The sequence below is a fragment of the Paroedura picta genome, chromosome 5 (assembly GCF_049243985.1).
Source record: "Paroedura picta isolate Pp20150507F chromosome 5, Ppicta_v3.0, whole genome shotgun sequence".
Taxonomy (NCBI): domain Eukaryota; kingdom Metazoa; phylum Chordata; class Lepidosauria; order Squamata; family Gekkonidae; genus Paroedura; species Paroedura picta.
The window spans coordinates 32,053,901-32,342,258 of record NC_135373.1 but is presented as its reverse complement, the minus strand read 5'-3'; the positions used below and the strand labels follow the sequence as shown (position 1 = coordinate 32,342,258).

Genomic DNA, 288,358 nt, shown 5'->3' with positions numbered 1-288,358 from the left:
TTCTTATATGCTGCTTTTCTCTACCCAAAGGATTCTCAAAGTGGCTTCCATTCGCCTTCCCTTTCCTCTCCCCCCCAACAGACACCCTGTGAGGTAGGTGGGTCTGAGAGAGCCCTGATATTACTCCTGGGTCAGAACAGCTTTATCAGTTCTGTGACTTGCTCAAGGTCACCCAGCTGGCTGCATGGGGGGGAGTAGGGAATCAAACCCAGCACATCTGATTAGAAGTCCACACTCCTAATCACTACACCCAGCTGGCTCTCTTAGGGGCTCTGTTTTGCCCTCTCTCCATGGCCAGTGCTGGCCATGTCAACTGCACATTTGCCACATTCACATTTGCTGGGAAATTCCTGGAGGTCTGGAAGTGAAGCCTGGGGGAAAGCAGAATTTGGAGAGGGGAGTGGACTGAGTAGGTATAATGTTGCGTACTATCCTCCAAGTCAGCCATTTTCTCCAGGAGAACTATTCTCTGTCACCTGGAGACCAGTTGTGATTCTGGAAGATCTCCAGACCCACCTGGAAAACTGTGTCTACAGCCCTGGGTTGGGGGATGGATCCTGGGGGGACAGGGTGTAGGGAGGGGAAGAACTTCAATGGGGTTCAATGCCATAGGTACAGATTATCTTCCAAAGCAGCCATTTCCTTCAGGGGTCCCAGTCTCTGCTGCCTGTTGATCCATTGTCCTTCTGAGAAATCTCCAGGCTCCACCTGGAAGTTGCAGGTGAGACTCTGTGATAGGCATGTCCCAGATCTGCCAGGGCTGGCTTCTGCCAGGCCTTGGGAGAGGAAGGTGTTCTTTGGAGAAAAGAGCCAACCCCTCCCCAAAGTAAAGGGTGATTTGAGAAGGCCGACGGCTGATTGGCAGAGCGGTGGGGATTAAAGCATCGCCCAGATCTATTGGCAAGGCCAGCAGGTGTTGCATTAGGTTAAGTATTAACAGATCTCCAGAGCCTCATTATCTGTCCCCTTCCTGCTCTCCAACCCAAGACTTACGGCTCCGAAAATCTATAGACTTGGCAGCCATTTGGCCGACTCCCAGGCTCTCCTCATGCCGCCTTGAAGGTTAGCCCCCTGCAGATTTCGACTCTCTACCCACATGCAGCTCAGGTTGTTCTTGGCCTATCAGAATACTGAATGTGTTGTGTTTACAGATGAGAACGAACTGATGTATTTATGCTATTGATGCTCACAAGCTACAGAGGAGGAGAGGGCGGGGGTGAGTCAAAGAGCAAAAGCGGATGCTCTCTCTGGAAGGACTGGGAGAAGGGGGGGTTTCTCTTTATTTCACAAGGATCGGAGAGGATGAGCGTGTAAATGCATTGCAGGAAGAAACAGCTGGTCCTGAAGAGGGTCGGTCTGTAGCTCAGCACTCGCTTGGCATGCAGAAGGCCCATGATTCAGTCCCAGGAAAGGATCTCAGATAATAGATGTTGGTGAACAGGGAAGAAAACTGGGGATATCTGAACGGGCTAGAAAAGAGCTGAGCAGAGCATCTGCCTTTCCCTTCTGGCTAGGAAGTTAATATCTGGGCTTGGTTACAGGTAAGTGCAAAGGAAGGAAACCGGGGAAACGAATGAGCTACGTAAGAATCCAGCCTAGCGTTTGCTCTTGCAATAGTGCAGAGAGCCTAGGCTTGGCCATAGGCAAGAAGAAGGAAGCATAACTGAGCTGAGCACCTGCCCTGCTGTTTTTTGCAAGAGACCTAACACCCTGTGGAGTTCTCCGGAATCATCTGGAGTTGTCCGGACACTTACAAACATGTAAAGCGAATGACGTTTCATTCATGGTGCGGAACTCCTTGTGACGGTGGATCCAAGCAGGTTATGTGGATTGCAGAACAGCGAGCGTTGCATTTTGAAGCAGACAATCCTGGGTGCATTTTATGTCGGTTTTTTTCTCGCTCAGTGCAGAATACCTCCTGGACTCAGTCCACTGAGCAGGAAACATCTGAGGAAGCTGAATAGGAGCTGAGCTCCTCCTGTATTGCAGGCAATTTAAAACCCGGGCTTGGTCCTCAGCCAGAGAAGGGACAGGAGCTGCAAAGACAAGGATGAACTACTTAAGAGACGGGCTGAGCCTCAACCCCTCCCTTCTTGCAACCCTGGGCTTAGCTGGAGGCACCAGTAGGGAAGGAAATGCAGGTGACCTAATGAAGCGTTGAGATGAGCACCTGCCCCTCTGGTTTCACAGGTTGCTTGGCCAGAGGCAGGAGCTCCTGGCCTTTTGCCTGTGGCCCTGTGTGAGCAATTCCAGCAGCTCCAGGGCCAATATGAGCCACGCTTGTGGCTCATCACCCCCTGGGAAAAATTGGGGCAGGGATGGATGTTCATGAGTTAATGAGAATGGCTGATAAACCCCTTCGAGCCCCCTTTGAGTGTGGGAGACAGAAAATGAAAAGAAAACCATCAAAAAGGTATCGGAAACAAATAACTGAAGGCTTAGGGTTGCCAGCTTCCAAGAGGTGGCTGGGGATCTCCTGTTATTGCAATGGATCTCCAGGGGACAGGGATCAGTTCATCCGGAGAAAATGGCCACTTAGGAAGGTGAGCTCTATGGCAGTCTACCTGGTTGGAGGACCTGGCCCCAACCACACCCTCCTCGTATGCCACCCCCAAATCTCCAGGAATTTCCCAACTTGGAGTTGGCAACCCGGCTAAGGCTGCAGACAGAGAAAACCACTTTCTTTGGAAGCTGGAAGCAAACAGCTCTTCTTCCCCGTAGCAAATACTAGACCCTCCGCCTCCCTGGTGCAGAGAGAGACCAGGTAGCATTTTCTCTGTGGTCAGCACCTCCACTGTGCATAAGGCTCCCCTAGTAGACATCTTCTGCCTCTCCACCTGGGCCCCTGCCAGGATGGGGCGAGGAAGTGGCATGGCAAGACACCATTTCCTGTTCAGTGTCTGGAAGTGCCTTCATCATATCATCCTACACTCTAGGGCTGAATCTGCACTTACTTTGTTTTTTCTGTTGTTGATCCTGCTGAATTCAGATCGATTTGAACTCGGGTCTTCCTCCCCCCGCCCCCCTGAATTGAAACAGAAAGTGTTCTGCACTTGATTGTGAAAGCTCAGAGCAGGGAGGGGAGCCAAGCACAGCAGAAGTCTTTTTCTTTCTTTTGTTGAATGGGGGGAGAGGGAGAGGATTGGAGTCAGCAGAGGAGGGAAAATAATTCCAATTGGCAAATGTCTGCTGAGAGACGTTAAGGCTTCTGGAGCACAGTCACTTTAAGGGATGCCTTGCAACTGGGAACCAGAAAGTTTTTGAACTGATGCCCTGGCCAATCAGGGAAGACTGCTTTGCTACATCAGCGTTGGAGGCACGCAGCAGGAAGTTAATTTAGCAGAGATCTACACTTATACTGGTGGTGGTTTTTCAAATATTGCGGCTTATATCCACTCCTGGATTTCGCGGGGAAAAGGCAGGGTCACCGTGGATCAATCATGCATGTTGCAGAGGGAAAATTTAAAGCACCCTAAATCAAAATGGAAATCAAATTCAGTGGAGAGGGGAGGGATTTATTCAGGTTGGGAGAGGATAAAAAGCTCCATGCATACTCAACCCAGGAGTGACCCCAATCTCCGTAGTCAAACAACCAGAGAGAGATGGTAAGTTCCTAGAACAATATACAATGTGATGCCATCACTTCTGTGCACTCAACTAGAAGTGATGTCATGGCATTTTGTGATGCTGTTTCCTCCCATCTCTCCCCCCAACCCCCCAATTCTTCCAGGAGTTGCCAATGGAGGTCGGGCATCCCTAATTGTACAAGAACCGCTCAATATGTTACAAATGTTTCCATCTGATAGAGCTCCAAGATAGGATATTTCTGCAGATTTGGCTGTGGAGCCTTGAGAGGGCAGGTTTTGGAGAGTGAAGGGGGCTTAGTAGGATGTAATTTCCTTCTTTGTCCAAATGACGGGCTTATTAGATTGTGGAAACTCAGTGGTTGTTGCTTACCTGGATTTCAATAAGGCTTTTGACAAGGTTCCCCATAATGTTCTGATGGGTAAATTGGAGGACTGCAGATTAGATTTTAGGAAAGGGTGGTTAGGTGGATAGGGAACTAGCTAGAAAACCACACCCAAAGAGTGGTTGTCCATGGTATTTTATCAGAGTGGAGGGAGGTGAGCATTGAGGTACCATGGGGCTCGGTACTAGGTCTGGTTCTTTTCCACATTTTTATCAGTGATCTGGCCGAGGGGGTGGAGGAACTACTCATTACATTTGCAGATGACATCAAATTGGGAGGAGCAGCAAACACCCCCGGAAGATAGAGATAGAATCCAACGAGATCTGAACACTCTGGAGAAGTGGGCAAATGAGAACAAGATCTGATTCAAGAAGGAGAAGAGCAGAGTTCTGCATCTGGGTCACACAAATGAGAAGCAGGCATACTGGATGGGAGATACCCTTTTGGGTAGGAGTGTGTGTGAACATGATCTTGGGGTACTTGGGGACTGTAAGCTAAATATGAACAGTGTGATGGGAAGATGAATGCAGTCTTGGGCTGTATCCACAGAGGCAACACATCAAAATCACAAGGTGTCATAATCCTGCTGTATAATCCATTGGTCAGACCCCACCTGGATGCTTTTTAGCCTGACCCTGCATTGAGCAGAGGGTTGGACTAGACGACCTGGATGGCCTCTTCCAACTCTATGGTTTTATGACTCTATGATTCTATAATGCCATTTTCTGCAAGGGAAACTGATCTCTGTAGTCTGGAGAACCGTTGATATTCTGGGTGATATCCAGGCCCCACCTGGAGGCTGGCAACCATATGACCCAGCAGCCATTTTGTGCTGGTGGTGTTCTGCTATATTTCTATGTGCCTGCAGGTTCACCACATTCTGTAGACCTCTGCTTTATAACAGAGGGGGAAAGTCACATGTCCAAAGTGACATGGCTACCACATCCCATCTGAGGATACCTTTCAAATGCATCCTTGGCTTCAGGGACTCACATAAGCACAGGAAGCTGCCTTATACTGACTCACACCATCGGTTATCAAGGCCAGTGTTGTCTACTCTGACTAGCAGCAGCTCTCCAGGGTCTCAGGCAGTGATTTCTCACCTCTCCTACTGTCAGGCCAGCTTGGTGTCGTAGTTAAGAACGGTGGCCTCCCGTCTGGCGATCTAGGTTTGATTCCCTACTCTTCCTCCACATTCAGCCAGCTGGGTGATATTGGGCTAGTCACAGTCCTGTTAGAGCTGTTCTCACAGAGCAGTTCTCTCTGAGCTCTCTCAGCCCCACCTACCTCACAGGGTGGTCTGTTGCAGGGAGAGGAAGGGAAGGAAATGGTAAGCCGCTTGGAGACTCCTTTGGGTAGAGAAAGAGAAGTATAAAAGCCAACTCTCCTCCTTAACTGGAGACGCCAGGGATTGAACTTGGAACCTTCTGCATGCCAAGCAGAGACTCTGCCATTTGCACCTGCAAGGGCTTTGGAACCAGCAGCAGAAGCAGAACTGCCACCAAGCCAATCATTATCCACCACTGATTGCGCTGTAGTCAGACAAGCCCGTTGGGCAGCCAGAGGGTGTGGCAGGGGATGTGAAAGGTTAGCGTGTTCAGCATAGTGGTTAGCCGCACTGGTTCGTCCTGTTAACCAGCATTCGCCCTCATGCCGTACAGTCCCTGGACTCCCACCCTGGGACTTGAGGCACGGGGATCAAAATGGCTGCTGGCCATAGGATTGCCACTAGGTTTGGCTTGCCAACAACGGACACCTTCTGATTTGTCTCTCCCCTCTCCTCCCTCTAGTAGATGAATGGGGGGGGGGGGTTTGAGGGATCCGCCATCTTTACTTGCTGTTGATTGTTGCTGTTGTAGTCCTTTTAATGGGGTTTTAATGGGGTTTTTAGTGGGGCATATGTAAACCACCATGAGCCTTTGGGAGTGGCGGTCAATAAATTGAATAAACAAACAAACAAACAAACAAATAAATAAATTGGCCAAATGCAAAAAGATTTGAAAGTCATACCTAAGGAGTGCAGAATTTGTGGAGGAGAAGGAGCTCAGCAGGCATGTGATCCCATCGAATCCACCCTCCAAAGCTGCCCTTCACTCCAAGAGATCTCATCCTACAGATGACCCCTTTCTTTCCTACCTGCAACTCTGGCCAAGGTGCCCCAAAGGCGCCTCCTTTCCATTTGGTTCAATGGCAGCTCCCTGAGATCTCTCAAAAGCCTCTTCCACGTGACCTCTATTCTGTTCCAAAGAGACCTTGTGCCCTGTTTGAATTTCTTGGTTGGATGCAATTATTATTTCAAAGCTGAAGAAGTCTCACAATGAAACTAGACATTACTTAGGACTCTAGTCTTGATTTGATGCTTATTAAAGACTCTGAGAACAAGAGCTTCCTTTCACATTTAACATTAATATCTATTAGGAACACTGGAATTCTTCTGTGAACTGCAAGATTTATTGAGCCATCAGGGCTGAATCTGCACTGGACTTTTTTATCCCTGGTGACCCCAAATTTTTAAAAGTCATCTACACGTTATTCAATTTCTATTCTGATATTTAGTGCTTTAAATGTTCCCTCTACAATGTCTATGATTGATCTGCGGTGACTCTACCTTCCCACCGTGATATCCAGGAGTGGATACAACTCTCTACATTTGAGAAAACTGCTCTGAAAGCCCCGGTATTAAGTGTAGGTGTTCTGCGTTTTGCCAGATTAACTCCCTTCCCCCCACACATGCCTCCAATGCTGGCATAGTGAAGCAGTCTGTCACTGATTGGTCAGGGCATCAGTTCAAAGACTGCCTGGTTCCCATTTGCCACTGCAAGACTTATTTTTGCCCTAATTTCTAAAGTAACTGTGCTCCAAGCCCACACTTCTATGCCAAGATTTGCCTTTTGGATTGACTTTCCCCTCCTCATTCTCCCCCCCTACTCGCTCAGGAAAATTAAAATAAACTATCAGCCTCATGCTCCATTCCCCCGCCCCCCTTTCTTAGGCTGTAGAGGAGATTGCACGAAATAAGCCCCTCTCCAGCCTTCTTCAGCCTCTCTAGTTCCTTCAATGCCAGCTGGAGCTTCGTGACCATTGCTCCCCTCCCCCATCTGAGCTTCCACAATCAAGTGGGAAGGAGAGAGCAGCCACACAATTAAGTATAGAATACAGTCTCAATTTGAATTAAAAGGAAGGAAGAAGACCCAGGTTCAAATTGATCTGAATTCAGCAGGATCAACAATTGGGGGAGAGGGGAGTAAGTGCAGAACCGGCCCTGGTTACTCCCTCCCCCTCTCTATATCTTCCAGGTGAAAACCTCACCTGGTGTTTCATCTATATAAGCAGTTATCTGTCTGTCAGGAGTGGTGTGGGGATTCTCTTTCTATAGGAAGATTCAGGATCCTTTTTATAAAATGGGGGGGGGGGTTAATGTGGTCTCCATTAGAGATGAAGAATATTTTCAGAAGTCATGTTTTAGAAGAAACTAGAACTCAGGACATTGCTAAATAGCCTATTTTTTTCTTTTGAAGACTATATATTGAAATCTCTTAATTTTAAAAATAATTGCAGGAATTTGGGGCATTCTAAGTTCAGGTTTAATTTAAGACAAACTTTTAGCTATGCACTAACAGTTTCCAAAGTCTAGTTTGGCCCCGGAATGCATCACAGAGGACTTCTGAGCATGTCCAAAGTCCCTTCTTCTCCCACCAGACAGAGCTAGCAGAACAAAGAAAGAGATTTGGTTGAGAGAACATGGCTTGGATCTCCTCTTTTTTTTGGAGGAGAAGGTGGGGTTTGAACTCCAGTTTTCAAGCTCTCCGGGAATAGCCATCCGAGTCCTGGCATTTGATGGGTGTGGATGGAAATAAGTTTGTTGGAGGTCACCATCCGCTTATGCTGGCCTGACTTCATAAATGTTCAGCACATTACATCCTTGTGGGAGATGGAGTCATAAGCACATGAAAGGAACATACTCCATCCCCAGGGATACGAAGGGTGGATCTGAAAATGCTGCCAACTCAGTCAGGTCTCTGTTTATTGGGGTTTTCTTCCACCCTCGCTTTTTTTCCATCCTCGCTTTTCCTTTAGTTTTCTGCTTTGTCATGCTCCCTTTATCCCAAAGTCCTGAGATCATTTTATCCACACAACAATCCTGTGAGGTAGGCTGGGCTGAGATCAAGCAACTTGTAAAGAGTCATCCAGAGATCTTTGTGGCTGACCAGGGACTCCCAGCGAGTCTCTCCTGATGCTCCAACCACTAGAACAGGGATGGTCAAAATGTGGCTCTCCAAATATTCATGGACTACAATTACCATGAGCCCCTGACTTGGATATCTGGAGACCCACAGTTTGGCCACTCCTGCACTAGACCACACTGGCTTTTCGGCACAGTAAGGTCATCAGCACCCAGGTGGGAAATGCCTGGAGATTTGGGGGGGTGGAGCCTGAGTAGGGCGTGCTTTAGGGAGGGGAGGTACTTCCATGAGGTGTAATACCATCAAGTCTACCTTTTCTCCAGGTGAGCTGATCTCTGTCACCTGGATATTAGTTGTATCCCAGGAGAACTCCAGTCACCTCCTGGAGGTTCAAGAACTAAAGCTGCTCAATCAGAGAAGCAAAGACCAAAGAATGATCAACTCAGTGGTGTAACAATAAAGTTTTTTTTAATGAATAACATGTTGCTTCTCAAATTCATTCATGGGTCAAGCCAAAATGGGATACTGAAATTTATTTCACACTTTCAATACCAGCGCCTTTCCTCAGTGGCTTGTCTTTTTCTATATAAACAAGTAATACATATATCAAACATTCAATATTGCTTAACAAAGTCTCACATTCTTCTTTATTTCTTTATTACGTTTATATACCGCCCTCCCCTAAGGCTCGGGGCAGTTTATATGAAACATAGGAACAGGAACAATAACAATTAACAAGAAGTGTTACTTAAGCAAAAGGACTTGCACCTCTATGTCTTTTCCAGATCAAATAAACAATTTTCTTTCCACAATATTCCCCGAATTCTATGAAATGAAAAGCAGCATTCAATCACAATGATATTACAGACTTCATCAGATTAATATACATATTACATGAAATTAAACTCAAAATTTGTACATACCAGAATCACCTTATAGTATAAAATGGCCAACGGCTCAACTCCTATTTGGAGGATCCCTTATGTAGTATTAAGAGCCTTTTGTGGCGCAGGGTGGTAAGGCAGCAGTCTGAAAGCTTTGCCCATGAGGCTGGGAGTTCAATCCCAGCAGCCGGCTCAAGGTTGACTCAGCCTTCCATCCTTCCGAGGTCGGTAAAATGAGTACCCAGCTTGCTGGGGGGTAAACGGTAATGACTGGGGAAGGCACTGGCAAACCACCCTGTATTGAGTCTGCCATGAAAATGCTAGAGGGCGTCACCCCAAGGGTCAGACATGACCCGGTGCTTGCACCGGGGATACCTTTATCTTTACCTTTTATGTAGTATTAGAGGGGTCTCCCATGGATAATCTTCTTAGTCGTCATAAAATGCTGTTTAGCATTAAACGCCAGGTACAGTATATGGCCCCCTTCAAGGATCGCTGCCTTGTTGTGGCAAGGGGGCTTGCGTAGTTCAGTGAAGCTATGAGCTATACCGTGCAGGGTCACCCAAGACGGACAGGTCATAGCTGAGAGCTCTGACAAAAGGTGATCCACTGGAGAAGGAAATGGCAAACCACTCCAGTATCTTTGCCATGAAAACTCTATGGACAGTTCCAATAGGCATAACGATATGACGCCGGAAGATGAGCCCCTCAGGTCGGAAGGTGTCCAATATGCTACTGGGGATGAGCAGACAGCTAGTACGAGTAGCGCCAGAATGAATGAAGCGACTGGACCAAAGCCGAAAGGACGCTCAGTTGTGGAAGTAACTGGTGGCGAAAAGACAGTCCGATGCTGTAAAGATTTTTATTCCATAGGAACCTGGAACGTCAGATCCATGAATCAAGGTAAGCTGGACGTGGTCAAACAAGAAATGACAAGACTGAACATCGACATTTTAGGAATCAGTGAACTAAAATGGACAGGAATGGGTGAATTTAATTCAGATGACCATCAGGTATACTACTGTGGACAAGAATCTCGCAGAAGAAATGGAGTAGCCTTCATAATCAATAAGAGAGTAGGAAAAGCAGTCTTGGGATACAATCCCCAAAATGACAGAATGATCTCAGTTCGAATCCAAGGCAAACCATTCAACATCACAGTGATCCAGGTCTATGCCCCAACCACTGCTGCTGAAGAGGATGAAGTTGATCAGTTCTATGAAGCCCTACAACACCTTCTAGAAGCAACGCCAAAAAATGATGTGCTTATCATCATGGGGGATTGGAATGCTAAAGTAGGAAGCCAAAAGATAACCGGGATAACAGGCAAGTTTGGCCTTGGAGTACAAAATGAAGCAGGGCACAGGCTGGTAGAATTTTGTCAAGAGAATACAATAGTCATAGCAAACACTCTTTTCCAACAACCCAAGAGATGACTCTACACATGGACATCACCAGACGGTCAACACAGAAATCAGATTGACTATGTGCTCTGCAGCCAAAGATGGAAAAGTTCTATCCAGTCAATAAAAACAAGACCAGGAGCTGATTGTGGTTCAGATCATGAGCTTCTTGTTGCAAAATTTAGGCTTAAATTGAAGAAAGTAGGGAAAAGCACTAGGCCACTCAGGTATGAACTAAATCATATCCCCGACGAATACACAGTAGAGGTGACAAATAGATTTAAGGAATTAGATCTGATAGACAGAGTGCCTGAAGAACTATGGACTGAGGTTCGCAACATTGTACAAGAGGTAGCAACTAAAACCATCCCAAAGAAAAAGAAATGCAAGAAATCAAAATGGCTGTCTGAGGAAGCTTTACAAATAGCTAAAGAGAGAAGGGAAGTGAAAGGCAAGGGAGAAAGAGAAAGATACACCCAATTGAATGCAGAATTCCAGAGAAAAGCTAGAAGAGATAAGAATGCCTTCTTAAATGAACAGTGCAAACAAATAGAAGAAAACAATAGAATGGGGAGGACCAGAGATCTTTTCAAGAAAATTGGAGATATGAAGAGAACGTTTCATGCAAAGATGGGTATGATAAGGGACCAAAATGGTAGGGACCTCACAGAAGCAGAAGAGATTAAACAAAGGTGGCAAAATTATACAGAACAACTATACAAGAGCGAGCTTAACATCCCTGATGACCACAATGGGGTAGTTACTGACCTGGAGCCAGACATCCTGGAATGTGAAGTCAAATGGGCCTTAGGAAGTCTGAGCAACAATAAAGCTAGTGGTGGTGACAGCATTCCAGTTGAACTATTCAAAATCTTAAAGGACGATGCAGTAAAAGTGCTACACTCAATATGCCAGCAAATTTGGAAAACTCAACAATGGCCACAGGATTGGAAAAGGTCAGTTTACATTCCAATCCCAAAGAAGGGCAATGCCAAAGAATGTTCAAACTACCGCACCATTGCACTAATTTCTCATGCTAGCAAAGTTATGCTCAAAATCCTACAAGCTAGGCTCCAGCAATATGTGGACCGAGAACTTCCAGAAGTACAGGCAGGATTTCGAAGAGGCAGAGGAACTAGAGATCAAATTGCCAACATACGCTGGATCATGGAGAAAGCTAGGGAGTACCAGAAGAACGTCTACTTCTGCTTCATTGACTATGCTAAAGCCTTTGATTGTGTGGAGCACAACAAATTGTGGCAAGTTCTTAAAGAGATGGGAATACCAGAGCATCTTATTTGTCTCTTGAGAAATTTATATGCAGGTCAAGAAGCAACAGTGAGAACTGAACATGGAATCACTGACTGGTTCAAAATTGAGAAAGGAGTTCGGCAAGGCTGTATACTGTCGCCTTGCCTATTTAACTTGTATGCAGAGCACATCATGAGAAATGCAGGATTAGAGGAGTCACAAATTGGGATCAAGATTGCAGGGAGAAATATCAACAACCTCAGATATGCAGATGATACCACTCTAATGGCAGAAAGTGAAGAGGAACTAAAGAGCCTGTTGATGCGGGTGAAGGAGGAGAGTGCCAAAGTTGGCTTGAAACTCAACATCAAGAAAACAAAGATCATGGCATCCGGCCCTCTCAATTCCTGGCAAATAGATGGGGAAGAAATGGAGATAGTGACAGATTTTATTTTCCTGGGCTCCAAGATCACTGCAGATGGGGACTGCAGCAAAGAAATTAAAAGACGCTTGCTCCTGGGGAGGAAAGCTATGGCAAATCTAGACAGCATCCTAAAAAGCAGAGACATCACCCTGCCAACAAAAGTGCGTTTAGTCAAGGCTATGGTATTCCCAGTTGCAATGTATGGCTGCGAAAGTTGGACCATAAGGAAGGCCGAGCGTCAAAGAATTGAGGCTTTTGAACTCTGGTGCTGGAGAAGACTCTTGCGAGTCCCTTGGACTGCAAGGCGAACAAACTGGTCAGTCCTAGAGGAGATCAACCCTGACTGCTCTTTAGAAGGCCAGATCCTGAAGATGAAACTCAAATACTTTGGCCACCTCATGAGAAGGAAGGACTCCCTGGAGAAGAGCCTAATGCTGGGAGCGATCGAGGGCAAAAGAAGAAGGGGAAGACAGAGAATGAGGTGGCTGGATGAAGTCACTGAAGCAGTAGGTGCAAACTTAAATGGACTCCGGGGAATGGTAGAGGACAGGAAGGCCTGGAGGATCATTGTCCATGGGGTTGCGATGGGTCGGACACGACTTCGCACATAACAACAACAACAACAGTATATGGGGACTGAGTGTTTCGAAAGAATGGATATAAAAACAGAAGTAGACATGATAACATTTATGTATTGATGGGCAGGCTTTGTGATTTGTTTGATGCCAAAAAACGCAGGTCCTCTGGGAATGAGATCCCGGAAGAGCTAAGGGGCCTTGGTGGAATGAGCTCCCGGAAGAGCTTAGGGGCCCTGGTGGAATGAGCTCCCGGAAGAGCTTAGGGCCCCTGGTGGAATGAACTTCCACCAGAGTTCATTCCTGCACAGATGCAAAGCCAGGAAAAAGAAACAGTAGCCCTGCTCTGCTGCCTGACCCGGATAGCCCAGGCTGGCCGATCTCCTCCGATCCCAGAATGTAAGCAGGGCCATTGCCTGTCTGGCATTTGGATGGGAGAGCACCAAGGAATACCAGGGCACCACACAGAGGCAGCGACCTCTGAACATCTTGTGCCTCGAAAACCAAATGGGGTCATCATAATGCCGTCAGCTTGACGGCTTTTCCCGCAGCTCCTCTTTGCTAGCACAGACAAAGGGAAGGAAGGACTGTAAACGGCAACCAACTTCCTGTATATTAAGGCTTAACAGCTTGATTGGCTTGGCTGCCTGTCAAGGCAAGAAGCCATTAAGAGCTGCCTTACAAGGCATCATGTGCCGGAACGAACAACAGTTATGCAACACCTGTAGTATCGCCGGAGTTATAAACCCTTGTCAGAAATTAGCCCGGTGATACCATCTCGATCAAATAATCCTACCAACTTTGCATTATAAGGCGGCGGCGGAGGGAGGGGGGAGGGGGTTGCATTGGAAGATGCTCATGCGCCACCAGTAGGAAGGGATTAGGCCTGCAGATATGCAACTGGTTACGCAACCAGCGGATCACTCCCTGGAACAGTGGGTGGCCAGGCTGAGCCCCACCACTGCTTCAAAGGAGGCCACCTACAAACAAGAGGAAGGTTTCTGCATAACCAGGGGAGCCAGCAGGTTTTAGGGGAGATGTGTTTTGAGGGCTGCCAGGTATTAGGGGCAACCCGCCCCTAACAAAAATCTTAAAAGATTGGCTACAAAACCCAAGAATGCTTTTCCTGGGACTCAGCTCCACTGAATAAAACAGGACTTGCAAATAGACCAGCGTAGAATTGCTCCCACTGTGTGTGTGCATGACAGCACTCAAGTTGCTGCAAACTGGGATGCCAACACACCTGGAGAAAAGCTACCTGTCCCTTGAACAGTGGCTTAATATGTGAAGCCGGGCATTGAAGCTTTCCATGGCTTGGAAATAAATCACATTATCCAATAAATACCCTCCCAATAAGTTTTTACTAAAGGGGACAGATGCTGTTCTCCAGGCCTGCTGGCAACTCTGCATTATCACTCCAGGTGGCGCTTCAAGTGAAATTACCACCATAGGGTTGCCAAACTCCAGGCGGCGGCTGGAGATCTCTCATTATTCCAAGTTATCTCCAGGCAACAGAGATCTGTTCCCTTGGAGAAACGGCTGCCTAGGGAGGTGGCTTCAACGGCAGTATACCCCATTGAAATCCTTCCCCTCCCCAAGCCCTGCCGTTCTCAGGCTCCACCCCCAAAATCTCCAGGCAAATCCCGGCCCGGATATGGCAACCCTACTGTGCCACAGCAGTGAGGTCATGTCCCAGAGTCAAAGTGGATATGTCAAAAGGGCCAGGGGTGTTTCCAGAGGGCAGGTCTCTAGCCAGGAAGGGCTGAGCTTTCCAGCGGTCTTAATTTCCAGCTGCCGGTAATCACAGCTTCCAGGCAAAGAGTAGACTCAGACGGCAGCGTTGCTATGCTGCAGCGTTGCGGGTATTGGGTAACATTGCAAGAAGAGTACAGTTTTGAGTGCCAGAAACAGATCCGTTCAGGATCCTGCTGAATTCAGATCGATTTGAACGTGCATCTTCCTCTATTCCCTTCCCCACCCGAAACAGAGAAGACATTCTCAGTTGCAGCCCTGCAGGAGCTTTCCTGCCCCACAGACTTGTACACAGGAACAGGTGAAACATCCTTATGCTGAATCAGACCCCCATCAGAGTAAATACTGTCAACTAAGGCTCTCTGGGGTCTCAGATGGAGAGCTTTCCCATCATCTACTGCCTTGTCCTTTCATCTGGAGATGCTGGGGATTGAACGTGGGACCTTCTGCAGGCAAAGCACAGGTTCTACCTCCAAGCCACGTTCCCTCCCTCCACAAGTACATTCATGCTATGTGTGTTTGGCTACGTGAGCAACTGTAACAAAGAGCAGTATCTTGATTATGCTAGAGAATCCCCAGGCATACCTAAGAGACTGCCTCTCCAAATATGTCCTCAAAAGAGCCTTACACTTGGCCAACACAAACAGGCTAGTGGTCTTCATCCCCAAAGAAATCCAGGTGTCCTCAACCAGAGCTGGCTCCTGCCTGGTGGAATGACTTCCAGCCAGCTTGGTGTAGTGGTTAGGAGTGTGGACTTCTAATCTGGTGTGCCAGGCTTGATTCTCTGTTCCTCCCCCACATGCAAGCAGCTGGGTGACCTTGGGCTCCCCACAGCACTGATAAAGCTGTTCTGACCAAGCAGTAATATAAGGGCTCTCTCCCTCACAGGGTATCTGTAGTGGGGAGAGGAAAGGGAAGGCGACTGGAAGCCGCTTTGAGACTCCTTTGGGTAGAGAAAAGTGGCATAGAAGAACCAACTTCTTCTTCTTCTCCCTCTCCTCCTCCTCCCAGAAAACATCAGGGGCCTGAGTTCACAGAGGTCCACACAGCCTGCAAAACATAGCTCTTCTGCCAGATCTACAGTAAAATAGCTAACATCTAATTTGGCCTCCCTGCCACCTCACACCCTACCCGGGACCCTAGGATTCTGGCTTTAGATTTTTTTTTTTTAGAAACTTTATTGTGGCTTTAATACAATTAACTGTACCACAATATACACGTTGCTTGCCACCCTAAGTTCTCCTTTGGCGGAGAGGCCAATTCAAATAATTTTTCTAAATTCCCCTTCTCAAACCATGGGAGCGAAGGAGGAATATATATAATCTGACCCTGGAGTTCCTCAGAAGCTACCCTGCCGCGCACATTAAAGCTCGATAGCATCAGCTTTCGATCCCGAAGTGTATAGGTGACTTCATTGGCCAATGAGCCAGTAAATGGTGCAGGGAGGTACCCGCGATTCAAAGACGTCCACGGCAACAGGCTCCGACGTGTGCGGAAATCGGCTCGTTGCACTCGGCGTTTTGCTCCGGGCCGGCCCTCGCCGTGCAATTCCAATCCTGCTCTGCTCTTCATTAGCCCCGAGTAATTCATTAGACAGCCTTCCGAACATTCAAATCAGAACGAAGAATATTTTTAAAAAGCAATTAGACTTGGCCAAAGTTGGGCCCTGTGCAAACCCTGTATGCAAATCGCTGTCTAAATCAGAGCGGCATCTTTTCAGGCAGATTGAGGAGTTGCAAAGCCGTCCCCAGCATCATTGATATGTAATCAACCTAGATGTATCATTCTGCGCCTTGCTTAGGCAAATTTTAATGGCAATATTCAAGTAGGTAATTGGTATTTATCACAATGGCTGATGTGAAGAAGCTATAATCTTGTTACGAGTGGAACTGGACGGTCATAAATCAAGTGGCTACAAGATTACTGCCAGACATCCGTATGTTTCGGCTTCCCAGATGCTTTTAATCACCTTTTTCAACCTTCACTTTTTTGTTCTTTTTTTTTTTAATGCAGGCAAGCAACCTTCTGTTTTTTGCTGTGTTTCTCCCCTTCTTCCCCGGGGGGCCTTTAGGAAGCTTTGGGGCTACCTTCCTCCTGAAAGAAGATCAGATTCCCCCCTCCCTTAATCAGTTTACCTGAGTTGAAGAAACACATCACATAGACCGTTTACGCACTGGAGGTTCCATGCCATGCTGCAGGATGGAGTTTTAGTAATTGCAGGTTGCCCCACCTCTTCCTGCACCCACACTGGGGAGCATTTGGACTGGTGCACCTACTCGTCCCTCGATTTGTGCGCCTGCACGGGAGCTGGGGCAGTGAAGTTCCTAGTGCGTAAACCAGGGGTAGTCAAACTGCGGCCGTCCAGATGTCCATGGACTACAATTCCCAGGAGGCCCCTGCCAGCGAACGCTGGCAGGGGGCTCCTTGTAACTGTAGTCCATGGACATCTGGAGGGCCGCAGTTTGACTACCCCTGGAGTAAACGGTCATACGCAAACCTAAACTGCACCTAAAAATTGAACTTGGGTTGGGTCTCATGGATCTGGTCCACAAATGGAAGCCCTTCCCCCCCTTCCAGTGCAAGGGAGGAGCCTTTCGCCAGCAGAAGGGCGGTGGTTCAGTGTGAGACATTTGCTTTGCATACAAAAGGTCTCTAGTTAGAACCGTAGCACTTTCGGTGCCAAGGATCAGGTAGGAGGTGCTGGGAGAGACGCCTGCCCAAGATCCTGGAGACCTGCTGCCAGTTGGAATAGACAATACAGAACTCGGCAGACCGAGTGTAAAGCTGCTCTTTTTGTATTCAGGAGGAAACGTCAACATTTGCAGGCTGCACACGCTTGATAATGCACTTTAGAAGTCGATTTTCCGGATCCACACAGGAAAATCCAGCTGCAAAAGCACTTTGGAAGTACATTATCCAGTGTGTGCAGAATAGGCCCGAGAAGGCCTCATAAAATATTATTTCCATCAGCTCCAGGGTCTTTGGGGAGATAGAAGCAAGGAGGAGGAGGAGGAGGAGGAGGAGGAAGAGGAATAGGATTTGGTTCTTATATGCCGCTTTTCTCTACCCAAAGGAGGCTCAAAGTGGCTTACAGTCGCCTTCCCTTTCCTCTCCCCACAACAGACACCCTATGAGGGAGGTGAGACTGAGAGAGCCCCGTTATTACAGAAGAAGAGTTGGTTCTTATATGCCGCTTTACCAGGAGTCTCAAAGCGGCTTACAATTGCCTTCCCTTTCCTCTCCCCACAACAGACACCCTGTGAGGGAGGTGAGGCTGAGAGAGCCTTGATATTACTAAAGAAGAGTTGGTTCTTATATGCCGCTTTACCAGGCGTATCAAAGCAGTTTACAATCCCCTTCCCTTTCCTCTCCCTACAACAGACACCCTGTGAGGGAGGTGAGGCTGAGAGAGCCCTGATATTACTGAAGAAGAAGAAGAACTGGTTCTTATATGCCACTTTTCTCTACCCCAAAGGAGTCTCGAAGTGGCTTACCCTTTCCTCTCCCCACGACAGACACCCTGTGAGGGAGGTGAGGCTGAGAGAGCCCTGATATTACAGCTGGAACAGCTTTATCAGTATTGTGGCGAGCCCCAGCTGGCTGCATGTGGGGGAGTGTGGACTCCAACCCAGCTCACCAGATTAGAAGTCCGCACTCCCAACCACTACACCAAGCTGGATCTCTAGTATTACTGCAGGAAACTTGCAGATACGCAGGAGGACTGTTTCTCCCAGTGTTAGATCTGGCACGCAATCAGGGAAATGAATCTTTGTTCATCAAACCAGGATCAACTATATTCAGACATACAATCCAGAATGCAGTTTAGTTTGTCGCTGGGCTAATGCAGTCCTTCCAGTTTCCCCTTCCTTGTGAAGATAGTAAGGTATAGAGTATATTGTGCTGAACTAGAACATGCAAAGACCCACGGCTCAATGGCCATTCTGCCTGGCAGCTTACTGGAATCTCTCCTGCCCAATCACCCAGGCATTGTGCTGTGCTGCCCCCTGTTTTTGGCCACTGGCTGTCTCTCCCAAACTTTTCTGACAACTGCACAGGGAGCCCTTGCCCCGCTCTCCCCCGTTTGCCCCCAGGATTTGCCTCCTGATTAAAATTCATCTTCAAACCACAGAGATCTGATCTATCATGAGTATTCAAGTTTTTATTTAAAAATAGATTTCTCTTCTACTTTCGCTTTGTCTTTGACTAATAAGAGAGGCTCAAAGGTGTTTTAAAGTGGGAAGGCGACCCCCTGGGTCACCTTTGTGTGTTCTACAATAATAATGCTAGCCCATTGAATGGACAGTTTCATTTGCTTTCTAAGCTGGGTGACTTCTAGGGCATCTTTAATTTATTTTAAGATTTAATTCCTCCTCCTCCTCCTCCCCATGATCCAATTCATTTAAAAAACACTGGGCAACTGACAAGGACTGTTTCTGCATTGGGATTAATACATTCTTTTAGCCTCGCTTTGGATTTCCTTTGGATGCTGAGAGTTGACTACCATTTTCGCACTTGGGCTTTCCTCCCCTTTTTCCCAGGCTGAGATTCGTGACATGCTTTCAGCACTGAGTTTGGTGGAGGCAGCCTCCCGTCATGCTTTGCCCCCTCCCCCTTCTCAAAAACTGTGGGTTATTTGCAAAGTGGTACCTGCTTGCACCTCTGTTTTCGTTGCACCCCCTAATCCCACCATTCTGCACCCTTGATTGCCTCCCCACTTTCCTTCCACAGTGTCCTGAATGTAATTCTTTTTTTAAAGAGACCCTGAGTTATAACATTATAATATCACTAGCAAGAAAGCCCATTGCAACCAGGAATGCAATGGGCGCTAGGACCCAGGGGACACCAGGAGGTGCTTTTTTTTCCTGCTGCGTGGAGCTGTGAAAGGCTCCTACAGGGTTTTTTTTTTCTGCTGCTTGGAGCTGGGAAAGGCTCCTACAGGGTTTTTCTTTTCTGCTAGCTCTCGTGGGCGTGCCGGCTTGGAGCTCCTACAGGGGTTTTTTTTCCTGCTGCTTGGAGCTGGGAAAGGCTCCTTCAGGGTTTTGTTTTCTGCTGCTTGGATCTGCGAAAGGCTCCTACAGGGTTTTTTTTTTTCTGCTGCCTCTCGTGGGCGCGGCGGCTTGGAGCTCCTACAGGGGTTTTTTTTTTCTGCTGCTTGGATCTGCGAAAGGCTCCTACAGGGTTTTTTTTTTCTGCTGCTTGGAGCTGGGAAAGGCTCCTACAGGGTTTTTTTTTTTCTGCTGCGTGGAGCTGTGAAAGGCTCCTACAGGGTTTTTTTTTTCTGCTGCTTGGAGCTGGGAAAGGCTCCTACAGGGTTTTTCTTTTCTGCTAGCTCTCGTGGGCGTGCCGGCTTGGAGCTCCTACAGGGGTTTTTTTTCCTGCTGCTTGGAGCTGGGAAAGGCTCCTTCAGGGTTTTGTTTTCTGCTGCTTGGATCTGCGAAAGGCTCCTACAGGGTTTTTTTTTTTCTGCTGCCTCTCGTGGGCGCGGCGGCTTGGAGCTCCTACAGGGGTTTTTTTTTTCTGCTGCTTGGATCTGCGAAAGGCTCCTACAGGGTTAATTTTTTTCTGCTGCCTCTCGTGGGCGCGGCGGCTTGGAGCTCCTACAGGGTTTTTTTTTTCTGCTGCCTCTCGTCGCGCTAGCGGCGAAAGGCTCCTCCGGGGGTGTTTCTTTTTTTTCTGCAGCTTCTCGGCGGCTGGAGTCTTGTGTTGTGTTTGCGGCGGGGGCTTCCTTGGGGCCGGCCTGACGCGGTGAGAGACGCTTCGCGCCTCTCACCACGTCAGGCCGGGAGCAACTGCGAGCCGCGCTGAGCGCGGCTCGCAGTTGCTGGGGCTGGGAATCGGAGGGACCAATCGGCAGGCGCTTTGCGCCTGCCGTTTGGTCCCTCCGGTTGTCTGTCATGAGGAAGGGTCCAATCCGGACCCTTCCTCATCCCGGACACATCCCGCCCCAGAACCCCTTACTGTTTTATTTAGTCCGTGGCGCCCGCGGCGCCACGGGCGGTGTACAGATAACACTGCTGTGCTAGATTACAAGGCTGAATTTAAAAAAAGAAAAAGAAATACTGTTGCAACACGCTAAAAAGGCAGGTTTTTCAAAATGGGGAGGGAGGATGACAATGAGGAATGGGGCATACCTAAATGACCCAAAATGGTGGACACAGGGGAAAAACCCGATTGCATGCATTTCTTGAAGTAGACCCTGCTAGACCCCATTTGAAAAGGTGAAAACCAGTTTTCGGAGGATTCCTTTGCTGTGGGGCAAGTGAGGTGGCAATTCAGAACTGCACCTGAAGAAGCCAATTTGAGTGAAGAAACGGAAAAAAAGTCAACACTTTACCAATCCAAATTGAAATGATATTGCTAGTGTAGAAACCATCAAGGAACGATTATGCATGGGCAGGGAAGGGCGGGCCAGTGCCTGCATGACAGCAGGGCTAATCCCTCCTTATGCATGATGCTGACACCGTCTTGGCCCCCTCCCAGCCCTGGCCCGCTTTAGGCAAGGGAATGCTGATTTTTCCGTGTTCCCTTTCTTGCTACAGCAGCCATCAGAGGCCCAGCCGGGCCGGGCCTGTGCATAAGGTAAGAACCAGGCCTTCAAGACCTGGCCCCTCCCCCCCCACTATGGTGTCCCTGTAGGGACACAATACACCCCATTCGGCTTCACAGTGCTGCAGAGCCAAACAGGGCATTTCTACAACCACCATGATGGTGGGATAGCAACACGCCACCATCACACCATCCTTTGGTGGGAACCCAAGTGCCCCTCGCCCCGCTGATGCTACCACTGCAAGGCACAGCAGAACCTTCCAGCCCCGGAGTTGTGCATGTGCACGCACAACTCCAGGGCAGGCAGTGTGCACCAGGGGATTTCATCCCCCGTGCGTACACGGGTAGCGGTGGTGCATGCTGCCCTGCCACGAGAAACCGACAGTAGCCCAGTGTGGCCACTGCTGCGCATAATCAGAGCATAGCAAACTTTTCAAGTTTTTCTTTGGAACCAATTGAAAACATAGTTCCACCTATAACGCAACAATACTCATACCCTCCCATATTGCATGACAGAAAATATGTATACGCTGCCTTTCTCCCCAAATAGAAACCCAAAATGGCTTACATCATTTCCTTCCCCTCCGTTTTATGCGGTAGACGAAAATTCGAGGCCAGAACATTCGAGTCCAGCATCACCTTTAAGAGCAAGGATGTTTCATTCAAGGTCTAAGATGTCCTGTGAAAGCACACTTCATCAGATGCACTGAAATGGAAGTTAATATATGACATAATTAAGATGTTTAACATATGAAAAGGCCAAACTGGATTAACAAGCTTTGTTTATATGGCCAGCATTTGTTTGGGTTTAATTCCAAGGGAAAACATAGTGAAGTAAATCTGAACACCGCCCGCGGCACCAGCCCCCTTACCGGGGAGAGGGGCCAGCCCCCTTACTGTGGCCAGGGCCCGCGCCGGGAAGAGCGAGAGCAAGCGGCATTGGCCGCCCGGACAGCAAGGTCAACGGCGCGCCCGGGTCGGATATGAAGATGGCCACACAGGTACGCCGCCCATTACGAGCCGCACTGCGCACGGCTCGCCGTCGCTCCCGGCCCCCCCGGCCTGCCTGCTCGGGGGCCGGGCCCTGGCCCGCTAGCGCCCGCTGTATTGCAGCTACAGCGGGCTTGATTACTAGTAATTATATAAAACTGGAGACTGATGTGTAGATGTTCCCTTCTTAATTGTGGAATGAGAATCACGTGAGGTAGAGTAGGCTGAAAGGACGTGACTGGCCTAAAGTCACCCAAGAGGCTTCCATGGCAGAGTGGGGATTCGAATCTAGGTTTTTCCAGATCCTAGCATCCAGCTGCTACACCACTCTTCTGTTGTCGGGAGTATTCTTGATCTCAGTCCATTGCTTCAGGAGGAGAGGGGAGGCAATACCAGCCTGGCTAGGACCACCCTTTCGTAACCCCAATGAGAGCAGCTCTTCCACCTGCAAATTATGCAAGTCGTCTCCCAACCAGCCTGACTTTGCTTGTTTGCTTTTCTTCAACCCTCGCTGTATCATGCTAAAAGAAGTTCTTTTTAACTGTAAACTGCGTTGAACACCCCCCCCACCCCAAAATGCATGTCTGTTGATTTCAGTGGGCTTCTGCACATGGCCCCTGTTGAACTCCACTGCAGTCCCTAAGCTGCTGGTCTCCTTGTCTGTGTGTCACCTTCCTTGGTAGTAGTAGTTTATTAATAGTCAATTACCAGCAAGAATATATATATATACACACACACACACAATTGATCACCAAATACAAAACAAACGGTGATGATATAAATTAGTACAACATGCTATTAAAACTATCAAATTTGATGAGCAAAAACTTTCCTTTTCCTAGAGATCAAAAAGCAATATTCTGCTACATCGCTTGAAATGGACTTACCCTATATGCTCGCGTTTAAGCCTCGTTTTCCAGCACCTTTTTCACACTGAAAAAGCCCTCCTCGGCTTATACACGGGTATATACGGTAATTGAAATAAAAGCCTGCTCCAGCCAGCCACTCGTTGCATTGCCTTTTGCGAATGGGTACTGCAAGCTGAGCTTGTCTGGCAGCTTGTAGGACATCAAAGGTTTGACTGAGGGACTCTGATCTTTTTTTCCTTTTGCCTTCAGTGGCAAAAGGAATGGCAGTGCTGGATGGGAGAGCCTGTGATGATGGAGCATTTCCCACCCTCGGCTTATATGCGAGTCAATAAGTTTGCCCCGATTCTGTGGTACAATTAGGTGCCTTGGCTTATATGCAGGTCAGCTTATATGTGAGTATATACAGTCATTCTGTCTCCCAATAAAAATGTTACAAGATGCCCCTCTGCATGGTCCAGATAACTTTGCAAGGGCTTAAACTGAGACACAACGTGGATGTCACCTTCCTTAAAGATCACCTGTCCCTTGGAGTTCAGCTCCTCCACACAAACCGAGGTCTCCCTGATGCTGCCAGGGGGTCTCCATTGCAACTGAGAAATGATATTCCCCTTTCTTTTGCAATTCCCCTCAGGAATATGCTTTTCCCCCTCTAACGGGTGCCTGATGCAAACGGCTCGCATTGCTTAATCAGATCAGCCTCCCTAATTTTATTCTATCAGCCATCTTGCTGCTACACACCAGATGCCAGCCTCGAATGAATAGTGCTGGAATGTTCACACTGCAAGTTAAGGGAATATTACCAAGCATTCCCGACAGCGCAAACTCTCTAAAATCTGGTGTTCAGCTGCCTTCGAACAGGAAGGGGTGGTGATGGTGGTGGTGGGAGACTGAGAAGCTCTCAGGAAGGAGGAAAAAGAGGGTGGAGGGAGAGAAGGATCTCTTTCTCCAATAGCTTAGCATCTTGTGAGGTAGAAGAAGAAGAAGAAGAAGAAGAAGAAGAGTTGGTTCTTATATGCCCCTTTTCTCTACCCGAAGAAGTCTCAAAGTGGCTTACATTCGCCTTCCCTTTCCTCTCCTGACAACAGACACCCTGTGAGGTGGATGAGGCTGAGAGAGCCCTGATATTCCTGCTCGGTCAGAACAGCTTTCTCAGTGTTGTGGAGAGCCCAAGGTCACCCAGCTGGCTGCATGTGGAGGAGGAGACAGGAATCAAACCCAGCTTGCCAGATTAGAAGTCCACACTCCAAACCAGTACACCAAGCTGGCTCTCTGTGGAGAAACCTGTCCAGGTCTGTATCTATCTATCGGATGCTGCCTATGCTTCTAATGGGATTATGTCTTAATGCCACAAGGAGAATCTGGGGTGGGGAGGGCAGGAAATGCTTTCCCCCCAGAAATATTTCCAGCTGTGCAGAAAGTGCACGAAACCCCTTCTGAGGCCCGCCAACTGGATCAGTCATCTCTGAACCGGTGGCATCAGTCTGTCTCATTTGTCAAGGAGACAGAATGTTTTAATGATGTTGTGACACGACCTGACATGCGGTGTCACCCGAAGAATCCTTTTTACCTTGTTTTTGTAATGTCAAGTCAATGATGCCCTTCCCAAACAAGCCTGGGGGGGGGGATTTTGCAGGCTCTCCCCATCCTCAGTGTCTTCTAGCCCTTGTGACCTTCTTGCCTTCCACCTGGAGAGAAGACACTTGTTCCACTCCAAAGAAGTGTGCATAGAGCGCACAACAAGTAGGTTGTGGGTCAGCAAGAATAGGAGGACTGATCTAATGGGGACAGAGTTTCCAAGCTTGGCTTGAAAGACTATTTTCATTCTGTCCTCAGTTTGTAGAGCAGGGGTAGTCAAACTGCGGCCCTCCAGATGTCCATGGACTACAATTCCCATGAGCCCCTGCCAGCGACCACTGGCAGGGGTTCATGGGAATTGTAGTTCATGGACTTCTGGAGGGCCGCAGTTTGACTACTCCTGCTGTAGAGGATGGAGCAGAGTTGTTTTCTGTTGCCCCGAAGGGTCAGGCTAGAACCAACGATATGCAGAGGTTGACTGCCTCTGACATGCAGGTAGTGGCCAAGGATAGATTTCTCCTCCATGAATGTCTCTAATCCTCTTTTAAAGCTGTCTATCAATGATTTCATCTTTCTTGGCTCTATAATCACTCAAAGTGGTGGATGCTGCCGTGAAATCAGACGGCGAATAACGCTGGGCCGGAACGCAATCTTAGGCATGAACCGAATATGGAAGAGTGGGGATATCAGCCTTAATACAAAGTGCCGGCTAGTCAACGCTGTTGTCTTCCCCATAACAACCTATGGGTGTGAAACCTGGACCCTGAAGATGGAAGACAGGAAGAGAATAGATGCTGTCGAATTATGGTGTTGGAGAAAAATGCTGCAGAAACCACGGACAGTCAAAGTTACCAACAAGAGAGTTTTAGAGAGGAGCAAACCTATGTCATTAGAAGGGAAGATATTACGGCTAAAGCTCACTTACTTTGGACACATCATGCAATCAGACTTGCTAGAAAAATCATTAATGCTCGGCATGGTCAGCAGCAAAAGGAAACGTGGTCGCCAAAGGATCCGCTGGCTCGACACGATCAAAGCCGATAGAGGGATGACCATGAACCAACTAAAAGAAGCAGCTTTGCGAAGACTTTCCTATAGAATCGCCGAGGGTCGGACATGGCTGAACAGATAACATCATTATCATCATCATTCCTGAGGCCATCACCACATCCTCTGGCAGTGAATCCGACAGCTTTATCATTTGTTGTGTAGAGAAGGTTTCTCCATTTGGTCTATCCTGAAACATGATGGCATTTTCTCCCAGATAGGTTAGATATATTTAGATTTCAGCAGGCCTGATTGTGAATCCTCCGTACAAATCAAACTAGCATTTCGGTTTCTTTGCCTCACATTTCCCCCTGAAGAATGCATGCAGTTTTCTATTAGTATTTGTGCATCAATAAACCAACTTGATTTATACAAATGTCACTGAATAGGCTTTTCAAAATTCTTTTAGCTATATCTTCCAGTATCACTTAGCCTGTAGGGTCAACTGTTTTGAGAAGAGCGGGGGAAATCTGTGGTCAAATCAGTCCTGGCTAAGTGATACTGGAAAGTATAGCTAAAAGCATACTCAGTGACATATGTCTTGGAAATCAAAACGTATGAAGAAAGGTTGAGGGAGCTTGGTCTGTTTAGTCTGGAGAGGAGATGACTGAGAGGGGATCTGATAACCATCTTCAAGTATTTAAAAGGGTGCCAAATAGAGGATGGAGCAGAGTTGGAGGGACGGACGAGAACCAATGGGATGAAATTAATTCAAAAGAAATTCCATCTAAACGTCTGGAAGAAGTTCCCAACAGATAGAGCGGTTTCTCAGTGGAACAGGCTTCCTCAGGAGGTGGTGGGTTCTCCATCTTTGAAAATTTTTAAACAGAGGCTGGAGAGCCATCTGAGAGAGAGGCTGATTCTGTGAAGGCTTAAGGGGGTGGCAGGTTATAGTGGATAAGTGATAGGGTTGTGAGTGTCCTGCATAGTTGGACTAGATGACCCATGAGATCCCTTCCAACTCTATTATTCTATGACATACAAATAAGCCACTGAGGAAGTATACAAATCTCCAAAAACTAGATAACCACTGGGAATCGTTCTGGCTTTTAAAATAATCATATGAATAAATGCTTTTAAACCACAAAGCTTGTTTCTTCTTCTCTACGGATTCACCCAGGAGTCTGGCAGCCGTACACAGAATCCGCCCCTAAAGCAGCTTATTCCCTCCAAGGGAAGAGACGTCTATTGCCTGGACAAATGTTGTCAAAGCAGGGGATCTCCTGGCTCCACTTGAAGGTTGGCAACCCTTCATTTTCTCCCAGAGAACTGATCCCTGTAGTGTGAAGATGAGCTGTAATTCCAGGAGATCCCCAGGCCTCACCTGGAGACTGGCATCCCTATCCGTCCACAGCATGCCTCTTCTTCACATCTGACCAGTCTGATTTGATCCATAGAGGAAAAACTGCGGGCATTTCCGTACCTCTTAAATGTAGTGAAATGCTTACCTTACATAGTCGTTATATTCTGGCCTCTCCATTTGATGTTGCCAACATCCAGCGTCTGGGCAGTAACTGGCTGGCTACATCCTTCATTTTAAAGTGCTAGTTGGGGAATAACATAAAGGGGATTCACCAACCTATTTAGCGGTAGCTAAGGGAGAGTGACCAGCATGTAACCAGCAGAGGGAAGGTATGAAGGCTCAAATGCGCTAAAAGCATCTGCCTCGTCCTGCCCTCACACCTGCCTCCCTCTCCCTTGTTCCCGGAGGTGAGAATGTCTTGTTAAAAATGGCTAACATCCTAGAGCAGGGGTAGTCAAACTGCGGCCCTCCAGATGTCCGTGGACTACAATTCCCAGGAGCCCCCTGCCAGCGTTCGCTGGCAGGGGGCTCCTGGGAATTGTAGTCCATGGACATCTGGAGGGCCGCAGTTTGACTACCCCTGTCCTAGAGCAATGAATAGGCGGACAAACATGCAGGAGATACCAGAAATAATTTTTCACAAAAAAGTTGTAACAAAAGCATGCCTCTCTAAAGTTCCCCCCCCCAAAAAAAATCAGGAACAAGATTATTTTTTTAAATTATCAAAAGACTCATGATTCCATAAGGGGTGGTGTTCAAAAAGTACTATGCATCTATGATTAGATGCACAGGTGTTTAAACAGAGAAGTATGAATTTTAAAAAAAATTAGCGGGTATCACGGGACATTTAAAGCATGGAGAAAGGGGATTGGTTGCCTGGATTGATTGACAGGTGGAAGAGAGTCACATGTAAAGCACATTGCTCTCTTCCACCATTTCCAGCAGCACTTGTGGAGGGTGAGAAGTGTGGAAAGGCGGCAGACTGGAGTAAGATGGCAAAAAGGTGAGGAGTGGCTAGGAGGCGCAATAATATTTAGTACTACTCCATTCAGCTGGCGTAACACTATTTTTACCGATGTGCGGAAATACCCTATAAGTTACAAACTGTCTAAAAAAACAAACCTTCCTAAAAGCCAAACCTGGCTTCTTTGAGATGTTGGCATCAGCGATGGGGAACGAATGTTCGTATTTCTCCCATCAACGATCCAGCAACAAAAAGAGAACATATACCCTCCCTCCTAGCCTCACCTTGCCTGATCCTTCACCCGGCAAAAATCTTTCTACACCGAATGGAGCTGATTGTGTTCCATTTCCATGAATGAGGTGAAATCATTTACTGTTTCATCTTAACTCCGGCCTGGATAGAAGCCGCAGGTTATCTATTTACTTATCTGCATTTTGTGTATGATTCCCCCCCCACACACACACACACACACCTCCACAGTAAATTACGTCTGCAAGGCCGTAAAGTGTTATGTATTCACAAGCCCCATAATCTTTAAAAGCACAGTGATGCATGCTCCAGATGAGAAAAGAGCTTCCATCCACTATGTTAATAGACAGCATTAGAGCAATAATGAAAAGCACTTGAGACAAGTAAGACCCTATCAAACGCTGAGTAATAGGGTTGCAGAGAATGAATCATAATGCACCTCCTCTGCACGAGGATATTAAGACGTCTGCGCTCAGGGTCTATTCACTCCAGCAGCTGCCTCCTTCCCCTAATTGAAACGGGAGCAGGGAAGCGAGGTGCGTCAAGGTCCCCTTTCCTCTTCACCCTGCGTGCGGCTCTGTCTTCCACGTTTGCCAAGCACAATAGGGCTGAAAAGGACAGCTCGATATGCTTCAGTGGCTGCAGGGCAAGCAGCCAGCACAGGGTGTTCCAGGCGTGATTTCTGGGGCCCCTCAGCCTCCCCTGCCGCTCTCTGTGGGCCCCCAGAAGACCGCTCCTGGTGGGACCCCTCCGTTGTACTGCGACGGTCTTGTGGAGGACGGGAGCTGGATGGTGGACTTCGAGCTCAAAAGAAACCTCTTTTCATCAAGGTGGGGGGAAGTTGTTTGTGTGAAGGGACAGGCTGGCATTGACTCTGTGAGCTTCGTTCTATCCTACTCACTACTGGGGGTTGCCAGCTCCTGGAGGGATCTTGTCTCGTTCTCTCCTCTGCTACCACTGGCCAGTCTACGTGACTTCCAGCTAAGAGGGCACCTCTGTGCCTCAGGTAAACATACCCTAAAGGTAAAGGTAAAGGTATCCCCTGTGCAAGCAACGGGCCACGTCTGACCCTTGGGGTGACGCCCTCTAGCGTTTTCATGGCAGACTCAATACGGGGTGGTTTGCCAGTGCCTTCCCCAGTCATTACCGTTTACCCCCCAGCAAGCAAGCTGGGTACTCATTTTACCGACCTCGGAAGGATGGAAGGCTGAGTCAACCTTGAGCCGGCTGCCGGGATTGAACTCCCAGCCTCATGGGCAAAGCTTACAGACAGCTGCCTTACCACTCTGCGCCACAAGAGGCTCTTATAATTATTTATTATAGTGCACAGTTAAAAACAGAATAAAAACATCTTAAAAACTATACCGAACTAACAACACATAGGACCAAACGCGTTTCGACCCTCCTGGGTCTTCCTCAGTGGTCAAAATTATAATAATGCACTATATAGCACTCTCTATAATGTGTAGCTGAATGGTTGAGTGGGGACTGTAACTTATGGCTCCAACCAATATGTATAAATTATATCCTTTTTGGAGACCAATTCCTCTGTTATGTCCCTAAAGTCACCACTCTTTGCTATCATTAAGTTCTGTACTCAGAGTGTATTCTCATGTGCATCAGAAAAAGCTATACCCACTCAACCATTCAGCTACACATTATAGAGAGTGCTATATAGTGTATTATTATAATTTTGACCACTGAGGAAGCCCCGGAAGGGTCGAAATGCGTTTGGTCCTATGTGTTGTTAGTTCGGTATAGTTTTTAAGATGTTTTCAGATCAGGCTTCACCATCCACGCATCCTACTGCGAAAGATTTTATCGTGGATAGATTTTAATGGGGACAGATTTTCACTTGTTTTATGTTTTTAAGTATTATTTGTTGTATCTTCGTGGGTTTTTCATAAAACATACCCTACTAGACCCTACTAGATGCTAAAATGTAAGGCAGGCTCCTAAGTCAAGAGATTACAAAATTATGTCACATATCTATTACCTCCATGGCTGGGTAAGTCTCACAGCCAGCTGTAGGGTCCAAGATGGCTGCCAACCCCCAGAGCCCAGGTAGCAGGGCAGGGTAATTCCTACGAAAGAGATCACATGAAAGAGAGCCAGCTTGGTGTCGTGGTTAAGAGAGGCAGCTTCTCATCTGGCAAGCCAGGTTTGATTTCCTGCTCCTCCACATGCAGCCAGCTGGGTGACCCTGGGCTAGTCACAGTCTTGACAGAGCTATTCTCACAGAGTTCTCCTGTCAGAGCTCTCTCAGCCCCACCTACCGCACAGGGTGTCTGTTGTGGGGAGAGGAAGGAACGGCAATTGTAAGCTGCTTTGAGACTCTTTGGGGTAGTAAAAATGGTGTCTAAAACCAAGTCCTCTTCTTAGTTAGTAAACATCACAGAGACTAGGAGGAATTTCCTAGATTGATCCCATTTCTCCCCTTATATTTTTCTTGTGTTTTTTTCCCCTTAATGCTGTTAGGCAAATGTCAGACCATGGCATGAAGGACAAGGCCTTCCTCCTGATGCTACTAGTCAGAGGTTGACTGTCTCTGCATGGGGAGGTTCCCTTTAGCTACAATCCATTAAATAAGTGTTAAATCAATAAATGCACAAACGGAGGTAATTTACCCTTGGGCTTTCTGGGGGAAATCAAAATTGCCTGCGATACAAATAAAGTGAAATGGCTTCACGGGAAACTGAAATGCCAGCCGTTTGTAAGACTGAATGCACCAAGCATCCTTTTCATCCAGCATTGGCAAGAGCTGAATGTTGATAGCGTCGCAGTAAACGCTTCCCTTTCGAGCGGAACTTTTTAATTCTCCTAAAGCTCTGCGAGAACCTAGCAAGGGCTCTCCGGTCCGACCACAGCTCTGGCCCCGGCAGCCGGGTTCCTCGGAACAGCCTGAGAATTCAGCGAAAGTCATCTGCGTGGTGTCGAACACGAGCTGCCAAACTTACCACCGCAGCTGAATGGTGCAAGCCCAGCGGAACAACCCAACAGATGGGAGAGCTCGAATACAGGAGGGCCTTGTAATGGGAAAAGATGAATAATTCCAGGAGGTATTCTTATGCCAGCTCTCTCTGAACACTTGGCTCGCTGTGAGAATGGAGAACCTGGAGTACTGCCTGACACAGGATAGAATCTTAATCAGCAACGCCCTCCCACGCAGTGAATGCAGGGGGACAGAGAGAGGAGGGATGGAGGTAGAAAGAGCCATTTTTAGAGAGGACTCTGGCCTGGGAGAAAAAACAGCATTCCATGGATGGGCTATGCCTTGAGTTGGCACAGACCAACAGGGCACGGGGGCTTCCAGTTGTCTCCTCCCTGACATTTTGACATTTCCGAACGTGTGCGGATTTTCTACCCTTTCGAATTTTCTATTCCAGTTTTGTGGGTGCAAAAGGAATCCCTGCTTGGTTTTTTTGTTGTTTGTTTTTTTACATGGCATCGACTAGTTCCTCACATTGCATCCTTCCTGCAAAGAAAAATAAATGTCCTCATTGCTCAATGCATCCATAAATCATCATGGTAGGTCTATATTTATACAGATAAAGAAGGGGGCAATGGATGAACAGTTGCATTTAAAAGGATATGCCGTGCGTCCGCAAGGAGAAACAGATCTGCAAAAACAACAGCAAAGATACAAGGGGTTGACAAAAATGTGCAGGGATGTAGAAGAGTTAGATTCAAGTCGAGGAGCACTTTGAAGCCAATGAGATTTGCCAGGGGTAAGCTTTTGAGTGGCAAAGCTCCCTTCATCAGAATGAAGAAGAAGAAGAAGAAGAAGAAGAAGTTGGCTTTTATACCCCACTTTTTACTACCCAATGGAGTCTCAAAGCAGCTTACAATTGCCTTCCCTTTCTCTCCCCTCAACAGACACCCTGTGTGGTAGGTGGGGCTGAGAGAGCTCTAAGAGAAACTGCTCTGTGAGAATTGCTCTCGCAGCACTGTGACTAGCCCAAGGTCACCCAGCCGGCTGCATGTGGAGGAATGGGGAATCCAATCTGGCTCTCCAGATTAGAAGTTGACATTTTTAACCACTACACCAAGAAAGAAATCAAATATAGTTCAGTTTGCTTCTACCGTTAATCATCCCTGTGAGAAGTCATGAAGATAGCAAAATGATCTGTCCCCTCAAATCATGCCAGCTGTGATTCTTCTTCATTATCATTGTCATCATCATAGTGTATAAATAATTAAAACTAGAAACATTCTATAACGGTCAAGTTTAAAGTACACACCCGGCCCTGCAATTTCACACTCTGAAAATGAGGCTTTTAACCTTTAAAGCAGGGGTAGTCAAACTGCGGCCCTCCAGATGTCCATGGACTACAATTCCCAGGAGCCCCTTGCCAGCAAATGCTGGCAGGGGGCTCCTGGGAATTGTAGTCCATGGACATCTGGAGGGCCGCAGTTTGACTACCCCTGCTTTAAAGTATGTCCACACTTCACATTCTCAAGGAGACCCAATGTGATGTAATTTCTAATTAGGATCCAGGTTCAAATCCCACACTCTGACATGGAAGCTTGCTGGGTGATGTTTGTCCAGTCATATTCTCTCCCCACCTGAGCTATCACATTGGGTTGTGTTTGTGTGTTTGTGTTTGTGAGAATAAAATGGATGTGGAGAGAACAAAGTTTCAAGCCACTTTGGTTCTCCTTGGGGAGACAAGTGGAGTGCTAAAGAAATAAATAACATTGAATGATCCCTGCCACAAGTTTTAAAATAGAACATCAAAACATGACATATTCTGCATAATCTGCATTCAGGAATACAACAGGTGCTAGATTGGGGGGGGAGGGGTGGAAGAACTCTGCACATGCCCCCCCTTTCCCCAGGACCTGGAAAGGCTGCAGGCAGCTGTTCTGGAACTCACCTGCAGGGGCAGCTCTCACACAACAGAGATCTGCAGCCTCCAAGCCTCAGAGGGAAGTGGAAGGAGGAGGGGTGCCCAGCAGTGGGTGACAGAAGACGATTGGCTGGCTGCTGGACAGACAGACAAGCTGGTTGGAGAAGGAGACACTCAGGGGCGGGACAGCCACCCTGAATGGGTATAAAACTCTGAGTGGCACTTAAGCCATGAGATCAGCTCCTCCTCCAATCCCTTACCTGAAATATATAGTGGTACAGATAAACATATGCAATGGACAGATCTGGAATACAGTAACTAGAATTTGGGAGACCTGTGTCCAAATCCCTACACTCTGCCACAGAAGCTAGTTGGGTGACTTTAGGCTAGTCACTAACTCTTAGCCTAATCTACCTCACAGGGTGGCTGTGAGGATAAAGTAGAGGAGAAAGGTGAGGTGTTTAAGTGATGTAAATAAATAATAGAACTGAGGCACACATTCAGGGAGACTGTTATACCAGAAAAACATAAACCAACCCTTAAAGTTAGGATGTCCTATTTACTGTGTGTCACTTTTTTAAAGGGCTTGGGTGTCATGTCCCTAGTGAACTCTCTAAAAGCAAACTCGCTAGCTGAAAGAAATCTCTTTATTGAAAGAAGCATCCAACAGAGAGCAAGAAGTTTTCTTGCTAGAACTGAAAAGCAAAACTAGCACTGACAGTTTGATCCCATGCAAAAGCACATGCAGTCGCTCAGATGCTACGAAGGCATTCCCCAAAAGATACATCAGCCTAGCAAGGTCAAAGCAATGAAACACTCCCAGGAAATATATGAAAGAGGTCTGGGGCTTCCAGATCAAGGGCACATTCCATGGCAAGAACAGGAGGACACGTGAAGGGGTAACCAGTGAACATGTGAACAGGGTCTTGACATTGGGTGGAGAACATGGAAGTCTGGGATTTCATCCTTTATAAACAAGTCCTCTGAGCCAGTAATCAGAAGCCATTAGGACTGGGCAGATGAGAGTGCTGCAAACCCTAATACACTGCACCCTTAAGATGTGCAGTTCCAGAGCATAATATTATTGCTTAGCAGTTTTGATTTTAAATTGTATTTCCGGACTCTCAGAGGGGTGTTTCTCTGGATTTTGTTCCTTTGGTTAAGAAGGGTGGGAGCATTTCCTTTTCAATGAACAGTGTGACACAAAAACCAACGCAATTCCCACAGAATCACAGATCAGAAGAGATCCTACTAGCAATCCTTTGCCCCAAGATGCCTCTTCGGGATTACTTTGAGAATATTGCCCTGAATCATGCCGCCCTCCCATGCACAGTGGCTCTCGCAAAGCTTGCTGTGGGATGGGAACTGACAGCATCGTGGGCAAAGAAGATGCTTGTTGCTAAGAAGAACCTATTACCTTGATTCCCATCTACCAATTAGGTCGATAGAGTTGCCCTCCCCAGCTTTGGAAATTCCTGGGCATTTGTGGGTGGTGACTATTAGGTCTGCGGGTTCAGTGATCACAGACTCCAAGTCTTCAGAACAGCTCTTTTTATTTAGCAACTTCAGCAACAGACTATAACTACTGAACAGAGAAAAACAGGCAAACTCATGCACTTTTATACCTTTCAGGCAGCCAGCTTCTGCCTCTGATTGGCTCTAAGCAGAACAATCCGATTGGCCCTAAGCAGAGCAATCGGATTGGCTCTAAGCAGAGCAATCAGGTTCCTTTGATTGGTTAGTTCCTTGGCTGGCAGAAGCCCTCATTCCTTGGCTGGCAGAAGCCCCACAGACATTATTATTATTATTATTATTATTATTATTATTATTATTATTATTATTATTATTATTATTATTATATTTCAATTTATTTCCCGCCTCTTCCAGAAGACTCGAGGCAGGTGACAATGATCTTAACCCCATTAAAACCAATTAAAACCCCCATTAAAATATTACTACCAACATGGAGGCAAAGAGAAAATACCCCATCCCTCCCCATACTAATATCAGAGATAATGGAAGAGTGCAATGTACATAACAGTGACCAAAGAGAGTAAAATCCAGGGACAAATGGGAGCTCTGGGAGTATGTCATGCCACAAGCTCCACCCTCTGAAGTGGCTATTTTATCCAGGGGAACTGTTCATGCAGTCTGGAGGTCAGAATTCCCATCTCTACCTGGGCCTAGTCTGCACACACAGGAAAATGCACTTTTAATGTGCTTTGGCAGCTGGATTTTCCTGTGCGAAACAGGAAAATCTACTTCTAAAGTGCACTGAAAGTGCATTATCTATTGTGTACAGACTAGGTCCTGAAAACTGGAAATCTTACAGGAGGACGAGACCATTTTATCTAGTTGGAGGGCTCTAAAGGAGGTATGGGATGGGATCTGCTGATACTCCTTTACAACCCAAAAGAAAGAAAAACCTATCCCAAGGCTACTAGCAATGTTTGCAAACTTTATACAGAATAAAGAAAATAAAAGGTCTCTTCTTTCTGTGTGGCTTTATTGCAGGATCCAACCAAAGCGGATTTCTAGATATCTCCCATTTTCAAGGTAAATTTTCCATAGTGGTTGTTCCTGTCACTTGTAAATGAATTGATACTTCAATACCTCTATGAAATGAAATTGTTTAAAGTATATCCCGGCCTTTGTAGGGATGCTAGTAATGCAACTGCTCCTTTACAGCCATGAAAATCTAGGCCGGATGCAGGCAATTTTACTTACCTAACAAGATAACTAGACTTTCCCCCAAGAAGAGGATCATTTTATGTTTCCTTGCAAGTTGCAACTATGTACAGGGAAGGTCCTCAAACCTTTTGGGGGGTTTTGACAGTGTGGTGGATGCAGCTGCAAATGATTGCCACAAAATGGCGGTTGCTTTAGGCAGAGCCAGTCATGGAATGGCTGCTGCCGTTTTCCTTCTGCCCCGCAGTGGAGATCCTTGAGCTGTGGCCACAGCAGCTCCCAAAGCAACATTTCTAAAAATCTGCCCAGGCAAATCAAGGCCCCCTCAGAAGCCTTGCTAAGCAGAAGCCCCTCCCCTTGGCCTCCACACCCTTTCAAGAACCATGTGATGGGCACCAGGAAAGGTGGTGGTGGAGTACCGCGGGGCTCACAGGATGCTGCATTGCGGGGTTCTGGGGTGTGTTTGTGAGGTGTCGTCAAACCGTAGCTGATATGGGACGCAAGAGAGTTTTCCAGGCAAGAGAAATTCAGAGGTGATTGGCCATTGTCTTCCTTCTATATAGCAACTCTGGACTTCCTTGGTAGTCTCACAACCATATACTAACTAGGGCCATCCCATACAGGCAGCTGAGTGTCGTGGTTAAGAACGGTGGCTTCCAATCTGATGAGCTGGGTTTGATTCCCCACTCCTCCTCTACATGCAGCCAGCTGGGTGACCTTGGGCTAATCACAGTTATCTCAGGGCTCTCTCAGCCCCACCTACCTCACAGGGCCTGATTCTGCACTTTCTTTGTTTTTTCCGATGTGGATCCTGCTGAATTCATATCGATTTGAACTCGGGTCTTCCTCTATCTCTCTCCCCCCGCAATTTAAACAGAAAGTGTTCTGCACTTGACTGGGGAAGTTCAGAGTAGGGAGGGGAGCCAAACGCAGCAGAAATCTCTATCTTTTCTTGAACAGGGTGGGGAGAGGATTGGAGACAGAAGAGGAGGGGGGAATAAATCCAAGAGGCAAATCTCTGCTGAGCGAAGTTGGGTCTTCTGGAGCGCAGTCACTTTAAGACAAGCCTTGCAACTGAGAACCAGGAAGTCATTGAACTGACACTCTGGCCAATCAGGGAAGACTGCTTTGCTACAAGGCACGGGGAAGGGAGTTAATTTGAAAAAAGCAAAAATCTTCACACTTACTGATGTCGGTTTTTCAAATATTGAGGGTTATACCCACTTCTGGATATCGCGGGGGGAAGGTAGGGTCACTCTGAATCAATCATGCACGTTGCAGAAGAAAAAGTGCCCAAAATCAAAATGGAAATCGAATTCAGCGTAAACGGGTTGGATTCATCGAACTGGGACTGGGTTTAAAGCCCCATGCAGAATACACCAGGTTGTCTGTTGTAGGGACGGGGAGGGTAGGCAATGGTAAGCCACTTTGAGACTCCTTCATGTAGAAAAAAAGCAGGGTATGGGGGGGGGGAAGCTTTTCTCCTACTGCTTAACTTCTGAGCCTGGACCAAACCAGGCCAGCCTGGGCCTTCCAGGTAACGCCTCTGATGTAAAAACATAAATCTTCTTTTGGGGTCAATACAATAATTTGGCAGGTGGACTGAGAGGCACCAGACTAGCCTCCGATTGTTTTCGGACAACTACGACCTGCTTGAGTCTGCTCTCCTGTGATACCCAGTCAACCTGTGTCTCTTTTTAAGAGAGTTTCGTTTAATTTGATAAAGAAGGGAAAGGGAGGGGGAACTTCGACAAAACCTGATGCCGTTCTGGAACCGCTCCACTGTTTTTTTGGACTCCAAATGCGGGTCCAGATTTTCCAACCGTACTCGATGCCCAGCTTTGCACCCACGCTGCTAAGCTTTCTCATAAACCTGGCTCGCGATGTCTCTGCCGCCATACAAATTGGAACAGGAGGCCAGAACCCCTGCTGGTAGCAGCTGATGTCATCCCATTGAGAACAGAGCACTTCGCAGCTCCCTACCGACTGGGGGTGGGGGTGGGGTGGGGGTGAAATCTGGCAGCACGTTTGGAAGCTCGATCGGGGACAACCTCGCTGTCATCGGGTTTCCTGAAATGCCTGGCTCCTGCATGCAAACAATGTGGTGTTGGCAGACAGGTTCTACAATGGCAGAGGGCGAAGGCAAACTCCCCTACCGCCCCTTTCTCCCTCTTCGGCGCCATTGACATACGGTGGGCTCCCCCTGTGGGTCTCGCTTGACTGAAAGGTTCCAGGGGGAGTGGAGAACTTGCCAAGAGAGTGGTGGTCACAGACCCTGGCGCTCCAGAATGCTGGATTTCACTCAGTTGCCATGGGATGGCAGACCCACTGCATATCTAGGACAACCGTGTGAGAGCTGGCCTCTGTAGACTGTTTCCGCATGGGAACTTTGCTGCCTTGGCTCCTGTGCGGGAGCACAAATCCAGAGCGGATGTGGTGCACCAGGCCAAATGCTTCCCCATGCGGGAGCAGGAAGAGGCAGGGCAACCTGCCCCAACTCAAATTCCAGCCTGTAGCTCAGCGCAAAGAACCCATTGTGGTGATTCCACATTCAGAGGCAGTAAATCTCTGTGCCAGGAGGCAATATCAGGGGAAGGCCTTAGCCTCTAGGCCCTCTTGTTGCACCTCCTGAGGAACTGGCTGGCCACTGTGTGAGACAGGATGCTGGATTAGATAGACCACTTGGACAGATCCAGCAGGGCTCTTCTGATGTTTGGATGTTCACACCGCATCTGAGCCATTGAGGTCACCTGTCACGGAAGGGTGTGACTCTGTTTGGGATCGCGCTGCCCAGCAATTGCATTGGCCGGCTTTGCAACATTGTTCTCGCCTGTGCACAACTAAGCAGGTCACAAGTTTGGAGAGGATCACATTCACAATTGTCTCCCACCCAAGGAGCCATATTCATTTCCCTGGCTGGCATGAGGTCTAAGGGAGGGTCACGGCACGCCCAGCTGAGGTGGGAACCAGCCACCAGCCAGGGGCCCCACCATGCATTGCCCATCCTCCTGAACATAGAACATGGGTGGAACACAGTTCTGATTCCAGGAAATCTCCAGCTACCAACTAAAATCAGGCGACCCTAGACAGGTGACCCACTGAGTGACATCACAGAACCAAGAGGCATTTTTGTCCTGTCCTCCTTGCCTTGTGCTTACAGGTGGGGCTGCTACTAGCAGACATTTACCATCCCTTTGCATGGATCTGAACGGTTTCTTTCTGTGGTGATAGCCTCAACTATAACTTTTGGTGTTGTGATCCAGGTGGGTAGCCGGGTTGCTCTGTTTCTGCAGCAGCAGAAAAGAGCAAGAGTCCAGGAGCACGTTAAAAGAATAACAATTTGTTTTGTTGCAAGATACGAGTTTTCATGAGCCACGGCTGCCGACTCATGAAAGCCACAAATTGTGTTAGTCTTTAGGGTGCTACTGGACGCTGGCTCTTTTTTATGTGCTGTTACGTGACACCTGATTCCTGTTCAGTCTTATCATGCAGTCTAGCGCCTTATAGATTGCTTGCTTGGCCAGGCTGGTAGCGGCCTCGGAAGCCGCAGCTTAGACTTTGTGTCCATTTATTAAATAGAACACATATGGATTGCCGAAATACTGCATTTTGTTTTTCCAGGTGGCTGTCAAGAAAAAGGTCATCCTGCATTTGCATACAAGTTACAAGTGTGTGTAGTCATTTCAAAAAGCATTTGGCGCATGGATTTTGGTGCGGTCGTCTTCTATGCAGGGCCATCGTTCTTTTGTGAAAATATGTAGCAAGGACTATTAATATTGTATTTATTATTATTTAGAAGAAAAGTAGGGTTTTGTACCCTACTTTTCACTGCCCAAAGGAGTCTCAAAGCAGTCTTCCCTTCCTCTTCCCACAACAGACACCCTGGGAGGTAAGTGGGGCTGAGAGAGCTCTGACAGGACTGCTCTGAGCACAGCTCTAACGGGACTGTGACTGGCCCAAGGTCACCCAGTAACCCAGCACACCAGATGAGAAGTCACCACTCTTAACCACTACACCAAGCTGGAGAATCCCTTTTTCATTTTTTGTTTGTTTGTTTGTTTTGCTTTCAAGTCTCAGCCAACTTATGACTCACCCACTTGGATTTCGAAGCAAAAGATCTGCAGAGATGGTTGGTCACTGCCTGGCTCTGTACAGCAGCCCTGGAGCTCTATGAGGATGTCCCATCCAAGAAATAAGCAACAGTGACCTTCTTAACTTCTGAAATCTATTGAGATCAGGTTAACCTGGGCCAACCAGGTTATGGCAGAGAATCCCGTATGTTTTAGAAAATGTTGAGCTATAGCAAATCTTTCCAAAGTTCTCTTTCTGGGTAGATAGAACAAACTATCTCATTTGAAGCATTAGCAAAATGGAGGTCTTGAGCCAATAAATTATTTTTGTATATGCGTCTGTTTATCCCGTTTTCATCCTTTCCTTCCTACGAGGAGCCCAGGATGACATAACCACCCTCTTTCTCTCCCCCTGCCAACTTCGGTTCCAGCTTGCCTCCCTCTCCCCCCCCCCCTCCTTCTGCTCACCATTGGCTGTGTTTGTGTGCCATTTTGGGTTGCTATGGCAACCCCAAAGGCTGCCTGAATTCCAGTGGGGCGGTGGTGATGGTGACATCTGTGCATGCGCTTTGTTACTAACTTGGGGGGGAGGGTTACCACAACATTAGTAGAAGGGCTGTCAGACTTCCCTCACCCCCACCCCGGCAAACCTGAGGATTCCTCCAAGTTCATGAAATGAACCTGTAACTTTCGTTGGCCCTGTTACAATGATTTATTGATCCTCACAATGGCCAGACCATACTGAGTCGCCTTTACCAAGTCAGACGATTGGCCCATTCAACTCGGTATTGTCTGTTTCGCAAAAGATCCTTTAACTAGAGAGACCAGGGTAGAATCTGCACTGGGCTTTTTATCCCCAGTGATCTCAAATTAAAGAAAGTCATCTACACGTTATTCTATTTCCATTTTGATATTTAGTGCTTAAAATTTTCCCTCTGCAACGTCTAAGATTGATCCGCGGTGACCCTACCACCTTTTCCGCATGCAGGGCCAAATCATGTGATGCCTCCCCATCTAGCCTTTTCCCCATCTTGCCTTTCCCCCTCCTCACTAGCTTCTCAGTCCTTCCCTTCCCAACCCTATTCACCTCTGCGCCACCCAAACTACATTTCAATGGGTCTGCGAAAGGAAGTGAGCTGGAGAGACTTTGGATCCTGGTGGCACTCCCCCCTCCCAAAAATTGTTAAAGTTTTCTGGCCCTAGGATGTTGGCTGGGGCCGGGCTCCGATGCTGGGATGCAGGCTCAGGAGGGAAAGGAGGCCAGTCCTGGCTGGGGGGTAGGGGGGGCATCGTGGAAAGAGCCCTGCCAAGGAGCCAGCCTGCCTTCAGCTGCCCACCGCCTCTGCTCAGGAGAGGGAAAGCTCACCAGGAGGAGTGTCTGGCGCTCAGCCCCTTCCATTCAGTGAGCCAGAGCTGCACTGCCCAAGCTGTGCCACCCAACCTGCTGCCACCATGCCACCCGAGCAGCTCAAGCCGCGCTGCCTTGGCAGCCAGGAGAGGTGATCAAGCAACAAGGGTGGGGCAACGCTCAAGAGACTCTTGAACGTTTGCCCCTCCATATGGTTTTATCCGTGGCTGCTCGCTGCTTGTTCACCTCTTGGATGCATGATAGAGAGTGGTAAATTCACTTTCCTGGATTTACCACATGGCACTTAAAAAATGGGCACATCACAAAACAGCCTTGGGAGGTTGGCAACGTCATTTGGAGGGACCCCAATAAGCCACCAAAATTCGGAGGCCGTGTCGCCAAATATTACTTGTGCGAAAGTTGTGTATCTTTCCCCCACGATATCCCGGAGTGGATATAGCTCACTATATTTCAGGAATATGCTCCAAGAGCCCCTGTATTAAGTGCAGATCTCTGTGTTTGCCGGATTAACTTCCTGCCATGTGCTTCCAATGCTGACATAGCGAAGCAGTCTGTCAGTAATTGGTCAGGGCATCAGTTCAAAGATTGCCTGGTTCCCAGTTGCCATTTCCTCACAAGACTTATTTTTGCCCTCATTTTGGGATCTTTTAAAAAGTGACTGCACTCCAGAAGCCCACACTTCTCTCAGCAGAGATTTGCCTCTTGGATTTACTTTCCCCTCCTTGTTCTCTGTGGAGCTGCTGCCTCCCCTCCCCTCTCTCCCACCATCCCATTCCTGCAGGAAAAGAAAGATAAACAAGCAGCCTCATGCTCCACTTGCTCCTTCCCCGGCTTGCACCCACTGCAGGAAATAAAGCACTCTCCAGCCTTGTTCTCCTTCAATGCCGACTGGACCTTCATCCAACCCCAACCCCCAGTCAAGTGGGAAGGAGACCCCACTGGGACAATGCAAATGCAGAAAGGCGATGTGTTTAAAATCGGGCAAAATATATGGGTTCAAATCGACCAGAATTCAGCAAGATTTACAGTAGGGGGGGGGGAGTAAGCGCAGAACCAGCCCAGGATCCAAAACACCTCTTTATTTATTACAGAGTACACAAGTTGGGCCTGAGTTTCTACCTTGTGTCAGAAGTAACGCAACCACATGAGAACTGTGGGTTCTTCTCACTTCCTGTGTGTATGGTACTGATCGGGATCAGAGCCACTGTGTACATGGGGAAGGAACTTCAGCTTTCCCTACAACAGCATCTTCCCAACCTGAAACAGGCCTGGGGAGTATAGTTCAGGGGGAACCCACATAGGATTGCCAGCTCTAGGTTGGGAAAGACCTGGAAATTTGGGGGTGGAGCCAGGGAAAGGCAGGGTTTGGAAAGGAGAGGGGAGGGGAGTCCACCTGCCAAAGCAGCCAATTACTCCAGATGATCATGGTGATCGGGAAATCAAATATAACATTGGGAGATCTCCAGGTGTGAACTGGAGGCTGGTGACTCTAACGCATCATGTTTCCGTGGTTACGCATGGCTCTCCTCAACAGGCCCCATACCACCCCTCTGGGACTGTACTACCCGAGTGGAGCCTGAGCGGAAGGTCAAAGCTCTTTCTCCATGTGCACCAGTTCCTAATCTTTATAGAGCACTGCAAACAAGGAAGATTAGAAGAATTTTGACTGTGTTACACGGTACGCAAAGTGCGGATCCCAGGGCCAACTTTAATGTTTGAGCCAGTGTGTTTGTTTGGCCATTACTGTCTGTTCAGCCTTCATCTTGAGCAAAGAAAGATCTTTTCTCAAGCAGCTTGTAATGGTTCAACATGAGGGGCCAGAGACTGGACCGAGGGATTGGGTCTTTTGATAATTTTGCCTCTCCAGTTCCATGGTACAACCCCCTCCCTGCACCATGTTTCAGAATCACACGTGAACCTGCCGTATACTGAATCAAACCATGAGTCTGCGTATTCAGGCTAGCAGCAGCTCTCAGGCATAGGTCGTTCATCCCACCTAGAAGAAGAAGAAGAAGAAGAAGAAGAAGAAGAAGAAGAAGAAGAAGAAGAAGAAGAAGAAGAAGAAGAAGAAGAGTTGGTTCTTATATGCCACTTTTCCCTACCCGAAGGAGGCTCAAAGCGGCTTACAGTCGCCTTCCCATTCCTCTCCCCACAACAGACACCCTGTGAGGTGGGTGAGGCTGAGAGAGCCCTGATATCACTGCCCGGTCAGAGGAGTTTTATCAGTGCCGTGACGAGCCAGCTGGTCACCCAGCTGGTTGCATGTGGGGGAGCGCAGAATCGAACCTGGCATGCCAGATTAGAAGTCTGCACTCCTAACCATTACACCAAACTGGTTCTCAAGGGACCTAGTGCCTGGTCCTTTTAATTGAAGGTGCCAAGGACTGAACCTGGGACCTTCTGCATGCAAAGCAGAGGCTCTGCCACTGTGCCGTGGACCCTGAGCCATGAGGACACAAAGTTTTTGTGTTTAAGAAGTGAGATCAGCTTTCCTTGCAATTTGGGAAGATGCTGCAGTGTTCATAAGACCAGAACAGCCAATCCATGTTTATGCACTTTGAATACATTCAGGCTGAAATGATTTAAAAACCCTCCGATCACCTTAATGAATGCATCTTAAGAAAGAAAACAATGAGAACTGACTGTTTATCCTGTTCGCAAGAATGACAAGAAAATTGGACCAAAATGAATGTTTTCGTGAAGATTTTTGTCACTTTGGTATTTAAAAACTTGTAAAAGCCTGTTAAAAAGATATTGACCCCCCTCCCCCTTCATAATACCAATGGGGCCCTAGTGGGACTATGATTGACTAAATAATGATGGGCATTTTGATTATAATCAAGACTGAATATGTCTTAAACTAAAATATTTACAATTTGGTCCTGATATAGACAGACTGGTAAGAATCAGGCGGTAGACTTTGAAGGTGTTGGGAAGGACTGTACCACTTCAGAGTACTGCTGGGAACTGTTGCTTTTAAACAGTGGTCAGGACAATAACTTCCTATCAGTTAAGCAAAGTCTCAAATATTTACAATTTGGCCCTGATATAGACAGACTGGTAAGAATAAGGCAGTAGATTTCGAAGGTGTTGGGAAGGACTGTACCATTTCAGAGTACTGCTGGGAACTGTTGTTTTTTAAACAGTGGTTAGGACAATAACTTCCTATCAGTTAAGCAAAGTCTAGCACAAGGGGAAGGAGGCTGTTGTCCAGTGGCTGATCTCTCAGAATTATGCTTAATCGGCAGCCTACAGAGATCAGGGTCGAGTCTGCACTTTACTTTTGATCCTCTCTCAGCCAAATAAATCCCTCCCCTCTGCACTGTATTTGATTTCCATTTTGATTTTGGCCACTTTAAATTTTCCCTCTGCAACATGCGTGATTGATCCGCAATAACCCTACCTTTTCCCCGCAATATCCAGGAGTGGATATAATCTGGTATATCTGAAAAACCGCCTTTGAAAGTCCCCAGTATAGTGTAGATCTTCTGTGTTTTGCTGGATTAACTTCCTGCAATGCTGACGTAGAGAAGCCGGCTGTCCCTGATTGATCGGGCATCAGTTCAAAGACTTCCTGGTTCCCGGTTGCAAGCCTCCCCTCCCAAGACTTATTTTTGCCCTATTTTAAAGTGACTGCGCTCCAGAAGCCCACACATCTCTCAGCAGAGATTTGCCTCTTTCTCTGAGAGGCTGCTGCTGGCTCCCACCCCCTCTCCCCCTCTTCAGGAAAAGAAAGAAGCACTTGGCTCCTCCCCTGGCTTACTCTGGCTAATAAAGCACTTTTCTTTAATGCTGGCTGGACCACCCACCCCCATTCAAGAAAAGAAAAATAAACAAGTCGTTTTGTGATCACCACTCCACTCCCCACTCTGAGCTTCCCCAATCAAGTACAGAATACTCTCTGTTTCAATTTGGGAGGAGGGGAGAGAAGGTTCAAATTGATCTGAATTCAGCAGGATCTACAACGGAAAAAACAAAGTGCAGAACCAGCTGAGGTCTCCTGGAGAAAACAGCAGCTTCCAAGGGTGGTCTCTAAGGCATTACACCCTTCTGAGGTCATTCCTCTTCCAAATCCCCACCCTCCCTAGGTTCCAAAACCTCCCCCACTCCCAGATCTGCAGGAATTTCCCAACCCAAAGCTGGTAAATCTAAACCCAATCTCTGCTGTGCTAGGTTTCCATTTGTGATAAACTTTAAAAATTACCCAGTTTAAAAATTACCCAGATAGCTGTCCTAATAAGGACTGTGTGCTCTCAGGTTGCAACCAACTCACAGTAACCCCGGAAGCAAGTAAGTGATATCAGCCTGTTTCTTTCCTCTGCCCTTGTAGACTAACATCTGCTTCCAAAACAACCCAATTCCATGCCAACAAAGTCATAATGCCAAAAATGTATTTGGTATTTTGTGCGGACTTCTAATCTGGTGAACTGGGTTCGATTCTTCACTCCCCCACATGCAGCCAGCTGGGTGACCTTGGGCTTGCCACAGCACTGATAAAGCTGTTCCGACCAAGCAGTGATATCAGGGCCCTCTCAGCCTCACCTTCCTCACAGGGTGTCTGTTGTGGGGAGAGGAAAGAGAAGGCGACTGTAAGCTGCTTTGCGCTTCCTTCAGGTAGAGAAAAGTGGCATATAAGAACCAACTCTCCTTCTCCTTCTCCTTCTCCTTCTCCTTCTCCTTCTCCTTCTCCTTCTCCTTCTCCTTCTCCTTCTCCTTCTCCTTCTCCTTCCCAAACCCCACCTCAGCCAGGCTCCGCACCCAAATCTGAAGGAATTTTCAAACCCTAAGCTGGCCACCCTGTCCCAAGGTCAAGGAAGGTCAATTGGAGGAGCAACAATAGAAGGAGTTTTTCACCTCAGTCCCCACAGCTCCACTGCTGGCCAGACTCAATAATACAGAGGTAGATGGGCCAGGGTTCCGAGAGGATACAAAGCAGCTTCATCTGTATGTTCTTCTTCCATTTGGATGGAAAATCCCGCTCAGCTTCTTATCCCACTCCCATCTGTTTCCTGGGATTTCGTCAGCCAGTGCACAGCCAAATTTTTGTGAGTTTTGATCTTCGTGTCAAAACTTGCGCATTTTATGGGGGAGCCCTTTTTTAAACGAAAAAAAATATCCTTTGGGGGCTTTTACACAGCTTTTTGGAGTGATGACGAGCATCCCAAACGACACAGATGGGCACCGTTTCAAGGTGGTGCTTGCAAGTTCACTGAAAAACAAAGGAGCTTTTATCATCCTTTTTCTCGACGTTTCTATCTCACTTGTATCTCAAACTGTCATGCATCAATCATAAAATAACATTTAAAAAAAAACCAGATTTATAACTATCCAACAGTTAAATTGAAGCAGGACGACAGAGACCAAAACCGTTTCTGCACTGGGAACTTCACTGCCTTGGCTCCTGTGTGGGAGCACAAATCCAGGACAGACAAGGTATACCAGGACAAATGCTCCCTGTGCAGGAGCAGGAAGAGGTAGAGCAACCTGCCCTGACTCAAAATCCAGCCTGCAGCCTCCAGTGCAGCCTCCAGTGAAGCCTCCAGTGCAGAAATAGTCCAAGACAACACAGCTGATAAGGTGAGGAAGGAAGGAAGGAAGGAAGGAAGGAAGGAAGGAAGGAAGGAAGGAAGGAAGGAAGGAAGGAAGGAAGGAAGGAAGGAAGGAAGGAAGGAAGGAAGGAAGGAAGGAAGGCCAGTATGGTGTACTGGTTAGAGTGTTGGACTAGGATCTGGGAAAGGTTCAACTCCCTTGTCTGCCATGGAAGGTCACTGGGTAACATTGTTTCAGTGTAAGGCTAGGATCTGACTGAGGGTCAAATCTCCACTCTGCAATGGAAGCTCACTAGTTGATTTTCTGACACCCAACTCTTGGCCTGGCCTACCTCACTGGGTTGTTGTGAGGATAAAATGAAGGAAGGGAGAATCATGTCAGCTACTTTGGGTCCCTGTTGGGGGATAGATAGATAGATAGATAGATAGATAGATAGATAGATAGATAGATAGATAGATAGATAGATAGATAGATAGATAGATAGATAGATAGATAGATAGATAGATAGATAGACAGACAGACAGACAGACAGACAGACAGACAGACAGGCAGGCAGGCAGGCAGGCAGGCAGGCAGGCAGGCAGGCAGGCAGGCAGGCAGACAGGCAGGCAGGCAGGCAGGCAGGCAGGCAGGCAGGCAGGCAGGCAGGCAGGCAGGCAGGCAGGGGACTACCAAGTGGAAGAGCCCTGTGTTCAAATCTCCACTCCACCATGGAATGTTGTTGGTCTCCCTTGTGATAGTTGTTTTCTCTCAGCTACTTCATAGCCTCTAAGGCATTTCCCCACCTTCCTTATTAAACATTTAGCCTGAGCAGTAGTTCTGGAGAACTCACTGCTTTGTGTCATTTTATTGATCCTAATAAAAGGCAGAGAGATAATGGAGGTGAACCACTGGCTGCATTGGTGGTGCTGGAAGGCAGGATTTGGACTCTGGGACCATGGGGTGACTAAGTTTTTTAGAAGAAGGCCTACTAGCATAGGACGGGCTTCACTTATCCAAGTTGGGGAAGAAAGTGTTTGGCAGCAACCTGAGGAGATTCATCAGGAGGGTTTTAAACTGAAGTCACAGGGGGAAGGAGATGTCCAACACAGGGATTCTAATGTAGGAGAGCAAATACCGATGACCCACTTGGGTATGACTGATCAAATAGAACCAAGGGTAAGAGGCTTCAGGTACCTATATACCAATGCCCAAAGCATGGGCTCTTCTGCATGAACTTGAGCGTCTCATGCAGAAAGAGAGATAAGATTTAGTAGGAATTACAGAGACTTGGTAGAATGATTCTCATGACTGGAATGGAGTAGTGGATGGATACGAGTTGTTCAAAAGGGACAGAAAAGGTAAAAAAGGAGATGGAGTAGTGCTGTACGTGAGGAGAGGGCTTGCCTGTCAGGAGATACTAGAGGACGTAAGTGACACTGTGTTGGAAAATATCTGGGTGAAGATAAGGGGGGAGAAACAAAGACTATAATGGTTGGTGTCTGCTACAGACTACCTAACCAGGGTAAAGATATGGACGCTGCCCTCCTTAAACAGCTTGATAGAATATCCGGGGAACAGGACCTTGTAATTATGGGTGACTTCAAGGAAGTTTGTAGTCAGACGTGTCTGTTAGACTTTTGTAGGGCAGACTTTAATAAACTCAGAGACATGATGAGAGTCATCCCATGGACCAGAATGCTGGAAGAGAAAAGAGCAAGTGATGGGTGGGCTCTCTTTAAACAAAAGCTATTGCAGGCTAAAGCCATGACTATTCCAGCAATATGGAAACATTATTAGAGATCTAAGAAGCCTATTTCTACGAACAGAGAACTCCATTAAAAGCTAAGGAAGAAAAATGTCCAAGAAACGGAGGAAAGGACAGACTTCTAAAGAAGACTATCTGCAGGTTACTAAGTACTGTAGGTCAGCCATCAAAGAGGCCAAAGCTGGGAGTGAGCTGAGACTGGCCAGGGAAGCCGACTGTAACAAGAAAAGCCTTTTCACGTATGTGAGGAGCAAACGTAAAATAAACAAGGCAGTAGGTCCACAGTTGGGTGAAGATGGAAAGACTATGACAGAGGACAGAGAGAAAGCAGAAGAGTTCAGTATCTATTTTAACTCTGTGTTTTCCCAGAAGAATATGGACACATCTAGGGATGGTAGCAGGCAAGGTATAGTGTCTGGGTGGCAGGTTGACATGGACAGAAGGGTTGTTAAGAGACACCTGACTGCACAGGATGAGTTCAAATCCCCTGGGCTGGGTGGCGTGCACCCGAGAGTGCTCAAAGAAATTTCTGGAGAGTTTGTAGAACCCTTGTCCATCATCTTTAGGACTCCTTGGGGGAATGGAGAGGTGCCAGAAGACTGGAAGAGTGAGAATGTTATCCCATTCTTCAAAAAAGGGAGGGGAGATGACCTGGGAAACTACAGGCCAGTGAGTCTGACCAACTGCAGGAGAGATAATGGAGCAGATTTTAAAGGGGGCAATCTGCAGTCATCTGAAGGAGAATTTGTTGATCCGGGGAAGTCAATACATATTTGTCTCCAACCATTTCCACCAGATCAAAATGGTTTCCTTCTTTGACCGAGTGACGGGCATTATTAGAACATGGAAACTCAGTGGATGTTGTTTATCTAGATTTCAGTAAGGCTTTTGACAAGGTTCCCCATGATGTTCTGATGGGTAGACTGGAGGACTGTAGACTGGATGTTCAGATGGTTAGGTGGATAGGGAACTGGCTAGAAAACTACACCCAAAAAGTCGTTGTCAGTGGTATTTCATGAGAGTGGAGGGAGGTGAGCAGCAGAGTGCCACAGGGCTCAGTCCTGGGTCCGGTTCTTTTCAACATTTTTATCAGTGATCTGGACAAGGGGGTGGGGGGACTCCTCATTAAATTTGCAGTTGGCACCAAATTGGGAAGAGTAGCAAACACCTGAGAAGACAGAGATAAGAGTTCAACGAGATCTGAACATTCTGGAAAAGAGGAGCTAATGAGAACAAGATGCAGTTCAATAAGGAGAAGTGTAGAATCCTACATCTGGGTCACAAAAAATGAGAAGTAGGCATACTAGATGGGAGATATGCTGTAAGCTAAATATGAGCAGATAGTTGATGTGGTGGTAAAGAAGGCAAATGCAGTCTTGGGCTGTATCAGAAGATCAGTGCAAGATGTCATAGTCTCCCTGTATACCGCATTGGTCAGATCCCAACTGGAATACTGTGTGCAGTTCTGGAGGCCTCCCTTCGAAAATTACTTGGGCAAAATTGGGTTCAGAGGAGAGTGACGAGAATTATCCGGAGCCTGGGGACCAAGCCCTGTGAAGAAAGGCTGAAGGACTTGGGAATGTTCAGCCTGGAGAAGAGGAGGTTGAGAGGGGACATGATTGCTGTCTTTAAGGATTTGAAAGGTTGTCACTTAGAGGAGAGTGGAGAGTGGTTCCTGTTGGAAACACAGTATCAGACCTGCAGTAATGAGTTTCTTAAAAAGTTATTGGGTGATATGACCATATAGGGTTCTATTGACCTGGGTGGGCATCTATACAGCTATGCTTCCCAATCATATTCTGCACCATCCTGCCACTCATGGGGTTTCACAAAACCTGAAGAATGTTTCAGTGGGTTCTTGACGGTAAACTGTCTGAAAAAGCCATTCCCTCCAGGGAAACTGATCTCTGTAGTTTGGGGATTCTCTGAAATTCCAGGAAGACTCCACCTTGAGGCTATGAAGGGGTCAGAGTGGAAGTGGGAGACCCAGATTCAAATCCCCTCTCTGCGGGGCAACCTTTGGTCAGTCTTACAGGGTTGTTGTGGAGCCACATATGCTACAATGAGTTTGCAGGAGGGAGTGTAGGGTACAGATGCATTTCTTTGACGACCAATATTCTCTTTCTGAAAGAACAAGAAAGAAGAAAAGTTGGTTCATATAGGCCACTTTTCTCTACCCAAAGGAGTCTCAAAGCAGCTTACGTTCGCCTTCCCTTTCCTCTCCCCACAACAGACACCCTGTGGGGTAGCTGAGGCTGAATGCTTGGTCAGAGCAGCTTGATCAGTGCTGTGGCAAGCCCAAGGTCATGCAGCTGGCTGTATGTGGAGGACGAGCAAGGAATCAAACCCAGCTCACCAGATTAGAAGTCCACACTCCTAACCATTAAACCAAGAAGAAGAAGAAGAGTTGGTTCTTCTGTGCAGCTTTTTTTCTACCCGAAGGAGTCTCAAAGCAGCTTACATTCACCTTCCCTTTCCTCTCCCTACAACAGACACCCTGTGAGGGAGGTGAGGCTGAGAGAGCTCTGATATTACTGCTCGGTCAGAACAGCTTTATCAGTGTCGTGGGTAGCCCAAGGTCACCCAGCTGGCTGCTTGTGGAGGAGCGTGGAAGCAAACCCGGCTCCCCAGATTAGAAGTCCACACTCCTAACCACTACACCAAGCTGGCTATGACAGGAATTGTGGAACCTCTCCTGAATCCGGGGAAGACAAAAGACATTTTCCTCATCTCCACATAACTTGCCCAACTGGTCTTGAACTTTGCAGAATTCTTGGAATGCTCACACTCCTTCAGGGGCAACCAACCTGTGCTCAGCTTTAGGGTAGATCTTTCTGGCCGGTGAGACAACGTTGACAAGCCACATCCCTGTTTTCATGTTGGTGCTCATGAGAGAGGCAGGAGGCAACCAATCAGGGAAGGCGCTTAAAGACATTGCCGTCTACACCCTGTCCGTGGAAAACCGTAGGCTGGATGCCCTTCAAAGGCCTCAGGTGATTGTGCAATCAGTGCAGGTCTTGGCTCTGCATCCCTTTGCAATAAGATCTCAGCAGCAGAAGTGGCCACAAAGCCACATCACCGTCCTCTTTTGGCATAACGTCCATGGCGCTTGTGGCTGAATCTATCACCTCATCTGTTAGGCGCACTGAGCTTTGAACAGCGGACAAGCCCTAGGGCCACTTCATGTGTGGCATGTTGGAAGGGGTTGATCCCTGAAATAGCTTACGGGCTCTGACTTGCCTTCTTCTTTTTTTGGTCAAGTCGCAGCTGCTTTACGGTGACCCTGTAGGGCAGCCTTTTCCTACCTTTTGACCATGGAGGATCCCCTGAAATTATTTTTCAGACTTCAAGGCATCCCAGAATTGATGTCAGCTGGCCACACCCCTCTGCCACGCACTCCCTCCTGAAAGAGACATGTCACTAGAAGAGACGTCACCTGGGTTAATGGGCAGGCTTGAGGAGGACTGGGGAGGAGAGAGACAGGAGGTGGTTTAAGCCGGGAGTAGGCGTGCAGCCTCCACTCCTCTCCCAGGTGCAGAAACCACACAAGACTCACGCTTGGGGAAGCAGCGGAAGCAGCCAATTCCCTAGCTTGTGGCTCAGTCCATTAAGCCAGGAGGAGAAGGGCTACCAACCCCTAGGGGTCCACGGACCCCTGGGTGGGAATCCCTGCCGTAAGGTTTTCAAGGCAAGAGATGAACCTAGTTGGTCCACCCTTGCCGGCCTCTGGGTAGCAACTCTTGACTTCCAGGGTGGTCTCCCACCCAAATCATAGCCGAGGCCAGCTCAGCTTCACTTCCAAGATCTGATGGGAGCGGGCTAGCCTGGGCTATCCAGTTCAGGGCTTGATTTGTCATGCCGGTGATTAAAGGCATGTGTCAGACAGGAATATGCCTGACACCTGAGGGCCTAACTATACAATACGGAATACCTGTGTGCTCCCCCCATCCCGGTCTCGTTGGATTTAATTCCCAGGAATGCACAGCCCCAATCTCGGTGGTGACTCCAGAGAGCAGGGAGAGGAGGCTTAATTATGTGGGGTTGCCCAGTTGGGGTGGGGAGTCCCCTGCCCTAAGACCCCATTGCCCATGGCATAAGGGGAAAACAATTAAAACTCACCAGGGTCACAGTCATTATGTCACAGGCATTTCCAGAGGAAACACGGAACCTCTAGGACTCAATGGAAGTACTATGGTTTTGCCATAGAGTCTCCAGCCATTCCTAGAGCCCCCAGGAGGCCCGCTTGCCCCCCCCCACCTTGCCACATTTGGCAGGCAAGTGGGACTTCCAGTGTATGGTTGCCAACCTCCAGATGATGACTGGAGATCTCCTGCTATTACAACCGATCTCTAGATAACAAAGATCAGTTCACCAGGAGAAAATAGACGTGTTGGAAGGCAGGCCCTTCGGCAGTGGTTCTCAACCTAGGGGCTGGGACCCCTTTGGGGGTCGAACAACCCTTTCACAGGGGCAAGCAGCTTGGCCGGGGGGGGGGGGCGCCATCCACACAACAGCCTTATTTATTTATTTTTTATTTTATTTATTTCATTTCTATACCACCCTTCCATATGGCTCAGGGCGGTTTACATTCAACATGGGGGGATACATGGAATAAATTAATATATGACATAAACAATACAACAACAACAATAATCTAAATAATACAATTTCAGTGATCTTAAACAATATAACAGGAACGGAACTTAGCTAAGGCCCTTAGAGAGGACAGACTGGTTCAGGCCATGGAGAGGATATCTGAGGGGGGACCTAGAATCATAGAATTATAGAGTTGGAAGGGACCTCATGGGTCATCTAGTCCAACCCCCTGCACCATGCAGGACACTCACATCCCTATCGGTCATATACTGTAACCTGCCATGCCCTTAGCCTTCACCTGTTGTCGGTCTCAGGCAAATGCCTGGTGGAGGAGCTCCCTTTTGCAGGGCCTGCAGAATTTTGGGAGTTCGGACAGAGCCCTGATCTCTCCCACAGGTGGGGGCCAGGACAGAAAAAGCTCTGGCCCTCGTTGAGGACCGACGTGCTTCTTTGGGGCCAGGGATCAGTAGCCAGTTGGAGGTGGCAGAGCACAGACAGAGCGTTCATCTGTCTGGAGCTGCAGAAAAGAGCGAGATCGGCATGGTGGGACAATAGGCAGAACTGAACTGAGAAATCCCGGGTGGGGAAACAATTAATATACAATCATGAACAATGGATCTTCACCCATTGGTCAGTTTTGGTTTGATTTCTGTGAAAGAACACTGGCATAATTTTATAGCTGGGGGTCACCACAACATGAGGAACTATAATAAAGGGTTGCGGCATTCGGAAGGTTAAGAACCACTGCCCTATGGCTTTGTGCCCCACTGAAGTCTCTCCCCTCCCCAAACGGTGCCCTCCTCAGATGCCACCCCCAAATCTCCAGGTATTTCTCAACCCTGAGCTAGCAATTTTGCCCCAGAGCCCCTCCAATCTACAGGAGCATGGAAGGCACATGGGTGACATGTAGCATGTTTTCGGCCCTTAGGGTATGGCAGGTTGACACAGGGGACTATTCTGCACACATTGGATAATGCACTTTCAAAGTGCTTTTGCAGCTGGATTTCCCTGTGCAGAACAGGATATTCTGCTTCTAAAGTGCATTGAAAGTGCATTATCCAATGTGTGCAGAATCAGCCAGGGTGGCTATGGTTGCTATGGTAATTCCCAAAGCTCGCATCATCTCTTCTAGGTGATGTCATCACAATGCCCGGGGGCTTATTAAATTGCCTCCTGCCACCACTGGAGTGGTGTCAAGAACTCAGTGCCGGGTATCCCCCATCTCAGTTTGGGGTTTGAAGATCAGGGGGTTTACACTCCACTTTATACTCCCCAAATGAGTCTCAAAGCAGCTAATACTCACCTATCATTCCCGTCCCCGCTGCAGACACCCTGTGAGGTAGGTAGGGCTGGGAGAGCTCTGAGAGAACTGTGACTACCCCAAGGCCACCCAGCCGGCTGCCTGTGGGGGATCAAAGCCATTTCTCCAGATTGGAGGCTGTCACTCTAAACCACTGATCAACACCGGCTCTCACTTAACCAGTGCACCAAGTTTGGCAGTGCTGGGCTTACAAAAGAATGACAGATCTTTGGTTGAGGCCAGGGCGGGTAAGATCTGGGCCCCTCCCTGTGCTAGCCGGGTCCTCAGTCCACCCGGGCTGTGCTCCCCCTGAGGCAAGTGAAGTCTGTGAGTGGGGAAAGGGGAGGGATTGTCGCCGTCTGGGGTGGGTCTTGACGGGGGTCTTACAATTGTTTCCGGGGTTGCTGGGGGAGATTCGTTGTTGCTCACTGTGAGCCAGTATGTAAGAGGGGCGGGTCATACATTAAAATATAAATACACTAGATTAACGGCACTACTAAAGGAGAAATATTATGAACAGTGGACACTTTTCTGGAACGACATGAAGAAAATCTTTCCGGACCCTGCAAAATTCTACAAAACATAAAGAAAGTGAAGCAGCAGATCACTCTAATTAATTTTTCTTCACACAGGAGAAGGGTTTATTTGTCCAGGAAGGTAAGCTGGGTGGCAAGTCACATTTTAGGTTGTGATTGGGATGTTTGTATTATTTTTGTATGTGTTTTATGTTGGGTTTTTTTGTTTGGCAGTGATGTTGTTACTTGCAGATGTTCAAGTAGCAAGGGAGATCCACCCCCCCACACACAAATGTGGCGGTTGCGTGTGCCATGAGCCCCCCCCCCTTTTTTTTCTTCCTTTTAGTGGGGTTATGGAAATTGGGTTAGTTGTATGAACCTGGCTGCCATTCTTGTCTTGCCTTGTTGTGATTAATGTACTATGTTTTATTGTTCTTATTACTGTTTTTAGGGGATTGATTTTATGTGACCTGCCTCGAGCCTCCGGGGGGAGGTGGGATATAAATTAAGGGATAATAATAATAATAATTTAAAAAATAATAATAAGCATAAGGTAAAGGTAAAAGTATCCCCTGTGCAAGCACCAAGTCATGTCTGACCCTTGAGGTGACGCCCTCTAGCGTTTTCATGGCAGACTCAATACGGGGTGGTTTGCCAGTGCCTTCCCCAGTCATTACCGTTTACCCCCCAGCAAGCTGGGTACTCATTTTACCGACCTCGGAAGGATGGAAGACTGAGTCAACCTTGAGCCGGCTGCTGGGATTGAACTCCCAGCCTCATGGGCAAGAGCTTACAGACCGCATGTCTGCTGCCTTACCACTCTGCGCCACCAGAGGCATATAACAAATACTAAGCATAATAAAATGTAAAAAAAGAGAAAGAAATATGAATACAAATAAATGATAAATAACAAAAAAAAAAAAGAACTGTCCTTCACCGGCCTGATTTGTCACCCGCCTGAAACCGTTGTTCCAAGCAACACCAACAACGGTCGTTCCTCTACCTGCGGTCCCCCTCCTCCCCCGTCTACTCCTTTCAATCGGTGTCACTGGCATGGCCAACCGAGAGAAACAGTGCCTGGGCATGACTGGCGTGTTTCGCCATGCTGCTCTCGGTGGCAGCTGACATTCCCAAAGGGAAGCTTTCAACAGCCCTCTAATGACACCCCACACGGAGCTGGCAGCTCAGCCCGTCTTGCAAAATCCCCGCTTCTGCAGGCGAGTGTGAGCAACCGCCCTGGTTTTCGAGCACAAGAGCTGGGCCCTAAGTAGGGAACTGGAGCAGACAGAGGTGGCATCTCATTAGAGCCCCAGTTCTGTTCTGCAGGGCAGCTCTGCAGCAGGGCGCCTTATCACGGCTCGTCGCCCGTTTTGAGTCGAGCACGAGGCCGCGAGTTTGATTCTTCCCTGTTGCACCAGGAAGTGTTTGGGGTTGCCAGCTGGGAACCAGCCTGCCCACCGCCTTCCTTGATTGACTTCCGGCTTTCGTTCTTTATTGATTTTCGGCCTTAGTTTATTCACTGGCATCCTTTTCAATCGTGCAGCTAGAGCTGTTGCTGCTTTCCCTCGGTTCAGAATACAAACTCAGAGGGCTGGTGGAGCTGATGTCCAGGTTAGAGTGTCTTCCCCGGGTTCAGATTATAACCCAAGCGGATGGAGGGGGAGATTCCTTGCTGTCTCTCCCTTGTGCCTCTGCAGCAGCTTCTACGGTTGCAGCAGAGGTGGCAGCAATGGCATAAATCCTGGGGAACATAATCATGATGCCTTCAGAGCTACATTTCACAGGGCTTCGGAGGAATGATAAACCCACAGAGTCACGGTAAGCCTAAAGCAGGGGTGGACCAACTGCGCATCTCCAGATGTTCAGCGACTGCCAGTGCATGGTAATTGTAGTCCATGGACATTTGGACATTTTGGGCCACCCCTGGCCTAAAGCAATGCCATCGTACAGACACCAACAAAGGCATAATCCACAGAAGGGCAGAATACAGTGGGACAATGGCAGCTCTACAGAATCAATTTTTATATCACCTGTTTTTTTCACCTCTCTTCATCCTGGAGTGGCTGTGGCTGAGTAGAAGGGCATCTCCTTGGCCTGCAGAAGGTCCCAGGTTCAATCCCCGATATCTCCAGTTTAAAGATCTGGCAGTAAGGGATGCAAAAGACTCCCACTCTTCACACACTGAAAAGCTGCTGCCAGTCTGAATGGACAATTCTGGCTTGGAGGGACCAAGAGGCCAGTTCAGTAGAAGGCAGCTGATGTATTCATTCATGGTAGCCAAGGGGGCTCACATCTGATTCCCAAGCAGTCTCCCATTTGAGACGGAGTAGATCCAGATAGGCCCTGCAGAAAGAGGACTGGGCCTTTTCCTGGGATGGCACTTTTATAGGGTGGCTGAGGGAGTTGGGGCTATGTAGCCTGGAGAAGAGGAGGGCAAGGGGGTGACATGGAAGCTGTGTTTAATTACACTGCAAGTAGACATGTTGAAGAAGGAAGCAACTTGTTTATTGCAGCTTTAGAGACAAGAACTAGAAGTAATGTGTACCAATTAAGGGAAAGGAGGCTCCACTTAAATATAAGAAGGCGTTTTCTGACGGTGAAGCCTGTTCGTAGATGGAATATGCTGCCTCGGAGGGAGGCGGAGTCCCCTTTCTTGGAAGTTTTTAGGACAGTGATTCTCAAGCTTTCTAATGCCCGACCCTTTAATACAGTTCCTCATGGGGTGACCCCCAACCATAAAATTATGCAAGGGTTCTTTCACAGAAATTAAACCAAAACTGACCAATGGCGTGAATTTCCATTGTTCATGATTGTATAGAAATTGGTTTTTTCCAGGGTTTCTCAGTTCAGTTGTGCCTCTTGTCCCGCCATGCCGATCTTGCTCTTTTCCGCTGCTCCAGACAGACGAACGCTCTATCTCAATCGACCCCGCAAGGCTGTTGTGTGGATGAAATGGAAGAGGAGCGATGTCGGCCACTTTGGGTCACCCTCGGAGAGAAGGGCGAGGTATGAACTGAGTAATGAAAATCAATGATTTGGAAGAACAAAACAAAACTGAGAACCCCCAGGTTGAGAACTGTTTTAGGAGGAGATTGGAGGAGCACCCGTCAGGAGAGTGTGTGAGGGGGCTGGACTGGATGGCCCCCTGGTGTCTCTTCCAGCTCTGTGCAAGTCTGATTCTGAAAGACTTTTGCTTCTGATTTTCTTCTCCAGCAATGCATCTCTTCCCCACAGCAAAGAGTTGGCATTCATCCACCTCCCTGAAACCGAAAGTGCTGCAAAAGATCTCAGAGTTATCTCCTTTGCAGGGAAACTTTGCAGCTGCTTCTGTTGTAGGGGTGGGCAGCTTGAGACTTCTTGACGTTTTAGCATTGCCTTCCCCCTTGACTGCCATTTTGTGGTCGTTCCGCTTTGCTTTCTCAAAATCCAAAGGGTGCTCCACAGTTCAACAAGACCCCTGCTTTAAATAAACGATGGTTGAGTGGAAGATTCCTTGAGAAATGCTCCCCACTAGAAGAACAAGATCACAGTCTCATTTGCTAGTGCTCGGTCTGGGTAATTAGAATTGGCAAGATAGTGGGGCTGTCTTGGGCAATCACTTGCATACCTTGGGTGTGTTTCGAGGCGGGAAAGCGAAATCTTTCATCTGACCTAGATGTGTGGCATGTTACTCCATCGCCAGAGCGCTGGGTGGTGTCTGCATGGAGGACAAGATAGGAAGTTGTGAAATCGGTTCCAGAAGCTTGGGAGAAAAAGGCTGCTCCCAGGGGCTGGTGGTATCCATCAAAGGTCAAGGGTCAGGCTAGCTAGGGGGGTCTGTCTGCGTGACCACTGAACATGTAGCTGGCCCCCACCCATTTGGTCAGGAATGATATCTGCTGGCAGCAAAGATGGCATTTGCAGCAAAGCATTAAAAGTTTGGGATAGATGATGATGAAGAGTTGGTTCTTATATGCCGCTTTTCTCTACCTGAAGGAGGCTCAAAGTGGCTTTCATTCACCTCCCCTTTCCTCTCCCCGCAACAGACACCCTGTGAGGTGGATGAGGCTGAGAGAGCCCTGATATTCCTGCTCGGTCAGAACAGCTTTCTCAGTGTTGTGGAGAGCCCAAGGTCACCCAGCTGGCTGCATGTGGAGGAGGAGACAGGAATCAAACCCAGCTTGCCAGATTAGAAGTCCACACTCCAAACCAGTACACCAAGCTGGCTCTCTGTGTAGAAACCTGTCCAGGTCTGTATCTATCTATCGGATGCTGGCTATGCTTCTAATGGGATTACGGCTTAATGCCACAAGGAGAATCTGGGGTGGGGAGGGCAGGAAATGCTTTCCCCCCAGAAATATTTCCAGCTGTGCAGAACAGCTTTATCAGTGCTGTGGTGAGCCCTAGGTCACCCAGCTGGCTGCATTTGGGGGAGCGGGAAATCAAACCCGGCTCACCAGATTAGAAGACCATATTCCTAACCACTACACCATGCTGGCTGGTCAGCGACCTTAAGAGTCAGTGTGATGTAGTGATTACGAAACACTAACCTGGATAACTTGGTTTGTTTCACCACCCCTCCTCCACATGCAGCTAAGGGTGACCTTGGCTCATACACAGTTATCTCAGAGCTCCCTCAACCCCATCTACCTCACAGGGTATCTGTTGTGGGGAGAAGAAAGGAAGGCGATTGCAAGCCACTTTGAAATTCCTTCAAGGGCGTAAAAACCAACTCTTATTTTATAATTAAAGAGACAAACCATATCAACATTCAGAGCAAGAGATCAACAAGGAACTGATATAAGCACACTTGTTTGCTTCACTGAAACTATACAACTATGCAACAACAGTTGTATACAACTATACAACAACAGTACTGATAGCTGCCATGTACTTTTATCTGTCATCTACAGATGGCTTTAAAAGGGGGTTAAGACCAGGCATCCCTGGCCTTTTTCAGCCTGTGGGCACCTTTGGAATTCTGACTCAGTATGGTGGGCACAACCACAAAATGGCTGCTACGGGAAGTGGAGCAAACCACAAAATGGTGACCGTAGGAGGTGGAGTCAATCAGACACATACAGGAAGCCCAAGTGCAGGGAAGAAGATGGGCAATCTTTAAAAAATGCTGCGAAAGAGTTGAGCTGGTTGGCCATTTCATGCAGCAGGATGCTGGAACACATGGGCCACTTCCGCACAAGGAATATTCCTGAACAGCTTTTGCATGTTGACAGCATACAGAGCCCCCTCCACATGACGTTGCCGAGGCTGTCCAGTAGCCGGGACACAATTTGGCTATTTTTAACTCTTGATTTTGGGAATCCAGAAATCTGGATTTACCAGTCTAAATCGAACGAACCTCTGGTGAGCAACCAGTGAGCAACCAGGCACAAGACCATACCAAGGTGGGGGGGAGGGAACACACAGTAATCTCAGCAGCTTTGTCTTGCCCTCGCACCTACCTTCCCTTCTCCATTTCCTGCTCCCAGTAATTTTTTTTACTGGTGTGCTCCATGTTGCAGTGCGACTGCAAACCTACATTTTCAAAAGTGAAATAAAATCTTTTCTAATGTGTCCACGTTCTTTTGGGGATCAGGCAAGCAAAACACAGCCCCGTTTTGCATTTTATGGAGGTGGGAAAGGAGCTGGGAAAGAGAGGGGCGGGCGATCTGGCTGCCTTCTCCCGATCATACAGGGGTCTGAGCACCTTGTTTTAAAGCCAACCATTAGCACAAAATGTCTTTTTGGGCTCCAGTTATCATGTTCAGCGTCTCAGAAATCCACCCAGACAGAAATAAAAGGAAAAAGAACATGAATTCCAAAAGGGGGGGGGGGAATGCTGTATCATTCTGGTATTTCTCCATAGCAACGGGCCAGTGTTGATTTCTATTAAAAATACATCTGTGTTGTAGCATTACCGCATAACAACACGGAAGTGCCTTTTTAAAATGGGGGGGGGTTGGGGGGGGAGTTTCAGTCCATGAAAGAACTGCTGTGTTGTGACTGGTGACTTGCTGTGACAAGCCAAGGAGAGGAAGGAGAAGTTCGTGTTGCTTTCCCTTGCAGCCTCGTCAGGGCCTAGTCTGCACACAAAGGATAATGCACTTTCAATGCGCTTTGGCAGCTGGATTTTCCAGTGCAGAACAGGAAAATCTACTTCTAAAGTGCATTGAAAGTGCATTATCTATTGTGTGCAGAATAGGCCCAGGACAGAGGGAAACACAAGAGGGGTCTCCCCCCCCCCCAGTAAGGAGGGCTGCAAATGTGAGATTTACCATCCCACATGTGTAAGCAGGAAGCCACTCACGTTTTACCCTTCCAGGTGGAAATGGCCATGACCTACTAGTTGGATCCAGCAGAGCTCTTCTTCCAGGGATGTTCTTTCTACCCATCGCTGTATCCCTACCACCGCCACATCTCACTGTGGATGAAACATGCGCTAGCAAAGGCTGGGAAGCAAAAAAAAAAGGCCAACTGTCCAGCACATTCAGTGCTACCCCCTTAATAGCTCTTTGATCACCAGCAATTAGCAGGTGATGAATACCATTTAGCTGCCTGACATGACAAGGCTTCACCTGCGGATTTGTGCAGAACAAATTTATTTTAAAGGCACGAGAGCCAGCCAAGCTGTTCTCCCTCTGCCTCGGTCGACTGGCAACCCAGTTGAAGGAATGTCTTTCTTTGGCAGAAGCATTCCGCTGCCAACATATTCAACGGCTCCCTTTCAACAGGGCTCTGAGAAATAGGTTCCATGGCTGATCGCCGTCCCACCCGAAGCCTGGCTACTGAAGCAAAGTGGCTGTGAAAGGGGCTGCTGAAGCATGAGCCGTACATGTAAGGCAAGGCTGGTAATGATCTGCTCCCTGCCCACACTTATGGCCGTGCCACATGTTCAGCTGATAGAGTTGGCGGGCTCAGATCACTGGGAGAGGAGAGCCAGGATGCGAGGGGTTCTGAGAAGCAGGCTATAAAAGGGAACACATGTTCTCTTTCAGAGGGTGCGGAGGGAGCACGCCAGGGGAAGCTGGCGCATGTGGAGCATTCAGTGGACTCTGGCAATGGCCAGCATTACAACATGCTCCAGCCAATAATCGGTCATACGAAAAGCAATCATTATTTGAAAATAGACAAGTTCTTGTTATAAATTCTCTTGCAAAGGAAATTGCTGGCCTATGCCAATGGTATCCCACTAAAACATGCACACAGTTAGCAATGAGAAGCCATCTCCTGACGCGTGGTCATCTTATGGGGGATAAGCAAATGTTCCTGTTTTGTTTCTGTTAATCTCTATATTTACTGGCTTTGGGCTGCTGGTTTTGTATTGTGTGCACATCTTATGGTTTTCATATGTGATTTTGGTGGCATGTATTCGGCAGTATACATATCAAGTTGATTTATGGATGAATGCACACAAAAATGCACCATTTTCCAGGAAGAATTTGATGCAAGGATATAAAGCAGGTGTACCCAGCATGGTGCTAGTGGGTACCAGGGCTCATTCTCTGGCACACGCTCTGTGTCTTTAAGAAGTGGGTGGGGCCAGGTAGGGCTTTTACCCAATGAGCCTTCTGATTGACTAGGGGAGATCTGATTGGCTGTTAAGGGTTCGTTTGTTTCTTATGCTGCTTTGGCTGCAGTTGCTGCCACAGCACCGGGATCCACACTTGTATTATTGAAGCTGAGCTGTGGGAATCACGCTGTGGCTGGCTCCGCCTCCTAAGACAGCCATCTTGTTGCTGCTGCCCACCATGTCCTGCCAGAATACCAAATGTGCCTGCAGGCTCAGAAAAGTTGGGGACCCCCTGATGTGAGGAACGGGGCTCGGTTTGCACAAAGGAGAAATCGGAAAAAGGGAAGCAAAATTCAGAATTGTCTCCGACCCTTGCTTTACCAATGTTCTTGAGGGAAAGGAGGAGGGGAGATCCGTGTTCCTAAGTGTCTGCCCACCAGCTACCTTTGGCCTTACTCAGCACCTGTTCGCTCTCAAAGAGATCCTCTGCCGATTGCCAAGCCTCCGCCAAGCACCTCCTCTCATCGGACAGTGTCCTCACTCACTTCAAGGATTCCCAGCATGGCATCATCCCCGTGCTCAAGCACCAAATTCCCGATGGCCGCTAAGCTCCATTGGCCTTCCATTCCTGGACCTCAGCAGCAGCACAGCACAATTACAGGCAAATAGACAAGGAGGAACTTGTCATAGGTACCGGAGTTTTAAAATTCCGTGGTTATGTCTATGGCCGGCCCTTCACCATTGTCACCAACTGCGAGCCACTTGTGGCCTCTTTACCACCGATCGACAAATACCACAGATCCTCTCACCCTGGATGCTGTACTGTTCAGTTTTTCTGCACGAATACAACTTCCATCTTGTCCACTACCCTGGCTCGTTCATTGGACATGATAATGCCCACAGCCTAATGCTGCTGCCCAAAGTCAACTCAATCCAGACTTCATTGCCAGTGATTTCCTCATGGACACCTTGCCCAGCCACTGCTGCATGGCGTGGACATCACCGCATAACTCTCCAGGGACCAACTCCTCTCTTGCATCCTCAGTTGGGTGTGGAGGGGCTGGCCCAGTGGTAAACTGGATTCTGACTTTGCTTCTTTTGCTGCCAGGCAGACCAAGCTGTTGGTGCATAAGGGCTGCCTGTTGGGGGCCCCCCAATTTTCCTGCAATGTTTGAACTGATGCCCTGATCAATCAGCAACAGACTGCTTTGCTATGTCAGCATTGGGGGCACCAGGGAGGAAGTTAATCCAGCAAAATGCAAATATCTATATTTAATACTGGGGCTCTCAAAGCGGTTCCCTCAAATGTAGCAAGTTATATCCACTCCTGGGTACCTCAGGGGAAAGGTAGTGTCACCGCGGATCAATCATAGATGTTGCAGAGGGGATATTTAAAGAGCTAAATATCAAAACAGAAATCAAATGATGTGTAGATGACTTTTTAAAATTTGGGGTCACCAGGAACAAAAAGCCCAGTGCAGATTCAGCCCTGGTTATCTTGGCCTCTTTAACCAATGGCTGGAGGTGATTCCAGTCTTGACCATGACCTCAACTGTGGTCATCCATGCCCTGAAATGGCTGCTTGCAACCCATGAGTTGCTGGACCTTATTGTTTTTTTACAACGGGGCACAGTTCACCTTATCAGAATTCAAGGACTTCTTGGCAACCTGCCATATTCACCATGGCTCCCTTCCATCCATCTACAAATAGCCAAGCCAAGCAGATGATGCAAACCACCAAGGACATACTCTCTTGAATGTCACAAGGAGATTGGCACCAGCAGCTTGTGAAATTCCTCGCCCACCAGCACATCACTCCAATGTCCACCACTGGGATGAGCCCAGCAGAGCTGTTCATGAACTGGTGGCTGACAACCCTCCTAGACAGGCTACACCCAGGTCATGATGCTTCCAGGGTGCTGAATATGACAGACATGACTCCCCCCCTCGTTCCTTTGCACGATGACATGGTCTACATCCAGAAGTATAGGGCAAGCCCCACCTGTATCCTGGCAACGGTCACCCAGGCTACAGGATCCATCTCCTACCAGGTCCAGTTACTGGATGGCTGCATGTGTCACTGCCACATAAACCAAGTACAGCAGCATGACCCTGGACCTACCTGCCTCCAAGGAACCAGCCACCTTGGCTCTACCAGCAATGGCCACTACTGAGGACCTGCCTTTCCAGTTCCAGCACTTCAAGAGCAACTGGCTGCTGAGCAAGCTCCAAGCATCTCAGCAGTGCAACCCATGTCCCAGGACACCGCTGGGCCTATCCCAGTTCCAGAGCTGCAAAGGCCAACACAGAATCGTACCACACCCCGGTACCTCCAGGACTTTGTGAATCAGTTATTAAGTGATTATCTAAGGGAGGAGCGGTGTTGTGACTGCAGTCCTGCCGAGCTTGAGGCCTGAGGCAGGATCCTATTTCAGTGAGTGTGACTGGCCAGCGCGTGGCCAGATCCCGTGTGCCAGATCCAGTCGATTCAAAGCGAAACTGATCAATAGTGCGTGCTGGCAGGAAAATCTTGCCTTTTGTACCATCATGTTGTGGTCACAATAAAAAGCTGAAATGAGCTCCCAGCGTCCTGGCCTCTGAACCCACAGATCTAGCACCAAACATTCAGTTAATGATACATTTGCATGCATCACGTTCGTGGCTGTGTTTTGTCCATGCCTGTCTCCGGATTAACTCAAAGCTGTCGTGCCAGAGAAAAATCTTCCTTTACAAGCATCTCGTGCAAACTGCCAAACTGTTATAATACAGAGTGCTTGGTGAAGGCAACCTTTTACATAATTCAAAATACACCAGAAATACAAGGCAATATGCAATCTGTCCCGTAATTAAGGGATATCTAGAGCGTTTTCCTCTCCCCAGTTCCCAGCTGCTGCCTGTAGGACTGGAAGCAGAGGGGAAATAAGTGGTCCCTTCTACCTGTTCCATCTCCTTCGAGAACCTTTGAGAACCCTGGTTGGGAATCCCTGGTTTAGGCACTCAAAAAGTTGCAGGGAGAGGGACAAAAATCACCTGTTTCTATGGTGTTGTGGACCCATCAAGCTCATTTTTGAATGGCCAGGTTCTTCTTTGAAATGGTGTTGGTGGCCTTGGTTCACACCTGTATCTGCTGTTGTGTGTAGCTTGGCCCTGACACAGGTTGTCCCTTAGTTGTGAATACATGAAGCTTCCTTAGATGGGATCAGACCCTTGGATGATCAAAAATTATTATTGTCTACTCAACCTGGCAGCAGCTCTCCAGGTTCCCAGGCAGAGAGGTCTTTCACCTCACCTACTGCCTGGTCCTTTTGTTAATGGGAAATGCCGGGGATTGAACCGGGGACCTTCTGCATGCGTAGCAGATGCTCTGCCCCTGAGCCACAGCCCATCCCTCCTACCATTCTGATCTAGCAGGGCTCTTCTCATGCTCTTAATTTGCTCACTGCCTCAGAGACCTTGTTGTGATGAAATAAAGGAGGGGGGGTGGAGTAAAAAGTGGATGGGAAGCAGCCCGAAACTTTTCTGAGAAAGTTTTCTGGTTGCAGGAGAAGCTGGAGGGGAGGGGAGAATTTGCACCACAGAAACCACTCGGCCCAGAATTCCTCTGGCCTTTTGCACAGGATTGGCCTGGTTTGAGCCCACATGCCCAGTCAGCAGATCCAGAATGTACACCGACACAGTGCGAGAGAGAAAGGGCTGATGCAATGCACAGGTGCGTGTGTCCACCTACACACCTACACAAACACAAATCCACAAATGGAAAAAAGTTGAGCAAGGAGATTGAGAGCTCATGACTGGCGGGGCACTCAAAATGGGTGGAAATGGGTGGGCTTCGGTGACACAGATTCCTGGGGCCAGGCAGCCCTGCCTTTTATACTGTATCTGCAGATGACACACCTGGGTCCCAGCACGGTGACATCAGAGAGTTCAAAAGGCATCACATATATTATGACTATATTTAGGAAGAGGCATATCCCACCTTTCAGCCCAATTAGGGCAACCAGCAGCTAAAAACAGTCATATAAAGCTATTTTAAAAAATTGAAAGTCAGAACTGAAATAAGTATAGGTAAGGACAGAGAGAGGTCAGTTTAAAAACATAGGGCAAAGAGGAGGGAACAGCAGACAAAGCAAGAAAAGAAGTCGGTAATAGAAGGGGATAGATACATTCCACAATTTTGTCTCCATGACCATAGAATCATAGCATCGTATTGGAAAGGGCCATATAGGCTATCTAGTCCAACCCTCTGTTGCAAGATTAGCTGAAAGCAAGGGTGCCCAAACTGTGGCTCTCCAGTTGTCCAAGGACTATAATTACCATGTGCCCCTGCTAGCATGGACATCTGGAGAGCCACAGTTTGGCCACCCCTCGCCTAAAGCATCCATGACCAAACAAGGGTTCCTCTTGGACTTGGTGGTGGTGGAAAGTGCCATCAAGTTCCAGCTGACTCCTGGGTGTAAACTGCACCGAGCTTTTATTCCAATCCCAGGTTGATTCAGTCCCTGCTATCTACACAGAATGCGATTTCTGTTTTGATTCTGGGCAATTTAAATTTTCCTTCTGCCGCAAGAAGGATTGATCTGGAGTGACCCTACTTTTATTGTGCAATATCTTAGAGTGCTTTTAATGCTCAATATTTATAAAATCCGGATTGATAAAGCAGGCTGTTTTGAATCTTGGCTTTGCTGTGTGGTAGAGGACCCCTGATTGGCCAAAGCTGGTCATGTGACAAGCTTGCCTTAAAGGAGAAGCCCCTAATTTCTCTCAATTTCTTTCGGTCTTGTGTTTTTTCCCCCTCCTCTGCCTTCTTCAATCCTCTCCCCCCCTTCAAGAAAAGAAAGAGGCTTGGCTCCCCCCCCTTCTGAACTACTCTAAGAGGAAGGGGAAGAGGAAGACCCAAGTTCAAATAAATCTGAATTCAACAGGATTGACAATGGAATAAACAAAGTAAGTGCAGCCCTGGTGACCCTGAAGGGTTTTCAAGAGAAGAGACAAGCAGAGGTGGGTTGCCATTGCCTGCCTCTTCACAGCTAACCCAGATTCAGTGGCAGTTTCCCATCCAAATACTTACCAGGGCTGACCCTGCTTAGCTTCCAAGATCTGATGAGATTGGGCTGGCCTAGTCCATTCAGATCCGGGCTCTAAGCTACCAGTCACTTAATTCTAGGGGCAGAGTTAAAGGGTTTTCCCACACACAGGATCCTTACTGAGGCTATAAATCAACCTAGTTGCACTCTGCCAATGAGGGCCAATCAGTTCAAACTGCACTCTGCCAATGAGGGCCAATCAGGTCAAATTGGGTGCAGACAGCCAGAAAAAGCCTCTGTTCTGGGAATGTTTAGTTAAGAGTCAGGGCCAATCAGTCCAAATTGCACTCTGCCAATGAGGGCCAATCAGTCCAAATAACACTCTGCCAATGGGGGCCAATCAGGTCAAATTGTGTGCAGACAGCCAAGAAAAGCTTCTAACCTTGAAATGTTTACTTATGTTTACTTAAGTCATTGGCCTCAACAAGGAAAATCTAATAAAGGATCAGCCCTCCACCTCAAACTTCCTGCTAGGGTCTGCTGGGTAGAAAAGGACCAGATCTGCAGCCAGTAAGTTGCCCTGGCCTCATGGTCTCTTTCAACTTGGAGGACATGTGAGGGGAGTGAGATACCTCCTGATACAGCCTCTGTGCACCATCTGGAGGGGGGCCTGTAGGAGCCCAGAAATGCCTCCCTGCCAGCCCTCTGGGACCCAGGACAGCCACGTAAAGCCTCTGCGATGGGAATTTTTACTAATGAGTAAGGCATATGAGGTTTGCAATTTGCAATCTGAGAGGAATGCTTTGGGGGTAGCCATCACAAGCAATTGCAGCAGGGAAATCATGCTGATGTGGGTCGGACTGGCAAGATATAGACTTTTCCTTTCCATATGGTCACCATCTTGGTGTTGCTGCAGTCTTTTCAAGACCATCACAACAAAGCAAATTTGAGAGCAATTGCATAGAAGTTGAATAAACTGTAGACAGAAGCACCATGAGGCCATGGGGACATGTGTAGGGGGAAAATACTGTATCCTAGTAGCCAATGTTTGATTATAACATACAACTGTTGGATTGTAATATACAAGTGTTTTTTTTAATTTATTCTGATATTGAACAGAACTGAAGAATGAACTGACTGAAAGGTCAGTTTTGCCATCAATTTAATATTCTTATTAAAGCAAGAAACCATGACAAGTTCATGAATTATTTGATGTTTATTGTTATTAGCAATTACTGCCACCCAGCATTTCTCTTTGTTTCCCACCTGGAGCCTGGCATCCTTGCACCTCCGGGGGGGGGGAGGGACGGACTGATCTCTGTTGCCTGGAAATGACCAGCAATTCCAGCAGATCCCCAGGTCCCAAACTCTCCCATACTGCAACCCCTCTGCCACAGAGTTCACCCCTCCCAAGCAAGCCCTTTCATCTCCAGGAGCCTGAAGAAGAGCTGTCATTGTCTCCCCTCCAAAACAGCTATTTTTCCCTGGGAAGCTGATCTCTATAGTCCGGTCCCAGGAGATTTCCAGGCTGCAGCTGCAAGTTGGTGACCCCTGGGTCAGGAAAGTTCCATGAGGCAGGAGCTTTTGCCATGTAGCCAGCCCCCAGGAAATCCACAGTGCAGGTGTGCATCCTAGCGCCCTTTGTATTCCTGGGTACAACAGGCTTTGCCTCTAGTTTATTATTAGCCACTCCCGGAACCGGCTCGTGGCAGGGTACAGTTTATATCAAAACCCCATTAAAACCTTGTTAAAACATTACATGAACATAAAAGGTTATACAGCAGACACCAGGACATAGTGGTGTAATTCAGCCTCCTATCCCCTTAATAAAACATCCAAGAGGGGATGTGGTAAGAGGTGACCATAGATGACACCTGGCCTTTTTAAAAGGTTTTTTTTTTCCTGCCAGTGCTTTGAGTTCTGTGGTTTTTAGAATTTGGTGATCCTTTATTGTTGTTGTTATTGCTAAATAAAAATATATATATTTATTTATTTTTCTTAGATTTTTATACCACCTTCCCATACGGCTCAGGGTGGTTTACAGGGGAACATTGTGGAATACATAGAACGTCATACATCAATAAATGGGATTCATAAACTGCCTCTCCCTGCAAAGTGCACAACATGTTAAAATTTGCATAAAACAGACTCAATAAAATCAGATACAATAAACACATTTAAGACCATCATTCTAGTGCTCTACTGTTCTCCCCATTAACCTTTTCCCCACCCTATTGGCCAATTAAGCTGGTGTATTCTGGGGGGGGGGGAGAGAGACCCATTGATTGTATTGCTTGTTCTAACCTCAGCTGTACCCCTGACAGAATAGTGCTGTTTTTCAGGCCCTGTAGAACTTCAATAGTTCCGTCAGGATCTCTGCTGGCTGCATACTCCACCAGGGCCAGTCTGACTTCACTGATTCCGATTTCACTGTTGTCACTCCTCTGCAGCCCCACTTGGCTGGTAGAAACGAGGGCTTTATCCACAGAGATGACAGGAAGACATGTTATACATCCTCTGCCTTACCCATGACTTTTGGTGCCTTGGAATACCACTTGAGAGAGATTCTCCCCACCCACCCACCCCCGGAGTCTCAGGTTTAGCAGAATGCAAATGTTGCCAAAGCTTGAAATGTAAGTGATTAACTAGTGTCAGGCCCATAAAATCAATTTGGCAGGTGTTCAATGGCTAAAATTAGTTTGAACTGAAAGCTGGAGGCATCCCTGTGTGAAGCGTCGCGCTTTGTTTTGGGAGCACAGCATGCGTCGAATATATAACCCTGGCGGTGGGGATGGCTCGGCGTTCCCTGATTTCTGGCCATCCTGATATCTCTGTTTACGCCGGCCACAGACTCCAAAGCCACAGGGCTGCTTCGTTCAGCACGAGAACCTTTGAAGAAAGGAAACTCCCCACAAAGGCACAACTGCAGCTTTGAGTTTAATAGCCTCTCTTTAAAATGAGATATTTCCACAACCTTAGCGGCTGACCAAAAAGTTTGGCCAAATTCCGGTATATTTCATTCATCCTGACTTAGGATACAAGAGGAAAATATAGATTCTGAAACCGAACAGCCCTCACCCCTCTATTTAGTCAACAAATAGGTAGCACTTAGAAGGAAAAAATATTCCTCTTGCTAAAACAGATGCTGAAGTTGAGGAACAGAAGAAGAGTGTGTGTGTGTATGGGGAGGGGTGTACCCAGCTTTTTACCACCTGAAGGAATCAGTAGCTTACAATTGTGTTCCCTTTTCTCTTCCCACAACAGGCACCCTGTGAGGGAGGTGGGGCTGAGAGAGCCCTGATATCACTGCTCTGCCAAAATAGAAGAAGAAGAGTTGGATCTTATATGCCGCTTTTCTCTACCAAAACGAGTCTCAAAGCGGCTTACAATTGCGTTCCCTTTCCTCTCTCCACAACAGACACCCTGTGGGGTGGGTGAGGCTGAGAGAGCCCTGATATCACTGCTCGGTCAGAACAGCTTTGTCAGTGGTGTGGTGAGCCCAAGGTCACCCAGCTGGCTGCATGTGGAGGAGGAGCGAGGAATCAAACACAGCTTGCCAGATTAGAAATCCCCACTCCTAACCACTACACCAAGCTCACTCTTCAATAGGAGGTTTCTCCCACTCCTCCTAACTTGCTAACTGCTAGGCCTCAGTGACTTCCATTTTACATTTTGACAGTTATACTCACAGACTAGTGACACCCTCACACATCATGGATTTTGAGAGGATCGTGGTATGCAAGGTACTCTTGGAACAAGGTTATGAAAAACGTAATGACTGTTAAGGGCCATGAGGTTTCTTGACCAAGTAGATCTGGCTACACCCTCTTAACCCCCCGTGGTGTTTTTACATTCTTTAAATTATCTCTGAGTGGGGTTGGGTTTTTAGTCTGCTGCCAATCTTTCTGGTTTTATTTTTACTAACTGTTGGACTTTTGTTCTTTTACGGGGATTTTACTGTGGGGAAATATCTACTGTTAACTGCCACAAACCAGTTTGGGAGTGATGGGGTATGAATGAATGAATGAATGAATGAATGAATGAATGAATGAATGAATGAATGAATGAATGAATGAATGAATGATAAAAATCCATGTTGCCAAAAAAGCTCTGTTCATTTTATAGACCAGTGGTCTTCAACCCTTCCAGATTTATCTTTGACCCTCCCAGTTATAAGCACAGGATATACAACGGTTTGCTAGATACTAGTTAGGGTTGGAACATCCCCCACACTCCAGCTAGCAGTAGAAGAAAGTGGAAGAAAAAGATAAAAATTTTAAAATAGCATAGTGCCATTTCTGGAGGAAACCTGAAAGTCATGTCAGTCCTCTCTAGGAATTGCCCAAAACTCTATGGTTTTACCATAGGTTTTAATCATGGAATGGGGGGGCAATTCCTAGAAAGACAAGAAATCACTTCTGGGTTTTCCTCTCACACCATTGGCTGCCCATGATCACCAGGTCCTCTCCTGCTTGCTTATTGCCAAACTGGACCTGGCAGCCCTGTCATATGAAGCACAAGCATGGGACATCAGGGACACAATCCGGAAGGGAAGTTAGAATTAAGACTTCATCAAATTCAAGGCCAGGAGGACTAAAAGAGTTGGGATAGGAAACACAATGTACCATACTGAGGGAAAAGCCAAGGAAGAAAGTCTGCAGTGCCGCCAACCTTCAGGTCTCCCAGGATTATAACTGATCTCCACCCCACTGAGATCAACTCCTCTTGAGAAAATGGCTGCTTTGGAGGGTAGACTCCAGCTTGTTTCCGTAACTCCACCCTCCACAGGCTCCACCTCCAAATCTCTATGAAATACCCCCACATGGAGCTGGCAATTCTATGTGGTGATTGACCAGGGCTGAATCTGCACTTACTTTGTTTATTCCATTGTGGATCCTGCTGAATCCAGATCAATTTGAACTCTGGTCTTCCTCTCACCCCCCCCCCCCAATTGAAACAGAAAAGTGTTCTGCACATGGTTAGGGAAGGTCAGAAGGGGAGGGGGAGCCAAGCGCAGCAGGAGCTTCTTTCTTTTCTTGAGTGAGGGTGGGGGGGAGGATTGGAGACATCAGAGGAGAGAGAAAAAACAAAGAGGCAAATCTCTACTGAGAGAAGTTTAGGCTTCTGCAGCTTCTGCTGAGAAAAGTTACGGCTTCCCCTTTAAGGCAAGTTAGGGCTTCCCCTTTAAGCCTGGAAACCAGGAACTGACACCCTGGCCAATCAGGCCTTCTCTACCACGGAGTTCAGGAACAAATTCGAAACACGCAGGGCTCCACATGCTTTCTCATGCTTTATCAATCCAATTCAAATATTGAGGGTTATATCCACTCTAGGATATTGCAGGATAAAGGTAGGATCACTCCGGATCAATCATGCTTGTTGCAGAGGGAAAATTTAAATTGGACAAAATCAAAATGGAAATCACATTCAATGGAGATGGCAGGGACTGAATCGACCTGGGATTGGAATAAAAGCTCTGTGCAGTTTACACCCAGGCCTCCCTATCCTGCTGCTCCACTCAGCCCCTGTGCAATGAAAAGCAGTATTTGACCCTTGTTCTCTGGACATGTACAGTAGGTCCTTCTGCAGAATGGCAGCCTGAAGGCCACTGCTCTAGACCCATTTAGCTTCTGCCCACAAGTATCCAGAATGTGATGGGAACACGATCATTCGGGCATAATTGTCACTATTGAAAGGCTTGGCTCCCTAGCAGATCCCTTCTCTAGACTTCCATTAAAGCTTTAAAATCAAACATTTATCTCTTTTCCTTGTGGAGATATAAAGGGCTGGATCCAGTCAGCTTTTTAACTCCTCTTCTCCTTTGCCCCTACGCAAAATAACTTTTATACATTCGGGTCCTATGGTGGGTCCCTTTTTTCACCAGGAGTAAAACAACCCAAAATGTACAAACAGGCAGTACTCTACCCAGCAGCTCACTCAGAGTTCTGCTCCTACTTTCCAGCATTTTGGCCAACAAAATAAGGGCCAAGCACCTAGGCCAACTAAGCTTCATTTCATTGATATTCAAAGCCATTGCCTTCTTGTAAACACAGCAGACCGCCTGGTTTCTCGCATCCGTTTTTCCGAACACCGCAACACACACACACACAGAGACACACTGTCAGACTTGGAAGGCCCTGTCATCACAAAATGTTCAGCCACAGGCCTGTAGCGAGCGAGACCACCTCTTTCCTAGAAAGCGTTTACTCTCCGCTGCTGGGCAACAGCTAGTCGTGTTAGGTTAAATAATTTACTCCTCATAAATCTTTTTCAAGAAACCATTTTCCCTTCCCAGGGAGACGCATTACTGGCTCACATGCCCACAGACCTGACCAGGAATTATAAGTGCCTGTTTGGTGAGGCAGCTTCAGCAGGGCCGGCTGAGGCAGGGGAAGGATAAAATATAGATTCTTGAACTCAGACCTGGGGAGGCTGCGGGCATCAATCTTGTTAAAAGAACTAGGGTGGACTTCAGCAGCTGGCCCACTTCATTCTGACTCCTGACAGGCTTCTGTGATTTGTGCCTGCTCAGCAGATGAGAAGGCCCATAACTCAGAGCGCAAATGGGACTCAGCAGCCCACAACGTAGGAAGTACAGAATGACTCCAGCCCCGTCTGGAAGGCCCCGCTCTGCTCCCCACAGCCTCGACAGGGGTCGCATTCGTTCTCAATTGCGAAGGTTGGTCCTCTTAGGGCCAATTCATGACTATTTCATACATGCATCTCCCTTCTGCAAGGCCCTCTGCGCACTGAATGTATGCGTGAGGAAACGCAAAGGCGGTACAATGGGCTAAAAGCGGGGATGCCGGTTAGGAATACTCTGCTAGGTAAACAAAACAGGCCCTTTCAAGCAGAAGACGGGCAGAGCAGGAGGAACACTTGGAAGCCAGGTCTTTAACTGCAATGTCGTTTTCTACTGACGTTGAAGCAGTGCTGCCGTCTGCGTTGGCGTTTCCCAACCTGTGTGTCGGGACCTCAAAGTGGGTCGTGGGGCCTTGGAAAATGGGTCACGGGCCAGCCGTCCCCAGTGGCTGTCTGTGTTCCATAGTTCTCCAAATTGGGGCAGCTAACAGCATACGAAATCCCGGCCACTATGCTGAACTTGTTGACATGGAAACAAGCCTGGCCGAACTCACTTCCCAATGAACGTATATAGGATTGCAGCCACGTCCCCCTTTACATCCTGCATAGTGCAGGGGGGTTGGACTAGATGACCGAGGAGGTCCTTTCCAACTCTATTATTCTATGATTATACAACAAATAATATTTTAAAATATAAAACAGGTAAAAAAAATCTGTCCCCATTAAAATTTATCCACGATAAAATCTTTCGCAGTAGGATGCGTGGATGGTGAAGCCTGATCTGAAGCATGCCAGCCGTCTGGGGGATCACGATCACCCAAAGTCCACCTGCAAAACAGCAGCCTTGAATGCCCTGTGCAACCTAGAGTGTCCCTCAGAGCACGCATCACTGTGTTCCACAGGATGGGGGCCACTGCTGAGAAGGCCCTTGCCCTTCTTGACGTTCTATGTAAACGTTCTAAAATGTTTGATGTAAACCGCCCAGAGCCGTAGGGAAGGGCGCTATAAAAATCTAAATAAATAAAGCACATAGTTATGGGGCCAGGGACCTTCCATAAATGCCGAGGTGAATATCGGAGAAGACAGGGAGCATAATGCCAGGAGAGGGGGTCCTGAAGGTATGAGAGTCCCAAACCATCTGGGGCTTTAAAAGTCAGTACCTACAGCAGTGGAAACTAATTTGGGAGCTACTGCAGCTGCCACGTTTGTATTTTGGAAACCCAGATCTAACCCTGGAAACAATATCTTCCATGTCATACATTAGTTGGCATTTTGTCCTCTACATGTTGGTCAAGTAAAAGGTGTCCTAATGGTTACTAAAGAGCCTCTTGTGGTGCAGAGTGGTAAGGCAGCAGTCATGCAGTCTGAAAGCTCCGCCCATGAGGCTGGGAGTTCGATCCCTGCAGCCGGCTCAAGGTTGACTCAGCCTTCCATCCTTCCAAGGTTGGTAAAATGAGGACCCAGCTTGCTGGGGGGTAAACGGTCATGACTGGGGAAGGCACTGGCAAACCACCCCGTATTGAGTCTGCCATGAAAACGCTGAAGGGCGTCACCCCAAGGGTCAGACATGACTCGGTGCTTGCACAGGAGATACCCTTACCTTTACCTTTAATGGTTACTAGAGTGAGTTTCTCAGAATCTTAGTGGGGATTATTTACTTATTTTATTTATTTAGATTTGGATTTTTAGCCCACCACTCCCAGCCAAAGCTGACTCATGGCGGGATACAATCAAGTCGTATAGAGCCTCTTGTGGCGCAGAATGGTAAAGCAGCAGACATGCTGTTTGAAGCTCTGCCCATGAGGCTGGGAGTTAGATCCCAGCAGCTGGCTCAAGGTTGACTCAGCTTTCCATCCTTCCAAGGTTGGTAAAAAGAGTACCCAGCTTGCTGGGGGTTAAAATGGTAATGACTGGGGAAGGGAATGGCAAACCACCCTGTATTGAGTCTGCCAAGAGAACGCTAGAGATCATCACCCCAAGGGTCAGACATGACTCGGTGCTTGCACAAGGGGATACCTTTACCTTTTATACATATTATAATTAAAAGACTATAAAAAACCCCAAAATTACACAATGCCCAAAAAGATTGCAGTGGAGAAAAAACACATTTTCCGTCTAACTGCACTTCAGTAGGAGGATGAGGATGTAAAGTGTCTGGATATTCCAACAAAGAAGAGAGAAGGAGGGGAGAGAAAACCCAGGATCTTCCAGCCCTAGCTTGACGAAACGCCTGGTGGAAGAGCTCCGTCTTGCTGGCCCTGTGGAACTGTGATTGCTACGACAGAGCCCTCAGCTGTTATGGGAGCTCATTCCACCACACAGGGGCCAGGACTGAGAAGGCTCGGACCCTGGTCGAGGTCAGGCACACCTCATGTGAGTTGGGGATCACCAGTTGATTAATACCTACAGAGACAAGGGCCCTATGAAGGGCATAGGGAGGTAAGCAGTCCCCCAGGTATGTTGAGCCCTGACTGTGGAAGTCAAAACCAAGTCCTTGAATTTGAACTGTAATACCACCAGTACGCCTCTTGTGGCACAGAGTGGTAAGGCAGCCGTCTGAAAGCTTTCCCCATGAGACTGGGAGTTCAATCCCAGCAGCCGGCTCAAAGTTGACTCAGCCTTCCATCCTTCCAAGGTCAGTAAAATGAGTACCCAGCTTGCTGGGGGTTAAACGGCAATGACTGGGGAAGGCACTGGCAAACCACCCCGTATTGAGTCTGCCATGAAAACGCTAGAGGGTGTCACCCCAAGGGTCAGACATGACTCAGTGCTTGCACAGGGGGTACCTTTGCCTTTACCACCAGTACGCAATGCAGCTGCTTCAACCCTGGATGAATATTAGCCTCCCAAGATGTCCCAATGAGGACCCTAACAGCCGCATTCTACATCAGTTGCAACTTCTGGGTCAAGGTCAAGAGTAGGCCTGTGTACAGCAAATTACAGAAATTTAGCCTGGAGGTGACCATTGCATGGAGCACTATGGCCAGGTGTTCTGGAGCCAGAGAGGGCACTGGTAGCCTTGCTTGGCATAGTTGGAAAAATGCCAGTTGGGCTACTCTGATGACCTGCACCTCCCCTGATAAGGAGGTGTCAAAGATCACTGTCAAATTCCTGGTCAAGGGTGAGATCTCCAATCGCACCCCATCCAGCTCAGCTACAGGACCTCCATCTTGGAAGAGTTGAGTTTCAGGTGACTGCTTGAGCCAAACTATCACTGCTTCCAAACATCCAGCAAATATTGGGAAGTGTCACAACCCACAGAATGCAGTCCAGAAGCTCACCCTCAGGACCAAGAGACCAAAGTCCCAGGCAGGAGGGACATCACTAAAGTTAGTCTTTATTGAAGGCATGTTACAAGCATTGAAAGTAGGCACTCACAGAACCAGGGGCTGTCAAAGACCGGGTACAAATAGGGATTGGGACTTTTATAGACTTGGGCTCCCGACCTCCAGTACTGAGAAGGAAAACCTGTTCCCAGGACCAAACTGAACCATTTGATCAACAAATGTGCGAAAATGGGAAACAAGCAGCCTGACTATCTAGGCCAGATAGCTGCAGCTGCCTCTAGCAGCTAGCCCAGATGTTTACACCTCAAAGCAAGGACAGAGAGATAACGATTTGCATTTCACAGAACGTGCTGGGAAAGCGCCTGGGCAAAAGTACAAAGGAAACAGGAGGGAAGGGGTGAATTGGAGGAACTCACCTCCAGCCCGGGAGAGAACGGAAAAGACTGGCGGGGCACATGACAAGAAATCAGGCCAGCCAGCCATCAGGAGGTAGAGCTGGGTGTCATCAGCATACTGGTGACAACTCAGCTCGTAGCTTCATATCAGCTGGATCAGAAGGTGCATACAGATGTTAAACAACATGGGGGAGAGGATTGCGCTCTGTGATATCCCGCAAGAGAGTGGTAGGAGCGCAACAAATTCTCCTCCACCGCCACCCTCTGTGTCCGGTTCTGGAGAAAGGAGACCAGCCATTTGAGGGCTGCCCCCGTATCCCAGTTCCAGCAAGGCAGTGGGCTAACAGCTTGTGGTGGACCACGTCAAATGCAGCCAACAGATCTAACAACACAAGCAGTGCCGACCTGCCTTTATCCAGGTGATGCCAGAGATCACCCAGCAGGACGACCAGCTGGGATGGAAGCCAGACTGGAACAGGTCAAGTGATGAAGTTTCTTTCAATAATGTCAGGAGCTGATCCGCAGCAGCCCTGTCAGTCACCTTGCCTGGAAACACAAGATGTGAGACGGGGCAGTAATTGGTTGGATCCACCTCTTTCAGCCACCAAGGGAATTCCCCAGATGTCAGGGAGAAGTTTACAATATCCCTAAGGGGGGGGGGGCTCTTATTGGGTGGTCACCTGACTTAAGCAGCCACAACAAACAGGGATCCAAGGGGCAAGTGGTCGCTCTCAATGAGCCTAGCAACTCGTCTACTTGGAGAAGAAGGAGAAGGAGGTCAAAGGCTAGAAAGGTGGAATACCCTGCCAAATGAGATCAGGGCTCTGCAGGACCGTAAAGAGTTCTTCAAGGCCTACAAGAGAGAGTGGTTCCATCAGGTCTATGGTTGAGACCTAGAATTATAAAACCATAGAGTTGGAAGGGGCTATACAGGCCACCTAGTCCAGCCTCCTTCTCAATACAGAATCAGCCTAAAGCACCCAGGATAAGGATCTGTCCAGCCACTGCTTAAAGACCACCAGTGAGAGGGAGCTCACCACCTCCTTAGGCAGCTGATTCCACTGCTGAACTACTTTGACTGGGAAAAACTTTTTCTTAATACCTAGTTAGTACCATTCTACACATCGTTCGAAACCATTCATGCGTGTCCTACCTTCTGCTGCCAACAGGACTCACTCCCCACTCCTTTAAAATACTTTAAGAGAGCATTCATGTCCCCTCTCAAACTTCTCCAGGCTGAACATTCCCAAGTCCCGCAGCCTTTCCTCGTAGAGCTTGGTCCCCAGACCCCAGATCATCCTTATCGCTCTTCTCTGCACCCTCTCAATTATGTCCACATCCTTTTTGAAGTGAGACCTCCAGAACTGCACACAGGACTCCAGGTGGGGTCTGACCAATGTGGTATACGGGGGACTATGACATCTTGTGATTTTGATGTGATGCCTCTGTTGATAGAGCCCCAAGACTGCATTTGCCTTCTTTTGCTACCACATCACACTGTCCGTTCATATTTAGCTTATGGTCCACAAGTACTTCAAGATCATGTTCACCCACACTGCTCTCCAGAAGTGTATCTCCCATCCAGTATGCGTGCTTCTCATTTATGTGACCCAGATGTAGAATTCTGCACTCCTCCTTATAGAATTGCATCTTGTTCTCATTTGCCCACTTTTACAGCATATTCAGATCTTGTCAAACTCTATCTTTATCTTCTGGGGTGTTCGCTACTCCTCCCAGTTTGACGTCATCTGCAAATTTAATGAGTCCCTCCACTCCCTCGTCCAGATAATTGATAAAAATGTTGAAAAGTACCAGGCCCAGCACAGAGCCCTGTGCTCACCTCCCTCCAATCTGAGGAAATACCATTGCCAACCACTCTTTGGGTGCGGTTTTCTAGCCAGTTCCCTTTCCAACTACCCATCCGAAAATCAAATCTGCAATCCTCCACCATGGGGAACCTTGTCGAAAGCCTTACTGAATTGCAGGCCAACACCATCCACTGAGTTTCCACGATCCAATAAGCCTGTCACTCGATCAAAGAAGGAAACCAGGTTGGTCTGGCAGGACCTGTTGGAGACAAATCCATGCTGACTTCCCTGGATTAACAAATTGTCCTTCAGAGAATTGCTTTAAAATCTTCTCTATTATCTTCCCTGCAATTGAGGTCAGACTCACTGCCCTGTAGTTTCATGGGTCATCTCTCCTCCCTTTTTTGAGGATTGAGATAACATTTGCTCTTCTCCAGTCTTTTGGCACCTCCCCAAGTCCTCCAAGAAGTCCTAAAGATGGTGGACACAAAGAAGGCTGCAGTTCTAAAAAGGCTTTTCCAGGAAATAAACCCTGTCAAATAATCTTACTTTTAAATAGGCTCGGTTTCTTAAATAGTGCAAATAATGCAGTCGGGATCCTGGCTGGGAACCTCTGCAAATTGCTTTCCATGTGTTGTCAGGATCTAAAAAGAATGGAGAAGAAAGACCAAGAGAGTGATTAATTATGTAGCCCGGGGTCTGGGGTTTTTTTTTGGTGTTGTTTTTGTTCAGCCTCTCTTAAAAAGCAGCCATGGGTTGTCGGCCAGCCTCAGAAAAGCAAGGACAGCCTCAGAGATGCCACCGTGGCCCCTTTAGCCGTGGCTGGAAGATCACCTCGACAGGGGAGATGCCTCTGGCCCCTCTATTGCTCAGGAAGGAAGGAAGGAAGGAAGGAAGGAAGGAAGGAAGGAAGGAAGGAAGGAAGGAAGGAAGGAAGGAAGGAAGGAAGGAAGGAAGGAAGGAAGGAAACTTTCTCCACTGTCTAGTTTTCAGACGCATATATTGTAATGGAAAATATAGTAAAAAAGGTAAAGGTATCCCCTGTGCAAGCACCGGGTCGTGTCTGACCCTTGGGGTGATGCTCTCTAGCGTTTTCATGGCAGACTCAATACGGGGTGGTTTGCAGTAGTATGAGTTATAATACATAGCTGGCACTACCAAAAACGAAGGAAGGAAGGAAGGAAGGAAGGAAGGAAGGAAGGAAGGAAGGAAGGAAGGAAGGAAGGAAGGAAGGAAGGAAGGAAGGAAGGAAGGAAGGACCTGCTCTCATCTCATATCTTGAAAGCTAAACATGATTAGCCCTGGTTAATATTTGGATATAGGAGACCATCGAGGATTTCCCAGCTCACTACAAGAAGGGAGGAAATGTCAAAACACCTTTGTTGGTCTCTTTCCCTGAAAATCCTACAGGGTATAAGAAAGAAAGAAAGAAAGAAAGAAAGAAAGAAAGAAAGAAAGAAAGAAAGAAAGAAAGAAAGAAAGAAAGAAAGAAAGAAGGAAGGAAGGAAGGAAGGAAGGAAGGAAGAAAGAAAGAAAGAAAGAAAGAAAGAAAGAAAGAAAGAAAGAAAGAAAGAAAGAAAGAAAGAAAGAAAGAAAGAAAGAAAGAAAGAAAGAAAGAAAGAAAGAAAGAAAGAAAGAAAAGCTGATCCGATCTTTTGCAATCCCCACCACCCTCCTCGGTCTGAACTTTGTCCAAGCCCCTCTGCTCTTTTGCAAAATTGCAATGGGCAGGCGGCGACAGGGGGGACCTGGTCACGCCGGCTGTAGGTGGGAGGGGGAGGAGGAGAGGGGAGATATTAGGAAGGGGGGCGGGCGGCGGCGGCGGCGAGGGAAGGCCTGGCAAGCTTCCCCTTGAATATTAATGAAGCATCAAAGCTTTTAGCCGCACGGCAGTGTCTGCGCGAGACGGCTCTCTAGGGCTCTGCTCGGCTTGGCACAATAAAAGCCGCGGTAATTATTTCCAATAACTAATTTAGATTATCATTAGCCCCCACATTGGAGGCGCGCAGAAACGCTGCCCTTTTCAAAACACTTGAACCGCGGCCCCCAAAGAACCAAAAAGGAAAAGAAAAAAAGAAAGAAAAAACACCCACCAAAAAAAAAAAACCTCGCGCTTGGCAAGGAAATCGGTTCTGCTTTTTTAGATGCCTTTCTCTCTCTTTTTGGCCAACAGTCCTCGCCATCAAAAGAGGGGACGTTTGTCGCGCATTGGCGCTGAGAACGCGTGACACGGAAGGGGGGAAGAGAGAGAGAGAGGCGATCCTTTCTCCCCCCCCCCCTTCCATCGTGTCCCCTTCGCAGATTTGGGCAGCGACACACCTCCCGCCACCCTGCCCAAAGGCCCACCCGCAAGTCGCAGCCCTTTCGGGGAGAGGGGCGCCCAGTTCATTTCCTGATTCCCCGGGAAACCTGCCAAGGACGATTCATTCCGTTGGAACAACTGGTTGGCGTTTCTCTTGAGAAAAGTGGGAGGCTTGCAGGTAGAGGGGAAACCTCAAAGGTCTCCGGATGGTTCGTTCCCTCCCCGTCTTGTGGTCTTCACCACCTCACCCCACCCTGATGGATCGGGTTGCCAACTCTGGGTTGGGAAATACCTGGAGGTTTTCGGTGTGGCGCCTGAGGAGGGAGGGGTGGAACCCCAATGGGGGGTATCATAATGCCACACAGTTCACCCTTCTAAGCAGCTGTTTTCTCCCAACTTCTGTCACCTGGAGATCTGTTCCAGTTCCAGGAGATCTCCAGGCCCTGACTGGAGGCTGGCAACATTAATGTCGTAGAAGATAGCTCAGCAGTTTACCTCCTCCATGGGCAATCTCTCTGCCTTCCCATTGGACTTCCAACTCAAGGCAGCCTGTTTTCATCCTATAAAGCAGGGGTAGTCAACCTGTGGTCCTCCAGATGTCCATGGACTACAATTCCCATGAGCCCCTGCCAGCGTTTGCCCCAGCTTTGGACCTCTCTGGCTAGGGAGACATGCTACCCTTTAGTCACCAGGCCAAGTTTACAGGTGAATGATTTGCTTTCCCATTTTGTGGCTGCGTTTTATTACTTTTGCAAGGAGAGGGGTTTGCTTGTTTGCTTTTAAATGTTTCCAGTTTCAGCAGTTTTATTGTACGGTTATCTCCTGCTGGGGGATTGTGCATATAGCTGCTACAGGACATCGGCAGACCTTTCTGGAATTCATTCTTTCTTTTTTTTTAAATACAGGGATTTAAAAATATGCATACACCGTGTTGCGGTGGAGAGGTGGCACTGAGGACTTTTCAAAAATGGAAAGGCGGTGGGTTCCACAGTTTGTAAAGAGCGGAAATGTATTTCAGTGACAGCCCTAGCTGAGGGCATGCAGGGCGGTCAGCACTGCCCCCAGCCTAGGCGCATAGAAGATTGACATGCAGAGAGAGCCTGTGCACATATGCCAGGTACACAACAAGGCTCTTGTGCAGAAGGCCCAGTTGTTGCTGTGTGCTCGTGTGCCGGTTGGGTGCCAACGTACTCCGCTTCTTTCCATCTGGTCACGTCCCCCGGATTTCTGAGATAGGGAGCTTTGACTCTTGAAAGGTTATCCCAATATTACCCAACTAGGGTCATGCATAACCACAGGGTTATGCCTGTGCCCCAGAAGGGTTATGGTGCTTGGAGGGGGGTCTGGAGCATCTGAGTGATGTCCCTTCCTGGGGCATGGGAGGGAGGCATGGCAAGCTGACATCACTTCAGGGTTACCTTGAAGCCTGCAACATTTTTAAGGGGTTACTCCATGGTCAAAAGGTTGAAAAAGGCTGACCTGGAATTCTCATTTGCCTTTAAAGGTGCCCCTGGACTCAAATCTTGCACTTCATGTTATGTGCATAGGGTTGGCATGGCTGGGGAGTGCCACATGATAGGAAGAGAACTGCCCGGGAATTCCTGCCCTGGAGGAATAGATCTTCCTCACGATGTGGTACGTTTGAACCCTGCAGAGTGTATTAGTTGGCAATGTGTCATTCCAATCTAAGGAAAGGAGGCTGAGCTTTGGGGATGACGTGCGTCTTGAAGAAAAGGGTATTGGAGACAGGATACTAGGCATTTCCGCACATCAGTAAAAATAGCGTTATGCCAGCTGAATGGCATAGCGCTAAATATTATCACACCTCCCAGCCACTCCTCACCTTTTTGCTGTCTTGCTGCAGTCTGCCACCTTTTCACACTTCTCCCCCTCCACAAGTGCTGCTGGAAATGGCAGAAGAGAGCAACGTGCTTTATATGCGAGTCTCTTCTGCCTGTCAATCAATCCGGGCAACCAGTCCCCTTTCTCCATGTTTTAAAGGTCCCGCAATGCCCACTAATTTTTTTTAATTCATAATTCTCCATTTAAACGCCTTCATTGTACTTATTTTTTTATGACTGCATATTCGATGTAAACCTCCCTGAGCCTCAAGGGGAGGGTGGTATATAAATATAATGAATAAATAAAATAAGTCTGGAGTCGCTTTTAAAATACTTCAAGACGAGAAGGAGAGAGGAGGACAAGGTGTTCCTAATTTAAAATTATACAAACATGGGCAGCACTCACATATATAGTGGACTGGATATGGGAACTGCAATTAAGATTTGAAAGAAAAACCGTAGGTAACAGCTTCCATGAAAGACTGTGGCCAGCAGGAAAACAAAAACAAGAGGCAATATCAAATACTCGGATCAGGGGACTTTTGAATGTATGGTCAAGGTCTAACAAAAGACTATCTCCAGCACCATCAATATTGAAATCACCAATTGAAGCATACTTTGGCAAAGCTCAACACTGACCTGTCTTCAGTACAAAGACTTATTATCAAAAACCTGCAAGTTTAAGGATATGCAAATGATAAAGAAAGAAGGAGTAGAAATTCAATGATTAGAGTACAACCAATTACTATCTAGATTCAAAGCAGAGTTTCAGCAACCATTAAATCCATTGGCTTCAATACCAGAATTTGAAAATTTGGTAATTCAAGATAAGCCTCACTTGCAGGGACAAATATATAAATTGTTATTGAGGGATGAGACGGAAATGGAACAGGGTAAGCCATGTATGATTAAATGGATGCAAAATATCGAGACAAATGTGACAATAGAACAATGGTCTAGAATCCCTAAGTATACTAACAGTCAAATACTTAAAGAAAACTGGTATAAAATGTTTTACAGGTGGTATGTGACACCAAAAGTGATTGCTAAAATTGCTAAAAACGGTGATAACAAATGTTGGAAATGTGGTGACAAAGTAGGTTCTTTTTTCATATGTGGTGGAAAATGTGAAAAAGTTTATAAGTTTTGGGCAACAGTTCACACCATTGTGCAGAAAATGTGGGGTCTCAGATTTCCTATGAAAGCTGAATCTATGTTATTAAGTATATCTCCACAGTGCCTCCCAGCCCAAACTCAAAGTTTATTCTTCTATGTGACAACAGCAGCAAGACTAGTTTTGGACAAGAAATGAAAAATTCGGTAATTCACAGGGACCCCATAATGGTAATTCTGGGACCTCAACCTGGCCTCAACCATATGCCTGGCAGAAGAGCTCCGTCTTTACAGGCGTGACTGTTAACAGCCTCATTGCTCTTCCCCCTCCATATCCATCCCCCATTTCCAGGCTGTGGGGAATCCCTACATACAACGGCCATTTAAAAAAAATCAAAAAGCCTTTACAAAATAAATGGCTACAAACTTTTGTTTGGCGCCTTGCAGAGGCCTGTGCTTTGGGACAGAGAAATAGCAGGCAGAAAAGGGATTAGGCACCCCCCCCCCCACCCCGCATGTAAACACACCCACCCCTTCACTCTGAATCTCTCCCCCAGCCCCAGCTACTTTGTTTTTGAAAAACACCACCAGGGTGCCTTTTATGGGGGGCACAAGAAATGTGCAGGTTAATCCCTTGAATGGCTTTGCAAACCAGTTAAGCCAGAAACATTTGTGTTTAAATCGCCTTAAATCCCATACGACTGAATGGGTTTCAACAAGAGCATTTTCACAGGCCCGGCAAGGTTAAAAAGGCAGCGTGCTTGTAAGAGGGTGGTGCATTCCTCCTTTCTCTCTCCCAAGGGGACTGAAAGTGGGCTTGCAACATCATTTCCCCCCCCCCATCTCTCTCCTTTATCCTTCCAACAACAACCCTGTGAGGTAGGTTAGGGTGAGAGTGAGCACATGAGTGTGTGAGTGAGTACATGAGTGAGTGGCTCAAGCTCCCCTGTGGAAGGGAGCCACAGTTAAAATCACACAAGCTCCACACCACTTTAATGAATATACGCAGAGGGAACTGGTGCCAGACACCCCCTTAGCGAAATCTGATACGGTTGCTGTGCGGATAAAAACAGGGAAGGGAGCACTGTGTTTCACTGCCCTGAACTCCTGGCAAGAAGTGGGTGTGTTAATTGCCACTGAGTCGCTGCCAACATATGGTGACCCTATGAAGTAATAATCTCAAAAATGACCTGTCATTGAAAGCCTTGCTCAGGTCTTGCAAACTGAGGTCCGTGGCTTCTTTTATTGAGCCAGTCCATGCCATGTGGGGGTGGTTGTATGCAATGTCACTTGACTCAGCCAGCAGCAGAAAGATTCCGTACCATAGAGTCAGTGAGATAGATAGGCACACTGACCACTCGCCTTTCCGATCTCTCTGATGCTGTCCCTTCAAGGCTAAATGGAGCCCTTTAGGGACGACTTCCTGTTTCTGGCTTTTTCTTCAGACAACATCCCCCCACCCCCATCTCCATCTTACTCTCTTGCAGCCTGGTGCGCATTAAGCAGTACAGATATTACATAAATAGGATCCTACTTCTATTAACATAATTACAGCAATATAGTCCCACAGTCCTCCATCATTTACCCAAACAAGTTTATGAAACCATTTTGTGTGGTGCAAACATATTAGCGTCTCAAAAAAGGCCTCCTGAATAGTTTGGTTTTGCCTAGCTTGAGTGTTGGTCCCATAAACTTTCCTAGCTCTTTCATGGGTTGCAGGAAGGGCAAGGTTATTTATTTACTTATTTGTTTGTATATTGATTTATCGTATTTATATAACACCGCTCCCAGCAAGCTGGCTCGCGGCGACTCACATCAGATAAAAGCATCCCAAAAAAGTGTGCAAATATTCCAACATTCCTAACATACAATAAAATCTCCATAAAATCATACCCTTACAAAACTCCCTATAACAGTTAAAATAACAGTGCAGTTAGCATATAACAATGACAGTAAAAGGTAAAGGTAAAGGTATCCCTAGTGCAAGCACCGGGTCATGTCTGACCCTTGGGGTGACGCCCTCTAGCGTTTTCATGGCAGACTCAATACGGGGTGGTTTGCCAGTGCCTTCCCCAGTCATTACCGTTTACCCCCCAGCAGCAAGCTGAGTATTCATTTTACCGACCTCGGAAGGATGAAAGGCTGAGTCAACCTTGAGCCGGCTGCTGGGATTGAACTCCCAGCCTCATGGGCAGAGCTTTCAGACTGCATGTCTGCTGCCTTACCACTCTGGGCCACAAGAGGCTTTTAACAATGGCAGTAGTAACACCCAATTCTCCCTAGGCTTCAGTAGGGTCGTAGTGGCACAGATGGAAAGAGGATGGGGGATAGATGTCCTTCATCCAGGCCTGGTCTAATACCAGGCCCAGGTCCAAGGGGAGGGAGGTGACCCGGTCATGAATGTACTACTAGACCTATAAATAATCTAGCTATGAAGATGAACTATGGCGGTGACAGAGAACCAGAATCTGTCCTGACTAATGAATGCCTTTTTCCGCCTGGCACCCCCATCAGCTCCATGCCTGCCTGCCTGGTGCAATAGTTAAAAGTGATGGTGGCCTCTCATCTGAAGAGCTAGATTTGATTTCCTCTTCCACATGCAGCCACCTGGGGGATCTTGGACCAGTCATGCTTCTCTCAGAGCTCTCTTAGCCCCATCTACCTCACGAGCCACTGCCGTGCATAATTGGCCAAGGTATCTGTTGTGGGGAGAGGAGGGGAAGGCAATTGTAAGCCTCTTTGAGACTCCTTCTGGTAGTGAAAAGTGGGGTTAAAAAACCAACTCTTCATCTTCTGCCTTTCTTGTGAGAGGCTTTGAAGAATCTCCAAGAAGAGGGACAGATATATTTTCAATAAGGAAATGCAGTAACTGCAAAGGTTCTGGCAGGTCACCCGAAACACAACTGGAGTGGAAACATCCCAGAAGGCCTCCGCTTTTTCTGTAGCATTTCTCCTTGACTAAGTCCACTGGGGGACCCTTAATGGCAGTCCATGACTGAGTCAGCAAGGGAGGGATCGGGATTTACTCTGCCACTCAGGCCCTCGGGGGAATCCAGCCTGACTCAGTTAAAGCTTTTCCTGGCTCACTTTCATTGTAATGAAGCCCTGTGTCCATCCAGAGGATTTGTGATCATGAGTGACGGATATCAGATTCCCCCAATGAAAGCACATGGCATCAGGCCAAGGGTAAATTGCAGATTGCAGACCTGCCCAGAAGTTTGCAAAGGAGGGGTGGAGGGTGTTATTTTGTCATGTTGCCTGTTCTTGTTTTGTACATTTTTGTGTCCATTTTAATGGCGGTTTTAATGGGATTTTTTACTGGATGTTTGTAACCAGCCACGAGCCAGCTTCGGGAGTGGCAGTGAATAATAATAATAGTAATAATAACAACAATAATAATAATAAACCATATAGCCCAGTGGTTGGGGGTCGAACAACCCTTTCACAAGGGTCACAGCAGGGCAAGCAGCTTGGTCGGGAGGGGGGGCGCCATCCACCCAACAGCCTTGCAGGGTAGATCGAGATAGAGTGTTTGTCTGTCTGGAGCAGCGGAAATGAGCAAGATCCGGCATGGTGGGACAAGAGGCAGAACTGAGCTGAGATACCCCAGAAAAAAATCCAATTTATATGCAGTCATGAACAATGGATCTTCAGGCTATTGGTCAGTTTTGGTTTAATTTCTGTTTGATTTCTGTGAAAGAACCCTTGCCTAATTTTATGGTTGGGGGGTCACCACAACACGAGGAACTGTATTAAAGGGTCGCAGCGTTAGGAAGGTTGAGAACCACTGATATAGACTGAGGTGCTAGGCAGGCTCTGAGTAAATATGATGGGGTGACCTCGGGGCAGTTGCTGTGTCTCTGCCTAACCTACCTTACAGGGTTGTTATGAGATTTAAAAAATAGCAGCAAAGGAGACACCCTGAGGAAAGGCAGGGTACGTCAATAAATGCCAATAAACCCGGGGGGGGGATGACATCCTACTGGGTGTTGACCTGTCTGTCGAGCTTTAATCCCACTCTTCCTTCAAAGGGCTCGGGTCTCGCTTCTTCCATTTTATTTTCACAACTGCCAGCTTGGAAATTTCTTTCTGTTTATTCATCTTCGGCTGACAGGTCGTGTCTGCCTGTGAGTTATGGCAGGCTATATGAAGTAGCTAGCTAGCTAATATCCATAGAGATAGAAAAAGACTACAGTGACACAATATAGCCTTTATAGACACTTCTGGCCTATGAGCAAAGTGGGTTTTGTATGTTTGACATCCCAATGCAAAAGTTCAGAGTTTTATAGCCGTAGAGATTCCAGGTTCTAGAGTGGCACCATTGTGTGCCCCAGGAGAACAGAGAGTGATATTCATCCAGCAGTGATATTCAGCTTTTATTAAAGGTCCAGGCTATAATTCTAACCTTTCTTCTGTCTATGGCTTTTTAGCCCCTCTGATTCTTTGCCATTATTATGTGCTGCTGAATCTCAATCAATTTATGGCAACCCCAGAAAGGGGCTTCCAAGGCAAATGAAAAGCAGAGGCAAATTTTTGCCTTTGCATTATTCTGCAGGACCTTCCCTGGGGATGCCCCCTGCTTAGTTTATGAGAGCTAATGAGATCGGGCTATATCATGTCCCCTTCTCTCCTTTTGCCATTAACATTCCTGCCTTTTTTGTTTTACTATTCTTTGAAGCACTCTGAGTGGATATATGTGGTCCTCCTGCCACAACAACCCTGTTAGGTAGGGCAGGCTGAGAAATTCTGCGAGCATTGTGGCTGAATGGAAATTTGAACCTGGCACTTCCCGGAATGCTAACCACTGTGGCACATTGCCTCTCCCAATACATGTTTCCCATCCTACAACATACAGTTCTTTGTCGATGGGGACCAAACTTTGCTAAAGAAGTGCTTTTACTAGAAGGCACATCTTATAAGGAACTAGCAGTAAAGCCCGTTGCGTGCTGTAATGCAACAGGTGCTAGCTCATGATTTGGTAGGGGGTTAGTGCCTCACCTGGAAGCTGGCAATGCTAAGAGGAGGTCTCTCTGTGCACAGCAGTCCTGGCCCAACTCAGGTTCATGCACACCTAGGAAATGTGGAATTTCAGAACATGGCAACTTTACCTCCTCTTCAATCTTTTCTTGACCTGAAAAAGGGCAGGGGGTGCTATGTGGCTGGTTGGGTGACTGCAGAAGCATTATATTTGTATACTGCCCTCCCCTAAGGCTTAGGGCGGTTTGCATGGTACATAAACATAAACAGTACATGGAACTTTGTTTCTTCACAACATATAAGTGAACTGCAACAATAACAATAACAACCATAACTGGAGGCAACAGTCTAATCCATAACAGCAACCTTTTTGAAGCCCCACTTCCAAACCTCAAGGACTATTTCCATACCAGAAATAGCCAACCTCCACGTAGGGCCTGGAGAGCTCCTGGAATTACTGGTCATCTCTAGACTATAAAGATCAGCTCTGCAGACAAAAAATGGCTGCTTTAGAGGGTGGAGTCTGAGGCATTGTCCTGTTTTAAAGCCCCACCTCCAAACCTCGAGGAATATTTCCAACCCAGGGGTCGCCAACCTCCAGGTGGGGCCTGGAGACCTCCCGAGATCTCCAGATTACCAAGATCAGTTCCCTAGACGAAAAGGGCTGCCTTGGAGAGTGGACTCTGAGGCATTGTACCATTTTGAAGCACCCCCTCCAAACACCCTCAAGCGTGCCCCCTCAAAAGGAATGCCCACACATGCCCAGAGTTCTCTGTGTTGCTCTCAGAAACGCCACCTCAGGCTCCCTTCACAGCAGTCCTGAAGGGAAGGGTGTGTGTGTGTGTGTGTGTGTGTGTGGAATCCTGAGCAAGAGTGGAAATTGGCCCTGAGGGGAGGAAATTCCACCAATAGGAGGTTTTGGAACCTTCAGCATTTTGTCAGAAGTACACAATGAAGAAGAAGAATTGGTTCTTACATGCCGCTTTTCTCTACCCGAAGGAGGCTCAAAGCGGCTTACAGTCGCCTTCCCTTTCCTCTCCCCACAACAGACACCCTGTGAGGTGGGTGAGGCTGAGAGGGCCCTGATATCACTGCTCGGTCAGAACAGCCTTATCAGTGCGTGGCAAGCCCAAGGTCACCCAGCTGGTTGCATGTGGGGGACCACAGAATCAAACCCGGCTCGCCAGATTAAAAGTCTGCACTCCTAACCACTACATCAAACTGGCTCTCATAATGCATTTGATGATATTAGATAACTGGCTTGTTAATGTTTCATCTCTTCACTGATGTCAATCTCTCTTCCCCCCCCCCCCCACTTCTTTTTTTTTTAAGTAAGAAATCTTTCTCATTTGGAAGGTTTGGGGTTGGCGACGTTGACAAAACAGCTGTGTTCTTGTCCAGTTTCTAGGTTTTCCCAAAGGGCATTGCTTTGATATTCATGTTTCCTACTGTTCATTTGAGACGCTCAGGAGGAAGGTGGACATATAAATATTTCAAACAAATACTTAGAAAAATGACTGGTGCAATGGCAAGTCAACCTTTGGAACATTTTCATAAGTCAATGACCTCAGTCGATTTGGGAAATATTGTTTTCTCTCCCCCCCCCCCCCCACACACACACCCAGACATCAAGATTGGATCAGGGAGTAGGGGTGTCATATCTAGGTTGGGAAACTCTTGGAGGTTTGAGAATGGAACCTAAGGACCGCAGTGGGGTTCCAAAGCCTCTGTGTTATCCAGGGCAACTGATCTCTATACCAGGGGTAGTCAACCTGTGGTTCTCCAGATGTTCATGGACTACACTTCCCATGAGCCCCTGCCAGCATTTGCTGGCAGGTGCTCATGGGAATTGTAGTCCATGAACATCTGGAGAACCACAGGTTGACTACCCCTGCTCTATATTACAGAGATCAGCTGTAATTCTGGGAGATCCCCAGAGCCCACCTGGATGGCTGGCATCCCTGTCACCTAGAGCAATGCACAGCATGATTGCCCCCTCCTTCCTTTTATCCTCACAACAACAACCCTGTGAGGTCAACTAGGCTGAAGCAATGATTGGTGCAAGATCATTCATCCCACCCAGAAGGGGATTCGAACCAGGGTCTGAAGGCCCCAACTCCAACAATCCTAATCATTGTACTATATTGATACACCCAAATGTATTATTCAATTGGAGATAACTGTTCTGGGAAGATCCTGTGCTTATGGAGATTTTTTTTGATTTGAGGGCTGGGTACTCTTTCTCAGCCTAGCCCCCCTCACAAAGTTGTTGTTGCTGCTGAAACAGAAGAAGTTGCAAACTGTTTTGGGTTTCCATTGGGAAGAACAGTGGGATATAAATCTCTAAATAAATGCAGAACCCTTAAGTGGCCCTCTTTTATGCTAGCCCACCTCTCAGCATTGTTCTCGGGGTGAAATGAAGGCAGAACCATGCATCTCTCCCAAATCCCTTGGAGGAAAAGTCAAACAACAAAAAAGAAAAGTCTGGTTTGCAGGTACGGGCCCTGCCAGGAGCGATTTAATCCTCCCTTCTGGAGGGGGAAAAAAAAAAGCCCTTCTTTTTCCTGCCACGCAAATGAAACACTCTGGACGTCCTTCACGGGGAACAACAGCACCACCCAGTGCTAAATGCAAGCCAGCATGGCTGCCTTCCCGCTGGGCAACCGCCTTGACATGCCTCCGGTTCTCAACGGCGGGAGCCAAGGGCAAGCGGAAAGCCATAGTCCCCATTTGGCATGTCACCCGCATCCACCACCTGAAGAAATTAAGTGGGTAGAAAATCAGAGCCGGGCTGCCTTTCCTGACAGCTCTGAATTAAGAGATTCCAGCTTCTGCAGCGGCGGCTTCGTTTCCTCCTCCTCCCCCCCCTCCCTTAAGCAGACCCCGCTTCCAATTCCCTGAAAGTTAAAGAGCGTGAACGTAATTGGTATGCAGGATGTATCCGCGCTCAAAGGTACCAGAACTAATGCTGTCCTGTTAATGAACTGAGTGAGTAATAGCCATGGGTATAGAAAGCTTATGTCTGAAACTAATCCTAGTTAATGAATCTATTGTTACAGGTATTAAATGGTGACAAGGGGTTTCATCCATCAAGCCACCATTAATCACAGCATCCCCGCCTTGGCTTATTATTGAGGCGCCAGAAAAAGGGTTCTTAATGATATTAGGAATAGACCGGTCGTGGTACGTGACCTGGGACAAGCGGAGGATTTGAGGTGGCGAGCATCGGATCAGGGGAGCGCTGGAGAGGGGGATTCGAGCGGCTCTCCATTTCCCCCGGAGTGTGATCTTGTCTCTGCGAGCGGAGCTCATCGGGAGGGGATGGCGCACAACGGGCTCCCTGGACAGGCTCGGCGCTGCCATAATCGCTGCTTTCCACAGCTGGCCTTCGGTTCTGTTTAGACGCCCTCGGAAACCGAGGGGCAAGCACCGAATCAGCGGCTCCTGGGAATAGGGAAAAACCTGCTCAAGGGACCCTGGATCTCTGCTTCTGCCCCTAAATAAGATCCTCCACTTTCATTCCGGGCATCCTCCACCCATTCACATTTCCGCAGGGCATTTCTGGGCTCCTGGGTTGTGTGGGCGTAGACCCACGCAATTGGGGAGACTAGAAATGCCCTGCAAGATGTGTGTGTGTGTAAAGGATAACTGGGGTCATCTTTTGTGGAATCTTTATTTTGTAGTGCTGTTGTGTGTAAAGTGCTGACTTATGAATACCCTGTAGGATTTTCAGGGAAAGAGACCAAGAGAGGTGTTTTGACATTTCCTTCCTTTTCATAGTGAGCTGGGAAATCCTCAATGGTCTCCTATATCCAAATATTAACCAGGGCCAATCATGTTTAGCTTCCAAGACCTGAGATGAGAGGAGGCCAGCCTTGGCCATCCAGGTTAGGACCTTCCTTCCTTCCTTCCTTCCTTCCTTCCTTCCTTCCTTCCTTCCTTCCTTCCTTCCTTCCTTCCTTCCTTCCTTCCTTCCTTCCTTCCTTCCTTCCTTCCTTCCTTCCTTTTTGGTAGTGCCAGCTATCTATTATAACATACTACCATATTTCCTATTACAATATATGCGTCAGAAAACTAGACAGTGGAGAAAGTTACTTAGGAATTATAATTTTGGGGGTAGCATTGTACTCCTCTGGTTGTAGGTTAGTAACACCTCCAACTGTATATAAGTAACATGGCCGTTCCACCGGGCCTGGAAGGGTGTAACTCGGCTGAAGATGGTGCTATAGAATCTGTAATAAGTGGTCACGTGTGTTATGTGCTATGCAGTTTCTTCCAACGTACCGAAAGTTGACAGGGAAAAAGCTGGTGTGTTTCAACTGTGGTGCTAAGGGAGAGTTTGATGGGTACCATTGGTTGCTGAAAAGACAAGCAAGTGGGTTCTAGAGTCAATCAAGCCTGAATTCGCCTTAGAAATGAATGTGACCGAATTGAGACTATCATATTTTGGTGACATCCTGAGGGGAAAAAAAAACACTGGAAAAGACAATCATGTTAGGAAGAGCTGAAGGCAGCAGGAAAAGAGGAAGGCCCGATGTGAGATGGATAGACTCACTTAGGGAAGCAAAGGCCTTCACTTTGCAGGACCCGAGCCATGTATAGACAGAAGTGTTGCCAACCTACCCACAGAGGTTCCTCAGGGCCTGCAAGGCGGAGCTCTTCCACCAGGCATATGGTTGAGACTAGAGCGGTACCCAGCGTTGTCAGCTGAGGATCTCTAGCTGAAGCCAACTAGGTTCCTCACTCCCAGACAGAGCGTGGCAGACCCATGCTGAACGGGGAGGGGAGTGGGTATGTATTTTACTGTCCGCCATCTTGATATTATGTCATTGTTCTAAATATGTTTTAATGGGTGATTTTAGGAGGTTTTATTGTATCTCATTGATTTTGTAAACCACTGTGAGACATTTGAGAGCGGTGGTATATAAAGATGATGGATGGATGGATGGATGGATGGATGGATGGATGGATGGATGGATGGATGGATGGATGGATGGATGGATGGATGGATGGATGGATGCTAGGTTACGTGTGGTACAATTCTACCCCCCGCCAAAAAAATTATAATTCCCAAGTATCCTTGTACCAGACTCTTGCGAGTCCCTTGGACTGCAAGGCAAACAAACTGGTCAGTCCTAGAGGAGATCAGCCCTGCCTGCTCCTTAGAAGGCCAGATCATGAAGATGAAACTCAATTATTGTGGCCACCTCATGAGAAGGAACGACTCCCTGGAGTCCTTCCTGCTGGGAGTGATTGAGGGCAAAAGAAGAAGGGGACGACAGAGAATGAGGTGGCTGGATGGAGTCACTGAAGCAGTCGGTGTGAGCTTAAATGGACTCCGGGAAATGGTAGAGGACAGGAAGGCCTGGAGGATCATTGTCCATGGGGTCGCGATGGGTCGGACACGACTTCGCAACTAACAACAACAACAAACCTTGACTTGGTACAGACCACTGGTCTTTCAGCTTTGTCTTAGCATGGCTCTCAGGGATCTCTTTCCCAACACTGGCTAACTGAGCTCCTTGATCTGGAGATGGCAGGGATTGAAACTGGGGCCTTCTGCACACGAAACAGGCCCTCTGCCACCGAGCCATAGCCCCTATCAAGACTATTCCCAGGAAGCAGCTTTATGCCAACCATCGGTTCATCTGGCTTCCTGTGGTGCGCTGTGGTCAGAGGAAGCAAGAGGTCTCGAGCAACTGATGCTCAGCCCTGTGTTCTCACAGGGGGGCCGATGGAAGCAAAGGTGGCCAGACGTGGCGATGGAATGCGGGCTGACGAAAGCCCCTGTGATCCTCAGCCACAGCAGCAAAATGGGTCAGAAATAGATCAGAACACGCTCGAGTCTGCATTTGCATTTGCTTTGAATCCATTTCATTCAAACACTCTCTGTCCTTTGATCACACGCCGTCTGCATTTTTGATTGTGTGTTGGGCTGCATGCTGCGGCGCAGTCATTTTGCTTGCGCGCCTTATAAAAGCAACAGTATTCCTTCCATGTTTCCAGTAGGCCTGAAGATTGAAAAAAGGAATGGAGCTGGCAAGGGACTCCTTGCTTGCCTTTCAGAGAACAGGATTCCTAGAGCCGATGAGTAATTTGGTACCAAGCGAGAGGTTAATTGAGAGGCATTTTTCTTTTCTATGCATATGCTCACATGCCATTTATTTCTTCTTTTTTTTTAATTGAGGAAAATGTTTATTATCGGCGTTAATGGGACTGAAGTGGCTTACGTCGGAGTTCTCTGGCTTGTGGCGTCTGGATCAACCTGTCTGGGCAAAGCTTTGTGAAAACTAGAGGCATCTGGGAGTCTTGCTCACTGGGCTAGAAGCACAATTGCGGCTTCCTAGTGGTGACTGACAGGCACAGGTGCACAGGTGCAGCTGAATTCTTCAGACAAATGGGGTTGCGTGATAAGGGGGCAGGGGAGACTTTATTCTGTTGGATTAGGCAATGTCTGGTGTACAAAGAAAGAAGGAGAGAAGAAGACATTAAAAGTGCATTCCATGTGCAGAATGGGCCCATCTCTCCAGTTTGATGTAGTGGTTGGGAGTGCGGACTTCTTATCTGGCATGCCGGGTGCGATTCTACGCTCCTCCACATGCAGCCAGCTGGGTGACCTTGGGGTCACCATGGCGCTGATAAAACTCTTCTGATTGAGCAGTGATATCAGGGCTCTCTCAGCCTCACCCACCCCACAGGGTGTCTGTTGTGGGGAGAGGAATGGGAAGGTGACTGTAAGCCGCTTTGAGCCTCCTTTGGGTAGGGAAAAGCGGCATATAAGAACCAACTCTTCTTCTTCTTCTTCTTCTTCTTCTTCTTCTTCTTCTTCTAAAAAAGTGGCATATAAGAACCAACTTCTTCTTCTTCTTCTTCTTCTTCTTCATTCAGCTGGAGATACAGCTTGGAACCTATCACTGTTTCCTCTCTGCACTATCTAGAGCGTTCATTCCTGAATAAACATGTACCTATTCTTTAATCAGGTTGTGCACCTCCCTGTGTTATTTACTCTGCCAACACTGAGGCCTGGACATTTCAGTCTTCATTTGATATTCAATTGGATGAGCTCCTGTTATAATGCCCTACTTCAGGGAACCCCAGTCTTTTTGAGGCTGTGGGCAACTTTGGGATCGTGGTACCATAAAATGGCTGCTCCAGAAGGTAGAGCCAGCAACCAAATGATGCTGCAGCAACTTACCTTTGAACACAGTGTGAAGATGCTTGTGCTATGGTGGCAGCTGCTGTCAAAGCAATTTTTAAAAAATGGGCACAGCCAATCAAATTTCTATTGGCTGGCCAGAAGCCTGGCCCGCCTCCTCCCCACCTGGCCCCACCTCCTTTCTAAAAAAATTTGGCAGGCACCACAAAAGGTGTATGACCACGTACCAAACCAGGAACTCATGTCCTAGTTATACATTTCAACGGGAATCCACCAATGGGGTAGATGAAATCTTCTCAGTTCTCCTTATTCTTAGATAGGCCACTGGGTCTTCCTTGCACAGCATTTCTCAAACTGGACTTTGCAGAACCCATTGGGGGGGGGGGGGTTGGGGGTCCCACAACAGGAATTCAAAGAGTTCTGCAGTTGATTAGGGCCAGGCTGAACTGCCCTTTCCTTCCCCTTCTGCAGATCCTGCACAGGAGCCCTGCAGAAAACAAGCAAGAAGATTTCGGTCACCTTAAATATGCAGAACATATAAGGAAAAATTGAGAGGGGAAATTGGTGAACATTGACCATTTGAGATGTGCAGATGACACCACAACCCTGGCAGGAAATAATGGAGCGATGATTGGTCAAGGTTAAAGCAGGAAGTGCCCAAGCTGAACGTCAAGAAGACAAAAGTAATGACTGCTGGGGAACGACACAGCTTTAAGGTTGGCAATGAAGAAAATGAAATTGTTCAAGATTTTTTTTATTTCTCAGATCATCATCCACCACAAGGGAGACAGCAATCAAGGAATCCTCTAGAGACCGAGCCTGGGAAGGGCATCCATGAAAGGATTAGAAGAGACTCCTAAGTTTAAGGACATGTCACTGATGACCAAGATCAAGTTAATTCATGCCACTGTGTTCCCCATTACTACGTATGGGTGCAAAAACTGAGAGGAACAAAACTGATCCGTTTGAAATGCGGTGGAGGAGAGTGGGTTCTAGATCCAATCAAGCCCAAACTCACCATGGAAGCTATCACACTTTGGTCACATTATGAGAAGACAAGAGAGCAATGTAGGGACAAGAGGAATACTCAACAAGAGGTGAGTTTGCTCAGTAAAGGAAGCTTTGGCCTTTCAGTTTAGAAGAAGAAGAAGAAGAAGAAGAAGAAGAAGAAGAAGAAGAAGAAGAAGAAGAAGAAGAAGAAGAAGAAGAAGAAGAAGAAGAAGAAGAGTTGGTTCTTATATGCCGCTTTTCCCTACCCAAAGGAGGCTCAAAGCAGCTTACAGTCGCCTTCCCTTTCCTCTCCGCACAAAAGACACCCTGTGAGGTGGGTGAGCCTGAGAGAGCCCTGACATTACTGCTCGGTCAGAACAGCTTTATCAGTGCCGTGGCGAGCCCAAGGTCACCCAGCTGGCTGCATGTGAGGGAGCGGAGAATCGAACCCAGCATGCCAGATTAGAAGTCCACACTCCTAACCACTACACCAAACTGGCTCTCTTATTAAGAAGACCTGGATAAGGCTGTAAATGAGAGGAAATTCTGGAGAGCACTAATGTTCCAGCCTATTCGCACATTTTAAAAAATAAATTAATTTCACATCCCAGAAAATAAAATCTTGAAAGGAGATGGGTGGACCACATACAACAAAACCCTGGCCAAGTAGCTGAGCATCAGAAAAGGCCCCTACGCTGTGAGTAGCAAAAAAAAGAGTGCGAGATCCAGAATCAAGAAAGATGGCACTAAAACCGTAATGTTTGTGAAACATCAGACAAAAACCACTTTGTCTCCTCTCCCAAGATGTAAACTCCCGCAGCATTTATCCCAGACAGCAGACCAAACCTCACAGTTCTCCGGCCATCTGCAGGGTGATCAGGTTTTATCAGCACATGGCAGGTAACGAGACCTGTGAAATTCCCCCAGACAACTCCCTTCAAGTCATTTTGTGACTCGGTTTTATTTTTAGCGCGATGGCAGATGTGTAAGAAAGAAGTGCGCTCCCCTTCCTGGTGATTCAAAGTCAATCGTCTCCCCCTTGCCAAAGCTGAAAACAAGCTGAAATGGAACAGGAAACAATACGCTCAGACCTCATGCCAATGGTGTGCATCTCGCACATGCTCGCCCCGTTTGGTTCTTCTCTATTGCTAATTAGCATCGCAACAAACCCAGGCCTAGCCAGAACTTCCCAGATGTCCTCCTCCGTTTTCTCGTGGGTTGGCACTCAGATTGCTGCTGAAGCACCAGGAGCGGAACAAATACCCTGCTGTCCCTGTGGCCCTGGCCCTGCCACTCCGTTTTGGGCTCCATCGCCAAGCGGAGGGTTACAGGCAGTTCATCCAACTGGATCTTGAAAACAACTTGCAAATATGCCTTAGACGGAATCAGAACGTTGGTCCTTCAGAGTCAATATTTTCTCCTCAGACTGGCAGCGATTCCCCAGGGTCTCCCAGCAGGGGTCTTTCACATCACATCCTGCCTGGTCCTTTTAACTGGAGATGCCAGAGATTGAATCGGGGGCCTTCTCCCTGCTAAGCAGATGTTCTACCACTGAGCCACAGCCCCTTCCTGGGTGAAAGAACGTAAAAAGAGCCCTGCCAGAGCAGAACCAGCGCTCTCTCTAGTCCAGTATCCTATTTCACATGGTGACCACTAGTTGTCCTGGGCCTATTCCTCACACATGGGATAATGCACTTTCAAAGTGCTTGGGCAGCTGGATTTTCCTGTGCGGAACAGGAAAATCTAATTCTAAAGTGCATTAAAAGTGCATTATCTATTGTGTGCAGAATAGGCCCTGGAGAGCCAGACAGCTTATCAGGCAAATAAACACACTAGCACAACAGGCTAGGTTGCTAGCTGTGGGTGGGGAAATAACTGGAGCTTTTTTTTGGGGGGGGGAGTGAAACCTAGGAAAGGCTGTGAGTAGCAAAACAAGTCTGTTATCAATAAGGTAAAGTTATATATGTTCAGCCACACAAATAGGCTTTCTTATACCGGCTGCATGTTGCGTTCATGCTGAATTTTGACGTAGTTTGGCTCTAGTTTGCCAACTATATAAATCGGGTGTTTGCTAACTATACAAATCGAGTGGCAGAGAGATGACATAGATAAGATGCATTAATTCAGCACACGCTTATTAGAAAAGTTAGCTTGCTAGGGGGTAAACGGTAATGACTGGGGAAGGCACTGGCAAACCACCCCGTATTGAGTCTGCCAAGAAAACGCTGGAGGGCGTCACCCCAAGGGTCAGATATGACCCGGTGCTTGCACAGGGGATACCTTTACCTTTATAAAATAACAGAAGAAATAGTCCGGCCTGTCCTGACTTAGATTAGCATACGTTTCTTCTTGCTAGTTTATGATCTGATTATTTTTACATTCTTTTTTTATTATTTTTACATTTTAAAATTACAAGTGCTTTCCTTCCAAACTCATTGACTTTGATGGACTTGAAAGGGTGTGACTCTGCTTAGCATTGTGTTGCCGTATAAGTGTTTCAGGCCTCAGGAGAAAGGTGCTGAGACCTTCTGCAAGAGAGATCTCTCCAATTGCTTCATGGAGATCTCTCCAATTATTCCTGCCTGAGTCGTTCTCGTTCTTTCCAGCAGAGGATCTTGGGATGATAGTAAAAGGTTCCCTCCAACTCCTATTTGCATCCTGTCCTTTTTTCATGGTTTCCCAGATTTCCTCTGGGCTTCAGAGACTCTTCCTGCAATTGGGTTGGGCATTGGGTCCCTCCAGAGGCCAAGTTGTGCCACTACGCCGGGTTGACATGAAGCAACCAAAACTATGTCCTGTAGAAACTCATGTGGCATCCAAGGGGTGACTCGACAAGGAGGTGCCACTGGAGGACACCATCCCCGCCCCATACCCCCTGCTTCTTCCCACACTGTTCCCCAGGCATTCTGAAAAAGAATTCGGTACGCTGCACATGCCCAATAAGCCTCCCAAGGTCTCCGCTCCAGGAAGCCCTACTGGACATGCGTGGCTTGGGCTTGGGGGATGTTTTCCCATTTAGTCTTACGTTTAATTGCTGACTCTTCAGGCACCCAGGCCTCATGCTGGTGTGGTACATAGCTCTGTCTCTGTCTGTCTCTTTGTCTCTGTGTGTGTGTCTCTCTGTTTCTCTCTCTGTCTCTCTGCCTCTGTCTCTCTGTCTCTCTCTGTCTCTGTGTGTGTGTCTCTGTCTGTCTGTGTGTGTGTCTCTCTCTCTGTCTCTCTCTGCCTCTATCTATGTCTCACTGTCTACGTTTCTCTCTGTCTCTGTCTTTCTCTCTCTGACCTACATTCCCAAATGGAGGCCCAGGAAGAAAAGCGAAATGGGCTCTGCCCACCTTTGCCCCCCGGGGCAAGTCCTAAGTATGGAGCCCACTTCCTTCCAATCTCTTTCCCGTGCTTTATATTCCCTCTTTCCCCACAAACAAAGCACATCGGTTAGAACGGCAACCTTGTGAGTGGTCAAGCACTGCAGATACCTTACCTGCACAATGTTGAAATGCACCAAGAGAACTTCCTCCAGTGTGTCCAGGATCATTTGAGGAGAAGCTGGGGTGAAGGAACACTACTTTGGCCATATTGCCGTTGCATCTGCTGAAATCGCAAAATATCCCCCGGAGAAGTGAAACCACTGTTCATATTTAACGCTCCTAAGTATATAAACGGAGGGATTGTCTGAGCGATGTTTACAGCCACCGTGATGTGCGCTTGGCTGTGAGCAAAGGATCGCTTCAACGACGAGGTGCGATGTTCACAATCTGTGCAGCATTAAAGTAATCAAGAGGAAATCCATGTTCCTAGGGAAGTAACTGTGCCACTGTGACAGGTTCTCCGGGGCTTTTGCATGAGTGCGGTGCCAAACGATGCCTCTGTGGAGGACGCATTTTTCACACCAAACCGTTGCAAATGTGTCAATGGACCTTCTCATCCCCACAGTTCCATCCCCAGGATGTCAAACGGAGTATCGTGTCCAGATCACGGGAGGTGATGGTACCACTTTGCTCTGCTCTGGTTCAGCCTCACTTGGAGTCCTGTGTTCCGTTTTGGGCACCCCAGTTGAAGAGGGATGTAGACAAACTGGAGCGTGTCCAGAGGAGGGCAACAAAGATGATGAGGGGTTCGGAGACCAAGATGTATGAGGAAAGGTTGGGGGAGCTTGGTCTGTTTAGCCTGCTGGGAGGAGACGACTGAGAGGGGATCTGATAACCATCTTCAAGTATTTAAAAGAGTGCCATAGAGAGGATGGAGCAGACTTGTTCTCTCTTGCCCCAGAGGAACGAACCAGAATGAATGGGATGAAATTAATTCAAAAGAAATTCCGTCTCAACATCCGGAAGAAGTTCCTGGCAGATATAGTGCTTTCTGAATGGAACAGGCTTCCTTGGGAGGTGGTGGGTTCTCCCTCCTTGGAAATTTTTAAACAGAGGCTGGAGAGCCATCTGATGGAGAGGCTGATTTTGTGAAGGTTCAAGGGGGTGGCAGGTTACAGGGGATGAGCAATAGGGTTGTGAGTGTCCTGCATAGTGTGGGGAGTTGGACTAGATCAGTGGTCCCCAACCTTTCTGAGGTTGGGGACCGGCAGGGCATTGGGGCGCGGCCCGTGGCCCGCGCGGGCCACGCCCACGCATTGCCCGCACCCGCGGGCCGCGCCCCCGCATCGGGCCGCGCCCGCGGGCCGCGCCCCCACATCAGGCCATGCCCACGAGCCGCGCCCGCACAACCGGCCGCGCCCCGCGAGCCGCGCCCGCACATCGGGCCGCGCCTCGAGCTGCGCCCGCGGGCCGCACCCCTGCGGGCGCGGCTCAACCCCGATTCCCTCTCCCCGCCCTCCCGCAGTAAGAAACTTCCCGGGCCGCAAGCTTGCGGCCTGGGAAGTTTTTTACTGCGGGGGGGAGGGGCGGGGAGAGGGAGCCGCGGCCCGGCGCCATGGCCTTCGCGGCCCGGCACCGGGCCGCGGCCAGCAGGTTGGGGACCACTGGACTAGATGACCCAGGAGGTCCCTACCAACTCTATGATTCTATGATTCTATGTCCTAGTGAGGGGCAGTATGTAAGCTGAATGAATAAATAAATAAATGATTGCTTCAGGATGGACCCTAATGGGTTTCCACAAGGGAGACAAGAGCGACCAGTAAGCATGTCCAGGAGTTTGACTCTCTGGAATTAAGGAAGGGAGGTGGCTGACGTAGCAATGAATTAATCCTGGAAAAGAATGACCACAGGCATGAGGAAAGTGCTTCAGGCTATCCAAAGAAAGAACAAACTCCCAGGTGCCATAATCCAATCAATAAGCCTTATTAACATAGGGTGACGGAGAGGCCTCTTGGGGGAAGCAATAATGTTGCCCTGTGGTCCTCCAGATGTCCATGGACTACAATTCCCATGAGCCCCTGCCAGCATCTGCCACATCCCTTCAGGAGAACTCTAGAGCGTCTGCTGGCAGGGGCTCATGGGAATTGTAGTCCATGGACATCTGGAGGACCACAGGTTGACTACCCCTGCTCTAGAGTTCTCCTGAAGGGATGTGGCTTCCAGATACAGAATGTCCATTTATCTCTATACTCCTTGCGAAGACCTTCTTCTAGTCCCTTGCGAAGACCTTCTTCTCCCTTTATTGCATTCTGAGCAATTTGTAAAAGGGAAAAGTACATTTCTATATTCATTAAGTGACTATTCACCTGAAATGACATCCATGGTTGCAAAATGTTTAGTGGAAGTTTTAAAAGTAAGAACTAAGCTCTTCCAGCGTATCTTATTGCAATTGTTCTGCTGTTGGCTATGAACCTCTCTAGCTGTTTGACTTTTTCTCACTTATACCTTCTAATGTTATAGAAAGCCAGTAAAGGCAATGAATGAAAATTTCTCACCTGTGTCTATTTTTAAATATATCCCTCTTGTTTTTATGTTCAACAATGCACCTGCTTGTTGAGTGGCATAAGGAAAAGAAATGCATATAAGGAAGTATAATTTTATACTAGCATGAGGCCTCCATCCATGGTGGGAAAAATTGATGCTAGCAAATTAATGATCCATAACAGTTATTTGCACCAGAAAAGAACCCATAAAAAAGTAACATTATCAGCATCCTAAGAAGAGTTGTACTCTTTCTAAATCCTTTCTAAATCCTTTCTAAATCAGGGCCCTAATGGGTTTCTCACAATTTCGCAGGGCCTGCAAAAGGGAGCTCCTCCGCCAGGCATTTGCTCGAGGCTGACCAACCCAAAAACATCCACTGGTCCCCCCTCAGACACCCCCTTCCATGACCGAACAATCCAACCTACCCAAGGTCTTGTCAATGTTACTCTTCCTATTAAAACATTGTTCTGGTTTACATGTTACGTCACGATTGTTATATTTGTTACAGTGTCCCATGGAATTACCCTGTGACGTTCTATGTAAACAGCCCAGAGCCATATGGAAGGGTGGTATAAAAATTGAAAAATAAATTAATTAATTAAACTCTGCAAGATTAGAACAGTATAACTCTGTTTAGAATGGCACACCAATGCTCATATATAGTCCCCATTATTACATCACATGAGTTTTGCTAAATATTAGACCACTGAAGGAGACCCCAAGAGGGGCTGAAATGGGGTTGGTTTTCTGGGGGTTTTTTTTTGTCATTTATCCATGTGTCACAATGCTTGGGATCTGTGCAATACTGCGTGACGTTTTAAAATTTTATATGTGCAAATGAATTGAAATAGATATCTGCATTTTAATCTTTAATATATTCTGCGGCTGCTCGACCTTTGAGGTTCCTCTCCCGTTTTCTTCACAATGACGGGGGATCCTTTCCCCAGCTGCGAGCGGAGGGAGGGCAGACTCAGTCATCAGGCAAGCCCCCAGCACCCTCTGCTGGAGAAAACCCGGCTCGCCCAATCACTACTATCACCCATTAGATTCTGTTGCCAAGGCAACGATGCGTTCTGCTCTTTATCGTATTAGGAACACTCACTTTGGCGGCGTTGCTCTTCGGCGTCTCGGACTTGGGGGCAGGCTGAAGGATGTAAGAATCATTTGCAGAACTGAGCTCTGAACAGGCTTAGGAAAAGCCACTCACGGCCGCTCCAATTCTAACGGGATTCCCTTCTTGGGTTTTTTTTGTGAGGGAGGGGGCTATAGCAGAAATTCCCACGTATAAGACCCATGTGGATTGTATTATTATTATTATTATTATTATTATTATTATTATTATTATTATTATTATTATTATTATTATCATCATCATCATCATCATCATCATCATCATCATCACCACCACCACTACCAGCACCACCACCACCACCAATAATAATAATAATAATAATAATAATAATAATAATGATGATGATGATGATGATGATGATGATGATCCTGCGTTGAGCAGGTGGTTGGACTAGATGGCCTGTATGGCCCCTTCCAACTCTATGATTCTATGATTCTATGATTCTAATAATAATAATAATAATTTCCTGCCATTCTCAGCGAAGCCAGCTCGTGACGGGTTACAAGATACAAATAAAAATACAAATTCCCCTAAAATTCCCGCTAAAAACACAGCAATTAACAAAAATACAGAAACCAACAACAAACCCGGCGGCAAACCAACCCCCCCACCTACCTCCGCTGGGGACTAGAGGAGAACTGCTGGCCACCACTGCTAAAGTGGTGTATAAAATACCTTCCTTTGGGGGGCCCACAGATCTTCTCTTTGTGCTGGCCTCAACCATAGACCTGGTGGAAGAGCTCCATCTCACAGGCCCTGCAAAAGTATCCGCTTGTGAGTCGGTTCACACGTTCCCCTCAGTCTTTTAGAATCTGAACCAGAAACATATGTGCATTTCCCAATGGATAGAAGAGGGTTGCGTTTTGTACTCCCTGCTCTAGAGCAGGCGTAGTCAACCTGTGGTCCTCCAGATGTGATGGACTACAATTCCCATGAGCCCCTGCCAGCAAACGCCAGAGCAGAAAATGGTAAGGTGACCAGATCTCAACATTGGTAAAGCGGGACACCATAGACCGGGGAGGGGGTGTTCTTGATTAAAAATTTGGTCTATATGGAGCAACAAAAAGTTTTATAGAATGCAACGAAAGCAAAAATAGTATTGTAATATATATTTATTTTTTTAATTTCAACATAAGTACAAATTTGCCAATTTGTCCCCCTTCCAAAAGGGGGGCAATCTGGTCACCTTAGAAAAAGGCCAACAGGAACATCCGAAAAAGAAACCCAAACTAAAAACAAGCAGGAATCCTCCAAACAGAACAACACAAAAGTGTGTGTGAGCTTTAGAGTTCACTACAAAAAGCAGAGAAATCTTAAACAAGAGCCACCAAAAATTTTCTAACATGTCATGTAGTCATAAAAATACCAGGATATATTAATAATACAATTTAAATTAGAAACATCCAATGGTTTTATGCATAGCTACGGATAAAACCAAATCCTATATTCATCGTGATGTCTCAGTGCCACTGACCAAATGAGTTTTGGTGTTGCTGCCTTTATCAACAGGCTGGCATACACGTAAGTACGGCATATAAAAAATGCACAATGAATTTGATAATATATTAGCTCCTTTATGTAGGCAAAACCTTAATAATTGACAATGGACACTGTGTGTTGGCTGCTAAATTCTCAAGCCATGCCTTAAATATTACCTGGTCTGTGGAAAGTATGCTGAGGGTGAAGATATTTCAGGCCTTGATCTTTTTGTCTTTGTGGTCGATTCCGCGCAGGTGGAAAAGACGAGGCCCACGCCCATGTGGCTGCAGGGATAATCCCCGCAGCCACACAATGTTGCCTTGTTTCCGGCCCTGTCCCAGGCATGGTACAGATCAGGCCCTCTGTTGCGCTGCAGGAAGGGAATGTGGAAATATCCATGTTCCCTTTTCACTACAGGGGCCAATGGGGCCTGACCAGGCCAGGTTCCTCCTCCTCCTCCTATGGAAACCTGGAGGGGACAGAAGATGCCCCACAGAAGACGCACCATGGGGCAACCCCCACCCCAATCCCCCATGCAGCAGAACCTTTTCTCCCCGGCTGCGTCCATCAGGATGCAGAAATCCGGGCCAGACCAGGTCACACTAAATGGTCCCCCATGGGGACACAGAAAGTGTTAGAGCATGCAGCTGCTCTATGATGGTGGCCTAGAGTGACGCCGCTGGTGCAGAATCAGACTGTGAAACACAGTGGTTGTCCTTTGTATGAAACAGGATGCTGGACTAGGATGGGCTACTGGTCTGCCTCAGCATATCCTGGGTGGTAAATGCAGCGTCAAAATACCTCATTCGGAGAAGCACAACCAGCGCCTATTGTATTCGGGTATGTCTCATGATGTAGCCGCATGTGGGGTGTGAACTTATGAATGTGTGCTGTATACTGCCCTAAGCCACAAGGGAGGGAAGTATACAAACTAAATGAATTAATGAATGAATGAATTAACAAATGAATGAACAAACCGATGGATGGATGGATGGATGGATGGATGGATGGATGGATGGATGGATGGATGGATGGATGGATGGATGGATGGGGATGGCACAGGAGCTAGGGCCCCTGAACTTGAGTATAATAACATCCCCAGTACAGCCTCGAATCCATCCCCCAATGAGGTAGGCAATCCTTCAAACACATCTACCAGCGAAGATTATCAGCTCCATGGGGAGCAATTCCATCTAATGGCATGAATGTCTACCTCTGATGCCTACCCAAACAGTAAGATCCTCAAGCTGGCTTTATTCTGAGACTCCAACGCTCTCTTGACAACCTCACAGTTCCCATATGGAGCTGACTTGCATCTGTTCAGGCAACCTCTAAGAAACTAGAAAGCCTCTACAGGGTCCAGCAGGATACCAATGTGTACCTTCTCTCACACACACACACATATGCTCATGTACAGACTCCTTCCCCCCACTTCCTCCTCCCCTCTCCCTCCTTCCCTCTTCCTCCCGTGACCTGATCCCTGGTCCCTCCCCCCCTCTCTCTCACACACACAAACAAAGATGCAAACAAAGATTCCCCCCCCTCCCTCTTTATCTCTTACGGCTTCCTCCAGTCTTGCAGGTAACACCTCAGCCTGTGCTGGCATTACAGCCAGTGCCCTGGCCCCTACAGGCCTTGTAGGCAGTGCCTCGGCCTGTGCTAGCGTCATGGCCAGCTCCCAGGCCTCTACCTCAGCCTCAGCCTCCTCCTACACCAGCCGCTTCCCTGTCTCTTCTGGTGCACTCCCTGGGGCAGGACTACAGACGTCATGGCCATACCCATTTCTGTACCAGGGGGCACACCAGAAGATGTGTTCCACATCAAAAACTGAACTCTAGAAAAAAAGATTCTGCTGTCCCAAAAAAGGCTACTTTCTGGAACTTCCATAATGAAACTGAGTTCCCATTAGCATAGGCTGACAGGTAGGCGTCTTCCATTTTGATTCAGGGCCCACCTTTGAGATTCAGCCATCCTCCTGCCCCAAGACAGGAAAAGAACCTCCCAGAATGTTTTTCCCATCCTTGATGAATGTTGTAGGGTAGGATGGTACTGAGTCATAGGGACATCTTGCAATGTTGCAGGGAACCCAGGAACATATTTTCCACCTGTATGCATTTTAAGGTTAGGAAATTCCAGGATATTTGGGTGTGGAACCTAGGGAGGGCAAAGTTTGGGGAGGGGAGGGACATCAGCATAGATGTAACCCTCCGTCATTCGTTCCAGGGGAACAGATGTCTATAATCTGGAGATCAGTTGGAATTCCAGGAGATCGCCAGATTGGCAGCCTCCGGTGGGGTTGCCGCGAACCAAAAGAAGAAGCCACATTTTCATGTTGTGCATTAGACAACCTTTGGCTTGTTCTGCTCCCCCAAGCGGAGGTGTAGCTTGGCAGTACAGACCCTGGAATCTCCCCCTCATTGCCTTGGAGAGACACCTCTCAGCCGTGCCGTGGCCTAAGCCAGTTTTAACAATTCTCTCTGCCTAGCCAGGCCTCCCTTTTAGTAGAAAAATGAAAGACAGCTAATTGGTTGCAGCTGGGCTGGGCACATGGTGTGCGATTCACAAGTCAGCTCCCTTTTCATTATGGAGAGGATGGGTTTGTCTGAGTGGAGCGGTCCAACCACAGCTCTGAATGCGCTCTTTCATGTAGGAAGTGCCTCGGTGTTGCATGGACTTCCTTTTATTGCTGGGGAGGCAAAAGAGAGAGAGAGAGAGAGAGAGAGATGACTAAGGCAGGAAATGCATACGTCCAAATAGGCAGCGAAATGCTGGCTCAGTCCTTGTGCACGGCGTGAATTCATTTAGCCAGCTGTCACGCTGACCTTCAGTACTGCAGAAGGGCTCCCGGGTTTCGGCCACGGAATAGCATCAAATTAAACATCCAATTGAAATTCGGCAGCGTCCGCAAACTAACAAGGAGCGATGGCACAAAGTCCAAACGGAGGAGGGAGAGTTGAATCCTTCGTCTGTCTGCATCCCCTGCCCTGCAAGGCAATAACGTTTTATTTCATCTTTTCTCCAAAGAGTTCAGAAAGAGTTGCCAGTTCTGTGTTGGGAAATTCTCGAGATTTGGGGACGCAGTCTGGGGAAGGTGAGGTTTGGAGTAGGAAGGGACTTCAGTGGGCTATAATGCCATAGAATTCATGTTGCAAACAGAGGACACTGGGAGCACCTTGAAAACCAATAGGACTTCCAGAATATAAGCTTTTGAGAGTCAAAGCTGTCTTCTTTATCTGATGAAGGGAGTTTTGACTCTCATCAGATTGTACCCTGGAAATGTTACGGGTCTTTAAGATGCTCTTGGCTCTTAAATATTTGCTCTTAAATGAAGATATGTTTGACAGCCGTGGATTTACCAAAGCACTTTTATATGCGCTCTCTTTCTCCCGGAAATGAACATCTCTCTCCAGAGACTATTACCCACAATGTGTATGTGGTTTCAGCCTCTCCGTGCTGCCCTGTGCCCTCAGATCATACCCACATCTGCTCACTTATTTGGGAATGCTCTGTACTTTTAAAAATCATCTTCTTCAGGCCTCCCTGGTTCCTTTGAAACAAACATAAAAGACAGCCGGCTAGCAAGCAGCCAGCTTTGCTTGAGGAGACAAAAACCCTCAAACAAACATACATGCAACACACACAAACAGCCCTCCCTGCGATGCATGTGAATCTTCAGCTAACTACACAGTAAGATAATTTGAAGTTTTATTTTTAGGATTTGTCTTCATTGCATTATAACCTAATGACCATACTGTTTTGGTCTCTTATGACTTTTTTTTATACCTTCTGAACAACTGTAATAATAAACTTTGGCTTTGACCTACAAATAGGATTTTGGAAGATTCGGGGCTCTTGCTCAAGGAAAGTATAAAGCAGCCAGTAAAATCACAGGTAGACGCCATCCAGGGTTTTATGTGAGCATTAGTGGTTCAAGAGGAATTTCCAAAGATGGAGAACCTACCACCTCCCAAGGAACAGGCTTCCTTGGGAGGTGGTAGGTTCTCCGTCTTTGGAAATTTTTAAACAGAGGCTGGATAGCCATCTGACAAAGAGGCTGATTCTGTGAAGGTTCAAGGGGGTGTGATAGGGTTGTGAGTGATAGGGTTGTGAGTGTCCTGCATAGTGCAGGGGGTTGGACTAGATGACCCAGGTGGTCCCTTCCAACTCTATGATTCTATGATTCTATACTTCTATGAAGAGGAATTCTCATGACATTTCCAACACTGCCTAAAATATACTGGAAGATTCTCCTGGAGCTCCCTGGTATACCATGGAGCCTGTTTGAGGCGGGGATGGAGAGGCCGTCTAGGGGCGATCTCATCTATGGCTACCAACAGGTGGGACTGCCCGTCCTTCACCAGCACCTTTACGCATATTCTACCTTTCCCCCCAAAGTGGTTTATGCCATTCTTCTCTCCTCCATTTTAATAACAAAGCACCCTCATGGGGTAGGTTGAGAGGATGTGACTGGCTCAGGGTCATCCAGTGAGTTTCTATGATAGAGCGAGGATTTGAACCTAAATCTCCTAGGTCCTAGTTTGAGACTCTGACCACAGCACCACACTGGGCTGTAGAGGCAATTCATCACCCACATGATAGTTCACCCTGCATTTTCCTTGCTTCAACCTCTTTCCACCACAGGCACAGACATTATACCATTGGAAGGATTTTCTAGGCTCTGGGTGTATTTTAAAAAATTGGCAGTCACTGAGTTGCTAGAAAGCACTAATTTTATAATAATCTATTGCCATAGTCCAGTCACTTTTTAAAATTCCCAGTTTTTATTTAAAAAAAAAAAGACTCGCCATTTTCATTGCAAAGATATAAGGGGAAGACATGTAGGTTCTTTGATGGCAATGTTTCCAAAACAATCTTGAATCTTGAGTGCTGTTCAGCTTTGCCTTCCTGAAATCCCTCTTTGGTCTGCATCTGATGAAGCTTTTCATTCCAGCATCTTGCAGTTTGCTCCAGCCCATATATGCTCTTTTGTAATTTACATAGTAGGTGTTTATTTTTTGACGGCTCAAATCCTGGTGGTTGTTCCATATAGATATCCTCTTCTCCATGCTGGAAAGTGATCTTCAGATTTTTTACATCCATTTTTCTTGCTGCTGCTATAATTAGGAGCATGCACATGGAGGAAAGGGAAGATGAATGTAAGCCGCTTTGAGACTCCTTTGGGTAGAGAAAAGCAGCATATAAGAACCAATTCTTCTTCTTCAGTAATATCAGGGCCCTCTCAGCCTCACCCACCTCACAGGGCGTCTGTTGTGGGGAGAGGAAAGTGAAGGCAATTGTAAGCCGCCTTGAGACTTCTTCGGGTAGAGAAAAGCGGCATATTAGAACCAACTCTTCTTCTTCAGTAATATCAGGGCTCTTCAGCCTCTCCTCCCTCACAGGGTGTCTGTTGTGGAGAGAGGAAAGGGAAGGCGATTGTAAGCAGCTCTGAGACTCCTTCGGGTAGAGAAAAGTGGCATATAAGAACCAATTCTTCTTCTTCTACAGGTGCAAAGGCCCCATCACCATCTCCATATTTTTGCATATGCCCTCTTGCAACTAGTCTGGCTTTAAACCTCTGTACTTCTCCTTCCATTCATATTTGGTTTTCAAAACTCAGAACACCTGCTGGTCCCCCCAGATGCCCGCCCGCCCATGACTCTCCCAATGTTACTGTTAATTGTTATTTAAATTATAAATGTGGTTTTGTAATCTTTTGAGACTTTATTGAAAGTTGTTTTGATGTCATAGTCTGTATAATGTTCCATGTAAGTTATATAATGTTCACTGTTAACCACCCAGAGCTGCAAAGAAATGGGTGGTATAGAAATCTAAATAGATAGATAGATAGATAGATAGATAGATAGATAGATAGATAGATAGATAGATAGATAGATAGATAGATAGATAGATAGATAGATAGATAGATAGATAGATAGATAGATAGATAGATAGATAGATAGATTTGCATTCTACTGTCCTTTTGCCTAGTGGCAGGTACTGATCAGACACACATAAGTTTCCCCACCAGAGCAGAAAACCTGGGACCATTCCAGGGCCCATTCTGCACACATAGGATAATGCTCTTTCAATGTGCTTTGGCAGCTGGATTTACCTGTGCAGAACAGGAAAATCCACTTCTAAAGTGCATTGAGAGTGCATTATCTATTATTTCAGGAAAACATGGGATGGAAGATTTTTCTCCAAGCACCATAGCCCATCCCCAACACACACACGCGATAATCTAAGTTTCAGCGAGGAATGCCCAGGAGGCTTGCCAGCATCCAGGTGGATCCTGGAGGTCTCCTGGAACTGGTCTCCAGGCAACAGAGTTCAGTTCCCCTGGAGAAAACAGTTGCACATGGACTCTATGGCATTACACTACAGGATGGATTAATACTCTGCAGGAGGAAGGTCCCAAATTCAGTCTTTGGCATCTCCAGCAGGTTTAGAGATGACCCCTGCCTGAGACTGTATGTGTGAAGCAGGTATGTGTGAATGACCCAGCAGGGTTTTCAAGACAAGAGATATTGAGATATTTTTTGCCACTGCCTGCCTCTGTGTTGTGGCCCTGGACTTCCTTAGTGGTCTCTCACTCAACCAGGGCCAATCATGCTTAGCTTCCCAGCTCTTATGAGATAAGGCTAATCTTGGCTCTCTGAGATCTTAGAATCATAGAGTTGGAAGGGGCCTCCTGGGTCATCTAGTCGAACCCCCTGCACTATGCAGGACGCTTACAACTCGATCGCTCATCCACTGTAACCTGCCACCTCCTTGAACTTTCACAGAATCAGCTTCTCTGTCAGATGGCTATCCAGCCTCTGTTTAACAATGTCCAAAGATGGAGAACCTGCCACTTCCCAAGGAAGCCTGTTCCACTGAGAAACCGCTCTAACTGTCAGGAACTTCTTCCGGATGTTTAGACGGAGTTTCTTTTGCATTAATTTCATCCCATAGGTTCCGGTCTGCCCCTGCAGGGCAAGAGTAAGGTGACCAGATTTTCCCACTTTTGGAGGGACATCTATGGACACCTGGCAAATTGTACTTATGTTGAAATGTAAATATATATATTACAATACTATTTTTGCATTCCATGCATTCTATGAAAACTTTTGTTGCTCCATATAGACCAAATTTTAAATCAAGAACCCCCCCCCCCCCGGTCAATGGTGTCCCGCTTTACCAGTGTTAAAATCTGGTCACCTTAGGCAAGAGAAAACAACTCTGCTCCATCCTCTACATCAGTGGTCCCCAACCTTTTTGAGGCTGGGGACCGGCGGCAGCAGGGAGGGCGATTGTCCGACCGCACATGCCGCGCATGCACGGCCGCGCAAGCGCATTGCGCATGCGCAATGTGCGTGCGCAGCCCTGCTTCCCTCTCCCCCCCCACAGTAAGAAGCTTCCTGGGCCGCTAGCTTGCGGTCTGGAAAGTTTTTTACTGCGGGGGGGTCGGGGAGAGGGAGCCGCGGCCCGGTTGTTGGGAACCACTACTCTACATGGCATCCTTTTAAATACTTGAAGATGGCTATCAGATCCCTTCTTAGTCGTCTCCTCTCCACACTAAGCAGACCAAGCTTGGGTCTGTATATATTTTAAAAATTCAATATAGGTGTGGTTTCTTTTCGTTCCAAAGGAAAATGTTGAAGGTAGTGAAGCACTTTAAAAAGAAAGAGAGATCAGCTCTAAGGAAAGCTAATTAGAACAGAAGAATTATTAGTAGGCATGCCTCACAGTGGAAATGATCCTTGAGATTTGGGCAGGCTTATTCCAGAGTTATTTCTTGCATTTTGATGATAGGAGCTCTGCTCCAGCGACTCTATAACTTATCCCAGAATTCATTCCGTGCGAAAAGGAGGCCTTTGATCGAAAAAACCGAACTGTATTTCTCAAAACAAGAATCTCTGCAGAGAGCCATTAACCATATAAAAGCAAATGTACACAATTTTCAGGGGGACCGAAATTAGAGCCCAATGCTCAAGTCTCTGAGGAGATCAGAGCTACTCTAATTAACAACAAAGAATCAAAGCAGAAGGACCACATCAAAATATGACTTGAAGAAGATAGAACATCTCCCTTTATCTGCTGTTCCTGAATGCCGATAGCGTGAGCTGGAGCACAGACAGACAGGTCAAAAATGACAGAACAAAGCCCCTCTGTCCTGAACTCCATTTCTGACACATGACATGGGAAACCTAGCCTCAGATTTCCCCCCATTTGTGGTTTTACTTAAAAGCAGCTGGGTAGGAGGGGGACTCTTATTTTGATCCTCTCCCCCAGAAAATGCTTTTGCTGCCAATGGGGCCTTGAAATTGGGAGCAAAACAACTTTGAAAAAGTGAGTTGCTGAGGCCAAACGGATGGCGATGGGAACGTGTCTGCTTTCCCTGCTCCCTGCTTTGCACAACCGGACTGAGCCAGTCTCCTGTCTGAACTGGCTTGAAAGGGGAACTTTCCGGTTTCATTGGACACACTCGTTCTGAAGGATTTGGGGCGGGTTGCTCTTCTCATTAGTAAAGCTGGTTTGTGTCAGCTGTGTTAGCAGAAAAAATAAGGCCACTCACAGACAAGGTGAGGGCTTTTATGTAGTTGAGGAACTTCCCTCATATGCTGTAAAGTAGTGGTTCTCAAGCTGGGGGTCCGGGACCCTTTGGGGGTCGAACGAACCTTTCACAAGCAGCTTGGAGGGGGGGGTTTGCCATCCACACAAGCGTTTGTCTGTCTGGAGCAGCAGAAAAGAGCGAGATCGGCATGGTGGGACAAGAGACAGAACTGAACTGAGAAACCCCAGGGGGAAAAAAACAATTTATATACAATTATGAACAATGGATCTTCACGCCATTGGGTCAGTTTCGGTTTAATTTCTGTGAAAGAACACGTGCATCATTTTATGGTTGGGGGGTCACCACAACATGAGGAACGGTATTAAAGGGCCGCGGCATTAGGAAGGTTGAGAACCACTGTTGTAAAGTGTCAATTAACCAAGAGGGGGGGGGGGAAAGGAAAAGAACAGGACCCAGCCTAATGTGGACTGAGCATGCTCCAGGAGTCACAGAACATTGAAACCTGTTGGGGGGGGGGGTCACCGAGTTGGCGAAGGGGGGCAGTGCAGAGAAGGCCCAAAGGCATCCTACCACCTTGCTGTCCCTTATTCCATCCCAGTTCAACAGAGAGAAAACTCAGAAGTCTAGAAGGAGCATTTTACTTATTGGGCATTAAAAAGAAACACAGCAAAAAAACCAAAAATAGATAAGCTAGTTCAAAGCCTCCCTGTTTCATCCAGGCTGCCGTGTGTGCCTGTAAAGTGCCATCGAGCTGCAGCTCGTACAGCTCTTGTTTTCAGCACAAAACAGATGTGCTTTGCCATTGCCTTCTTGTGATTCTGGACTGCTTTCGTGGTCTCCCACCCAAGCACTAACCAGGGCCTACCCCGTTTTTGCTTCTGGGTTCTGATGAGATGGACCAGGGGTAGTCAAACTGCGGCCCTCCAGATGTCCATGGACTACAATTCCCAGGAGCCTCCTGCCAGCGAATGCTGGCAGGGGGCTCCTGGGAATTGTAGTCCATGGACATCTGGAGGGCCGCAGTTTGACTACCCCTGAGATGGACAATCCAAATCAGGGCTCACAACAGCTATTGGAAGACCAGGCGTGGATATTCCAGAAGCCAGTTAACAGCAAGCTCCCCTTCAAGCCACTTAAGGAGGCCTCTCTTGCCCTTTTGACACCCTGCAAATCGAGTGTCCTAACTGCATAGTGCAGGGGGTTGGACTAGATGACCCATGAGGTCCCTTCCAACTCTATTATTCTATGGTTCTATGAAGGCCCGGGTTGGCTTAGTGGTCAGGCTGCCCTGAAAGCACAGTTACCAGAACTGGCCTGCTCAGACCCCCTGAAATTTATAACATCCTGTAGGGAAGATAAGAGGAAGCTTCCAAACTATTTATTCCTATCACTACCGCCACAGTTCCTTGCAGCCCTCAAGCTTAGGTTTGCTAACACAAGGTTGGGAAATTCCTGGATGTTTTGGGGCGGAGTTGGGCTAGGGCAGGGTTTGAGGAAGAGAGTCCTCAGTGGAATATTTTGACATCGAGTCCATGCTCCAAAGCAGCCATTTTCTCCCAGATAACTGATCTCTATGCTCTGGAGATCATTTAGGGTTGCCAGTCTCCTGGTGGTGGCTGGAGATCTCCCACTAGCATGACTGGCCTGAGGTTACAGAGATCACTTCCCCTGGCGAATATGGCTGCTTTGGAAGGTCAGCTCTTTGGCATCATATCCTGCTGAGTCCCTCTCCTTTCCAAACTCTACGCTCCACAGGCTGCGCCCAAAATCTCCAGCCGTTTCCCAATGCAGCACTGGTAATCTTAACAATGACTGGGAAAGTCAGAAAGCCACCGGGAGAACAGGGTCTAGGGCAGGGGTGACCAAGCTTTGGGTCCCTAGATATCCATGGAGTACAGTTCCCATGTGCCCTGCCAACACTTGCAGCCAGGGGCTCATGGGAATTGTAGTCCATGGACATGTGGAAAGCCACATTTCGTCCACCCCTGGTCCAGGGGAATCCACACTGAAGTTGGAGAAAGACAGTAGAGGATCATTGCACCAGGAGAATGTGTCTTCAAATATTTGCCTGTACACAACCTTTCCTGGGAATCTTTCCCTGTGGAACACAGAGAGACTTGATTTGGGAATGGATGTATATAGGATCGGGCCAGTGTGGTGTAGTAAAGAGTGTCAGACCCTGGTTCTACTCCCCACTCACGTCATGGAAACTCACTGGGTGACCTTGGGCCCATTACACAGTCGAACCCACCTCACAGGGTTGTTGTGAAGATAAATTGGAGGATGTCGTAACTTGCTTTGGGTCCCCATTAGGGGAGAAAGGCAAGGTGTGAGTGAAATAAATAAATATAATAAGCAATCCCCAATCCATCTTGCTTTCAGAACCGGGGAGGGGGGGGGAGTGTGTGTGACTCCATATGTTTCTTTCTGCGTTTTCACAACACAGGGACAAATGTAGAAAATTAACACTTGTCTGGAAAGTGAGAGAAAAGAGCTGTATGAGGGACATCTGTGGCTTGTCATTTTAAAGGGTTTTCTCTCTTTCTCTGCTGCAGACTTGCTTGTTCCCAGGAGGGCAGGAAAGCAATTTTTCTCCATAGGGAATAGTAGCAGGGAAGTGTGAATTCCTTTTGAAAGGAAGAAATAGGGCAACTGGAAGAGATGGAACAAATTTATCATTTCCTCTTGCCCACCAAGTCTCTTAATTTTGCCTCCCCCTCTCCCCAGAGACACACACACCACCCCTCCATCCTCTCTTGCAGGATGAGAAACCATATTTGGGATGAGAAACTTTAAGATGAGAAACCATATTTAAATATTTGCATAGTAATATTTCTGATCGCAAATCCCTTGGGATAGGCAAGCTGCAGACTGCAATAGCCAAAGACTCTCCTGTGCTTCGCAGACATATAAACAAAATAATTTGTTCCCTGATGCCAGGAAGAGCTTGGAGACCCCTTGAAAAAAATGTAAACGCCATGTACACCTTTCTGCGAATTATGAACAATTAACACCAAAGTCAGTCCCAAAAGCACAGAGACATGCACCAAGAGAGCACCAGCACGAGACAGACACACCTGAGCCCCCACAGTTAACTAAGTGGTGTGCAGAAGAAGAAGAGTTGGTTCTTATATGCTGCTTTTCTCTACCAGAAGTAGTCTCAAAGTGTCTTACAATCGCCTTCCCTTTCCTCTCCCCACAAGAGACACCCTGTGAGCGAGGTGGGGCTGAGAGAGCCCTGATATTACTGAAGAAAAAGAGTTGGTTCTTATATGCCGCTTTTCTCTACCCGAAGGAGTCTCAAAGCATCTTACATTTGCCTTCCCTTTCCTCGCCCCACAACAGACACCCTGTGAGGTGGGTAAAGCTTAGAGAGCCCTGATATCACTGCTCAATCAGCACAGCTTCATCACTGTGGTGGCGAGCCCAAGGTCACCCAGCTGGTTGTGTGTGGGGGAGCACAGGATCAAACCCGGCTCACCAGATTAGAAGTCTGCACTCCTACTATACCATGCTGGCCTAACCACTATACCACACACGTGACTCAGTTTGAAAAACATGTGGCTGGTGAGGCCACAGTGATCTAGTAATTACATCAAAGTTCCCCTGTGTGATACTTGTGGGCATGAGCATCACTTGGATACCAAGAAATGGTCACTCCTTTTTTCTTTTCATTAGCCTAGGCTTTGAAAACTTGCCCAATTTTCTTGGTATCCACTCTAACCCGAATGTTACAGCAGATCTTCTAGTGTAAGATTCACAAGCATGCTTCATCTTTTTAAAGCTAATTTTACCTACAGGGGAAAATGTGGCATTGGTCAATATACATGCGCCCAACCCCAGAAAAGATTCCTTTTTCATCGCAATGCAAATCTAGTGGAGAATGAGGAAATAATGATAGGAGATTTCAATGCCATCCCAGATCCACAAATAGAGAAATCAGATAATATAAGAGGTGCCAAAATGCCAAGGAAGGCCCTGCAAATCATGAAAGATCATGAAATGGTGGACCTTTGGAGGGAAAGAAATCCTACTTTTTTCTCTGAATGGCATAAGGCATATTCCAAAATAGATCAGCGCTGGGTCTCTAAGAGCTTGTTACCAGGTATGATGAACGCTGAGATATTACTATTCATATGTGCTGACCATGCACCTCTGCTAGAAGAAATAAGATATGAGAGGAAAGGAATAAGAAGATGGTGAATGAATGTATTCCTATTGGATAATAGTTCAACAATAGAAAAATATGAAGCGGACTAAAATAATTTTTTCAAATTAACAACACAACTGATATGAAACCTGCAATAATATGGGAAGCAACCTAAGCCTTCATAAGAGGCATGCTAGTTAGCTATAACTCGTATCTGAAAAAGAAAAAGACAGAAGAATTGCAGAATATCTTGAATCAGCTTCGGACCCTAAAAGCCAGTTATCAGAATAACCCATTCAAAGCCTTACTGAGATCAATTACAGAATTAAGAATGAAAAGAGACATCTTGGGGACAGAGGAAATGAGGAAAAAGCTCCAAGTCCTATGCCAACAAAAATTCAAGCGGGCAGAGAAACCAGGGAAGTGGTTAGCATCAAGACTAAGGGAAGAATTCAGGAAGGAAACTATTCCCTTAATAAGAGTTGAGGACAAAGAATATTATAGTGAAGAAAAAATACAATATTTTGTAAACTTTTAAAAGCTTTATGAGTCACCAGACCCCAAAGCGGTGAACCCAGACAGATTTCTTCAAAATCTACCCCTGGAAAAGTTCACAGCCAATCACTAAAAATATTGAACCAGAGGATTACCACTCAAGAAATCTCAGAGGCGATATCATCCTTAAAAATGGGGAATGAGCCAGGCCCAGATGATCTCTCAGCAGTCTACTATTTAAAAAATGATGCATGTTGTAACACCATCACTACAAAGAATAATGAATGAAATAGATCCTTCCCCAGTACTGGGGAACAATCCTATATCACCCTGCTTCTAAAAGAAGGGCTGGATATGCTGAACCCATAGTCATAGACTGATTTCACTGCTAAATGTTGATTATAAGACTTAGGATGTGATCCAGGAGGACCAAACGTGTTTCATGCCACAAAGATACATGAAAGACAACATCTGCTTTGTGCTAAATGCTATTAATTTAATAAAAGCTAAAAAATAAAGAAGCAGCTCTAATTTTCCTGGATGGAGAAAAAGCTTTTGACAATGTCAGGTGGGATTTCATATATCACATTCTTCAATGGATGTACTGCGGCAACAACTTCACAAAATGGATACAGCTGATATACTCCAAGCAAGAAGCTAAAATTCTAGTCAATGGGATGGCAATGAAAGAATCAATTCAAATAAATAAAGGATCAAGACAAGGATTTCCATTGTCCCTGCTTCTATATAACAACGCTTGAAGTGCTGGCAAATAAAATAAGAGCTGAGTGAAAAATTGCAGACTTAAAACTAGAGAATCAATTATATAAAATAAGGAGCTATGCAGATGATGTTGTTCTGACCGTCAAAAAACTGGAAATGTCAATTCCCAAACTTATGGATAGCATTGCAGACTTTGGAAAGGTCTCGGATATAAAATCAACAAAATCAAAACCAAGATTTGTCTTTATTCAAATGATGATATGAAGGCAAAAGAATTAAAATCCTCAACAGGCTGTGTAGTCAACCCTGACAAAATCAAATACCAGGGCCAGGGCCTTTTCAGTTCTGGCCCCTACCTGGTGGAATGAGCTCCCGGAAGAGCTACGGGCCCTGTGGCAGCTTTCGGCGTTCCGCAGGGCCTGCAAGATGGAGCTCTTCCTCCAGGTCCATGGTTGAGGCCGGCGTGCTAAGGAAGATCTGACCCCCCTTCTGGGCCATCTTGCTGGAGGCTTAAGATATTTCCCTATGTCTACCCCCGGAGGTGATAGTAGGGGGTGCTTTTAGTCGGCTTTCTTCGTCGTGGTATATCTTGGACTTTTGTTGATTATGTGATACTTTTTATAATTTTTAGGGGTAATTTTATTGGGGATTTTATGTATCTATATTTTGTAATATAGATATTTTATGTATCTATATTTTGCCTTTTGGGAGTGGCGGTCTAGAAATCTAAACAATGACAATGACAATGACAATGACAATGACAATGACAATGACAATGACAATTTACCTGGATAAAAACCTAGACAGGCTAATGCAAAATAACTACAGTAAGATATGGTCTTAGATAAAACTCGTTCTTGAAATGTGGACTAAACAACAATGTTTATGGTCAGCCAGGATGGCAATAATAAATATGATGGTTCTCCCTAAAATGAACTTTCTTTTTCAGATTCTCCCTTTAGATATCAAAGAGCAAATACTACAGAAGTAGCAAAGAGAAATTAACAGATTTACATTGAATTATAAAAGACCTAGAATTGTGTTTAAGATTGCAAGACAAGAAAACAAGAGGGGTACTGGGAGTTCCTAATTTGAAATGGTATTATTATGCAGCAGTACTCACCTTGGTGGCAGACTGAATTAGCAATCCATCGAAGAGATATTTGGAGTTTGAAAGAGGCTTTCACAACTTGCTCTGGCCTCAAGGTAGGGGAAGAGCTCCAAAGGACACACATCTTGTAAGGAACCCACTAGTTAAAACCTAGAGAAGATACCAAGAAAGAATCAGCCTGGGAACATCCCCACTTAAATCACCTATAGAGGCATTTATGGATCAGGCACAAACACGCAGAATTGACATGTTGAGATATCAAGATCTGGTAACTCCAGAAGGGGATCTTAAAGACTATGCCCAATTAGCCAAAGAAAATAGAAATATAGATTGGCTAATGCACAGGCAGTTAGTCTCAAGACAAAAGGAAGAAATAGCACAACAAGGCAAAAAACTACAATCCCCCACAGAATACAAAAATCAAATTAAAATCAAAAAGCCACACCTCCTAACCCGAATATACAAATGGCTATTAAAGATGGACACAGAAGAAGAGCAAGTGAAAAAATGCATGATTAAGTGGATTCAAAATTTCGGACATGCAATCCAATATGAAGAATAGGAACAAATGTGGTCTAAAACTCTAAATTAACAAAATCCCAACAACTAAGAGAAGGCTGGTATAAAATGTTTTACAGGTGGTACATCACTCCAAAAAACATAAGGAAAATTTCTCAAAAACAGATGGTAAATGTTGGAGATACCAAAAATCCTTTTACCACATGTGGTGGAACTGTGGAGTCATACAAAAATTCTGGATTAAAGTTCGCTCTGAGATGCAGAGCATAATGGAATGCAAGTTTCCATTACATGCCAAATTTATGTTATTGAGCTTCGTGCCTGCAAGCTTGCCAAAACAACTAAGAGAACTCTTTTTCTATGCAACAACAGCAGCACGGCTAGTAGTAGCATGAAGATGGAAACAAGCGTTGATGCGTGAAACAGAAGTTTGGATGAGCAAACTAGAAGATCTTGTTTCAACAGCCAAATTAACAAGCTTACTCCACAGGGAATCCCCGGAAGGTTTTTGGCAATGATGGGAGCGTCTACTGGACAGTAAGGGAAAATAATCAAATTTATGACAGGCAGTAGAACAAGCAACAAACGGTAAAAAAGAGGCATCAAGGTTAAAATGAGACTGCTCAGTAATAATACTTATTTTCCTTCTCCTTTTGTCTTCGTAAATCTTTATTCTTAAATCTTTACTCAGGAACATCTCCTTTGTTATGTGGATATTACAATTCATTTATTAAACCCGTTTTTTTTTTCTCCTTTTCATTTACAGAAGCAGCACTGCAGAAGCATAAGTCAACATGACTTCACGAACAAATCAAATCTGGCTTGTTGTCTCTCTTTTCCTTTCTCTTCTAAATCAATGGGGTCCAGTACTGGTGCCAAATATAGAATAGAAAAGCTGCCAGAAACAGCAAGGATGACAATAACCTTAGGACCACAAGCGTCGAACAAGAAATTCCTGAAAATCGTTCTCAAAGAAGGAAAGATATAAAAATGAAAAGGAGTTTGAAGGATATTTACAGACACATAACAAAAAAAAAAAGAAAGAAACATTAGGCCCTGACATGAACTCAGTTGGTTAAAATTATTAAATGGTGGGGATATATGATCTGAAATTAATTGGATCGAGGACTATAAGAGATGTATTTTACTTAAATGTATCTCAAGTATTTCTAATTTGTATAATCATTAAGACAATAAAAACAATATTTTAAAAAAGGATGGGGGTGGTGTATGTCAGGGAGAGGGAGTTTGGACAGCTTGTTACAAGACATCTTTTCTAATATAGTATAGTATAGTATTCAATCTGGCTTGAATTCTTCTTTTCTTCCTTTTATTCTTAGCTGGGATAGATCAGCACTATTCAAGATCTGTAGGTCAAAAGCTGGGAGTACAGAAGGTGGGATTTATGCAGAGGACCTCAACTGATGAGAAACAGCACAGGTTCAATGCCTGGTCTTAATATTAAACTCACGTGACACAAGCAGTCCAGAGGTCTCCCCATGAGCAATCATCTTCCATTGGGTGATGCTGTCTCGTCTTGCTTCCCACAGTGCTCTGCTCTCTATTCCAGCAGTAAGTAATGGCTACATTGCATCTACGGCTGAACAAAAGCAGCATGCTCAAGTGTTGGGGGTTAAGGAGTAGGACAAATGCTCCCCACAAGGCATTTGTTTAGAGCAGAGGTAATCATGGGAATCATGGGAATTGTAGTCCCTGGACATTTGGAGGACCGCAGTTTGACTACCCCTGGTTTAGAGGATCACTGCTTGCATTGAAGGATTTCATTAAAGGGTTTCCTGCTGAATCAGCAAAAGAATGGAAGGGTTTAGCTTCATTCAAAAGTACCTCTCTTGCGCTGAAAACAGCTTGGGTTATTTGGCTTTGAGAGAAATGCTCTTTGACGGCACATTTCAAAGCGAATCATTATTTTATCTGTATCTGATGATGAAGTGTGCATGCACATGAAAGCTTCTACCTTGAATAAAATTTTGTTGGTCTTAAAGTTTCTTTGACCTAGCTTGTTCTGCCATATGGCTCTGTGTTGAAGGATGCAAGGTGATTCTAAGCATGTTTGCCTGTACGTTCAGTGGTGCCTACAGCCAAATTGGCCTGGGTAGGGTCTTGAAGACATAAGTGGATTGACCTTACAAAAACGTAAATAAATGACTGCAGACAGAGCTGGATGGAAGGCCCTTGTTCATAAAACATGGTGATGAGTCAGAAATGACTTGATGGGACCTAACAGAGCCTCTTGTGGCGCAGAGTGGTAAGGCAGCAGACATGCAGTCTGAAAGCTCTGCCCATGAGGCTGGGAGTTCGATCCCAGCAGCCGGCTCAAGGTTGACTCAGCCTTCCATCCTTCCGAGGTCAGTAAAATGAGTACCCAGCTTGCTGGGGGGTAAACAGTATTGATTGGGGAAGGCACTGGCAAACCACCCCGTATTGAGTCTGCCATGAAAACACTAGAGGGCGTCACCCCAAGGGTCAGACATGACTCGGTGCTTGCACAGGGGATACCTTTACCTTTACCTTTTTCACAGCAACAACTAACAAGGCCCCTGCTTTGGCCCTGGTGCCACAGGCCCCCAAATCCTTAAACCGGGCCTGAAAACAGCACCAGAATTTAGGAACAGGGAAAACAAAAGTCTTTTACCAATTGGTGCCACAATGTGCCAAATGTGTAGCTTGAACGCTCAGGGGCAGTCTTAGAGATGCTTCCTTCACAGTGGTTGGATAATGCAGTTCTAATGCACTTTCAGTACAATTAGAAAATGTTCACAGATGGATTTTCCTGGCTGAAATAAGCAACACCTCCATAATCAAAACGTTGACAAAAGCTGCTATGGAAACTTGCAAGACGAGTCCCACAATCCTGCTGCATACAAGCTCATGAATTAGGAAAGAAATTGTTGTATTTATTTTAATGGATCTTGTCATGCCAAAGGGCTTGCAGCAACCCTGGCAAAGTACGTCTATCCGCCTGCCATGCTTAGGTGCTGATAGGAGATGGGCCGGCCAGAGAAAGTTTAGTCTATATTGCAACAGTCTTCAACTTTTTCACTGTCATTATCCATGCTAAATACAAACTGTAGCACGGGACTCATTTCAATTTTTGGGCCACGTGTCATTTCCCCCCCCCCCCTCTTTGTATACATCACGTGTGCAGGATTAATATCGTCCTAGTTTTGTGGTGCTAAATTTAACATTGGGCAGCCCGGGGGAGAGAACCTCCATTTGGATTCAGAACTAGACACTGAAAAGTTCTTACTGAAACGTTCAAATTCAGTAATTTCATGCTGGAGCTACAAACCTCCAGGTTGGGCTTGGAGTTCTCCCCAAATTGCAGCTGATCTCCAGACTGCTGAGATCACTTCCTCTGGGGCAAATGGCAGCTTGGGAGGGCACCATGCCCCTCCTCAGCACCCTCCTTTTGAAGTTCCCATGATGCCTTTGGGGAGATTATCTTTTGTGGTTTATCTGATTTTCATATAGCCAATTTGGCGTAGTGGTTAGGAGTGCAGACTTCTAATCTGGCATGCCAGGTTCGATTCTGCGCTCCCCCACATGCAGCCAGCTGGGTGACCTTGGGCTCACCACAGCACTGATAAAGCTGTTCTGACCAAGCAGTGATATCAGGGCTCTCTCAGCCTCACCCACCACACAGGGTGTCTGTTGTGGGGAGAGGAAAAGAAGGCGACTATAAGCCGCTTTGAGACTCCTTTGGGTAGAGAAAAGTGGCATATAAGAACCAACTCTTCTTCTTCTTCTTCTTCTTCTTCTTCTTCTTCTTCTTCTTCTTCTTCTTCTTCTTAACACCTTCATATTCTTGCCCCTTGTTTACACTATTTTTCCTATGTACCTGAGTTTGTATGCATGTGTATGGATGCATATGTATATTCCGGTGCAACCCTATGCTCCTGTCTAGGCTGGAGATATTGTGGCTCAGTGGGAGACCATCTGTTTAGCATGCAGAAGGTTCCAGGTGAAAGGTAATGCGAAAGACCTCTGCCAGAGCCCCTGCACATCTCCAAGTGAATACTAACCTTGACAGGCCCGGAGTCCGACTCCATGGGAGGCGGCTGCATGCTTTCAATGGACAGACTTCAATGCACAGTTTGAATCTATGAAAAAGCTTACTGAAATATTGATCCAAGGAGAAGAAGAATACCGGAGTCCTGTGGCATCTTAAAGACGTCACTTTTATTCCAGCAAATGCTGTCATGAGTCAGAGCTCAACTTCGTTAGGTGCATAACAATTAGTTGTGTATCAGATGAAGGGAGTGCCGACTCTCCAAAGGTTATCCTGAAGTGCATTCTGTCACAATGCCACCTTGAACAGTTACATTCACTACACATCCGCTGGATTTAGAAGAGTGTTAACTCAGACTGATACTGATTCTACAGAGGACCCAGATTGAGGTCCAAGGTAGGATCAGAGCGGGCAATGCAATTGATCCAACATGCTGCTAGATTTCCATCTCGGGATCCAGTCAGTTTAAATCTAAACTGACAAATAGCGGGAAGAACCACTGTTTGTGTGTGTTGTTGGGCCTCTTGAGGGGTTTCTTGGTTAAGAGCTGACTGAACCCCCAATTCTTTTAAACCCATGGATTTAACAATGCTGTTGAGTCTTCAAGATACCACAGGACTTGTGTTTTATTATCTGAACCAGAATCTTACTCTTTTGAGCCCACAGACTTCTTTTAAGAGTATGCAACCATATTTCGGATGGCACTGTTTGGTGCCACTTCTAAAAGGATGTGGACAGAATTGAGAGGGTGCTAAGGTTGACCTGGGAACTGAGCCCTATAAGGAAAGGAACTTGGGCATTTTCAGCCTGGAGGAGGTGGAGAGGGGACGATTGCTTTCTTGAAGGGTTTGAACGGTTGTCACTTGGAGAAGGGCATGGAACAGTTCTTGTTGGCAGCAGAAGACAGGACCCACAGTAATGTAGAACAGTACTGGCTAGATATGAGAGGGGGAAATGTTGCAGTCAGAAAAGTTCAGCAGGGGAATCTGCTGCCTAAGGAGGTGGTGAGCTCCCCCTCACTGACAGTCTTCAAGCAGTTACTTATTGGATGCTTTAGGCTGATCCTGCATTGAGCAATTGGACTAGATATCCCGTATGACCTCTTTTTTTCTCAATGATGATTCTATTATTCTTTTTTTTAATTCTGTTGCTACAGGCTTAACACGGCTACTCATCTAAAGAAACCCACGGATTGTTAATTTTGTTTTGTTCCAGCAGAGTTGTCTGTTTTGTAAGTTGAGGGCGACACTAAGCAGTTCTACTCAGAATTCAATTCAGGTCTATTCTCCTAGAAAAGTGCTTGTAGGCAGAGTATTTATTTATTTATTACATTTGTATACCACCCTTCCCTAAGGCTCAGGGCGGTTCACATTGACCATACACAGAATATATCAAACTCATTGATAATGAATGAAAGTTCCATTAAATGTTACAGTAACAATAACAATAGAGAGGAAATAACATTCTAACATAGTAAACAATCTAACAGACCCATGATTGGTCAGATCCGTCTCATGGGTTCAAGGGAGGGAGGTTCGGGGGCCCAGTAGGTGTTGTTTAATTTTGGTCGACCTCAACCAATTGCCTGGTGGAGGAGCTCCCTATTGCAGGTCCTGCAGAACTGTTTTAGTTCCATTAGGGCCCTGATCTCCTCTGGGAGCTCATTCCACCATGTGGGGGCCAGAACAGAGAAGGCTTTGGCCCTGGTTGAGGTCAAGTGAACTTCCTTGGGACCAGGGATCACTAGCTAGTTGGAGGTTGCAGAGCAGAGCTCTTTGAGGAGTGTAGGCAGGGAGGCAGTCCTTCAGGTACACTGGGCGCAGACCACATATGGCCTTGAAGGTAATTCCCAAAACCTTAAGCCTGATCCGGAATTCAACTGGTAGCCAGTGCAGTTGTTGGAGGACAGGCCGGATGTGGGACCTCCATGGTGTTGCTGTGAGGACCCTGGCTCCCACATTCTGAACGAGTTGCAGTTTCTGGATCAAAGTTAAGGGTAGAGCAAATTGGAGAAGTATAGCCTAGAGGTGACCGTTGCATGGATCACTGTGGTTAGGTGTTCCTGGGCAAAGTAGGGTGCTAGGAGTTTGGCTTGGTGAAGTTGGTAGGCCAGCTGTGTTACTCTTGTGACCTGGGCCTCCATTGAGAGGTAAGCCTTCAGAATCATACCCAAATTCCTCGCGGAGTGAGCCATCGATAGCTGCACACTGACCAGGTTGGGCAAACTTCCTCACTTGGACCCTTCCGGCCCAGCCACAGGACCTCCATCTTTGATGGACTGAGCTTCAGTATAACTGAAGTAAATAAATACATAACAAATAAGAAAGATTTATTCTTGAATCAAATGACAGGAGCTTTCATTTACAAAAGTTTATGCTGGAATACATCTGTCAGTTCTAAAATTCCTCTAGACTCTTGTGTTCTTATTTATGGCAGATAACGGATACCCGTCTGGGATTATGATCATGGCATGTGTAAAATCTGATGGGGTTTACTCTAGGAAAAGTGTTTTTAGGATGGCATTGATTTTTTTTCTCCTCCTTAGCTGGTGGGCTTGAGAAAGATCTCAAATCGCAGGACTCAATCCACACAGGAACCTACTAAGTGCCAGGGAAATAGCATAGAACAAAGGTTGAGCCCAGTGACACCTTTAAGACCGACCAAGTTCAATTCTGGGTACCGCTTCAGACCAACGTGGCTACCCACAGGAACCCACACAAATAGCGTGCAAGCTTTCCGTGCTCCAAGAACTCTTCTTCAGGCTGGAGGCTACCAAGACAAAAATGTTAAAATAACACTAGGAGATGCCGCAAAATCCTATCACCGTCTCCTTCTGCTCAGAGGCAAGGCCGCTGCTGGCCTCCCAGCTGCTTTTGTTTTATTCCGCTTTTCCAGTTGACCAAAAAGGTCACCAACCCCATTACACTCCACGGGACAGGACAGGGGGTTACAAATGCCACCGTTCCTGACACCGCTTGGCCAAAGGCGAATTCTAACGAATCTTTCCCTTCCTCAGCCGTCCTTGGGGGACAATGCTCAGCCGCGCCACGAGGAAGAGAAAACGCAGGCGGAGAAGGCGCTCTTCGGGGGCGAGGCGGCGGGCTGTTCCCCGCCGGGCTGGGAGGAGGGAGCCTTGGCGGCGGCGGCGGCGGCGCTCTCGCCCCGCCAGCGCCTGGGCCCTTTCTCTTCCCGCTCTTGCTGACAGGCCGGGCTCCCCGGCGCGTCCTCAAGCGGCAGGGGGCGGCGCTGGGCCGGCCCAGGCGAGGCGAGAGGCGAGGCGAGGCTGGGCCAAGCAGGCGAGCAGGCGGGCTCCTTGTCTCTCTCTCTCTCGCTCTCCGTTCCTCCTCACTGCGCTTCGGAACATGGCGGCGGCAATAACGGAGTGAGCGGGGGCGCCTCGGCGGCCGCAGGTGAGCCGGGAAGAGGCAGGCAGGCAGGCGGGCGGGCGCGGGAAGCGGCGGCGGCGGCTCCCTCGCGGGCCCCAAGCCGGGTAGGCCAACGCCGGCAGGAGGGGCGAGAGAGCCGGCCGCCGGCCTGGGTCCGTCCCGCCTTTGGGGAGCCGCCGTGGCGGAGTGACAGAGACCCGGCCCGCGCCGCCTTCGCCTTCTCCTTCTCCTCCTGCTGCTGCTGGTGCTGCGGGCCCGGCGCGTGGGGCCTGCGCGTGTCATTGTGGCAGCGGGCGCCCCTTGGCCTTGCCCACCTTCCTCTGCCGACGGCGCTGTTGTTGTTGTTGTTGTTGTTGTTGTTGTTACGGATGCGCCTCCCGTTGGCCTCTGCTCTTCGCCTCCTTCGTTCCCCCCCACTTTCCCCCTCCTTGCCCTCAGGCCCGTAGGGTCGGCGGGGCCCGTAGCACCCGAGCCAGGTTAAGGATTTGCAGGACCCAGGACAGGACAGTTTGGGTGCAAGCAGCCAGACTAGGGGCAGAGGGGTCCCCCACGGTGGACAGGGGTGCTACTCTGAGTGTCCTTAAAGAGGGGAAGGGGAGGGGGAAGAGAGGCTATGGCCCTGACTTATGGGGGGGGGGAGGCGTTGTGCAGGGCCCCTGGAAGTGCGGGGCCCACAGCACGTGCTACATGGGTCAACCGGCCCTGCCTCTGGAGCATCTTCTTGCAGGATCCTATAGTGCCGTGCAGTCCTGTGCAGGGTGGATCCAAGCTTACTAAGCAGGAGGGTAGAAACCGAAGCCCACAGGCGACTTCAAGCCCAGGGAGATTTATTGCCCTGTGAGCCTTTGCCAGTCGGGGCTCAGTTTCATCTTGACTCCTGGGCTTGGGGTATGTTTTGTTTTATTTTGCTGCTGGACGGGAGCACGTGTTACATAACGCGCTTCAGAGTGCTTTGAAGAAGTAGAGTTTCCTGTTCCCCACAGGAAAATCCAGCTGCAAAAAGCACTTTGAACTCCAGGAGAGTGGCCTTGTGAGTTTAAGGCAAAATTAAAAGTCTATGGGCAGGGGCTACCTTACTAGACAGTGTGATGTCGTGGTTAGTGTTTGGTGTAGCATCTGGGAGGCCCAGGGTCAAATCCCCCCCTTCTCCATGGATGTCTGCTGGTACACTTTGGGTCAGTCCCATTTTCTCAGCCTTGCCTTCCTCACAGGGTTATTGTAAGGATGACATGGAGGAGCAGTGAATAATGTAAGCCACTTTGGGTCCCTATTGGGAAGAAAGCTGGGGTAGAAATGAAGTAAATAAGTTGGTCACGTTTATTCTTACACTTCAAGCTCTGATATTCAAAGTTTATGCAGGAATAATTTCTTCTAGTCTTTAAGATGACACCAGAGTCATGTTTTAATTCTGATTGACATGGATGCCCACATCTGGAATTTTCATGGTGTGTGTAGGATTGTACTACGAATCCAGCATCCTGTTTCGAATGTGGATGCCTCCTGGAATCTACCAGCAGGGCAGACATAAAAAGGTAAAGGTATCCCCTGTGCAAGCACCGGGTCATGTCTGACCCTTGGGGTGACGCCCTCTACATTTCTCTCTGCTGTTACTCCCCAGTCGCCAACAGTAGGATGTAAAGACTTCCAGTGACTCCCCTGCTGTTTGCCTTCAGTAGCTAATGTTCAGATGTATGCTGCCTTTGAGCATGGATGTTCTGTTCTGGCTCCTAGCTACAAATATATAAAATATTTTTAAATACTAAACAGGATGAATACATTATGCACTTGTTCAGTATTAGGGAGGAGGGAAGTTGTATGAAGTCATTTTGGAAATAGTTCCTGTACAAATACAGGGGTATTAAAAGTGGTCTTATTTCAGAAAGGTTTGGGGACCTTTCGGGTCTAACCAAATCCACCGTGTGGTGGCCATGAGTTCTGTCAGTTAGTGCATTTCTTTGATATTTTTATTATGTTTGAGTCCAGTGGCACGTTTAAGTTTTATTCAAGGTATAAGCTTTCATGTGCAGACACACAAAAGCTCAGATTTTAAATAAAACTTGGCTGATCTCAAAGGTGCCACTGGACTCAGACTTTGTTCGGCTGCTTCAGACCAACACGGCTACCAGCTTGAATCTATATTAATTATGTGTTATGTTTATATCCCAGCTATCACTCACCATGGAGCTCCAGTCAGCGTACACAGAAAAACAATCCCACGTACATAGCTTTTTAGATTCAGCCGATTTGCTGAATCTGTTGCCTGTCAGTTTCATTCGGCGACCCTGAACTCTAGCGTAATAAGAAAACAGAAGAAAAATAGCTTCTGCCCTCTTTCTTCATATCCTGCATAATTTTGTAAACTTCTGCTCTGTGTCTCTCCCCATTTTTTCCATTGTTCCCCTCCCCCCAAAACTGCAAAGCTTTAGGCTTTCCTTCTGTACATCTCCTTCCCTCAAACACTGAGTGCTGGGGGGAAAGGCCTTCTTCCTAAGAAGTCTGATTTTACAAAATAGTAAGACAAACAACTGCCAAAGATGTACATTTCAGGCTAGTTTCCTCCCCTCATCCCATTTTACAGTTCATAGTGTTTTATGTTATGATTAATCTTTCTTATTTATTATGTTGCATTATCATCTGTCCGGTTGGCTTACATTTTTGAAATGACAGACTGGACAGTGGCAGGTGGATGTAAGTTGGCTTGCATATTTTTTTTCCCTTTCCAAAAGTGGCGTCTTTATTATTGGTTAAAAAAAAGTGCAAACTGCCGGGTTTGTTTCTTGACTGCAGTTCTGGTGACACCACCAGTTGCTCCTCAGCGTCTGGTACCCCTTGATCACAAACCTGCTGCACAGATGCATGCTTCCCCTGAACTTAAGAGGCTTAATCCTAGGATCAGTTTGCAGGATTTTAGAAAACAGCATACCTTTTATTGTATCCAGTTCATACTGAATATTAAAGTTACAAGGAATCATGCCAGAGGAGAGGGGGACAATTTGGGAAATATCCCCTTGCAAGATTTTCTTAGCTCTCCATGTTTTCTGCAGGGTAACTTCTTCCCGCATCCTTATTTTCAACATTCTGTCCCTTCTGGAGCATCGGGCTTAGATTCCTTTCCTTGTCAGTAGGTGGCCTCCCTGTGCTGCTTTTGTCATCCACATTGGAGCCAGTCAGTTTACTAATAGATGCTAGACTGCTGCCTGGTCTCTTGCGTTTGCATATACAATATAGTGTTGGCTTTCAGTTTGTGTATACCTGTTTTCTCATGGTTTTGAAAACCTAATGGGCAAGCATTAGGGCCAACAAGAGCTGGAGTATGTTCAGTTAAATTTTAAGAGGTTGATTTCTTGGACCAGTACTTCATAAATTCAGGTGGGGAATCATGTTGGTAGCCATGTTGGTCTGAAGCAATACAACAAAGGTTGTGAGCGCAGTGGCACCTTTAAGACCAACACACTTTAATTCCAAGTCTGGAGCATGTCCAGAGGAGGGCAACAAAGATGGTGAGGGATTTGGAGACCAAGACGTATGAAGAAAGGTTGGGGGAGCTTGGTCTGTTTAGCCTGGAGAGGAGACGACTGAGAGGGGATCTGATAACCATCTTTGAGTATTTAAAAGGGTGCCATATAGAGTATGGAGCAGAGTTGTTCTCTCTTGCCCCAGAAGGACGGACCAGAACCAATGGGATGAAATTAATTCAAAAGACATTCCGTCTCAACATCCGGAAGAAGTTCCTGACAGTTAGAGCGGTTTCTCAGTGGAACAGGCTTCCTCGGGAGGTGGTGGGTTCTCCATCTTCGGATATTTTTAAACAGAGGCTGGATAGCCATCTGACTGATTCTGTGAAGGTTCAAGGGGGTAGCAGGTTACAGTCTATGAGCAATAGGGTTGTGAGTGTCCTGCATAGTGCAGGGGGTTGGACTAGATGACCCAGGAGACCCCTTCCAACTCTATTATTCTATGATTCTTTGATTCTATATTGTGTGCATGCACACAGAAGTTTATACTCAGAGTTAAACTGTGTTGGTCTTAAAGGTGCTGCTGCACTCAAAGCTTGGTTCTAGTACTTAATAAGTTTAATTTTATTTATTTAACTTGTTTCCCCAAAAGGAAACCATGCATTTTATTCACACAATTCTCTCACAGATTTTCTTTTAAGGGGGTTCATTCTTTTTAACTTTAAGAACACTCCCCTGCTGTCCCCTTTCTCAGAGTTCTGTGTCAATCCTGTGGATAAAATGCACTGCTTCCTTTTGGGAAAACAAGTCGAAGTTTCGTTTCTAAATCAGGTTGAAGCAAGCAGGGTATGCTTTCCGAATGTAAGGGTTTAGGGCAAATTGAACAATGTTAAACCCAGCCAGCAAGAAGGTTGATAACTGGAATTCACACTGTGGAAGTTAGTTTAAACCATTGCTTTTGTACTTGATGTATATTGTGGATTTTAACACCTCTTTGGTGCTTCTTGATTATTTATTAAGCAATAAACTCCCGTATCTTGTCTTGATTGTCAGGTGTTAACAACAGTGACCTCTCCACAGACAGATTTTGACTTCAGGTGTTCGTTGGGGGAGTTTGGAAAGGACCAGCCATCTGAATGAAGCAGGTGGATACTGCTGGCTTTCATTTGCTAGCATGATTCTAGTCAGTGTTGGAGCAGCAACTGTGAGCTTGGAGCTTTGCACAAGACGAGACGATAAGTCCCTGCCCCGAGTAGATTACAATCTAAAACTTGATATCGGACAGAAGGCGTAACAAAAAGAAACGGAAGTGGGCATAAATAGCAAGAATATGTTAAAAAGTAATTTCAGCCGGGACTACGGGTGCCAGTCCAGTTGGAGTTTATTACGGTCGTCGACTAAATTAAAAAAACAAAAACGCATTACTTAAAGCTCAATCATAGAATAAAATCTGGGTTGCAACATTAAGAAAAATATTAGTAACTAGTAAAAAAGCCCATCGTATCAAGAAGACAATGGGCGCTAGCAGGCGGGGACCAGAGCGAGGGGCAGGCGAGGGACAGAGCAAGGGACAGGCTACCTGAAAGAGGAGGCGGGTGGCGGCTCCTCGGCGTCTCGTGGTTTTTGGCGGGGAGTCCCAGGCGTGGTGCGCTGGGCTGCGGCGGCTCCTCTGCGCTTTTTTGATCTTCTGCGGCTGGGGTGGGTGGGTTCTTTCTGCTGCTTCTCGGAGGCGCGCCGGCTGGAAGCGCACTGGGTTTTTTTTTCTTTCTGCAGGTTCTGGGGCAGTGGTCCCCAACCTTTATTAGGCTGGGGACCGGCAGGGCATCAGGCCGCGCCCGCCACGCCCACGCTTCGGGCCGCGCCCGTGGGCCGCACCCACGGATCGGGCTGCGCAGGCACGGCCTGGCCCTGATTCCCTCTCGGCGGCTGGAGTCTTGCTGGAGTCTCGGTGGCTGGAGTCTTGCCTCGGCTGGAGTCTTGCTGGAGTCTCGGCGGCTGGAGGTTCTCGGCGGCTGGAGTCTTGCCGGGGGCTCCCTCAGGGGCCGGCCTGACGTGGCGAGAGGCGCTTCACGCCTCTCACCGCGTCAGGCCGGGAGCAACTGCGAGCCGTGTTGCGCGCGGCTCGCAGTTACTGGGGCTGGGAATCAGAGGGACCAATCGGCAGGCGTTTCGCGCCTGCCAATTGATCCCTCTGATTGTCTGTCATGAGGAAGGGTCCAATCCGGACCCTTCCTCATCCCGGACACATCCCGCCCCAGAACCCCTTACTGTTTTATTTAGTCCGTGGCGCCCGCGGCGCCACGGGCGGTGTACAGATTTGATAAATTTACATAAAATATATCGCCAAATGTTTAAGATTAATTTGTCGCAATCCTGTTTTCCCTGAGCTCTTTTCTGATTCGATAGGCTAGCCATCCAAATTTGACAAGCTTTCATGTCAGCTGTTGATTTTTATCAGCTAACACCGTGGTCCTCAACCTTCCTAATGCCGCGACCCTTTAATAGACTCCGCATGTTGTGGTGACCCCCAACCATAAAGTTATGCAAGGGTTCTTTCACAGAAATTAAACCTAAACTGACCAATGGCGTGAAGATCCATTGTTCATGATTGTATATCAATTGGTTTTTTCCCCCAGGGTTTCTCAGTTCAGTTCTGCCTCTTGTCCCACTATGCCAATCTCGCACTTTTCCACTGCTCCAGACAGATGAATGCTCTATCTCGATCTACCTTGCAAGGCTGTTGTGTGGATGGCGCTCTCCCAGCCAAGCTGCTTGCCCTGCTGCAACCCCTGTGAAAGGGTCTACCACCCCCAGGTTGAGAACCACTGAGTCAGACATGACCCGGTGCTTGCGCAGGGGATACCTTTACCTTTTACCGTTACCTTATAGACAATGCAGCGTTGGTTTCGGTACACCACAGATGCATCACATAGCCAGAAAGAGAGAAAGTAGCCATCAACCTATGTAAATAAGATTGGGTCATATGTTTCCCGGGAGATAGGGAAGAAATGTTGTCTATCTTAAAAAGTTTAGGAGCAAACTACACATAACTGTGGCTTGGTTGCAGGCATTTGTTTGTGTTTTACATTATGCGCAGTTTTGGGCAGCTATGTTTTTGGAGGAAGGAAGAAGCACACAAGACAGGGTATTGAAATCCTTCCCCTCCCCCCCAAACTCATTTCTCTTCCACACCCCACTGCTAACCAGTCCTTCCAGATGTATATTTAGGAGCATAAATACCTACAGTGGAACCTCTTTGAGGAGGAACAATGGGGGGCTTTACGCACCGGGATCTTTGTTGCAAATTGGTCACTGAATGAAAAATCGCCATTTAAAATAGTGGAATTCGTCGTTATGCATACCTGCCTTTGTAGTGGAATCCAGTTGCGTTTTGTAGCGTTTCCCACAGCTTCCGGTCTCGGCAGAAAAGGAAGCGCTATTGCCAAGCTCGTCCCGCCCCTGGCCGTCAAGCAGCCAATGGGCAGCCGTTAGCATGCTCCCAAACAGCCCCTTTCCCTTTAAGAAAGGTTTTTAAAAAAAAAAACACAGACCCATAGCAACGAATCTGGGTAGATTCGTTGCAACGGAGAGACCCATCCAGCTGCCTAATGTGAGCTGTCGTTTGATCGTATGATCGTTGCCACGCTGCCTCGAGTGATAAAAAAAAATCCCCCCCCCTCACGGGCCCGATTTTCGGCTGAATTAATGTGTAAAAAATAAAGGGACTTTATTTCAGCAAGCGGGCTTTTATGTGGTTTGTGCTTAGTGACTAAAGGTGAAGGACTGAAGCCAGGGAAGCCTCTAAACAGAAAGAGGCTCGCTGGTGCGTTTATCCCCGCTTGCTCGGAGAAAAAAAAATGGCGATCGCTTCGCCGGAAGTTTGGAGGACAGGCTCAGGAGGAGGGACTTTGAAGAAACCGCAACAATGTTAACGCACAGGTCTTTATCGCTAGTGTTGCAGATTGTTTGCAAGAGTGTAGCGCTTTCCGGAGGGTGAATCCACTTTTTGGGATTCCCCTGAAAGCGCTACAACGAAGCGCTTTTTGCTGATCGGTTTCAGGAGTGTTGCAGATTGTCTACGACGTCGTGCGTTATGGCAAATCAATAGCGTTTCCAATTGGCAACCATTGTGCGATTTTGAAGCCGTGCAAAAAGCCCCTAGATTCTCTGGCCTACTTAGCACAGTACAGGAAGTAACAAATAGAGGGGTCAATTGAGGCACAGCAGTAGAAAAAGCATCCTACCTAGTAGAGAATTCAACTGTAGGACAGTCCGCTCCATAAAGGTGTGGAATAGCCATAGAGATTTCCTCAACAGTGTTATTTATCTGTGGTTTATTATCCAGGGGGAGAGGGGGAGTGGCTTTTAGTGTCGGCTATGTGGAAGCGGATTCCAGTTATTCATTATAAGATTTAAAAACAGCTTCCTTTGTTCCAGCGGTGCATGCTTTCAGAACCGTGTTCACATGCGTGTTTCGCAGCATTGAACCAGAGCTGAACTTGAGATGACCTCATGGATCCACATCAACCCTGTGTGTGATAACAATGACAAATGCAGAGGGGCAGCTGTGTTAGTCAAGTGGTGCCCTAAAGACTTTCGAATGCCGTTAGTTTCTAAGGTGCCACTGGGTTTTTACTTTGATGATACAACTGCAGCAGCTTGCAAGAGTCCATCCCACAGGACTTTGTGCTAGCCTGCCTGTTTCTAGCGTGCCAAAACTCCGGTTCCGTGGCATCTTAAAGATAAACCAGCATTTATTCCAGCATGCTTTAGGACGCTTTGGGCTGATCCTGCGTTGAGCAGGGGGTTGGACTAGATGGCCTGTATGGCCCCTTCCAACTCTATGATTCTATGATGAGTGTTTATGAATTATGGTTCACTTCCTCACATGAAATGAACACAAGATCAGTTGTTCCTGTCTTGACTCTTTGTGGTCCATGGAGTGTCACAAGCAAAAAAGAAAGAGATAACTCATGCCCAGTAAAATCAGAGTCCAGTAGCACCTTTAAGACTAACAAAGATTTATTCAAGGCGTGAGCTTTCAAGTGCAAGCACTCTTCGTCAGACTAAGCACTTGAATCTATAACTCATGCCGTTATCAATCCTTTACTCATGGCTGTTATGTACCACCTGGGCAAGGGGCTATTTGCGAGGCCATATGTTAATATAGTGGAGAGATCAGTCCAGGGCCCATTCTGTGCTTGTTGGACAATGCACTTTCAATGCACTTCAGAAAAAGATTTTCCTGTTCCACACAGGAAGGTCCAGCCACAAAAGCACAGTGAAAGTGCATTATCCAGTGTGTGCAGAATGGGCCCTCAGATCCTTCTCCTACTTAAAAAGTTTACAGAAGTTTGAAGGAGCTCTTTGGACTTGGAAGATACACATCAGGCTGTGTATTCTCCATCACCAATTCCTCCTCTAACTTAGGGTCACAGTCTGCCCCCTTTTGCAAACTATGGGCTTATACCTACACATCATCCTATGCTGTCAGTATGTACCCGTATGTGAGGACAGTGTAAATGTTTAACCCACTGTCTGCTTGCAGACTGTTTGTGCGCACATATACACACACATATAAAACATGATTTTCTTGCTAACCTCAGCTGTCCTTCATAGCACATCCCTCCTGTCACAAGCTTTCCTGCTGCCATGTGAAACACCTTACTTGAAAACAGGGGAAGGAGTATTTTTCACCTTTGAAAATGACAGAACCACTTTTGTTTAATCACCCGCTAAATCCCCTCTCCTAGAGTGGATGAGAATGCACCTGTGAGATGGTTTCCCTAATTGAGAGCACTTCCAAGCCCCCTTGATCTTAAGCATGCACAGAAATCAGTGGTTATACAGAGTGCGGAACTTTATCTTCTAATTTGGTTGTAGTCAGTTGGGGGGGGGTGGCTGGGCATGTGTGCTGCAAGTCAAGCCCACTGAGCGCTAAGCACTGTGTGGGGCATAAGGCGAGGGGAGCAGGTATGTGGGGCTCAAACCACGGATGGTGCAGAATGCAACAGCCAGAGTTCTTACAGGAACACCTTGGAGGGCCCATCTCCGGCCCATGCTCCAACAGCTGCACTGGGTGCCAGTTGACTAACGGATCAGGCTTAAAGTTTTGGTAATCACCTTCAAGACCTTTCATGGTCTGGGCCCTGCGTACCTGAGAAACCATCTCTCTATCTGTGGCCCCCAGAGAGCACTACACTCCGCCAGCATCAACAAGCTGGTGATCCCTGACCCCAGGGAAGCTCTTTTGACCTTGGCCAGAGCCAGGGATTTCTCTGTCCTGGCCCCCACCAGGTGGAATGAGCTCCCAGATGACATCAGAGCCCTGCCGGAGCTAAAACAATTCCACAGGGCCTGGAAAAAGGAGCTCCTCCACCAGGCTTTGTCGAGGCAAATGAATCTGCCACCAACCAGAGCCAGAGGTCCCTCCCACCATCCCCTTCACCCACAAAAGAAGAGCAAAACCCACAGTGCAGTAAAACTGAATGAAATTCTCATTGTTGAATGTTAAACTGGATCGGCTATACCAAGATGTCCTGTACTGTATCGCATTATAAGTTACTGTTGTTTGTTCTATTTGTTCTCACTGTTAAAAATGCTATATATTCGGATCAAAATGCGATATTGTACTCCATGAGGGAGGTTAGTACATAAATATAATAACATCAATAAAATAAGTAATCTGAGTGAACAGGCACAGTTTCCACAAGCTGTTGAATAGGGGAACACGGTAAAGATGTTTTTCTTCATTCCAGATTGAGATACAATCTTAAAACCTATTGTTTATACACGTAGAGGAAAGGCAGTAGATTGTCTTTTGAACTCCTTACCTTTAAGCCTGAGTCGTTTATATAACTGGATTTGCTTTCCAGGAAAGACTGTTAGGATTGGGCTACAATTCTCCCATTTTTTCCCAACAGGACCAATGAAAGTGGTCATCATTGAAATAGAACAAGGCTGATTCTGCAGTTATTGTTTATTCCATTGTGGGTCCTGTTGAATTCAGATTGATTTGAATTTGGATCTTCTTCTATCACCCCCCCCCCACCCCATTGAAACAGAAAAGTGTTCTGCATGTGATTAGGAGGATGGGGAGGATTGGAGACAGCAGAGGAGGGGGAATAAATCCCAGAGACAAATCTCTGCTGAGAGAAGTTAGAGCTTCCCCTTTAAGGGAAGCCTTGCAGCCTGGGAACGAGGAAGCCTTTGAACTGGCGCCCTGGTCAATCTGGGCTTTTCTACAGTGTAGGAGGCTCACCAGCAAGTTAGTTTGGGAAAAGCAGAGAGCTACACGCTTTCTCATGCTGATTTTTCAGATAGCGAGGATTATATCCACTCCAGGATATTGCGGGGGAAAGGTAGGGTCACTCTGGATCAATCCTGCTTGTTGCAGAGGGAAAATTTAAATCAGCCAAAATCAGAATGGAAGTTGCATTCAGTGTAGACAGCAGGGATTGAATCGACCTGGGATTGGAATAAAAACTCGGTGCAGATTCAGCCCAGGATAACTTAAATTCAGCTCATACACTGTCTTTGAGGCTGGTGTCTGCCAGTGGTTAGATACTGTGAATTCCTCCAAAATGCTGGTTCCTCTTGTAAATCTGCTTTTGTCCCTGTGTCCAAATGAGTAATCCAGAGTTCCCCCCCTCCCACTTCCATGATCTGTTTTTCCCCCGATTTCTTAATCCCACCGCTGTGACTTTGCAACTCTGTGTGGCTGTTAACGGTCTTCTCCCATTCAAAACCCTGCGCCACGCTGCTCCGCTACGGAAATAACTGACGCCGTGCCAGGAACTGCATGAGGCTCCGACTCCTTTACGATAACAGTATCTTGGGAGCTGTTCCAATTCATGAGTTGCTGGAACAGCTCGCTCTTCTCCTGTGGAGCAAGTTAAGATCAGACATAGAGCAGCGCTTCCTATGAATGTATTTTTGAGGCCTGGTATTTATGGAGGTGATTTTTGCCTGCGCTTGTGCTGATCGTTGGTGCAGGAAGCAAGCCGTCCTGGTACTGGCTCATTAATGTAGGAGCGCTGTCCTTGGTCTCTCACTAGCAGTCTTTGATGTTAAGTCCTTGCCCTTCGAATGGCCTGGCAGGAAGAGATAAACCAAGAGCGTCTTCCTTTCTTCTTCCCTTGCAGTTACTCCCAGTTTTCCCTCCTGTCTTGGAAAATAAATCTTGCTCCTCCTCTCTTTTATTCACCAGCGAGTACCTTTAGCTTGCCTTTCACATGACTTCAGCTTCTGGACTATTGAGCCAAGAGATTCTTAACAGGAGTGGAATGTGTGTCCTCTGCTTTCAGGCGCATGAGTTAGCTCAGTACCTTTCTCAGCTGTATGCTTGGAGTTCTTGGCCCCCTTGTGCCATTCCAGACATCCCCACCCCTGCTTTGTTTTGCAGTTTTGGGAGGGAGCCAGTAGTCACGAAGGAGATTGATGCTCTGTGTTTATGTATTTAAAAAAGAAAGAAACGGGCCACCCTCCCTGCTTAACATGGGACTGGTAGACAGAAGGAAGTAGTTTTCAAGCTGGCAATGTCAAAAACTTTATTCAAACAATATAAGCAGAACGAGTTCCTAGGTACAAGAGCCTCGTTTTCATTTTAACTTCATCAGTGAACTTTTTCAATATAATGTAGTATTTTAAAAAGTTGATTTCTACAAGGATACCAACAAGGTAACCTTCCTCTAGGGCAGGGTTAATCAACCCGTGGTCCTCCAGATGTCCATGGACTACAACTCCCATGAGCCCCTGCCAGCATTTGCTGGCAGGGGCTCGTGGGAATTGTAGTCCATGGACATCTGGAGGATCACAGGTTGACTACCCCTGCTCTAGGGAATCTTATGAGTAACCCTTAAGACTTATGAGTGACCCATAAGACATATCTTCGGCTGACGGGTCGTCTCTGCTTCTACTATTTAACACGTGACTGGGGCAGGCACATGGATAGTGGCCCATAATCTTATGAGTGACCCATAAGATTCCCTAGAGGAAGGTTACCTTGTTGAACCATTGGTATTAGTAGACCCATTGCTGTGAAATAATTTTGTTAGTATCCTTGTAGAAATCAACTTTTAAGAAATATACTGAAAAAGTTCACTGATGAAGTTAAAACGAAAATGAGGCTGTTGTACCTAGGAACTCGTTCTGCTTATATTTGCTTATATTGTTTGAATAAAGTTTTTGCCATTGCAAGATTGAAAACCACTTTCTTCTGCCTACATATCTTCGGCTGATGGGTCATCTCTGCCTCTACTATTTAACATGTGATTGGGGCAGGCAGGATAGATGGAGGTGGCTTCCTGGTCTCATCTAGCAGGGCCTTAAGGCTGAGGTGTTAATGTGCATTTGTTTGAGCATCAGTCTCCTTGAATTTGGAGCGACTTATTTCCTCAAAAGATAAATGGGATCAGGTTACAAATATTCATCGTGACCATGCCAGAGAGAGGTGGGAAGGGACACTGAAATATTTTGCAACCTGGTTTCTAATTTGGGTCAGTTTATTTTTCTCCTCCCACATACCTCTCAGGTCGCGTTGGCTGTCGGTCAGTAGCCAGGCTGGGAAAAGAAACAGTCGGGCTCCCACGTATCACAGCCTGGCATGTGCTGTTCTTCTGATCTGTCCTCTCGCCAACCTCAGCTGTAAATCTGATGAATTCGCTGTGGTGTTAGAGAAACAGAGTCCCGTTTTGGCAATTAAAAGCAGTGAAATTGTTGAAACCAGTAGACTGTCAGTGCAGTCCTAGATGTTTTGCATCCTAGATGTTTTACACTCATGGGCGTCAATACGCTTGGTGGTCGTGGGGACACGCTGCCTAATAGCAGCCCACTTACAGCAGCCCCTCATGGGGGTTTCAAGGTGGTTTGCCACTGCTTACCTCTGCAGAGTGACACTGGGCTTCCTTGGAGAGCCAGCTTGGTGTAGTGGTTAGGAGTGCAGACTTCTAATCTGGCAAGCCGGGTTTGATTCCCCGCTCCCCCACATGCAGCCAGCTGGGTAACCTTAGGCTCGCCACAGCACTGATAAAGCTGTTCTGACCAAGCAGGAATATCAGGGCTCTTTCAGCTTCACCCACCTCAATGTTCGCAGAATAGGCCCTGGACTAGACATGCTTTGTTTCTGAGATCTTTGTGAACTTGGCTTGCCTGGGCCATCCACATGAGGTCACTGACGTAGAAGGCTGTACCCCTTCTAAGGGATATGCTGTGTGTTTGTTAGCAGGCTAACTCCTTAGCGGTTTTACAGGACAGGCCGTTTATGTTTTAATCACAGACTCTGACAGCTCATTAAAAATCAAGACAATTTAGGTCCCCTTTCTGTCAGTCCTAAATCAAAAAGGGGAAAAAAAAACTTGGAAGCGGCATTGCCTTGTGAATTCTCAGAAACAAGGAGGCACATTAGAGTTGTGTGGTTTGATTAAAAAAAACTGTTTAATTTTTTCCCCCAGAAAACACCTGCATTTGAGGCACAAATTATGTTTTGTTTGCATTTTATAGCTGATATTTGATACTGAGTGTCGAATCAGAGGGCACTTCCTGTGTGGTATTTCTGTAACATTCTTCTTTTGCCTCCTCTCAGGATCTTTGTATTTATCCCCCTCCCTTTCTTTTTCTTTTGGTCCCGTCCCCCCAGTTAACCTAAGCCGGTTCCAGGGTGAGGACCTGTGATCAGCAATATAATGCGGAAGCCAAGCCCTCAGAAAGGTAAGCATGACTATTCAGTTGAAGGAAAGATCTTGAAAAACTTTTCCTTTAATTGTGTTGGTAAATCAGGATTTTTGTGAGGAGCCGTGGTTAAGTGTCAGAATGCCTGCCTTTCATGCAAAAGGGTTCAATTTAAGGAAGGGCCTTTCTTCGCCCAGGATCCTGCTGCTACCGGTCAAACACTGTGCTGGATAGATCAGCCCCATGGCTGTTATAAGGCAATTCTTTATACACTCAATACATACGCGGTGGAACTTGATACTTTTTCTTTTCTTTTTTTGAGATTGTGGCCTGCGTTTAGATCTTGGTCCCCTTGCTTAGAAAGCCACTTCCAGTCTGCAGAAATTGGAACATTTTTAATTGAGTTCATTTGCTTTCCCCTTTTTTATCAGTGGGTCCATATTTAAGTGTTGTTCAGCATTTCTCTGTCTCAAACGCACCTGGGGCCATTATAGCCAGAACAGAATTCCATGCTGCAGGGGGGTATACGTGCACCCACTTTGGGGGTCCTGCCTCCACATGGCCTCAAATAAGGAGAGGAGGGTGTGTGTGTGTGTGTGTGTGTGTAGGATCATCTCTGTCATCACCACTGGGTAATGGTGGAAAGTGCCATCAAGTTGCAGCCAACTTAGGATGACCCCTTTAGGTTTTCAAGGCAAGAGATGTTCAGAGGTAGTTTGCCACTGCCTGCATCTGCACATTAATCCCAAAAGCCTTTGGTGGCCTTCCATCCAAATACTGACCAGGACTGACCCATTTAGCTTCCCAGATCTTACACAATTGCCCTGGCCTGGGCTATCCAGGTTAGGACACCCACTACCTAGTCCAGCCTTTCTCAACTTTTTTACCATTAAGAAACCTCTGAAACATCCTTAAGACATCAAGAAACCCCAAAAGTGGCGCGATCATGCAGAATGTGGTTGGGAAGCAGAGCTGTGTACACACTCATCCGGGGCCCCTCCCCTCCTCACCCCCTCCAGGCCTATCACTGGCCATTGGGGGGGGGGTCAACATGACCATATATGGTCATATCATCCAATAAATGTTTGACACGTTTTTAAAAATACATTAAAAATTAATTAACTCCCACCCATTTGGGAAGCTCCTCCAGGGCTGTCAAAGAAATCCAGAGTTTCATGGAAACCCTGGTTGAGAAAGCCTGACTGAATCCCTTTTTAAAAGCGATATGGAAAACGTTCAAGGGCTTTTCCAATCCTTTTTGTGCTGAGCTGCACCGCAGCATCACAGCATGGTTTGGTGGGGAAAGGGAGGGTTTCAGGGACGGCAATCCATCAAAACTGCCATTGAGAATGTGCTTTTGCCCAGCAGAAAGGGGTAGGAAGCAAGAAGTGGGGCAGCTGCAGTGAGATCTACAGGAATGGGGTGGTGCCATGAGGTTTTTGTGCCCCCACGTAGATGCGGCCTGTGTTCCACCCTAAAGCTCCTTGTGCGCAGATATTGGCATAGGAACGATTACGAAGAAGATGCAGTTACCTAGACCACATTGTTCAGCAAGAGGTCACGTCTTGGCCCCCATCGTTTGCTGTCTCCCTCCGCTGGCTGTGAGCAAATTAATTTTCGGGTGCATAATTATTTTGAAGAGGAGCCTTGCTCGCAGTTCTGTGAACTAGCGAGGCCGAAGCCGAAAGAAGCTCAAGGAACCCTACGCTGCCACTTTGGCACCATCTGCTTATGCGCTCAACATGGTGAAAGCCAGCGCGATGCCGGCAGATGCCTCCTTCCCTCTTAATGAGGCATGAAGCTGACAACCGGCCTACCTCTTGGCACTTTCCCCTAGTGGACGTCGTCTTTCAGCCCACCACAAGGCAACTGCGATTTCAGGCCAGGGAAACAGTCTGTACAGCCTGCATTCAACATGCCACAAGAACGGGGCTTCTGAGTTAAGGTGCTTTTTCATGGTTTCCTTCCCCCTTTAACATCCCCCCGCTGTCTTTGGACATTCAATTAGTGGTTTTCCTCCCCCAAAGCAAGGGCAGGAATCTCAGTAAAGAAGACAATCTGTTTATCACTCTTTATTTACATTCCCCATGCGAAGCGTAAGGGTTATTCTTATGAGACATTTCCCTGTGTTTGTTTTCTTCCTCCACCACCTCTTGCTCATCCCAGGGAGCATCGGCCTCCCTCTAGAACCTTTAACAGAAGAAAATTAAATGGAGGAAAGTAGAGGTCCACAGGAGGCTACTGAGAGGCAGCCAGAGAGCCTGATAAGGAAGGGGGAACTTGATTGGTCAGCGATGTGGTGGTCTCAGCCTCAGCCGACTCCCTCCCGCCCTTGGATTTCAAGCTTGTCCTCCTTTACTTGGAAGAGCAGATCCTCTAACCCAGGGGTAGTCAAACTGCAGCCCTCCAGATGTCCATGGACTACAATTCCCAGAAGCCCCTGCCAGCATTCGCTGGCAGGGGCTTCTGGGAATTGTGGTCCATGGACATCTGGAGGGCCACAGTTTGACTACCCCTGCTCTAACCGTTGCTGCCACGGAGACTCCTAGTGTTATAAACACCGTCTGCCATATGCCCTGACCCCAGCATCTGTGCCTGTAAGGCGGGCGGGTTCCGTCTCATCGCAGATGGGCTTCTTAGAAAGCAATTGAAGATACTATTATCATTTCACTGTAATTGACATCCGTGTTCACGGAGTTTCCGCAGGCTCCTAGCCTTTTGTCACCTGTTTAATGTCGTCATTGAAAAAGTGGGGGCTCTCGCTTTTAAAAATTAATACTGGCCGCTAATACGGTTTCTCCTGCTGAGAGTCAGGTAATTGGTTGCTTGAATTAATCGGCATTTGAACACTGTGCCGTTCTCCTGGTGGAGGAGGGGGACTTTTGACATTGCTGGCACGTCTTCTTCATCTTTGGTTGGGGTCCCCCTCAAAAAATGTTATTTTTGACTAGGGGCCAAGCTTGTTGCATTCAGGAATACAATGGTCGTTTGATGGGGGGGGGGGAACTCTGCAGATGGCCTCTCCTTCCCCCCAGGACCTGGAAAGGCTGCAGGCTGGAGGTCTCTGGCAGCAAACTCACTGGCAGGGGCAGCTCTCATCCAGCAGGAAACCGCAGCCTCCGATCCTCAGAGGGAAGTGGAAGGAGGAGGGGGTGGTCAAGGGTGGGGGACGGAAGGTGATTGGCTGGCCGCTGATCAGACAGGCAAGCCGGTTGGAGGAGGAGACACTCAGGACAGCCGCCCTGAGTGGGTGTTGAGCGCTGAGTGGCACTTAAGTCATGAGACATGCTCCTCCTCCAAGCCCTTACTAGAAATATTAAGTGGAACAGATAAGAGATAGAGCCTCCCCAATATATAGTAATTAATTTCCGGCAGGCTTTCAGCTACTCTAGAGGATATCACCCAGATGCTGTCTCACCCTCCTAGCTAATGTATCATTCAAACAGTAGCAGGGGAAGTGATTTATGGAAACATTGGCCGGTTTTCCTTGGCATAGTCCTGCAATCAAGGGTAGAAAGAGAGCCATCTTGATTGCTCTGACCATGCTGGTCCTGAAGACCCTTGGCGGGGGGGATCACAGGCTTATTTAATGCATTTATATCCCTTAGTCTCTTGGCTGGGAACTGGTTCTCATGACTAGTAACTGAAGATCCCCAGTAAAAACAAACAAAGACCAACTTTTAAAATACAAAAACTTGGGACAAACTAATTAAGCAATTTGAATCAGCAGCAAGGATGCATGGCTACTAATGTGGTGAACCTCCCGATACAGGAATCTGAGTAACACACACAATACCTTTATTGGCATAAAGCAGATTAGCAAAATGAACAGAGTCAGGATACATCAAGCAGTTTAAGTTTACAGGAATCGTAAAGCATTGGATGTCAGCACTAGGAGGGAGTATCAGGGGAACACCTTGGCTTCTGTGCCCTCTTTCACCTACCAGGGCAGCTTTGTGAAACAGTATACTGGACCATAAGTATGATCTTACGGAGCTCTTCCATCAGGTCTATGGTTGAGGCCAGTGCAGCAAGGAGGATCTGTATGGCCCCCCTTCCAGGATAGAGCTATGTGAATGGTGGCTGCGGATTACATTTGCCCCCCTCTTCTCACCTTGCTCTATGAGGTTTTTATTGGGGGAATGGATAGGGTTTCAAATTGTTTTTTTCTGCCATCTTTCTCTTTTTTTTGGATTGTGATTACTGGATCTGTGTGATTTTATGCCTGGGGTTTGAATGGGGGTTTTATGGGGGATTTTATTCAGACTATTGTAACCTGCCATGAGCCACTTGGGAGTGGCGGGTAATAAACTGAAATAATAAGAATAAGAATAAGAATAAGAATAATATAATTTAGTAGGGCTGCAATTATGCCATGAATGGCAAAGAACTCTTCTTTTTTTTTTTTTTTAAGAAAAATGAACTGGTTTTCAATGAAGTCCTACAATTATAAAAGGTCTGTATGACTGGACTGTGGGATCAGAAGTAGACTCTTGTTCCCTGAAATGATATTTTTAAGCACATGTCCTGAATTGAGAATAGGCCATCCAAAGCTTGTATAGACTCCTATCCCAGCTACTTTTTCACACTTTTTGGAGAATGTGTGAAGCGGACAAGAAAAACAGACCAAAGCCTACTGTATAGGGCCAGGAGGCTTCAATATGAGCACTAGATGCATGTTAAGTATTTCCATTCCAAAGCCGGAGCTGAGGAGAGAGGAAGGGCAAGCAAGCATCCCTAGGGGAAGGCACACCATTTCTGCACTGTGATTTTAATTTTAACTCTTTTCTCCCACCCCACCCCCTTCCCTTCCCTTTGTGAAATATACAGGAATGCTGCCATGTAAATATCAGAAATGATTCTTGGAATCCCTTTTTGCCTGTTAAGAATATTCATCCCCCTTCTCTCTCCTGCTTCTTCGCTGCTTAGAGGAAAGGGATGGATAAAAGTAAGTGCAGATGCTACTTGCTCGGGTGTTTCCCCTGTTTTCAAGAAGCGAGGGTTGAGAGTCTGGGCATGAAATCTGGGGTTTAAAAAATGGAATGCCTTTCCTGTCATTTAATATTTCCTGCAGAAACAAAATGGAATAGTCTGAGTGTAACTTTATTGCGCTAATGAATAATGGTGGGTTTCTGTGACTCTCCCAGAATGTCCGGAAGCAGATTTAAGAAGTCCATTATGCCAGTGGACCCCAACCTTTTTTGGGCTGGGGACCGGGGGGGGAGGCGTGGGCGCTGGTGGGCACAAATGCACAGGCACAGCAGCTCCGCATTTGCGCCCACCGGCGCCCGCGCCTCCCCCCTACTGCAGCCCGGTACCGAGGGCTTCACAGCCCAGTATCGGTCTATAGCCCGGGGGTTGGGGAACACTGCATTATGCTATTTAACTCAGCGGTCCCCAACCTTCTTCTAGTCGGGGACCGCCTCCGGGGGTGGGGGAGAGCCAGCGGCCTGGCTGCTGCAGTTGCTCATAAACGCGCATGCCCAATTGCTGCGCATGCACGTTTTGGCCACCAGGGGGCGGAAACGCGCATGCACGGCAGTTCCGCGTGTGCGCATTTGCGTTGCTGGGGCGCCAGCTGCCGCGCCGGCTGCCATTCCGGCCTCTTTCCCCTCCTCTCGCTGCAGGGGGGGGAGGCAGGCGCGGCCGCTGGCGGCCCGCTGTAATGGGCTTTGCGGCCCGGTACCGGGCCGCGGACCGGGGGTTGGGGACCCCTGATTTAGCTCATGATAAAAATGTTCTAGGAGTACAACTCCAAGGTCACAGGCTGCTTAGCAAGGTTGCGTTGTCTGTCACTGACGGCACAAGAGGACCGCAGGGTCACTGATGATAATGGGGAAGTAATGCGAGATTTCCTGGCGCCCCCTTACCGCACAGCATTTTAGTGAGTCACCACATGCAGGCAGCATGGGGCCACACAGATGGGGAGGAGAAACATTGGCGGGCTGAATGAATCCTACAAGCAGTGTTTATCGCTCCTTGGTAAGACAGAGACCCTCCTGGGGAAGCCAATGTGGTAAGAATCTGTGAAATGCCCATTTAAAAGAAAAGGCTGAAGTGTGGGCCTTTCTCCGCACAATTTGATCACCTTATTACCACAAGCAAAAGGATACCTTAATAAAGCGGAAGGGTCATTAATGGGCAGTTTGGAAGATGGACAGGGTGGGAGTTGAGGAACAGTTGTCACTGATCCTTTATAGTTCTGATGATTCTCCACAAAGTCTTCCCTGAGTTCTTCTGTCTGTGGGAATCTGAGAAATAAAGAGAAATGACAAATTCCTGCCTCTCCCCTGTGTTGTCGTCCCCCCCCCCCACACACACACACTAGTTGCTGACTTGATCTTTCCAGAAAAGTGCAGACCTCCTGATCTGAGAGACACCTTGATGTAGTGGCTAGGAGTGTGGACTTCTAATCTGGCGAGCCGGGTTTGATTCCCCACTCCCTCACATGCAGCCAGCTGGGTGACCTTGGGCTCCCCACAGCACTGAGAAAGCTGTTCTGACTGAGGAATATCAGGGCTCTCTCAGCCTCACCCACCTCACAGGGTGTCTGTTGTGGGGAGAGGAAAGGGAAGGCGAATGTAAGCCCCTTTGAGACTCCTTCGGGTAGAGAAAAGCGGTATATAAGAACCCTCTTCTTCTTCTTAAGACGCCCTGTTATTTTTAAACCAGGCTCTCAGTATTTTAATATATGGGGTTTTGACTTTCTCTCTTTTTTTTTTTAGTTTGATGTGGAGGGGTAGGACTGTGCCTGCAGCCAGCATTGCTTGCTCTGCAGGTTGCAAGCAGGTAGAGCAATGAGTAGAGAGCAAAATGAGTTATAATGACTTATTCATGAAGAGAACGCTGTAGCAACCTGATTCCTCACATCCTTATGTAGTGTTGTTGTTTGCCTTAACAGCAATAGACTGGAAAGATGGCAAAAAGCACAAGTATGGGCGCCTGTCAGAACCTCCCTCTCAGTACCAAGGTATGAACTGAATCCATCTTTTTCATCCATTCCTGTCCTTGTTAAAGGTAAAGGTATCCCCTGTGCAAGCACCGGGTCATGTCTGACCCTTGGGGCGACTCCCTCTAGTGTTTTCTTGGCAGACTCAGTACGGGGTGGTTTGCCAGTGCCTTCCCCAGGCATTACCATTTTACCCCCCAGCAAGCTGGGTATTCATTTTACCGACCTCGGAAGGATGGAAGGCTGAGTCAACCTTGAACCAGCTGCTGGGATTGAACTCCCAGCCTCATGGGCAGAGCTTTCAGACTGCATTTCTGCTGCCTTACCACTCTGCGCCACAAGAGGCTCATCCTGTCCTTGTTAGTAGATGGCAATTTATTCTGCCAATCCCAGTGGGTACAGAAGACACCCAATGTTATGTTTAATGGGCCCAGTTAAGCACTGCCAAAGCCATCAGGTACCACAGACCTTTCCATTGACTCAGCTCCATCTGCCTGGCGATCAGGTCTCTCTTTTATATACTGACTGATGATTGGATTATTATTTATTTACTTCCCTCAGCTGTTTTTGGCTTTCTTGTGTAGTCCCGCGTTCCTCCCCAACGGGGACCCAAAGTGGCTTACATCGTTCTGCTCTTCTCCATTTTAACCCTCACATAAACCCTGTGAGGTAGGTCAGGCTGAGTGTGTGTGACTGGCCCAGGGTCACCTTGGCAAGCTTCCGTGGCAAGTGGGGAGTCAAACCTGGGTCTCCCAGATCCTAGTCCGGCACTGTCTCCACTGCACCACGCTGACTCACCAAAGAACATGTCATGGTCATTGGTAGAAATGGGCATGAACCGAAGTTCATGGCAGTTTGTGGATGGAGTAGAAAGAGGGGTTTAAAGGGACTGTTCTAAGCAAACGATGCAAAAACAGCTGAACAGCAGGCAGCAGTCTACTCCCTGGTGCTCAGCTGTTTCTGGCTTCTTTGTGCAGTTCCTTTAAACTTTAAAGAGACTGCACAAGAAAGCCCCAAAACCAGCTGCAAAACCTGTTGAAAGCGGCTGCAGCTTGTAAGGCCACAAACTGGTTCAGTTTACAAATGAACCTCCTGGCTCAATTCAGTTTGTGGTTTGGTCATGAACCAACATGGACCGCATATTTCCAGTTCATGCCCATCCGTAGTCATTGGAGTCCCTTGTGTGAAAGCAGGGTGTTTATACAACCAGGTGCCCCAAGGCTGGTTCATATATGCGTGTACATTGCTTAATAACTTGCAGCTGAGCGTGTGACTGTTGCCATTAAAAGGCATTATACTTGAGGTAAAGCGATACTTAAGTTCGGGCTGCAGTGCTTGATGCATGGCTGCTCATTTGCTTGTTAACATGAATTTTTGCAATCACCATGGTTTGTGTGAGGTGGCCTAGAGAGAGGTTTTCTCCTTAGAGCAGTCAAATTATGGGACCTTAATGAACTGGAAAATCTCCAGGAGATGGCACTGTAAGGATTGGTTCTCAGGGAATCTCATTAGCCAAATTCTAGTTCAGCCTTTCTCAACCCTTTGACCATTACGGAAGTGATGCCAGTTGGCCTGTCTGTCTCCCTGTCACACCCCCAGGAAGTCACCTGTTTACACCGTGCAGGGCATCATTAATAAAATGCTTGTTAAATAAGAAGTTAGTTTCATTTTTTGTGTGTGCCGTACCTTGCCTGAGCAAAACAAGGAAGCATACATCTCAGCTGTCATAAAGCCCCTCAAGCAAAGCAGCGGTTTGCCTCAGGGGAAATGATCCTCACGATCTGGAAATCACTTGTAACTTTGGGAGATCTCCAGACACCACCAGGAAGACCTGGCAAGACCTGAGAATATATTTTCCCAGGGTTGAAAATGGCTGCCAGGGCAAGGGGAAACCTGGCAAGAAAGGAATCCTTTCTATTAAAGGGACAGGGCATTTTCCTTCTTGTCCATTGGCAACGCTACTGACGCTCTCCATTTGGTAGGTCCTGGCTGAGGACCTGAAAATGAAGAGTCAAACGAGAGTTGTCAATGCATCTTCACTTCTGCTGGCTTTCGTGCTCTCCTAGACCTAGTCTGCACACAATAGATAATGCACTTTCAATGCACTTTTGAAGAAAGATTTTCCTGTTCCGCACAGGAAAATCCAGCTGCCAAAGCACATTGAAAGTGCATTATCCTGTGTGTGCAGACTAGGCCCTGGTCACTGGGAAATGGAGATCTCTTGCTATTTAAGTTGCTCAGGAATTAATGAAGTACAGGCTCATAGGAAGCTTTTTGGAGGCTACTGTTTGGCATCAGAGCATCTCGCTCAGCTATTGGCCTTGAGATGACTTCTCTTTCTCCCCCTTTGTTTTAACTTTCTGTTGCATGTAAGAGACTTTAACTGCTGCTCAACCAGCACCAGGCTTCAATAGAGAGGGGGCAGTCAGTATTGTGGGCAATGGACTAAACAGCTGAGTAGGAGGCAGTGCAATCCTCAAGTAATTCTAACATGGTAATTCTAACAGGACTTCTTAGAGCTTCTATTGAACTCGGGTTTTTTCCCCTCGCCGTACTTACAGGTCACTTTGCCTGGGAGAAATACTTGAAAGAGACATGCTCCATCCCAGCCCCTTCTCATTGTTTCAAGCAGGTAATGGGGGCGTTTTATTTCTGTTTTCTCTCTTTAAGAGTTGTGTCAAAGGGTCTGCTTTTGGTCAAGACATGGACAAATGCAGGTAGACTCTCATTCTTTTTGTGGGCAGGGGGAATGAAGGCCAAGATTTTTGTCATTTGGAAGCTGTAGCAACAGAGGCACTTCCCCCCTCCCAACTGGAATCCATGTAATAGTTTCTAAGCTCACGTGATCTTTATTCAGTGTGAGCTAGCATGTGAAATTGCACGGTTCAGAACTTTGAAAAGCACTAGAAGGGAATGGTATTTTTAGGGTCACTTTTTGAAAAAAGAATTCTATAAAATAAATTGTGTGGCAATAAATTTTAATACCTTTAAAACTTTACGATTTACCTGCTGTTATTACCTGCCCACACATATATGCGTACATGTTAGGATTTGGTTCTGAATAAATATGCATAGGAGTCGATCTGGAGTCTGGAGAGTTTCCTGAAGGGCTTAAGGAGGCGGTGGTTCACCCGCACTTGAAGAAACTATCACTAGATTTGCGGGACCCTGCCAGCTACTGGCCGGCTTTGCACAGCTTTTCTGGGTAAGCTGGTGGAAAAGGCTGCCGTGGACCTGCTCCTGGCATTCTTGGTGGCAGCTTTGGCCCTTGATCCATACCACTTGGACTTCTGTCCTGGCCACAGGGTGTAGACTGTGCTGGTTGCCTTGATGGATGATCTCTGACGCCAGCTGTATCGGGGTGGTTTGGCTATCCTTGTGCTTTTAGATCTATCAGCTGCATTTTATGTGGTCAATCATGAGTTGTTAGCCCACCGCCTCTCCGGAATGGGGATTAGGGGGACAGCCTTACAGTGGCTGATCTTCTTCCTCCAGAACCAGCCACAGAGGGTGGCAGTGGGGGAAGAGTTATCACGCCCCTTTGCACTCCCTTGTGGAGTTCCGCAGGGGGCAGTGCTCTTCCACATGTTATTTAACATCTGCATGCGCTCTCTGACCCAGCTGGTCCAGAGTTTCAGGCTGAGCTGTCACCAGTAGGCGGATGACACCCAGCTCTATCTCCTGATGGACAGCCAGATGGACTCCGGCCAGGAGGCAGCATCAGGGGAAGGCCTCATCCTTTATGCCCAGTTCTTGGGCCTCCAGAAGAACTAATCGGCCACCGCATGAGACAAGCTGCTGAACTGGAGGGACCACTGGACTGATCCAGCAGGGCCCTTCTTATGTTTTTAAATAAGCCTTTTAGAGCAGTGGTCCCCAACCTTTTTGAGGCTGGGAACCGGCAGGGCAACTGCGAAAGTGCCGCGCATGCGCGAAAGTGCCGCGCATGCGCGATTTCGGCCGTGCATGCGCGATGCGCGGGCGCAGGCCTGATTCTCTCTCCCTCCCCTCCCGCAGCGGCCCGCGGGTTGGGGACCACTGTTTTAGAGGATAGTTAGAATTATCTTAAGAGCTACACTTATATTCCTTATTAAGGATTCCCTGTAATGGTCACTTGGACATGGAGTTTGAAATACTCTATTGTTCTTAAAAAGCCTGGGCAATTCAGGGAACGAAGGGGGTTGTGTGAAGGAAGGAAAATAGATGGTTTGATTCTCAGGTCTGACAGAGGTCTTGATCTTCCTCAGTCCTACACCCCACCCGCCAATGAATTCAAGATCAGCATGAAGCTCGAGGCTCAGGACCCCAGGAACACCACTTCCACTTGCATCGCCACCGTGGTGGGGCTGACGGGAGCCCGTCTGCGACTACGCCTGGATGGGAGCGACAATAAGAACGACTTCTGGCGTCTGGTGGACTCTGCCGAAATCCAGCCCATTGGGAACTGCGAGAAGGATGGGGGGATGCTGCAGCCCCCGCTGGGTGAGTAGAATTTTCTGTCTTCCGAGGAGCACATTTCGGTTGTGGGTTAAATCCCAAGGGGAGGATGAGCCGTTCCTTCTGCTGCTCACATTATCCAAAAAGGGGCTTCAGGGTACTGGTGAAGGTCAAGGAGATGAAGCAGAGAACAAAGCACTGTGCAGAAATGAAGTGTCTGTATGCCTTCATGGGAGTCCAGCAGCACCTTGAAGACTAACAAAGTTTTATTCGAGGTGTGATCTTTCGTGGGCATGCAAACTTCCTCAGACAATGGAACAAGGATCATAAGCGTACAGATATAAGATTTCTCCTTAGATCTGTACTCTTATGATCTTTGTTCCATTGTCTGGGGTAGCGTGCATGCTCAGAAAAGCTCAAACCTTGAATAAAACGTTGTTGGTCTTAAAAGTGCCTTTGGCAATGGTCTTTGGAGATAGTTCTCCAGGCCCTGACAAAAACCCCATTTGAACCTATGGCTTCTATTACACTGTCCTTTCTATCCATGAAGGTGACTTTCCTGCTGAGCATCCAGGTGGATTTTCCATTTTTGAATGTTTTTCCCTCTTGAGGGGTCCTACATTCTGATTGGAAATTCTTACCCAAGATAGTCTCCTAGTTTCACCTCTCTCAGGAAATGTCTCAGCCTTCTTTCTTCCCAAAACACGGGGCCCTTAGCATGTGCTACATGAGTAAACCAGCTCTGGATGCAGGGGATTGCTGTTGTGTGCAGAAATGATCTTGGAAATACCTTGAGAACATGAATTTTGCTGTTTTTTTCTTAGCCACTAGAGGGCAGGAGATATCATCATCATGTAGCCTTGAAGCCAATCACAAACCAGAATTAGATGAACTCTAGAAGTCTTATGTGGAATAACCTTCATAACAGAATAACCTTTGGGTTATTTTGCGACCTTTTAATGCCACCCCCTTCCATCTCTATCTCTCTGCAGGGTTTCGGCTGAACGCTTCGTCTTGGCCCATGTTTCTCCTGAAAACCCTGAACGGAGCAGAAATGGCTCCTGTTCGAATTTTCCATAAGGTACTTCATTGTGAAACTTTGTATCCCTCCCTGTTTTAAACCTCTGTGGCTAAATTTAAGATGATGAGGCTTTGGTACAGTTTGTAACTTGCATCGGCTGGATTTCCCTGTCCCAGCTTTGCCTCAGTCTGGTGTAAGGGAACTTGTTTCCCAGGTGTCGCGAATTTCAATTTAGATGGGGGCTGTGGTGTGTGGGAGAGAAGGGGCTTCCACCTTTACCCTGCACTGCTTTACTAACTCAAAACGGGCCCAGATGGGGTGCAGTGCATGTAGCCTATCAGTCCTCCTAGCCCAAGGGTAGTCAAACTGCGGCCCTCCAGATGTCCATGGACTACAATTCCCACGAGCCCCTGCCAGCGAATGCTGGCAGGGGCTTGTGGGAATTGTAGTCCATGGACATCTGGAGGGCCGCAGTTTGACTACCCCTGTCCTAGCCATTCTGGCTTAAGAAACTGGCATTTGGGGGGGAGGGGGGGAGGAACAGCTGAAGCCCTTCCAGTCTGAACTGGGATTCTAGGTGCTCCGGAAACAAGTTCCCCACACCTACACTGTGACCGACTCGAAGCCAGACCAAAGGCAACCAGGACCTCCCATATCAGGGGTGGCCAGACGGTGGTTCTCCAGATCAACCCCGCCCTTCACATTGAAAAATCAAACCAAGCTGTTTGGGCCTTAATTCATGGAGAAAGTGCAGGATGACAACTCCGTTATGTTAAAGGAAGATGAGTGAAAAGGGGTAACCTTAAAATTCAAAACACTCAGTTGAATGTATGAGAGTGGAATGTAGAAGGCAACTTCCTGTATTTCTGGAAAAAAAACAGTTGATTGTTTGGGAGGAAGTCTGTAATTTTGATGAGAGTATAACTTGAACGGTGCACAGGAACTTCACAGGTGTGTATGCGAGAGCGGCTGATGGGGTGTGTCAGCAGTATGTGCGGCCCAGGGAGGTAAGTCTCAGGTGCACTTGAATCCATGCAGACCAAGCTCAGTCAAGGCAGCCTCAGATTAGTCCATGGATATAAGGGTAGAGAGACAAGCAGCAGGTGAGAAAGCAAAACTGGGTCTGACAGGCATGAGAAGGAGAGGTGATCTGATGCAGGGAGCCCATAAAATGCTCCTTGGGCTGACCTACAAAAAAAAATCACAAAAATTGCATTCGGGATAGTTTTGCTAGTTGCCTGTCAAAGCTGAAATATATAAATCCATTTCTGAATTCTCCAAGGTTATGTGCTCTTCCAGCATTCAGCAGGGGAGCTTGGATCAGAGCATTCGCTGGCAGGGGGCTCCTGGGAATTGTAGTCCATGGACATCTGGAGGGCCGCAGTTTGACTACCCCTGGCATAGAGAATAAAGACTTAGAAGGGTGTTTGCATGGTCAGTGTGAGTTAAGCAAACCTGAGAAGGTCCATAGTAAGAAACGAGACGAGTGTATGAATGAAATAAATTGTATTTATTTTATTTAGGTCATTTATACCCCAGCTGTCTCTCCAGCTCTCAAACAGTTAACATTTCTTTTTGTAATGGGTGTTGGAAGGCATAAGCTATTAAGCCCCCAAACAGACTCTGCCAATTATGCCCTGGGTTTCCTGCAGTTTAGCAGAGCATTCCACTCAGTTTAAGATAAAATGTTTGCATCTAACGCTGCTTTCCTCTTAGATGCATTTTGCCTTTTTTTTTTTTCATCTGCACCATTTTCCCAGCATTGAGACTCCACCGAGGAGTCAGTTCACTTTCCTCCCGGGTGTTTTTTTGATAAATGCATGCCCGTCACAGTCTTCTGTGATCAGATGCAGTTCTTCCACTGGATTTTCTCCCTCCCCGGACGCCACACCTCCACTACCAACATTGTGTCGAAGTCTCTGCTCATTGGTCAGTTTCAGGCAGGGCTGCCTTTTGAAACGGCAAAGAGAGATTCTTAAAGTTTCTCTCACTTCTGTGTTCTCATTTTAGTGGAAGGTTTTCCTGCCTTCGTTTTGTCTAAGCCCTTGTACTACTTGTATTTAATTTTTTAAAATAAGCCCTCCCCTGAAGTCCTGCAAGAATCAGGGCTCAGCATTAGAACTAGAGACAGCCTTTTCCTTGTGGATCCCTTCCAACTGTTCCCCCTCCTCCTTCCTCCCAAAGTGCGCATCACACGGGGGTGTTGAGAAATGCTCCCAAGAAGTGCCATCTGCCTTCCCGCTCTCTTCCCCTCCCTTCTTGGCAATTTTTTTTTTAATTATGGGAACTAAGTACAGTTGGGTTCCTGTCATTATTTTTTTTTATAACTACTCTAGTGAGGCATTGCATTGTGGGTGTCTCCCACCCTCCATTTCTAGGGAGGCAGAAAAGCGATTTGGAGGAGAAAAAAATCTGAGAAAGAAGAAAATACATGCAGAGTGCAGATACAGGGTGCAAACAGGATGTGCATTAAAGGCATACAGTGAGAACTGAAATTCAGCTGCGTATGCAGAAAGTCAGCAATGGGTTTTTGCTTATCAGTCCCCAGATCAAAGCCGTGGAACATTCACTGTTGGTGTTTGATAGCATTTAGGGGGAAGGGTCACTCATGCCTTTCTTCTCCTCTAGGAGCCCCCATCTCCGTCCCAGAATTTCTTCAAGATAGGGATGAAACTGGAGGCCGTGGACAGGAAAAACCCACATTTCATCTGCCCAGCGACCATCGGGGAGGTGCGGGGCTCTGAGGTCCTCATCACTTTTGACGGCTGGAGGGGGGCCTTTGACTACTGGTGCCGCTATGACTCAAGAGACATCTTTCCTGTGGGCTGGTGCTCCATGACAGGAGACAACTTGCAGCCGCCCGGGACAAAAGGTAAGAGTCATGCCGTCCTCTACTGTGCCCCTGCAGGTATCCTCGCAAAGAGAAAGGAATGGTGGCAGGATAGCAGAATCATGATGATGGCCCACCTCAGACCATTCGTTGCACTTCACTAGATTAAAAAGGAAGTCAATTCTGGGCAGAAGAGGGCCCGATAGTTATCACTCTGTTCCCTAGCATCTCCTACGATCCCTAGTTTCCCTTGCCTGCTTTCATTGCAGGTGCATTCCAGCATCCTTGGCAATTGCTCCAGAAAATGAAGATGGTTAGTTTTTGTAGTTTGCTTTGGGCAGCGCTTCATTGGTGGACTGAAAAACTAATCCACGTAATGAGAAAAGCCAGGTGTAATAATTACAAGTTCTGGAGGTTCCAATTCTTGTAATTAAGACCGAAAAGCCCATATGATTGAGCATCTTTCTCCCCTGCACCCTTTCCTTTTCAGTCCTGTGAGTGTTTAAATTCATGCCGGGGTCTGGATTTCTCCCCATACTGTCAAGTCTGTACTGTGGTGGGAGCTGGGGGGTGGAGACTCTGACCTGGCTTCATGGCCAGCTCCATTAGGTCGCCCCTCCATTTGGCGTGTCATGTTGTGTTGAACTTGGGAGTAGGCAGAATCCATGTAAGTCAGTCCTGTGGAGAAAAGGGGCCTCCAGTCACATACTGAGGGAGTTCATGATTAGGTAGGATTTCATGGAACTGTCCTGTAGTGATCTGCCACTTGGACTTTGCCATCTGTACAGACCCCACCAATCCCCCTGCCTGAGATCTGCACAGGGACCAACTCAGTCCCCAGAGGGCTGGTGCTTACCCGCCTTATTGACCCATTTTTCTCTCCTGTTCAAGAACTCCCTCTTATTCAGAGAGTGGGCAGCCTTTCAGGCAACCCGCGCCAAGCTTCATGTGCTGATAGGCTCACTGTTGATGGTGAGAATTCATCTGAGCTAGGAGCCTTGGCCCAGTGGTAGAGCATCTTGCATGGCAGGTTCCAAGGGCTGTGTCCAGTGACTCCAGTTAAATGAGGATCATAGAATCATAGAGTTGGAAGGGACCTCCTGGGGCATCTAGTCCAACCCCCTGCACTATGCAGAACACTCACAAACCCATCGCTCATCCACTGTAACCTGCCACCCCCTTAAGCCTTCACAGAATCAGCTGTCAGATGGCGATCCAGCCTCTGTTTGAAGATCTCCAAAGATGGAGAACCCACCAGCTGCCGAGGAAGCTCTAACTGTCAGGAACTTCTTCCGGATGTTTAGACGGAATTTCTTTTGAATTAATTTCATCCCATTGGTTCTGGTCCATCCCTCTGGGGCAAGAGAGAATAGCTGTGCTCCATCCTCTATATTGATGGTCCCCAAACACCGGGCCATGGCCCGGTGTCGGGCCGCGAAGGCCCTGGCACGGGCCGCAGCTCCCTGCCTCCGCAGGGCCGCGCCGAGTCGCGCATACACATTTGCGCCATGCGTGGCCACAAACGCGCACGTGTGGCACTCCCGCACATGTACAAGAGTGCCGCGCATGCGTGTTTGTGGCCGTGCATGGTGCAAACGCACATGTGCGACCCGGCTGCGCATGCACATCATGCGCGTGCGCATGCCGCCGCTGGTCCGCAGCCTGGAAAAGGTTGCGGACCACTGCTCTATATGGCACCTTTTTAAATACTTGAAGATAGTTATCAGATCCCCTCTCAGTCGCTTCCCCCATACCAAGCTCCCCCATACATCTTGTACTGATCAAGTGTTAGGTGCTGTGAAAGACCTTAACTTAGATTTTGGACAGTCACTGCCATGCAGAGTAGGCCAATAGTAGGCGGCTTCATTCCTTCTTGTGTGTTGTGTGCTGTCGCGTTGTTGGTTTTGTCCCTGGATCTTCGACACTGACATTTCCTGAACAAGTGCAAGAGAAGGGCTGTATTGCTGTCCCCAGCCTGCTGTTCTTTGAATGTTTATTTTTTCCTCTGCTAGAGAGAAAGGAAGCTCTTCAGTCAATGTTCCGTTAACATAACTCTTGAAAATACCTTGGCTAGAAAGCAAGGCACTTCTACACTGTCGATTGGTTTAATGATTTGGGATGGATTTCTGGGCCCCCTCCCAAGAATCTTTCCAGCAGCAAAGCCTTTAGAGCTCTTCTGCCCTTTTAGCAGGAGAGAATCCACTTGTCTGTCTTTTGCTTCGCGGCAGAAAAGCGATTTGGAGGAGAAAAAGAAAAATATACCTGCAGAGTGCAGGTACAGAGTGCGAACTGGATGTGGATTAAAGGGATACAGTGAGAACTGAAATTATGCTCCCTGCAGCATACTTTGCTCTGCCAGTACTAACCTCTTGGAAGTTCCTGGCCCTCAGGAATTACACCTGGCCTTGATCCAGGCCCGGGCCTTTTGGGTCCTAGCCCCGACCTGTTGGAATGAGTTCCTGGGAAAGCTGAGGGCCCTGACGGAGCTACCACAGTTGGAATTCAGCTGCCAGCTTCATAGGTTCAGAACATGGCAAGTGCAGTACTTAAGAGAACTCTTGACGCCAGTGACAAGGTTCCTATGGTTCTCTCTCTCGCTTCCGCATATGTACCAGAAGCTTGGTGAATCTTACTCTTAGCAAGAATGTTCAACTCTTTGGGAGATCCGTGAGGGATGACAGAAAGCTCTTGATGTTTTTGGGTGAATCTGAAGAACAAACTTCTGGCAGAGGCCATAGCTTCACTGTTTCTTTGGGACACCTGTTAACATTCAGTAAGGGATCCCAAAGAAGCCTTATACAACATTTATGCAAGTCTCAAGAAAGGCCAGGTGGCTTTGACAAATGATCCGTTTACGCCCGCTGTTCTCTCCCTGGCCTACAGCTGGATTTATGGAATGGTTATTGGTTTTTGAGAATGGTGGCAGGCAAAGCCCACAATTCCTGTTCTTCGAAGGAATAACTGTCTGTATTTCCGAGCTGCAACACCGGTTCCTATACCTCTTTCTTTCACTTCCAGGTTAGCATCTCAGGGATCAGATAGTGGGATTCCTTCAAGGAATTGGATTTTATTTATCTATTAGCTGCAAAGCCCGTTCCTAAGAACGGGCTTTGAAAAGCAACCCCAGCCCCCCGCAGCCCGCAAGCACCACGGCCACTTTCCTGGGGCACCTCGCACTTTGCAAGCCAAAGGGAAGGGAATCCCCCCCCCCCCGCGAGTGGGCAAGGAGGGAGGATGGGAGGTGGAGAGGGAGGGCTTTGCTGGCTGCACTCTGATTGGCCCTATTTCATCTTGGACTGCCAGGACAGTCTCCACCCCCAGGCCTGTTTCACAAATATATAAAGAGGAACAATGGATAAGGATGTTATTTGCGGTCTGCAGCTATCACTGGGACTCAAAACAGATCGCACTGGCTGAGACGATACAGTCAACAACATGTGGCATTCGTTAAGTAGTGCAATAGGATGCGGGTTGTAGAACCAACCAGAAGTCCGACAAAACGGAACTGAAGCAAAGCACAAGTGTTAGCACGGCACATTAATGATGCAAAGCTACGCAACAGGATTCAATCCAGAGCGAACTGTACATGGTAGTACAGACCACAGTGTCCAATAATTTATTCAAGTAACATTGGGAAGCCTTTTGTACAAAGCTATGCTATTCCCTGTTTAGAAAGACTCTCTTGAATAATTCAGTCTTGCATAGCTTGCAAAACTCTTTTGCTGATCTTCTTCTCCGCCCCCAGCACTCCTGAGCACACACACCCTACGCGTCAGGCGCATAATACTTTTAATGAAAAGTTTCTGTCTGTTTTGTTTCGCTTTCTGATCTACATTCTTGTCTCTGGCCATAAGAAAAAGCTCCCCTCCCTTTTTTAAAAATTTTGTCAGTTGCAGTGGATTAATTAATTAATCAACACGAAATGAAAATGAGCCTTTTTCTTATTAATTGAAAGTATAACTTTCAATTATCAAGTCCACAGAGAGTGTCAGGCTACAAATATTATTAATTAATTAATATTTCTAGGCTAACACTCTCTGTAGACTCAAGTTGGGTTACAAGTCAAATAAACCCCATAAAACCCTTACCCCATAAAACGTCCCCTTAAAATAAATATAACCCAGATGGCAACATAATCCCATCGCTCCCTCCCCACCTAACAACCTCAGGGGGATTACTCCATGTAAATGCTTCGGAGGAGCCTCACAGATCTTATTCCTGGCCTCAACCAAAGACCTGGTGAAAGAGCTCTGTTTAACAGGCCCTGCGGAACTGTGGTAGCTCCATCAGGAACCTCAGCTCTCCTGGGACCTCATTCCACCAGGTCGGGGCCAGGACAGAAAAGGCCCTGGCCTGGTTGAACACCAGGCACAATTCCCTAGGGCTAGGGACTTCCATGACGCCCCATATCCAGCCTGTGCTGAGGCAGCTGCATTGGCTACCAGTTATGGCCTGGATCAGGTTCAATCAATTTTAAGGTTATGACCTTTAAGTCCATCTGTGGCTAGGGCCCTGCCTATCTGAGGGATTGCTTGTCTACTTATGCCCCCTGCAGGACACTTTGCTCTGCCGGTGCTAACCTCTTGGAAGTCCCTGGCCCTAGGGAATTGTTCCTGGCCTTCACCCAGGCCACTTTCTCCTTTGGGTAGAGAAAAGCGGCATACAAAAACCAACTCTTCTTCTTCTTCAGTAATATCAGGGCTCCCTCAGCCTCACCTCCCTCACAGGGTGTTGTTGTGGGGAGAGGAAAGGGAAGGCAACTGTAAGCTGCTTTGAGACTTGTTCAGGTAGAGAAAAGCGGCATATAAGAACCAACTCTTCTTCTTTTACATGGATATAAATAAATATCAATAAGTGTTAACATAAATGCTAATAACCAAAAAAGCCTGAAAAAGCTCTTCAGTGGTGAGAGGAGTCACAAGGTGGGGGGAAGGAAAATGTCTCCCATATGGGCATTATTGCTGCATCTGTACAGCACGCAAACACCGTCTGACTGTGATCTTTCCCAAGATATTGGGCCAAACCAGATTCAGGAATGATTTGAGTGGAGTGTGGAGGACAACTTGGCTAGTGGTGAATAAAGGTAAAGGTAAAGGTATCCCCTGTGCAAAGACAGGGTCATGTCTGACCCTTGGGGTGATGCCCTCTAGCGTTTTCTTCGCAGACTCAATACGGGGTGGTTTGCCAGTGCCTTCCCCAGTCATTACCGTTTTACCCCCCAGCAAGCTGGGTCCTCATTTTACCGACCTCGGAAGGATGGAAGGCTGAGTCGACCTTGAGCCGGCTGCTGGGAGCGAACTCCCAGCCTCATGGGCAGAGCTTTCAGACTGCATGTCTGCTGCCTTACCACCCTGCGCCACAAGAGGCTCTGTGGTGATTACGGGTCAGTATTAGGGATTCTCAAAAACCCAACGGCTCTCATTTGAGTGCCAGACTAGAGCAAATTGCCTGTGTGGCTTGGCAGCTGACAAAACATGCATGACTGGTCACTTAGCTCCTTACGCTTATGTTCAACTTTACAATAAGCTCTCTTGGAGCTGGAGGCTGCCTTTCATATCCACAGGCAGGGTTCTTTTAGGGGTTCTCACGGCTATTGAGTACTGAGAACTGGGACCTTTTGGGGGTAATAGATAAAAATCAGCACAGCCTTATATATGGGGCACTGGAACCCTTGGAGTTTTGGGGGTATTTCAGCAAAAGAGTTGGCACAGCCAATCAACAGCACCCTAAGAGTTAACCGTGACTGTGAGCCAAAGGCAGTCTTCCACTTTATCAAGAGATCTGGAATGTAAACTAGTGGCATTTCTCTCCCTTGGCTCCATCCCAGCTGGCGAGGATTCACTGAGAGCCTGCCAAGCAACCAGGATCTAAGAAAGGGTGCTTCTCTTCTCCCCTCCACCACCACCCCCGTTTTGTGCCAGGGGCCCTGAACGTTACTGGGGGTGCAGCAGAGATCATGACTAGGAATGGACGTGAACCAGATTTCCCCATGAGAATGCCCAGGTTCATGCCCCCGAACCAGATTTCCAAGCGGTGGGGGTGTGGGGGTGAGATGGAGCGAAATCCATCACAGAAATGGCTCACAATCATTTGGGGCTGATAGCAGGGCTCCTGTCTGCAGGTCATTTCAGCATCCTAGTTGACTTCTCCTCCTAAATGCTGCACTGAAGTTAGAGGTGTGCATTGGGCTCAGTTTAGACAATCCTGGGCTGGCTCCCCTTACAGCTCAGTTTAAATTGAGCTGTAATGGGAGGCGGCTCCAGCCCGGGTGGCAGAGAGCTGTCAGCTCACACCTTGCAGCCTGATCCTGGGCTGCCCCTCCTCACGGACCTCAGTCGGATTCTGCATTGAGTTGGCTCTCTGCAGGATTCGTTGTTTGCGGGGAGGCGGGAAGTCTCATGGGGTGCCCAGTTCGAACTGGGCAGCCGAGCACCAGCCGAACCTGCAGAGAGCTTGGTCTCTACAAGGCTCCTGTTTGAACCAGGCCTCCCAGCAGAGCCCAAGCTGACCTGTTTCCCCCTCACTCAGACCAGGTGCCTCACAACACCCAAGAGCAGAAGCCGGCTAGGGGTGGGTCTGAGAGGGAGGAGGACACGTGTCCCCACCCCCTCCCACCCAGCTAAGACCCCGGAGACGGCTTCTGCTCCTGGAAGCCATTTCAATGCACTGCTCCATTTCCCTCCGCTTCGAAGCAGAGAGAAGCAAAATGGACCGTCCCAAACCAGAGTGGTCCATTTCGGAGGGTTGGGTCTTCTGGGTCCGGACACACTCCAGATCGAACCGGAATTTTCCAGATCATGCTCATCCCTAATCATCAGTGCAGTCGCTAGCCCCAGTTCCTTTTGCCTCTGTTAATGCAATCAAGATTGTTCAAGACAATTTACTTGGTGGGCAAGCAAAAGCTCCCCTCCCCCCCTGTAGGTTACCATGGAGATGTTTGAGAGCCAGTTTGGTGTTGTGGTTAGGAGTACGGACTTCTAATCTGGCATGCCAGGTTAGATTCTGTGCTCCCCCACATGCAGCCAGCTGGGTGACCTTGGGCTCGCCACAGCACTGATAAGGCTGTTCTCAGCAGTGATATCAGCCCTCTCTCAGCCTCACCCACCTCACAGGGTGTCTGTTGTGGGGAGAGGAATGGGAAGGCGACTGTAAGCCGCTTTGAGCCTCCTTCGGGTAGGGAAAAGTGGCATATAAAAACCAACTCTTCTTCTTCTTTAAGTGGCATGCATCCATTCTTCTTGAACTTTGCAGCCATTATCCCCAACAATCCTGTATAAATGATGACTCCAGCAAGCTATACTTCATTTGGCTAGGAAGGAGTTGGCCATTCAGCTGCAGGTGGCCACAGGAGATCCAGGTATCCTAAGCAGGCGTGGGTGGGAGCATGCCTGCAGTGCGGATTCTTAGGTGGAAATACACCTCTGTGGAATTTCCTCTAAGAACACAAAGGTAATAAGGGTTTGGTGTCGTTTTTCTCTGTAGTTGTATCTCCAGCACGACCTAGTGGTTAAGAGGGGTGTCCTCTAATCTGTAGAACAGGTTTTGGTTCCCCACTCCTTCATATGAAGCTTGCTGGGTGACCATGGGCCAATCACAGTTCCCTTAGAACTCTCTCAGCCCCACCTACCTCTCAAGGTGGCTGATGCAGTGTGAATCACAGAATAATAGAGTTGGAAGGAACCCCCTGGGTCATGTAGTCCAACCCCCTGCACTATGCAGGACACTCACAACCCTATCGCTCATCCACTGTAACCTGCCACCCCCTTGAGCCTTCACAGAATCAGCCTCTCCATCAGATGGCTCTCCAGCCTCGGTTTAAAAACTTCCAAAGATGGAGAACCCACCACCTCCCAAGGAAGCCTGCTCCACTGAGAAACCGCTTTAACTGTCAGAAATTTCTTCTGGATGTTTAGATGGAATTTCTTTTGAATTAATTTCATCCCATTGGATCTGGTCTGTCCCTCCGGGGCAAGAGAGAACAACTCTGCTCCATCCTCTACACGGCAGCCTTTTAAATACTTTAAAATATTTAATTATTTTTAATACTTAAATATTTAAGGTGAGGAAGAGAATGTGATTGTTACTACCTTGGGACTCCTTAGGGTAGACGAAAATGGGATATAAATCCCTTCCCCTCCTCCTCCTTCTGTAACAGTCACAATTTTCAGAGCCTGGCTTTCTTACGGCAAAGCAGAAGGATATCTTACGTAGGAAAAAAACTGGCTTCTTATTGCAAAGAGTAGGTAGCAAACTGAAGACCAGGGCATTTCTTTGCTGCTTTTTTAAAAAAATGAATGGGACTTCTTTAATCAGGCAGGTCTGAAAATCATGTGGGAAAGCTATGCTGAGTCAGGTTATTCTGTATTCTTTCCCCCCCCCTCTGGCTACTTCAGCCAATTATGTCCTTGAACAATTGTCAGAATGGCAGAGGCAGCATGCGCACACACCCGGGGATGCTCTGTGTAGCAGTGTGCTCCTCTCCGGAAAGGGCCAGGCTTTAAGCATCAGGCATGCCTCTCGCTTCAAGGTTACGGGGTTGGAAATGAACCAGCCCAAGTCTTGGATCTCGCACAGCACTTAGCACTAATTGGCACTCTCTTCCAATGTGCTGAAGGGTGGGAAAAGCATTTCACCCTTTACCTCCTCAGATCTGCAGGACAGGTGGAGGGGAAAGGGGACGGCGAGATCTTGTTAACAAATGATGCAAAGGAAGCAAATTTTAGAGTTGTTACCCTGCAGACCTTAGGGGAATGCAGCAGGCAGCCAGCACTCATAGGTGTGATGGGGAAGAGGAACAATGAGAATAACTGGAAGTCAAGTGGCTCGTGGTTGTCGAAAAGCTTGTTTGCGGAGCGCTGTTATGTGTGGGTATATTTTTTTATCCCTGTGGCCTTTGTCTTACCCCGTAAAATGATTCTGCCAGAAACTCTCTCCTGCTGACCCCATTTCTTTTTACATCTCGGATCTCTGTTATCCTCTTCCCTGTTCCTTGTGAATTGTGGAGCTCCATGTAGTCCTGACTCACGACCCGGCACTTGTATCGCTCTGCAGAGTGCCTGCACGTGAAAGGCCCTGGAGTTAGTGGCAATTTGCAGCAATCTTTTGTGGGAAAGAAACATTCAGTTGCCAGGTGCTGCGTGTGTAGAAAGGAAGAGCGCGACTTAACACTTATTGAAGTATTTTCAGCTCCAGCTCATTTGGAAGGAGGGAGTGCTTAATGGACACGACGTTCAACTTTGCCATCTGCCAAATGGAGCTTTGTGGTGTTGGGGCCTTTGCTTTAACTTGGGGAGGAGTTGGAGGGTTGGGGGAGCTTTGGTCTGTTTAGCCTGGAGAGGAGACGACTGAGAAGGGGATCTGATAGCCATCTTCAAGTATTTAAAAGGCTGCCCTGTAGACGATGGAGCAGGGTTGTTCTCTCTTGCCCCAGAGGGACGAACCAGAACAAATGGGATGAAATTAATTCAGAAGAAATTCCATCTAAACATCCGGAAGAAGTTCCTGACAGTCAGAGCGGTTCCTCAGTGGAACAGGCTTCCTCGGGAGGGGGTGGGTTCTCCATCTTTGGAGATGTTTAAACAGAGGCTGGAGAGCCATCTGACAGAGAGGCTGATTGTGTGAAGGCTTAAGGGGGTGGCAGGTTACAGTCTATGAGCGATAGGGTTGTGAGTGTCCTGCATAGTGCAGGGGGTTGGACTAGATGACTCAGGATGTCCATTCCAATTCTGTCATTCTATGATAGGGTAGATCGGTACAGTGACGTGGTTTGGGAAGGGCAAAAGGAGCAGTAGCGGGGAACGCGGGGCCTGGAGCAGACTCTCAGGGACAGAGCAGCCATCTGACCAAGCAGGCCTTGCCTCCCTGGAAAAAGGAAACAAACAAGGAGGTTGCAGGTCCATAGAGCTGAGTACATTTGATTCCAGTAGCACTGTTAAGACCAGCAAAGATTTATTCAAAGTGTGAGCTTTCGATTCAGGCCATTATTCCCTACCCCGTTGTGAGTGGGGAACATACCTTGAAGCAAGACGAAAATAATGATATGCCCAATCTTGCTTATGGGAATAATCGCATACGTGTAAGTGGATGGTGGATTGCACCAGAGATTCTGCAAGGAATACCTAGAGCGTTAAAATCCATGTGAATAAGGAATTGAAATTGCCCCGTGTGCTTCTGTTTCTGCTGCATTTTTAAAATTGAGTATTCTTCTCCCAGACACACCTCTGATAAGAAATCTACTTTCCCCTGACCTCAGGGCAGGTATAGAGCGCTCCGTGTTTATCTTGGGGTAGCCCGTGGCCAGGTATCTGGGTTATCTAAGCCGTGCCTGATTGTAGATCTTGATATAGGCCATCAGCTTTATCATATCTGCACTTTACCCTCGGGCTCCTACAGCAATGGACTACCTCAAACTTAGAGCCACATCCTAAAAATTGCCTGAAGAAATGTAGCAGTTCTGCCTTCCTGTGTACATGATACAGATTTGCACCTTTGCACAAGTAAAGGAGAGGGAAATGTGAACCTGAGGGAGCCACGAGGTCATGATGGTATAGAATTGCTTGGAATTAGGGGCAGGAGGCGGTCAGGGGCCAAGACAGAAGTGAAGCCACCAAACGAACCCACCTTTTAGTCATGTTGACCTGGAGCCAGACATGCCGGCTGAAATCCCAGCAATACCTCTGCTGATTTCTCAGAAGTTTTCTCTGCCAGACCTTTTCAGCTTTAGAAGGCTGTTGCCTTCTATAAAATATAAAACCCCACAAAGATTAAAAATTAAAAACTCAGCCATAATCAGCAATGCCAAAAAGAGAAGGGAAAAAAAGGAGGACTCCCATCTCTTCCCCTTTCCCTCCGATCTCCCCCTCCCCTCCCAGTGCCTCAGGGAAAAATCCTCAGGGGGAAATCCTGATGGATGTGGAGCGGTAGAAGGGAATGCTAACAGGGAAAGGCTAACAAGGATGGTACTGTGTGTGCTTTTCAGGGAAGGGAAGGGGCCACCACAGTGACGGCCCTGTACCATCTGACTACCTGATATACCTTAGGTCCCCAACCTTTTTATCACTGGGGACCGGTCAACCCTTGACAATTTTACTGAGGCCGGGGGGGGGGGGTAATCTTTGCCCAGGGACGTTGCCACTCCTGAGCCCCTGCTCCACTTGCTTTCCCGCCGGCGCTCCTGACTTCCCGCCACCCGCTGGGGGGCGCTGCCAGCAGCAGCTGTGCAGTGCCATGCTGAGGGGGAGCCCCAGCCATGGCAGCCACTGGAGAGCACCAAAGGTGAGCCGGCGGCAGAGTGGCAGGGCAGCCCCCAAGGCAGCAGCCGGGGAGGAGGACAAGGAGGAGCCGCAGCCTGGTACCAACTGATCAATGGACCGGTCCTGGTCCCCAGACCAGAGGTTGGAGACTGCTGCCTTAGAAGGTATGGAAACATGGATTTAGATCCCAAGTGCCCTTCGCACTCACGGAAAAGGAGGCCAGCTCTATGCTCTCATTGCAGGAGCTCATTTTAATCTCCCATGATGTGTCTGAGGATCCCATAACCCCAGGGAAGCAGAAGTTTACATTGCACTACTGCAATAGGATAGGAAACTGCATAGGATCCAATCCCGGAGCAAAGTGATGCAGGAGAGAAGAAGAACAGCAGCGGTTTTGTACCCCACTTTTAACTCCCCAGAAGGTTCGCAAAGCAGCTTACAATTGCCTTCCCTTCCTCTCCGCGTAACAAGCACCCTGTGAGGTAGGTGAGGCTGAGAGAGCTCTGAGAGAACTGGCCCAAAGTCACCCAGCTGGCTGCATGTGGAGGAGGAGCGGGCCATCAAACCTGGCTCTCCAGATTAGAGGCTGCTGCTCCTAGCCACTATGCCACGCTGGATCATGCTGGCGTGTGTCTCCCCTAACATGGTTAAACATTAATCCTTGCTTTTAATTTTTCATATTGTTCTTAAGACAAAAGGAAATGTCCAGCATCCAAGCTGTTGCATGTCGCTTCTGGAAAGGGAAAATAAAGAAGTATTAAGAATAGTTTTTTTGGGTAGGGTCTTTGACTGCATATTTATGACTCCTCCCTTTGAGTCCGATAGTGTGGTTTCAAATTCCCTGCTTGTGGCTGTTGGGTCCCTTTGGCCACGGATCATGCTCTTTTGGGGGGCCTGGGGCCGTGGTGACACACACTTTGTCTTCTCTTTCATGGCAGTGGTGATTCCCAAGAGCCCCTTCCCTGTCCCTGATGTGATCTCCGACAAGAACAGTCTGCACAGTGCGGCAAAGACCATGCTGGACCAGCAGCCCGGGCAGAAGGGTCGCAAACCTGGCCGGAAGCGAGGCCGGACACCGAAGACTCTGCCCACCCACCCCATCTCTGCCCCGTCAAAGGCAGTGGAGCCCTTGAAATTCCCCAAAAAGAGGGGGCCAAAGCCTGGCAGCAAGGTAGGTTGCACGGGGGTATGTATGGCTGCACATTCGCACATTCCTAGTAAAGCTGTTCCAACCATGCTGGAGCCAGGCATTCTAGGGCTCATACAGCCAACATTGTTATCCCCCAGAGTGTCATCTAGTTTTCAGTATTCAGTACCCTCAAAAGAAGCTTGAGCACGAGGCCTCTGTCCCAGGAAACCAGTTGCGATGTGCTTATTCGGGAGGAGTTTTTACTAACCAGCTGTGTTTGTTCATTCGTTTAGAAATTTGCATTTATTTCTTTTGCCGTCAAGTCTCCGCTGACTTTTGGCAGCCTCACGGTGTTTAAGGCAAAAGATATTCAGAGGAGGTCCGCCATTGACTGCCTCCCTGTTGCAACCCAGATATTCCCCAGCAGTCTCGTATCCAAATACTGACCTGGCCAACGCTGCTTCGTTTTCGAGATCAGGCTTGACTGGTCAGGGCATATACTTACCCAAACATGCCCAGTTTTCATCGGTCCGAAAACTGATGATATGTTATCAGAGACCATGTTTTCTAACCTCTCTGTGTTTGACGAGTTTAGTTCCGTGTTGCCTGCCAAAGAGATAACTGGCGATTTAGAGGGGGATCTGTATGTATTTCAAGTATTCTTAAAACATTAAAAAGTCACTGATTGCTTATTTTTAATGCCCTCTCCTAGTCTAGAACTTAAATCATTGCCTATGGTCAGTCTAAGCTTTATTGCATGTGGCGATGGGCTATTACACTTTTCCATGTATGTTTATAATTGTTTGAAATGGAAAAGTGTAATAGCCCATCGCCACATGCAATAAAGCTTAGACTGACTGAGTCAACCTTGACACATTAGCAGCATAAAGATGTTTATAGATTTCTAAAGGCTAATATTGGAAATTTAAAATAAAATTATTTCCAATATTAGCCTTTAGAAATCTGTAAACATCCTTATGCTGCTAATATGTAGAGACAGGTGTACATACATTACTTCATTGTGAACTGTATGTCAAATATATGCTCCTTCTGACAAGTTAAGCAGTCTTCTACAACTGACTCTCTGATAACTAAATTCCTGCTTGAAGACAAAGAGGTTACTGTTTCATTTTTTGGTGCGAAATTCTGCTTCCTTGTCTGCAGGAAACAAGAGTGTGTGGATGAATAAGGAACTTATTAGCTGAGTGATGTGTTTAATTGCATTTGCTGGAATGAATATTGATGTGTCAGTCTTGCAATTTTATCCATTTTATATCATTTGCATGTTTTTTTCTTTCCCTTTTTTGTATTTTGTGCTGGTCTATGAAAAGAGCTTCTTGTGGCGCAGAGTGGTAAGGCAGCAGACATGCAGTCTGAAAGCTCTTGCCCATGAGGCTGGGAGTTCGATCCCAGCAGCCGGCTCAAGGTTGACTCAGCCTTCCATCCTTCCGAGGTCGGTAAAATGAGTACCCAGCTTGCTGGGGGGTAAATGGTAATGACTGGGGAAGGCACTGGCAAACCACCCCGTATTGAGTCTGCCATGAAAACGCTAGAGGGCGTCACCCCAAGGGTCAGACATGACCTGGTGCTTGCACAGGGGATACCTTTACCTTTTTAAGAAAGTGACAAATTTATTTGAAAGTGAAAAAAATAAAATTATCTCCATACAAAAACAAATCATTAAAAAGGAAGAAAGTTACAAGAGCCCTTTATAGATTGGGGTTAAGGTGAGGTGCGCATGTTGCCTTCCTAAAATGCTGGGGAAAAACAAAGTGATACTTCCAGTCAGCTCTTTGAATGATTGTAATTGCTTACATATTCTTCTTTGGAAGGTTTTGAGCCATTGCTTTGACCATACGTCCATGTATAAAGTAAAATAAAACAACCAACATCAAAATATATATTTAAATTGGGTACATCCTGACCCTCCGCTTCTTCTTTCATCATTTTGTATGGCTCAGGCAGCCGGCCTCTCTGTATAAGCAGGTTAAGACCTATTTATTCCAGCAGACATTGGGAAACAGAGTTTATCAGGTGCTGATCTCTGTACTGTTAATTTAACAGGTTTTTAAATTAGTTCTACATTTTGCTTGACTCTGTATTTATTGGATTTTTCTTAAATAATCTGGATTTATTATTAAAGGCATATATCTCTATGAACCTTTCTAACAAAAATTTGTTAATAAGTAAGTAAAAATTCATTCTATTGAAACAATGCCATCACTGATTAGCACTTTTCATGGCTATTCAAATCTTCTTACTTGTTTGTTTGTTTATTAGTTTTCTACACCACCCTTTCCCACAAGCGGCTCAGGGCAGTTCACAACATAAACGTATGTTAAATACAATCCTTTATAAAAATCACAATTAAAATCATTTTGTGAAGAAGAAGGTGGAGGAGTTGGTTCTTCGATGCCACTTTTCTCTACCAGAAGTAGTCTCAAGGTGGCTTACATTCGCTTTCCCTTTCCTCTCCCCACAACAGACACCCTGTGAGGGAGGTGAGGCTGAGAGAGCCCTGATATAACTGAAGAAGAAGAGAGTTGGTTCTTATATGCTGCTTTTCTCTACCCGAAGAAGTCTCAAAGCGGCTTCCAATTGCCTTCCCTTTCCTCTCCCCACAACAGACACCCTGTGAGGGAGGTGAGGCTGAGAGAGCCCTGATATTACTGAAGAAGAAGAGAGTTGGTTCTTATATGCCACTTTTCTCTACCCAAAGAAGTCTCAAAGCGGCTTACAGTCGCCTTCCCTTTCCTCTCCGCACAACAGACACCCTGTGAGGGAGGTGAGGCTGAGAGAGCCCTGATATTACTGAAGAAGAAGAGAATTGGTTCTTATATGCCGCTTTTCTCTACCCGAAGAAGTCTCAAAGCGGCTTCCAATTGCCTTCCCTTTCCTCTCCCCACAACAGACACCCTGTGAGGGAGGTGAGGCTGATAGAGCCCTGATATTACTGAAGAAGAAGAAGAGTTGGTTCTTATATGCCACTTTTCTCTACCTGAAGAAGTCTTCAAACGGCTTACATTCGCCTTCCCTTTCCTCTCCCCACAACAGACACCCTGTGAGGTGGGTGAGGCTGAGAGAGCCCTGATATCACTGCTCGGTCAGAACAGCTTTATCAGTGCTGTGGTGAGCCCAAGGTCACCCAGCTGGCTGTATGTGGAGGAGAAGCGGGGAATTAAACCCGGCTCGCCAGATTAGAAGCCGGCACTTTTAATCACAACACCACTACTCAAAGGAGTCTCAAAGCAGCTTATAATCACTTTCCCTTCCTCTCCCCACAGCAGACACCCTGTGAGGGAGGTGAGGCTGAGAGAGCTCTGACAGGACTGTTCTGTGAGAAGAGCTCTATCAGGACTGGGGCTTAGTCCAAGGTCACCCAGGTGGCTGTATGCAGAGGAATGGGGAATCAAATCTGGCTCACCAGATTAGGAGCTGCCACTCCTAACCATGACACCAGGCTGGTCTACCACCTGCCCTCTAAATCAGGACACAATCTCATTCTCTGATTTGCCATTTTCTGTAAGATAACCAGGTATTTTTGAAACATTGTGCAGGCCTCTAGGTGGCACCAAGTCGTACTGAGAGCTGAAGATACTCAATGCAGCCTCCACTCAAAGCTAATTCAGGAGCTGGTTGGGAGGCTGTTGAGGAATCACAGGGATCTCCAGGGTCATCTAGTCCAACCCCTTGCAGAATGGAGGAAATTTATTTATTTAGATTTTTATACCGCCCTTCCAGATTAACAACTATCTGCCCACCCACAGTGACCCCAATTCTGTGCTCAGATGCTGCCCCCCCCCCAAAATAGCCAGAATCCCTGGCCTGGAGGAAATTCGCCTTCTGTCCCCAAAATGGTGGTCAGCATTTCCTTGGGCACGCAAGAAAGGGCCCCAAAGCCAAGCACTGACAGTTTCATAGGTGAGCATAGAGAAAGCTCAGATGCAGAGGCATAACAAACATTTATCAGGCAGTCTTGCTTAAAACTTCATTCCTTATCACTAACTAAACTCTCTGCAGCCCCTCTTATTGATTACTGTTGTCTTGGGTTATTTTTATCCACTGGCTGTAAACCTGATCACTAACAGCTCTCTCCTAAGGAAGAGTTGCACCTTTCTGAACATGTTGACCTCGCTGGGCTGGGAAAGGTGTAACTCTGTTTAGGATTGCACTGTGACTCACCATTCCTTCTTGATTTCCTTCCGAGCATGCTCTCTGTGCTGTGTCATCTATCCCTACAGTTTCCTCATTCTGCCTGCTGGATTTCCCTCCCTCCCAATTCAAGCTTATTTAATTATTTACTTGATTTATACCTCACCTTTCTTCCTGGGGCACCAAAGTGGCTTATATTGTTCTCCTCACCACCATCCTTTAGAGTAGGTTAGGATGAATGTGTTGTGATTGGCCCAAGTTGGCCCAGGAATCTTCCAGTAGTCAAGGGGGGGATCATAGAATCGGAAGGGGCCATACCCCCTGCTCAATGCAGGATCAACCCAAAGTATCCAGGATAGGTACCTGTCAAATCACGCCTGGATCTTCCAGATCATGGTCTGACACCCTGTCCACTAAGCTACACTGGCTGTCTTGCTTATTCATCTCTCTCTCTCTGTTTTTCTCTGTTTTTTTGTAGAGGAAGCCTCGAACTTTACTGAATCCAGCCCCCACCTCCCCCACAACCAGCACTCCTGAACCTGATACAAGTACAGTGCCCCAAGATGCAGCAACAATTCCCAGCTCTGCCATGCAGGCTCCTACAGGTACATAATGTGGTCTGCTGTCTTCTCTGGGCTTTCAGATAAGTGGACATCAGGGAGTCCTGAGTAACAGTAGTAATAAATGTGACAGCAAGAGGTTATGAGATTCAAAAAGTTCATTCTCCTTCATCTCTCCATTGGAGTGTACATATCTGTATCATCATCATCATCATCATCATCATATATATATATATATAATATAAATAAAATAGGAATGGGGTGGTGGGAGGAGTTGGGACTCATTGCCTAATTGCCAGTCAGGTAGGCTGTCTCATCCCTGATTGGCTTCCATCCAACGAGTGGCCAATCAGGTAGGATGTTCCGCCCCTGGTCACATTCCACTGCAACTTCTTCCATGTGGAAAAAGTGCCAGATCGTGGTAAGCTAGGCAGCCAGTGGGAGCTGGGAGGGAGGGGGTAGTGCCTGGGATTGTGAACCTGGTAGGGGGAGAAGGAAAGAGGAAGCCCCTGCCAGCGCTGGCTCCTGTCCTGAGCAGCCCTGGCTGCAGCCTCAACAGGCCTCAGTGGAGCTGCTGGGGGGGGGAGCGAGCTAGTCCCCACCAGCACTGGAGCAGCCCCAGCTGTGGCCTTGCCAGGCCTCAGCAGGACTGCCGGGGGATGGGAGGTAGGGAGTCCCCGCCAGCACTCCCCCCGTCTCTCATGATTCCAGGATGAATGTTGTAATGAAAAGCTTCTGGGTCATCTTCAAAGGTTTCTGAAATGTTTCCTGTAACTGCAGTTATATGCAGTTGTATGCTTCACCTCCTAATTGCTCATTTTTACCACTCAGTTAGGATGGCTGGTCACCACCTGTGGACTCATAAAGCTAATTCTGAAAGTTTTTTGTGCACCCCTGGATGTCATTTTTCCACAACAAAGATTCGAGTCTCATAGCACCACAGAAGGCCACAAAGCGCCCTTCATCAGATATACCTCCTGCAGACCAGCACAGTTACCTGTCTGAAAATCGGGACTTTTCCCTTGTCCGTATTATTTTCATGGCTCCCCCTAGTGTTCATTTCAATATTTCAATCCTGCGTCTCCAGATTGTTCCCCTGCACTTTTAAAGTGCTTGGAAATAAACCGGTGATGAAATATCAGCCCTTGAAGAGAACAAAACATATGCCGAAAAGGGGAAAAAAACTATACAATACAGGCAATGAAATGACATGCAGAAAAGCCCTTTGCTACAGTAGAGTAACATAGCTACCCCTCTGGACTTGTTCATACAGCAGTATTTGACAGACTGGATTATGCAAATACCAAAGCAAGGCTTTCTTCCCTAGTCGGCCTGGAACGCAGTTGCTTTCTGGGGGGTGAAGGCTCTCATTCATGCATGTGTGTGGTGCTTAAAGCATTAGAACCAGTCCTTGGGGGAGTCAATCTGGTGAAGAGCGGCGATTTGTAGTCTGGCAAGTCGGGTTTGATTCCGTGCTCCTCCACACGCAGCAAGCTGGGTGGCCTTGAGCTAGTCTCAGTCCTGATCAGCTATTTTCTCAGAACTCTGTCAGAGTTCTCTTAGCCCCACCTACCTCACACGGTGGGGAGAGGAAGGGAAGGCGATTGTAAGCTACTTTAAGACTAGTGATAAGCGTGGTATAAAAACCAACTCCTCCTCCTCTGACTGGGAATAGTGCTTCAGCAGCAGAGATAGTGACCCTGAGAGAGCGACAGTGATCAGAAAAGCGTCTTCATTTTCCTCTCAGTTGTCAGAAGCATCTTGTCCTTCTCCACAGTCTGTATCTACTTGAATAAGAATGGGAGCACCGGGCCTCACCTGGACAAAAAGAAAATCCAGCAGTTGCCTGACCATTTTGGGCCGGCTCGAGCATCTGTGGTCCTCCAACAAGCAGTTCAAGCGTGCATCGACTGTGCTTACCACCAGAAAACAGTCTTCTCCTTCCTGAAGCAGGGCCACGGAGGCGAGATCATTTCAGGTGAAAAGAGTCATAGAATCATAGAATCAAAGAGTTGGAAGGGGCCATAAAGGCCATCTAGTCACAGTGCTTGGTGTCCTTGTTCTGTCTGGTTCTTGGTCAGACTACCAGTGGCCAGGTTGTATCCTTGCAGCTGGAGGAGAAGAGGGCTTGCATAGTCACATGATGAGGTAGTGGTGGCTACGAGCTTAGACGTCTTTAAAAGAGGATTATGCCTCCCGGCACTAATGTATTGGTCATACCTGGCCTCGGGGAGGCACGCTTGGCCTCGACCAGGACCAGGACCTTTTCGGTCCTGGCCCTGACCTGGTGGAATGAGCTCCCGGAGGACCTGTGGGCCCTGTGGGAACTTTTGGTGTTCCGCAGGGCCTGAAAAACAGAACTCTTCCGCCAGGTCTATGGTTAAGGCCGGGGGGCAAGGAAGATCATGGCGCCCCCTAGAGGAGCGGCAGGAGTGAATTCCAGCTGCGCCCTCTGCTGACCCTTCCCCTCTAAAATGTATTATGGGGGGGATTGTTAGAATTTGGATGGGTTTTTGCTGCAGCCCCAATGGGACTTTGATTGTATTTGTATTTGCTTGGGTTTTATGTCTGTTTTAAGGGGGTTTTATTGGGGTTTTATTCTGACGTTGTAACCCGCCGCGAGCCTTCGGAGGAGGCATGCAATAAATTTAAATAATAAATAAATAGTAGTTGTAGTTGTAGTTGTAGTAGTTATAGTAGTAGTAATAATAATAATAATAATAGACAGATTCATGGTGGAGAGGCCCATTGGTGGAATGCCCCACCCCCCATTCAGGCAGCTTCTGAATCCCAGGACAAGAGGCAACATCGGAGGAAGGTCCTGGCCACCAGGCCTTGTTCTTGGACCTCCAGAGGAACTGGTTACCCACTGGGCAAGACATGGTGCTGGACTAGTAGGACCATAGTAGGGTCTGATCCAGCAGGCCTCTTCTTATGTCCTTATCTGTCTGCCAAAGCAGACTGCCTTTTCTTGGTCTTAATGTCACGTACAGGAAGACATTTTAGGAATCAAACTTGTATTGTGTGCTTTCTAGAGGCCTGTGGGAAGTTTGGTCGCTTGCTATTGTGGCAACCTCATCCATCTTCTTCAGTCTCTCAGGGCTCTTTGCTGCTAGGCATTATTTCTTTGATTATTAGATTTGTCTCTCTTTCCAGTCATGCATTCAAGACAGCTCACAAAAACCAGATGTGCACCAGTTTAAAGTAGAAACTGTTTCCCTCTCAAACAGACAGGCAGCCGTTCTAATTGTTTTAGGGCTCGTGGGATGCATTTACCTTAGCCAGCCTCTGAGAACAGGCTGGCTGGCCACTGCGTTTTGACACCAGTGGAATTTCCTAGTTGTCTTTCAGGGCAGCTTCATATCAAGAGCTTCACAGCAGTTCAGCTGCACGATTACCAAGGCAGAGCCCACCTCAGAAGTCCTTGAAGCTGCCTCACAGGGGCCTGATTCTGGTCATGACCACCAAAGCACAGGGGGAGAGGGGTTATCTGCTCTCTCGCCCCACCCACTCCCAAAGTTGCTGATAGGGTATTATTTGTTGATGTGCCCTCCCAGTTCATTTTGGTTCAGAAAAACGGCACAACTGGGAGAGAGGGCGGTACTCTGTGACCATCAGGACTCCTGGCCCTCCACGGACCAGCGGCGAGAGAGGGGTGCTCTGTGACCATCAGGACTCCCAGCCCTCCACGGACCAGCTTTAAGACATTTGTGTTTGTCCTTTCCGCCACCAGCCATGTTCGATCGTGAGCAGCACACCCTGAACTTGCCAGCCGTCAACAGCATCACGTACGTCCTCCGCTTCCTCGAGAAGCTCTGCCACAACCTCCGCAGCGACAACCTCTTTGGCAACCAGCCCTTCACTCAGCATCACATGCAGCACTCCCGGGAGTACAACCACGACAGGTACCTACCAGGTAGGAGCCCCTGGGACTGAGAGGGACTGTGACGGCCATTGGCCCATGTGGGAGAACATTCCCACCAAGCGGAGTTCAGAGCCACCAGAGGGGGGCAGGAGGACAAGTGGGTTCCACCCCTCCAGGTTTCGTTGGTGAGCAATTCTTGCAGCCTTTTGCTTGCAGGCTTCACTTGGGCAACACCCCTGAACTTCAGAAGGCCAGCAGTTTAAGTCAGGTCAGATAAGTTTCTTTCGGTCGGTGACCAGTACAAAATGCACAACAGTAGAATACAACATAAGATTGATTTAAAAAATCCAGAATACTTCATACGTCCAATAGATCCATCCTAACCCTTGTACATATTCAGCCAGGCGCTTCTACATTTCATTGTGAATCTTGCATTTAGGGCATTTTGCATTAAGGGCAACAATATAGGATACATTCTTATTTTTATTTGAAAAGAGTTCCTTTAATTTGGCTTGTCTTGAAGTAGCCCTCACACCAGTAAAGTTGGACTATAGCAGTTCCTGACAATTGGTTGTAAATGCAACAATCAAAAATCACTTGTTCGGTGTTCTTGACTATGCATGTATGCAAATATGTTCCTGGGGTGGAAGCTTATTATATTTTCCCTCTACCCATGCTGAAGGGACAGCGTTGTAGCGCAATAATGTAAGTGCCCTTCTAAATTCAGAGTTATCTGTATTAGAAAGATGAGGCATATGAGAGAATCTGCTTAGAAGAGAGACGTCATATAGTAGATTATTGATTGTCTTCAAATCATGCTGTCTTTCCACCTCCTGCCTTTCCATCCCAAGCAACAGAGAATATTTTTAATAGTAGAAGGGACAGCGTTGTAGCACAATAAAGTAAGCGCCCTTCTAAATTCAGAGTTATCTGTATTAGAAAGATAAGGCATAAGAGAGAATCGGCTTAGAAGAGAGATGTCATAAAGTAGATTATTGATTCACTTCAAATCATGCTGTCTTTCCACCTCCTGTGTTTCCATCCCAACCTGGCTGGATATGTGTGGAGCAAGTCAAACACACAGCCAATGTGATCGCTTAGAGAAATGCATCTTTAACAGGGAATGGGTGGAAGCAGAGCTTGGTTTATGCAACTGAACATTTATCTCCTGCTCCCAAGAGTACCGAATCGGCTTGCCAAAATGCTTGCAGTACAGACAAGGGTTGGAAACAGAGAAGCGGCCATTGCCGTAGGGCGCCAACAGTGGCCCCTTTGCTCTCCCCTCTGGCTGTTCCAGCCACTCAGGGTGCCCCGAGACAGATCAGACCCAGGCCTTGCTGGCCGCTCTTCAGAGGGAAGCCTGTGCTGTTTTCCTCTCCCAGCTTTCTATTCTAAACAAAAGCATGCCAAGTTTTGCTGGGCTGATGGCTACAGAGGCTTCAGTGCCATTCTAGGCAGCCAGCAGGAAGTCACGACCCTCCTCCTTCCTCCTACTCATCTGTTGCTTGTGTGCTTTGCAGGGGAAACGTTTCTCCTGGGCGATGGGCTGTCAGGGGCCTTGGAGCCTCGCCTGGACCCCATGGACTCTGCCTTGAACGCCGTCAGCACATCCAGCCCCAGCAGGACCTCCCGGGACTATCGGCTGCAGGGATACAGGCACCGGCACCAGCCCTCCATTCTCACACAATGCAGCCCCTCTGCTTTGCACAGGCTTAGCACCGGGGGTAAGAGAGCAGGAACGGCTTCCCTGCAAAGGGATTGTTAAACTCCAGCCCTGTGTTGCAAGCATTCCTGAGGGACATAAATGTTCCCATCCGGGACTAGCTCCAGGACAGGGTCACCAGGTCCCCCTTGGCCACTGTCAGGGGAAGCAGAGGGGAGGGTTGCCAGCTTCAGGTTGGGGAACTCTTGGAGATTTTAGGGGAGGAGTCTGGGAAGGTTAGGATCTCAGTAGAGAACAATGCCACAGAGCCCACCCACCGGAGCATCCATTCCCCAAGGGAACTGTCACTTTATTCTGGAGATGAGCACTCATTTCAGGGGATCCCCGGGTCCCACCTGGAGGCTGGTATCCCTACACTAGAGTAGTTCTGCACAGGACTGCAGAGCCTTTGCTCTGCTATTGCTATGGCCCAAATGATAAAGTGGATGGCTTGTCAATAGCGCCGGGTAAGAAATCAGATAATGCAAAATAAAAATAAATTTGTTTATATTTATTTATTATCATATTTATATACTGCCACTCCCAGGGATACTGACTCGTAACAGTTTACATACAAGATTTTTAAAAAACATACATATAAAACCCAATAAAACATTCTGATAATAAAATTCTAATTAATTGTCAACAAGGTCATGTAAATTTCCAAGATGGCGGTGCAGTACTATCTAATGATGTTCAGTGAGCCTAGATCTCATGAACACACTGTATAACAGTGCTGCCGACATCAGTCTTGTAGAGGGATATCAATTAGAGGGGAGGAGAAGCCCAATTTTGTCATCCCGGTTCTTTCCATCCATTGGAATGTTGATTATTTGAGGTGACGACAGGAGACTAGAAATACCGCCCTGCTCCTGGACCAAAGTTTTTTTTGTCATGTACCCTCTAGGCTCGGACAGATACCTTGGGTCCCGAGAGACCTCACGTCTGGGCATCCGGGACACATCTATCTGGACAGTGGAAGATGTCATGCAGTTTGTGAGAGAAGCTGACCCTCAGCTCGGGCCCCATGCCGACCTCTTCCGAAAACACGTAAATATGATCTGTTGCCGGACGACAGCTCTTGTCATTTTCGTAAGGAAGGTTCCTGGGTCTTTATGGTTCACAGGAGAAACCTGGAGCATCCCCAAGAGGATAGAAACGGGGGAGCTCCTCATCCTCGCGATAAGGGAAAGTAGCATTATACAGAGCAAGCAAAAATGCTCGCGAGCCAGCTTGGTGTGGTGGTTAGGAATGTGGACTTCTAATCTGGTGAGCTGGGTTTGATTCCATGCTCCCTCACATGAAGCCAGCTGGGTGACCTTGGACTTCCAACAGCACTGATAAAGCTGTTCTGACTGAGCAGTAATATCAGGGCTCTCAGACTCACCTCCTTCACAGGGTGTCTGTTATGGGGAGAGGAAAGGGAAGGCGATTATAAGCTGCTTTGAGACTCCTGGTAGAGAAAAGTGGCACATAAGAACCAACTCTTCTTCGTATTCTAGTGTTCCAACACCCATTAATGGGAGGACAAAGGGAGACATTTTTGGGAAGGCACAACTTTTGGCGTCATGGTATCATAATGCTTTGGAAAGCAGCAGCCATCAAAATGTTAGTCAGAAAGCATCCTGGGACCAAGGGGCTGCACAGGACATAACAGAAAGGAAATTGTACCCACAGGCTTATAATTTTAAAAGACAAAAACAGACCTCTAGGGCAGAAGGGGGAGGGAGTAGCGGAAGTGAGACATAAAGGGCACTGGGTAGAAGGGAGGGGTCCATTCTTAACAGAAGGGTTAACCTGTGTACCTGTCCAGAGATCAGACACCGGGAGGTGAGACAGCTGGACACTAGCAAAGGCTGGAGAAAAGCCATTTTTGCTCAAGAGTTTAGCAGAACCAGGTCTAGAGTGGGGGTTCCCAACCTTTTCTAGCCTGCAGGCGCCTGCACAGGCCATCAAATCTCCAAAGGCTGATCAAAAGCCACGCTGGGCGAAAGCTCCATCCGGCCCCACTCACTTTCTCAAAAAAAAAAAAGGTGGGTGGCGGGTGAAGTGTGGATGGGTGCCCACAGGCAGTGTTGGGAACCTCTGTACGAGAGAAAGAAGAAATGCACCCTCTCTGCGGTTCTGCTCTAACAGGCTTCCTTCTGCTCTGTGTTAGGAGATTGACGGCAAGGCTCTGCTCCTGCTGCGCAGTGACATGATGATGAAGTACATGGGCCTGAAACTGGGGCCTGCGCTGAAGCTCACCTACCACATCGACAAGCTAAAGCAGGGCAAGTTCTGAGGGAGGGAGCGGCCGTCCAGCTGCACTCCCGCCACCCCCTTGCGAGCAGGGATCACATGCCTGTGTTCCTCAGCCACCCTGTCGTGGAGACAGGAGAGCGCCACTCGCACCTTCTTGGCAAGGGAGAAGAGGAAAGTGCCCCCGAGCAGCCCTGCCAAAGGGCCATGGAGGCTTTCTGTGCCATCTCCTGGCGACAGCCAGCGACATACAGTCCACCTGCTAGCAACAGAGATGCTGTCAGTTGTGCGAGCTCCTGTTGGCTTTGATCCCTTTGTCGCTTGCCCTGCCTTCCCTCTTTGGTAAGTCTTCATCCCACCAGATGGAGAGCATGGTGTGGAACTCCAAGTGGGCAGGGCTAGGAGCTGTCTCCACCCCCCTTATGTTTTCCATGCCATGCAGGATAGAGTCTGCGGTGTGTCAGCTCAGGCCTAAACTGAACAGCTGCTGCTAACTGGATTGTTCACTCCATTGGGGGTGTGGACAGGGAGGGGAGAAGGCACCTCCACACCCCCAGGACAAAGGACTCCCATCAGTTGGTGCTGGAACTTTGTGTCTGCCCTTAAGGGCTCAAGCAATCGGTCTCCGTACGTTGATGGCATGTCAAGGCAGAGCGCATTGGTATTTATTTGGGATAAGGAAGGGAAGATAAGTAAGCGCACCGCAGTGGATCTGCACCTGTGCCCCAAAGAACCGTCCATCCCTTTTGCAGCTCACCGAGTGAGCCCTGAGCAACGAGGTGGGAAGAAACTGTAGCTTTGTCCTGATTCTTATGTCAGGGAGAGAGATGACCAAGCAGGCAGGCTTTTTTGGGGGGTGTCTCCCGTCCTCCTGCCCCAAGCTCAGAATGATTTCGTACTTATCCTTTGTCTACTTCCCATTGTGAAATGGTTCTTACTCAGCACCGGTACCATCCCCTCCGATGAACCTTGTCAGAATCCTACTTCAGGTTCTACTTCCCTGGCCATTCGCAGGGCAGGGCAAAAAGACCACATGGATGATGAAACCGGTAGGGGCAGGGAGGGAGCCTTGCCCTTCCCAAAACTCAAGTGAGAAACATGAATTGTTTTGTACGTATGTGTTCTGGGGGAGGGGGGATGTTTAATGTATTTATTTCTATGGCACTTGAGTGGCGGGCTGTCCATTCCCCTTAGAGGAAAAGAGGGCGGAAGCGGAGGTTTTGCACCAGACCCTCAGCCGCCTCTTCCTGGGCTGTGGGGAAGCCGAAGGAGCCTGAGTTGCCAGTCATCTCGCCCCTGCAGGAGGCTGTCCCAGAGTGCCTGCCACCCTCAGGAGGGGGAGGGCGGTGACACTCCTGCAGAGCCTTCCGGTGTCTGGCGGCCTCTCCAGTGGACGGCCCTCCCCTCTCCCTCCAGGCACTCTTGGAATGGTCCCAGCAGAGTGGACTGAAAGCGGGGGGGGGGGGGGGAGTTGAGCGGAGGAAATCTTCACTATGAAACCATGGAAATTCACTGGCAATAAGCCCACCTGCAGGGAAGGAGTGAGACCTCGCAAACCAGGCACTGGTTACGGCTGGTGTGGGCCTTTTAGGGAATGGGGAGGAGGGGCCACCTGGTCATTAGGAGGCCTGGCTAGCTGCAGAACAGGGCTGTGGTTGCACACCGCCTCCCGCACCTGCCAGCAAACCTTTTTCTCCCTCCACTTATTCTGTTGATTTGTTTATAAATAAAGGAAAAAAAGTAGGGTGGGCGATGCTCCCGTGTGGCTCTCTGGTGACTGGTGCTGAAATCGATGGGGAGAGCCTAGTAGGAGGGAGGATTTGTAGAATCATAGGGCTGGAAGAGGCCATGCAGGCCATCTAGTCCAGCCTCCTGCTCTGTGCAGGCATCCAGGATAAGTATCTGCCCAGCTGCTGCTTGAAGACTGCCAGGGAGGGGAAGCTCACCACCTCCTTTGGCAGCTGATTCCACTGCTGAACTACATTGTCTGTGAATTTTTTTCCTGATATGTAGCTGATATTGTGTGGGTCCTCCCTGCGGGTGCTCTCCTCTGCTGCCAACAGGAACTGTTCCCTGCCCTCCTCTTAGGTGACCACCTTTCAGATACTTAAAAACAGCAATCATGTCCCCTTTCGACCTCCTCTTCTCCAGGCTGAACGTTCCCAAGTCCCTCAGTAGTTCCCTGGATAATTCTTGTCACTTTCCTCTGAACCCTCTCAAATTTTGGCCATGTCTTTTTTGAAGTGAGGCCTTCAGATCTGCACACTGTACTCCAGGTGGGGTCTGATCGATGCAGCAACCAGTAGGAGAGTGACGTCTTGTGATTTTGATATGATGCCTCTGTTGATACAGCCCAAGACTGCATTTGCTTTCTTTGCTGCTGCATCACACTTTCTGCTCATCATATATAGCTTGCAGTCCACAAGTACCCCAAGATCACACACACTGACACCCAGAAGTGTATCTCCCATCCAGTACGCATGCTTCTCATTGGAAAAATGTTGAAAAGTACCAAACCTGGTACCAAGTCCTGTGGCAACCCACTGCTCACATCCCTCCAATCTGAGAAAATGCCATTCACACCCACTCTCGTTTGCAGTTTTCTAGCCAGTTCCCTATCCACCTAACCATCTGAAATTCCAGTCTACAGTCCTCCAGTTTCCCATCAGAACATCATGGGAGACCTTGGCTGATTCTGCACTTACTGTGTTTTTTCCATCGTGGATCCTGCTGAATTCAGGTCGATTTGAACTCGGATCTTCCTCTAACCCCCTCTCCCCCCAACTGAATCAGAAAGTGTTCTGCAGTTGATTGGGGAAGCTCAAAGCGGGGAGAGGAACCAAGTGCAGCAGAAATTCAAGAAATTTTCTTGAACAAGGAGGGTGGGGAGAGGATTGAAGACAGCAGCTTCACAGGGGGAAGTAAATACAAGAGGCAAATCTCTGCGGAAAGAAGTTAGGGCTTCTGGAGTGCAGTCACTTTAAGACAAGCCATGCAACCGGGAACAAGGAAGTCTTTGAACTGACGCCCTGGCCAATCAGGGAAGTCTCCTTTGCTACCAGGCACAGAGAAGTGAGTTAATTTGGAAAAAGCAGAAATCTGCAAACTTACTGATGACTATTTTTCAAATATCGAGGGCTATATCCACTTCTGGATATCACAGGGTAAAGGTAGGGATACTCCAGATCAATCATGCATGTTGCAGAGGGAAAATTTTAAGCGCCCCTAATCAAGATCGAAATCAAATTCAATGTAGACGGGAAGGATTTATTTGAGCTGGGAGTGGGTAAAAAGCCCCGTGCATACTACACCCTGAAATCCAGGTAAGCAACATCCACTGAGTTTCCACAATCTAATAAGCCGGTCAAAGAAGGAAAACAGGTTGGTTTGGCAGGACTTGTTGGAGACAAATCTGTGCTGACTTTCCCGGATCAACAAATTGTTCTTCAGATGATTACAGTTTGCCACTTTAATACCTGCTCCATTATTCAGGACTCCCCCACCCCCTCATGGCCTCTGCAGTGCCAATGGGGCAGTCCATGGGGGAAGAAGCGAGACTGTCCCAGCCCTGTGGCAACACCATGGGGTCTGCGACATGGCCACTGCTGTGACAACTGTAGGGCCTCTTCTCTCCATGTTCCACCTCGGCTGAAGGGGAAAGGGTTTTGGGGCAGAAACTCATGCATACATATAAGTAGTACAACTGCCCTAAGTTATAATGGTTTGCTTTGTACTCCATGAAGCTGGAAAATGTCCTCACCTGAAAGCAATATCTCATTTATTATATTCATATACTGCCCTCCCTTGTGGCTCAGAGCAGTTTACACAGAACATAGGGATCAGTACAGCTCAACAACATCAACCTACACAACAACAGTAGCTTAAGCAACTAGTATCAACAATTCCAACATCAGTGGCGACAACATTGTCAACTGTGGTCCCATCGGTGGGTTGGTTCTGGGATCTGTTCATGGGGGGCCCAGCTGGTGGTGTTGGTTCGGTCAACCTCAACCAAATGCCTGGCCGAAGAGCTCCATTTTGCAGGAACTGCGGTAGCTCCAGCAGGGCCCTGATCTCTTCAGGGAGCTCATTCCACTGGAAAGGGTGGGGGGAGAGGCCAGAACAGAGAAAGCTCCGGCCCTGGTTGAGGTCGAACGTGCTTCTTTGGGGCCAGTTGTGGCAGTGGCTACAAAGCTACTGGTATTGGTATTGACCTTTAAGGCTATACGCGGCCTGGGTGCCGTCTACCTGCGGGACCGCTTGGTTGCTTATGCCCCCCGCAGGGCACTCCGCTCTGCGGGTATGAATTTACTGGTTGTCCCGGGCCCACGGGATGTTCGCCTGGCCTCGACCCGGGCCAGGGCCTTTTCAGTCCTGGCCCCAACCTGGTGGAATGAGCTCCCAGAAGAGCTAAGGGCCCTGCAGGATCTACCAGCTTTCCGCAGGGCCTGTAAGACGGAGCTCTTCCGCCAGGCATATGGTTGAGGCCAGGGCAGCTCTCCCACTAATCCATCAGAGGATCCCCTCCAATATTGAGATCTCTAACATCGAGATCATGGTTAGATCTATTGTATTGGTGCCACCCTCTTCTGAATATTATTCTCCCCACCAGGCTGAACTAAGATCAGAATTGTGACCACCGCCGCTATATGTTATATGTAACTTTTAATTGGGGTTTTTATTGTGTTTTAACTATTTATGTTGTAAACCGCCTTGAGACCTATTGGGAGAAGGGCGGTCTAAAAATTAAATAATAATAATAATAATAATAATAATAATAATAATAATAATAATAATAATAATAATAATACTGTAAGCAGAGCCAGCTTGGCCTGCGTTGGACATGAGGCTTCCTTATAGGAACGCCAGGTCCTTCCTCAGGAGCTGCCTTGTAAATGGAGATACCAAACTGCCCAGCTTCTCCTCTACCCCTGTGGCAAGGCCCCTCCATTGAGGGCTCTCCTGCTTGCCTGTTCTCTCATGCCTAATTCCACCTTGATTGCGAACAATAGGGAGCCCATGTAAGTGAGGGCCATCTTTGGCAGGGGCTTGGCTGCTGTTGTCCCTCCCTCACCCCCAGGAGACCTCCCTCCTTGCTGGGATTCAAGCAATACCCTTGGTTTCCTTCTGATCCTTCACAGCAGTTGTCACCATTATGATTGTATTTGGGGCAGGAGAGGCTGCCTCTGTCACAGGTGGGATGAGCGGGTCTTCGTTCCCCAACTCAACATCACCGGCCTTCAGGTTAGAATTGTAGCAAGGATGTTCTGTGACCTCATAATTAAAAGCTCTTACCAAAAAGGGCACAGAAAGGCAAGGAAGGCCCTCCCTGGAGGCAACAGGGTTTGTCCGCACCCAACCTGGAACTGCTCACTTTGGGGTGACCCGTAGCTCCTTCCATGGTGAGAAGTTGGGATGTCTAGGAAAGCGTGAGGGGTGGGGTGAGGAGACAGAAAACAGGGTTGCACTTAACTGTAATTGTTGTTCATTGAGTGGTCTTCTGTGCAGATCCCATGTGGGGCTGCACAGAAGCCACAAAGGTGAACAGGACTTTTGCTTTGGAGGAGGCTATGTTTCAGGTTTAGGAACCTGGAGCCAGTCTGCTGCTGCTAGCCCCTCCACGCACCCCTGACTCGGTTTTCTCCTTGCTCTGCAACTTGGCAAAGGAATGGACCTGGAGCTTCTCTTTGCCTTGGTGGCTTTAGTCTACATAGACGTCCACCTCCACCAGCACCATGGCTGGTTGTGGTCACCGCCCTGCTTCTTCCCTTGCCTTAGAGCAGGGGTAGTCCAACTGCGGCCCTCCAGATGCCCATGGACTACAATTCCCATGAGCCCCTGCCAGCAAACGCTGGCAGGGGCTCATGGGAATTGTAGTCCATGGGCATCTGGAGGGCCGCAGTTGGACTACTCCTGCCTTAGAGTAACAAAGCAAGGAATTCTTAGGCTCAGAGTTTTGATGTATAGTCCACATGTGGCCCTGCTTGGGACTCAAAGCAGTGTTTCATGTTCTCCCCCCTTCCCCTTTCACTTAATCCTCACAACACACACCCTCCTTGGGAGGGAAGGTTAGGCCAGGCTCTCAACAAGGGTTTAATAACAGACCTGGAAGGGTTTCCCAAATGGCTGCAAGTTAATTAACTAAAGAGAAAGAGAGATACATTTTGTTATACATGCATCAGTTATATTATATATGGTCATTTTGACCTGCCCCTCCTCCCAAAATGGCCAATGATGGGCCTGGAGGGGGTGGGAAGGGGAGGGGACCAAGACGGGCGTGAACACAACTATGCTTCCCAACCCTATTCTGCACGATCGTACCACTTCTCGAATCCTGGAGACTGTTTCAGGGGTTTCTCAGCAGTACAAAAATTGAGAAAGGCTGGGTTAGGCTGAGAGCTTGCAACAGGACTAGGACCTTCTCCATCAAGCTTCCATGGAGAAGTGGGAACTCGAACCCAGGTCCGAGTTGCTACGCCGTGCCATTTCTGAACTTTAGGAAATGCCCAGTTCTTGAATTCGCTACCACAATATATGGGAGGACCTAAGGAGTAGCCATGGATGGTCTTCTCCTGTGTGAATCCGCCTTGTAGCTAGAACAGCTGGATGAAAAAAGCCTGTGATTCTGGAACAGCTTAGGTCTTCCTTGGTCCAGAAAAACCACAGCACCAGAAGCGGCAGGCAAACATCGCCGTTCTTGAGAGCTGCTTCATAGACCCTTGGAAGCAATGGCAGAACAGGTAGCCAGAATCCCATTTAAGTCAAAGCAAAAAGCCTCAGTGGGACCATGCATTCCTACGGTGAGTCATGGTGCACACGGAATCTTTTTGTTCAGGTTTCTCTTGTGGGTTGTTTTCCCTCACAGGCTCTGATACTCTTCCGAGGCCTTATCAGCCACGGATCCTGCAGGGGGAGCTCCCAGTTTCTTCCTCCACAATAAGAAACTGGACATGAGTGGCCAGGAGTCTCCAATAATGTACTAAGGACAAAGCAAGGCGATCAATGTAGACGTAACAAGACCAACTCACCGGCCAGCCACATGCCAATGAAGAGTAAGAGCAAGCCACATGACTGCTTCTGGAGTCTCGCTTTAAAGTCTGAGAATGGAAACCGTCTCTGATCCTGTGGAGGTGACAGAAAGTGACCTACCAGAGCCCCACTTAGATCAGGTGCCAGAACTGGCTGTTTTGTCAGAAGTCACCTCAGATAAGGAAGAAGACCAACCTCCCGAGCCGACGCGCTCCATCATCCTCTACATTGGGAATCTGAATCCCAGATACTCACGGGAAGTTCTCTGCAGCATGCTGAAGGACATTTTAGGCGTGGCCAGCATCGCTCTCCAGCGGCACAACATCGAGGTGGTCCGGAAGCGGAGGCAGGCCTCAGCCTTTGTGCAGGTGCCCACCGAAGTGAGTTTGGAGCTCGTGCTAAAGCAGTTGCTACTCGCGTCGGAATCGGAACAAGACCTGGTCAGGGAACTGGTGAAGAAAGGCAAAACTCTGGTCGTGGGACACTGCAAGAAATTTCCATTCGGGGTCAACGATAGAGAGGTAAGGCTAATTTTCCCAGACCCAATACGGAGTGGCAGCCTGGGTTTTCTGCCCATGGATGATCCCAGCCTGTAGATGCCTCCACACTGTCTCAGGAGTTAGGAAAGAGAATGTTCTGCTTCTGGAAGGACAAACAGCCTTCTGACTCAGACCAGTCTGGTCTCATTCGATCTCAGAAGCTGAGCAGGTTAGTATTTGGATGAGGGACCACCAAGGAAATCCAGGGTCCCTATGCAAGGGCAGGCGACGGGCAAGCCATACATGCCTTGAAAACCACACTAGAGGTCACCATAAGTTGGCTGTGCCCTGACCGGCTGGTGTTGTTCACCAGCAACAATGATCTTCCAGCAGGAGCCAAAACCCTCCAATCCCACTGAGTTCTGGACAAGGCTGGGGGAATTAGGACAGTGTAGAATTTTGGTGTAGTGGTTCAGAGTGTGGACTTCTAATCTGGCGAGCCGGGTTTGATTCCCTGATCCTCCTCCACATGCAGCCAGCTGGGTGACTTTGGGCTTGCCAAAGTACTGATAAAACTGTTCTCACCGAACATTAATACCAGGGCTCTCTCAGTCTCACCTATCCCACAGGGTGTCTGTTGTGGGGAGAGGAAAGGAAAGGCGAATGTAAGCCCCTTTGAGACTCCTTCGGGTAGGGAAAAGCAGCATATAAGAACCAACTCTTCTTCTTCTTCAGTAACATCAGGGCTCTCTCAGCCTCATCTCCCTCACAGGTGTCTGTTGTGGGGAAAGTAAACTGCTTTGAGACTCCTTCGGGTAGAGAAAAGCGGCATATAAAAACCAACTCTTCTTCTTCTTCAGTAACATCCACGGTTCTCCCCTACTTCAAGGCTCTGCAAACTAACCCCATACAGTGCCTGGGTTAATTCCAGTCGTTCAGTGCACAGAAGCCAGAATCAACAATGGCAGAGATCTCCTTACCCTGGCAGACCTACTTAGGCTCAGCAGCACAGACCATGAGAAGATAAAGAAGAGTTAGTCTTTACACTCGCCAGCTTGGTGTAGTGGTTAGGAGTGCGGGCTTCTAATCTGGCGATCCGGATTTGATTCCTCGCTCCTTCTCCACGTGCAGCCATCTGGGTGACCTTGGGATCACCACAGCCCTGATAATGCTGTTCTGACCGAGCAGTGATATCAGGGCTCTCTCAGCCTCACCCACCTCACAGGGTGTCTGTTGTGGGGAGAGGAAAAGGAAGGGGATCGTAAGCCGCTTTGAGACTCCTTTGGGTAGGGAAAAGCAGCATAAAAGAACCAACTCTTCTTCTTCTTCAGTAATATCAGGGCTCTCTCAGCCTCACCACCCTCACAGGGTGTCTGTTGTGGGGAAAGTAAACTGCTTTGAGACTCCTTTGGGTAGAGAAAAAGCTGCAAATAAGAACCAACTCTTCTTCTTCCTTCTTCTGATACCAGGAGGGGAACAACCACTCTGGCTTGGGTCCTACCTGAAAATTCTGGCTGTGGCCATTTTTGCTGATTTCCACCCCCTCTCCCACAGCACACCTGAAGCGATTCCTGGTGCCCTCCGCCCCCTCCCGTATACCCATGCTGTTAGCAGTCTCCTTTGGGGCAGAAGGCATCGTGCAAATGCTTTTCCAGTTTTGATAATGAGGCATTTGAGCAATCCAATGCCATTTGTGCTTGAGCATCCTGAGTAAACACCTGTGCAACCTTCCTTTTAAAACTTCCAATGAAGGAGAGTCAACTTCAGTCCTTTGGTCACACACATACACACAAGGAGAATTATTTCCTGCAGGGCAGACTCATAGAATAATAGAGTTGGAAGGGTCATCTAGTCCAATCCCCTGCACTATGCAGGACACTCACATCCCAATCGCTCATCTACTGTAACCTGCCACCCCCTTGAACCTTCACAGAATCAGGCTCCGTCAGATGGCTCCCCAGCCTCTGTTTAAAAATGTCTCAAGATGGAGAACCCTCTACCTCCCGAGGAAGCCTGTCCCACTAAGAAACCGCTCTAACTGTCAGGAACTTCTTCCGGATGTTTAGATAGAATTTTTTTTCATCCCATTCATTCTGGTCTGTCTCTCTGGGGCAAGAGAGAACAATTAAGCTCCATCCTCCATATGGCACCCTTTTAAATACTTGAAGATGGTTATCAGATCCCCTCTCAGTCATCTCCTCTCTAGGCTAAACTGACCAAGTTCCCCCAACCTTTCTTCATACGTCTTGGTCTCCCAACCCCTCACCATCTTTGTTGCCCTCCTCTGGACACGCTTCAGTTTGTCTACATCCTTCTTCAACTGTGGTGAAAGTCTCCCCCATCCTATATTGGTGTATTTGGTTTTTCCTACCTAAATGCAGAACTTTACATATATCCCTATTGAACTTCATTTTATTCAGTTTAGCCCACTCCTCCAAGGGCAGACCTCAGCCATCCCTAAGTAGCTATATTTGTTATATATGTGTATTAAAAAAAACCCTCCCGTGCGTACCTGATCAACAAATGCCACCTTGGGCGTTGGAGTTGAGTCTCTGCAACTGTCACAACAGAGCCCACAGAGACAACAGATGTCAGGTTGTGTCACTTTGTGTCATGTGCAAGTAGCAACCCCTTTCCACAACAGAAGGAGTTGGGTTACAAGTAGTGAACAGGCATATGGTAAGACGCACACACAGGCACAATTCCCAACTGCTCTGATATCCACACACGGTGCTGGAGAGGCAAAGATAGCATCCGTCACCCCCAAGAAGGCTCCTAGCCTGTCAATCAGGGCATTGGCCCCTTCGTTCCCTTCTGGCTCTCCCTACTTGGAAATTTGCTTCTTCTAGTTGCAGGGGTAGTCACACTGCGGCCCTCCAGATGTCCATGGACAACAACAATTCCCTGGCAGGGGCTCCTGGGAATTGTAGTCCATGGACATCTGGAGGGCCACAGTTTGACTACCCCTGTGTGTGAGGGGAGGGGGGGGACTTCTGTTTACGTGTCCTGAGGGAAGGGGTTGCAAATGGTTTTGTTCCCACCCAAGCAACTAGTGGGAGTTATAGGCTGATGAAGAGGTGAAACAGCATGATAGATAAACAGGATTGATATCTGGATGGGAGACCAGACCACCAAGGCAGGCCCTGCAGAGCAAGGCAATGGCCAGTCGCCTATGCTTTTCACTTGCCTTGAAAGACCCTTGCTGAGGTCACCATCATTTTGGTGTAACTGGATGGCACCTACATACATAAAGACTGATGAACTCCAGCAGCCCCAGGATGTTACCTGCTGGATAAGCCTTTGGTCATCGATCTCCCCGGTTCTCCCCTACTTCAAGGCTCTGCAAACTAATCCCATACAGTGCCTGGGTTAATTCCAGTCCTTCAGTGCACAGAAGCCAGAATCAACAATGGCAGAGATCTCCTTACCCTGGCAGACCTACTTAGGCTCAGCAGCACAGACCATGAGAAGATAAAGAAGAGTTAGTCTTTACACTCGCCAGCTTGGTGTAGTGGTTACGAGTGTGGGCTTCTAATCTGGCGATCTGGATTTGATTCCTTGCTCCTTCTCCACGTGCAGCCATCTGGGTGACCTTGGGCTCTCCACAGCCCTGATAAAGCTGTTCTGACCGAGCAGTGATATCAGGGCTCTCTCAGCCTCACCCACCCCACAGGGTTGTTGTGGGGAGAGGAAAAGGAAGGGGACTGTAAGCCGCTTTGAGACTCCTTTGGGTAGGGAAAAGCAGCATAAAAGAACCAACTCTTCTTCTTCAGTAATATCAGGGCTCTCTCAGCCTCACCTCCCTCACAGGCTGTCTGTTGTGGGGAGAGGAAAGAGAAGGCGACTAAGCCACTTTGAAACACCTTCGGATAGAGAAAAGCAGCATATAAGAACCAACTCTTCTTCCTCTTCTTCTACCTGAAGGAGTCTCAAAGCAGCTTATGATCACCTTCCCTTCCTTTCCTCACAACAGACGCCCTGTGAGGTAGTGGGGGTGGAGAGAACTTCTGACAGGACTGCTCTGTGAGAACAGCTCTATCAGTGCTGTTGCGAGCCCAAGGTCACCCAGCTGGCTGCATGTGGAGGAGGAGCGGGGAATCAAACCCAGATCAGAGACCACTGCTCTTAACTACTACAATAAGGCGCTCCCTACGTCCAGGACACTTGTCAAGCGTTGTGCGCCAAAGCAGGCCTGCCACTTAGCAAAGCCCCCTGCAGTCCTTGTAAGGTTACTCGGTACCCATTTGCCTTGCTTCACTGTGATGCTTGCAGACCGACTCCGTGGGGAGCAGCTCAGAATCCCGTGTGGGAGGGCTGCAGGTGCCTGAGAGGCGGAAGAAGAAGCTGGCGCCCCCCAGCGAAACCCAGGCTGCCTCTTTCAGAAAGCTTGCTCGGCACGCTTGGAGAACGACCGACCAGCCATCGGCCTTCCTAAGCGGCACGCGTTCCGACAGCGCCATCGTCCAGAAAGAGATCCCGGGTAAGGAGCGCCTGTTCTACGGCGCCTTCATGGGCAACGAGACCCGAAACGTGGAATTTAAGCGTGGCGGCGGCGAATACTTGACGTGCACCCTGAAGCATCACGTGCGGAAGTACGCGTGCGCCTTCCTCAACAGCGAAGGGGGGAGTCTTCTCGTGGGGGTGGAAGACAACGGCTTGGTGCTGGGCGTCCGCTGCGACCACAAAGACGAAGACCGGGTCCGCCTCCTCGTTGACTCCGTTCTGAAGGGCTTCAAGCCTCAGATCTTCCCGGCTGCTTATGCCCTCAGTTTCATCCCTGTCATTAAGGACCAAGACACCGGCATTTTCTTGAAAGTGATCCGGCTGACCGTCCATCCTCCCAAGCAGCACAGGGAACCTCTTCTTTACGAAACGGACCAGGGGGAAGTGTACATACGGCGGGACGGCAGCATTCAAGGCCCTCTCTCCGGGAGCGCCATTCAAGAGTGGTGTCGGCAGGTAATTCTTAATCTTTTTTTTTTTTTGGCATGGCTTTTGCAGAACCTGGTTGGTGGCTTGCTCGACAGCCGATCCATGGAGTTGCAGGAAGCAACGCGGACGGGCTCGTTTTCAGGGGAAGGAAGCTGCAAAGAGGGCTCAGGCTCAATTTTGGAAGTAAGCAGGGTTGGTGTAGGTTGATACTCAGATGAGAGAAGTCTAAGGAAATCCAGAGGTGCTACACACAAGCAGGCAATGAAGACCACCTCGGTCTTTTCCCTATGGTAGGATTGGCCAGAGTGTGGCCCTCCAGCTGTCCATGGACTACAATTCCCATGAGCCCCTGCCAGCATGTAGTCGGTGGATATCTGGAGAGACACTCCTGCTATGGCATCACCATAAACTGCCTGTGACTTGATAGCACTTTGAACAGGATCTTTAACGGAGAGCAATTTACAGGTTGTATGTGCAAAGTGCTATCACAGGCAACTTAACGGGGATGTCATAGCAGGGGTGGCCAGACTGTATCTCTCCAGATGTCCATGGACTACATGCTGGCAGGGGCTCATGGGAATTGTAGTCCATGGACAGTTCAATGTATCCACATACACTATTTAAAAACATTTCTTTTACTACTAAAACTTACTGATGTGTTTCTAAATAGGGTGTATTGGGTTGATACAAGGAGCTTATGCAGCAGTAAGTTTAAGTGATTCCCAACCTATATAGCCCAGGCCAGCCCAGTCTCACCAGATTTCAGAAGCTAAGCAAGGGCAGCCCTGCTTAGTACTTGGATGGGAGACCTGCAAGGAAGTCCAGGGGCATGACAGAGGCAGGCAACGGCAAACCACCTCTCTCCAACTCTTGCCTTGAAATTCTATGGCAGGGATAGTCAACCTGTGGTCCTCCAGATATTCATGGACTACAATTCCCATGAGCAGGGGTGGCCAGACTGTATCTCTCCAGATGTCCATGGAATACATCCTGGCAGGGGCTCATGGGAATTGTAGTCCATGCACATCTGGAGGACCACAGGTTGACTACGCCTGCTCTATGGGGTTTCAGTAATTCTGCTGCAACTTGACAGCAAAATAAAGAATTTTGGAGCCCCCTGGCTTTGGTTTTCATATCAAGATTTTTTTGAGAAATTCCAGAAACTTGTAACTCTTCTTCCACAGAGAATTGCTGGACAAAGGGGAGTTTAGCTTCAAATGGACACCTCCGTAATTATGTTTGTTCTTCAATCAGAAACAAAATTAGGGGCTCTATCCCAAACCCCTGCCCACTGTTTCCCTTGGCTGCTGTTGGGGAAGGGCCATTGGCTCAGTGGTAGAATGTCTGCTTTGCAAGATGTCTGAACCAATTCCCAGCACAGGCGCTTCAAAGGAGCAGGGGAGGTGAAAGGCAGCCCGAGACGGACATAGCTGTTGGTCAAAACGGGAAACAGACTGACCGACAGCCAGTTTACAAGACAGCACTATATGTCCATATGGGAAACTTGGCTCTTTGGATAGATAATATATTTACAGTCATTGACCAGCATCAAAGTATATACGAACCACATACATTGTTACAGCGTTTTAACAGCGACTCTTGGGATAAATATCCTAGGACATGGGTAGTCAACCTGTGGTCCTCTAGATGTTCATGGACTACAATTCCCATGAGCCCCTGCCAGCAAACGCTGGCAGGGGCTCAGGGAATTGTAGTCCATGGCCATCTGGAGGACCACAGGTTGACTACCCCTGATCTGGGGGACCACGTAGCCATGGCCATAGTGTCTGATCAATAGAGCTTATTCTTTAACTAGTCTGTCCCCTGGTAGTGTACTAGGACTTGAGAGAGGCAGGTAAGAAACTGGTCTGATGTTTTTGCTATTCAACATTGTTTTAGTAGCCTGTGAGACATCTCTGGCCAGAATTCCCCAGATCCATTAGCCATCTCTTTTGCAAGTGGCCCAGTTCCCATCGATTCTTCCAGGCAGTTCCACTACCTGCAAATAATCTGAGCTGCTCTCAAGGGGGGGAAAGGGGATGACTCTCCTTTTGTGAATCCCCAGAAATGGACAGAGGAGATCAAGAAGCTGGAGGAGAAGGTTGAGACTTTGCTGAAAGAGGAGGTGCTGCTTCGGCAGCAGGTGCAACGGAATGCCAGCCCGCGATGCTGCGCCCTCATGTAACCACTGGAACACTATGACGAAACCAGCCAAAATGTGCTGGGGGTAAACAGAGGCCGAGAGAAAGCGAGTGTCCAGTCTCCGCTCTTTTTGTGGCAGCACGGTGCAGGTTGCATTTAGGTCCCACCGCCTGAGCTTCAGTCAGACGCCACAGCTTGTGCAGAAGTCGACCCGACTAAAGTAACAAATCTGTTTGTCTATTTCTGGCTTCCTCGTTATCCCTTAACACCAAGGACCTCTTCTCTATCCTGCTGTTCTGCCGCTAAGCAAGTTTGAAGAACATCAATTGCTCAAAGCCATGGTTGCAAATTCAGAGGTTACAGAAAACCGCAGCTATTGCACATCCGATTATTGCACAGTGGGTAAATAAAAGTAGTGACACCCAGTCTCTTGCAGGTATGGGGAACACATACTTGCTCCAAAGCTTTGATCCACCCTCGCCCCCACCTTTCCCAACCTTCTCCCTGATCCCCTCCCCCAGCTATACAAACAAACACACACATACATTCCTCCCCCCTTACCTCGTGCCGGGAGGGCCCTGACCTTCTCTGGGCTGGAAAGCAACAGGGCGGCCCCCAGAAGCTGCGCGGCCTGTGCCTGATCCCAGGAGGCCTGGAAAGAAAAGCAGTGGGGCAGTCCCCAGAAATTTTGCAGCCTCCACCCCAGCCAACCAAGGCCTCACAGACAGCGCCCCAGCCTCCTCCTCCACTGGCTGTCTCCCTCCCTGCCTCCTCCTGCTCACTTTGGGGTGGGACTACAGACGTCATGTCCATAACTCATTTCCGTCCCAGGAAGCAAGCCAGAAGATGTGTTCCACATCAACAAGCAACAATGCCTTGTTGGAAATCCCAGGTTGGTCTAACAAATCCCCCCCCCAACAAAAATTGTTAATACTATGTGAATTTATACATCACAACTGTTGACCAAATTGTCTGTCCTGCCAGAACACTGCAGACAAGAGGGCTGTATCTAAGAAGACTCACAGAAGCAAAGGAATAAAACTGCAGTGTAAGAATTTTCATTTGGGAGATCCTTGAGTGAATTTATTTTCTTTACCCCCTTCTCCTCCTACCGGAGTGCTAGCCAGGTCGAATCTCTCTCCTATGGAAACTGGGATTAGTTCAGGCAGGTTTGCATATCTTGTGATGCTCCAATTGAAGCATACAGCTGCCTAAATAAAACTCCTGGCTTAGCCAGGAAACAAGGCGGTTGTGAACTGCTACCAGCAATAGCAGTTTGGGTGGCCCTGGGTGATGCAACTCAGTGTGTGTGCAGGCATAGGCCAGCGTATGCTCACAGGCACTTTTGCCTGGCTTGGTGACATTGGAATTTTACACTGCGTAGTACAGCATTTCTCCCCAACGGATATCTATCCACACAACGGCCACCCTCTATAGCATGCATTTTCACCCTGTCTCATAGCAAACCGGCAGGTCTTTGCATAGAGGTCAGAAGCTGCAAGCTCTGGCATTCCACATAGAAGGTTTGCAGAAAAATGAGACTCTGAAAGATCCTCCTCTCCCCCCCAAGGGACAGCTTGATGAAGACGGATTATACCAGGCTCAAAAGCAGAGCCCCTCTCAATGTGGTGTACCCAACCCTTGTTCCTGTATTTTTTCAAAAGTGGATGGGGCCAGTGCTGTGGCAGCAGCTGCCACCAAGCCCAAGGATACACAGTGTGCCTGAGTCCAAAGGCATCTCTAAGCCCAACAAAGTTTTGTTACTTATTTTATACAGGTGCCTTCGGACTCGAATTTTGTTCTGCTCCTGGAGACCAACACAGCCACCCACCTCTTTTTATAGTGTGACTGAAGCTAAGCTCTGGTGACAGTTTTGTGGCTTGCTCCTCCTCCTGCAGCTGCCATTTTGCTGCAGCCCCTGCTGAGCCATGTCAGAAATCCAACTGCGCCTGTGCGCTCAAAGAAGTAGCTGTAACAGGCAGCAAAGGGTCAGCTAAAGGCAAGGAGGTTGGGGAGAAATCAGCCTGTTTGAGTCCATGACAGCTTAGAGCAGGGGTAGTCAACCTGTGGTCCTCCAGAGGTCCATGGACTACAATTCCAATGAGCCCCTGCCAGCATTTGCTGGCAGGGGCTCATGGGAATTGTGGTCCATGGACCTCTGGAGGACCACAGGTTGACTACCCCTGGCTTAGAGAACCCTGACCCCCGGTGGGAGGGGCTTTTATCAGGTGATGCAAGATTTTCAAATTGTCCCCCTCCCCCAGTTCTTACCCAGCCCTGACAATCTGACAAAGAGACGTTACACCAGGAGTCCCCAAGTCCACCAGGAGTCCCCAGGAGTCCCCAAATGGCTGCCGTAGCTTTCCTTTAGGGAATATCCTTTGTGCTGTCCTTGCCAAGTGCCCTTTTCTAAAAATCTGTGCAGCCCATCAAACTTCCATTTCCCAGTTAGAAATCTTGTCGGGCGAAAGCCCCACCGTCTAAAATCACACGACGGGCGCCATGGCACCCATGAGCACCATGCTGGGGGCTTCCTAGATGCCACACTGCTAACAAAGAGAATTGGATTGTTGTGAAAGCGTGGAAACATCCAACTTATTTACAAAGTGCTTGGAAAGGGTCCACTGGGCATTCTGGTTTGCCTGTGTGGGGCACTGGTGCAGCCTGCGTCCTCAGCCCCGGAAGATGGGCCTGGCTGGCCATGGGGCGACGAGGGGGGGGGATGGGGGCTCAAGGCCAATTCCGGAACCATTTCCATTGCAGTTCGCCCCCAGCATAAAAGATTTCCACATCCAAAAAATTATAAGAGCCATCAAAAGGATCTGAAAGGATGACAGATGACACGTGATACAAACTGTGTTCCCCAAATTTTAATGAGGGTATGGACTTGTGGTACATTTGTATAGCAAAAGAAACCCCCAATAGCTTAGTGGTTAACACTGCTTACAACTCCATTGGCAAAAGGAGAGATTAGAAAGCCTTGTTTCTGGATGCCCCCACACCTCTTCCCTTTGCGTGTACGTGGGGAGCCAAAGCAAATACTGCAGATAAATTACTGAAGAAGCCAGCAACACGTGTGGCATCCAAGAAGGCCCCTGGCCCAGCACGGGGGAAACAGGAGGGCCCTCTCTTACAGAAGTAAGGACCTCAGACCATCCTGTGTCCAAGGCAAATCTCTCAAGGAGAGCCTCAAAGGCATCTTCTGTTGAAGTCACTTTCTCACATATATAGCCCCCTTGATGCAAGGAGATCTCTCAAGTCCAGGAAAGACTTGAAAAAAAGAGGAAGGGGGATCTCAAATTTCTAAAAATGGGGGGGGGAGAGAGGGGGAGTTACAAATTTGCATGCTATAATTGCAGCTTGACATGAGGTATTCAGGAATAATGATCCCAAGGCTTCCTAAGCAGGAAGTGGGACTCCTGGGACGAAAAAAGTGTGGCAATGAAGCCCTAAACCCATCGCTCGGCTTTAAAATACGTTGGGACAAAGGGCAGCTTCTCATCCTCCAGTCCTCTAAGGCAGGGGTAGTCAACCTGTGGTCCTCCAGATGGCCATGGACTACAATTCCCATGAGCCCCTGCCAGCAAACGCTGGCAGGGGCTCATGGGAATTGTAGTCCATGGACATCTGGAGGACCACAGGTTGACTAACCCTGCTCTAAGGAAAGGGACGTCACCATTTAAGCCTCCCACAACCTAAATGGCCAGAAAACGCCACTCTGTCTTCTTGGAAAAGTTCAAGCCTCTTCAGAAATACAAGAACTACCCCGTACTTGGGAAGTCCTCATTTCAAATTTCACAGGCTTGGTGGCACACAGCATGAGCTTCAGAGGCTTAACCAGACGTGAGCAGGAACAAAAACAGAGTGAAAGAATAGAAGAGTGTGACATGATTCCTCGAAATTAAATGGTAATTGACATGATTTAAGGAACTTCAACCACCGAGAGCATCCCAGCTTCCGCAGAGAGAATGCCTGGAGTGTCCACACTGAAAGGGCCCAGGGTACCCTGATGGAAGCAAGAGACAAAAGGAGTTATTGATCAGGTGGAAGCCCCCACGGGAATACAAATAAACAATTTCGCTACGATCAGGGAAACAGCGTTCTCCGAAAGGATCCCCTTGGCCCGTTCGTAGGTGGGATGAAAAACAGAAACGGAAAGAAAGCCCAACCTGAGAAAACGAGTCAGGAACTCAAAGGCTGAGCAACAAGACAGGTTAAAATTAAAATACAAATAAAATGCACAGAAAGAAGACTCAAAACAACATTAAAACCGAATGATCGGTCTGTGCAATATGGCACGCACGATCTCAGTGGTTGCACATGGTATGACCATAGTCCAAACACGTTTGAATCCAGAGGGTTTTCATCAGTGGTCAAATAAAATACGTGCAAACATATAATGATACAATTACAATATTACAATAAGACCTGGTTGATAAGAATCAAAAAACGTGAAGCTTCCCACAATATATATAATACTAGGGACAAAGCCCAATGCATTCAGGAATACAACAGGCGCTAGATTGAGGTGGGGTGGGAGAACTGTGCAGATTGCCTCCCCCTCCCCCCAGGACCTGGAAAGGCTGCAGGAAGCTGTTAGGGAAACTCACTGGTAGGGGCAGCTCTCACGCAGCAGGAATCTGCAGCCTTTGAGCCTCAGAGGGAATTGGAAGGAAGAGGGGGCAGTCAGGGGTGGGGGACAAAATGCGATTGGCTGCTGGACAGACATGCAAGACGGTTGGAGGAGGAGGCACTTAGGGGCGGGACAGCCGCCCTGAGTGGCACTCAAGCCATGAGACACACTCCTCCTCCAAGCCCTTACCAGAAATATTAAGTGGAACAAGACTCCAGACGTGGAGCTCACAATTAAAAATCAAAGGAGACAAGAACCACCAAGGCCAAGGTTCAATCCTGAGTATGCAATTTCAAAACCAGAAAGGATGCAGGGATCTGACCAGGATAAATAATAGGGAGGGGGTTGTCCCCTAATACACAGCTGGGAGGGAAGAGCACGAAAATATTAAAAAGGAAACGTTACCGGTGGTCACTCATGATTAACTGTCGTGAACTTCAGTTCTGTGATCTCGGAGTCTGGCGAACTGCTTCCACTTCTGTCACTATACGTATCCCTGTAGGATTCAGGTTGCGTGCGGAAAAGAAGGGGGGTTGGTTGAAACTGCTTGGGAACAGCCTGAGGCTCATTTGTTACGTTCATTCGAGTCACTGAGCAATCAGGCCACGCGTGGCCAACGCCCACAGCCTGCAACACCCAGCCAAACCCATCACTAGACAAGCATTTCTCTCTACAACACCCCCACCTTCCTATAGGTCAGTGGTTCTCAACCTTCCTAATGCTGCGACCCTTTAATACAGTTCCTCATGTTGTGGTGACCCCCAACCAGAAAATTATGCCAGGGTTCTTTCACAGACATTAAACCGAAACTGACCAATGGCGAGAAGATCCAGTGTTCACGATTGTCTATAAATTGGTTTTTTCCTAAGATTTCTCAGTTCAGTTCTGCCTCTTGTCCCACTATGCCGCTGCTCCAGACAAACACTCTTATCTCGATCTACCCCACAAGGCTGTTGCATGGATGGCGCCCCCACGGCCAAGCTGCTTGCCCTGCTGCGACCCCTGTGAAAGGGCCGTTCGATCCCCAAAGGGGTCCCAACCCCCAGGTTGAGAACTACTGCTATAGATATTAATACATCCCTTGCACCGAAGGCTTTTGAAGTGGCAGACAGTTCTGAAATCACTTGTTCGTCATGAAACATTGCACCGTGCAGCTAAAAGCGATTAAGGCAGCGTGGTGGTGTGGTTAGGATGCCAGACTAGGATTTGGACTAGGCCACCACCCTCAACCAAAAGGCTCACTTGAACAGACACCCAAGTGCCTGGCATTGAGCAGACTAGGCACCAAGCAACTGTGGGGAGGGGCCCAAAGGCCCTCTGGTAGCCACTTGCCTCCCTGGTGAAGGTAAGGAGAACGGTGAACAGAGCTCTCACCAAGGACTCATCTGAGAGGCAGAGAGGTTTGGGGCCCCTAGTTGTCCCTGGGCCATTTCAGGGCAACCGCTGCTTTGACATGTTTCCAGAAATGAACAGGCAGCCAGAGTAGCTTAAGCCAATCAGGACTGGGTCTTGTACCTATGAAGGCTTCTAAACAAAGATGAGCCCAAGGGCATGCTGCAGCAGTCCGTCTGGAGGTGTGCAGAGGACAGCGCCTCCTGTGGGTGCCTCCCGACATCTCCCCTGGTGCCTGTCCAGTGTTTTCAGAAAGTGGGGTGGGGCTAGGCAGTGCGGTTGCCAAGCTGGGCTTCTGATTGGTTGTACAGGTTTTTGAAAGCATCGCTGTAGAAGCAGCTGCCGCCACAGCACCAGGATTTTCACTGTGGGAATGAGGGGAAGTTGCGGCAGCCATTTTGCAGCTGGCTCAACCTTGTGTGGCGGCCATTTTGTGGTTGCATGCACTGTGTGGTGTCAGAATCTCAAAGGTCCCCGTGGGCTGAAAAAAGCTGGGGACGTATGGTCCAGAGCACAGATGGCTAGGCCATGCATCACAAGGAAAGCCTGCAGAGGGCCTACCAACCCACGTTTAACAGAAGTACTGTGCTCCACTTAGAATCGTAGAGATGGAAGGGACCACAGGGTCATCTAGCCCAACTCCCTGCCGAATGTAGGAAATTCACAACTACCTACCCACCCGCCCACCGTGACCTCAATTCTGTCCCCAGATGATGACCCCCTCCCCCAAAACAGCAGCAGCAGCAACACAGAGTTCCTGGCCATTCTGGCCTGGAGGAATTTTGACTTCTGACCCCAAAGGGATGATCAGCATATCCCTGGGCATGCAAGAAAGGGCCACAAGAGCCAAGCACTGACACAATATTTTCTGCCCGCATTTTCAGAATCTGCATTTGCTTCCTGACCCCCAAGTGGCAACCCTGTTGATCAACTGCACTATTGCTGCAGCGGACTGGCCCTCATTTCCACTCACTACAACCTCAGGACACCAGGTCAACCCTTCCACTGATAAGAAGAAGCCAGAGCTGATGGCTACCAGCATAGTGGCAAGATCCAGAAGGCAAATGGCATTTCTCTTCCGATAGAAGTATTTGGTGTGAAAGCCCCCAAGTTCGGGAGCAGGTCTTAACAGACCGCAGTCAAGCTTCTGCTAGTCCTTTGATTCTAGGGGCAACTTGGGACATTACGGGGTACAAAGAGTAATGAAAGGAAAGACTACGGGCTCTAAAAAACTTGCCCGTCGAACTCCACACACAAAAAGCTGCCCGATACAGAATCAGACCATTAGGGTTAGCAGAGGCTACTCAGACTCTCCAGAATCTCAGGCGAGGTCTTTCACATCACCACCTGCTTCAGTTTCATTTGAAGGAGGCAGCCATTGAACTTAAGAGCCTCGGCATGCAGAAGGTCCCATCCCTGAGCCACGGCCCCTGGCCACGTACCGAGGAATGGGCAGAGCTCTCCTCTTGTATATGGAGTAGTAGGCGCAAGCCTTTTCCATGACCCCTTCGCTGCCTGTGTGCTTCACCCAAATCTACACTCAGTGCTCATGGGGCTTCTGCCTGTTGCCACAGGGAGCACTGAACCATAACTGGGCTTGGCTAGCCATAAGGCAGGGGTTCCAGACCATTCTGAGCCTGTGGCACCTCTCAACTTCTGTTGCAGTGCGGTAGATGCAGCCACAGTATGGCTGCTGCAGGAGGTGGAGCCAGCCACAAAATGGCTGCCACAAAACAGCTGCTCCCGGAGGTGGAGCCAGCCACAAAATGGCTGCCACAGCGTATTTTCACTCACATGGGAAAGACCCTGGTGATGTTTTGGCAGCTGCTCCCATAGCAATGCTTTTAAAAATCTGAACAGCCAGTCAACTTTCCAATGGCTATTCAGACACCTTGCTGGCCAAAGTCCCATGTATATCCGGATTGCTTTATAAAAACACTTGGTGAGCACGGGGAGAGGTGTTGGAGATGACCGTGGCACACACGGGCACTGTCTTGATGACCTGTAGGGTCCTTGAAGGTCATTTTGTAAAGAAAACCCTCCAGGTTCAGCAGAACTCCACGAAACACAGCCAGAGTACACAAGGCAAGGAGAAGCAACAGTCTAGTGGCAAGTTTTTTGGGGTTTTTTTTAAGGAACGAAAGGACAGAAGAGAGCAGATCCCCAATGAGCCAGAAGAAAGAACATTAAGAAGGCCGACTTCCAAAACACAGCATCAGCAGTATCTTACCCAAAATGACAGCTGGACACTGAGAAGTCAGGGCAAGATGACAGACCGATCTCTCTAAGGAGGGAGATGAAAGCCAGGGCGTGTCAAGCTCTGATGGAAGCAAAAAGCCTCCACCGATCCCGTTTCGCAGATGCAGTGGGGACTTCCGTAAAGAGCTACAATAAACTTCTAGTGCAAGGCTGTTCAGTTACTACAAGCCACTCTCCCCAAATGAGAAACAGGCTTCCTTCCGGCAGCAGAGTTCTGCAGGGCCTTTAAAAGAGGAATGATTTTACTGCGGCAGACCCTTCTCAGTGTCAGTGCTCGCTCTGGCAGACTGGCTGCGGTCATTTTTCCAAGGCACGGCCAGGCCAAGCTGGTGACTCGGTGACGACTGCTAGGCTTCGGGATTTTCAGACTGTTTGCGGGCTTCCAAAAACAGAAGGCCTGCCTCTCCGGAGCTGGGCAGCAGCTTACCCACTGATGCTATGAGAACTTCACATGGACATGATATGCAAGAGCAACGCTCTCAGCTGTGAGACGGAGACAGCCTTTTCCAACCTTTGGACTGTGGCGAAGCCCCTGAAATAATCTGCATGCCTCAAGGAGCACCAGAAAGGCTGAAAACTGGCCTTGCCTCCCTGCCACGCCCCCCTGGAAGGGACATCACTGCCTGCGTTAACAGGAACCCTCAAAGATGACTGAGTGGGGGAAGAATCAAGAATAGGCATTAAGGCTCATAAACCACGAGAGAACTCACACTCAGGAGGGAGTGCAAACAGGCAGTTCCTTGGCTTGTGGCCTTGGTGCTTACATACCGGGGTAGTCAACCTGTGGTCCTCCAGATGTCCGTGGACTACAATTCCCATGAGCCCCTGCCAGCGAATGCTGGCAGGGGCTCATCGGAATTGTAGTCCACTGACATCTGGAGGACCACAGGTTGACTACCCCTGCTTACATACATCCTCATTTGATGCACCCCGGAATGGTTTCTACACCTTCCGAGCCACGTTATTCTGCTTAGCCCTCTCATTTCCTCTTAACTTCCATGTGGCCCAAGGAGGACAGAACCACTTAGCTATCACAGTTATCTTATGTCTGAAGAACCCTTCCCTTGCATCTTTCTACCAAAACTGTTTTTGCAGACAATAGTGAATTTTTCACCTTCTACCGAAACGCAGGATGCTCGATTATGAGAAATAATTATAATTTCCCCGACCCCTCCGCTGTTCTGCAGAGCTCTCTGTAAAACAGTCCTCTAGCCAGCCATTCTCAATGGGGCCACTTCGCAGAGTGGTGGGCACAAAAACAAATGGGCTACTGCAGGAGGCAGAGCCACACACACACAGGAAGCCCATGAGCAGGGGAGAAGAGCGGCAATTAAAAAAAACACACACAGGGAAAGAGGAATGAGAAAGAGGGAGGGTATTGAATCATAAGAGCTGGAAGGGACCTCCAGGGTCATCTAGCCCAACCCCCTGGAGAATGCAGGAAATTCACAACTACCTCCCCACCCAGAGTGGCCAGTGGTAAACCAGGAACGCAGTGGCAGGTGCTGCTGACACAATGGTATTTTCATCTGGCCTCCGCAGACCAATCGGAAGCCCTGATGGGCAGGAGCCCCACCTAGCCCCGCTCACTTACTAAAACCACTTGGCCAACTTACTGCCTGCTTTTGCGGAACAGGCCAGGGCCCGGTTTTCTTATCACACTTATCAATGTCTATAGTTATTTGTTTCACATACTGCTCCTCACTCTGACGTTTTGGGGCGGTGATAATAAATAAATATCAGACCAGAGTCCAGTTGCACCACATGGACTGATAACATTTCTTCCAGCACGAGCGTTTTAAGAGTCAGCGCTCTCTTCATTCGAGGCACCGCTAGGCCCCTGCTTGGCATTGTTGCTACGGACTAGCACAGAGCCTCCTTGGTGTCGTGGCGAAGAGTGGTGGCTTCTCATCTGGCCAGCTGGGTTTGATTCCCCGCTCCTCCACCTGCAGCCAGCTGGGTGACCTTGGGCTAGTCACTGCCCTGTTAGAGCTCTCTCAACCTCCCCTACCTCACAGGGTGCCTGTTGTGTAAGAGAAGGCGATGATAAGCCGCTTTGAGACTCCTTCGGGCAGTGAAAAGTGGGCTAGGTAAACCAATTCTTCTTCTACACATCTGGAATTGCCATCATAATGTAGGATACTGCACTCCATGCTCCAGGACGAAAGCATTCTGCACAGCCTAAAAGCATCTGCATGTAGCATGACTGACGGTTTCTTATTAGCACAACCAATGGGATGGAAAGCACTTGCCAAGCTGTCACACAATGATCTAATGAAGCTTAACTGAACTCACCTGGGGGACAGTCTGCAACCTTTCTGTAGGTAATGCGTCAGTCTCCCTGCAGATGCCAGGAGCAGACCGAAATATGGAGGAGACGGCTTGATGGGTCTGGAAAGGAACTCTGGGTGATACTGAACACCAACGAAAAATGGATGCTCTAAAAGAGAAGGCAGCACATGCCGTCATCAGCAAACACCTGAAGGAAACCCAGACCAAAGTGTATATTCCATACAAAGCAGGGGCTAGCATCTGTCTATCGCTGACAGGCATCTGTGCTCATTTCTGGAATGTAAGGAAAAGAGGCTTCTAACTATGAGCTAGAGTCCAGAATTCTCTCCACTGGGGACTGCTAGAATGCTTGTCACTCATTAATCAAGGGACAAAGAGATGCCCTACATACAAAAGTAGTTTTTTAATAATTCAGGGTGGGGTGGGGTGGAGAATCAGCCATTGCTGCTTTGTCCCAGTTAGCCTTTGATGAAGCTTTCAACCATAGTGGGAGGAAAAAGGCTCCGGATCTCTGAGAAAGATTTGCTCTTAACACTATTTTAAACTCAAGTTTCTTCCATCATGCTGGCAACATCTCTCCCTTTCCCTGATTTTCCTTGCTGTGGACCATCTAGATCAGTGGTTCTCAACCTGGGGGTCGGGACCCCTTTAGGGTTGAACGACCCTTTAACAGGGGTCACGGAAGGACCAGCTTGACAGGGGGAGGCACCGCCATTGTTGCCGCTTCTCCTGAAGGCGCCCACCAATTTATAACCAATTTATAACCAATTTATATACAATCATGAACAATGGATCTTCACGCCACTGGTCAGTTTCGGTTTAATTTCTGTGAAAGAACCCTTGCATAATTTTATGGTTGGGGGTCACCACCATAAAATTGGATTATGGTGGAACTGGATTAAAGGGTTGTGGCATTAGGAAGCTTGAGAACCACTGATCTAGCTGAAGAAGAACTCTGGTGAACTCAAATGCTGAATTGCTACTCTGGGCCAGTTTTGCTGGTCACAGGAAATGTATTACCCTAACCTCGGTTCCCGCTACCCCGGATACTAATTTGAGTACTCACCTTCTAGCTCGACCACCTCCATTCGCTCTCCTTCTACATCCTGGCCCACAAACTTCATCCCTTTTTCTTCAAAGACGTTCTTCAGCTCTGGATTTACCTGTGGAAAGGAAACTGGTGTCACATGCCCTCTCGTTCGCAGGGAATGAGGGGATGGGGAACGGGAAAGGGACAATCCCAGCATGGCAGATGGTACCTCAAACCTGTGCCTGTGCCTCTCTTCTATATAGTCGCTGTCGCCATACAGTTTTCCTAGCCAAGAAGAGAACACAACTCTTCAATTACAGGAAACCTGATTAGATTCCATTGCCCTCATCCCAGCTTCAAGGTTCAGACTGATCCGACTTCTATCATTATAGGCTTCCATTAAATCCCGGTTCAGTTAGAAAGTATCTCAGTCGGTCATGAGGGCATGCAATTCCAACCCTTGAGACAGTCTGCCTAGCAAGCCCTTGGGGTTACGAGAGCAGAGATCTGAACTTTCCAAGGGAGATTCTGAATGCAGCCACCAGTTTTAGCAAAACCCATCAGTGACCAAAAAGGGAGATGATGGGTGGGTGGGGGAAACAGGGTCTAGAAAATGACATACTCATGACTGAATTCTTTGTCTGGAAGATTGTTCTCCTTTTGCCAAGTCTCATGGTACCACCCATTTGGCCAGGGTTATGCTCCGGCATGTCTATTACCTGAGGGAAGAGATTGAGAAGAAAAGCACGTTGTAACTGAAAAGGAATTAGAGGGCAAACACTGCTAAAGTGACGTGGACCGTTTCCGCACTTGTTTTTGCCTCGCTTTGGGTTTCCTTTGGATGCTGCGGGTTGTAATTTGCCTCTGCTGTGGACTGCAAGAAATAACATCAACTTACCACTGGATGTGTAGTCTTGGGTTCAAATTCTGTAGAGTTGGCATCTGTACATTAAAGAGACATGAGTACATTAACATCAGAAGAAAACAGAATCAGAGTTGTAAGGGGTCCTATAGGGCAGTGGTCCCCAACCTTTTTATCACTGGGGACCGGTCAATGCTTGACAATTTTACTGAGGCCCGGGGGGGGGGGTAGTCTTTTGCCGAGGGATGTCGCCACCACCGCCTGAGCCCCTGCTCCGCTTACTTTCCTACCAGCACCCCTGACTTCCCGCCACCCGCTGGGGGGCACTGCTAGCAGCAGCTGCACAGTGCCAGGCTGAGGGGGTGTCCCGGCCATGGCGGCTGCCGGAAAGCACCAAAGGTGAGCCAGCGGCAGAGTGGCAGGGCAGCCCCCGAGGCAGCAGCTGGGGAGGAGGATGAGGAGTAGCCGCGGCCCGGTACCGACTGATCTACGGACCGAACCGGTCTCTGGACCGGGGGTTGGGGACCACTGCTATAGGGCACCTAGTCCAACCGCCTGCTCAATGCAGGATCAGTGTAAAACCTCCCTGGTAAGTATCTGTCCAGCTGCTGTTTGTAGACCACAAGTGAGGGGAGGTCACCACCACCTTAGGCAGCCAATTCCACCACTGAACTCCTCCGACTGTGAAATTTCCTCCCCTGATAACTAGTTAGTCCTGTTCAATACGTAGTTTAAACCCATTACTGTGGGTCCTATCCTCTGCTGCCAACAGAAACCCCCAAAGAACAACCTTTCTTAGCAACCTTAAGGAGAGCAACCCTGTCCTCTCTCAGCCTCCTCTTCTCCAGGCTAAGCATTGGTCCCCAAGGCATCACTTGCCATGCAAACCCGTTTTCTATTTTAATCCTAATTTCCTCCATCCTCAGGAAGAGGCATCTTTCCCCACCCATCAGACATACGGTAGACAGACCATATACATGTAATAAGTTAAAGGTACCACTAGATGAGATTTCCCTCTGACCTAAATCTCCCCTCCCAGCATACTGCAAGCTATTTACAGGGGTAGTCAACTTGTAGTCCTCCAGATGTTCATGGACTACAATTCTCATGAGCCCCTGCTAACAAACGCTGGCAGGGGCTCATGGGAACTGTAGTCCATTGACATCTGGAGGACCACAGGTTGACTACCCCTGTATTAAGAGACTGAGCAGCCTGGTTTTGCCGTCAGCACCTCTGCCCTCAGAATCCCACGCCTCCTGAAGCAGGCTTAGCCCTCACTACAGGGTGGTGGGGCTGTCAGTTGTAGACATTTTGCTGTGTTCCCAGTAAGACACCTGAACACAGAACAAGCTGGCAGCACAGAAAGAACCATGGGTGAAGAAATTGGGCCCTTCTCCCTCTCTCTTTAAATTGACTCAGCTGCTGTCAGACAGTATCCGAGCAACCTACTCAGTTGGCCATTTGCAGGGAGCTTTTTTCTTTTGGCTAATTGCAAAAGTTGTGGGGGAGGCATATCTAGGTATCTCCTGAATATACCGAAACTCCTGCCTTGCTTGTGGGTAGCTTGACTTTGCTGGGGGGGGGGGGAATGAGCTGAGCGTAGCTCCCCCTTTATGGTTAAGCCACGTCCATTTCAAAAGTGTTTATTTTTTTATTTTATTAGATTTTTATACCAACCTTCCATACGGCTCAGGGTGGTTTACATATAACGTGGGGGGGGGGGGGGGGGGAATACATGGAACGATCTAACAGTCAAAAATAACATCAACAATAATCCAACCGTGGTTCTGAATCTTAATCAACAACAATAAAGCGGGACCGATAACTTAGGCCCCCAGAGAGGTCAGACTGGTTCAGGGCATAGATGTCTGAGGGGGGATCTATGGATGTTGTTGGTCTCAGGCAAATGCCCGGTGGAGGAGCTTGCTGTTAGAGCCACAGCAAACACCTGCTGTTTACAATCACGGCCTGGATCCAAAAGTTTCTGCTCCGCTAACAATGGAGGCTTCTCTTAGGTGAAGAGGCATGTTCCATTGGTGGAAGGCTCCTTAACCCAAGGGATCACTGGAGGAAGACGGTACCATTAGTGGAAAACCCCTATGGATCCAACCCCCTGACATAGGAGCATCCTTAGCCCTCAACAGCCTGAACAACCCACACTAGCCTGAGTTTGGAAGTTAAGCAGGGTTGGCCATGGGTAGAACTTGGATGGGAGACCACTAGGGAAGACTGGAGTTACTACACAAATGAAGGCCACAGCAAATTCCTTGGTTCGTCTCTTGTTCTGAAACCCCATGAAGGGTCACCGTAAGTCAGCTGCAACTTGACAGGACTTCACAATCAATCCCCAACAAGATATCCTTCCGTTGTCGCCTTTACCTTGCCAACCCAGGATGTTGCGTGCAAACTCCACCACTGCTAACTGCATTCCCAAACAGACCCCTAAAGAAAAGGGGAAACAAAGAGGGTGGGGGGAGCAGAGAAAGCTATTTAATGCAGGTACACAGATAAAGCAAAACTGCTTTTGCAATAAAGCTGGCCTTCCTTGTTCCATTCCTGTTTGCAACTTCCTGGCAAAACTCACAGGAATCATTTGCAGAGGGCCAACATGCAGAGGACAGAAACACAATGGGAGAGGCCAACAAATCTGCGCAGTTGTAGCAATCTTAATGTTGCAGGCAAAACAGATACTCTGCCATGTATTACCAAAATGCTGCTCCCCGTCCCAGGAAAGGCCACCAAAAATCAGCACCAGTAGAGTCCTGGATCATAGATAGGCCTCTTTGGATGCCGTCTTCACAGGCTGCCAGGAATGATCCAAGTATGCTTCCAGTATGCAGCAAATAGTTCTGCTCCCACTTTCTATCCATGTTTCTGTGTAGGCCAACAACTGTTTTTTCTCTCACCTAAGAACGGCTTCTTCTGCTTTCTTGCCCAAGAAATGGCTTGTATTTTCCCTTCCGTCCCTCGAACACCAAAGCCACCCGGAACCAGGACTCCGCTACAGAAAGAGAAAGCGGCCCATTCAGCAAAGCCTGCATCTTTCAGCCTTATCCCCGGAAAATATATTTCAACATCAGAGGGGCCTTTCTAACATCGATACACCCAGCTCCATAAATAGATTTCTGTTTCACAGGAGGCAGAGCCAGAAGTTGGGCAGACCCAGAACCTCAGAGCCCCCAGGTCTCTGTCCTCAGGTGCAGAGAAAACAGAGAGAAACCAGGATTTGGAACACAGATGCAGCAGGGTATGAAGGGGTGCTTAATGGCATGGAGCCGCTCACTGCCCCTTGTCTGCAGGATGTAGTGCACGCTCTCTGAGAAACCCAGTGGGAAGTAGGATACTCTCCTGCTTGCAGAGTCTCCCCCTTTAAATCACCCCCCCCAAGGTCCTTATAAAAAATTTTCCAACTCTATTATTCTATGATATAGACCAGGGGTAGTCAAACTGCGGCCCTCCAGATGTCCATGGACTACAATTCCCAGGAGCCCCTGCCAGCGTTCGCTGGCAGGGGCTCCTGGGAATTGAAGTCCATGGACATCTGGAGGGCCGCAGTTTGACTACCCCTGATATAGACTCAGGATGATTAGTGGCACCTCCGTGTAATGCAGTAAGGACTTTCATTCAACCTGCCAGCTGTAAAACGTTTTTGGTTTATGAATATTTATTATATATGCATGTGTGGATCTGTACTTTACCTCTGATGATCCTTTTGGAACGAAACACATCTGGTCATTTTGTTATTGGTCGTTCTGTTAGTTGGGCATATTTGTTAGTCGTGGGTCTTCTACTGAGATTTTAAGGCTTTGTTTAAATTGACCCTTCGCCCAGTGCAAAAAAAAATGTGTATTTACTATATTTTTTTATGAGAATCATATTTAGACTTCTCAATCTCTTTGGTTCCCCTTCTCCTCTCAGTCTCCAGGACAGTGAATAGTCACTCACTCGCTCACAAAACTCTGTCATTTCGACCACCCCATCCACCTTCCTGGCCATTTGCGCAAGGGAAGACCAGAGTTCCCCTCCTCTTTCCTCTAGCTACTGAGGCATATAGCTTGCTCGAGCCATAAGACAAACGCGAGGCTAGATTGTCTTTGGAACAAGGTGTTCGAATGGGCTTGTCCTGCACAGGGAGCTCCCCCACTGACCCCAGCAGCTATCCTTCCCAGTCAGCAGTTTCTGTCAACGGATCGCAAGGTTACGCATCTCCTTACTCAGCACTGCACAGTTTCTGCCAGGCCTCGTGGTATCGAACTGGCTCCTCTTGCAGCGTAGCCGGTTCCAAGTCAGCAGAATCAATGTACTGGGAAGAAATCCATGAAGAAATATGAGAGACGGCCGCAGAAGCAGAGAGACCTAGCAGGCCCTTGAGAGCGTCCCTTTTTTGCTTGCTGCAGATTTTGTCTTTATCCTACCCCAGAGCAGAGTATCTGCTTCTTCCTTACTAACTTTAAAAATATATATTTTTACTGAAAATTTGACACATCAACCAATAGAAAAAATAACCTATAGAACACTATTACTGACACCAGCGTGATAACGCTCCCCTCCCCCCAAAAAAAGAAATACGAATTTTTCATTGCTACAATTGGACCAAACACATCTAGAAGGATTTTGAGATGTGACTGCTGGCTGCTTTCCAAAGCTTCTTATGAAAAAAGACCCCTGGAATCTGTTTGAATCATAAAAGGTGGGGGTGTTTGGGGCATCATTTCAGCACCCAAACAAATGTATCTGTAGGAAGACAGGGGGTGGGCTGAGTCCTGGTTTAAGGGTCACGTGTTTGTTCTGCTAATGAGTGTTCAATGCTCAGAGCTGACTGGCAACTGTTAATCCTATCATCATTGATGCATATTGGCAAATTTGAGCCCCGGCTGCTCTTTGCTGGAAGACCAAAGAAGTCATTCTGTGACCCCAGAAGGGCTTTACATTTTTTCTTCGCCAAACAGCTGCCCTGCCAGGCCACAAGACAAACGACTTTGTCTCATTTCGCACTTCGAAAGACCCATCACAGCAGCCTGTTTCAGGGCATTTTCTTTCCATGCTTCTGAGCTAACTGTGTGCCACAGAGGCATTTAAGTCCATCAATTTACCGAGACAGCTTACACCAGGGGTAGTCAAACTGTGGCCCTCCAGATGTCCATGGACTACAGTTCCCAGGAGCCCCTGCCAGCAAATGCTGGCAGGGGCTCCTGGGAATTGTAGTCAGACATCTGGAGGGCCGCAGTTTGACTACCCCTGGCTTACACTGTGAACAGGAAATCAACAACAGAAGCAGGCAGCTGGGTTTCGTCGCTGCCTTCCACCATTAAGATCACAAGCAGGCCTCACGCAGTCTGAACACACAGCAAGAATGTATGTAGTCCTTGCAGGGGGAGAAACGACTTTCAGGTGGGCTGGGAGCTGCAAACCCTTCCGCTCTCTGCACAAGCACCATCCTGATTTGCCTTGTACCCTCCTAGGGAAAGTTCGCTCCCCTTATTTTAGGGCAGAATCCAACAGAAATCTAGAAAACCTTATTGAAAACACCTCTGCGGTGATGCTGAGGAATACAGAGGACCAGAACTGGGGGGCGGGGAGGGACGTGAATCCTCCTACCTGTGAAAGGAAATGGGGAAAACTGGCCTAGGACAAACAAACACCCACCTAGCCAGACACCAAAGGAAGACCCAAAAAAGTACCACTATGGAATATTGGCAACCGCACCATTGTCACAACCAAGACGCCCAACTGACTACTGTGTTTAACTTTGCAGCACAACAACCGAAAGCCTGCTGAAGCGGGTGAGAGAGCATACCTTGATCTCAAGCTTGTGATTGATAGCCAGGGCCGAATGCTCCAGAGCTTTAATGACGGAGGCGTACGAATCGGAGAACTTGGTGTATTTGCCAACAAGAGCGATGGAGCAGGACTCCAGTAAGCGATCATATCTGGATCGGGGACAACAAAAGAATGCAATAGCATGGTCCAAGTTTGGAGCCCAGAGATACCAATTGCAAACTGAACAAACAATCAGTCAGTGTGCTCCCTTCATTCAGAAAGAAACCACTGAGACAAAAGATCAACAGGGAGCTTGTGCATCTCCTTAGAAGACCTAGGAAAAGACTGCAAAAAGATCCCCAAAAAGTTTTTTTGGGGGGTATTTATTTATTTATTTATTATTTGACTTATATACTGCTGCTCTCCAAGACTCGAGGTGGTTTACAATAAAATGATAAAATAACAATACCATTAAAAAACCTCATACAAAAAGATGGCTCATCATTGGAGTTCACTCCCCTTTTAATTTCCCTTCCCTCCTCCATCCAGCTAGCAGTCCTGAGCTCTTCCATTAGGAGCGAGGGACCTGATCTCAGTAATTCAAGGGGACCCCATGATGGTAACTCTGGGACCTCAACCTGGCCTCAACCGTACGCCTGGCAGAAGAGCTCCGTCTTAGAGGCTCTGCGGAAAGCTGTTAATTCCAACAGTGCCCTTAGCACTTCCGGGAGCTCATTCTACCAGGCTGGGTCCAGGGCCAAAAAAGCTTTAAAAACATAAGATTTCCCTTTAGGCCTTTTAACACAAGAAGCAGCCTTATACTGAGAGAGACCTATTGGTCCACCTGTGCCAAGTTTTCCCTACTCTGACTGGTAGCAGCTCCCTGTGTTCCTCCACATCACTTGACCCTTTTAAGGGGAGACACTGTGGATTGAATCTGGGCCCACCAGCACAACAAGCAGATGCCATACCACAGAGCCACTGCCCCTCCCTCTCGGGGTGCTGGTTAGAGTACTGTGCAAGGATCCAGGTTCCGTCCCCACCTTCCCATGGAAGCTTGCCCAATGACCCTGTTGGTCACACAGCTGGAAAAGTTTAAGAACAGCATGCCTTGTTCCCTGTTGCACTGCTGTTCCCGGAAAACCAAGCCGCATGCACACAAACAGAATTTGCACCCTCAAAAGGGAGCTCACCTATCTGCCATCTCCTTCCATTTCATGAACATTCTCCTGGGCTGCCTCTCAATCGGAAGGTCAAGTCGGTTTCGGAAGTAATCAACCACCCCCTGCTCCTCTAGCAAGAGAGGCACACGGTAGATGGAAGATACGTCATGAACGCAGATGACCTGTTTAGTGAGAGAAAGGGAACGCTAAGGACTTAGTCCGTCAGGTGGTAAGTAAAATAATGGGCAGCTCAAATTCAGGATTACCTCATGAGGAAAAGTATGCAGAAGAAGAAAAGTTGGTTTTTATATGCTATTTTTCTGTACCTGGAGTGTCAAAGCAGCTTACAGTTGCCTTCCCTTTCCTCTCCCCACAACAGACCCCCTGTGAGGGAGGTGAGGCTGAGAGAGCCCTGATATTACCGAAGAAGAAGAGTTGGCTCTTATATGCCGCTTTTCTCTACTCAAAGGAGTCACAAAGTGGCTTCCAATCGCCTGCCCTTTCCTCTCCCCACAACAGACATCCTGCAAAGGAGGTGAGGCTGAGAGAGCCCTGATATTACTGAAGAAGTTGGTCCTTATATGCTGCTTTTTTCTACCCAAAGGAGTCTCAAAGCAGCTTACAATGGCCTGCCCTTTCCTCTTTCCCACAACAGGCACCCTGTGAGGGAGGTGAGGCTGAGAGAGCCCCGATATCACTGCTCGGTCACAGCTTTACCAGTGCTGTGGCGAGCCCAAGGTCACCCAGCTGGCTGCATGTGGGGGAGCAAGGAATCAAACCCTCACCAGATTAGAAGTCCGCACTCCTAACCACTACACCAAGCTGGCTTTCATGTGATCTCTGACCCACATCTGGCAGATGGATGTCTACACTAGACCTTTGAGAGAGTGACGTTACAGTCAAGGTTATCAAGCATGTGTCGCTCTTGACTTCTTAATGTTCAGAAGAACTATCCCAATCCATAAAATTTCACCAAAGTGCTGCATTAGGACGATAGGTTCAGTGTCTGTACTCTACAAAGCTTTGGATTAATTTTTTTTAAAGATATGCATGCAATTTGTGCTGGTTCACGCTGGACGTTAAAAAGTCCTTCGAGCTCCACTGGCAACGTGGCTACCTCTGGAGATATTATTTGAAATCATTAACACCTAATGAAACTACCTGGTGTAGCAAGCTGCACTGCTGCTATTCCTGTTAACCTTGACAAAGCTGGACAGACTTATTAGGGCGTGACCTAAAATTTGCTGTACCCGAAAGCCATGGCCAACACAAAACGTGTGCAAATTCAAAGCGCGTTTACTGAGAGCCAATGTGGAATAGTGGATAGAGTGCTGGATTCAGGATACGGGGGGCCTGGGTTCGAATCCCCACTTGTGTCATGGAAGCTTGCTGGGTGACCCTCGACCACTCACACTCTCTCAGCCTAACCTACCTTGCAGGGCGGTTGTGAGGTTAAAATGGAGCACCAGAAGAACAACATGAGCTACTTTGGGTCTTCACTGAGGAGGAAGGCAGGATATCATCGATCAATGAAGTTAATAAATACCTAGAAGGAAGCCCCAGAGTTCAATGGGACTTAATTTTTCACAGTCTGAGTAGTTCAGCAGTAGAATCGACTGCCTAAGGAGCTGGCGAGCTCAGCCTCACTGACAGTTTTTAAGCAGCGGCTGAACAAATACTTATCCTGGATACTTTAGGCTGATTCTGCACTGAGCAGGGGGGTGGACTAGATTGCCTGGATGGCCCCTTCCAACTCTGACCCTATGACGCTCATAGTAACTTCACTCAGAAGTGCAGCCTTAGGGAACAAATATTAGCAGGCATAGAATCATAGAATCACAGAGTTGGAAGGAACCTCATGGGCCATCTAGTCCAACCCCCTGCACTATGCAGGACACTCACAACCCTATTGCTCATCCACTGTAACCTGCCGCCCCCTTGAACCTTCACAGAATCAGCCTCTCTGTCAGATGGCTCTCTAGCCTGTTTTAAAATCTCCAAAGATGGAGAACTCACCACCTCCCGAAGAAGCCTGTTCCTAACATAGTCAAAAGTAAGACCTAGTTTGTTCAATGGGGCTTACACAAGCTTTAGACTGCAGCCTTTGTTGCATATAACAGCAGCACGGCGACTCCCTTGTGGTTTGTCCTAGCAGAAATGCATCTTAGGGACTTTGCGGCCTAAGAAAGAAATCTGCTGGCAGGGAACTTCAACAGGATGCTAGAATGAGATCTTACTGTAAGGCTGATATAGACCAAAGATCTCAGATGAGTATCATAAAGCCCTTCCCTTCTCACTAGCCTTTTCACTTCCTCATGACAGATGAAATCCCTGGGAAGGTGGGGGGCAGGACTGAACGGTCTCTTCTGATCCAGCAGTTCTGGAATGCTCACGGTCTGAGGGCACCTCTGCATTTGCTCTGTAATTTAATGTGTTTCTGTTGTGCTTTGCACTGAATTGATTTCTGAAGCTGGTTCTTCCCTCTGTATTTCTCTGGTTCTCGAAGTTTTCAAACTGGGCTTTTCTTTGAACACTGGAACTAGCGAAAGATCGCCTTTCTTCTATGTTAGCAGTCAAAATGAGCCGCAGCCCGTTTTACAGAATTAGCTGATACTACTTGAGTATTATTCCCATAGGTAAAGGTATCCCCTGTGCAAGCACCGGGTCATGTCTGACCCTTGGGGTGACGCCCTCCAGCGTTTTCATGGCAAACTCAATACGGGGTGGTTTGCCAGTGCCTTCCCCAGTCATTACCGTTTAATTATTCCTATAGCTAACTTCTAAAAAAGACAGGAAGAAACACACAAAGTAGGGGATTTCCTCTCCCCCTTTACTTCCCAGGATTAATCTCTTCTTTATCTTTAAAGAAGGCCAGACACTTGCATTTTATGACTCCAGTTCTCAAAATGAGGGGGGGAAATGGTATCGGACACTGGGAATTCAAATAAAGAAAAAATAAATTTAGCCAGCACTTCAGTCAGTTCTTTGTTCCCAGAGCTACCAAATGACAAACGGTATGAACTAAAATCTCCTGTCAAAGAGCTTTAAGTATCTATCAGATCTATCTCATATTAATGGCCATTATAAAATGCATTACTTAAGAAGCAGTGCACAAACCAGGTTCACAAATCATAGAATCATAGAGTTGGAAGGGGCCATAAAGGCCATCTAGTCCAACCCCCTGCTCAGTGCAGGATCAGCCCAAAGCATCCTAAAGCATCCAAGAAAAGTGCGTATCCAACCTTTGCTTAAAGACTGCCAGTGAGGGGGAGCTCACCACCTCCTTAGGCAGCCTATTCCACTGCTGGACTACTCTGACTGTGAAAATGTTTTTCCTGATATCTAGCCTATATCGTTGTACTTGTAGTTTAAACCCATTACTGCGTGTCCTTTCCTCTGCAGCCAACAGAATCAGCATCTTGCCCTCCTCCAAGTGACAACCTTTCAAATACTTAAAGAGGGCTATCATGTCCCCTCTCAACCTCCTTTTCTCCAGGCTGAGGAAATGTAATATGCTCTTGTGTTTTCAGTTTAGAAACAATAACTTTGTCCAATCTAAAGGAAATACAACAAGATAGGGAAGTTCACATTCCATTCCAAAGAGTGTGCATGGGGGCCCCTCAAAGTGTCCCTAACTAAGCATAAACCTTAATATTATCTGCATTCACGCCCCAAAGAGGAGTTAGACATGCTGTCCCAATTTCTAAACCGAACACAGACACATAAATTCCAGTAAAAGCAACCACATGACCAATAGCATCAGAACACTGTTAGAGATTTTACCTGCTCTGGTTCTACGTGGCAAAACATGGAAATCTTCTCTTTTACTGAGGTATCTAGGGGAGTCGAGCACCGGCAGACAATCTGGGCAGGGGGTGGGGGAATAAACACAAACAAACTGTAAAACTAACTTTTAATGAACATTAATATATGTTACCCAAATTACCCATGGTTTGTTTCCAAAAACAGGGTCCTATGTATCTTTCACCGTTTATAATGTCTTCAGTGTAGTTACAAAAAACGCTTCCGTCCCAAATCCCAGAATGAACAAAAGTTTCTGTAAAAATCCAGCATGTGCCATTTCTCTCTCTCTCCATCCATGCAACACTTACCAGATCTGGGGAAAGACCAAGACCCCGGAGTTCACGGACACTGTTCTGGGTGGGTTTTGTCTTCTGTTCTCCTGTCGAACTTGGCTGTCAAATAAGCAACCACAAGAAGTCAGTATGTCACATTGTGATTATTTTAATCTTTTTTTAAGCCCTCAAAGGGAAACACTCAGCAGGAAGCCAAATGAAGTGACATTTTGTACTAATCATGTGTGCTGTTACTATATACATGCATATATGAGCCCCAGTGAAAAAGCCACGACTATAAGTAACATAAATAATAAACAATATATACATAAAAGTGCATGTGTGAGTGAGAGACAAAGTGAGAGTATGTGAGTGAGCTTGAGACAGAGACAGAGAGAGAGACAGATTAACTGTATCCAGGATACACAAGATCATATCTCAGGATTATCGCTTATTGCTTCTATTTGGAATGTAATTGAAACATATGTACTACAGGGGTTTTGCTAGAACTGAAGCTCGATAACAGGGGCTGTGGCTCAGTGGAAAAGCTTCTGCTTGGCACACAGAAGGTTCTAGGTTCAATCCCTCAGACAGCCCCAGTTAAAAACAGATCAGGAGCCAGGAGTCTTTGGCGGAGTCCAGGTGAAAATTATTATAAGAAAGAGATAACAGAGACAGTTAAATTTTGATTAAGCCATTGGACAGATTCTTTTACCCTTTGTTGTGTTTTTGCAGCACTTTGTGTAACAGGCAGAGAACTTCAACCCCTTTTTGCAATTTCCAAGAATCTAGTTCTTATCATTTCTGATGTCACAGGATTAAACTGACAGCTCTCCTAAGCTAGCTCTAAGAAGTCACAAACCATCAGTGATCTTTTTTTCTTATACAGTTGCTTTCAACTATATCCCCAATGCTTTAGGCAGATTGGCCTTACGCGACCTAAAACTGATCTGCAACAAGCAACAAAGGACACCACAAAAAGCTTTCTCAAGCCTTACCTGGGGAACCAGACTAACGTGAATATTACAGAAGTTCTCTCGCTTGACTTTGAACTGGAACTGGCGGAACGCCTCGATGAAGGGCATGCTTTCAATGTCCCCTACCGTTCCTCCAAGCTAAAAGAAACAGGTCCAGAATTAAGCACATGCCTTGTTCTTGAACCACACAGCCTCTGTCCGTATTATGGAACAGAATTGTCAGCACTTAATCTTAAGAGTGTACTGACAGGGGTGGTTTCTCTTCCATTGTCAGACAAACAAATATATGTCCACATCATAGTAATGCAAATTCTGACACCTCCACCCTTCCTGTCCTACCTCCTCTCAGACTGCAAAATCTATACCCTTCCTAAATTTAGTTATTGCAGCTGGAAACCACACACCTTATGGACCAGCATAACTGCAAGCCCTCGGGTGAAAAACAGACCCCAAGTGCTTTGCTGATCCCAAGTATCCTCGTCCAAACCTCAGGACGCTATGCTGCCTCCATATAAAGGGATTCCTGAGAGATTAAACCTGTCCTGAATCATCACCAAGTAACAGGCATAGGAAGGAGAAGATACCAGCCTCAATCACACAGACTTGGGGCTCCATACCATCTTCATCAACAGGGATCCGGGCCTGCCTCATGACCCACTCCTGAATGGCATCTGTAATGTGGGGCACAACTGCAAAACAGCAGAAGAGATGGTATTAGGGACTCAGATTGGCTGCTTTCCAACCTAAGTCACATGACAAAAATTTTGCATTTCTCAGCATACTAGGTTTCATTTTCTTTATAGCCCAATACAGAACTTTGCCTGCCACGGCACAATCCTATTAACCCTTAGAGATCTGCTAGAACTTTCGTGTCAGACGAACAAAGTGGCTCCTTTAAGACCAACCAAATTTTATTTGGGGTATCGGCTTTCACGTGCATGCACACTTCTTCAGAGACATTGAAACAGAAGTGACTGACAATTCCATTTATGTCCCCACTCTCCACCTACATGAAATGGTGACTTCGGTTCCAAAACATCCGAAGAAGTGTGCATGCACATGAAAGCAGATACCCAGAATTAAACTTTGCTGGGCTTAACAACAAGAGCCAGTTCGGTGTAGTGGTTAGGAATGCGGACTTCTAATCTGACATGCCAGGTTCGATTCTGTACTCCTCCACATGCAGCCAGCTGGGTGACCTTGGGCTCACCACGGCACTGATAAAACTGCTCTGACCAAGCAATGATATCAGGGCTCTCTCAGCCTCACCTCCCTCACAGGGGGTCTGTTGTGGGGAGAGGAAAGGGAAGGCGAATGGAAGCCTCCTTGAGACTCCTTCGGGTAGAGAAAAGCGGCATATAAGAACCTCCTCCTCCTCTTCCTCCTCTTCTTCTTCTGGAGTAAAACTTTGTTCTGCTGCTTCAGATCAACAAAGCTATTCCCCTGAACATGCTTTCATGCCAGATGTCATTGAGGACTAGTGCCCTGCTCTCAACATAAGCCCCATCCTTACAGTCAACTGTACCCGGAGAAAGTGCTGCCTTCAAAACATGGGTTAAAATGTGGAATTTGCTGCCGGAGGATGTAGTGATGACCAGAGCCACAGATGGCTTTAAAAGGGGCTTAGACAGGTTTGTGAAAGACAGACCTATCAGTGGCTAATAGCCACGGTGTCTAAAGGGAAATTCCACATTCAGAGACAGTAATCCTGTGAATGCCACTGCTAGAAGGCCACATCAGGGGAAAGGCATTGGCTTCTCATGCCCTGTTTGTTGGTTGCCCAATGCAAGCAGTAAAGGATGCTGGACTGGGAGGACTACTGGTCTGATCTAGCTGGGTTCTTCTCATGTGCCTGTAACTCCTAGCACATACAGAGAGAACAGAGAAACAAAACACTGCCTCTGTTCATACTATCTTAGAAAACATCACTAACAAAGGATGTAGCACACAAATGCCCGTGACCTCACATTCGAATGAAGTGTCATGATTACGACAGCAAATCTTATTGTTCGCTTAATCAGAAGGCCAAAGATTAGAGTGTGGTGAAAAAAGACCAGCTGGATAAGGAAAGATAAAATACAGAGATAAGGAAAGATAAAAACGTTGTGAAAAGGAGATTACAGAATACAGGCAGACGAGTCAGGACATGGGAAAGTACTAAGTCAGGCTAAATTACAGAAATTCAATTATTCACAGCCTATGAAGTCCACTATATCAGTAAGCCCAGGCTTCAGGCCTGTGGTAAGGTGGATTTTCAACCAAAACAATGTGAAGATCATCCAGCATGTCCTTAGTTTTGCAGTGAAAACTCTGTAGGTGAAAATCTCACTTGTGGGGAGGGGAGATGAGGTCAGTGAGATCTTAAGACTGATCTGCAGCAGAATACTTGCTTTGGAATGCTCTACTGGGGGAGGTTGATGTAGCCAACTCCCATTCTAGCTTATGCAGACAAGACAAAGAGTTCCCTTCTCAGAAATGCCTTTGATCTATAAAGCACAGGGTGCCAAAGTCCTCTGTGGTTTTAAAACCGCTAAGTTGTTATTTTTCAGTACTGTACACACTGACTGATTTAATGACAATTTGTTTTCTCTATTCACAGGAATTTTTTTAAAAGTTGCATGATGCTGTGGAAACCCTGAGGGCTAAGCATTGTAAAGTAAAAAAAAGAATACCCCACAATGCTCCACCATGACCGTTTATGCACTGGGAACTTCACTGCCCCACCCCCCTATCAGGAGCACAGATAGGGGGTGGATGAAGTGCACCAGGCCAAATGCTCCCCCGTGTGGGTGCAGGAAGAGGTGGGGTAACCTGCCACGACTAAAACCCCAGCCTGCAGCCCGGCATGAAACCTCCAGTGCATAAAGGTAAAGGTATCCCCTGTGCAAGCACCGAGTCATGTCTGACCCTTGGGGTGACGCCCTCTAGCGTTTTCATGGCAGACTCAATACGGGGTGGTTTGCCAGTGCCTTCCCCAGTCATTACCGTTTACCCCCCAGCAAGCTGGGTACTCATTTTACCGACCTCGGAAGGATGGAAGGCTGAGTCAACCTTGAGCCGGCTGCTGGGATTGAACTCCTAGCCTTATGGGCAAAGCTTTCAGACGGCTGCCTTACCACTCTGCGCCACAAGAGGCTCCAGTGCATAATCGGTCCATAAGAAACAGCATCTTATATATCAACTTGAGTACCCAAAGATGGAAACACTGCAAAAGCAGACAAACGGACTATTACGTTGCTGATATTTACCTTGAACAGTTTTGCCCAGATAGTCCCCTTTCCTTTCTTTGTTGATGACATACTGATAGATCTTCCCCGTTGTCAGGTTATTGTCTTTGGTGAGGCGGATATCAAGAAAGCGTTCGTAGTTTCCGAGGTCCAGGTCCACTTCCCCGCCATCATCCAACACGAACACCTCACCTGGAGCAAACAGTGACATGCAAAGGTGAGCAGTCATGCCTGGAAACAGCGGCTACTTCCTACTCCATGTCTCCCTTCCTCTGCTAAGACCGTTCAGCAGAGAAATAAAAACAGTAACATCATTATCCAAAACCCCTTAATTTTTTCAGTCATGCCGCTAGTCCACTCCACGAAACTATGGTGAGCAGTGTGCCTCAATGGCTATAATGATGGTGGAATGCTCCCATAGAAATAAGCTATAATAAAAAGGTAGAGGTATCCCCTGTGCAAGCACTGAGTCATGTCTGACCCTTGGGGTGACACCCTCCAGCGTTTTCATGGCAGACTCAATACGGGGTGGTTTGCCATTCTCTTCCCCAGTCATCTTCCCCAGTCATTACTGTTTACCCCCCAGCAAGCTGGGTACTCATTTTACCCACCTCAGAAGGATGGAAGGCTGAGTCAGCCTTGAGCTGGCTGCTGGGATTGAACTCCCAGCCTCATGGGCAGAGCTTTCAGACTGCATTTCTGCTGCCCTACCACTCTGCACCACAAGAGGCTCTTAAGGTATAACAGGGGGAGCATAATGATTCAAAATAGAATAAAGGAGTTTAGCAAGTAGTTAAAAAACTGAATAGCTGGGGAACTCTAACTGACAGAGCTAGAGAATGAAATGTTTGAAAAATAAGGAACAGAGCTCACACTGCATTTAAAAGGTGAAATCAGTGGAAAAAATCAAGGACAGTGACACCTGATCATATTTACATGTAGAAAAAAAACCAAAATAAGATGCAAAACAGAAACAAGAGGCCAGGTAGGAATATGGATAACTGAAGTGAGACAATAATCAAAACAAGACATAACGAGAGAACAACCTAAATTATAAGAAGGAATGATGTGTGGGTGTCTTAATTCTAAAATCTAAAAAGGAAAAAAAGGGAAGACAAAATACCAAACTCTTTAGCTTGGTGAGAAAGAAAAATGGCAAAATTATAAAGGACAGGAATGTGAAGAGCCCTAGGGGGAAAAAAGTAATTCTGTCTTTGAAAGATTTAGCTTCAAAAGACAAGCAAGACAGCAACAAGGACAAAGACAAGAAGATGAAAGATTAACAGAGACAATAACCACAGACCAGAGAAAAGAATAACTATTGTCAGCATATACATTAGAGTGCATATCAAAGGATTTCAGTAGGAGTCTTTTCTAGCTTCTTTTTTTCCCTTTGTTAGTTAACACTTTTGCTAGTACCATTAGTGAACATCTCCAGAGAGAAGGTATGGATGCAATTTTACACTTACTACAAATTATGCACTCAGAAAGATTTCATTCTGCCTAAACTGACAAAATGTCAATCACTATGACCGTTTATGCACTGGAGGTTTTATGCTGGACTGCAGGCTGGTGTTTTAGTTGTGGCAGGTTGCCCCACTTCTTCCTGCACCCAGACGGGGGAGCATTTGGCTCAGTACACCCCATCCACCCCCGATTTGTATTCCTGCATGAGAGGTGGGGCAGTGAAGTTCCCAGTGCATAAATGGTCTAAGCGAGAACTGGTATAAAATGTTTTATCGTTAGTACATTACTCCCATTGTCTTAAGTAAAATTGAAAAAGGGTATAAAGATACTTGTTGGAAGTGTAATGATAAAACTGGTTCTTTTTTTCCATATGCAGTGGAGCTGTACTAAAACAGCTAAATTTTGGGCAAAACTGGTACTACAGTCAATGCTTAGCTTTAAGTTTCCTTTAAAACCTGAATATATGTTGTTGAGTTTCTATCTGGAACAGTTGGCACGTCAAGCAGAGACTTTCCTTTTCTATGCTATGACCGTGGCTAGAATAACTTTGGCAAAGGAATGGAAATCATTGACTTCACCTCCGATATCGACCTGGTTAGACAAACCTGCAGATCTTGCAATCTTGGCTAAACTGACTAGTCAGGTCAATCGAAGACCGACGCAAGAATTTCAAGAATGGCATTATTACTCAGACTATCTTAGTAAGTAGAGCAAAGATCGGTGAACTGCAATTTCTGGTCCTGTTGGGGAGACTCCCTGATTTTCTGTATTTCTCTTTCTGTATTCTCTTTCTTGTCATTAATAAAAATGAAAAGAACATTAAAAAAGAGAAAGATTTCATTCCCAAACGTGAAATGTTACATTCTCAGATATGGATCAAGTCGTGTGCAAACATTACACAGCAAGGATTTTTATCTCCACCTTACCATGTTCATAAGGAGAGAAGGTCCCTGCATCAATGTTAATGTACGGGTCAATTTTAATGGACGTGACGTGCAATCCACATGATTTCAGAATAGTCCCAATGCTGCTGGCAATGATCCCTTTCCCAATCCCAGAGATAACACCGCCCGTTACCAAGATGTATTTCATTTGTTATATTGTCTGGAAAAGAAAACAGGAATGTCAAAAACTTAAAGCATCTCTGTTGGGAGAAACATAACCATGTTTTCCCTCCCCAATCAGAACAAAGCAACTGTTTGGAATACGTTCTAAAAAATTACAAAACAGACTCATTAATGCTGTCATCTCAAATCAGTGGAACATGAGAAACCCTTCTAGTTGCAGTTCTGCCAAATTTGGTGCCCATTCTGTCCAAGGAAAACTCCAAGAGAAGGAATTGCTTTTTCCCCTTGGTTCTTCATCAAGTTCTCATCAGAGTCCTCATGGCAAGTTTATGTAATCATTACTATGTTAACCCTTTCTGAAACCAAGCATAAATCCTTGCAACTGAATTCACAGATTCTTCCTCTTGTCCTATATTTCACCCCCACTTGGACTGTAAACTCCTCTGAGACAAGGACTTGACTTTTGGCTCACCCTATTCTGTAATGCTGCTGGACACTATAGCAGTGACAATCAAGAGTAGCTAACCAAAGGCAGGAGTGAAGCTATATGGGTTATATCTGAAAAAGAGCAGGATCTACAGACAGAGAAGCAGCACAGGTTTCCCAGGAATTAGACAGCTGGGGGCAGGGAGAGCGAAGGATCAAGACACTAAGATTTAGAAAAGGATAATTTCATAAAAACGCTACCAAAAAGAACTGAAGATTTAGCTGGAATGCTCATCCACTACTTGGAAATCTCTAGGTTGACAGGTGGAATGAAAATCTTTCAAATAAACACGATTTCTGGGAAATGATATTACTTCAGGGCATAGCACTTTTACGAGTACAGTAAGCTTGGGATAAGAAAGCATTCTTCTTCTGGGAACTGAGCAATTTACTAGATTTCCTAGAATGAACTGGCAATTTGGTTTGAGTATGATGTCATGCCTGGCCAAGAGGACCACTCTAAAGGAATAGGATTTTACTGAATTGATGACAGGTGGCCAATTTTGGCTGCAATCCTAAACACACTAAGAGAGTAGGATCCCTTGAGTTCAATGGGACTTAACCTCTAAGTAAATAATGTTTAGGGTCACAGTCGGTCTGTTATAGCAGAAGCAACCAAGGAGTCTTGTAAAACTTTTACCAATACACCTTTAAGACAGCATTAAGTTTTTGTGAGTCAAACCCCACTTGGTCAGGTGGACCTGCATCCAAGGGAGGAAGCTAGCTGACTCAGATGGTTCAGCCTTAATAAATGCATTATGCCACAAGGCCCCTGGCTAATTGACCTGAGGCTCTATTACAGCTCCATCATTCTCTAATGTTATTCTTATCATGTTAAGGTTATTGTTGTTATGATGTTATTGCTGTTATCACATGTTGTTACCATATGTTATCTGTATCTTTCCTGTTTCCGGTAAACCGCCCTGAGCCTCTATATATATTTATATATATATAAAATTAATAAATAAAAATTATTGGGATACAACTGACACCCCCTGGGCTTTGCAGCCGAGGAGCAGATTCGTGGCAACAGATCTCATGGATAAGAGTGTCCTGCAAAAGATGCTGGCCACTTTGTATACATAAGAACAACTTTTCTGAATTAGACCAGCGATCCATTCAGCACAGCATCCTGCCTCACATAGCGGCCATACAGTGGTGGCATCAACAGGGCATAGAGGCCAAGGATGACCCCTGATACTGCCTCAGTAGCACTGGTATTTAGAGGAAGACTGCTCCTGGATATGGAGTTTCTACACAAACACGACCCTTTTCAGTATCCATGCATCGGCAGTATAGATTGTTTATACACACACATATTGCAATTATGTGTCCACATATAACAGAGCTCCCGATTTTCGAGGGGGGAATGTAAAGTAATAAGCATTTATTCTGCAAAGCGAACAGAGCACAGGAGGAAAAGGCCAGTTCAGCTTGCAGCTATTATTTACATCAGGGGTAGTCAACCTGTGGTCCTCCAGTTGTCCATGGACTGCAATTCCCATGAGCCCCTGGCAGCAAACGCTGGCAGGGGCTCATGGGAATTGTAGTCCATGGACATCTGGAGGACCACAGGTTGACTACCCCTGATTTACATGACAGCTTGCACCACCTTAGTGCCACAGAAGCAGGACCCTTGGTGGTGCTGGGGCGGGCAAAGGAAGGAAAGAAGCGGACACCGTGTCCTCCAACCCGCCTCGTGCCTTCTCCCCCCCCCACCCCCGCCATCTGCTCCAGCAAACCATTCCCTAAGCAGGGTTGCCAGATCCTCCCTGACCACTGGTGGCGGATGGGGGGGTAGGGCTGCCGGATCCAGGATGGGAAACACCTGGAGGTCTATGGGGGGAGGGCGAGGACCTCAGTGGGATCCAATGCCACAGAGCCCACCCTCCAAAAGCATCCATTTCCTGCAGGGGTGCTGATTCCCGCAGTCTGGAGATGAGTTGCAATTCGGGCGGGGGGGGGTACCCAAGGTCCCGCCTGGAGGTTGGCATCCCCATCTCCTGACAGGCGCTTCTCCCCCCCGCCCGCTCCGCTGGTCGTGCGCGCTCTCAGCCTACCCCTTCGGCGCGCGCGCGCACCAACCCCAACCGCCAAACACGAGCCAAAGGCCTCCGAGAAGGGTCTTCCGAGGGAGGAGGCGGCAGGAAAGGCAGAGCGAAGCCGGCGCGCGCGGGACAACGCATGGCCCAGAAGGGGGAGGAGGAGGAGGAGCTGCGGCGAAGAGGAGTGCGCCTGCGCGAGGGCTGGCCGGGCAGCCGGCGACTGGGCTGACTTTCTCCCGGCCGTTTCTGATTGGTTGGCGGGCGGGGCTTCTTTCCCCGGGGCGGGGAGAGGGAGGAGTCCCAGTCAGGAACGAAGGCGGGAAGGAGGGAGAGCGCGCGCGCATGCGTGCTATTTCGGAGTGGCCGCGCTGCGTTTGCGCGTGTGAGCGCTTCAATGTCCGAAATGTTGACTCTCGGTTTATTACAAAGGAAAGCGTTAGAAAATCTAAATAGTGTGTTGGGTAATCTAAATGATCGAAATGTATTGGATAATCTAAATAGATTTATTATTATTTATATAATAATAGATAATAATTATTTATAATAATAATAGTAAATAATAAATAGAAAATGAATAATTAAAAATAAAAAATTATCTATTTGTGATACATAACCTCCAAATTGCACGAGCCTCTGTTAACCTGTATTGCCTTCTGTCAGATGCATGGATTGATAGACGCTATCTATTTACGGACTCCGGGGAATGGTAGAGGACAGGAAGGGCTGGAGGATCATTGTCCATGGGGTCGCGATGGGTCGGACACGACTTCGCAACTAACAACAACATCTATTATTAATTATAATAAATAATAAATAGCATATATCGATCTGTGCATCTGATAGAAGGCAATACAGATTAATAGAAGCTTGTGCGATTTGGAGGTTATATATCACATATAGATATTTTTAATTCAATTTTTATACGACCCTTGTTCGCGGACTCAGGGTGGTTCACAACATATATACTAAATTACAGTGTTGGCATGTAATGATAATCATGAGGTGCGGACAAGTTGTAAACATAATCATGAGGTGCAGACAAGTTGCATCCATTGCCTGTGGGGGAGCTCCTGTGGTTTTCAAGGCAAGAGCCAAACACAGGTGGTGGGTTTCCCATTGTTAATCACCCCCTAGCAGCCCCTTGGTAGCCTCCAAGCCAAAGGCTGCTATATTGATGTACATATATGTTCATGTTTTGCCTTTTGGAACTGTCCATAGAGTTTTAATGGCAAAGATATTGGAGTGGTTTGCCATTTCCTTCTCCAGGAAGGCCTGGAGCAGGGGTAGTCAAACTGCGGCCCTCCAGATGTCCATGAACTACAATTCCCAGAAGCCCCTGCCAGCATTCACTGGCAGGGGCTTCTGGGAATTGTAGTCCATGGACATCTGGAGGGCCGCAGTTTGACTACCCCTGGCCTGCAGGATCATTGTCCATGGGGTCGCGGTGGGTCAGACACGAATTCACACCTAACAACAATATATTAATGTAATACGTAATAGTAATGAAGCTTATTATTAATATTAGTTTATAGAGATTCCTAGCCAGGGTTCCAGGAAATCCTGAGGTTACGCGAGAGCTCCCCATGGGATACGCAACCTTTCCCAGAAGGTTAGATGGCCACTGACATTATTGTCATTGGAGCCCACTTCCCCTGTTGCTCTATAGCGAGGGTAGTCAAACTGCAGCCCTCCAGATGTCCATGGACTATACTTCCCATGAGCCCCTGCCAGCATTCGCTGGCAGGGGCTCATGGGAATTGTAGTCCATTAACATCTAGAGTAGCGATCCCCAACCTGTGGGCTGCGGACCACATGTGGTCCTTCGACTAATTGGAGGTGGGCCCCGAAGGACACCTTCTCCCCCCCATATTGGGAATATGTTATCTCCCTCTGTGGGCAAGAGGTACCAATGATGCCTTCTGTGGCACTAAGGTGGCCCGGCTATGGGGGTGGCATCTGGAGAGTTTTGTTTCCAAATGGGCAAGTGGAGGGAGGGTGAGTGAGGGGGTTGGAGGTTAAGACAGAGCAACTGTTTCTGGGAGTTAGCAAAGATGCTGAGATGGAAGCATCACTGTATCTCCAATAAAGAGATTTTCTTGGCAATTTTGCCTGCCCCCTCTCCTACAGTGGCATGTGGATGCCTTCTGCATTAGCAGAAAGCAGCCGAAAGAGATTTTGCCAGCTGGACTTAGTTTACAGCTGATGTATCTCTCTGGAGAAACAAGAGTTCCGAGGAGGTTCCATAATGTTTCATTAAGTGTGATTCCTGGATTATTTTTCTGCCATAGGCCATATTTATAAGCCGGTATCGGCTGAAACTCTGGTATTAGATCATAATCAACATCTTTCTTTCTTTCTTTCTTTCTTTCTTTCTTTCTTTCTTTCTTTCTTTCTTTCTTTCTTTCTTTCTTTCTTTCTTTCTTTCTTTCTTTCTTTCTTTCTTTCTTTCTTTCTTTCTTTCTTTCTTGAGCAGACTTTAAACGGCAGACGTAAGTTTCCTCTTCTCTACTTTATTTGGTGGATGGATGCTTTTCCTTCAGCAATAAAAGATGTTTTAATAACATGCTTTTAAAAGACTAAAAATTAACCAAAACCCTGCAAGAAGCAGAGGTAACTAACAAGAAAGAAAGGTTTTTCTTTTTAAATGAACAGGAGATTCCAGTTGTTGAAATTGAACTGGCAGATTTCAGGGAGAGAGTTAGTTGGTGCACTTTGTTCCTTCTTTTATTGGTTCTTGCCAAGCGGGACTGCCAGTCCTCCACCAGTGCTGCCAGCGAGCCGCTGGGAAGCATAGAGTCCCACAGAGCGTTCAGGAATCCAGTCGGATCCCCAAGTCTCCACGGGCAGGCGAAAATAAAGGTGTAATGGCTGGGTATGACCACTAGATGGCAAACTTAAATAAGAAAATAGATTCAGATGAATCTGTGGTCTGAAAGAGCCAAACCAAGTTTGAGTCCAGTGACCTTTTAAGACCAACAATGTTTTTATTCAAGATATAAGTTTTTATGTTCATGAAAACTTTGCCCCTTCCCAGGTAACAGCTAAACAAAGAGGTCAGTCCCAGGAATAATGTTATCCAGGTACAGATCATCTGGTTAGTCATACTAGTTGTATTAATCCGGTTAGGAGCCTGGAGGATTGGAGGATTAAGGGTCAGATTTTCATGTCTAACCTAGGAGCAATTCTATAGGAAAGCCTTCGCCATGCACCCCTGTCTCTGACTGCTTCTTTAGTTGGTTCATGGTCATCCCTGTATCGGCTTAGATCGTGTCGAGCCAGCAGATCCTTTGGCGACCACGTTTCCTTTTGCCGCTGACCATGCCGAGCATTAATGATTTTTCTAGTGAGTTTGATCTCATGATGTGCCCAAAGTGAGTGAGCTTCAGCCGTAACATCTTCCCTTCCAATGACATAGTTGGTTTGCTCCTCTCCAAAACCATCTTGTTGGTAACTTGGGCTGTCCATGGTATTTGCCACATTCGTCTCCAACACCATAATTCAAAAGCATCTATTCTCCTCCTGTCTTCCTTCTTCAGGGTCCGGCTTTCGCATCCATAGGTTGTTATGGGGAAGACAATAGCGTTGACTAGCCGGCACTTTGTATTAAGGCCGATATCCTCACTCTTCCATATTTGGTTCATGCCTAAGATTGCGTTCCGGGCCAGTGTTATTCACCGTCTGATTTCATGGCTGCATCCACCACTTTGATTGATCATAGAGCCAAGAAAGATGAAATCGTCAATATATTCAATGTTCTCATCATCAATCGTGACTTTGGTGCTACTGCCAGTAGTTGTCATGATCTTGGTCTTTTTGATATTTGGGTATAGTCCCATCTTTTCACTTTCTTCTTTTAGTCTCTTTTTAGAGCCAGTTTGGTGTAGTGGTTAGGAGTGTGGACTTCTAATCTGGCATTCCGGGTTCGATTCTGTGCTCCCCCACATGCAGCCAGCTGGGTGACCTTGGGCTCGCCACGGCACTGATAAAACTGTTCTGACCGGGCAGTGATATCAGGGCTCTCTCAGCCTCACCCACCCCACAGGGTGTCTGTTGTGGGGAGAGGAAAGGGAAGGCGACTGTAAGCCGCTTTGAGCCTCCTTCGGGTAGAGAAAAGCGGCATATAGTTACCAACTCTTCTTCTTCTTCTTTATCTGGGTGTTCAGATCACACTCCGATTCAGCAAGGAGTGTTGTATCATCCGCAAAGCGGAGATTATTGACGTTACGACCTCCAATTTTGACTCCGGTCGTAGTTTCTTCCAGATCAAGCTTCCGCATAATTACCTCCGTATAAAGGTTAAAAAGAAAGGGTGATAAGACACACCCTTGTCTCACTCTTTGGCTGACCTTGAACCAATCAGTGTCTCCATATATTGTTCGTACCGTAGCCTCCTGGTTAGTGTACAATGAACTGATAAGGTGGGTTAAGTGGGACGACACTCCCAATTCATGTAAGACATCCCATCGCTTCTGGCAAAACTAGAGAAACTGGGGAGGAATCATTGGACCCTTTCAGATATTCCCATGAGCTCCCCCACTCCTTTAAAGGCACTTATGCAGCCTGTTATCTGTGCTCAGGCACATGTTCTCATGACTTTCCTTGACTCCTCCTCTTGTCATCGGCTCAAAAAACTTTCAGTAAGCTTTAGTTTGCTGTGATGTCCATTGTTTAACCTCAGTCCAAATTCCCCGTTTGTGGGGGAGAAACAAAACTCAAGTTTGCACAACTGATTGAATTCGGAAGTTCTCACAAATTCTCCTCAAGGCTTCCCACCCTAGATAGTTTTCAATCATGCTTCCTGCCCTGGAGGGAGGAGGAAAAGAACACATGATAAAAAAGCCATGTTGGTGTCTCTGAATGTAGTAATCGCCACAAATGCCTGGCCTAATTAACTTGAAATCTTCTTGCGGCCAGTCATTCACATTCTTCCCCACTGCTTTCCCTACTCACTAGGGCAACCAACCTCCAGGCGGGGTCTGGAATTCTCCCAGAATTATGACTGAGTCCCAGATTCTGAAGGAAATTATCCATTTCAGAGAGAGAATTTCATGGCATCCCATTCCCACTGTGCTCCTTTCCCCTTCCCAAACTACAGCCTTATATCTCCAGGAACTTTCCAGCCTGGAGTTGACCACCCTATAGTTTGCTGATTCTCACTTTTCTTACTGCTACCTTTTTGCCCACACTCACCCGATTGGCTCTGCCCCCCCCCCCCCAAATATCCTTACCTCTCCCCTCCTTCCCTGCTGCCTCTGCTCTCTTCCCCTCCCCTCTTACCCACAGCCACTTGTACCCTTCTCCCTTGCTGCTCTCTTCCCTGTTCACAGCCCCCCCCCCCAGTCTCTGTTTGCATCCTCTCCCTCCTCTAGTTTTCATGGTTCTGTCACTCTCAGTCATGTGGGCATAAAGTGCAATCAAGTTGTACCCAACTTCCTGTCTTTTTTTTTGAAGGCGAATGATTAAGCAGAGGTGGTTTACCATGGCCTTCCTCTGCAAAGTTGTTCTTGGAGGCCTCCCGTCCATGTACTGACCCTCCTGAGCTGCTCAGACAGGACCACATTGAACTATACTATTCCAAAACAATATCTTAAAGACTACCTCTTTCTTTTTGCTCCTACCCATGCCATCTGGTCAACATCCCCATTGTCTGAGATGCAATGCAAGGTGGCCTGTACAGTTGTGGCCTCACAATTGTGAATGTGATCCAGAAGGAATTCTGACACCCCTTGACTTCTGTTGGATACCTTGGGAGAGGGTTACAGCAGTTGATCACTTGGGTCACTTTCTCTTTGTGTTTTGCTTTTATCTTATTCAGATATGGTTGTTAAGACCTCTACTGCAGAGAGCTTTCCCAGTTGAAAGGCAAGCTATGTATTAAGGTTGGCAGGCTCCCTTGGCCACCAGTGGGGGAGGGGGGTATAGGGTTGCCAGATCCAAGTTCGGTATCTCCTGGAGATTTGGGGCCTGAGGAGGAAAGGGACTTCAGTGGAGTGCAATGCCCATAGAGCCCACCCTCCGAAGCATCCATTTTCTCCAGGGGGACTGATCTCTATGTTCTGAAGCTGGCTGTAACTCCAGGAGATCCTCAGGCCCCACCTAGAAGCTGGCATCCCTACTGTGCACATTTTAATAGTCCAATCAAATTAAAATAAGCTTGTGAGGAATGGGGCTTTGGTTTTGTGGCTGCCATGCCAAGGGCTGTTTTGCGCCCTTCTGATTCAAGCCAGTTAAGCAGGTTGCCGAAATTCGTCAGTGACCAACATAATACACACACACACCGGTTCCCATGCAGTTTAATTTTACGAGGAGATTTTAAAAAAAATTAACACTTTTTTGGTTGTTTTTAAAAATGTAGCAGTGTTGAAATAGTTTGGAAAGCAAAAGATAAATATCTTTATTCGGCACCAAAAAAAGAGAGCTCATCACAAGCTCCCAAATTGGCTGCAGCTGCAAAGCTGGCACCGGAAAAGAAAGCGGAGAGTGGGGAGAGAGAGAGAGAGAGAGAGAGAGAGAGAGAGAGAATTCAGCACTTCCACTTTCCAAGTGAGCCCTCTCCAGCATCTCATATGCAAAAACAGAAAGCACAGAGCTAGCAGCAAGGATCATCCCAAACCCAAGGAGGATGCTGTGCAGAATAGGAACGAGGGTTGCCAACTCTGGGAATCAAGGAGAGGAACCCTTTCAGCCCTGGAGACTGAACAATTACCTGGTCATAACGAGCATGGTGTAGTGGTTAAGAGTGGTGGCTTTTAAACTGGTGAGCCAGGTTTGATTCCCCGCTCCACCCCCATGTGCAGCCAGCTGGGTGACCTTGGGCTCTGGCCCAGTCTTCTTTCCAGCCCAACCATACAGTTGCTCCTAGGCCCACCCTTGCACTCAGGCCAGTTTGGTGTAGTGGTTAGGAGCGCGGACTTCTAATCTGGCGAGCTGGGTTTGATTCCGCGTTCCCCCACATGCAGCCAGCTGGGTGACCTTGGGCTCCCACAGCACTGATAAAACTGTTCTGACCAAGCAGTGATATCAGGGCTCTCTCAGCCTCACCTCCCTCACAGGGTGTCTGTTGTGGGGAGAAGAAAGGGAAGGCGACTGTAAGCCTCCTTTGGAAAGAAAAAAGTGGCATATAAGAACCAACTCTTCTTCGTCAGGCTGCCTGAGACTGGGGTGAGCTGTTGCTCATTGGCCGTGCTCTACCCCTGTCACAGCTGTGCTCTGGCCAGGATGCCACATGGCTCCTCTGGCATGCCGACAGTGTTGCGGTATGGTTGAACTCCAGAAGGCCTTGCCTTGGCCTCTCATTGACCTGGGCCGATCGAGGGCTTGCCAGGCATGTGTCTCACCAGTTCATGTGAGTCCAGAACTCAGAGTATGTGTGGGGAAGGAGTGGCCAGTCAGGAGACTGGGAGTGGCCAAACATCTCCCCTTAAAATTTCCCTTGATATCCATATTCACTCTACAGAGGTCAGACTTCTGCACACAATAGATAATGCACTTTCAATGCACTTTAGAAGTAGATTTTCCTGTTCTGCACAGGAAAATCCAGCTGCAAAAGCACACTGAAAGTGCATTATCCTATGTGTGTGGAATGGGCCTAGGTCTATGCATGCAGTAGACAGGTGGCAAGGTGGACTGCATCATTTCAGACACAAAGGGAGAGGGATTATGCCTTGGAATGTTCTGTCATAGAAAAATGTCCCTGTAAGCAGAATTCTAAAATGGCAGGTAAACTAGAATATTTCTACGAACCATGTTAATTTCTGACTTTTGACCCACAGAGGCCCCGGAGGGATGGACCAGAACCAATGGGATGAAATTAATTCAAAAGAAATTCCGTCTGAACATCTGGAAGAAGTTCCTGACAGTCAGAGTGGTTTCTCAGTGGAACAGGCTTCCTCGGGAGGTTGTAGGTTCTCGTTCTTTGGAAATTTTTAAACAGAGGCTGGATAGCCATCTGACGGAGAGGCTGATTCTGTTAAGATTCAAAGGGGTGGCTGGTTACAGTGGATGAGCAATAGGGTTGTGAGCATCCTGCATAGTGCAGGGGGTTGGACTAGATGACCCAGGAGGTACCTTCCCATTCTATGTTTCTATGAGAGGCAGTAGAGTATCTGAGTGGCCCACAAAAGGTCCCTGGTTCAATTCTTGGCATCTCCATTTAAATGATTAGCCAGTAGGTGATGTGAAAGACCTGGAGAGCTGCTGCCAGTCTGGAGAGCTGCTGCCAGTACTGCCCTTGACAGGCCAATGGTCTGATTCAATGTAAGCAGCTTGATTTGAACATGTATATGTGTGCACAGTCTGGTTGGATGCAGCCTATTCCTGTAAACTCAAGATTGTATTGGCTTTGTTCTGCTGCAAGGGGAGAGACCGGGAGTGTTGCATCTGCTTTACATGTCATCAGATGTTCCAGCTGCACTCATCAGCATTCCACATTCAGATATCAGCGAAAGTACGAATACCATGTATGCCCCTTCCCCAGCACAGCTCCTTTTAGTGTTTGACAAAGACCAAAAGTAGCATTTCCAGGCTCCAGAATTACAACTGATCTCCAGGCTGCATAAATAATTTATTTGCTTGTTTGTTTATTTGCAACATTTATTTTACATCTCCCGGAAATAATGGCTGCCTTGGAGGGTGCTTTGGACTCCCTTCCTTAAATCCCACCCTCCCAGGCTCCACCCTTAAATCTTCAGGTATTTCCCAACATAGAATTTGCAACCCTACGCAAAATTTTACATTTCTGGTTTCCTCATCTAGCTTTGCCCTCAATGTGAAGCGTTCTTACCTACTCCTTGAAGTACTAGCTTTCACCAAGCAAGGGGATCAAACAAACGTGTTATTCTCTCCTCCCCTGCCTGCTGCTTCCAGAGGGTAAGTTCAGTTAGTAAGTACAAGAAGAATGGAAAACAGAAACATTGTTAAAAATCCAACCAGCCCTTTTATTGGGACTCATAAACTCATAAACCTCATTATCTTGCAGCGATGGGGTGGGGGAACTCTTTCGTGTTTCTAAAGAAATAGCTCAAAAAATTAACAGCCATATAATGCAATCAAGAGATCACAGTACTTCAGACCAGCAAGAAGCATCGAGAATTAGGCAGATTTCAAAACAACAACTTCCAGCTTTTTAACAATATCACACACTGTCAGTACTGCTGTAATTGAAAGCCACATGAGCAATGTAATTTTTTCCAGTGGGTAGGGAGGTATAAGAAGATTAATATAGTTACTGAAGATGTTATCCCCTCTTCATTGCCTTGACTGTGTGCTGCTCCATAAATTGAAAGCCAACATTAACTCAATATAAACACTGGATAATTGTATATTTTTAAAATACTAGCATAGCTCACAGTTCTTGCTGTACTAAGAAGAAGAGTCATGGAATTATTTGGACTAGCAGAGTACTCAAGGCACATAACACAGCAGAAGTCTATCTGCTTGTGTGTGCTGGTAAGAAATAAAATAACAAATGGTGCCTCTTAAATTTTGCAAACAAATACAAGTCTTTTATTATAACGAACTCCATTCTAGACAGGATACAGTAGAAACAGCATTATAATCTAATCTAATTAACTATGAGTTTGACTTTTCCTAGTCATAATTGCTGCGCTCACCACTGCATCTAGGGGACCAACTTACTCCCTCCCCCTGATCAGAGACTTGCTTGGGCACATGGGGAAATGGCAGATCTTTACAAAACTGGACCTGAAGGAAGTGTATTAATGCATGTGTGTATTGGAGAGGAATGAGTGGTTGACCACCTTTAACACCCTCTTGGACAATTTGAATACCTGATTATGCCTTTTGGCCGCAGCAGTGCCCCCGGAATGTTTATGGACTTGATCAATTGGGTGTTACACTGCGTACTGTATAAAATATATTCAGAAACCTTGGATGAACATGTCAGGCTGCTGCAGGTGGGTTTGCAACAACTGAAGAAAAAACACCTGTATGCCAAACTGTCCAAGAGTGAATTTCACAAAGACCACTTAAACTTCCTAGGGTACAGACTTTCCAGTCAGGGGTTGGAAATGGACCCTGCCAAGGTACAAGACAGGTTGGGTAGGTCCCCACCCTGGACCAGACATCAGTTACAGAGTTTCTTAGGCTGCCCTACTCAGGTGCACTCTGGGGAGAGTCCAAGTTACTATACCCCCATCTGTTAAGCCAAGAACCAAACCACTTTCCAGTTGCTAAGTCAAAGTCCAATCTGAGTCTTCTTACCAGCTGGGCAAGCCCGAGTTCAAGGGATGAGGCCAAGGAGTAGTCAGTGTGTGAGCCAAGTCAGAAGTCCTAATACTAAAGTCCAGGAGCCAAAACGGGAGTCAGGGACTGGTAAGCAAATAGGCAGGGCTTCACTGGAGTGGGTGTCAGGGCAGGAACCAAAGTCCAAGGTGATGGTGAGATCAATGTGCAATTGCACCCACTAGGAAACGCTGTCCCCAGTCATCCTTAAGTGCAACCACTGGCAGGGATTGAAACAGCTGCACCTGTGGCTTCAGGCATCATTCAATGAAGTACCCTCACCTGGGCCCCATCTACCCCATCTCCCCAAGTTGACTAAGACCTGACAACACTTTCCATCACCCACGTTACTTAAGATTTCCCTGCAACAATATTTTCCTTAGCCTTGCCCAATTTGTGCAAATGAGTTCCATGAAGAAAGCGCCTGAAGCAGATGCCTGGCTTTGTACTGAAATGAAGCTGAAAAGTGAATTAAACCCCAAGCAGATGAAACTGTGTTGTGAGATCCATTAGATACAGCAAATGCAAATGGCTACTTTTCAGGAGTCTTGATCAAATTAAATGGCAAGGCAAATGAGCCCACGATTGAATTAGCCGGGAGGCAACGTTATTCCTCATGCATGTCACAGAGGTGGCTTAATCCAATAGTCTCAGATCTCCCCCCGCCCTTGTCCCCCTGAAATGTGCTGCTTCTACCAAGAATCTGCGCATTATCCAAAGTGTCTCCTTTTTCATGTTCTTTCTCAGATGGAGAAACAGATCGATTGATCTGACCTCTTTAATTTCACATTTGCCCAGACGGCTCTTCCAATATGTGACATTGCAGTTCCATGGTTGGAATTCCTGGTGTGCATTTTGGGTCTTGCAGAAAGATCTGCAGCATTGGAGGAGAGGATCAGTTAACTCTTGATCTAGGCCCCTGTAGGGACAAGCAGCAGGCACTTTTAAAATATAGAACTGGCATTTGTACTCTGCCTGTCTTTATCCTCCATGGAGGCTTAATACAGTGTCTTAGAAAGCAATCTGTGGCATTGAAAGGAGGTCAGTGAATTCTTACCTTTGGCTTCAGTGGGTGGAAAAGACAAGTAATTATAATGGCCTGTCTTTTCCCCCTGAAAATATAAGCAGCTGGGATTTAAGATTTGAAGATGAAGAAGAAGATGAAGGTAATTATTCAAAGGCAAAGCTGGGGAGGAGGGAGAAAATAAAATGGAACTTTAAAATATATATATATATATATATATATATATATATATATATATATATATATATATATAACTGAAGGATAATATGGAACAGAAACTGGCTGAAGAAGAAAGAATGAGCCGGAGTTGGGTTGTCGCCCAAAATTGCTGCAAGAATAATTTGTGCACATTGAATTGGGGGCATGGGGGGATTTGATCTGGTAAAACCTGAAGAGTGAGATAAATCCAACCTTGGGATGAAGGTTGCAAATGTTCTCAAACCTCTGGTCTCCTTCGAAATTCAAACAGAATGAAGAGGGTATTGGAGGAGCCATGGCTCAGTGGCAGAGCATCTTTGTTGCATGCAGAAGATTGAGTTCCTGGCATCTTCAGGTGAAGGAACAGGAAGAAGATGACAGGCAAAACCTCCACCTAAAATCCTGGAGAGCTGCTGCCAGTGTCAGCGGGCAATCCTGACCTTGATAGACCAAGGATCTGAAGATAAGGCAGCTGTGTATGCTTTTGTTAAGGAAACGGGTTGTGGCTCAGTGGAAGAGTCTTTGCTTGGGATTCAGAAGGGCCACGGTTCAGTCCCTGACATCTCCAGTTAAGGAGCAGGTGATGTGAGAGCCAGCTTGGTGTAGTGGTTAGGAAGGCGGACTTCTAATCTGGTGAGCCGCTCTCACACATGCAGCCAGCTGGGTGACGTCACAGCACTAATCAAGCTGTTCTGACCAAGCAGGAATATCAGGGCTCTCTCAGCCTCACCTCCCTCACAAGGTGTCTGTTGTGGGAGAGGAAAGGGAAGGTGAGCGCAAGCCACTTTGAGACTCCTTTGTGTAGAGAAAAGTGGCATATAAGAACCAACTCTTCTTCTTCTTCCTCCTCCTCCTCCTCCTCCCTTGGAGACCTGCTGCCTATCTGAGCAGCGAACACCGACCTTAATGAAGAGGAAGAGTACATTCTTATATGTCGTTATACCATCTGAAACCGAGGAGTGCCACATTTCTAATGTTCTCTTATGTTTTGTTTTTCAACTCCTTCCAATGAAAATATCAACTCAGTAGGGAGAAAAAATTGGCCTAGAGTCCACTCCAAACAGGTATCATCCCTACCTCCAGGTAGAGAGTCTTCTCAGCTGGTCAAAAATAGGGTTGCCAACTCCAGGTCTGAAAATGCTAGGATTTTGTGGTTAAGCCTATGGAAGATAGGATTTGAAAAGAGGAAAGACCTCAGTGCTGATCCCTAAAACAAGAACCATCTGGACATATGTCTTCTGCTGTCTGCACTGAGCTACTGTGACACTCCATTTGGCATTTACCACAGTTCCTCCATATGCTGTTTCGCATGCCTGTTACAACGGTAGAAATCAGCTCAGGAAAGCACTCCTTACTACCATGATGGCCCCTCACAGCTTTATTTTAAAGACCTAGGTGCCCAATTAGCTGTTTACTTACTGTCTGGGGTGTCCTTTTATTTATTCACCTATTTATCCCTCACCATTCTCCTCAAAGGGGCCTGGAAGTAGCTTCTAGCATCATTCTCCATTTTTCCTCACAACAACCGGTCTGAGGTAGGTGAGGCTGAGAGTGACCACCCAGCGAGCTTCCATGGCAGAGTGAGGATTCAAATTTTGGTCTCCCAGGCCTGACACTTTGACCCCTTACTATGATGGCTCTTGTTGTGGAAGGAGGACGTTCCCTTAGAAAATAAAAGTTTGGACAAGATGGAAGGAAATGTTTTTTGAGAGCGTTCTCACACTGGAACAGCAAAGTGGCAGAAACGAACCAGGAGTGGTGACCTTGTCCCCCCTCATCCTTTGCTATCTGGTGGATTATTAGTAGTTATAAGAGAACAAAGACAGGTACTGTCTCATCGGACAAGGCCTAGGTTGACCTGATTAGCTTCTTCAACAGCAACTGGGTCAAACTATCTGAAGTCTGGCTTCTAATTTTTTATTTTTTTGCTCTGTCTTCCATTTATCGCAACAGCTCCCAGGGCACATCCTGAGTGCACAATTTTCTACTTCCTTGGCTTTCTTGTTCCGAAGATGGCTCCGTGACATCTTTTGACTTCATTAGCTTCCTGTTGGGTTTTGCTTCTCAGCATGTTCCAGCCTTCCCTGTGTGTTAATTGCCACACAAAACTGTCCGCAAGAATTTGCTCGGAGAAAGCTGCTTTTCCTGCCGATGATCAGTGTAATCAGCTATGTGGGAGGAAGTATAAGAAGGCAGAATATAGTAACGGGTCAGGATCATATGAGCCTTGGATCATAACCACTTTATATGGGGTTTTGAAACATTTTCATATTGCTTTGTTCTGCCAAGGAGTTCAAGAACATAAACAGGTACTCTGCAGGATCAGGCCAGTAGTCTGTCTTGGCCAGCATCCTGGTTTACGCAGTAGCCAGCCAGTTGTTTTGGAGGGCCAACAACAGGACACAGAAGCCAAGACTTATTCCAAGATATGTTGCTGGATCCCACTATTGCTTTTGTTCAATCTCACAGGATTTTCCTCCTAATTATATTCCGCGACATAGGAATTTACAAAGCGGCCCAATACTGAATTAGGCCCTTGGTCCATCAAAATCATTATTGCATATTTGGAATGGCAGCAGGTCTCTAGGGTCTGTGATCAAGCTCTTTCAGATCACTTTTCACCCAATCGCCATCTCCAACTGGCGATCCTGGGGATAGAACCCAAGACCCTCTGCAAGCCAAGCTGATACTCAGACACGGAGCCCCAGTCCTTCAGGTTCTATGATCTAGTGCAGGGGTAGTCAAACTGCGGCCCACCATATGTCCATGGACTCCAATTCCCAGAAGCCTCTGCCAGCATTTGCTGGCAGGGGCTCCTGGGAATTGGAGTCCATGGACATATGGAGGGCCGCAGTTTGACTACCCCTTCTCTAGTGGGAGTCCAGGGAGCAAAGACATGGGGGCACTATCAACATCATAACCCTCATTATTAGATTTATAGACTGCCTTCTCCACAAGTGGACTCAGGGCCGTTTACAAAAGAAACAGTCAAAATTTAAAACACCCCACAATTAAAACTCCCAAATCAAAACCTCTCTCGCCCCACCCACCCTTCCCTATCCTGCCCCAACCATTGGTTGGAAACAAATGTCAAGGCAAGAACAAAAAAAAGGAGGGAAATCTGGAGAGAGGTGGAAGACCCCTATGAAAGAGACGGTCCTTCAGATATGCAGAGCCCAGACCATGTAGGGCCTTAAAGGACAACATCAAAACCTTGAGCCTGATACAGAATTCAACTGGGAAACAATGTAGCTGTTGAAGGGCAAGTTGTATATTATTATTATTATTATTATTATCATCATCACCATCACCACCATCATCACCATCACCATCATCATCATCATCACCATCACCATCACCATCATCATCATCATCACCACCATCATCACCATCATCATCATCATTATCATTATCATTATTATTAAATTTATTCCCTGCTACTCCCGAGACTGGCTCGTGGCGGGTTACAGATGTACAATAAAAATCCCATTAAAACAGAAAACAGATCACAATAAAACAGACAACATGGCAAAATACCTCCCAACCACCCAACCACCCACCCATCCCCCCTCTGTGTGACCATAGAGTTTCTGGCAATTCCAAGGGAAACTCAGTTCCATAGAGTTTCTAGCCATATTCCTAGGGTTTCCCCAGAAGTGATGTCCTGCTGTTAGCTCTAAGACATTTTTTTTAGTGTCAAAAAATTTTATTGGCAGACATAGGGGAAATCTTTGATATATAACAAAAAATGCAACAGAAATCTGTTACTGAAGTAATCATTGACAGGTGAAATGTAAAGGACTCGGAGAATTGAGCCATAATAATCCAGGAGGCCAGCCAAGAGGTGTACACTTCACGAGGGTGCCACATCCCATATGGTACGGCCACAGGCAGCATGGGTAACACTCCACCTTTGCATTGTGATATCTCTGTTATTTGGGGGACAATTCCAAAACTTTAAAAACCAACATTTTTCTCACTAAGATCTTTAATTTGAAAGCCCCTTTCCCGTTAAAAACTGTTTTTTAAAAACCCCAAAACACCAATAGCAATGAATATTTGTTCATTCGATGTTTCAGAAAGAGTTTTTTCGCTGGTGTAGGAGCTGGCACTTAATTCCTGCCCCCTCCCCCGGATGAGTGCAATTTCTGGCCAAAAATAACAGGGAGTGTCAAACAGGGGGTTGTATTGTGCTCGAAAAGTTTAAAGACAATTGCAGAAGGGAGCTTTGTTTTACTGTTAAGCACTTCTGTGGAGGGACTTCAGCCGAAGAAGCCTCGCTTATTTGTTGCTTTCGCTGGTTTAAGGGGGTGGGGAATGGTGATCGCGTCTCCGGAAGCTCGGGGAGCTCCGGACCGCTATATTGAGAATGCACATGTCTTTTTCAGATGTGTTGCAAATTGTTCTCAGTAGTGAAGTGGGTTTTTTTTAGGGGGAATCCACTTTTTGTGAATCCCCGAAAAGCACTACATCGAAGCACTTTTTGCGCCAGTGTTCAGGAGTGTTGTGGATTAAGTACGACGTTGTGCATAATGTTAAAAAAATAGCGTTACACAACAGTTAGACTTCAGCTACATTAGCGCTGTGCGGAATGGACCTGAGTTTTAATGTTGGTGTTTTCACTTACATTTTACGTGACAATCCAATTCTCACACATTTTTTTGTTTATTCAAGTAGCAATAGAACGAGATGGTTGTAATGGAAGAGCTGGTAGGATCCAGTCCCTGGACTGTTCACCATACACACACAGATAAGCAGAAACACTGAAATGAAATGTTACATGCACAATATTATAGTGTTGCCAACTCAGAGTGAAGAAATACCTGGAGAATCTAGGGGGTGGAGCCAGGGGCGGGGCTTAAGAAAGGGAAGGACATCAGCAGGCTGCAGTGTGATAGAACAGGGTGGCCAAATGGCGGCCCTTCAGATGTCCATGGATTTGGGGAAGGGGAAATAAACATTAAAGGTGAAGACATTTGCCGTCATTTTGGGAATGGCCATTTTGTTGACTTCTCACCAGGAGAGAACGGCACATGAAAAGCTTCATTACTTATTTAGAAATGGCAGCTCTATTTCAAGTTGCCAAGGATCAGGAGGGAGGTCTAGCAACAATTTCCTATTTACCTATCTCTGTGTTTGTGTGTGTGTGTGAAACGTTACCGCTCTTCTTTCTTATTAATTCATCTATCTCTGGAGTTGGGGAGATGGCTCTTGGCCTTTTGAAGATGGCCTTCTCTCTCTTTGAAAAGGCATACTGTCAAAGAAAGACACCAAAATAATTTCTGAAGCTGCTGAGTTCTTTATTCTTCAATAGGAGGAGGCAGCAAAAAAAGAATCTTGTTGGGGGGGGATTACTTCTCTCAAGTACAATTATAATCCTCCAGGTAAGCATGCACCACTAGGTCTTACTACCAATGATTAGAGAGAATTTTTCATAGCGCTTCCCAGGAGCTTAACAATGTCAGTAGCTCTTGCTCCTTTAAAAAGTTTCTGCTAGTCCCCAAAATGTTGCTAACAGGACATTAAAGAGTTTAATAATAATTTGTCAGGCATCAATTGGTCAGAAGCCCAGATATGTACCAGGAATTAATATTCTATTTAAACAGTCAGTGCAGTTGCTCCGTAGAGAGGAGTCAGTGGACTTACTAGAATAACTCTATAGCAAATTGCTGTTTTAGAGAATTTGCACTGTTTTCCCTCATTATCTGAGAAGTCACATAGAACAAGGCCTTTTGATAGTACTGCTTAGAGGTTATTTATTGAAAGTGTTTTATTAAAAAGCTCCCCCTGTTGGAATATTCACGATCTATTGTGCATAGATATATTTTAACAAATGACTGTAAAATTCTGAGAGGAGCAATAAAGGGGCAGCTAACTATAATAGCAAAGATAGGGACTGTCCCCTATTTCAAATATTTCTCCTTCTGGCCTCTGATTGGCTCATTCAGCTTTTCCCCCTGTTTTTTTGTTGTTGTTGAGAACAGTTAATTATTTCTCTTGATCTCTCCATCTAGAGCAGGGGTAGTCAACCTGTGGTCCTCCAGATGTCCATGGACTACAATTCCCATGAGCCCCTGCCAGCTGGCAGGGGCTCATGGGAATTGTAGTCCATGGACATCTGGAGGACCACAGGTTGACTACCTCTGATCTAGAGTAGACAGACAGGCTTCTCTCTCTGCTCTTTCCTCTCTCTGCTCTTTCCTCTCTCTGCTCTTTCCTGTTCTGTTATTCAATAAATCTATTCTGTCCAAAATAAATCTTTTTTGGGCAGCAAGAATAGGCAATGAAGCTTACCAGAATCAGAAATGCAAGCAGTTAGAAGAAGACTGCAAAAAAGGAAACACAAGAAATGCTTTTGCACAAGTCAATAGGTTCCAAATGCCATTTATGGCTCGCAAAACCATTATCAAAGAGAAACAAGAGAAGGAACGGACTGACCAACAAAGCATCAAGAACAGGTGACAGGAATACACAGAAGAATTGTACACATGCGGAAAGAAAGTTCACTGTCTTCAAAATGACCTAGAACTCGAACCAGCTGTTCTTGAAGATGAAGTTGAATGGCCCTTGAGTCACTTGCTAAACAACAAGGCCCGAGGCACTGATATCAAACCTGTGGAGCTGCTGAGATGTGTACCAATCAAAACTATTACAGCTGTGTGCCAGACAATCTGGGAAACTAATAACTGGCCAGAGGAGTGGAAACAATCTGTGTTCATCACACTACCCAAAAAGAGTGATTCGAAAAACTGTTCCAATTACCATACAATAGCCCTAATAGCCCTAAAAAAAAGAGCCTCTTGTGGCGCAGAGTGGTAGGCGGCAGAAATGCAGTCTGAAGCTCTGCCCATGAGGTTGAGAGTTCAATCCCAGCAGCCGGCTCAAGGTGGACTCAGCCTTCCATCCTTCCGAGGTCGGTAAAATGAGTACCCAGCTTGCTGGGGGGTAAACGGTAACGACTGGGGAAGGCACTGGCAAACCACCCCATATTGAGTCTGCCATGAAAACGCTAGAGGGCGTCACCCCAAGGGTCAGACATGACTCGGTGCTTGCACAGGGGATACCTTTACCTTTAGCCCTAATTTCTTATGCTAGAAAGATCCTGCTTAAAATTATACAAAAACACATAGCAACAACCATTGAAAGAGAATTCTCAGATGTTCAAGCTGGCTTCCAATGGGGACATGACACTTGTGATCACATGGCAAACCTGCGATGGATTTTGGAAAAGTCACAGGGATATCAGAAGGATGTCTACTTCTGCTTTATTGACTACAAGAAAGTTTTGATTGTGTGGATCACAACAAATTGTGGGAAGCCCCGCAAAATTTGGAGGTGTCAGTGCATTTGGCACCAATAGCGCAATAATCGGAACCACCGCAACACCAACAAAAACCCAGAAGGTGGCTGCAGGTTGGAAAAGGCTTCTTTGTGTGAAGTTCCTGTAGATTGTCCCAATAACAAATCCTTGACTCGATGCACCCTTTAAATATAGTGTAACGTTTACCGTAAGTAGTTGTTATATTCTGGCCCCTCCACATGATGTTGCCAACATCCAGAGTCCAAGCTGGCTAAATCTGCAATTTTAAAATGCTTGTTGGTGAATCCCAAGAAGTGGATTCACCAACATATGTAGCACTACCTACCAGAGAGCAACCAGCACGCCACAAGCAAAAAAAATGTATGGAGGCAAAGAAACGCTATCTCCGCCTCCAATGTCCCACCTTCTCCCGGGGACAGTTTTTTAAAGTGAACTGCCTGGAGCAATCAGCAGGCATTGCAGACCCTTTAAAGCCCAGGGAAAGGGGATTGGCTGCCTGGCATGATTGACAGGCAGAAGAGAGTTGCTTATAAATCACGTTGCTTTCTTCCGCCATTACCAGCAGCACTTGTGGAGGGGGAGAAGCATGAAATGGCGGCTGAGAAGAGTGAGACTGCCAAAAAGGTGAGGATGGGCCGGGAGGTGTGATTTTATTTAGAGTTATATGCCACTCAGCTGGCATAACACTATTTTTAACAATGTGTGGAAATGCCCTGGGAGTCCAAGATTTCGTTGACCTCATAGTGGGTGTGCTCGTCAACACAGACAGGTCCAGGTGCATTAGGGGTCAGATGCTACCGATCAGGAGGCGGGGCACATCAGAGGAGGCTGCTGTGAAAGACAGGATGCATATTTTTGCAACCTGTGAGGTTCCTACAGATTGCCCCAATAATGTTGACTAGATGCAAAAAAAAAAAAAATCAATTTATTGAAAGTAATGCAAGTAGACCAAATTACTATGTTGCCAGAACTGGCTTGAAACAATAAAGCTTCGGCTTATATCCCTGCACTCCACACCCTCTCCCACTCGAATCTGGCAGGAGAACATCAAATCCAAAACAAATGGAGCAGTGTAAAATCAACAGGTTCCTATCGTTGCCTGTCCTCCTAGAAACATTTGGAAGATAGATGGAGGATGGTGTGAAGAAGGCGAAAGAGGGCACCCAATTGACCAGGCAATAAAAGCAATTTAAATTTCTACAATCCCCACTAACTACATAATAAATGGCAAAAAATGGGCACTTCTGACACTGTGTCCATCTTAAATCAACTGCCTGTTAGCTTTATTGCATATCCTTGCATTATAATATTTGAGGGGAGGGAGAAGACATTGTCAACATTCTCCTCCCCATGCTTAATTTTATAAACCTCTATCATGTCCCCCCCCTGTTGTCTCTTTTCTAAATTGAAAAGTTCCAGACTCTTCAGGCTTTCCTTAAAGGGAAGGTGCCCCCCACCCCCACCCCTATTCATCTTGGTTGCCCTCCTCTGTACTTTTTCCAACTCTCCAATGACCTTTTTGAGATAAAGTGATCATAAATGTACACAGTATTTCAAATGAGGCCGCACATATACGGTTTCCAGGTCCATCCGCTGACAGATTATACTGGGAGTTCTGTGCAATTGATGGGCTACATAAAAATTATTCCAGCATGGCCAATAGCTGAGACTACTTCAGGTAGATAAAATGATGTCCAGGAAAGTACAAAGACTTTGGTATACATGGGCTTTTTGTCAATTTGGGGCCACACCATACAGGGAGAAGCCCCTGTGTCTACAGGCAAGTTTCACAACTGAGCCAACCAAAACTGAAACGTAGGGTATCCAGATATGGTCTGGCAACCAGCAGAATATAAGAAAGCAGAGATGTACTGTTTAACTTGTGTCCTGGCCACAATGCGATCACATTGGAGAACATGAAAACAATATAGCAAATCAAAAGGTTTCGCTGATGATGAAATATAATTGAAACAAGGATATACCGGAAGCTTGTTCAGCTCAGCTTTCAACGTCAACTTTCATCCTTGTTTAAAGGAAACACAATAAAGAGACTTTACTTTCACTCTTTCTTCATTGCGCTCCTAAGACATAGACGGTTACACAATTCGTTGTTTCTTTTGAAGAAGAAGAAGAAGAGTTGGTTCTTATATGCTGCTTTTCCCTACCCGAAGGAGGCTCAAAACGACTTACAGTTGCCTTCCCTTTCCTCTCCCCACAACAGACACCCTGTGGGGTGGGTGAGGCTGAGAGAGCCCTGATATCACTGCCCAGTCAGAACAGTTTTATCAGTGCTGTGGCGAGCCCAATGTCAGCTAGCTGGTTGCATGTGGGGGAGCGCAGAATCGAACCTGGCATGCCAGATTAGAAGTCCGCACTCCTAACCACTACACCAAACTGGTTCTCTGCTTTGTTATATCACATACAGTACCATGTGGAAGTGACATCATCACATCACGGTGACACTCTAGCATTCATCCCAAGTTCTATAGTCTAACTGTAGAGGTTGGGGCAAATGCTAGAACATCAGATGGAATTATGGTATCATTTCCGGGTCACAGCAGAAGTGATGATATTGCACCACAGAGCCATCCCATTTCTTCAGAAATGTCCTTCTACTGCCCAGCTGAGCACTGATGGGCAATGTGAATGGGGGCAGAAGTTAGCAACCCTAAGAGGCAGTAGGAGACCATGAAAACAGAGTGTTTATATGTATGTGGGCGGAAACTAATGCTGCTTCCTCCAGTGTGTTCTAATCCTGAACAAAGAAGAGGTCGTAAGAGCCTGGGAGGCACCGAATTCCAATTGCACATGTGATACGAAGTCCTTGTGTTGTTCCCCAACAATTCAAAGACATGGTGATGTGTAAATTAAACCTCACATTCCTCCCTCCTCCCCAGCCCTCAACAATGGAAGAAGCTTCTACAAAACAAAAAATACCAAGATCCTTTTCGCAGAACAGAAAGTGTATAGAGCCGGGTCAAAAACTTAGGGCACTAGGAAAAGACAAGGTGTACTCTAAACGTAGGCAAACTCTTGTTGCTTTATACCCAAGTACAGTCATTTGCAAACCTGATTAATAATACTTTAAAATCAGTGCTAGTGATTACAAAGCTGGGCTCGGTAGCATTTCATCTCAGGTGGATTTTGAATAGGCAAATAATGTTAACAAGGACCTTTGGGAGGTGAATTCACATCCTGGGAATGACAGGGTTTGTAAAGCTTATTTGCCTGTTCTGTTTTGTGTATACCCAGGTTTATTTCCATAATCAAATCAGCACTTCTGTGATCAACTTGGTCATTTTGAATAAAATAAATCATTACTAGAACAGCCAGGTGGATATATTGAGAATTGGACCCAAGTTACAAAAATTGCACCTCCTCCAGGACTCAATTGCATTTGGTAAACTGTTGTTGAGGTAAATTGTAAATCCAGCATTTTACTTGACAGAGGGGAAAGGAACAGATGTACCTCATGACCCTTAGTACGAATTTGAATCTTTCTGACTTCCATAACTGAGTATTAGAACAGCAGCAGGGAAGATGTTTATGATTATGAGTTGTGTCAGGTCAGCTAATCCACATATTATGAAATACACAGGTTCGATCTGAGATCCAACCTGTATCCTGTGTAACAGTCCTTTAAGGCCATACGTGGTCAGGGCCCAGTGTACCAGAGGGACCGTCTCCCTGCCTATGCCCCTCAAAGAGCTTTACACTCCATCACCATCAACCAGCTAATGATCCCTGGCCCTAAAGGAGCCTGCCTGGTTTCAACCAGGGCCAGAGCCTTCTCGGTCCTGGCCCCCACCTGGTGGAACGAGTTCCTGGAGGAGATCAGGGCCCTGATGGAGCTAAAACAGTTCCGCAGGGCCTACAAAAGGGAGCTCTTCCACCAGGTTGAGACCGAGCAACCAGCAACATCTACAGGGCTCTTGCTCCCTCCCTCCTAAAAAATCCACCCATATGTTCTGTTCTGGACCTGTTTGCATTATAGTTTACACCTATGTTACAGTTTAATGTTCATATTGTTTATGTTGTATGAAGGTCATCATGAAATCTAAGTTAAATAAAATAAATACGTATTGCGGATTCTTCTCAGCCTTTATGCTTATGGTGACCTATTCTGATCACAACTGTGGCACGCTTACAGAACAGGGTGCTGTCTCTAGCGCGCACTGTTTTCCTGCCCTAAAATGGCCTTTTCTCAAGCACTAACAAGACAAAAATAATGACCAAAAGCAGACATGTCGCAATAACAATTGATGGTGAAACGCTCAAATGGTAAAGAGATCAAGAATTTATTTTTCTTGCATCACAAACTGATGTGAGTGGCGATTGCAGTAGGGAAATAAAATGTCGAATTGCTCTGGGTCGCTCAGCAATGACAAGCTTGAACCGAGAAGCAAGGATGTAAGCCTGACTACCAAATGGAGATTAGTTAGATGTCTCATACTTTCAGTAACCACTTGCCTTGTCACTTGGCAGGCTGTGGTGGAGGCCATCAAATACAACACATGCTGCCGTCAGAGCATCGTCCCTGCCATTTTGGGAGGGCAGGTTGACATGACCATACAAGGTCATGTCGCCTGATAAACATTTAACAAATTAAAAAAAATAATTTAAAAATTTAATTATATCCCACCCATTTGGGAAACCCAGGGCCCTCAAGAAATCCTGGTTGAAAAAACCTGGGCCAGACAATCCTGGCTTGTCCATTAAATGTTATCTATCTAAATTCACAGCATCTGAATGATCTGATTGCCTCACTACCATATTAGCAACCTGATGTCCCTCGGCTAACGTGGGGCGGTTTGGGGGGGGGGTTACTCGGGTTAGTTAGTGCTCACCTGTTGCCTAACATTGATAGTGTGAACTGGTTTTAATCGTTTTAACTATGGGTTTTATTGTAATTTTTATCGTATAAACCGCCGTGAGCTTAAAGCAGGGGTAGTCAAACTGTGGCCCTCCAGATGTTCATGGACTACAATTCCCAGGAGCCCCTGCCAGCGAATGCTGGCAGGGGCTCCTGGGAATTGTAGTCCATGGACATCTGGAGGGCCGCAGTTTGACTACCCCTGGCTTAAGGAAACGGTGGTATACAAGTTTAATAATAATAATAATAATAATAATAATAATAATAATAATAATAATAATAATAATAATAATAAAAATTCCTAATTTGCCCTTTATGTGCTTCTGTCCTCCTTAAGTAGCCACATCTGTTTAACTCTGGAGCCCTATTTGACTGAAAATTGTCCGTTTCTTCTGTTTGAAAGCCTCACTTTCACAAAGCACGGCTTTATTGCCAAAAAAATAACAGTCTCAACAGAGACCAATGCCAAGAAATCAGTTACTTTGTCAGCAATGTTCTTTCCTAATCTCCTGAATTGTTAAAATCCAGCTAACTTTCAGGCCTCACCCATCCATGCTTTCCCACCCATCCTGGTTCTGATAATACTTCTGATGATTTCACTGCAGTTTATTCATCAGATTCCATCATAGCTTCCCTGCAAAATAAATTATCCTTCCTACACTTCACTTGTACCTACATTGGCCCCAATATTTCCTATTTAATTTTTTTTTTGGGGGGGGGAGTAGGTTCTCAGGCTTCAAGCCCTCTTGGAGTTTCACTTTTCCTTTATAGGATTTTTGGGGTTGGTGTTTGTTGTTTTTGGCTATCAAGGCCCAGTTTGTGAGGTTTTCAGGGCAAGAGACATTCAGAGATGGTTTGCTGTTGTCGGCCTCTGCATAACAACCTTGGTCCTCCTTGGAGGTCTCCCATCTAAGGACTAACCATGGCTGACCCTTTATCTTCTGAGATCTGATGAGATTCAGTTGAGCTCGAGTTAACCTCTGCATTTTCTGCGAGCCCCTCTGCAGATTTTCCATGTTCTAGCATCTGGAGGGCCCTAATCAGCCCCATATTGTCAGATCTCAAAATTTAATTGGGATCAGCCCTGGTTAGTACTCGGTTGGGAGACCACTAAGGAATTCCAGGGTTGCTATGCAGAGTGGGCAATAACAAACTACCTCTGTATACCTCTTGTCTCGCAAAGCCTTCTGGGTTGCCCTTATTCAACAAGAGAAGAAGAGAAAAAAATCTGTCCAGTGGCTAATCAAATAATATTCAACATATAAGAGTCTCTGGTATCTCTTTATTATAATTTCCTCTTGGACTCAGCCAAAACAGTGTTTAGATGCTTTTATCCGTTTTCAGTCATTTCGTCAGTGCCAATAATGAGTCCTAAATCACAAAATATCCTTAGGATAACATAATGTCACAAATAATAACTGGAAATGTATGAAAATGTCCATACCCCCACAAAGTGGTATTAATAAATTCAATATATTCAATCTGAATGTATTCTGTCTGTAATATAAAAATAACAGTTAGAACAAATTTTAAAATGAAACTTACTAACTGCCCAAAAGCTTATGAATTCCTATCTTACCGTCTTGTTTATAAACAATTCATCGGCTTTTCAATTATTATTTTTATGTTATGTTATAATGTCGCATGTACAGCACGTTGCTCTCTTCCGCCATTTCCATATTTAGCACTACGCCATTCAGCTGGCGTAGCACTCTTTTTGCCATTGTGCGGAAATGCATTGCCCATTATTTTCATTCCTAGAGACCTTGGAGGAATCCTGAAGAGTGACAATTTTGGCAACTGCCCCAATATTTCAATCAGCAGGCCTCTCCCAAGGCAAAAAAGAGGGACAAGGAAAAAGAGGCTGCTTTTGGTAGGTGCACTACAGAAATCTGTTAACATATGAGATCAGCAAACTATAAAACATGATTCTGCTTATGGCAACAATTTGTTCCCGTCTCTAGCTACTTAGCCTCTGGGACTACAAGAACATTGAATTTTATGATTATGACTATGACTATGACTATGACTATGACTATGACTATGACTATGACTATGACTATGACTATGACTATGACTATGATTATTCTATTTATTTCCCGCCACTTCCGAAGCTGGCTTGTGGCGGGTTACAAAGTCCAATAAAAACCCATTAAAAACCCCCATTAAAAGACATAAAAATCGCAAACATGCTGGAAACCTCCCCCTCCCATCCCCACTACGGGAGGGGCGAGGAAGGAGGTCAAAAAAGTCCACCTATTCGTTGCTCCAGGAAGTTAGCCATTTCTAAGAAGACATTTCTGTCCCCAGGAACAAGGGAGAGGGAGGCGGGTACAAGGGTGGGACGAGGCAGGTGCCCTTAGCATATTTGAGCCTCCATACCTTCCCTCTGCTGGTTGCCTGATGCTTGCTCTCCCTTAGCTAGTGCTAAATAGGTTGGGGAATCCACTTTATGCGATTCCCCAACTAGTGCTTTGAAATGGAGGATGCAGCCAGCCGGGTACTGCCCAGATGCTGGATGTTGGCGGCGTCATATGGAAGGGCGGAAATATAACAACTACTTAAGGTAAGCATTTCACTACATTTGACGGGTGCGGAAATGCCCAATGTGCCTGGTGCATGTGTGTCAGAGGCATGTGTTCCGATCCACACGGATGAACGCCTTAAAAAGTGCACAACTCTGTATCTGACCCAGCCACTGAAATGCATAAACATTTGAACTGTTACTATTGTGTAATAATGGTGTTTCTGCAGGGGATATCTTCCACTGAAAGAGCAAAGATTCTCTAGGCTTTGTGATCCACAGAGGAGAGATGAAGATAATGGCAGAGTAAACGAATAGAGAGCACATGATGTGGAGCAAAGCCACAGGCATCTGGGTAATAATAGAGTGAGGAACTCAAGCAGGGAGACTTGGTATGAGAAGCCCGCCTCTGTTTTCCTCTGCATTAGGCCTCAATCAAAGTGCACACACTGGTTTATGGATTTATCCTCTGTCCTTCTGGGACGCTCCCTAGCTATTGAGTCTTATATCATCACAGGATTTATAAAACTCAGCAAAGCAGAGAAAGAAGAGTGTTGGTTTTTCTACCCCGCTTTTCACTCCCTGAAGGAGTTCCAAAACACCTTACAATCACCTTCTCAGCCTCACCATTCCCCGCCTGCGTAACCGTTGGCTGACAGGGAGGCCACAGAAAAGCCCCTTCTCACTTAAAACACTGCTATGGCCAGACTCGCTGCTGGAGGGAAGATGCAACCCAGCCAAGCATGTCTCTGCCACTCTCTGAAAAATTGAGGCCTACCGCACAAGGTTATTGTGCAAAAATGGATGCTGTTGTGGTTTTTTTCCCTCTTCCTGTTTCGTTTGCACAACATCACAAGTGTTTCATCTCCACAACAACCTGTGTGGGAGGCCTCAAATGTTTCTTTTGCACAACAACCCTGTCCACCCTCCAAAGAAGCCATTTCAGCCTGGACAGCTGATCTTTATAGTATGGAGATGAGCTGTGATTCCAGGAGCTCTCCAGGCCCCACCTGGAGGTTGGCTACCCCAGTTTGGAAACATTCCTTGAGGTTGGAAAGTGGGGCCTCAAAAAGGTATAATGTCTCTGCAGCTCCCTGACTAGCCCCATAGTGCCCCCGGGCTATTTCAGGTCAAGAAAAGATTGCAGAGAGAAGGTAAGGTGGCCAGGGCCTCTTCTGCATGATGGATAAGGTGATGAAAACTCACTAAATACATCGTTGTTTTTCTGATCTCTGCACAGAATAGTGAATTTACTCCGCAAAACTGATTTTGCTCTGCATGGTGAACTGCCTCTTTGGTGCTTTAAGCGTCTTTTAAGCGTTGTTTCTGAAAGATGCTTTTCACCTATACATTTCTCTCCTGCCTGCCTTCTCTATTAGTCATGCACAGAAGCTCCTTAGTTATGCAGATTAGTGACTGCATTAGAGAACAAAGCGGAGTTGGCAAAACTACAGGGGGCAGGGGTATGAATTGTTTCATGCAGAGAGCATTGCAACATAGTTTTTCAACAGACTATATTCAATGCAGAATGATTGTAATATAATAAAGCGGTCTAAACTGGTTCTTTTTTAAACTGTTTTATTTGGCTCCATGCAGAATACATCCTGATTGGTATAGGTTCACGTTCTGGAATTCCGCACTTCCTGGGTGTGCATAAACCTGACTAGGATCAAGACTGCTGTGCACAGGGAGACCTCCCCTTATGGTTTCCAGCTTCCAAGAGAGGCACTAAACCCACAATCATTGCATTACAGCATGCAATGGGCTTTACTCCTAGTTCTAGATAAAACCGTGAGGGCAGGGTCACAGGCCGCAGCTTTCAGCTAGCTAGAATGATACAAGACCTGTTTGGCAGAAATGTGAGGATCCGAAGACAAAATACGGGAAAGGGAGGTTATTATAAAATTGGTCTCAGATCAGCACTTCACCTGGAAAGGGTACTCTGGTGTTAAATATTAACCAGGATCTTTCGATGGCGAAAAGAGCTACATTGGATGGCAGGAACACCGCTTCAGTATTCTGGCAGTGCCTTCCTCCCTATTCACCTTGGTTACTGTGGTAACAGTAAATCTGCTTCCACAATATCCTCCATTAATCATTTACATGCAAGAGGGAAAAAAGGAACTTGGAGGAGCAAGCCATAGTGCACAAGTTATTTTTGCTTCCTTCCCTGCTACAGCCCCCAACCCCCCACCTCCAATATGAATGCATTCTTAGGTCCAAATAAAGCAACAACAGTCATGGAATCTCTGGTTTTATGGGGTCTTGGCTTGGTCAGCCCCAGCGGTGAAAACATGCACTTGCTCTCTATGGGGTCAGACCGCTCTCGAGGTCAGCATTGCCTGCTGAGACTGGCAGTGCACATATGGAAGGACGCAAGCTCACCCCCTGGCATTTCCAGCTAAAGAAATGGTGGCTGTGGATTTTGGGGTACGTCTTCCTGAGACCCTGGGGAGCTGCAGACGTTAGAACAGGTCATTGCATCTTATTTTGAGCCAGGCTCTAGGGCAACGGTTCTCAACCTGAAGAAGAAGAAGAAGAAGAAGAAGAAGAAGAAGAAGAAGAAGAAGAAGAAGAAGAAGAAGAAGAAGAAGAAGAAGAAGAAGAAGAAGAAGAAGAAGAAGAAGAAGAAGAAGAAGAGTTGGTTCTTATATGCCGCTTTTCTCTACCTGAAGGAGTCTCAAAAGCAGCTTACAGTCGCCTTCCCTTTCCTCTCCCCTGTGAGGAAGGTGGGGCTGAGAGAGCCCTGATATTCCTGCTTGGTCAGAACAGCTTTATCCTTGCTGTGATGAGCCCAAGGTCACCCAGCTGGTTGCATGTGGGGGAGTGCAGAATTGAACCTGGCATGCCAGATTAGAAGTCCGCACTCCTAATGACTACACCAAACTGGCTCTCATTACCCCCAGGGGGGTCAATTGACCCTTTCAAGGGGGTCGCTGAGGCCACCAGAGCAGCGACCCAAAGGGGAAGATTGAGAACCACTACTTCTGTGATGGCGACCTCGGCAACCCAAAGGGGGTTGTAGTGTTGTGCGCACACTGGCGATCATGGAAGGCTGAGTGACCAGCAGAGATCATGGAAGGCCGAGGTGGCCAGCGGAGCATGCAACCTTATGACCCCCTTTGGGTCACTGCCACCACCATGGCGGCGGGGGTCACAACAGCGGGAAGGTTGAGAACCGCTGCTCTAGGGTGTGGATGAAACAGTCCACAAAAAGGACAGAGAAGGGGGATTTTTCTACATAACGAGGCTGATTCTAGGATCTTTGGGTGCAAATATTATGGGATCCAAGTTTATCACTGATCTAGCAGCAACAGGCAACCTCCCACCCACATGTCAGGCCCCCTGCCTTCTATAATTTGAGGAATGGGAGAATAGTATCAATGGTGATGCTTCAGCTAGGAGCGGCATGATGTCCATTAAATCTGCTCTCAGAAGTGATATCACATCCTCTGTGTCACTCTTCCCCAGGAATTTCCCCACAAATGACATCACATTCTTTGGAAACTCTAACCTCCCCAAAAATCTCCAGGTACTTGTCACTGCAGGACCGATGAACTAGATTTCTCCATCTTCCTCTTCCATTTGGAGTGCTTTCCAATCCCAGGGAAGTTTATTCCTGCACATGTATGGGTGAGGTGAAGTCCCTCCTTAATGGACATGATGCTACTCCAGGGTGATGCTCTGTATGATGTTCCAGAGGAGGACAGTGGGGAAGATATCAGACTACCTGTGTTTTCCACTGGCAGTTTGCAGTATCCCAGCTACTAACAGCAACAACGGAAGTTGTAAAAGAAGACTGCCCACTGAGATCTTGCAGACTACATTCCATGTTATCCAGGGATCCTGAGGCTTGCTAGGCAGCCACAAAAATATTGGGACTTTTGGGCTTGGCTTAGTCCCGGGTCCCTTCAGAGAAGTAGAGCTGCAGAGTAACAGAGAATTTGAAAGTATGCTATTATTATTTACCTTTGTGGATGAGGCACGAATCCAGACTCACAGCGCTTTGAGGTTTAAAAAAAGAGAATCTTTACTAGGAAAGTTTATTTACTAATAGATATCATATTCATCCAGCGTCTTTTCTGAAGCAGAATACAAAAGTTTAAAAGGTAGTTACAAAGTAACCACATTGCAAGCCCCTATGGCTGGCTCAAGCAGACTACATGCCTACACATCAGCCACCTGTTTCCCAAGGGAATGGCTGACCTGCAGCCCCAACACTATTGTTAAACTATTCTGGCAGTTGCTTTTAAGAGAGGAAAAATCTTTGTTAAATATAATGTTGTGAAAGTTCTCTTCATTTTAAGCGCTGTCTTTAGTGTTGCCAGATGGGGGAGCTATCTTTAATTCCAGCCAGCAACAGGGACATGTTGCTCAACAACTATCTGACCTCAGAGGAGGAACCAGAGCATCCAAACCTGCCTATGGTAAAAGGGAGTGATCACTACCACTGTGTGACCAAGCCTCACTATTCTGCTATACCTCTCAGAGTGCATTTCCAGAGAGACAGGAAGCATGCTAGATTTTGAATTCTGAGCATTTTAAAAAGACAAATCTTGGCACTTTCTAATCTGTATGCTGTGTAACTTCTTTTTTTAAAAAAAAATCTGTGTTTTTAATCAACTTAAATAAATTGTTCATCAGTCTGTTACATTCTGCTTCCTTGCAAGTTGGCATTGCATTGTAGGCAGCCTGGAATCTGCGGGAGATAAAGGCATATTACAGTTTCCCTCACTTTCCTCATGCATGTCAGTTGAGCTTTCTTGATTGTGTGCAGTAAGATGAACTGTAAAACCAAGGGATCCCCAGGTCCCACCTGGGGATTGGCCTCCCTCGGGGTAGAAGACCACCACTTTAAACCACATGATTAGCTGCAACCCATAAGAATTGCCCCTATTGTATTCCACACCCCCTACCCCCCATGTGCTGCCTGTTGTTTTCCAAGGAATGAGAAAGGAGTATTCTGAATCAGCAATTAGCTGTGGCATCGTTCTTCTCTGTAATTCTCTGTAATTTGTGTGTGTTCCGGGCAGTGGCTAGCAAGGATGTATGGCAATAAATAAATAAAATGTGTTTACCCTTCCCTGCAGTGTCATTCAACCTTTCTATCAAACAGGATCTGATGAAATGCATCTCTGTGACTTCCCCCCCCTCTTTTAAATGAGTTTGCTCCCTTTGAAAACATTTCCATCTCCAGTTAATTTTTTTATATATATAGGAAAAAGACAAGGCACACAGTCAAACAGAAAAGCTTTTGTATCAAAATATAATGAATAATGAATGGGAAATCATATCTACACAAAAGATTGTCAACTTAGATATGTTTTTTCCATATGACCTGCTCTTTCCCTCCTCTATCTCCCCCTTTCAAATTTATTGTTGTATTTTCCCCTGCTTCTAATTTTATAAACACGGGCACCTCTCCGTGGCTTGCTGGAAAAGATGTTTGCTTAATCTTTGGCATTTCCTTTCAGAGTATTCTTTCTTTGCAGCCACCAAACAATCCAGCTTTGTTAGTTTCAGATTAATTAAACCATTGTTTTAAGTATCCAAGGCATGTGCATGTTAAAAAGTTCCCATTCAAATTGTCCTTGTTCTACTTGGGATGGGTATGTGAGAAAGCTGCCAAGGAAATAATTAGAAAAATAGATGCAATCAGAGTTAATCTAGGCCTTGTCACATTTCATTCTTTGAGCACTGCTGGACTTTTTCATTTTGAAGTCACCCCTCCCACGTTCCTGGGAATGAACGATTCCAGCCTGGAATAGAATGTAACCAACAGCGTGATGTGAAGCATTTATAAGCACATCACACTCAATTCACGAGAATTTGGTGGTGAAAAACGCTGTCAAGTCACAGCTGACTTATGGCTACCCTGTAGAGCAGGGTAGGGCCTGGGGCTCATGGACATTGTAGTTCGTGGACATCTGGAGAGCCACAGTCTGGCCACCCCTGCTGTAGGGTTTTCGAGGCAAGATATTTCAGAGGTGGGTTGCCATTCCCTGCCTCCAACCTTGGTATTCTTTGGAGGTCTCCTATCCAAATTCTAGCCAGGTCTGACCGTGCTTAGCTTCTGTGGTTTGACCAGATCATGGACTACCCAGGTCAGGTCTCAATGGCACTCACTCCCTAGTTAAGTGGGCTAAAGATTGTTTTGTTTGCTTATTTATTTTAGATTTATATACCGCCCTTCCCTACAGCTCTGGGCGGTTTACATGTAATATCATGTAACATAATTACATAGAACATTGCAACAAATATAGCAAATGTTTATATAACAATATATAAAAAATATAACAAATAACAAATATAACAATCATAGCATGTTAACCATATTTAACAGGAACAGGGACATTGACACAGCTTTGAGTTGGTCAGATTCTTTGGTCATGGGAGGGGGTGTCTGGGGGGGCAGTGGGTGTTTTGGGGCTAGTCTGCCTCAAGCAAATACCTGGCGGGGAGCTCCCTTTTGCAGGCCCTGTGAAATTGTGAGAGTTCAGACAGGGCCCTGATCTCTTCAGGGAGCTCATTCCACGAGGTGGGGGCCAGGACCGAGAAGGCTCTAGCCCTGGTCGAGGCCAGGCGGGCTTCTTTAGGGCCAGGGATCATTAGTGGTGGCAGCTGGTTGGTGGCAGCAGACATAAAGCTCTTTGAGGGGCATAGGCAGGGAAGGAGGTGTTTCTCAATAAGCAGTCTCGTGGTAAACAGGAAAATTCTTTATTGGAAGTGTGTAAGATACAGGAACAAGGCCTCCCTTGCTGAAACTGAATGACACATAGGCTAACTTACCTTTATGAAACCCATAGAATCCCTCCCTGCAAGCTGACTCTCCACCAATTAGTGTGCCAGGTATGAAAATCTTCCCAAGCAAAAGCTTTCAGGCATCTTATGCATTCCTCCTCAGCTACCTCATTGTGCCAAGGTCAGTACAATAAAACATTCCCCAGCAGCTATAATAAAGAAGAGATTACACAGAGACTACATTAGAACAGGAAACATAAAAAAAAAAATTCAGAATTCATAACGGGGGCTTCGCATAAGAATTCAAAATACATGTCAAAAGCATATATGGCAAAGAAATATAAACAAACCTTTCATGGCAAGAGGATGAGAACTTGTGAAAAGGATCTTAACAAAGATACAGCCTTATCACCCGTTCTTGGGAATATCATTTTCATTATTAATTCATTCTCAAAGATTTTGATGTGCTATTCAAGATGACTTTCCAAAGTGGCAGATGAAAAGGAGGAAGAGAATGAAATCACAATGGATGAGAAACCCCTACACAATTGCAACCTGTCATGCATGTAAGAACTATCCACAAACTAAAACGAGGGGGTGGGCTGAGCAGAGCAAAAAAGCATGATTTGTCAAAAGACCAGCTTTCTAATTGCCGATGGGTAACTGTGTTTGTCTGCAGTGACAAATTAAAATAGGAGACCAGGGGTACCTAGAGACTAGCAGAATGTGTGTGTTAAGTGCAGTCTAGTGGCCCCATTTTATGGTAACCCTATGGTACTACAAAGCCAGGTTTGATTCTGCTCCTCCTCCACATGCAACCAGCTGAGTGACCTGGGGCTCACCACAGCTCTGGTAAAGCTGTTCTGTCTGAGCAGGAATATCAGGGCTCTCTCAGCCTCACCCACCTCACAGGGGGTCTGTTGTGGGGAGAGGAAAGGGAAGGTGATTGTAAGCCGCTTTGAGACTCCTTCGGGTAGAGAAAAATAGCTTATAAGAAACAACTCTTCTTCTTCATCAGTAATATCAGGGTTGTCAGCCTCACCTCCCTCACAGGGGGTCTGTTGTGGGGAGAGGAAAGAGAAGGCAATTGTAAGCCACTTTGAGACTCCTTTGGGTAGAGAAAAGTGGCGTATAAGAAACAACTCTTCTCCTTCTCCTTCTCCTTCTCCTTCTCCTTCTCCTTCTTCTATGAATTAATGTCCCTCAGAACATCCTATTGTTACCAGCCTTGCTCACATCTTGCAGACTGAGGGTCGTGGCTATCATAATTGAAGAAGGGAGGGTGGCATACAATGAATGAATAAATAAGAATAGCTGGTATTTTGTACCCCGCTTTTTAGTAACTGAAGGAGTCTCAAAGCAGCTTACTATCAATTATCCTCCCCTTCACAACACACACTCTCTGAGGTAGGTGGGGCTCAGAGAGTTCTGAGAGAACTGTGAGTGTCCTCAGGTCATCCAGCTGGCTGCATGTGGAGGAGTGGTGGGGAATCAAATTCTCCAGATTAGTGGCCGACACTTAACCACTACACCAAACTGGCTCTTGTGGCAATCCACCTTGTGTTGGGCCTTCTTCTTGTCCTGCGGCCTTCAGCTTTTCCTAGCATTATTGTCTTGTCCAGTAATTCTCGTTTTCTCATAATGTGACCTCAGTTTAGCCTCAGTTTTAACTTCTCAGGAGAGCTGAGGATTGATTCGATCTAGAACTAGCAAAAGATATATTGTATTATAAGCCTCTATGAGTCAGCCCTTATACTCAGTTGAATTTTCAACGAATGATCATTTGTGATTCTTCTTCTTTGGCATTTCACTCTCCAGAGAATTTATAAAATTCATGGAAATGGATCAGATGATTATTGGCAGTGGCTCCAGCCGGTAGCAAATTGTATGCGTATGTGGTGGCACTGTCCCAAAATAGTCTTATATACAGAATAATAGTTGATTATTCAGTTCCCTTTGAGCTACTGGGAGTGATGTTTGAATATTTAAAGACCCAAACAAACTTGTGATCAGCTAGTGTGCAGTATTTTTCAAAAGAAAACTGGCTGTAAAGTCAAATAGGAGCCCAGTGGCATGTCAGAAATTAACAGATAAACTTTCAGATAAAATTATTAAAGTGACTTTACGGCAAAAGTGACCAAGCAAGTTCCAACTAAGAAAGGGTGGGGAGCAAATCTATAGGGACTTTTTAAAAAGCATTTTGAAAACCTTTTTTGATTTTACGTTACCCCCCCCCCCACACACACACACATACACACACATACACACTGCATCCCACCCCTATGCTGCTCCTGGGGTCCCAATGACCTATTATGCAGGGCAGAAGCCATGCCGAGCCACTGCTGGTTATTAGCGGCTGCGTAGCATGCCCCGTTGCATCCGGAGAACACACGGGAGAAGGAATCCTCCAGTGCATGCGGATCGCCCCAATGACCGTTTATGCACTGGAGGTTTCATGTTGGGATGCAGGCTGGAGTTTTAGTCGTGGCAGGTTGCCCCACCTCTTCCTGCACCCACACGGGGGAGTATTTGGCCCGGTGTGCCTCATCCGCCCCCGATTTGTGCTCCTGCACAGGCGCTGGGGCAGTGAAGTTCCCAGTGCGTAAATGGTCAATGTTGTGCATACACACGCACACCGCAGGGGCTGGGAGACCCTGCTGCGCTGTATAGCAGAGCTGGCAGCAGGGAGGAGCGGGGAACACAGGGACCCCACTGCACGCTAGCAGGAGAGTGGCATGCCACTCTCCCGCCATCGTGCAGTGTGGGAAACCACACTGATCATCTCCGCGGCTCTGCGGCACTGACGGGCATTTGGTGTCCCTGCAGGGCCACCGTTGGTCGTGGGATTCCTTGCCCCCTCTTCCATTATGCACGGGGCTGGACCAGCAGGGCCGCGGATAGCATCCATGGCGTCACAGGGAACATGGAAGAATCTGTGTTCCCTTACCGCAGGCTTTCCAGGGCCCTGCTCCAGGCTGGGGCTGGGATAGCAGTAGCATCATGCAAAATCAGGGATTAGCCCCGCTGCCCTGCTGCCGCCACCCAGGACTACCCGGCCCGTGCATCATCGGTCAATGAGCCACAATCGGGGGGGAGGGGCATATTTTGGGCTGCAGTGAGGGGAGGAAGGGGGGAAATTTGCACCCGACTAACAAAATAAACCTTTCCATCCGTGTTCATTTTTGGATAGGCAGCAAGCCAGTGTATTTAATATTAATTGAGATTGTTTTTAAAGGACTAAATATTGCACATCAGCTGCCATGGAATTGTCTTCAAAAAGTACAAGAAGAAATCCAGGCAGGTGGTAAATTGGGGTTGCTAGCTCCGGATTGTGACATTCTTGGTGATTGGGGGGGCGCTAGGGAGGTTAGTTTTGGGGATCCTCCGTGGGGCATTACGTCATAGACTCCACCTTCCAAAGCAGCCATTTTCTCCAGACAAATTGATGTCTTTTACCTGGAGAGGAGCTGTCCTTTCGCGAGCCATCAGCTGTAGGCTGGCCCTCCTGGATGACCCCCCTTGATAGGCTCTCTTATTACTAATGTCGGTTATATTGGCTATTGTAACTGTAAGAGGATCTGGGAGGGAAAGGGTTAATTTTTATAGCCCACCTTTCTCTGTCTTCAGGTGTCTCAAAGCTGTTTACAATCCCTTTTCCTTTCCTCTCCCCACAACAGTCACCTTGAGAGAGGCAGGTGAGGCTGAGAGAATGTCTAGCCCAAGATCACCCAGCAGGCTTCATGTGTAAGAATGGGGAATCAAATTTGGTCCCCCAGGCTAGAATCTGCCCCTCTTAGCCACCACACTGTCTCTTTCAAGAATGAAAGGTTGTTTTTCGGGTGTGGTTTTAGAACAACCGCAGCAGCTGATAATTCCTTGCCCCCATTTCTCATTCTTCATCCACCCAACCTGCCCAGATTCGCCTACCCAGTTTCCCCTGACCCAGATTTTTTTTTCAAGATCTCTATCTTCTCTGTTTTGCTGAAGAAAAGTCTGAAAGGGGGAAAAAAAATCCCCTTTAGCTACCATGACTGAGAGAATGGCAGGGTGTATGAATTTAAGGCAGGTATTTCTTATCAGTTAGAACAGCCTTTCTCAACTTTTTTACTGCGGAGAGACCCTTGAAACATTCTTCAGGCTTCAAGAACTCCCAGAAGTGGCGTGATCCTGCAGAATATGGCTGGGAAGCAGAGCTGTGTACACAGTCATCTGGGTCCCCTCCCCTTCCTGCCCCCTCCAGGCCCATCACTGGCCATTTGGGGAGGGGTGGTGGGTCAACATGACCATATATGGTCATATCACCCAAAATTGTTTAACACATTTTAAAAAATATATTAAAATTAATTAACTAACACCCATTTGGGAAACCCTTCCAGGGCCATCAAGAGGCCCTGACTGAGAAAACCTGAGTTAAAATATATTTCTGTATTTCATTGAGAGCTGTGTTCTTATTCTGTGTTTCCCTTTCTCACATTTGTCACCTCTGTCTCTCATCTCTTCAAGGAGGGTGTCAGTGTCCTTTTCAAGGAGGTGTCCCTCCATATTATCCTCCCCACAATAGGCCGGGCCCAGGGATTCAGGGGCCCAAGGACATCCACTGAATTTTATGGCCGGGGGAAGAGGGCTTGAATCCTGACACCTGGCCCTGGTCCAAACACAAAGCACACAACTCTCCAGTAACAATTCTCAGACACAAATGCACAAACTTTTGGGAAACAATTCTTCCACGCAAACACACAGGCTTTCAGGTAATTCTCAGGCACAAGCACATGAGTAACAATTTATGGTCCTTTCATGGTTGACAGATACGGAACCTGAGGAGGCGTGCTCAGAAGGGGAACCAACACACTCAGCCTCAGAGGTTGGACCCAGGCATTCAAGCAGTGATTCAAGGAGTGATGCGAATGAGATATTGGATGAATTCCATAGGGATGAAACCCATCAACAAAGAGAGGCAAGCTGACTGCGCTGAGGCTAGCACCAACACAGAAGGGTGTTACTGGCAATGCCAACCCTGCAAAGATGGCAACAACCTCCATGACTGTACTAAAGCATGCTGCTCTGGCAGGAATGTCCATTCAGCAGCGAGATGCTGCAAAGGACCTAAAAGCTAAGCTGAGTCACAAGGTTAAGTTTGTCACTGCACAGTAAATGTTCATATATACCGTGATTGTTGTTTATTGTTGTTAATATGTCTTTTCGAAGTTTCTTCTCTCGGATGCTGCCCTGAATCCGAATGACTCACGGCTTGAGAAGGGGAATTGTTGGGATTGCAATCAGGAATTCCTACCATTCATTATTTGCGGCAAATTCCAATCCAGATGGTGGCAGCTGCAGAACGTAAAATTGTGAGCCTTGGTTTTTCTATCCAATCTGTACTTGAGCTGGGCAAAGATCAAGCAAGGCAAATGATTAAACAAAGGCTTAATGATACAGAGCGCCAATTAGATTTGTCTAGGTCTCCGGATGTTGATGGCATCTCCAAGTAGTAAATATATATTCAAAAGCCCTCAGTACATCTGTCCTTTATGGAAATCAAGAATCGTAGGAGGGCGTCTTTTGCCTTACCATCTGCAAAAGATTCCAAAGGCCAAGAGAACATGCATATGTGGGCCAAGGGAATTAGGGGCGTGTTTTCTTGGGGTTGATTGAGCAGAGGGTTGGACTAGATGGCCTGTGTGGCCCCTTCCAACTCTATGATTCTATGATTCTTTAGGTGCCCACTCAATGCGGTACACTTCAGTAAGATCATTGCTCCCCTTTGCACCTGGAGCAACAGAGGAAGGAAAAATCAAAATGCTCCTCTCAGGGGAAAACGCCAATGTCTCTCAACAAGCAGCTAAATATTGTGCTGTAGCTTACAAGTTACGTCCAACATATGCAAGCTCTGGAAATGCTTTATACATTTTGGCGATTTATTTTTCTCCTTTTAAACTATTCCTCTTTAATATTATTTAAAATCCCCCCATTTTTAGGAGTATTTACTGGTTGACCCTATTGTGCCATAATTATCGTGTTGTTTTGGGGTTTTTAAGTGTTTTTGTACCTGGCTCGAAGCCATATTTCAATAAATCCAATCTAAACAATCGGCAAGCAATTTCGTGAAGTCAGCCTCGAAGGGCTGTTGTTTGAGCAGCTATGCAATACCTGTGTGCTCGCTATTGCTGCCAGGTGGTCAGTGCTGGGAACTGCAGTCAGGAGCAGTAAAAAAACAACAACTGAACATATGCTACGGGAATGCCTTTGTCTGAGCGGGCCATTGCCCACTTCCTCCTTTTTCAGGAAGAGAAGATTAGTGAGTGTGTGTGTTTGTGTATATGTCTTTGTGTGTATGTGTGCTTGCTGAAGCAAGGAGCAGAGAAAGCATTACATGTTTTCTCCGTATTTAGTCCTGCCTGCAAAGCTAGCCATGGGGGCTTGCAGCGTGTTTTCTTTGTAACTGCTCTTTAAGCTTTTGTACTCTGCTTCAGTAAGGAGACCAAAGCAGATGAATCTGATACATTTTCTGTAAATAAAATTCTCTCTTTTAAACCTCCAAGCGCTGTGAGCCTGGATCTGTGCCTTATTCACGACAATGATGAATAACTGCATACTACTTTCGAAACGCTCTGTTACTATGCAGTTCTACTCTTCTGGAGGGTCCTAGGACCGAGCCAAGTGCTAAAATCCCAACAGGTTTTCTTGCAAGACTTTCAAAAGCTGTAATTGACCTGTTGAAATATAATAGACAAAAGAAGAGATCTTCGTGAGGATAAGAAATTCCGTCTCAGCATCCAGGAGAAGTTCCTGACAGTTAGAGCAGTTTCTCAGTGGAACAGGCTTCCTCGGGAGGTGGTGGGTTCTCCATCTTTGGAGATTTTTAAACAGAGGCTGGAGAACCATCTGACAGAGAGGCTGATTCTGTGAAGGCTCAAGGGGGTGGCAGGTTACAGTGGATGAGCGATAGGGTTGTGAATGTCCTGCATAGTGCAGGGGGTTGGACTAAATGACCCATGAGGACCCTTCCAACTCTATGATTCTATGATTCTAACTTAAGGGAGAGCAGTTCAGTGGGAGAGCATCTGCTTGGCATGCAAAGCCCTAAATGGTCAGGGACCAGCATATCTACAGGACTGTCATTTCCACTACACACCCCAATGGTTATTAAAATAATCTGACCAAAACCTGCTCAGGATCCCTGGCCCAAAGGACGTGAAACGGGCCTTGACCAGAGCCTTTTCAGCATTGGCCCCAGCCTCATGGAATGCTCTGCCAAAGGAGATCAGGGCCCTGTGGGACCTTAACTGTTCCCTCCAGCCCTGCAAGTCAGAATTGTTCCATCTGGCCTATGATTGGGGCCCTAATAGACCTTCAAGAACTGCTGGACTTGCTATCACAATTTGAGAGAGGACCTGCCCTCTAAAGATCTGACGTCTCCCTCAACCCAAACCTGAACTACTTGGTATTTATCCATGATTTTCTACTTTTATCAGTTGTTGACGGCATGTTGCTGCCCGCCCTGAGTGGGAAGGGTGGGTTATAAAAATAAAGATTAAAAGTAAAGAATTATTTAGAGGTATTTTATGCAAAGATTCCAGATTCAGTCCCTGGCATCTCCAGGTCAAAGGATCAGGTAGTGCATGGTGTGCAAGATACACAGGAGAGCTACTGCCACTGCCAGTGAACAGATATTGTTAGGCCAGTGGTCTGACTAAGAATGAGGCAAGTTCCTGTGAGAATTCGTTAAGACTTCTATGATGATAATGATGATGATGTTATGCGTTCAGTCGTGTCCGACCCTCGGCGATTCTATAGGGACGTTTTTGCCATACGTTTCTGTCAATAACTGCTTCTTTCAGTTGGTTCATGGTCATCCCTGTATCGGCCTCTATCGTGTCGAGCCAGAGGATCCTTTGGTGACCACATTTCCTTTTGCCGCTGACCATGCCGAGCATTAATGATTTCTCCAACAAGTTTGATCGCATGATGTGTCCAAAGTAAGTGAGCTTCAGCCGTAATATCTTGCCTTCTAATGACATCGTTGGTTTGCTCCTCTCCAAAACCATCTTGTTGGTAATTCTGGCTGTCCATGGTATTCGCAGCATTCGTCTCCAACACCATAATTCGAAGGCATCTATTCTCCTCCTCTTCCCTCTTCAGGGTCCAGCTTTCGCTTCTAATTTACCTCTAAATTAGAATTATAATCTTTCAGCTTCTTACCTTGGGCTAAGAAAGCTGATGTCCTAAATGAATGCAGGAAGATTAGGAGAAATCTACAACTAGAAGCTATTCCACAATGAATGGCTATGAACGTTGAAGAACAGAGAGAACAGCACAACCTTGCTCAGTGCTCTGCCACTGCCCATCTTCCAAGGCCGGTCCCACCCTCAGGAGAGTAGAGACAGTTCCAGAAGATGGGTGGTGCAGCCAGAGGTGCTTGATGTCGGCCCTCACCAGCAGAATGTGTTCCACATAATGGCGGAGAAGCTGCTTGTCGGAAAAATTATTTTATTGTTTATGAAGATAATCTAAAGATGTATCTTGTTGACGGTTGTACATCGCCTTGAGATAACTGGCTGGAGAGGTGTGGTATAGAACCTGGAGAAATAAAAAATAAGTAAGTTACGTCACCCAGTGTATCAAATTTATTTGCATCCTGTTAACATTATTTTTAGAGGCTCTTTCTCACAGGCAGATTCCACAAAGTAAGTCTGTACAATCAACAAACATAGGACACCCGACTAACAATGCATTAGGATTTTAGAAGTCTGGAACCATAAGTATTAATTTGACACATTAGGCTGTACAGAAACCACAGCTTAGAATCCTTATTACAATACACTATACACAACAGTATGGACAACAAGTCCCAAGCATGTATCCAAGTACGATTGTGAGCCATTTTCTACAGTACAGCTTGTACAAAAAGAGCCCTCTTGAATAGTTCGGTTTTGCATAATTCGCTAGCATTTTCATCTACCAAAAAATCACAATGGCATTCACACAAAGCTGTTGGGGGAGCAATGGATCTGTAATTTTGAAATCTGCTTTTCCTGCAAATGTGCCCAAAACTCCAAATGGATTAGTTTTTGGATGTGTTGTGAAATCTCATTTGGCCGAATGTTTGGCAGCTGGCAAGGGGATCATTTAAATATGCTTTCCTCTGCAAGTGACAAAACCCCATTTCATAAGGGGGAAAAATGATCATAAAAAGCAGTGGGCTTAACAAAATGATTTTACAACTGACGGACGCCAAAACACCAACCTTTTTAGAGTTTTCAAGTTAATTAAATTTGCATCTGCCGATTAGCATTCTACAGAAGTGACAAAGTGCGCTAAATCAACCAACAGGACAATTACCACACACAGATGAACAGCCAGAGGAGAGGACAAAACAGCAGCATCCAGAGGTTAGAGATGATTTTATGTTTAAAGGGGCACTTATCATCCCTTGTTTTCTTGGGAGTTTTCGTTTTAGTATCTCCACTTGCTCAGCACCTTGGCCTAGGCAAGTGTTAGAGCTTGTGACTTACAGGCAGAAGAATACAGGTTCAATCACAGGTATTCTGGCTCAATTACCAAAGGTGGCAGAGGTAAGGAAAGATTCCAGCCAGAAATATCAGTTTCTGTGGAGAAAATGGCTGCTTTGGAAAGTAGGCCTTATTGGCATTGCACTCCACGGAGGTCCTTGTTACCCCCAGGCTCCATCCCCAAATCTCCAAGAGATTCTCAGCCTGGAGCTGACAACCCTATTCCCTCTCCACTGATGGCCCAGAAAGACCTAACAATACTGCCTAAAAAGTATTGTAAACATTTTTTTTTACCTTTGTTAAAAACCTTGGGTAAAAAGAAGAGGAAGGTGGTTTTTATACCTTGTTTTTCACTACCTGATGGAGTTGGGGGGGGGAGAAAGTTTCAGTCCACGAGAGAACTGCTGTGCTGTGATTGGTGGGCTGCTGTGATTGACAAGCCCAGGAGCAGGGGGGAGAAGTTTGGATTGTTTACCCTTGCAGCCTTGTCGGAAAACACGAGAAGGGTCTCCTGTGAGGAGGGCTGCTAACATGAGGTTTACCATCCCACATTTGCAAGAAGGGGGGGGGCATGCACATTTTACCCCTCTGTGCAGAAACAGTCTATGAATATGTCTGATTGCCAATTTAGGTGAATGAGGATCTAATGAGTTTAGAGAGCTGACCATTGTTATTTATATTTATTTATTTTATTTTCTTAAATTTCTATACCCTTCCCATAAGGCTCAGAGAGTTTACACAGAACAAAGGAATATACATCATAATCATAATCACAACAACCATAACAGTGGGTTCCAAAACTGAGCAAGGTATTATAGCAGCTCACATTATAACAACAATTTCTAACATGAACCCGTAGGGAGGTCAGAAAGCCTCAACCAAATGCTTGGTGGAGGAGCTCCCTTTTGCAGGCGCTGCAGAATTGTGGGAGTTCAGGAAGGGCCCTGATCTCTTCAGGGAGCTCATTCCACCAGGTATGGGCTAAAACAGAGAAGGCTGTGGCCCTGGTTAAGGTCTGGAATGCTTCTTTGGGGCCAGTGATCATAGAATCATGGAATCATGGAGCTGGAAGGTACCTTCAAGGTCATCTAGTCCAACCCCCTGAACAATGCAGGAACTTATAACTATCTACCCACCACTCACAATCTGCCTGTTTATAAAATCAGCATTTCGGTCAGATGACTATCTAGCCTTAAAAACTTCCAAAGAAGGAGACCACCTCCCAAGGAAGCCTGTTGAACTGAGGAACTGCTGTAATTGTCAGGAACTACTTCTGGATGTTTAACCAAAAATCCTTTTGAATTAATTTTAACCCATTGGTTCTGGTCTGACCCTCTGGGATCATCAGCCAGCTGGTGGTGGCAGACTGTACAGCTTTTTTGGGGGGGGGGGCAGGGGGTGGAGGGCTTGTAGTATATATTTATTTATATAGTATATAAAAAGCAAAAGGGCAAGCAGGCTTGTAAGTTTTTATGGGATCAGAAAGATAATCTCTTCTATTGTACCTGACTCTTAAAATTGTCTGTTCATGTAAGGCTCATATATGCTCAAGGAGCCTTCTATCAAAATTTGTGGCTTCTAACTTAGCCCAAAAGATCTAGATATCGAATCAAAGGCTGATCTATGAATATGGCATACAGTGAAGAACAACCCTTTGAGCTGTATTTTTCTATTAAATGTTGAAGAATAAAGAATCTATTGTGGACCTACCCGCCCTGAAACCAGCCTGTTCTATCACTAGAAAATTCTCTTGATCCAGCCAGTTTGAAAATTTGTCAAGCCTAGTGTAAAACTTGCTAATATTTTGGAGACTTATTGGCGTATAATTGGAGGGAACGTCTCTGCTCCCCTTTTAATTTAGAGGCACAATTTGAGAACTAGTTCAAATATAGCATGCTACCAGGCTGACCAGCAAGAACAAAAGAAAGAAGATTAGGGAACTTCCATATTGTTAAAAAAAACAAAGACAAAGCTGTGTGTCATCCCTGTCCTCTTCCATCATACTTGGGTCGGGGAAAAAAGCAGATATTGTCTCAACTGACTCAGAAGAAATAATTTTTTCTGCAGCTGCATTAATTTGCTTCTTCAACAGTAATGTTGGAGCTGGTATAATCCCCAAGCTCTTTGAATCAGCAAGGATTAGCTGAACCCTATTTAGGGTGGAGATCACAACATCAAGATTTCTGCCTTTCCATCCCGCCTTACCTCTGTCCTTCCAGGATTCATTCTCAATTTGTTCACACTTGGTCATTTAATCACAGCGGCTGGGGAGCAACCAGGAGATTTGGAGAAGGAGATACAGAGGTTGATATTATAAGCCTCTTCATGAATGATGTGTCCGAAGAGATTAAAAAGCATGAGGAATAGGATTGCACCCTGTGAACTCCAAAGAACAGGTCTCACCCTCATGATAACTGAACTCCAATGGTCACTTTCTGAATCTGGTGGGTTAGAAACATTTTGAACCGGTCCAATGCACATTTCCTGATACTCACTAGGGTTTCCTAAGCCAAGCCTCACAATGGGAGGGAGGGCTAGGGTAAGGCATGGTGAGGTTGTCATTGCCACTGTGACAACATCACTTCTAGGGAAAATCTAGGGATTACTGGGAATTCTGTGGGAAAACCACAGAGTTTCTGGTGATTCCTAGACGTGATTCCACATTTTCTCCAGAAGTTACATCATGATAGTGGCAATGTTGTCTTTGTCCCCATCACTACTTAGTGCAACAGAGCTCAGAATGGGTGATCTCTCACCCCTTACCCACCAGCACAAAATCAATGCACCAAACGTCCACCTAGAATGGTCTCAAGTTGGCCTCTGAACCCACCCAGGGTTTCCCAAAGTCACATTCCAGAATCCTGGTGTTGGTGAAGAGGAGGGGTGTGTTTCCTTCTGCTTCTGTGTTAGTGATGTCAGCCCAAGCAACCAGAGGAATTTCACATCCCATTTCTAGCCGTGCTTTGCGAACAAGGTACATATCGAATTTTTAACGTCAGTCTGAGTGCTCATGTCTGCTCATGTTCTTCCACAAAGGGCTGGGTCTGTCCGGAGACACTGTAGCGGAAGGCTACGTGCCAACACTCAGCAAGCAGAGGCGAATTTTGTCGCCCATCTTCAGCAAAAGCTGAATAGCAGGCTGCTGTTTGCAATGCGATTTAGCTGTCAAGGGTAACTTATGTCTCCTGCCCTCCAGGAAGAGGGAAGCAGAGGTGGAAAGAGATTGCGCTCAACATGTTTGCACACACTTCGGAGGCTTTGGCAACATCTGGGATGGGAGAGGGAAACTGTGTGGGGAAAGAGGACACGCGCTGAAGCAACAGGACACCATCCAAAACAAAACGGAGAAAATATCCTGACACAAAGGCAAGAACCCAAAAAGGTCAAAACAAGGGGAATGAATTCAACCCGGTGTAGGGTAGAATCCAACTTTAAAATTAAGTAATAATACTTATTATAATTACAAACCTAAGGCTTATTCCACCTGAACCTCTTAAGAAAACAGTAAGAGAGTGATGGGAGGAGTTGGGACTCATCGCCTAACTGTCAATCAGGTAGGCTGTCCCAGCTGTCCTGTCCCTGATTGGCTGTCCATCCAATGACTGGCCAATCAGTAGGGATGGCCCACGCCTGGCTGCTTCCCCTTCCAAGAATAGTAGAATGCCCAGCCCTGGCTCTTGATTCCCACCACTGTTCAGATCAGTGACAAGAGAGAAATAAAGAGAAAAAAATCATTGTCTGGCTGACACTTTTGTATTTCTCCATCCTTTCTAGGAATCACCAGAACTATAGAGTTTCTAAATGTCAGTCCAATGGCACCTAAGACCAACAAAGATTTATTCAAGGCATGAGCTTTTGTGTGCATGCACATTTCCTCAGCCATTGGAATAATAAGAGTACAGATATGAGGGGAAAGTAAATTAGTAGCAAATTAGTAAACAGCATCACAACATCCTAAATATGCAGTATGTTAATTCCTTGCTAGAAAAGCAAAACAGTCCTTTGGGTTCAATTGTTAGTCACAAAAAACATTAGGGGAATAAGACGGTTAAGGTTAGTGATTAATGGGAGACAGTTTTCCAGCTGTGAAAAGTAGTAATTAAAAGAGACTTGTTGCTAGCCCCATCCGTCTCCACCCAATCATGGAGGCATCCCCACAAGTGACAAGCCATTACTTCCTGGGAGCCATTATGACTAAAGGGAAGTCTATAAACATAGTAAAGGTAAAGGTAAAAGTTTCCCCTGTGCAGGCATCGAGTCATGTCTGACCCTTGGGGTGACGCCCTCTAGAGTTTTCATGGCAGACTCAATACGGGGTGGTTTGCCAGTGCCTTCCCCAGTCATTACCGTTTACCCCCCAGCAAGCTGGGTACTCATTTTACCGACCTCGGAAGGATGGAAGGCTGAGTCAACCTTGAGCCAGCTGCTGGGATTGAACTCCCAGCCTCATGGGCAGAGCTTTCAGACCGCATGTCTGCTGCCTTACCACTCTGCGCCACAAGAGGCTCTTCTATAAACATAGACTGTAAATAAACAATATTTGAACTTCCTTAGAAGGAATAGAAAGGGGAGAGGAGGTCAGCAGGGAGGGTGGAATAAGAGAAGAGTTAAAGAGCCTACACTTCCAGCTACCTCCCCCAGCCACTTTTGCTTATGAAAACAGCCATCTGGAGGTTTCAGTACCAGCACCCTTGTATTTGTAGTTCATCTCCAGAAACAGAGAAGGGAGGCTAGGAGGGAAGGACTGACATGTTTCTTTGTACAAATGATTTTCCTACCACCTCACGGTGGAGCGCAAAACTTATTTTTAAACCATCTCAGAGCCATGCAAAAAACAAACCACAAGATTCAAAACAGCAGTAGCAAATCCTAGCCAGTAACAGCAATTCCACCAACAGCAAGCTATACGAACTAGGGTTGGGCACGTCAGTGCCCGAAGCAGCCGTTCGCTCCCAACGCAGCCAGCACCACGCCGTGGGGAGGAGGGGAGGCGCGGGCATCAGCACACCGGTGAGTGCACACATGCAGGTGCAGAGCCTCCCCCCCCCCCCCGTGGCATGGCGCTGGCTGCATCGGGAGCAAATGGCCGCTTCGGGCACCGAAGCACCCAACCCTAATATGATCTAAACCAGGGGTGGTCAAACTGCGGCCCTCCAGATGTCCATGGACTACAATTCCCAGGAGCCCCTGCCAGCATTCGAACAAATGTCAGTTTTCTTACGATGCAGAACCAAAAGGATCACATTTGAAAAAAAAATAGCAACCCAAATATAATATTTAAAGACAAAGCTTTGAAAATGCCACAGAAGTGCAATTGCTTTGTACCATCAATCAAAACGGAGCTCTTCCACCAAGCGTTTGGTTGAGGCCAAGTGGGAGGACCCCGGGGTATGAGATCTGGTCGTCTCCCCCTGAGTTCGGGCAGAGCATTAGAGTAGTCAATGGCCGCCCCCTGGTTTTTGACCATCAATCATTGGCCACTATCTGGACCGATGCCGGTAGGCCGAAGCATGGGAGGAGTTCATATCTTGAATTGTAGGAGGATGTTAATATTGGGGTGTTTTTATGGGTGTTCTGTTTTTATATTAATTCTGTGAACCGCCGTGAGCCAGCTTGCTGGGAGCAGCGGTCTATAAATCCGACAAACAAATAAAGCACAGCACAGAAAGCAGACATTTTCTAAGTTGTAGACAGAACTCTTTTCTTCAGGCTTGATGCTAAGGAGCAAAAAGGAGGTGAGGGAGAAGAGACTGTTTCAGGGCATGATGGAAGAGTCTGAAGTCCAGAGTTCACTCAGATCAGGACCATGATATACAGTATGGTATTTACACACAGGCATCCAGTGCTGGGACAGCCATTCAGGTCACATGAATCTGCCTTCTACTGAGTCAGACCCTTGGGGGCATTTCCCACGGCTTAAAAATAGCACAATGGTTGCCGATTGAAAACGCTACTAATTTGCCATAACGCACGACGTCGTCAACAATCTGCAACAATCCTGAAACCGATCAGCAATAAGCGCTTCGTTGTGGCGCTTTCAGGGGAATCCAGAAAACTGGATTCACCCTCCGGATAGCGATACACTCCTGCAACCAATCTGCAACACTAGCGCTAAAGACCTGTGCGTTACCATTGTAGCTGGTTCTTCAAAGTCCCTCCCCCTGGATCTCTCCTCCAAACTTCCGGCGAAGCGATCGCCATTTTTTTTTCTCGGAGCGAGCGGGGATAAACGCACCGGCGAGCCTCTTTCTGTTTAGAGGCTTCCCTGGCTTCAGTCCTTCACCTTTAGTCACTAAGCACAAACCACTTAAAAGCCCGTTTGCTGAAATAAAGTCCCTTTATTTTTTACACATAAATTCAGCCGAAAATCGAGCCCGTGAGAAGGGGGGGGGGAATTTTTTTTTATCACTCGAGGCAGCATGCAAACGATCATACAATCAAACGATAGCTCACAATAGGCAGCTGGATGGGTCTCTCCGTAGCAACGAATCTACACAGATTCGTTGCTATGGGTCTGTTTTTTTTTTTTAAAAACCTTCCTTAAAGGGAAAGCGGCTGTTTGGGAGCATGCTAACGGCTGCCCATTGGCTGCTTGACGGCCAGGGGCGGGACGAGCTTGGCAATAGCGCTTCCTTTCTAGCGATTTCTGCCGAGACCGGAAGCCTGTGGGAAACGCTAAAAAACGCAACTGATTCCACTACAAAGCCAGGTGTGCAAAACGACGAATTCCACTATTTTAAATGGCGATTTTTCATTCCGCAAACAATTTGCAACAAAGATCCCCGTGCGAAATGGCCCTTGGTGTGTGAAGGTGGTCAACATTGCCTATTCTGATTGGCAGCCTCTTTCCAATTTTTCAAGTCAAGGTCTTTCACATCACCTCCTTCCTGCGGGATCCTTTTGAACTAGGATTGCCAGGGATAGAAACTGGGATCTTCTACTATCAGCAAGCCCCCTTCCCATCAACGAGACCAGTTAACACTGCCTTTCAAGTATCCTGATGCTTCCTATCAAGTATGTTCATTCCTAAATAAACCATTGTCTCCTCTTTAATCAGGTTGGGCACTGTTGCTCTATTAATTACTCTGCCAACATAATCAAGGTAGCCCAATGCATGTAAGATTTGGGCCGGGGGGGGGGGGGGAGAATCAGACCCTCAGGCTTTGTTCTGCTATTCTCCAGGAGTACTGATTGCTTCTGGAAACATTTCTCATTAGCTGCTCATTCAGTAAGCAGAACAACTTCTGCCAGCTCAGCAGAACGCAGGGCACATTTTTGGCTCTGCAGCACAAAGGCAGCCAGTTTGATTTCCTCATCATCATGCGAATGGGCTCCAGTTGTTTTCCTTTTCATTTCACAGTATCCAGCGCCTTTGGTTCTGCTGCAGATTTTTTTCTTTCTCTGCCCAAACAACAAAGAACCTTGTAGCACCTACCAAGTTTGTTGGACCCACTCAGAGTAAATAAGTGGCACATGTTGTATTAAGAATAGGAAAAAGGATTTATTAAAGAATTACCATACTTTATATTATTATTATTATTATTATTATTATTATTATTATTATTATTATTATTATTATTATTATTATTATTATTATTATTATTATTATTATTATTATTATTATTATTATTATATTTATTTCCCGCCACTCCCTGGGTAGGCTCGTGGTGGGTGACAGTTGTCTTAAAAACCCCAATTAAAACCCCATTAAAAGACATTAAAATCATAACATAACATGGCGGCAGCCAATCACAATCTACTCCCACCTACCAAGGCGATAGAAAATGGGGGAGGTGATGTATACTTCAGACCCCCGGGGGAGGGGCAACGCTCTACCTCACAGACCCCAGCCTCAACCATAAACCTGGCGGAAGAGCTCCGTTAGTGCAGAGGAGAGACAGAGACAGAGCCTGACTACGTGCCTACTACGTGTCTAACTGTCAAGAGAGAGAGAGGAAGATGTGGCTTCTGAGAAGAAGTAGGAAATTGCCCCCAAAGAGTAGCAAACTGGAGACAAAGAGTGACACTTAACAGGAGACAAGGTCCTGACCTCATGATCCTATCTAGCACTCCTCTTGTTACCCCCTGCATGATCTTCTTCTCGCCTTTGTACGCCAAACATTGTCCATTCCAGGGGTAGTCAAACTGCGGCCCCCCAGATGTCCATGGACTACAATTCCCAGGAGCCCCTGCCAGCGAAAGCTGGCAGGGGCTTCTGGGAATTGTAGTCCATGGACATCTGGAGGGCCACAGTTTGACTACCCCTGGTCTATTCCAATAACTCTAATGTTGGGTTACTGGCACAGTCTACAGATCTCCCAGAATATCCTCTCATTTCCAGATATCACTTTCCCCAGAAAAAGGTTGCATTGGAGAGTGGCCTAGATAGCATTATACCCTGCTGAGCTCTATTCTCTCCCTAAACTCCATCGTCCCCAGGCTCCACCCCAAAATCTCCTTGAATTTCCCGAATTTGCAACACTATCCATCTGACATAAATGTGTTCTGGTGTGACTAGGTGCCACAACGCTGTGTGCTAATATACCTTGAGTAGACTAACACGGCTACCCTATTAATCTTTAAGGCTTTTTTGTTATAGTCAACACATGTCCTGAAATTAAAATGAACTGCTTCAGGTCAAGTGGGAGAAAAATCTGATGTGTCTATTTTTTTGTTATTCAGCCTGGGAAGGGATGTCATCACGTTGGTATGAGGGCCTGGTATTCCATTGCACGATGTTAGAGGGTTGGTCCGACATCATGACATCACTTCTGGGGTCAGGCCAGAAGTGACATCACACCAGTGTGGTGCCAGTTTATTTATTTACATGATTTATAGCTCACCTTTCTCACTTGCTCATGGCAGATGATGCAGAGTAAGTCAATACAATCGACAGATTGGACATTCGGTAAACAGTGCAATGCAAAGAATTAGGGTTGCATTTCTGGGGAAGGTGATTGTGAGGGCCAACATGGATCAGCTCCTGGAATACTTGTAGGAAACTTCAGCACTTGAGCCATTCCAGTCGGGCTTCCGACCTAGCCACGGGGTAGAGACAGTGCTAGTCATCTTTATGGATGACCTCCAGTGTCATCTGGATAGAGGCGAGTTGATGTTCCTTGTGTTGCGGGACTTGTTGGCAGCATTTGAGGTTATCAACCATGAATTGTTAGCCCACCTCCTTATCAGGGCCGGAATATGAGGGGCAGCCTTGCCATGGCTGATATTTTTAATCTGGAATGGTACACAGAACATTGCAGTGGGAGAGGAGCAGTTGTACAGTTACAAACTTCCGTGTGGAGTCTTGCAAGGAACAGTCCTCTCTCCCACATTGTTCAACATCTGTTATGCGCCCTCTGGTCCAGCTAGACCGAAGCTTTGGACTGAGTTGTTATCAATATGCTGATGACACCCAGCTCTGTCTCCTAATGGATGGGCAGCCCAACTCTCCCACAGATATATCTGCAAATTGTTTGGAAACTGTGACGGCCTGGCTCAAGCAGAGTTGCCTGAAAATCAGTCTTTATTTATTTATTTATTCATTCATTTATTTATTTATTATATTTATATACTGCCCTCCTCGGAGGCTTCCAAGATGGCAGATCTGTGACTGGATAGAAAGGGCCTGGATGACGAAGCGCATCTCCCTTGCCGGGACAGGGTGCAGCTTGAGATCTTGCTCTCTGCTAGGAATTTAGTGATGACCTTTGATACCTACCTTTCTATGGAGGCTCAGGTAACAAAGGTAACCAAGCTGGTATTTTTCCATCTATGCCAAGCAAGTCTACTAGTGCCCAATCTGGCCCCACTGATAACTGCACTCCATCCAGGTTGGATAGACATGCTTCCTCATTTGGACATTTCCTTCCCAGCCACAGGACCTCCATCTTTGAATGGTTGAGCTTCAGATGACTCTGCTTGAGTCACCTCTTCACTGCTTTCAGGCAGCTGGCTAATGCTTCTGAAGGAGAATCAGGGCAGCCATTCATCAGGAGGAAGAGCTGGGTGTCATCGACATATGGTGACAACCCAGCCCAAACTTCTGCGCCAGTTGAGCAAGATAATTCAGAAAGATGTTGAATAGGATTGGATAGAGAACTGTTCCCTGAGGGACTCCACAAGCAAGCTGGTGGCAGCTTGATGAACTCTCTCCTATTGCTACCCTCTATCTGTGATTCCAGAGAAAGGAGATCAGCCACTGAAGGGCAGTCCCCCTAATCCCAGCATTGGTGAGGCAGTGAGCTAGAAGCTCATGGTTGATTGTACTGAATGCTTCTGAGAGGTCTAATAACATGAGCAGCGCCACCCCACCCTGGTCCAACTGGCAATGGAGGTCATCTGTCAGGGCAACAAGCACTATTTCTACCCCATGGCCAGGCTGGAAACCCGAGATGGGTCTAGGACTGAAGGACATTCTTCCTCTAAGAATGTTGATAGTTGGCCCACGACAGCCAACTATGGGGGTGGGTGGGAATGTTTGATTTATGTCTTCATAGTCAGTGGAAGAAGGGTCAATGCCAGCATCTCTTTCAAGAGCAGGAGGAACACATGGCAAGTGACTCCCTCGAAAATGACTGTTATGGAGAAGAGAGAGATTGTTTTCAGTGATTCATTATTAGTTTTTGCTTGTGGATCTCAGTTTTTGCTGGCTTGAAAGTGACATCATTCACAAACTCCTTCTTCACGTAGTACAAATTCACACCATCAAAGGGCTCATATGGTTTTTAGTTTCCCTATTCTTTATAAAATATCAGCTAAAGCGTAAACAACCCATCTGCGTATATAGACAGTGTAATACAAACGATGCTTTTGATGAAATCTCGGAGGCTGAAGCTGGTTCACTTCTCACTTCTTTATTTCCAATTCTCCAAATTATCTGGATTGTAGTTCTAGTTTTGAATTACAACATTCTACCAATTCCAGTGGTAATATTCAAATATATAACACTGAGCTTCTCAAACTCAACTAACAGCGCCTCAAATATTTCTTAATATGTTTTTAAACCCATCTCTAAAAAGGCCTTGGGGCAGCTTACAACCTTATAAGAAAAAGTGTAACATCTTAAAATTTCCATTTAAAATGCTACATTCGCCCCAAACTATAATAGCCTTTTCTTTATGTCACATAAAGCATTTGTATTATGCAATCCTGGAGATAAAATTGTCTCCTATGACTTTGTTGACTATTTCCCCCCCATAAGATCTTGGACCAGTTCTAATATCTCCCCATGAAGACTTGTTTGAATTTGGCAGTTCATTCCCCCAGAGCAGAAGAGGTTCATCTCATAGGACAAATAAGATTTGATGGAGCAGCGATTGTCTAGAGGTGACACTTTCTGTGGTTTTTCCTGTTGGTCTGGGTAAAAGGTAGGGATGCTAATCTCCAGATGGTGACTGGAGATCTCCTGAGACTCCAAATGAACTCCAGGTGACATAAATTGGTTCCCCCGGAGAAAATAGCCATTTTGGAAGGTAGACACTGTGCATTCAGTTTATTGAAGTATGAGAAACTTTGATTTCTAAATAAGGAACCTCTTGGGATGAAAGTTTCTTTATCTAAGAACAATGAAAGCATCTACAACGAAGGCATAGTCAGGACTGATGTACGAAGCACAGAACAAGCAATATAGGGGTTCGTGCCCCCCTTCTCCTGGGAACTTGAACCAGACACAGTTCAAAGGAGTCAAAACCCATTGGTGGACAAGAGTACAGGGGTGGAGACAAAAAACATGGAACATTTATCCATCCAAAAAAAGGTGCCTGTGGTATTTACATAAAAGAAAAGGCATTGCAAAGCAAGATTAAAATACCACAAGGAAACAATGTGGAAAATGCACAATCATCACCAGACACATTGAGTACCATGAAGAATTGAAAATCCCACAATGGGGCTTCCATGAGGAAAACAGTGCCAAATGCAGAAACCGAAAAAAACACAGTGCTTTTTACCAAGTTTTTTCAAGGTTTCCCCCACTGCACAATTTCCCCAGGAAAATTCTTGAGTTTCATCTTCAGGATCTGGCCTTGGGGAAGCTAATACTGTGTTCTGTCACAAGGTGTCACTGTTTGGTCCTTTTTTCTTTTTGTTCAACAGGTTCTACCATTTTGTTCAGTAATGCTGGCCAAACGAAGTGTACATTTAAAAATAGTACACAGATGCTTGTTTCCTAATCCAGCTCAATGCAGAGTGAGCTTTGGTCACCTTGCTCAAAAGTTCACCCAAGAACAAGCACTGAATCTCGTTTCTCAGGCTGATGATGAATCTCAGTTCTCGGGTTTACAAAGCGCAAAGTTCTAAACCTCCTGCAAAAGCACACTCTGCAGCTGCCTTATGCTGGGCTTTTCTACAGGGTCAAATCACTCCTGATTTTCTTGGGAGCTGATCCACAAATCAGTCTGAGCAGGATTCTTCTACACATCTGTCCTCTCTGTGTATCATCATACTTATGCAGTCAGCTTCTTTTCTTCCTCATGTGCCTTCAGTAATCAGGATTTCCAAGGGACAGCACTGTCATCATTAGGAGCATTACAACACACACACCCTTTTTTAAAAAGGACTAATGGATGTAGCACTGGGGCATTATAACTATAGTCTTGGGAGGTTCTCTGAATCCCCAGCTTTGATTCTTTTTAAAAAGTAAGCTTTCCTTTGCTGTGATATGCCTTTTTCTTTATATCTCCATGAGAGAGAGGGATAGAGACTTACTTTCAAAAACAAACAAACTGGGGATTCAGAAGACCTAGAACCTACCATTCCAAGGCTCCAGTGATATAAAGTAGCCCTGTTAGGACCCCAGAGGTTAAGCTACAGGGATAATTTTCAAATGTAAATATTTATTACAATGAAGTCCACAAGTTAAACATTGAAAACATCGATAATTCACAATTGTATGACGTATGTCATTTCCCAACGACACGGGAAAATGTGTCCAAACGCATTTCGACCCACTGGGTCTTCCTCAGTGGTCAAGTTATTTTAAAATGCACTAATATAAAAATATTTTAGGGCTTGTTGGATGGCAAATTGCCACCACTTTTATTTATTTAATTGAGAATTAAAAAATTAAATATTATATTAGACCATTTTCATAAATGCCCATTCCAATCTCTTTCGAAAAATATTTTTTCCAGGACTTTCTTTACCACCCAGCACGCCCTAAAATGTGACATATTGGTGCGTTTTAAAACAACTTGACCACTGAGGAAGACCATTTGGGTCGAAACACGTTTAGTCTCAGTTCCAAGTGTAGCTAGGAAACGATATACAGTATCCAATTGTGAATTATCAATGTTTTTCATTTTTAACGTGCACTTTATTGTAATATATATTTTCATCTAAAAATGATCCTTGTAGCTCAACCCCTGGTTTCCTAACTTATCTAGTTAGGTTGGGTTTCCGTTCCCTTTTTGGTTTTGTTCAGAAAGGCAGTTCTGGCCACCACGACCACCTGTTTATCCAATTGGACTCTAACAGATCTTACCTTTTGAGCACAGCCTTTCCCTGATCAGATGACATAAATACAACCCCGGGGGTTATACAATCCTTTATATAAGCAGGACACTCTTTAGAAGTAGGACGCAGTTCTCAGAATACCGTTTCCTGTTAGAAAGCTTTTCATATCCACCCAGCCGTGTGCCAGTGAGTAAGAACTGTATGTCCCAGAACAGGCCGACACCGATCAGAACAGAAGGAAGCAGACTAACGTTCTCAGTTGCACATTGGACTCTAGGGTAGTGTTACTGTCGCTGGATCTTTCTCCCTACCTTTTCACCAAAACACCAGCTTCCTGCTGAGGGGAGGCAGGATGGAAAGAAGAGCTACTCGGTCTGTGAGAGAGATTCCCGAACTCCAGTGTTCAGATTCATGGAGTTTGCTGTATGTATTGATTGGATGGGCAGATTAGTACCGAACACTACTTTTTGGGGTGGAGGGTAGAAAATGTAGTGGAATGTGAGCATCCTCCCTCCCCTTCCCAAAATGCCGTGGACATCCATCACATTTGGACATTTGCTGGTGCTCAGGAAAACTTGCCAAGGAAAGATTTTGAATGCGTTAACCCAAATTAGCTTTTCTCAGGCACATTTCCGCAGTGTGATCTTGAGTCGGCTCAGTGCCTCATTTCCCACAGAAGGTTAGTGTGAGTGTAAACTGGGAGAGTGTCAAGACAGATGTTCTTGCAAAAAAAGAGCCAGGGTGATTTTTTCCCCCAGATAAACACCAAGCTCTGCTTTTATTTCTAAGTGTGGTCTCTAGCCTCAAAGTGCTAGAGGATTGGTTTCCCTACAAGCCCAACAGGCTGCCAATGTTATCGTAGGCTCTGCCCCTCTCACCCAACCAGGCCCAATCTGCATTAAAGTTTGTTCAGGATTTTACATCACAACCTATCCCATGATTGATCTACATCAGTAGTTCTCAACCTGGTGGCTGGGACCCCTTCGAGGGTTGAATGACCCTTTCACAAGGGTTTGACCAGGGATGGTGCCATCCACACAACAGCCTTGTGCGGTAGATCGAGATAGGGCATTCGTCTGTCTGGAGCAGCGGAAAAGAGTGAGATCAGCATGGTGGGTCAAGAGGCAAAACTGAACTGAGAAACCCTGGGGGGGAAACAATTTATGTACAATCGTGAACCATGGATCTTCACGCCATTGGTCAGTTTGCATTTAATTTCTATGACAGAACACTTGCATAACGTTATGGTTGGGGGTCACCACAACATGAGGAACTGTATTAAAGGGTCATGGCATTAGGAAGGTTGAGAACCACTGATCTACATTTAAAAGCACAGTCGTCACTGTGTGCAGGTGGTTTTGAGAAATTAGGAAGGCAGTGGCTTCATGCTTGACAAAAGGGTTGGCCAGTCAGCACTGCACACAGGTGGGTGTGAGAGAGAAAGAAGGAACCAGCTACATGACTGGCAAAAAGGCTGGTCAATTGGTGCCCTTCTACTCTAGCTTCTCCTCTTCAGCTGGACCGGCTATTACCAACCAGGGTGACGTGTAGCCCCAGAGGGCTTAGTCCAGTTGCTTGAGATTTAATTGTGGTTTTCATCTTTTTTGGGCAGGTTGATGCTCCCCTTCCCAAAGTGGCCAATTTTGTGTGGGGGTCTTTTAGGATTTCTGTGGCAGCCTTGTTGAATGTACATAAAGTGGAAAAGGAAGGGGGGGGAGAGCTGTATCCGCTGCACTCACACACGCACACCCATTAGCTCCTCCCATTTCCCCCTTTCAAAATTTCTTCTTGGCAGAAAATGGCTGGAGGAAGGGATTCAGATATTC

At 47.0% G+C, this 288,358-nt stretch overlaps 3 protein-coding genes and 1 long non-coding RNA gene across 8 annotated transcripts; 3 read left to right on the top strand and 1 right to left on the bottom strand.

Moving 5' to 3' along the window:
* The first annotated feature begins 104,566 nt into the window (after positions 1-104,566).
* Positions 104,567-123,082, top strand: LOC143839020 (uncharacterized). The gene is made up of 3 exons (XR_013231525.1): positions 104,567-104,640; positions 106,830-106,938; positions 122,420-123,082. It is a non-coding gene; the product is annotated as an uncharacterized LOC143839020 (long non-coding RNA).
* Positions 123,083-128,770: 5,688 nt separating this feature from the next.
* SCMH1 (Scm polycomb group protein homolog 1) lies at positions 128,771-185,088 on the top strand. Of its 3 annotated transcripts, none has more exons than XM_077337123.1 (15): positions 128,774-129,093; positions 143,161-143,231; positions 148,023-148,140; positions 150,094-150,162; positions 152,703-152,773; positions 154,389-154,623; positions 155,571-155,659; positions 158,228-158,471; positions 170,620-170,852; positions 175,441-175,567; positions 177,300-177,500; positions 179,256-179,438; positions 180,908-181,111; positions 181,997-182,139; positions 183,248-185,088. In XM_077337123.1, the coding sequence occupies exons 3-15, from the start codon at positions 148,131-148,133 to the stop codon at positions 183,371-183,373; spliced, it is 1,935 nt and encodes a 644-aa protein (XP_077193238.1). In that variant the 5' UTR covers positions 128,774-129,093; positions 143,161-143,231; positions 148,023-148,130; the 3' UTR covers positions 183,374-185,088. The 3 variants fall into 3 exon arrangements, with proteins under 3 accessions (XP_077193241.1, XP_077193238.1, XP_077193240.1); XM_077337125.1 differs by having other exon boundaries at positions 143,107-143,231; XM_077337126.1 differs by lacking the exon at positions 183,248-185,088 and having other exon boundaries at positions 128,771-129,093; positions 179,256-179,427; positions 181,997-182,135.
* A 3,512-nt stretch (positions 185,089-188,600) lies between these two features.
* On the top strand, positions 188,601-198,979 carry SLFNL1 (schlafen like 1). 2 transcript variants are annotated; one of them, XR_013230967.1, is made up of 6 exons: positions 188,601-188,732; positions 190,196-190,880; positions 195,111-195,797; positions 197,836-198,348; positions 198,744-198,804; positions 198,897-198,979. XR_013230967.1 is itself a non-coding variant. In XM_077337129.1 (4 exons), the coding sequence occupies exons 2-4, from the start codon at positions 190,434-190,436 to the stop codon at positions 197,953-197,955; spliced, it is 1,254 nt and encodes a 417-aa protein (XP_077193244.1). In that variant the 5' UTR covers positions 188,601-188,732; positions 190,196-190,433; the 3' UTR covers positions 197,956-198,875. The 2 variants fall into 2 exon arrangements, 1 of the variants encoding a protein (XP_077193244.1); XM_077337129.1 differs by lacking the exon at positions 198,897-198,979 and having other exon boundaries at positions 197,836-198,875.
* A 1,788-nt stretch (positions 198,980-200,767) lies between these two features.
* On the bottom strand, positions 200,768-230,842 carry CTPS1 (CTP synthase 1). Of its 2 annotated transcripts, XM_077337127.1 has the most exons (20): positions 230,664-230,842; positions 227,977-228,154; positions 225,605-225,775; positions 222,945-223,045; positions 222,378-222,494; positions 221,416-221,499; positions 221,087-221,167; positions 217,334-217,485; positions 216,178-216,310; positions 214,595-214,683; positions 213,287-213,381; positions 212,760-212,822; positions 210,417-210,460; positions 210,141-210,237; positions 209,748-209,803; positions 209,555-209,651; positions 208,492-208,636; positions 206,168-206,221; positions 202,951-203,041; positions 200,768-201,918 (listed from the first exon to the last, which is right to left on the bottom strand). In XM_077337127.1, exons 2-19 carry the CDS (start codon positions 228,140-228,142, stop codon positions 202,957-202,959), a joined length of 1,830 nt encoding a protein of 609 aa, XP_077193242.1. In that variant the 5' UTR covers positions 228,143-228,154; positions 230,664-230,842; the 3' UTR covers positions 200,768-201,918; positions 202,951-202,956. The 2 variants fall into 2 exon arrangements, with proteins under 2 accessions (XP_077193242.1, XP_077193243.1); XM_077337128.1 differs by lacking the exon at positions 206,168-206,221.
* Positions 230,843-288,358: the final 57,516 nt, after the last annotated feature.

What these genes read in the sequence shown, in the direction of transcription:
- SLFNL1 (XM_077337129.1), top strand. Translation starts at nt 190,434, where the DNA reads ATGGAAACCGTCTCTGATCCTGTGGAGGTGACAGAAAGTGACCTACCA. An exon ending in TCGGGGTCAACGATAGAGAG is followed by an intron (nt 190,881 to 195,110) that starts GTAAGGCTAATT and finishes TGATGCTTGCAG; the next exon opens with ACCGACTCCGTGGGGAGCAG. An exon ending in TTCAAGAGTGGTGTCGGCAG is followed by an intron (nt 195,798 to 197,835) that starts GTAATTCTTAAT and finishes GTGAATCCCCAG; the next exon opens with AAATGGACAGAGGAGATCAA.
- CTPS1 (XM_077337127.1), bottom strand. Translation starts at nt 228,142, where the DNA reads ATGAAATACATCTTGGTAACGGGCGGTGTTATCTCTGGGATTGGGAAA. An exon ending in TTGGTCTTTCCCCAGATCTG is followed by an intron (nt 221,168 to 221,415) that starts GTAAGTGTTGCA and finishes CCCCCTGCCCAG; the next exon opens with ATTGTCTGCCGGTGCTCGAC. An exon ending in GGCACAGGCACAGGTTTGAG is followed by an intron (nt 209,652 to 209,747) that starts GTACCATCTGCC and finishes TCCTTTCCACAG; the next exon opens with GTAAATCCAGAGCTGAAGAA.
- SCMH1 (XM_077337123.1), top strand. An exon ending in GCAGCCGCCCGGGACAAAAG is followed by an intron (nt 158,472 to 170,619) that starts GTAAGAGTCATG and finishes CTTTCATGGCAG; the next exon opens with TGGTGATTCCCAAGAGCCCC. An exon ending in GGCCAAAGCCTGGCAGCAAG is followed by an intron (nt 170,853 to 175,440) that starts GTAGGTTGCACG and finishes GTTTTTTTGTAG; the next exon opens with AGGAAGCCTCGAACTTTACT.